The 259,581-nt window shown below is 39.2% G+C and overlaps 24 protein-coding genes and 3 pseudogenes across 48 annotated transcripts in view; 12 read left to right on the forward strand and 15 right to left on the reverse strand.

Moving 5' to 3' along the window:
- The window catches only part of LOC135629384 (C2 and GRAM domain-containing protein At1g03370-like), a 10,342-nt gene extending 10,305 nt beyond the window's left edge, over window positions 1-37 (forward strand). For both annotated transcript variants that reach the window (XM_065136664.1, XM_065136663.1), the window contains exon 9: window positions 1-37. This exon is cut by the window's left edge and continues 836 nt beyond it. The gene's annotated coding sequence lies outside the window, so the exon portion shown is untranslated.
- A 2,793-nt stretch (window positions 38-2,830) lies between these two features.
- LOC135629344 (protein YELLOW LEAF 1, choloroplastic-like) lies at window positions 2,831-6,675 on the forward strand. 3 transcript variants are annotated; one of them, XM_065136562.1, is made up of 5 exons: window positions 2,831-2,909; window positions 4,206-4,281; window positions 5,102-5,241; window positions 6,056-6,146; window positions 6,289-6,675. In XM_065136562.1, exons 2-5 carry the CDS (start codon window positions 4,224-4,226, stop codon window positions 6,486-6,488), a joined length of 489 nt encoding a protein of 162 aa, XP_064992634.1. In that variant the 5' UTR covers window positions 2,831-2,909; window positions 4,206-4,223; the 3' UTR covers window positions 6,489-6,675. The 3 variants fall into 3 exon arrangements, with proteins under 3 accessions (XP_064992634.1, XP_064992636.1, XP_064992635.1); XM_065136564.1 differs by having other exon boundaries at window positions 6,071-6,146; XM_065136563.1 differs by lacking the exon at window positions 2,831-2,909 and adding an exon at window positions 2,934-3,599.
- Window positions 6,676-6,865: 190 nt separating this feature from the next.
- On the reverse strand, window positions 6,866-17,528 carry LOC135629343 (uncharacterized). 4 transcript variants are annotated; one of them, XM_065136559.1, is made up of 15 exons: window positions 17,005-17,528; window positions 15,794-16,452; window positions 13,508-14,683; window positions 13,309-13,380; window positions 12,697-12,768; window positions 12,492-12,529; window positions 12,269-12,356; window positions 12,043-12,192; window positions 9,391-9,582; window positions 9,226-9,305; window positions 9,070-9,142; window positions 8,843-8,944; window positions 7,784-7,889; window positions 7,284-7,368; window positions 6,866-7,209 (listed from the first exon to the last, which is right to left on the reverse strand). In XM_065136559.1, exons 1-15 carry the CDS (start codon window positions 17,372-17,374, stop codon window positions 7,026-7,028), a joined length of 3,447 nt encoding a protein of 1,148 aa, XP_064992631.1. In that variant the 5' UTR covers window positions 17,375-17,528; the 3' UTR covers window positions 6,866-7,025. The 4 variants fall into 4 exon arrangements, with proteins under 4 accessions (XP_064992631.1, XP_064992630.1, XP_064992632.1 ...); XM_065136558.1 differs by having other exon boundaries at window positions 7,284-7,371; XM_065136560.1 differs by having other exon boundaries at window positions 7,284-7,371; window positions 16,961-17,099.
- A 588-nt stretch (window positions 17,529-18,116) lies between these two features.
- LOC135586313 (uncharacterized) lies at window positions 18,117-27,482 on the reverse strand (annotated as a pseudogene).
- A 17,936-nt stretch (window positions 27,483-45,418) lies between these two features.
- LOC135628663 (C2 and GRAM domain-containing protein At1g03370-like) lies at window positions 45,419-55,618 on the forward strand. Of its 3 annotated transcripts, none has more exons than XM_065135469.1 (9): window positions 45,419-46,301; window positions 47,166-48,437; window positions 51,132-51,314; window positions 51,475-51,758; window positions 51,843-51,959; window positions 53,078-53,340; window positions 53,704-53,872; window positions 53,988-54,260; window positions 54,754-55,618. In XM_065135469.1, the coding sequence occupies exons 1-9, from the start codon at window positions 45,953-45,955 to the stop codon at window positions 54,955-54,957; spliced, it is 3,114 nt and encodes a 1,037-aa protein (XP_064991541.1). In that variant the 5' UTR covers window positions 45,419-45,952; the 3' UTR covers window positions 54,958-55,618. The 3 variants fall into 3 exon arrangements, with proteins under 3 accessions (XP_064991541.1, XP_064991542.1, XP_064991543.1); XM_065135470.1 differs by having other exon boundaries at window positions 53,713-53,872; XM_065135471.1 differs by having other exon boundaries at window positions 53,988-54,339; window positions 54,754-54,892.
- Window positions 55,619-71,240: 15,622 nt separating this feature from the next.
- Window positions 71,241-75,248, forward strand: LOC135629593 (protein YELLOW LEAF 1, choloroplastic-like). Its single transcript, XM_065137172.1, has 5 exons — window positions 71,241-71,324; window positions 72,643-72,718; window positions 73,586-73,725; window positions 74,674-74,749; window positions 74,893-75,248. The coding sequence occupies exons 2-5, from the start codon at window positions 72,661-72,663 to the stop codon at window positions 75,090-75,092; spliced, it is 474 nt and encodes a 157-aa protein (XP_064993244.1). The 5' UTR covers window positions 71,241-71,324; window positions 72,643-72,660; the 3' UTR covers window positions 75,093-75,248.
- A 180-nt stretch (window positions 75,249-75,428) lies between these two features.
- LOC103995461 (uncharacterized) lies at window positions 75,429-85,456 on the reverse strand. Of its 3 annotated transcripts, none has more exons than XM_065137171.1 (15): window positions 84,961-85,455; window positions 83,752-84,410; window positions 81,437-82,615; window positions 81,238-81,309; window positions 80,625-80,696; window positions 80,423-80,460; window positions 80,244-80,331; window positions 80,018-80,167; window positions 77,539-77,730; window positions 77,374-77,453; window positions 77,218-77,290; window positions 76,991-77,092; window positions 76,328-76,433; window positions 75,876-75,960; window positions 75,429-75,803 (listed from the first exon to the last, which is right to left on the reverse strand). In XM_065137171.1, the coding sequence occupies exons 1-14, from the start codon at window positions 85,334-85,336 to the stop codon at window positions 75,884-75,886; spliced, it is 3,264 nt and encodes a 1,087-aa protein (XP_064993243.1). In that variant the 5' UTR covers window positions 85,337-85,455; the 3' UTR covers window positions 75,429-75,803; window positions 75,876-75,883. The 3 variants fall into 3 exon arrangements, 2 of the variants coding, with proteins under 2 accessions (XP_064993243.1, XP_064993242.1); XM_065137170.1 differs by having other exon boundaries at window positions 75,876-75,963; window positions 84,961-85,454; XR_010493289.1 differs by lacking the exons at window positions 75,429-75,803; window positions 75,876-75,960; window positions 76,328-76,433 and having other exon boundaries at window positions 77,070-77,092; window positions 77,218-77,303; window positions 84,961-85,456.
- A 638-nt stretch (window positions 85,457-86,094) lies between these two features.
- LOC135629718 (uncharacterized) lies at window positions 86,095-94,465 on the reverse strand. Its single transcript, XM_065137552.1, has 15 exons — window positions 93,994-94,465; window positions 93,637-93,813; window positions 93,341-93,465; window positions 92,356-92,491; window positions 91,495-91,644; window positions 91,360-91,413; window positions 90,747-90,842; window positions 90,615-90,674; window positions 90,430-90,504; window positions 90,288-90,341; window positions 88,662-88,763; window positions 87,871-88,578; window positions 87,424-87,558; window positions 86,828-86,935; window positions 86,095-86,496 (listed from the first exon to the last, which is right to left on the reverse strand). Exons 1-15 carry the CDS (start codon window positions 94,393-94,395, stop codon window positions 86,347-86,349), a joined length of 2,532 nt encoding a protein of 843 aa, XP_064993624.1. The 5' UTR covers window positions 94,396-94,465; the 3' UTR covers window positions 86,095-86,346.
- A 313-nt stretch (window positions 94,466-94,778) lies between these two features.
- On the reverse strand, window positions 94,779-103,524 carry LOC135628391 (subtilisin-like protease SBT5.4; annotated as a pseudogene).
- Window positions 103,525-108,763: 5,239 nt separating this feature from the next.
- LOC135628504 (nuclear transcription factor Y subunit C-6-like) lies at window positions 108,764-109,949 on the forward strand. Its single transcript, XM_065135201.1, has 2 exons — window positions 108,764-108,923; window positions 109,237-109,949. The coding sequence occupies exon 2, from the start codon at window positions 109,242-109,244 to the stop codon at window positions 109,767-109,769; it is 528 nt and encodes a 175-aa protein (XP_064991273.1). The 5' UTR covers window positions 108,764-108,923; window positions 109,237-109,241; the 3' UTR covers window positions 109,770-109,949.
- A 1,650-nt stretch (window positions 109,950-111,599) lies between these two features.
- On the forward strand, window positions 111,600-118,818 carry LOC135628950 (protein PHR1-LIKE 2-like). 2 transcript variants are annotated; one of them, XM_065135978.1, is made up of 6 exons: window positions 111,600-112,186; window positions 113,559-113,635; window positions 113,735-113,789; window positions 117,005-117,074; window positions 117,225-117,294; window positions 118,476-118,818. In XM_065135978.1, exons 1-6 carry the CDS (start codon window positions 112,033-112,035, stop codon window positions 118,617-118,619), a joined length of 570 nt encoding a protein of 189 aa, XP_064992050.1. In that variant the 5' UTR covers window positions 111,600-112,032; the 3' UTR covers window positions 118,620-118,818. The 2 variants fall into 2 exon arrangements, with proteins under 2 accessions (XP_064992050.1, XP_064992049.1); XM_065135977.1 differs by having other exon boundaries at window positions 111,606-112,195.
- Window positions 118,819-119,423: 605 nt separating this feature from the next.
- On the reverse strand, window positions 119,424-129,178 carry LOC135628949 (uncharacterized). 2 transcript variants are annotated; one of them, XM_065135975.1, is made up of 15 exons: window positions 128,163-129,178; window positions 125,707-125,781; window positions 125,484-125,594; window positions 124,910-125,036; window positions 124,647-124,741; window positions 123,939-124,062; window positions 123,059-123,139; window positions 122,577-122,675; window positions 122,251-122,436; window positions 121,932-122,022; window positions 121,781-121,851; window positions 121,614-121,685; window positions 121,006-121,077; window positions 120,043-120,186; window positions 119,424-119,819 (listed from the first exon to the last, which is right to left on the reverse strand). In XM_065135975.1, the coding sequence occupies exons 1-15, from the start codon at window positions 128,201-128,203 to the stop codon at window positions 119,622-119,624; spliced, it is 1,587 nt and encodes a 528-aa protein (XP_064992047.1). In that variant the 5' UTR covers window positions 128,204-129,178; the 3' UTR covers window positions 119,424-119,621. The 2 variants fall into 2 exon arrangements, with proteins under 2 accessions (XP_064992047.1, XP_064992048.1); XM_065135976.1 differs by lacking the exons at window positions 125,484-125,594; window positions 125,707-125,781; window positions 128,163-129,178 and adding an exon at window positions 125,132-125,473.
- A 1,384-nt stretch (window positions 129,179-130,562) lies between these two features.
- On the reverse strand, window positions 130,563-141,573 carry LOC103993561 (actin-related protein 8). Its single transcript, XM_009413670.3, has 12 exons — window positions 141,068-141,573; window positions 140,882-140,967; window positions 140,254-140,324; window positions 140,018-140,085; window positions 139,630-139,691; window positions 139,269-139,366; window positions 138,199-138,280; window positions 135,864-136,006; window positions 134,135-134,283; window positions 132,243-132,376; window positions 131,957-132,075; window positions 130,563-131,029 (listed from the first exon to the last, which is right to left on the reverse strand). The coding sequence occupies exons 1-12, from the start codon at window positions 141,373-141,375 to the stop codon at window positions 130,952-130,954; spliced, it is 1,398 nt and encodes a 465-aa protein (XP_009411945.1). The 5' UTR covers window positions 141,376-141,573; the 3' UTR covers window positions 130,563-130,951.
- Window positions 141,574-142,093: 520 nt separating this feature from the next.
- LOC135628885 (ultraviolet-B receptor UVR8-like) lies at window positions 142,094-147,773 on the forward strand. 5 transcript variants are annotated; one of them, XR_010493066.1, is made up of 6 exons: window positions 142,094-142,406; window positions 144,028-144,244; window positions 144,739-145,051; window positions 145,446-146,546; window positions 146,624-146,701; window positions 147,501-147,773. XR_010493066.1 is itself a non-coding variant. In XM_065135837.1 (4 exons), exons 1-4 carry the CDS (start codon window positions 142,126-142,128, stop codon window positions 145,922-145,924), a joined length of 1,290 nt encoding a protein of 429 aa, XP_064991909.1. In that variant the 5' UTR covers window positions 142,094-142,125; the 3' UTR covers window positions 145,925-146,822. The 5 variants fall into 5 exon arrangements, 1 of the variants encoding a protein (XP_064991909.1); XR_010493067.1 differs by having other exon boundaries at window positions 145,446-145,932; window positions 146,403-146,701; XR_010493065.1 differs by having other exon boundaries at window positions 145,446-145,932; window positions 146,407-146,701.
- A 4,065-nt stretch (window positions 147,774-151,838) lies between these two features.
- LOC103993532 (protein MONOCULM 1-like) lies at window positions 151,839-156,837 on the reverse strand. Of its 2 annotated transcripts, XM_065136293.1 has the most exons (5): window positions 156,641-156,837; window positions 156,445-156,512; window positions 156,192-156,316; window positions 153,704-155,087; window positions 151,839-152,306 (listed from the first exon to the last, which is right to left on the reverse strand). In XM_065136293.1, exons 3-5 carry the CDS (start codon window positions 156,209-156,211, stop codon window positions 152,163-152,165), a joined length of 1,548 nt encoding a protein of 515 aa, XP_064992365.1. In that variant the 5' UTR covers window positions 156,212-156,316; window positions 156,445-156,512; window positions 156,641-156,837; the 3' UTR covers window positions 151,839-152,162. The 2 variants fall into 2 exon arrangements, with proteins under 2 accessions (XP_064992365.1, XP_009411905.2); XM_009413630.3 differs by lacking the exon at window positions 151,839-152,306 and having other exon boundaries at window positions 153,165-155,087; window positions 156,641-156,832.
- Window positions 156,838-168,319: 11,482 nt separating this feature from the next.
- On the forward strand, window positions 168,320-170,494 carry LOC135584455 (aspartyl protease family protein At5g10770-like). Of its 2 annotated transcripts, none has more exons than XM_065134992.1 (2): window positions 168,320-168,481; window positions 169,141-170,494. In XM_065134992.1, the coding sequence occupies exons 1-2, from the start codon at window positions 168,343-168,345 to the stop codon at window positions 170,385-170,387; spliced, it is 1,386 nt and encodes a 461-aa protein (XP_064991064.1). In that variant the 5' UTR covers window positions 168,320-168,342; the 3' UTR covers window positions 170,388-170,494. The 2 variants fall into 2 exon arrangements, with proteins under 2 accessions (XP_064991064.1, XP_064991063.1); XM_065134991.1 differs by having other exon boundaries at window positions 168,321-168,481; window positions 169,132-170,494.
- Window positions 170,264-173,803, reverse strand: LOC135628367 (protein ENDOSPERM DEFECTIVE 1-like). Of its 2 annotated transcripts, XR_010492837.1 has the most exons (7): window positions 172,520-173,803; window positions 172,307-172,426; window positions 171,554-171,670; window positions 171,368-171,457; window positions 170,748-170,855; window positions 170,491-170,607; window positions 170,264-170,403 (listed from the first exon to the last, which is right to left on the reverse strand). XR_010492837.1 is itself a non-coding variant. In XM_065134990.1 (6 exons), the coding sequence occupies exons 1-6, from the start codon at window positions 173,639-173,641 to the stop codon at window positions 170,551-170,553; spliced, it is 1,614 nt and encodes a 537-aa protein (XP_064991062.1). In that variant the 5' UTR covers window positions 173,642-173,803; the 3' UTR covers window positions 170,477-170,550. The 2 variants fall into 2 exon arrangements, 1 of the variants encoding a protein (XP_064991062.1); XM_065134990.1 differs by lacking the exon at window positions 170,264-170,403 and having other exon boundaries at window positions 170,477-170,607.
- A 7,366-nt stretch (window positions 173,804-181,169) lies between these two features.
- Window positions 181,170-182,753, reverse strand: LOC135628724 (indole-3-acetate O-methyltransferase 1-like). Its single transcript, XM_065135579.1, has 4 exons — window positions 182,604-182,753; window positions 182,076-182,498; window positions 181,714-181,989; window positions 181,170-181,627 (listed from the first exon to the last, which is right to left on the reverse strand). The coding sequence occupies exons 1-4, from the start codon at window positions 182,718-182,720 to the stop codon at window positions 181,253-181,255; spliced, it is 1,191 nt and encodes a 396-aa protein (XP_064991651.1). The 5' UTR covers window positions 182,721-182,753; the 3' UTR covers window positions 181,170-181,252.
- A 6,200-nt stretch (window positions 182,754-188,953) lies between these two features.
- On the reverse strand, window positions 188,954-190,588 carry LOC135628957 (indole-3-acetate O-methyltransferase 1-like). Its single transcript, XM_065135992.1, has 4 exons — window positions 190,455-190,588; window positions 189,929-190,351; window positions 189,567-189,842; window positions 188,954-189,480 (listed from the first exon to the last, which is right to left on the reverse strand). The coding sequence occupies exons 1-4, from the start codon at window positions 190,569-190,571 to the stop codon at window positions 189,106-189,108; spliced, it is 1,191 nt and encodes a 396-aa protein (XP_064992064.1). The 5' UTR covers window positions 190,572-190,588; the 3' UTR covers window positions 188,954-189,105.
- A 1,648-nt stretch (window positions 190,589-192,236) lies between these two features.
- Window positions 192,237-201,093, reverse strand: LOC103993508 (DNA topoisomerase 1 beta). Of its 3 annotated transcripts, XM_065135990.1 has the most exons (19): window positions 200,836-201,093; window positions 199,928-200,116; window positions 198,768-199,858; window positions 198,413-198,607; window positions 197,788-197,868; window positions 197,113-197,172; window positions 196,891-196,985; window positions 196,600-196,756; window positions 196,328-196,453; window positions 195,090-195,170; window positions 194,928-195,018; window positions 194,688-194,842; window positions 194,158-194,226; window positions 193,984-194,073; window positions 193,596-193,699; window positions 193,348-193,516; window positions 193,123-193,167; window positions 192,534-192,576; window positions 192,237-192,374 (listed from the first exon to the last, which is right to left on the reverse strand). In XM_065135990.1, the coding sequence occupies exons 2-18, from the start codon at window positions 200,073-200,075 to the stop codon at window positions 192,553-192,555; spliced, it is 2,781 nt and encodes a 926-aa protein (XP_064992062.1). In that variant the 5' UTR covers window positions 200,076-200,116; window positions 200,836-201,093; the 3' UTR covers window positions 192,237-192,374; window positions 192,534-192,552. The 3 variants fall into 3 exon arrangements, with proteins under 3 accessions (XP_064992062.1, XP_009411876.2, XP_064992063.1); XM_009413601.3 differs by lacking the exons at window positions 192,237-192,374; window positions 192,534-192,576 and having other exon boundaries at window positions 192,789-193,167; XM_065135991.1 differs by lacking the exons at window positions 192,237-192,374; window positions 192,534-192,576; window positions 195,090-195,170; ... (7 more) ...; window positions 199,928-200,116; window positions 200,836-201,093 and having other exon boundaries at window positions 192,789-193,167; window positions 194,921-195,018.
- A 4,269-nt stretch (window positions 201,094-205,362) lies between these two features.
- Window positions 205,363-213,908, forward strand: LOC103993495 (formin-like protein 18). Of its 2 annotated transcripts, none has more exons than XR_672356.3 (6): window positions 205,363-206,004; window positions 207,828-207,939; window positions 208,026-208,197; window positions 208,278-208,474; window positions 211,004-211,226; window positions 213,680-213,908. XR_672356.3 is itself a non-coding variant. In XM_009413586.3 (6 exons), the coding sequence occupies exons 1-5, from the start codon at window positions 205,496-205,498 to the stop codon at window positions 211,121-211,123; spliced, it is 1,110 nt and encodes a 369-aa protein (XP_009411861.2). In that variant the 5' UTR covers window positions 205,363-205,495; the 3' UTR covers window positions 211,124-211,139; window positions 213,680-213,908. The 2 variants fall into 2 exon arrangements, 1 of the variants encoding a protein (XP_009411861.2); XM_009413586.3 differs by having other exon boundaries at window positions 211,004-211,139.
- Window positions 213,909-215,673: 1,765 nt separating this feature from the next.
- On the reverse strand, window positions 215,674-224,299 carry LOC108951218 (ADP,ATP carrier protein 1, mitochondrial-like; annotated as a pseudogene).
- A 538-nt stretch (window positions 224,300-224,837) lies between these two features.
- Window positions 224,838-226,743, forward strand: LOC135628154 (zinc finger A20 and AN1 domain-containing stress-associated protein 8-like). Of its 2 annotated transcripts, none has more exons than XM_065134644.1 (3): window positions 224,838-224,961; window positions 225,081-225,149; window positions 225,890-226,743. In XM_065134644.1, the coding sequence occupies exon 3, from the start codon at window positions 225,901-225,903 to the stop codon at window positions 226,414-226,416; it is 516 nt and encodes a 171-aa protein (XP_064990716.1). In that variant the 5' UTR covers window positions 224,838-224,961; window positions 225,081-225,149; window positions 225,890-225,900; the 3' UTR covers window positions 226,417-226,743. The 2 variants fall into 2 exon arrangements, with proteins under 2 accessions (XP_064990716.1, XP_064990717.1); XM_065134645.1 differs by having other exon boundaries at window positions 224,870-224,961; window positions 225,084-225,149.
- Window positions 226,744-228,232: 1,489 nt separating this feature from the next.
- On the reverse strand, window positions 228,233-233,119 carry LOC135629621 (transcription factor bHLH48-like). The gene is made up of 7 exons (XM_065137251.1): window positions 232,402-233,119; window positions 232,166-232,321; window positions 232,019-232,084; window positions 230,802-230,870; window positions 230,579-230,653; window positions 230,081-230,324; window positions 228,233-228,462 (listed from the first exon to the last, which is right to left on the reverse strand). Exons 1-7 carry the CDS (start codon window positions 232,855-232,857, stop codon window positions 228,425-228,427), a joined length of 1,104 nt encoding a protein of 367 aa, XP_064993323.1. The 5' UTR covers window positions 232,858-233,119; the 3' UTR covers window positions 228,233-228,424.
- A 3,595-nt stretch (window positions 233,120-236,714) lies between these two features.
- LOC103993456 (ras-related protein RGP1) lies at window positions 236,715-240,904 on the forward strand. The gene is made up of 2 exons (XM_009413535.3): window positions 236,715-237,221; window positions 240,252-240,904. The coding sequence occupies exons 1-2, from the start codon at window positions 236,974-236,976 to the stop codon at window positions 240,697-240,699; spliced, it is 696 nt and encodes a 231-aa protein (XP_009411810.2). The 5' UTR covers window positions 236,715-236,973; the 3' UTR covers window positions 240,700-240,904.
- Window positions 240,905-241,503: 599 nt separating this feature from the next.
- On the forward strand, window positions 241,504-250,883 carry LOC135628978 (uncharacterized). Of its 2 annotated transcripts, XM_065136028.1 has the most exons (9): window positions 241,505-242,029; window positions 243,566-243,706; window positions 244,460-244,870; window positions 246,106-246,210; window positions 247,727-247,867; window positions 248,677-248,880; window positions 249,156-249,248; window positions 249,347-249,458; window positions 250,589-250,883. In XM_065136028.1, the coding sequence occupies exons 1-9, from the start codon at window positions 241,535-241,537 to the stop codon at window positions 250,630-250,632; spliced, it is 1,746 nt and encodes a 581-aa protein (XP_064992100.1). In that variant the 5' UTR covers window positions 241,505-241,534; the 3' UTR covers window positions 250,633-250,883. The 2 variants fall into 2 exon arrangements, with proteins under 2 accessions (XP_064992099.1, XP_064992100.1); XM_065136027.1 differs by lacking the exon at window positions 249,347-249,458 and having other exon boundaries at window positions 241,504-242,029.
- A 1,215-nt stretch (window positions 250,884-252,098) lies between these two features.
- Window positions 252,099-256,851, reverse strand: LOC135628979 (enoyl-[acyl-carrier-protein] reductase [NADH] 1, chloroplastic-like). The gene is made up of 13 exons (XM_065136030.1): window positions 256,642-256,851; window positions 255,763-256,031; window positions 254,758-254,867; window positions 254,613-254,668; window positions 254,404-254,488; window positions 254,260-254,307; window positions 253,998-254,072; window positions 253,820-253,931; window positions 253,273-253,324; window positions 253,139-253,190; window positions 252,994-253,051; window positions 252,617-252,715; window positions 252,099-252,493 (listed from the first exon to the last, which is right to left on the reverse strand). The coding sequence occupies exons 2-13, from the start codon at window positions 256,025-256,027 to the stop codon at window positions 252,357-252,359; spliced, it is 1,149 nt and encodes a 382-aa protein (XP_064992102.1). The 5' UTR covers window positions 256,028-256,031; window positions 256,642-256,851; the 3' UTR covers window positions 252,099-252,356.
- Between the last annotated feature and the right edge of the window lie 2,730 nt (window positions 256,852-259,581).

Raw genomic sequence — 259,581 nt, forward strand, 5'->3', positions numbered from 1 at the left:
CGCAATTAAGTGAGAAATTTGCTTTAAGCAAGGTTTAGTTTATGCTGAAGATGAAAGTGAGAAATATGTGATGGAAACAAGAAAACATTAACATTTAGTACACAGCTGTTATTGTGCATAAATTAGATATACATCTAAGTCCTTCTCGGTTGTCTATTATCATTTGATCAACTATTCTTTTATTCCTTGAAAATATTTTTTATAGTTTGGAAAAGGGTTGAATAATGTTTATTGAATTCTGTTTAGTCCAGTTGTTTATTGACTTTGTTTGATTCAGTTAAAGTCAGATAGAGTTTTATTTAATATTTATTTATTATTAAGAGTCCATGGTGAATCTTAGGTGGAATTTTATAAATAATGATGTAACGCTTTCTTTTAATGAATCAATCAATCATTAAAATATTATTCCAGTTTGTTATGATAAACCCTAGGGTCTTATTACTGAAAGACGTTGATACCCTCGAAATGATCATTCTCTAAACAAAGCAAAGTTTTCCCTTCCTGTCCAATTTATTACATAATATAAGCATTTGATTCTGAACTTGCTTTTGTTGTTGAAGGACATGAAACATCTTAAAAATATAATTGCTCACCAGTGCTGATTTCCAGTTGTTAAAACATATGTTCCATTTTGCACTAATTTTTTACATTGTTCCAACCCGTGGCAAACTAACCTCTTTCTTCTGCTATCACATTCTAAGTTCTGACAGATGCTAAATTGCATCTCACAGCCATATTTTGTCTTGCTGGCTGGATTATCTAAAATATAATTCCCAAGAGAAATGAGGTTGATGATCTCTTGATCAAGTTCACAAATTCTCTCATCACAATTTCCCTACCAAAACACTCTGGAATTGTGTTCCAGTTCTCCAAATACAGCTAGCAACTCACAAACCCAATCATTTTATCTTTTTAAGAAAAAAATTATATATATATATATATATATATATATATATATATATATATATATATATATATATATATATATATATATATATATATATATATATATGCAAAAGCTCTAGTTTTAAGGTGTCAAATTGATATTTTGGTAATCATAGAACATATCAATTTGGAGTAATCTTTCATTCATAAGGTCTCAAAAACAAGTTGTTGATTGTATAAATTCAAGTTTTGTGTATTATTTGTTTATGAAAAGCTAAGTTGTTAATTGATTTTTTACTTAATATTTTAAAACGTCGATATACCTACATACATCAGATTCGTACCAATCGAAGTTTGTCACCTACGTGGGTCTGATACTCGAATCGACAATCCATACTCAAAAGCATCGAGAGAATCATCATCTTCACTTTTCATCGTATCCTGCTTGTCCTTTCGTCGAATGGAATTGGTGGCGGTGGACATCTCACATACCATGAGTGGAAGAAGTTGGTGATCTCGTGGCCATGAGAAGATGTCGGAGTCGTAGACACCACATTGCCTATTTTTGTGTTACTTGAGTTCCTAACCAACGGTTCAAATCAAATTCTGCTTCCCGAAAGAAGAGGTCAAGCAAAGATCTGTGTTTCCAGGCTGAAAATTTTAGCTTAGAGGCAGCTGCTTCTGTTTCAGAAGGATATAACAAGCTTGTGGTCGTAGAGGCCCATGTTTGATCTTAGCTTCTCATTTAATTGGCCCTTTGATTTGGTTTCTAATCCTCACTCGAAAGATTGCCATCTCCTCTTCACCCCCTCGAGAGAATTCCTGGTAACCTAACCTCTTCTGTCCCTTCCATATCTTGTTTCTAATCATTCCAATAGGTTAGTCGAAGTGTAATCTTCCTTGGACATGAAAAGTTTTTGCTGCATGTATTTTAGCTCCGTTCGTATGTTATTGAATGCTTCATTATGCTAAGTAGATGATCTTATTGGAACTCAGTTCATGCGTTCGGAACATGTCTTCCTAAAGCATGTCAGTTTGCCATGGATGGCACAATAACAAGCTCTTGCAACTGCAATCTACATTCCAATTGATGAAGGAAGCTTCATAGGCTCTTTCTTCCTTCTCATGCACCATCACTCCTACTAGTACTAACGACTCTTTGACTGCTTCCTTATGCTGAGTAGATCCTAAATGACGACCGAAGAATTGAAGCCCAGCAACAACGAGATAATCGAGAGATCACTAGTCGAGGATGCCAAGACTGACTCAATGGCCATCAGCTCGCCCCGCCACGGAGATCGCCGGCCGGTCCTCACCAAACAATCGAGCCAAAGGCTCAGTTGCCTGTGCTCGCCGACCACCCACGCCGGATCCTTCCGCTGCAGACTCCACCGGAGCTCTCTCCGCCCCTCCACCGGCTCCGTCGGCTCCGGGTTGTCCGAATTGGCTAGCAGGCTGAAGTCCCGATCGTAGGATCTCGGTCGCCGTATGCATCGTGCTCATGCCAAGAACGACGTTTCAGCGACGATCTGTTATTGTATGTCCGTGTACAGTGGACTGTATCTTGTGGTTTATGTGAACTGATCATGTCTCTCTCCTCCTCTCTGCACAGTCGTGTTCTTTTGCGGTCATCAACAACGTGCCATCAGATTCTGTGTTGCTTACTATTAATGACGAAGAAGAAGATATAATTATGTTCTTATTTTTTAATATGCTTTCAATTACGAAAAATAACTTTTTTGAGTATTATTTATGTAAGTCAATACTTCCAACGTGGGATTCAATTAAAGGAATGGTCTAATCAACGAACCGAACCGATCAATTTCCGGTTCGCTTCGGCATCAGTAACGACCGCTCCGAACCGATCAATCGTCAATGGGCCGCTGGTCCACTCCACGGAGCTTGGCCCATTTAGATGCGCTATTTGATCCCATTCCCATCCCTCGAAAGGAATCCTCTCTGCGTCTCTGCGCCACGCGCTCGGGTTATCTCTCTCTCGCTGGGCTCCTCGGGGGCGATCGAAGGTGTCCCCGAGTTCTCTTCCCCTGATTCTTGATTCTGCCTCTCTTGTCTCGCCCCGTGATCGATTCCCTCGTTCTGATGATGCTTCTTGATTTCGATTGGAACCGTATCGATCGAGGTTAGGGGATGTTCTTGTCGTTGCGTGTCGGAGTTTGTTCTTTTGGTAGCTCCGTAGGGGAGTCACGCTTCGTTGGTGGTTTTCTTCTTGCTCGATGGTGAAGATTTGTGTACTTCGTGTCATTCTTTAGTTGGCATCCCCGAGTTCTTCTCCTTGTTCCGTCCCGTGCTCTTATGATGCTTCTTGATTTCGATTGGAACCATATCGATCGAGGTTAGGGGATGTTCTCATCGTTGCGTGTCGTTGGAGTAAAAGGTTTTCTCGGGTCGCCGGAGTTTGTTCTTTTGTTAGCTTCGTGGGGGGTTGTTACATCGGAGTCACGCTTGGTTGTTGGTTTTCTTCCTGCTCGATGGTGAAGATTTGTGTGCTTCTTGTGATTCTTTTAGTTGGCATCCCCGAGTTCTTCTCCTTGTTCGCCTCTTCCAGTTCTTGCTTCTGTTCCTCTGTCTCGTCTCATGATCGGACCCCTCTTTCTGATGATGCTACTTGATATCGATTAGAACCATCTGGTTTGTTATCGGTCGAGGGTCGAGGGTCGAGGGTTGGTCTACTCTCATCTTTGCGTGTCGTTCAGGTAAAGGATTTCTTGGTTGGTGCTACGTTGGGGTTGTTTCATCCGAGTTCCATTTTTATCTTGCTCGATGGAGATGATGCAAATCTTTGTTTTCATTTATTTGTATGTTTCTAGTGATTCTTTTAGTTGGGATCCTTAGTTTTTGTATAAAGATAATGGTTTTTATAGTGTAGTACTTTATGCCCTATTTTTTGTGCTGCTGCCTTTCCTTTGTTTGTTTTTTTCCATATTTTTCTTGCAAGAAGTTTAGAGAAATTCTACACACAATTGGGCATTACTACCCAGAATACAGCAGTAGGGGTTTTTTTTTGCACATTTAATTTAGTGGAAGATCAATTCTTGGTGCTCATTAATTTGAAGTTCTAGTTGACCTGTGATTATATCTTCTTCTCACAAAGAGAGAGAGAGAGAATAGTATGTCTGTTGATTTGTTTAGAGGATCTTCAGCATCAGGTTGTTTGGTGATTTGTTTAGAGAAACTTTCAGCACTAGAACTCTGCCTGAAGATCTAAGGATTTCCGTTTTTTCTCTCAGATTCTGTGTTTCCATGGGGTATTTGCTTTTATTGTTTGCTGATTGTTATCCATGTGTACTACTAACTTGCAGATTTGAATCATAAGAAGGATGTCTCTAACAAGTGCGACTGTGCCTGCTCTCGCCACCTCAACGAAGAGCCTTCAAGGTACATCTTCACTTAATATAAATATATCATGATTTTATATTGAAAATTTTTAGTAGGTTTGCAACCTAAATCAGTGGTGCTGAAGGCACAAATTAATGGTACTAGATACTTTGGTGACCCATGATGATCACCAAGATCTAAAACGTTACGTGAATTTCTGAAGATGAGATGGTGCATAGAGAATCTGTTGGTGCAAGTAAAGGAAGTATGAAGTAGATAGTGTAAGAACAAGATACTCTAAATCTGTGGCGAGGACTTTGAAATATATAGAATGCTAATCTGGCAAGCCAATTAGAAACAGGCTTGTTGTACTGGACTGATGCTACCACTGCACTTGTCATTGCCATTACTGCTCTACCTAACCTTTCATCTGATCCAGCTCCTCCCAAGAGAGGAAAGACGAAGAGGGAATATAAGGGATTGCATCCATACAACCAGGTTAAAAATTGTACAAGTTGGGAGAAAATAGGTTTACATGGAGTAAATAACTTATACTATTGGGCTTTTTATAAGTTAGGAAGTTATTGCACCAAATTGCTTTCTAATGTTTGTCCACTGTATGCAGTTTACACATTCCTATAAAATGTGTGCATAATGTGGTGCGTAGGACATTACAGCATTCTAATTGACTCTGTGATTCCAAAGGGACACTTCTAGACAAGATCACTTTATAATTTATTGAGGACTCATCCTTACGTAAAAGGAATGGAGATCTTTTATGTGTATCATTATCTTTGCTCTTGTTATCTGTTTTTTCATTTGTCTTGTGCATAAGATTTTCTCAGCTGCTATGAGCAAACTATCTTATCATATGATGCAGGGACATCAGGTCGAAGGGTCCAGCTTCCATACTCTGATCTCTCATTGCCCTGCACTAAATATCAGCCATTTCAACATGCGCAAACTAAATTGGGAGCTCGGCGACTACGTTCTGGCACACTGATATGTGCTGCAGCCTTGGTGTGTACTTATAACCGTCATGAAATTATACTTGTGCCTGATATGGTTTCATAAATTAATGGCGTTTGTATGTGATAATTGGCTCTAAGGCTGTGATGTTGACTTATTCAGCTGTCCACCTTGGTCATTATTTGTGCATCTTGAAGTGTTGATATGACTATTTTTATTGCATATCTCAAACTTTGAGGAGCTAATATTCTGGTCGATAACAAGATCAAGACAGGGATGCATGTTGCTAGTTGGGTCATGATTGAAATTATGCAGCAAAATAGATGGATTTTCATTGAGTTCTTTTAAGCAACACAACTAAAGAATAGCTGGTTGGTCCTTACTTGGAGTGTTTGAATGCTACTGGCATAGTTACTTGGAGTGCTTGAATTTTTATGACGGCATGAAATTAACAGTGGTGTGCAGAGAGAAATATGCATGATTACGTTTCCTGTTTTTGGTACCATTGTAATAGAGGTATCGGTAGAGTATGTGGCGTATTATTTATTACTCTGGAGGATTCCAAAGATTCATTTCCAAGGGTTTTCATCTGAAAATTATAAAAAGAAAAAATAATAATTAAGTTGACTAAAATGAATCTGTTCTCAGACTATTTTGTGATCTTGGATGAATTTTTCTTGTGTTGAAAGTGGGTAGGCTTGCTGATATTATCAGTGAGCGACATGAAAGCTAGCCTTGATGATATTGCTGTATTGGCATCATATTTGTTCTTCTCATTATTATAATTCATTTCTGTTTGTAATTCTTGGTTGTTTCCTGATTGGTTTCCCCGCCTATTGCATTGTATCTTACTTGGCTTATCTAGTGCATTCTCCTGCAGAGCGCAAGATGTGCAGCGGAGCAAACCCAGACAGTCACACGCCAATCATCTACGATAACGATTGCTCCCATCCAAGGTGAGGAGCATATATGTGGATGATACTGATTGCTCTTCCCGAGGCTAAAGTTGTTGAATGATGACCAGATGAAATAACTCCCCCTCTTTTATACTTCCAAATTCCAATATTTAACAAGAAGTAATTGTCATCTTATTTTCAGGGAAGGAGAAATCACCAGAGCTTGACGATGGAGGGACAGGATTTCCACCTCGGGATGATGATGGTGGTGGCGGTGGAGGTGGTGGAGGAGGGGGGCACTGGTCGGGTGGTTTCTTCTTCTTTGGCTTGCTTGCCTTTTTAGGTCTTATGAAGGATCAAGAAAGCGAGGGGCCCTATCAGAATAACAAACGAAGATATTGATTCTCTCCCAGTTTGGTCTATTGATGTAATCCAACACGTCGAGGATGAGGATGAAGATTGTCACGGTGAAAGATTCATCATCACTCGAGCTGTTAATGTTGAGCGCAACCATTAAACCAGCTATATATGAATGACAAGAATAGGTTGAATTTCTAATCCAATTTGAGCTTAATCTGTTATGATCTAACTGATGCTGAATTGATGTGGTTTTTTATTCTGCTGGCTCACGATGGAGTGTTGGGATTGTATCGTCATTAATCAGGTGCATCATTCTTCCCAAATTTTATTTAATGTTCTACTTTAAATTTGTGCAGTTCTTCTGTGGCCTCGAGTGAGTTTGGTGCTGAGGTTAACAAATAAAACATGTTCACGACATCTGCCTCAAATATGTAAATCTTACTGAGTGCCCAAAAGATTAGTTACTTTGACATGTACTCTTTACGAAAGAACCACTTGGAAGCCATCAAACTGAGATCCTAACAGCAGCAAATATATACAACCAGCAGCAAATCAATCTCCTCAAATATGTAATGCCTCTCAGCTTTCTAGTAAGTCCTGAAACAACAGGGAAATTGCACGGCACAGACTTAAGATCACCAAACGTTTGCCTTGATGGCTACGTAGCGTAGCCATTAGTCTAGCTGAGAGTGATGGAGATAGTGTTGTCTGTGCCTCGCATATCTTGTACTTGAGTTCAGAAGGCTCCGATGGATAGGTTGCACTGTCTCCGAAGAAGAGAGAAAGTTGTTAGCAAGCAAATAAAGTGGGGTTCATGTCGAAGCACTCTGAGCTTACCACTTAAGTTCAGACATATCCATGCTCAATGTCACTTTCTGGCCGTTTTTGAAATTCATAAAACAGAGCTGCAACTCAAGTTGGCCTGCTGAAAGATACGCAAAGGGATTGATTTCAAAATCATGCTAGAACTATAGCTAAATGCTGATCATGCATGTGTGTTGTTAAAACCAGGAAACTAAAACTAAATCTGATTTAAAATATTCTGCAGCTCAGATCAATTATATGCGCCTGAAGTTCTAACTAAAATGGTATCTGAAAATAGCATTTCAAAGAAAAGCAATGGCCTGCATGATGATTTGTTATCAAGTAGTTCAAAATGATTGAAAACTCCACAATGAGAACCTAATTATATGCCTGATGTTCGTACTTAATCAAATAAACAAATAAAGAGAGTGCAAACCCCTAACGAATCAAAGTGTAGGAAACAATATATTACAGAAATTCACAAGTAATGGATGAATGAATCAAAAGGGATAAAACAAGCAGGGATGTCTTACGGGGGGTATGGCTGAAGGTTGAGAATGTTAGATTCAGATTTTCCATCCTTGCAACTTGTACTTCCTCAAGCACATCAAGTAGGATCCCCATAAGCAAACTGGTTTCCTGCATGATCAGCAAGCAAAATATGAGAATGTGTTTGCTAAAGAACCTTAACCAAGCAAAGTAATGTGTCAGCAGCACATTATTGCAACACTCTCCATCCAAAAGAACAGTTTGAACATGAAAGGAAACATTATAAAAACTAAAAACAAAGAAAGGGCAAAAGATCAAGATAGAATTGATTCTTGCTGCCTACTCTGCCTAGATGGAATGCACCTCACAAAAAAATTGTGAGACTTCAGCACTTTCAATTTTACACACAAAACCATGCAGGGTAATCACTAATAATTCCCCAAAATACGTCCCAAACTACCCTGTAAATAAAATATACTATTTAGCATACACCTAGTTTTTGATCTACAACAGTATACCGATGCACATCGATCCAAAAGTGTTAAGATTCTGACCAAAATTAGGGGCAAAATGTAAAGAAACCAAACTCTCAAAGTTGAAAATAAAAATGTCAATTTTTTTTTACAACAAAACTATCCAAACAGGAACCTGGATCATAGTTTCCCCAAGAATTAACAGCATGAAAAGGGGTTTTGTGTAGAACTCGTTTGATAACAAGTACTTATGTAAGCTGACTTTCTTCTATTTCTGCTAAATCAGGTATAGCAAAGAAAATGCTTAGGAGACACCACAAAGATGAAAATATGCAAGCATGCAAGACATGAATCCAATAGATAAAGACAAAAAATCCATTGTGTAACTATACTTCATCATGTATAGCAGTTAAAGTTTCACCTTTTCTTAATATTATAATATTCTTACTGAAGCTATTTAGTGCACAACTTACTGAATTTCAAAAGCAAAAGCAGAAGAAAATTCCACAAGGGACAAAAGCACACCCTTTAAAGCATGCTGATCTAAGATGAGACTTTAATGACCATTTAGTTAAAAATTTCTATGAGAAGTAATACGTTATAATAACTCAATTAGTAAAACCAACTTACCAGTGTCTTTTGTTGAAAGCATTTAGAACTGATGACTCTGCTATCACCCTTGTCACCAAAAACAAACTCAAAAACCACATGTGCATTCATGTTGTGAAAAGTCTGCAGAATATCAACATGACGCTAGGAGGTTAGTTTCATAATATCATTGCAACTATACAATAAAATATAAATCAAAGATCAACAACAAAAGAAAAGGTTTGCACCACAAAGAAGATATTCATTACCTTCCCAATGTTTTCTGCATGCAATGAGTTATTGACAAGTATACTTGAGACTTGACAGGAATCAATAGTAAACCTGTTACATCAAACTTAGGTTACAAGAAAATATGGTAGTAAGTTCTTTACATAAGAAAGAATTAATAAGTGGAACTTATATACCTTTGAAAGAGGAAATTGCAATAATTAAGCACAATATCATGTTTATTATCCCTTTTCACTGTGTTGCTTAATTCCCAAAGCTACAACCATAAAAAGGACGCCTTTGTCATTACATAATCGGTTATAGCTTATATAATTCAGATCAGACGACTAATCAAGTCATACCCGTGACTGTTGATGAATGATCTTAATACGGTTCCGCATTTCTAAACGTTCATTGGCAACTTTAGTAATTCCATCGGTGCTCATATTTCCTTTTATCTTGCAACAAACTCCAAGCGACTTCAACAGGTGATCCTCCTTCTGTTCCAGCATTTTTAGCTCTTGTCTCATTGATGCCGTCCTTTCATCTGCTTCCTGAAAAAGCAGAATCCAACAGCAACTTAACAATCTTGTATGTGAAATAAATATAAATCTATAAGCAAAGAAAACCTTCTGCCTAATTATCCTTCAATAAGGTTTCTTCGATAAGGTTTGATGGCATCAATTAAACAATACAGGTAACTCATTATATACAGACCATAAATGAAGAAATAAGCTGCCAATGTTAAAACAGATCATTCAACAATCCTAGTCAATCTACAAGAATATAAGATTTTTCAAGAAAAGAGCATTATTAAAAGTTTGAGAACATCTTTTGAGCATGTCGATGTACTTATATATAAGTAATCTTTCAATATATAAGGTTATGCAGCAAAGATGACAATAAGGATTTTGTTTTAAAGTATAAGGGTAATTGAATAATAGTTAAACAATATAAAGGAATTGAGTTTTCTTTTAAAGAAAAACTTCCCAAAGCTCACCGAGAGATCCGAAACATACACTCTGCATCCAAACTAAGACACGGAATGACAACCAACTTGACAGCCCTTTACAAGGGAGCTCCAAACTCGCAGAATGTCGAAGGAGACAGATAAGATATTTGAGTAAAATTTAAATATTACAACCACAAACTGGTATCAATATAGCACATATGTAGTCTCGAAGAAAACAGTATCTGGTGCATGAGCATTACTAGATTGGGTTGGATTAATTAGGAACAGATTCAGATCAGGGACAGATTAGTTCTCAACAAACCCATATATGGGTTAGTTTGGATTTTCCAAACCCTTACCCAATTCAACACATTGATCAGGATGGGCTAAGCAGATGTTGGTTGCATCCAACCCAAGTTACAGCTTATACCCAGCTCAAATGGGAATGGAGTGAACTTTTGAAAATGAGGAGCTCAGATACGGCCAGTCCCAGCAGCAAATTCAAAACAAGCGATGATAGCATACATATAAGTACCGCCCGGTCCGGGCGGTATATACCGGTCCGACAGGTTGTCGGTACGCGAACCGCCTGTTACCGATCCGAGTGCACTGTAGCACTGTAGCAGTGCACTATACTCGACACACCTGGGTGTACCGTTCGGTATACCGTAACGTACCGGTACCGAGCCCAGATCGAAATACCGGTATGGTACGGTATTGCAAACCTTGCATATAACCATGCTAACCAAAGGAAAAGCATGTGATGGAGTTTGTGGAATAACAAAAATTCAACTCTCCAATTGTAAATATTGAGGCATAATAAACATAAGCAATAAATTGATGGAAACACCATATTCGTGAAGTATTTTGATTTCAAAGGAGAGTAGTAATGGAGAATTGGACATGTCCATAAGCTTATGGCCGATTCACAAAAATTAAAAATGAAAAACTTAATGCAATAGTGTGGTCACTTTGAAGGTACAAGGGCAAACATTCTCCTAGATGACTACATGGCCACCACAATTGCAGCAGCTTCCAACAAACTTGTCTAATAGACCAGATGAGTCAAGATTAGTGATTCGAGAAGAAAACATAGAGAAAAATTCTAAAAGGACTATATTAAAAACAATAAAAAAATATTTGAATGCTATTGAATTAATTAGAAAAATTGCTTTATCAAATGCTCAATGACAACAAAAAATCTATGTGATCAACCCCAAATACTCAGGATATCGTGACAACAACCTAGACATGTGAATAGACAAGATGAGTCAAGATTAGTGATTCGAGGAGAAAACATTGAGAAAAATTCTAAAACGACTATATTAAAAACAATAAAAAAATATTTGAATGCTATTGATTTAATTAGAAAATTTGCTTTATATAATGCTCAATGACAACAAAAGATCTATGTGATCAACCCCAAATAGTCGGGATATCATGGCTTGCAAGTGTTGTTATTGCTGTTATAGTTCTTTTTCTTGGTTCTGTTTTGCAGCTGTCAACACTTAATACAATCATACAAGTGCTCAGGTCACTGAAACGTGGAAGGAGATGCCATCAAAGCAAGTTAGATTTATGCTTTGCATAAGTCAAAACATAATTGAGATCTCATTACCTTCTTCAGTATCATGCCATCACCATATCAGAGGCTCCATCAAAGAGAATGAAAAGCATGTAACAGAGAACAGAGATTTGATATGCACATAATTTTCGTAGTATGTAATTAGAAATTTAATAATAGCACATTTCAATATATCGTTACTTCTTACAAGGTTTTTAAGAACATCTTGCACTTGTAAATTTAATGGAAAGTTATATGCAAGACTTTAAGTTGATCGCTCCCTTTAAGGCCTGAATCCGTGCCCCAAAAAAGATCAACAGAAAATAATGGATAACCTCAGATGAATACATATAAAAAGCAATGAAAAGTTCTCTACCAGAAATAAGCAAAATGTAAAGCCTCCATACAGTGCATAGCCTAATTAATCTTAAGTGAAAAGCAAATGTCTAGTGTTTAACATATTAGGAATATACTGCAGCTTAGAGAGCACAAAAACACCTTATTTCGGCAACTAGTAATAGATGAAACAGAGTGAACTTGATTCTCCTTATTCTGTACACCTCTTGTATTCTGAAGACAGAGCTGTGAAAGCATTGATTTAAGACTATTACATTCATTAAGTCCCGACTGAATTGAGTGAGCTTTACCCTGCAACAAAACGCCAATTTAGGAGCTACATCAACTTAACTGCAGTAATAGGCCGAATTAATAAACAAGGTCTCACACGTAGTTGATCCAACTTGGCACGCTTTATCTGCATTTTGGCTTGTTCATATAAAAACTTATCTTGCAAAAACCATGCTTCAGTAACTCTGCAAAGTCAAATTAATTAATCAGCAAAGTCAAATTAATTAATCAGCAAAGTCAAATTAATTAATCAGCCTATAAATTGACTTATAACATGGGGATACAAGACAAATAGCCTCTTCAAATAACTAAAAGATTACCTCTGTCGGTGCAAGTCATCCAAGTGATCATTGTTCCTCTGCAATAACAACAGATTAGTTCTTTCATTGGTACAAAAGAACTAGCTTTATAAATGTTATTTGTGGATGTATTGGAACAAAAATGTCAAAAATTGCAAAAGTATGTTTTTTGCAGATAAATTTAAAAATAATCAATATATGAGCTTATTATTATTCACAAGCATACCAAAGAAGAAGAAATCTTCAGATATTTTCTAGCCACTTGCAGCTCACCCAACATATCCTCCAAGATGTCCAGCTTCATAGCAAGATAAAAGAAATGCATAAATTGTAATCAACTTCGTGGGTGTTCTTGGTAACAAAAAGACACAAAAATCAATTAGAATGCTATACACTTTCCAAGAAATAATGACCAGAAAGAAACAGCCAACAAACACAGTATACAACACAAGTTTATGTACAGATCTTGCTCTCTCATACTTTACGTTCACCAGAAAGCTCCATCACAACGAACTTCAAATCCTTCCAAACTATCCACATATGTTTACTACTACACACCCTCAAATCCCTCAGACCCAAAACTAAAATATATGACTTCAGGGTAAAAAGTTTGAGACAAACCCTAAACTAGCATTAAGTAAATCCAAATCTCTGGCCTAAATTTCATAAACAAGTCCTTCAGAAACCATGTGCTCTTATATAAGTTGTATGCATTATTTCATGAAAAATTTTGAGGGGAAAAACATAAATTTCCATAAGCAAAATAATGATTGGCAATTTGCTTAATCTACTGATATTGCATACTTGATGCAACTGCAAAAGAATGGAAAGAGTTTACCTCTTGCAAAGCAAGTTTATGAATAATTGGAGAAAATACTAATTTTTTGGCATCAGACACTTTAGAGAATATCTGCAAGATGAATATAAGAAATAATAAAAATTGATAGTTCTGGTTTTCATTATAAAAACTCCTAAAAGAATGTTGTAAAAAGCAAGAGAACATGAAGGAAGTTTCAAGAAAAGAAATATATACATACATCGGACCAGTGCACTGCTGTTCGCTGGCCACCAGTTTCAAGGGATTGATCGATAATTTCTGAAGGATGAGCTAAATGTATCATAGGTTTAGTTGCCACTGGTTCACTTGAAAAGATAGGACTCTTTTCTGTCCTGCTAATTTTACTGATGTGGCTTTCATCCATGACAAGAGACTGTTCAATTCTCCTTTTCTTTCCAACTAAATCACCTTCAGCTGGCAATGAATCTTGAACAAAAGAGTGATCCAGATGATCCACCTCAGAGGAAGTATTTATAGGCTGACAGCTTTCCTTGAACTTGATTTTCTCTCTTTGTGAAACATCATGGGCATCAGGGTCAGAGGCCTTTTTGGCAAGGTCATTAGAAATTAATGAACTTTGCAGCATGTTAGTTTCTGACCAAGACAAATGGAAGGAAAGGTCACTTAGAGTCACAGCATCATCTGCCTTTCTTGGTGTTGACTCTCTAGCATCATCTAGGCCTGCAAACCCTAAATGTTTTGCATCAACATTGTGTGCCTTAGCTCTGGTCTTTTGAACAGAATTTAGAAGACTGTCTTCCATGTTAATAACAGGGTCACTGCTGCATTTTACTACTGAAATATCAGCCTCCTTTTTAAACATGCCTTCATGGTCCAGGGGCACATGACCCTTCCGTGACACTCCTAATTGGAAATTATCAAGATCTGGTGCTTCAAGAGTTCTGAATTTTGAAATGTGATTCTTAATAGCTGAAATTCTCTCACCATGTCTTGTGAGTTCTGACTCCAAGGACGAAGGAGGTTGTTCTTTTACTGGACTAAGAAAAAGTTGTTGCCGCTTAGCACGTAAAGAGGAGACAGATCCTTGCAATAAAGCCTGAAAGGGCTGAAGAGAACTTTTGGGAGTATGCATTCCACCTTCAGCTTCTAGACTATGTTCTCGACTACTTGCAATAGCTGATGCTGGAATTCTTGCAGTAGACTGAGAGGAAACAGATGAAGGGTAGTTATTTCCGCTTTGTTGATTTTTGTGCAGTGCCCGGTGCACATGATCAGATTGCATGGTAGATTTGCTTCTAGATCCTTTATGCAGAGGTACGAGCAAGTTAATATTCCGAGAAGTAACATCGATGCCAGACTGTGTTACTTCATTAGCATCTTTATGACTGTCCTTTCCAAAAGTGGTAACCCTTCCCTACAAGTGAGGTAATCTAGTCTTTAATCAGGAATGCAGCTATAAAAAGTCAACAAAAATAGCCCATGTGCTGAATTTTGGATGAATAGAATGATCTTGGAATGGTTATTTATTGATGAAGAGTCTAGTGAAATTGTTACAATTTACAAATACAGATTATGAGAGAAAATATAATCTAAAAAGGTGCATGATATCAAGATGAGATGTAGATCAGTATAATTTCCAAACTATAGCAATCATAAAGCAATTAAGCAATAATGCTAGTTGTAAACAAAGAATGGAACCAAGAAAACCAAAAAGGTCTGCTGATATATTTAGACATCAAGGTAGTCATCGGTTCAAGGTTAAGGATGACTAAATTTATGCTCCCAATATATTTAGACATCAAGGTACTACATGGCTCAGAGGTAAAAATGATTAAATAAATGCCTAGAGGTTTAGCCCACCAAATGACAATCAAGTTATTCGGAGTTCAAGTAATCCTGTCAAAGGAATTCAACCTGAAACCTAGTATATAAGAAACCGCCTAAAGGAGGACTAAAGTTCCCATGTCACGGTCCTGCCCAATGGGATAACTAATCCATTAACTTAATGAGTTTGAGGCACTAACCTAAAATACTTAAAAGTTAATGACAGTAGATTCACTATAACCTTATAATATAAGGTAATAATTTTCTCACTTCCAACATGGGAATAAGCTGGAGTGTTTCATACCCTCTATCATCTTCATTGCCAACCCAAGTCATTCAGTTAGTTAATTCGGTCAAGGACCCAAAAAATGAGAATTAAAATTAGTAAATTGGGTTAAATGTTTTAACTTGGTAATATTAACCTTGAACTAAATGCAACCCATTTCCTACCTAGCAATAAAATAAAATAGAGGAAAATCTGTTATTTTCTTTTTGTTTCTTTTTGTGCTTTAATAATAAAACTACATATCAAAACAAAACCTAGATAAATAATAATGTTATAAGATAAAAATATATATACAACTACTTCAAAATCACTTATCACTTGACACTCTTTAGCAAGATACAGACTCAGGGATTGATTAGGTTCTAACTGTAATATGATGCATTGAAGGAAGATGTACACACAGCCACAGGTCACCTCGGCCGTTTTGCTGATGGAATGATCCAAATGAATATTTTCTTCAGGAGCATTGCTATTAACAATCTGTTCGGTGGTGGTGTCCTTAGCAGATCCTTCCAAGAGATGTGAGTCGAGAGGACAATCGCCAGTTGCATTGAGTCCCGCTGCTTTACGTATACGTGTTTCATTCTCCCCAGATTCTTTTGCTCCTGATACCTCACTTAAATGAGAATCAGATGCAATGACCTTATTGGCACTTTTTGGAGATCTGGTCTGTATGCTTCTGTTCACTTGATCTAGCAGATTTACCAAAGTGGATGATAATTTCCCATAGTCATATTTGCTTGATTTTTCTTCAATCAGACTCATATTACTTGATCCACCCACACTTCCACTTAGATTTCCAGCAAAAAGCTTGCTGCCAAGAAATGGATTCTTAGATCCTGTTGGGACAATGATGCTTGCAGCATCAGCAGTTGTTGCATCTCCGGTTGGTGTCCTCATGCTTCTCATTGAGTCAGCAGTGCAGTCATCCGCCAGGGCAATATTACGAAAGTGCAACGAAAATGCTGTTGAATCCAGTGTAACATCATGATTGGTATCATCTGACATTCCTGCCTCAGATAGCCTCCCTGATCCAATAAAACTTGTCGACACGGGCCCAAAGAAATTATCATCTGACGATGGTGAATAGATAAAATATTAGCAATTGAGGAAACAAATTGCCAATCATGATGAATAAAACAAAGCAGGAAAAAGTAAGTACAACTATGTGAATTTGTTCACGTGATAACAATGGATATCAAAAGTACCAGAAGGAGATGGTATTTCCAACCAGACATTAACAGAGCATACCAAGAAATTGAAAAGGGGTTGTTACTCCAGAATTTGCTATTCTGAAAATATTAGAAATAAACAATCTTCTAATTTTAGTTAAGGAGAATGAACCACCGAGATCTACCAATAAGTATCCAAATAGGCCTTCTGACGTTATCATCACCAACCAACTTCTTCATTAAAAAGAATCTCTAAATGCCAAGAAAAGCAAAAGAAATTGAACATGTATCAGAACTGAGACTAAAGAACAATTGATTATGCATCATAAACGAAACTAATGCTAAATATTAATCATGGCAGGGAAAGGAAAGATAGAATTCAAGAACTCATCAGATCAAGAAGGCTAACCCAACATATCTAACACTTCTTTGGTTCACCAACGAGAACACTACCATCATAAGAGGTCACGGAACCGACGGCGCTTCCAGGCGAAGAAGAATCCATATCCCTCACGAACCGCTCCTGTTCGCCGTCGTCCTCATCGTCCTCTTCGTTCTCGTCATCGTCTTCATCCTCCCGCCCACGGAGCGACCCCTTGGAACCGTCGCTGTCAGGGACACCCTCGTGGAACCCTACCGCCTCCACGTCCGCGCCTCCATCGGCGGAGACCTGCCTCGAGTCCGGCGGAGTCTCGTAGTCATCGTCGCGGTCGAAGACATGGATAGCGGTGATGTCGGCAAAGCTCACCCGGCGGGACTTCTTCCTCGCGATCGTTTCCTCGTCGCCGGCGCTCGGGAGCTCCCTCCCCTCGCCGGGATCCATGGAGACCCAGGCGCAAGGATCCAAAGATTAGGGATGGATACAGGGTTCGGAGTCCGGTCGAAAGCCGTGGGGCCGTGATTTCTTTGGGAGGGAAAACTAGGGTTCTTAATGTTCCACCAAACTCATTCAAACGATGTGGGTGGCTATGATACAAGAGGGCGCGCAGGACTTGCGTTTTATATGGAAAGTTTCACTTTACCCCCTAACCTTATCTCAAATGACACTCACTGCTCCATATATGAGAGAAGTCCGAATAGATTTATAAAGAAGTCAATTATTTTGAATTTGTATTTAACATATAAGCCCGTGCAGAACTTGAAACCATACATATGACCTTGTGGTTACTCTCAATGGACATTTAACTTCAAGTTGATAGATAGACAAATAGATATGATAAGAATTTTAAAAAAGGGTTAAATCTAAATCAGTACTTTTAACCTCAAATTGAGTTTTTTAAATAAATGTTAACTGGAAGAGGATCTTAATATCAGAAGGGCATATATCCTGCAATAGAATTCATAATAATAAATACAACATGCAAAAAATATATTTAATAATTATTGTTTTTAATCTTGTATTTTAATAATAATGTGACTTGTACATGCAACCATGAAACATTGACGAACTCTTCTGGGAATGGATGTCCTAATCCGTCGCACATGAATGGATGCATTCAAACACAGAAAACGGGTACTCATCAAAAATGGATGTCCTAATCCGTCTCCAACCAAAGACAACAATCAATAAAATCTGTAGCTCCATTTCCTTGCAACAGCATGCAACTAAGACAAAAGGCAGCTTTCATTTACATATAGCTCATCTGAAATCAGCTAAAGATTTACACAACAAGAAAATAAATCAAAATTCTAAGCAGAAATCATAACTTTTGAAATGAAATTTTCTGATGGAAGAAACTGCTTGGAGTCAAAATTTTACGAAATCTTGTCACTTTACGAAGCCATGAAATTTTAGGAAGCTATGAAATTTTGTCACTTCCATGCTTTCCTCCCCTGGAACTGCTTGCCTGACTAGAGTGAGCTACTTTTGCTCTTTTGGCAGCAAGAGGCATCTTCTTTATATGTTCCTTTTGGCGATTGCTTAGACCACCCGTCTGTCAACAAATCGCAGATAAGCAATCAGTCTATTAATTCCAAAACAAGGTGCCTGGTTAATGTAGACACTGAGAAGAGAATGACTAACGAAGGAAAAGCAAAAGGAGGCAGAGAGGAAGCTTTGATTTGCAGCAGCGAGATGGGGGGTGGCAGACAATCCTTTACATTGTGTTCAAATTTTGCAGACTGCCAACCAACATGGGAAAAGCAAAAGGAGGCAGAGAAGAACAGGATCTACATTCCACTTGGGGGATAATTAAAGAAGATTATCACCTTAGTTGAAATGCAGATCAAAAGTGTACCAGATGCTCTGAAGACTAAAGCGCAGGATGTGAAAATAACAGCTTTTGAAAAAGCAAACCAAAAGTACTGAAGAAACCAATTGTGAGCTTTAAAGGAACATAGGCAAGATGTGTATCATAAAATATAGGAATGTCACTATATTTTAATCTGCACTAAAAACAAAAAATTGTCATTTAACAAGTCGTAAATCCAATACAGGCTAACCTTTTTTTGTTTCACAACAGTTCTGGCCTGATACTTTCCTCTATCCTCCCTCCCGGCTCTTACTAGGGCCAGTCGTTCCTCCTTGCTAAGCTTTCTTTTAATGTGGACCTAAAGAACAATAGTTCGTTGACGATAAAGAGAATTAGTTCAACTTGATTCTGAAGTATTCAGTTGTCCACCATAATCCGCAAACTTCCTCTTCTTTGATTTGGCCTTCTCCTCTTCGTTTATTTCATCGTTGTCATCACTAGCGCATTCATCATTACTGAGGTCATCATCATTGCAGATGTCATTAGATGACTTTTTCCTTGATGCATCTAGCTCGCTGGAGATATCCATATTATCATCACTAAGATCCACATCTTCTTTAGTATCACTATCATATTCATCATAGGCAGCATTCTCATCAATATCATCATCAAGATCATCATCATCATCTTCCTCCCCATCAATGTTATCACTGTTACCTAAATCTTCTTCATTTTTTTCATCTGAAACCTCATCATCCTCTTCTTCATCTTCCAAAGAAGCATCCTCTTTCTCTGGCTCAGCATCACTGTCATAATCATCATCCAAATCTGATGCAGAAGCCTCAGCATCAGAACTATCAGTCATCGAGTTATCAACGTGGTCCAGCAACTCTATGTCAGGCACATCAGTAGCTATACTAACTTCTCCATATGCTTTTGGCCTTGCTTTGGGATTGACCGGACGGCCACGGTCGTTCTTCACCAATAAAGAAGGGCATATCTGAAAACAAATAAAGCTCAGAATAACAATCACAAGCTATACATCTGATACAAAAATTGTTAGACTGAAGTACATATTCCAACCTCCCTGAATAAAGTTATCAAGGAGCGAGCTGCTGAAGAAACTGCCTTCTCATGTGATTTTTTGTATAAGACCAAGTCTTGAAGCAGATCTTCATTCATTAACTGTAAATAACCAAAATGTGACAGTTAGACAACTAGTTTCTTGTAGACATTTAAAAGCTTTTACGGGTACATATCTATTTCAAGTCGTGCACTATCCTTCTCAAATAATTTTATTATTTATCAAATTTAAGCCAAAAAAAAAAACAAGATTACAGTTAATTAATATGAAGACAGGTGAAATTTTGAAAAACAAAAAACATTATTATTAAGATAATTGCATCTAGAATTTGAGTAAGCAAACATTCAATGGACCCAAATCCACATTGAGTACTTTTTTGTGACAATGTAAAGATGAAAGCAATTAGAATTCCATAACAAGTATAGTTCTTTCACAGATTCAACTTCCTAGAAAATATGAAGGCAGGTTATAAAAGTTCATCATACTGTCAACATCTTGTATCTCAGATGGAGTCTGGCTAAACTGTAAATGTGACGAGATCGTGCTAAAGTGACAAGATGATATATTAAGTAGGCATGAACCATGGAATTGTGATGCATCTCATACAAGATGATGCAAAGAATAAACCTGTCGCAAACAAACTTGAACAAATAATTGACTAAATGTAAAGCAATACCAAAGGCATCCTGATACAGATCTCCCTCACAACATTCAGCCCAACAGCAATGGCCTGACATGAAAAATAAGAAAGTACATGATCTACAGTTCAACTAATAACAGATGAACATGACTGAAAGTAATATCATTTTCAGCAGTACCTCTGTGCGAGAACGATCATGCACAAACTGATTCACAATTTGTTTAAATAAGGGTTCAACCGCATCAGGAGGTACCTATTCAAATAAAAACAGCTTCAATGAGTTCTTCTATCTGAACAACAGAACTGGGAACAGCATGGCTTGACTATGAATACTTAGAAAATCTACAGTAAAAAAAGCACAACCATATCATGGCAGGCCTGGACAGCTGCAGCAAGCAAATCGGTGACATCACGTTGATGAGGCTGAAAAAAAATAAATACAAATAAGTATGGTTTCAAGTTAAAATACATATAAGCAAAAAAATCCTTGTTTACCTGAACATATTTTTGAAGAAATGGATAAAAATTTAACAAGATCAGACGGTGCAATCCAACATTTCTGGCTATTACCTTCAACATCATCATCCTATCCTGCAACACAAAGTAACAACAATAGTCGACAAAAGAAAATTTCATATATCAACCAATAAATAACACATGTAGTCTAACATAGAAGAGAAATTTCATTATAAATTACTGTTATCAGCTTAGTGTAGAGTGTGAACCAAACTACCAAAACATTGCAATGACCTTGACTATAGCCTTTCAATATAATAAATAAAATTCACCCATTCAAAACATTCTGAATAGAGCAAAGAGCCACATATAACTCTTTATAATACATCCCTATCTTAGTCACATGTAGATTCAAGTATTCAGGCCAATTTTCCAAAACATTAATGATCTCAATGGAACTGCAGATCTTAAGAACTTAATCACTAGCAAGAAATTGAAGATAATGAACAATATATAAAATCCTTCTTTTTAATTAACAAGAACTTGCAGGCTAACAAAGCCACCACCAGACTTGCAATATAGATCAGCAAACATGATATTAAAGTAAAAATTTCGAAAATAATAATAGCGTGCATGAGGAAAAGGATAACTACCTCAAAGCGTTCATTGCATCTTTGAAGGCGAGAGAACAGTTTCTCAGCGAAACCCTAAAGCAGCACCAAAAGAAAAAATTGTCAAGGAAGAATAAGGATTTAATTTACTGAACTATCATACAAGGACCAACCAACTTGTGCATCTTTTAAATGAGTAAGAGGTGAATAGTAACTGGAGCTGTTACTTTGTGATGTTATTCGCTGCTGCCTTTTCATGTTGCGTATCGCACGCTGCAACTTTGCCTTCTTTTTTTTCTTGCTGGCAGCCGTACCTTTATGATTTGCCTAGAAGTAAAATAAGAAATAGTCAATTGAACAAGTTCCTCATTTTTTAAAAAAAAATTGCTACAGTCTCACCACTCAAAAGAAACACAATGTTTACATGATCAAAATTAAATTTCAGCTGATGAGTTGCATGTGATGGAAACCAATTTCCAGACACGCATACGAAGAAAATCACAATGTATTAAAATGCAAGTGATATCCACAGTTGCATGCTAATGACCATTTAATCGATGAAAAGAGTTGGGCAATGCTTAACTTTTCTAATGCATAACCAAATTTGCATAACAGAAACTTGTGTTATTTATTAACAAGAAGGGAGACAAAGTTAATCTTTTAAAGTAAAGGTGGGGTTTTGCACATGCCTGCATTCCCTGAAATCAACTAATAACCCTCCCAAATAACCACTTGCCCTTTGTGAAAGCAAAAAAAAAAACTAATAACCCTCTCCCAAATAGGGTTTTCAGATTATCAACAAGCACCACAATCATTGGGTACAACTTGACAAGCAAAAGTTAGATTCATTTTGAATAACAACTCCATGAATAGTGATTAATAATTCCAGAAGATTTATTTCTGTTATTTGTCTCAGTTCTTTAACATGGTTTACTTCAGGTTCCCCTTGGTCAGCTTCAGTACTACAATTTACAATCTAACCACTAGAACATTTTATTTTAATTCTGTAGGAAACAGATACAGCGCTTCCATATGATCAAAAGAATAAAACCTGAACTACTTAAGCATGCAAGACCTTTTAAATAGCCCGGTTTGGCTTGACTTTGATCCAGGCATGCACTTAGCTGTTTTGTTTCTGATGCTGGCTTAATTGAGCTTAATTCAGCTTGACATCAGAATGAGTTTGAGCTGTTTATCAACAGCTACGTTAAATTAGCAGCCCTATATGGCACCACAGGTGCAGACTTGATCAAACTACATACCTTGAAGACGAATGGAAACAGGCAGTGCAAATGGCATTAGCTGTACGATCATCAAACCACACCCTCCGTCTATGCAGATCACAAAGAATAACAAGAGACCTTTTGGCCCTCTGTTCCTCCTCCCCCTACAAAGGAAAAATTAATGATGTTGGTACAAGGTTATGATTATAGATCTCAACAGGAATAGAATAGAGAGAAGATTAAAGAATCAGAAGTCTAAAGTAGGCAGTTAAAGGCATCCAATAAACGAAGAACATTACAAGCTAGAATATTTAAAAAAATAAAATACATACCTGCAGCATCAAAAAAAGAATATTCTGCAGTTTGCGATTCTTGGCTTCGTTCTTGTGTTTCTGGTTCATGCGTTGAATGTTATCTACGACATGTGAAAAGGCCAGTTTTCTTAAGGTCCGGTCACCAAGAATCTGAAGGTCCATAAACAATTCGAGAGTTTCTTCAATATCAATGATCTGGGAAAAAAAAAAGTAACCAATGTGATGTTAAAGTCCGTCAAAGATTAAAACGAATTTTCAGATAAAACAGAATCATATTGAAGATCAGCAATAATGATCGAAAGTTAACTGGTATCATGATGTCAAATAATAAAGCAAACCTTTATGGCTTTCCTTAGGAAAGTGACTTAGACAATTATCAGAATATTTTAGAGAAACCAAAAAGGCAAGATTTGACAAGGCAAAACTTGGGTAACAATGAAAGGACAGTGTACCAAACTTTTGCACAGATTAAGGCCTTCCAAGATGCCAATTTTTCACTTCATATGTTCTAAACTCTGATAATGCATCATTAAGGGAACATTTATTATCATCTAATGAAAGACTGAAATGTGTTAGCTTCAACACAAACCTGCTTAACCCAATGGAATCATTTGGCTTGGTTGGGTTGGCTGTTTGGAAATAACGATAGAGAGACATTCCAGAAATCAGAATCTGATCATACATCGGCTTTGATCTGGTTAGGAATGATCTAAAAATAGTTTAATTTAGAAGGTCATCAAAATAGTAGGTGATGGTCATCAGAACAAGAAAAGAGGGTATAATATTACACCAATACAGGAAAAGAGAAAGCAGGCTAATGGTCTAGATATGCCAAAATATGGAACGCCCGATGTTACATATATGGCAGCACTAGAAAAAAAGGAGCTGGCAAATGTAGTAGGCCATGACGGAAAAGAAGAAGAATGGCAGGGGACCAACAGGCAGAGCAACTCATCTCAGACAACAAACAAGAGAAGCATGAACAGTGAATTCCTGTGTCACTGCCATATGATCTAGCACCACACTAATAGCTAGACAATAAAATTAATCCTCAGATCAGTAACACTGCAAATGGCATATGACATGTATTTCAGCACAAGGTGACATATAAGACCTTTATTTGAATTTTTTTTTTAAAAAGGTCTCACAGGAACGGTGATACACTAGGTAGGAGTTTTAAGAAAGTGAAGCAGGTAAGCATTACATAGTATGGATAAACTGGTAACCGCACCCAGCATGCCAACAACATCATATTGGATAATGGCATGTCAATTTACTGAAAAATTATGAGACACGTAATGATACAGGAAGGTAAGATTTCCATCAGGTGAAGCAGGTTAGAATTTAGAGTATGGTTAAGCCTGTAAATAAAACCAGGTATATGAATGATATATGATGAATTATGCTAATAGCCTTTTATCGAGAAAACATGAAATCCATTGGTGATATAGGGAGGGATGAGTGAGGAGTTCTCAGAAAGTAAAGCAGGTCAGCATTAAATAGTTTGAATGATATATGATGAATTATGCCAATAGCCTTTTATCGAGAAAACATGAAATCCATTGGTGATATAGGGAGGGACGAGTGAGGAGTTCTCAGAAAGTAAAGTAGGTCAGCATTAAATAGTTTGAATGATATATGATGAATTATGCCAATAGCCTTTTATCAAGAAAATATGAAATCCATTGGTGATATAGGGAGGGACGAGTGAGGAGTTCTCAGAAAGTGAAGCAGGTCAGCATTAAATAGTTTGAATGATATATGATGAATTATGCCAATAGCCTTTTACCGAGAAAACATGAAATCCATTGGTGATATAGGGAGGGATGACTGAGGAGTTCTCAGAAAGTGAAGCGGGTCAGCATTAAATAGTATGTTTAAACATGGCAACCAGGCCAGGTATACCCAATAACATGCTGAATATTACTACTACCTACATTAACTAATTAGGAGACTACGATGGAAATAAGTCTTTTTTCTATAGCTTTACCTCAAGCGAGAATTTGTAAATTAGAACATGATTCTGTTATTTCGATCTGTAAATGAACAATAATTAGACTGCTAAAATAAATAGAGCACACATATACAATCTTAATAAGTAAGGTCCATAAAAAACTGGTGAAAGATGTAAAATTATAAGAATAAAAAATCAAAACAACTTGTTGAATTCTGAGGTAATAAAAGACAAAAAGGTTTCAAAAAATATCCGCCACAAATTTCATCACAGACAAATCCACAGTGCATGATTTCAATTAATCATGCCCCAACCGATGGAACCAAACGATTTCACAACAAAACAATAAAGATTCGAGCGACAAAAGACAAAACGTTTGGAGTAATTTACAGCCTCGGTTTGCATCATAGGAAGCAGCCCATCCACAACACTACCCGTCCACATCTATAGTAGATAATTTCAATAATTCAACCCCAACCGACAGAACAGAATTATTTCCAATCAAAACAAGAAAAATTCAAGATGTCGTCAATTCTTCAAACAATCATTCACACAATCTGTAAGTCCCATATTCCAAAAAGAAAAAGAATTTAGCACTCGAACCTTTCTATTGACGAGGAGGATCAGGGCTTGCGCAAGATGGCACCTCAACGACGATGGAAGGGCCCGGGAATCGACACGGAGGAGGTCGGCCATCTGTCGGGGGAAGTTTGCAAGCTTATCCGGGTAGAAAGGGGTGACATGGGAGAGGAACATGGTTAAGTCCCCGAGATCCTTGCCCAAGGAGAGGTCGGAGGAGGGCCTGAGGGCGGACTGGTGGCGGAAGAGGTGGAGGGAGGACTCGAACTGGCGGTAGAGGAGTAGGAGCTCCGCCTCGTACCCCTCGGGGTCGCACTTCATCTTGGACTGCAGCGCCGGGAGGCTCAGCTTTTCCGTTGTCCGGCCGGCAGCTGAGAGGGACTCCGGCGAAAGGACGATAGCGGAAGCGGCCGCCGGCGTCGGCATTTGGAAACCCTAGAAGGAGAGACGCTCTTGAACTCGAGGGTCGACGGCGTCACCGACAGCGTGATCCCGACGGGCTGCGTGACCTGCACCTTGTACGTGCCAGGCGGGCCGACGTTCTTCACGGTGCGAGTCGCTGTCGCCGTCGTCGTGGGGTAGCGGATGGCTATCATGGGGTAGTTCAGGTTGTGCTCTTCGATCTTCTGCTTCGGCACGCGTATGGCGGGTCGCTGAAGTGGGCTATGGTAATTGGGTCCAGGAGAAAAGAAGTAGGCCACCGCAGGCGCCGGTCTTTAGCTCCGTCGAGATCGAAAGGTCATTTGATCTACAGTCATCCATCGACATGTTACGAGGACGTATACGGAAGAGATGATAAGAAGTCGAGTGTTCCTCTGTACTTGGAGTCACGGATGTTCGATTAAAGAGCTTGACCATCTTTTTCGGAGATCAGCAGATGCGCCTGGTCCATGAAGGCGGTCATCAGGAAGTTGTCGCCGCGTTTATTGCTGTCGTTGACAATCGTTCCGGCGGCGCCAGACACCTGAGGGAAGTTGTCTAGTACAGGCGGCGGAGGACCACGCTGGCACAAGACGATCTTGCCCTCCACCTTTGCAGCATCGATCGAATGCGGAGCGCACAACGTGCTACAGATGATGACGACCAGTTCTCGCTTCAACTCTCGGAAACGGTCAATGGAATGCATGAATTTAAGTGCTTACGCGTCATCCTTGGAAGCATTAGCAGCTATGGCGTCGACAGCTCTGATCAATGTGTATTTCTTCCCTGTATCAAGAGATTTCAGCGTGAAGCTCCTGCCCTGAGAAGAAGATCTGTTGATTAGAATTGTTTCCTACGTTTTCTGAGCTTAGATCAGCATGAGAAAGTAGAGGAAGGAAGAAGATGGAATCCGACCTGTATCTGCTTGTTGTTGGTGGAAGTAATGGTCTGTTTGAAGTCCCTGTCGATGGTGCTGGCGGCCACGGTGATCACCCAAGGGGCGGCGTTGTTCACGACCCCTAAAAGGAAAGGGCCGCTGTTGCCGGCTGAGCACACCACGGCGATGCCTTGGGCAACAGCGTGGAACGCACCGATCGCGGAGCTGTCGCTGAAGTAATCCACGCTTCATGCGCCGCCTCCGAGAGAGACGGAGATGACGTCGACGCTGTCTTGGATGGTGGCGTCGAAGGCCGCGAGCAAGTCGGCGCCGTTGCACTGACCACTGCAGCTGGCGGTGGGAGAAGCGTTGGGCTCGTCGCACAGGTTGCAGCACACTTTGTAAGCTGCACCGAATTGATTCATAATAGTTATCTAGGTAGTTATCATATTCTAGATAGTTATAGTCATATGTTAATAAGTAGCCTATGATATAGAAGCTATAGGGTAGTTCCTACACCTAACTCAATCATGGGTGATATGATGGAGTAAGGTAGTTACCACTAGGTCCTATAAATAGGACTATAGTTCATGAAACAAGACAAGGAGAATACACTTGAGAATATCTTGTAAGTGTTCTATGTCAATTCTCTTATTTTAAATTCTACATCAATTTTCTTGATCGAAAAGATTCTTTTAATTACATCGTAGTATTTTGTTTTTATCGTTTCCTGGCCCCTTCATCCCAATATTTATGGTATCAAAGTCAAGTTTCAATCTGAACTAGGCATTATGGCTTTCAATGACAATTCTATGTCTCAACCCATTATTCTCATCTTCTCGAGCAAATACTATGAATTTTGGAGTATCAAGATGAAAGAAGTTCTATTCAAGTCTCAAGATCTTTGGGACTTAATAGAGAATAGATATACAGATCCAGATAAAGAAATCAGGTTGAGGGAGAATAGAAAGAATGACTCAAAAGCATTGTTCTTCATATAACTTGTTGCATATATATATATATATATATATATATATATATATATATATATATATATATATATATATATATATATATATATATATATATATATATATATATATTGTGATGTCCATTGATATATGCAATAGGAATCGAATCGTGATGAGACCATGATAATGAGATCGATTCGCCTTTAAACACAGACCATAAATAATCTTAATCATAAGTTATTCGAGAGGGACATCGAGATAGCTAGATAGATAGGTGTACTATATACTCATCTATATAATAGAGACGGTTAGTCTCATAGCTTCTCGTGTGGGGATACTAGGGATATAGTGCAGGTGCTCATTGGAGAATGAGTTCAATGATTGATTCGCTCACAGAATGCTGGATGGTTGATGGTAACTTATTATCAGACAACGATTATGTCATCTCAATGGTGTATCTGATTCATAGACTTGAGATACTAAAGATAACTTGTATGAGTACTTCATTTTTTTCATACCATATTTATACGTATGGAAGTTTCAGATCTAATACAGTTGGCGATCGAGAGTGACAACTAACCTTACAAGGGCTATTGAGTATTGATAGAGGATCATCCACCCTTGGTGTTATAAGAGGAATATCTCATGTATTTTTACGTAGATAAATCCCTAGCCAGGATCATTCAGATTGAAAGAGAAAGAGTTCTCCGAAAGAATCCGATTAGAGCGAGAATCGAGTAGAAACTGTATGGGCTTGACAGCACCATGCGTGGTATATGATCTCTGGGATATTAGATGGATGAGGGATTACAAATACACAATAATTGAGGATAAATAGGTTCAAAAGATTAAATTCTCTTGTATCATCTAGGGATTACGACATAGTGACATAGTACATCCACAATTGATAAGTCGAGTGAATTATTATTGAGATAAGAATTAACTGAACTAGAAGGATGTTCTAATAGGTATGACTCATGGCTAGCTTGATATTGGGCCTAGAGGGTCACACACATATGGTAGATATTACGATGAGTAGAGGTTCGGATATAAGATATTTATTAGAATCCCTATCTTATTGGATATCCAAGAAGCCTCTAAATTATTGGATCCTATGGATGAGATCCAATAGGAGTCAATGAGAGATTATTGGATAGAGACCTATTAATCTAATAGGCATGGGTAGTTGGATGAAGATCCAGTACTCAATATGGTAGGATCCATTAGGGTTAAGTTGATAGGGGACCTCTATATATAGAAGAGATCCAAAGGGCCATAAGCTATGCCTTTTTTTGCTGCCACCTCCTATTCTCCTCTCCCCTCCTCCTCAACTAACAATGGTGTGTCTAGATTGTTGGGAAATCATGGGGGGCGACATCATATGCGCAGCGGAAGAACAAGAAAACAAAAATCCCCGATTCCCAAAAAGATGTTCGTCGTCATGCGAAGATTGGTGCGCAAAATCCGCAAAACACAAAACTGCGTATAGAGATTGTGTTACCTAGGGAGATCGTATATCCCTGTTTCCTTGCAGATCCTCAGGAGAGGGTGAAGGAGGTCAAGCGTCCTCCTCTCTAGCGGTGATCCACACAGCAGGGTTGCGACGACGCTCCTCAAAACTCCAGGCCTACTCTGAGGTGGAGAGGGAGAGGAGAATAGGAAGGGCAAGCAAAGACTCTAGCCTATGAGGCTGTGAATCCCTCCTATTTATAGAGATCCCGTGTCAAAACCCTAATGGGTCCTTTCCCTAGTGGGTATTGGATCTGCATCCAATAAGACAAGGGCTCCGTCGGATATCTCATATCCGAACCTCTACTCATCGCAATGCCTACCATATGTGTGTGACCCTCTAGGCCCAATATCGAGCTGGCCGTGAGTCATACCTGTCAGAACTCCTTCTAACTAAGTGAATTATTATCTCTGTAATAATTCACTCGACTCATCGACTACGGAAGTACTAGGCCACTACGCCGTAGTCCCCAGACGATACAGGGGAATCCAATCCATTGGACCTGTCTGTCCTCAGTTACCATGTACCTATAGTCCCTCATCCATCTAATATCCCAGATACCGTATATCGAGCATGGTGCTGTCAGACCCATACGGTTTCTACTTGAGTCTCGCTCTAATCGGATTCTCCCGGAGAACTCTTTCTCTCTCAACCCGAATGACCCTGGCCAGGGATTTGTCTGAGCAAGAACACATGGGATATTCCTCTCATGATACCGAGAGTGGATGATCCTCTATCGACACTCAATAGCCCTCGTAAGGTCGACTACCACTCCCAATGACCAGCTGTACTAGATCTGGGAACAGCCAAACCTATAAGTCTGGTATCAAAAAGTGGAGCACTCATACAGGACATCCTTGGTGTCTCAAGTCTAAGAACCAGATACACCACTAGGACTACGGAATCGTTGTCTGACAATAAGGCATCATCAACCATCCAGCATTCCGTAAGCGGATCAATCAGTGAACTCATTCTCCAATGAGCACCTGTACTGTATCCCTAGTGTCCCTACACGAGCAGCTATGAGACCAGCTGCATCCATCATATGGACGGGTATACAGCACACCAGTCTATCCGGTTATCACGATGTCCCTCTCGAGTAACCTATGACCGGGATTATTTAGGATATGTGTTTAAAGGTGAATCGATCTCATTATCGTGATCTCATCACGATCCGATTCCCATTGCACAAATCCAAGGACATCACTATACATATGCATTTATGCAATAGTTATAAAGTGATATACGCCAAAAATATAATAAGCAAAAAGATTCTGTATCAAGTCACACGTGCCATCACTCACGTGATTGGCTTGCTGGGCACTTATGACTAGCAATCTCCCACTTGACCTAAAGCCAATCACCTATGTGTCTGATCCCCATCAGACCCCTGTGACGCTCAAAGACAATCTGAGACAATGGCTTTGTTAGTGGATCTGCAATGTTATCTTCGGATGGAACTCTTTCCACTGCTACATCTCCTCGGGTCACGATCTCTCTGATAAGGTGGAACCTCCTCAGAACATGCTTAGATTTCTGATGAGACCTAGGTTCCTTCGCTTGAGCAATTGCCCCGTTGTTGTCGCAATATAGGGAAATCGGCTCCTCACTATCCGGCACGACTCCCAAATCTGTGATGAACTTCTTCAACCAGACTCCCTCCTTTGCTGCATCTGATGCAGCAATGTACTCCGCCTCTGTGGTCGAGTCAGCAGTGGTATCTTGCTTGGAACTCTTCCAGCACACTGCTCCTCCATTCAAGGTGTACACATACCCTGAATTCGACTTGCTATCATCGACATCAGACTGAAAACTTGAGTCAGTGTAGCCTTCAACCTTAAGGCTATTACCTCCATATATTAGTAAAAGATCCTTAGTCCTTCTCAAGTACTTAAGGATACACTTTACTGCTTTCCAGTGCTCCAAGCCTGGATCCGCCTGATACCTGCTCGTGACACTCAGAGCATGCGCTATATCAGGCCTAGTACATAGCATGGCATACATGATAGACCCTATTGCTGAGGCATAAGGTATCATATCCATGTTCGCCCTTTCTTCTGGAGTCTTTGGGGACATACTCGTAGAAAGCGATATCCCATGTCTCATCGGTATGAGACCTCTTTTGGAATTTTCCATGCCAAACCTTTTGACAATAGTTTCTATGTACCTGGACTGGGACAAGCCAAGCATCCTTTTGGATCTATCTCTATAGATTCTAATCCCCAAGATATAAGATGCTTCTCCTAAGTCCTTCATGGAGAAGTGTCTAGATAACCAAGCCTTTATTGTGGATAGCATTCCTATGTCATTCCCAATGATGAGGATGTCATCCACATATAACACCAAAAAGCTAATAGCGCTCCCACTTACCTTTCTGTATACACAAGGCTCATCTTCGTTCTTAACGAAGTCATAAGATCTGATTGCCTCATCAAATCTTATGTTCCAACTTCGGGAAGCTTGCTTTAGTCCATAAATGGATCTAAGCAACCTACACACCTTATCTGGGCAGTTCTTGGACACGAATCCCTCAGGTTGCATCATATACACCTCCTCCTCCAGGTTCCCGTTGAGGAATGCGATTTTCACATCCATCTGCCAGATCTCATAATCATAGTGTGCTGCAATAGCCAATAGAATTCTGATGGATTTTAGCATTGCTACGGGTGAGAAGGTTTCGTCGTAGTCAACACTTTGCCTTTGACGATACCCTTTAGCCACTAGCCTTGCTTTATTGGTCTCTACCTTTCCATCTACTCCGATCTTTTTCTTAAAGATCCACTTGCAACCGATGGGTACAATACCTTCGGGTGCATCAACTAGGTTCCAAACCTTATTGGAGTACATAGAATCCATCTCAGAATTCATGGCTTCTTTCCACTTCCCGGAGTCTATACTCATAATAGCCTCCTCGTAGGTCTGAGGATCAATATCCTCTACATCCTCTGCTCTAATATGTCCCACATATCTCTCAGGAGGATGGGATATTCTAGCAGACCTGCGTAAAGTTGAAACTTGTGTATTAGATACCTGAACAGACTCGGGCTGTAGAGTGGTGCTTGAGCTTGGTTCTCCAACCTCGCTCAATTCTATCATTCTCCCACTGTCTTCGTCAAGAATGTGTTCCTTCTCAAGGAACACTGCTCTCTTAACTACAAAGACCTTTTGGTCCTCGAGATGATAGAAGTAATACCCACAAGTTTCCTTGGGGTATCCCACAAATTTACATCGCCCTGTCCTTGATTCTAACTTATCGGGGTTGTGTCTTTTAACATGGGCAGAGCAGCCCCAAATCTTAACTACTTTAAGATCAGGCTTCTTCCCTTTCCATATCTCATATGGTGTAGACACCACCGACTTAGTTGGAACTCTGTTTAGAAGGTAAGCTGCGGTTTCTAGGGCATATCCCCAGAATGAGATGGGTAGGTCAGCGAAACTCATCATGGACCGTACCATATCTAATAATGTACGATTTCTCCTTTCAGAGACACCATTGAGCTGAGGTGTATAAGGAGGTGTCCATTGGGATAATATCCCATGGTCCTTGAGGAAGTGAGTAAACTCTGTACTTAAGTACTCACCTCCTCGATCTGATCGAAGAGTTTTGATACTCTTTCCAGTCTGGTTCTCCACCTCATTCTTATACTCTCTGAATTTCTCAAAGGCATCGGACTTGTACTTCATTAAGTACACATATCCATACCTTGAGAAATCATCAGTAAATGTAATGAAGTAGGAGTAACCTCCAATGGCATGAGTTGACATGGGTCCACATACATCACTATGTATGAGTTCCAACAACTCAGTGGCTCTCTCTCCAGTTCCACTAAATGGAGAGTTGGTCAGTTTTCCACGAATGCAAGGCTCACAAGTTGCATATGACACATAGTCGAATGGATCTAGATATCCATCATTTAGCAACTTTTGAATCCTTCTTTCATGGATGTGACCTAGCCTACAATGCCACAGGTATGCACTGTTCAACTCATCTCGTTTCCTTTTGGACATATTTATATTCATGATATGTGGAGTGGTGTCTAACATAAATAAACCATTATGCAATGTTCCTTTCGTGATGATCTTATCATCTAATAATATCGAACAACCATTGTTCTCAAAAACAAATTTATATCCACTAACTGTTAAACATGAAATGGAGATAATGTTTTTGATAATAGAAGGAACAAAATAACATGCATCTAATGCAATAAAAGCTCCACTAGGCAGATGTAAGGCGACCTCGCCAACAGCTACTACAGCAACTTTTGCTCCATTACCCATCTTGAGGTCCATCTCGCCTCTCTCAAGTCTCCTAGGCTTTGCCAGAACCTACAACGAATTGCATATATGATAAGCACTACCGGTATCCAATACCCATGTGTTATCATAAGATTCTAACAAATGGAGACTGATCATGAATGTACCTAAAGCTTCATCAAGCTTTTGTTTCGCCCTTTCTGCAAGGTACTCTTTGCAGTTTCTCTTCCAATGCCCATCTTTACCACAGTGGAAGCACTGGCCTTTGTCCTTTGTTGGGTCTTTCTTAGCAACCTTTGCTTTACCTTGTTTGCCTTTGCCCTTTCCCTTCTTAAGGGACCTTTCTGCTTTCCTTTTCTTTCTGGTCTCACCAGTGTAGAGAACTGGCTTCTCTTTCTTAATAGTACTCTCTGCCTCCCTCAACATATTGAGGAGCTCGGAGAGTCACCTCAAGCTTGTTCATATTAAAGTTCATTATGAACTGTGAAAAGGAATCTGGTAGGGACTGAAGCACAATGTCCACACACAAGTTATCCTCTAGGACCATTCCTAGACCTGTGAGTTTCTCTATCCACTCAATCATCTTTAGGACATGGTTCTGAACCGGTGTCCCCTCAGTCATCCTAGCGCGGAAAAGGCTCTTGGATATCTCATATCGTTGAGTCCTTCCCTGTTCCTCAAACAATTTATGGATATGTAGGAGAATGGATCTGGCATCCATCTTTTCATGTTGTCTCTGTAACTCTGGAGTCATAGAGCCCAACATATAGCACTGAGCAAGAGTGGAGTCATCAATGTACTTCACGTAGCGAGCGATCTCATCCTCGCTTGCCCCTTCTTCGGGCGTAGGCATCACTGTATCAAGGACGTACACGATTTTCTCCGCTGTGAGAACAATTCTCAAGTTACGGAGCCAATCCGTATAATTTGGACCAGTGAGGCGGTTGACATCAAGTATGCCACGTAAGGGATTTGAAAGCGACATTTTCTGAAAATAAAGATGTAGCAAAAATGAATAACATGCAGATTTTGCAAGAAATAAACTATCAAGATATGGACTTCTATCTTAATATGCTCCCACTATTTTACTAACGAGTCACGCGACACCCTCAGCACGTGAAACGGAAGTCTCCGGCAGACTTCTAGTGGGGATCAGGATCCAATCAGCGTCTTAGTGTAACCTCGAGGGACTCGACCAATCACACTAAGCCTAAAAGGTAGACAACTCTTGCCGATCACAACTCCTTGTGATTCCCGTCCTGTTCGGCCTCCGAATCACCATGGCCTCGAGGGACTCGACCAACCATGATGCTTGGTTAAGTCAACACCTTCGTTACAAGATGAGTCTGATTTGATGATATACCCTCGAGGGACTCGACCAAGCATATCATGCCCTCAGGTCACCGGTGACATCTCTATGTCGTAAGCAAGATAGCGAATCGCGATATAGGTGAGTCTCGAGGGACTCGACCAACTCAACCTACACCGGGATTCGGTTCCTACTCATAACGATGGAAGGCCACGTGGGTCAATCTAATTGCCTCACGTTTACCGACTTAATATTATCGAGAGATGTTTCTATGATTTGGTCTCCTATTATGACATGTCACACATGTACATATTTAATATATATCTACATCGCATACAAATATATATACATATCTAGTATGTGTATAAGCAATCACACCAGATGATCATGGACCACAACCTAATATGATTAGGCCCGAGCCAGTAGGCCTAATCACTCACATCAAGATCTATGTGTGCATCGGTGCATCTCCATGCCTTGTGATCGTCCATCTCGTCCTCGTTGGTTCCGTCGACATCTTGATGCATCTTCATGCATCACGATCGTCCGTCTCGTGGGTCCCGCTATGGCTTCCACGCTCCCGCTGCGCCTCCTCATGTGATTACAACTTAATCATAGGCACGCAGGCCCGACAATAAACGAGAAATATAATGGAGGTTCGCAGACCTCAATAATAATAATCACAAGTACACACATCACACGGTCCATGATCATCCGTCCACTCATCATACATCACATGTATAAATAATCGTCATTATGTAGGACTACTAGATAATAAAAATAATAATCAACTAAATCTTTTAATTAATTAATATTTTCTGAAATCAGGGATATATAGGGAATTTCTCAATTCCTAAGGGTATTTTCGTAATTTGGACAAAAGACAGAAACTGGAATTTCTCAAATTCCGAGGGGCAAAACTGTCTTTTGCGCAGAAAACCCTAATACCCTTTCCCCTTTTCGCTGCTGCGCCGCCGCCGCCGCCACCCTGCTGGCGGCGGCCTGTGCGGCGAGGGCGAGGGCACTGCCCTCGCCTGCAGGTGGCACGCCCGCTGGGGTCGCTGCCGCTGCAGGTGGGCGCCCCCGCAGGCGCCGCCGCCTTCGCGGGCGGTTCTGCCCGCGAGTCAGCGCCCGCAGGTGGTGCTGTCTCGCTGGCGGCCGCCCCTGCGGGGTTTTTGCCCGTGGGAGCAGCGGCCACAGGCGCCGCTGCCCTGCGGTGCCTCAGCCCGCGCTGCTGCCCCGCGGCGCCTCTGCCCGTGGGCTCAGTGGCCGCAGGCGCTTCTACCGAGCGGGCTCCCAGCCCCGCCGGCCGCAAGCCTGCTGCAAGCAGATCGCCGGCCGGCTACTGCAGGCACAGCGCTTGCGCATGCGCCGGCGCTGTGCTGCCTGGCTGTGGCTGCGGCTGGCTGTAGGCATGCAGATCGAGGGCAGCAACTGTTGCTGCCCTTCCTTGCTTTTGCGTCAACGATTTTGACGTCAATATTCTTCCTAAACACAACACACGCAGTTCAAAAACCAATCATTCGCACGAACAACCTGGCTCTGATACCACTGTTGGGAAATCATGGGGGGCGACATCATATGCGCAGCGGAAGAACAAGAAAACAAAAATCCCCGATTCCCAAAAAGATGTTCGTCGTCGTGCGAAGATTGGTGCGCAAAATCCGCAAAACACAAAACTGCGTATAGAGATTGTGTTACCTAGGGAGATCGTATATCCCTGTTTCCTTGCAGATCCTCAGGAGAGGGTGAAGGAGGTCAAGCGTCCTCCTCTCTAGCGGTGATCCACACAGCAGGGTTGTGACGACGCTCCTCAAAACTCCAGGCCTACTCTGAGGTGGAGAGGGAGAGGAGAATAGGAAGGGCAAGCAAAGACTCTAGCCTATGAGGCTGTGAATCCCTCCTATTTATAGAGATCCCGTGTCAAAACCCTAATGGGTCCTTTCCCTAGTGGGTATTGGATCTGCATCCAATAAGACAAGGGCTCCGTCGGATATCTCATATCCGAACCTCTACTCATCGCAATGCCTACCATATGTGTGTGACCCTCTAGGCCCAATATCGAGCTGGCCGTGAGTCATACCTGTCAGAACTCCTTCTAACTAAGTGAATTATTATCTCTGTAATAATTCACTCGACTCATCGACTACGGAAGTACTAGGCCACTACGCCGTAGTCCCCAGACGATACAGGGGAATCCAATCCATTGGACCTGTCTGTCCTCAGTTACCATGTACCTATAGTCCCTCATCCATCTAATATCCCAGATACCGTATATCGAGCATGGTGCTGTCAGACCCATACGGTTTCTACTTGAGTCTCGCTCTAATCGGATTCTCCCGGAGAACTCTTTCTCTCTCAACCCGAATGACCCTGGCCAGGGATTTGTCTGAGCAAGAACACATGGGATATTCCTCTCATGATACCGAGAGTGGATGATCCTCTATCGACACTCAATAGCCCTCGTAAGGTCGACTACCACTCCCAATGACCAGCTGTACTAGATCTGGGAACAGCCAAACCTATAAGTCTGGTATCAAAGAGTGGAGCACTCATACAGGACATCCTTGGTGTCTCAAGTCTAAGAACCAGATACACCACTAGGACTACGGAATCGTTGTCTGACAATAAGGCATCATCAACCATCCAGCATTCCGTAAGCGGATTAATCAGTGAACTCATTCTCCAATGAGCACCTGTACTGTATCCCTAGTGTCCCTACACGAGCAGCTATGAGACCAGCTGCATCCATCATATGGACGGGTATACAGCACACCAGTCTATCCGGTTATCACGATGTCCCTCTCGAGTAACTATGACCGGGATTATTTAGGATATGTGTTTAAAGGTGAATCGATCTCATTATCGTGATCTCATCACGATCCGATTCCCATTGCACAAATCCAAGGACATCACTATACATATGCATTTATGCAATAGTTATAAAGTGATATACGCCAAAAATATAATAAGCAAAAAGATTCTGTATCAAGTCACACGTGCCATCACTCACGTGATTGGCTTGCTGGGCACTTATGACTAGCATAGATTTGAGTAGTGACTTGAGGAGTGTCTTCACAGCCCCTATCGTATGGATCATGGCTAGAGAGGAAGATGGTTGACTTCCTTCATCCTCTACCATAGATCTATAAGAATTTAAGGATATACGATCTCTCTAGGTAACACAACTATCTCTCATGCAGTTTTTGGTTCCATGGGTTTTTATGCACTAATCTTTACATGACAATGAAACATTATTTTCTGCGAAAAAATTTGGGATTTTTCTTTTTGTTCTTTCACTACGCATGAGATGTCGCCCCTATATTTTCCAACACCTCGAGCGAGCAAACCTGCCCTTGAGCTACGCACCATGACTAGAAGACCCGAGCTTGCACTTGACCATACAAACCCACTCCTGAGTCATGCACCTCGGCTAGAAGATTCGATGCTTGTACCTCGGGCAACCAAACCTACTCCCTAGCCATGCATCTCAGTAAGAAGACCCAAGGTCTGCATCTTGACCGAGCAAACCCACTCCCGAGCCATGCATCTCTGCAATAAGACCCAAGACCTACACTTCGACCGAACCTGCTCTTGAGCCATACACCTCGGCCAAAAGACCCGAGGCTTGCACCTCAACCGAGCAAACCCGCTCTCGAGTTGTGCACCTTGGCAAGAAGACTCAAGGCCTACACCTCGACCAAGCAAACTCACTCCCAAGCCATGCACTTCGGCAAGAAGAGTTGAGGCATGCGCCTTATCCGAGCAAACTTGCTCCTGAGCTATGCATCTCGGCCATAAGACCTAAGTCCTACATCTCGATCGAGAAAACATGCTCCTGAGCCATGCACCTTAGCAAGAAGGCTTAAGGCATACACCTCGCCCGAGCAAACTCACTCTTGAGTCATTCACCTCGATAAGAAGACCCCAGGCCTACATCTCGATTGAGCAAACCTACTTTCGAGCCAAGCACCTCGATAAGAAGACCCCAGGCCTACACCTAGACTGAGCAAACCCACTCCCGAGCCATACACATTGACAAGAAGACCCGAGGCCTATACATCGGCTAAGCAAACCCACTCTCGAGCCATGCATCTCAGCAAGAAGACTTGAGGCCCGCGCCTCGACTGAGCAAACTCGCTCTTGAGTTATGCACCTCATCAAGAAGACTTGAGGTCATGCGTCCTGTCTAGAAGACCTGCTACAGTGAACCTGTGCTTGAGCCACGCAAACACTCACCTATGAGCATCCTTCGAAAACTCCGTTCAAAGTTCTGAAGGATTCCCTTCCGGGGGGGGGATGAATGAAAGGGATAATCCTATCCCTTCCTAGCTCCTCAGCCACGTGAGCGAACACCTAAGCAAAACTCTAGGTCACTAGCTCCTCGCAAGACACTACATTATCCAACCTATGTTCAAGAAGTGGGCATGCCAAGACCCACTCTGCATTGATGGCCAGTGGCATGGCCCAACCTCACCTGTCCTTCTAGCCAGACAAAGGAAGAGAAGGTCATACCTGGCCTAAACAAAAGAAGGAAGAGAGCCTAACCATAGGCATGGCCTTGACAGTTCTCCCAACGTAGCCCACATGTCGATAAGTCGCCCACATTTACACCTTTTCCCATAAGGTAAAAGGGACTATGACATAGACTCGTCGACCCCCACTAAGTGCTAAGATAAAAGTCACACCCTAGCTCAGGCTAGGGGGCTCTCTCGACTCACTCAATTACAATTCTCATATTATTGTTCTTCTTTCCCTCGGTCTTGCATTGACTTAAGCATCATAGGAGTCGAGCTGAGAAGCCCTTAGTGTAGACTTATTGTGCAGAACTATTGATGGCCTGGATATGACCCTACTGTCAGGAGATGACCCTGCAATAAAGGAGACTCCGTTTCTCTACCCGACCTCTCCATTCTAAGGCTAGATCATCTTGGAGAATCGTCTTCCTAGCGAACCTCTCTTGTTAGTTTATCACGTCAGCACCTCACATCAAGGAGGAGACTTACACCTTCTTCGATAGTCAATAAATCGGATCAACTCACTAGTTGATTATATTCATGATATTATTAAATATCATTATCATTTGATTTTGTTAACGACGATGCTCGTTCCCATGCTTCAAGAGGATTGAGCTATAATGAGGCAATTATTGTATAGGAAATCATTTTGTTGATGATCTTCCTTGCTAACCATTCATCTTCCATAAGGCAATTAATTCATATCCGACATGCATCTACTTTTTTTTTAACTAAAATTAATGTTTTTTAATTGATATAAGGTGTTCTCACGTGGATTTGAATATGAGATCTGTTAACATGATGTTTCAATATAAAATAATACAAGATGAATCTTTTTAGTACAAAGTTATAAAAAAATCGATAATAGGTTAATTTAATGGTTGTTTTGTGTAGGAGTGTTCAAATTATTTTTTAATTTGAATCATAATTATTTTAAATGGATTTAAAATAAATTAATCGAATTAATATCTTATAAATTAAAACTAGTTTAGTTCGATTAAAATTGATTAATAAAGTAAAAAATAACAAAATTAGAACCTCTATATCTTTCAAAATCAAATTATTGGTAAATAAATTTAGATTGGATCCACTATGAAATTGTTCAAATTCTATTTTGATTCAATTTGTTTTTCTAATTTCATTTGAACATCTATAGTTTCGATTAAAGCATAATTAATTATATTTTAATTTTAATAAAATTAAAATTAAAATTAATATCATGATAAAAAATAATTAGGTTACATCAATCTTAATTTTAGATAAGATTGTTCAAATTAAGTTAAATTATTTTTTTTAGCTCAAATTAAAGCTGATTTGAATCGATTCAAAATCAATTAATCTGGTTAACTTAATCAAATTAATATTTTCTGAATTAAAACTGTTTATAGCTTTCTAAATTAAACTACCCGTGAATCAATTTAGATCGAATCAACTTTGAATTGGTTCAAATTTAGTTTCGATTCAATTTTATTTTCTAATTTGATTTGAATACTCCTAGTTTCAACTAATGAGAGACTAGCATAAATAATTTTAATAAATTTTAATTATAAATTAAATTTAAAACTGAAATTAAAATCTTAAAAATATAAAATGATTAGGGTTCATAGCTTAATGGTAAAGCAATTGATTGCAGATCTAATGGTTACCGGTTCAAACCTGATTGGTATGTTAATTAATTAAATTTTAATTTTAATAAAATTAAAATTATGAGAAGAAAGTTGATAATTAGGTTACTTTAATATTAATTTTAAGTAGATGTGTTCAAATCAGTTCTAATCGTTTTTTTAGTTTGAATCAAAATTTATTTGAATCAATTTAAAATCAATTAATTTAGTTTAGTTAATTAGTTCATCAATTTAACTCAATCAAATTAATATCTTTTATATTAAAATTAATTTAATTTGATTCAAATTGATTAATCAAATAAAAATTTTAAATTTATTATTAGGTTAAAATTTAAATCATAAAAATGGTAATTAAGTTACTTCAATCTTAATTTTAAGCATGAGTGTTTGAAATCCGTTCAAATCATTTTTTTAATTTGAATCAAAACTATTTTAAATGAATTTAAAATTAATTAATCTTATTTAATTTGTTGAATCTCGGATTTTGATGATGAAGTCAATTGTCATTTGTTGTCTAATCTATGTGTTGAGATAAGTGTGCAGGATTAACTACGATGAAAGTTAGACAAGCAACAGGAGTTGCGCCGGAGTCAAGTTCATGATCACGTTGGGAGTTCGAGAGTTCGACAGAAGTTCGGACGGTCGTCGGAGGTTCTGCGAGAACAAATCCGAGAAGTCCAGAAGCTTGCCAAGCGAAGCTCGTCGGAACTCGCCAAGTGGATCGTCGCAAAGTCCAGGAGTTTGCCGGAAGTCCACAGGAGCATCACCGAGGGTTCATCGGATGATCGACGAAAGTTCGTCGGAAACTCACCGGAAGAAGCGATTGACGCACCGAAGCAAAGCTGCAGAAATTGTCTTAGATCTAATCGTAGTTAGCACGTTGATTAAGTTGGAAAATGGGAGGTGATCCCATTAGCTTAATCTTGGGGCAATTGGGCCCCTGAAAGACTGAAATTGGGCCGAATGGAGCTAACCATTCGGACCCTGATTGCACCAGGAGGTGCAACCGCCTAGGCCAGGAGGTGGCACCGCCTGGGCTAAGCCTCCCAGTGAGACTGGGCGGTGCAACCTCCCCAGCCAGGAGGTGGCACCGCCTGAGCTCAGTCTTCGAGCTAGACTGGGCGGTGCAACCTCCCTGACAGAGAGGTGGCACCGCCTGAGCTCAGTCTTCGAGCTAGACTGGGCGGTGCAACCTCCTTGACAGAGAGGTGGCACCGCCTGAGCTCAGTCTTCGAGCTAGACTGGGCGGTGCAACCTCCCTGACAGAGAGGTGGCACCGCCTGAGCTCAGTCTTCGAGCAAGACTGGGCGGTGCAACCTCTCCAGTCAGGAGGTGCAACCGCCTGATCCCGGAATTCCAGGATTTGATCGTTTTGAGCTCCAAATTTGAATTGGGTTGGGGCCTATAAATACCCCACCCATTCAGCACTGAAAAGATATAGACCTATACCGAATTCTTGATCTTTTCTGTGATTCTAAGAGCTCAAATTTGTGTAAAGTCCTAAAGTTCTCCTCTTTCTGTTCTTCAAGTCTTGAGTTGTAAAGAGAGGAGAGAAAGGTCCTGTAAGGGTTGTCTCCTGAGCCCATCAAAAGGAGTGAATCTGTAAAAGGGCAGTTGGCCTTCGCCTATTGAAGGAAGGCCTCTAGTTGACGTCGGTGACCTCGTCGGTGGAGGAAGCCAAAAGTGGAGTAGGTCAAGACTGACCGAACCACTCTAAATCTCTGGTTTGCGTTTACTTTGAGCACTTTATCATTACTGCAAACCTCCTACATAGCTACTGCTCTCTGCGCCTTTATGAACAAGTTTCTAAGTGCTGATCTTTTCGAATCTGTATTCAGACGTAAATTGGTGTTTTCATACATTATAGTTTACGATTACGTTTTGTAACTGCAAACTGTCTTCTGCGCTTTTACGAACGAGTCTCTTTGCAGTTTACATTTACGTTTTGATTCTATTTATAACTGCAAACTGTCTTCTGCAATTTTACGAACGAGTTTCAAAGTTTAGACGAAAATCTGCATTCAGACGTAAAACTGCATTTAGATGTAAATCGGCTTTCCTCGTACAATCATCAGATTTCAGTTTACGTTTACGTCTTGATTTCAACTGCATATTGCCTTCTGCGAGTCTACAAACGAGTTTCAAAGTTCAGACGTAAATCTGCGTTTAGACGTAAATCTGCGTTTAGACGTAAATCTGCTTTTTGCAGATTACTTTTTGAGCTGTACAATAGCAGCACACTGTCTTTATACTTATGCTTAAACTGCTTTTGATCTAAACAAGTGATTTACGCAATCTGAGCTTAGACGTAAACTGCGCTTAGACGCAAACTGTATTTAGACGCAAACTGCGCTTAGACGCAATCTGTATTTAGACGCAAACTGCGTTTAGACGCAAACTGTGTTTAGACGTAAACTGCACTTAATCATAAGTAATCTTAGAATCGGCTTTTGCATCAAAATAGTTTTTATCGAACGAACGCAGCTTTCATTTTTAATCGCTGAAAGATTTCCGCTGCACTAATTCACCCCCCCCCCCCTCTTAGTACTCTCGATCCTAACATAATTAACTAGTTATTCAGTTGAACTCAATCAAATTAATATATTTTAAACTAAAACTGATTAAATTTGATTTAAATTGATTAATCAATCAAAAATTAAAATTAAAATAATCAGAAAAGTTATTAATTACGTTAGTTCAGTCTTAGTTTTAGGCAGGGTGTTTAAATCAGTTAAAATAAATTTTTTAATTCGAATTAAAACCAATTTAAATTGATTCAAAATTAATTAATCTAGTTGAGTAACAAGTTAATCAGTTGAAATTAATTAAATTAATATATTTTAAATTAGAACTGATTTAATTTGATTCAAATTGATTAATCAAATAAAAAAGATATCTAAATCAAAATTGTTTATAGCTTTTAAAATCAAAGTATTGGTGAATCAATTTAGATCAGATCGATCTTGAATTGATTCAAATTAAGTTTTGATTAAATTTGATTTTAACATCCATACTTTTAGTTCAGTGATATACCATCATAAATAATTTTAACAAATTTTAAATTAAAATTAGATTTGAATTTAAATTTAAAATCACAAAATTGAGTGGGGTCTATAGCTTAGTGGTAGTGCATTTGATTACAGATCAAATGGTCATTAGTTTAAATTTGATTGGGCCCTTAATTAATTATGTTTTAATTTAAATAAAATATAAATTGAAACAAAAACCATGAGAAAAAAATTGATAATGAGATATTCCAATCGATTAAAATTATTATTAGTTCCTATCAAAACTTGAATAGATTTAAAATTGATTATTTTGGTTTAGTCACTAGTTAATCAATTAAACTCAATCGAATTAAAAAATTTTAAATTAAAATTAATTTATTTTGATTCAAATTTATTAATCAAACAAAAATTTAAATTGAGAATTAGATTAAAATTTAAATTAAAATAATGCGAAAAGGTTGATAATTAGGCTACTATTGATTAATCAAAATTAAAACTAGTTTAGTTCGATTCAAATTAATTAATTAATTTTTTTTAAAAAAATATTAAAATCGAAACTTTTGATTAATCAAATTATTTCTATAGCTATCAAAACCAAGATACAAATTTAAAATTGATTAATCAAATTATTTCTATAGCTTTTAAAATCAAACTATTGGTGAATAAATTCAGATCGAATCGACTTTCAAATGGTTCAAATTCAGTTTTGAATACCCATTGTTTTGATTAAATCATAAATAATTATATTTTAAATTTTAGTAAAATTAAAATTAAAATAAAAAATAATGATAAAAATAAAAAATAGATTACTTCAATCTTAGTTTTAGGTAGAGGTGTTAAAATTAGTTAAAATTATTTTTTTAAATTTAAATCAATATTATTTTAAATAGATTCAAAATAAATTAATCTGCTTCAATTAATCTACCAAACTCAATTGAATTAATATCTTTTAAATTAAAACTAATTAAGTTCGATTCAAATTGATTAATCAACTTTGAATTGGTTCAAATTTAGTTTTAATTCAATTTTCTTTTTTAATTCGCTTTGAACACTTATCAAGTTAGTGAAAGACTAATATAAACAATTTTAACAAATCTTAAAATTATATTAAATTTAAAAATTGAAATTAAAATAAAAAAATATATTAAATGTTTAGGTTCTGGTAAAGCATTCGATTGCAGATCAAATAGTTATCGATTCAAACCTGATTGGTCTCTTAATTAATTATATTTTAATTTTAATAAAATTTAAATTATGAGAAAAAAGTTGATAATTTAAACTGGTTGAAATTATAAGCATCCGAAGAGCGCGTCGGGAATGCCCATTTCCTAATTCTCTCTCTCTCTCCTATCGCGTCGATCTTCGAGGCGAGACGGTCCTTTTTTGTGTACATTAATTCAGTCGTAGCGAGATTTCGATGCGTAAAACGGTGACGGTAGATGATCCACCTCTTTCCCATCTTTCTCATGATTCCCAAGAACATTTCTCCTTCCAATTCCAACTCGACGCTGCCTTGTGTGGTTTCGCTTTATTCTCGCCCCCTTGCCTTTTTTCCCCGGCCGATATCGGGTGCGAAGGCAGGCAAATTAGGGTTCTAGAGTCCCCCAATTACTGTTTCATTTTGATTTTATTCTTTCATTTTGATCGTCTCATTAAGATTCCAATTACTTTTTTTATTATTATTTTTCTACTGCTAAAAAGTTGGATTTCCCTCCCCTCTATTCATGTGAGATCTTTCTGTCGTTATATCTTGTTTATTCTATCCATTCGTCTTTATGCTTGGAATCCAATTTGTTGTACGGAATCGATTAGTGGTTGGGTTGAATTGTTATTCCTTCCTACATATTCTTTAAAATGAAGCTTTTTGTTCACGTCATTGAGGCTCGTGGTCTTCCTGTAATAAATATGAATGGGTCATGTGATCCCTACGTGAGATTGCAGCTTGGCGGTCGTAGGTCGAAAACTAAGGTCATCAAAAAGAACTTGAACCCTTTTTGGGATGAAAAGTTCAGCTTCCTTGTCGGGGAACTCAGTGAAGAGCTTATTGTCTCAGTTCTCAACGAAGATAAGTACTTTAATAATGATTTCTTGGGGAAGGTGAAGGTGTCATTGTTGAAGGTCTTGGACGCTGAAAACCTATCCCTGGGGACGGCCTGGTACCAGCTGCAACCCAAGAATAAGAAGTCGAAGAACAAGAAAAGGGGTAATATGCCGATTATCCTTCTCTGTTCTATGGATGTTATTCTCTAGCTGGAATTATTTCAGTTTAGTTAGCTCCAGCTTTCCCTCTCCTGATCATGTCTCTCCTCCATTTCTCGGCTTAGATATGGAGTCTCTGGTTCCTGGTACAGGTTCCAACATGTGGGGCCCTGGATATTAATTCTTTTTCACTTGTTTAGTTGTATGATTTTAGTTTCTTTAAAAGCTCAGATGTTCTTGATAGCTTGTAACCGTGTCAAGTCTCTATATCGTAGATGAATGAAAAGAGGCAAATATTAGGCAACCAAAGTTGCAAATGATATATAGTGAAAATGGATCATGAAATGGTTTTTGTGAATTCCAGATACAAATGTTCTTTCTTTACTGAACACCCGTAACTGTACTAGTTGTTATTGCACTTGTTTAGTCAAACATATGCACTGAGTAATCAAGTAACTATTATCTGTTTATCTTGCATTTAAAATGAAACGCTCGTAGATCAACAATTAAAAATTGATCTCCATTTACAGTTTCAATTGGCAAATTAGATTTAGTTTTAGCAAGTTCAGCAGCACATGCTCCAGCTTTGGTTCTTTTGTTAGAAGAAAAATAATAGAACATGGGAAGGATAACCCGACACATGCAGATGTTAGTGTCTGGTAGTTCTCTAATCTTCATTGTATTGATAAGATTAAGTGTATAAACGGTGTCATTTAAACTTTCCTGGCTCATCTCAAAACATAATGATTTTCACTCGATGTCATTATGATCAGATAGAAATTTGTACCATGACGTAGTTCTTTTAGCGCAGGAGGCATATGCATGCAATATTTAATGGTACTAATTATTTAATTTGTCCCACTTGTAGGGGAAATTTGTCTCACCATACAATTGTCCCCAAGAAATACTATCTTAGATGATTCTTCTATTGTCTCACAAGCACCTTCTACTGATCTTGCATCAAGTTCGGAGACCTCCCAACCGATAAGGGAAGCGCCTTTGTGTACTTCTTCTGGTGGCAAAATTGATTCATCTTCTTTGATGGATCTTGAAGAAACTAGAGCTACCAAGGAAAATAAGTCAAACACAACATCTTTTGTTGAACTATTGTCTCAGATGTTCCGTGGGAAGAATGCAGAATCTGTTCCTTTAGCTGAAAATAGGGACCTCGATTCGTTAGAACAGTCAGAAGGGGTATCTATGAAAGCGGATGTATGTGCTGACTCAGCTGACAATGTACCATGTGAGAACAAATTCGAGGAACTACTGGAAACTATGGCCTCAAAATGTCTTGGGTCTGATATACCTGGGCATCTACCCGGTGGAATATTACTTGATCAATCTTATGCTATTGCACCAGGTGATCTGAACTCCCTTCTTTTTTCACCAGATTCAATTGTTAGGAGATCTTTTGCAGAGCTTCAAGGAACTACAGATCTGCAAAGGGAACCGTGGAGGCTTCTTAATGGTGAAAGTAGTTTAAAGAGAGTGATGACTTACACAAAAGCTGCAACTAAACTGATCAAGTCTGTGAGAGCTACAGAGGAGCAGACATATCTGAATGCAGATGGAAAACAGTTTGCAGTTTTAGCAAGCGTAAGCATTCCTGATGTTCCTTGTGGTAGCTATTTTAAGACAGAGATCCTCTATTTGATAAAGCCAGGGCCTCAGCTGCCATCAGCTAACCAATCATCACATTTGATTATATCATGGCGTTTAAACTTTCTTCAAAGTACAATGATGAAAGGCATGATTGAAAGTGGAGCAAAGCAAGGTCTTACAGAGAGTTTTGCCCAGTTTGCTGACGTTCTTTCCAAGCATGTTAAACCAGTTGCTTTGGATGACTCTTCTTGCAGCATAGAGAAAAACTTGGTTCTACCAGAGATAAAACGGGAGTCTAGTTTGGGCTTGGCAGTCCAGTTCCTCTGTAATTTTACAGTTCTACTCTCTCTCTTTGTAGGATTATATGTATGTGCTCACATCCTAATAGCCAAACCTGGCACAGTTCAGGGGCTTGAGTTTGTTGGACTTGATTTGCCTGACTCCTTCACAGAACTTCTATTGTCTGCAGTTTTGACGCTTCAAGGGCAATATGTTCTAGAAGTAATAGGACGTTTTTTGCGTGCCAGAAAACACAATGGTATGACCTGCGATCCATCACATTTTTTTCAGAAATGATTTTTATTTTTATTTTTTGTCTCTTAAATGCTTGATTGAGGAGCTTCTGTGAAGAATGATCAAAACAAACATTATATATGTTGAGTTTCTGATCTATGCCTGTGCTAGAATATTGCTAACAGATCAAGAATTAGATTGAAATTAAGGCCTTAAGTATAACTTCCTGTTGCTGCTGAGCCTAAAGATTATTAGCAAATTCCCTGGTATATGAATGAAACGTAGGTTCTGTCCTGAAGATGGACTTTCAAGTAGATGCTGTAGCAAAATATAGAAGTTATTAGATTAATCATGCCTCCTATTTTCAGGGATCCAGTAATAGAAGAAAATTGCTAACAGATCAAGAATTAGATTGAAATTAAGGCCTTAAGTATAACTTCCTGTTGCTGAGCCTAAAGATTATTAGCAAATTCCCTGGCATATGAATGACACATAGGTTCTGAAGATGGACATTCAAGTAGATGCTGTAGCAAAATATAGAAGTTATTAGATTAATCATACCTCCTATTTTCAGGGATCCAGTAATAGAAGAATATGAATTTTCTGAAATTATCAGATTCTCCCTTTGCCACAGTGTAACTGCGAAATTTACATAATTGTTATCTTAGGTTAGATACAGTGATTCCATTTTCCATAACCATGATTTCTTTTGTCTTTTTTGCTAAAATACAAGTTTTGGTAGTTCAGTTAGACTGTATCTATAAAGAGCATTATTACAATATTGATCAGAATTAATTCCATGTGCCTGGCCATAAAAATACTTGGACATATTATTCTGTATGTATAACAAAAATGAAAAGCATTATTATTATTTTTTTACCTGGATGGCGGAGATATGTCAAGCTATCACCAACATTCAGTCATTAGCGGATGTTATGTCCCGACTAATCTCACGACTTAGATCCCTACAGGAGGAACAGGTGACATATTTCCACACCTTCTGTTCATTATCTAAGTTGATTGTGAAGTTCGATGACAAGCCGCATGCTCTTTTAGTCATATCGATGGGCAAGAGCATTTATGAGAATGTCCTCGTCTTTACCTTTCCCTTTGATATTCTCGTGTCTCCGGTGGTGCTGATCGGGGGATCTTCTCATCTCTCTATATCTTCTGCCATTGAGCAAGCTGTTAGAGGCTGAGTAATAAGTGATCATGAATGTGCGATGGTGGAGATGGTGTGATCAATGGTGGTGGGGCTACTAGAGAGGCAGGTTGGAGTAGCAAGCAGGTGACGGGTCATGCAGCACCTAGGGTGTGAATTTAAGCATAGATGGATCAAGAGCAATGGTGGAAACTAGATGATTGGGAAGATGCAATGGAGATACTAATGAGGTTTTGGGAATTATCAAAATTTTCTGAGGAATGGTAATATTCGGTTAACCACCCTTTTTGCTTTCATAATGCAAGGTTTAATATTTTGATCTGGAAACCGTACTGGTCCCTGGATGGGGCATACCATGTTTCTGTATTCCCTGTGCCAACTGAGGTAGGCCTGGCCAAAAGAAGAGGAGGAGGAGGAGGAGGACGTGGTGGTAGTGGTGGTGGTGTGGAGGAACCAGAGGAGGAGGAGAAGGAGAAGAGTGTAACAAACAAGATGTAACAACGAGGAGAAGGTGACAACATCAGCAGTGGAGGCTGCAAACCAGAGAAAAGAGATGGGAAAATGGGAGGCTATCAACAGTTGTTGACAACTGTTTTCATCCAGAGATTAAAAAGATTAAAAAAATGAATTACTTGTTTCAACTGGATCGGACAAAATGGTTTGGTCCATGCACTATAGCTACGTGGACCATAGTGGACAATACGGTTGGCATATAAATCTTTTCGCAATGTATTATTTAGTTTTAACCAGATCTTAATACATGATCAGATTTAGATGTTATTTGTATAATCTAACTGTTTCCATGCATTGAGATATGGTAGGGTTAACATTCTCGATTTGTGTGTAATGCCTCGATTTTTTTTTGCTGTTTCTCTGATATGAAGTCGAACTTGCGAGTATATTGAGAGGAAAGAAATGAAAAGCAAACTAGTGGTCGACTAATTGTCATCTCAAATATCTAATAATTTATCAGTTGGAGAATGGGTAGTATTTTATTATAATTGCCCAGGAAGGTTATAAATTAAAATTTTTTCCAACAATATAACTTTGCTAAAAATTAAGGATTTTTGTCTTGTAGTATGAGAGCTTGCTGATAGTATGTTAAGACTTGGCTTAGGTATATGTTTGTATGGATCAGAAGAGCACATGCAGAAACCTTTTAGGCATGGGACATACCAACCCATGCTGACCAGCATGGAGTCCTTGCTTGTAATATACCTGCACCATTAGATATAAAATAGGATTTCTTGCAGATTCACTTTAAAGTAAGTTCTCTTGTACAACTTTGCCACAATCTGCATAAAGCAATAGATAAACTAAGTTTTTTAAGAATATTAAGGCTGTAACTCAAGGTAGTGTCCACCATCCAAACATGGCTAGTAGTTGAGTTTGCCACCTACTGCAAATTCAAAGTGTAGTTCTCTCATCTGTGAACTTTTTAACTTCCACTGATGAGACTTTCAGAATCTTGGTTTCTGTATCTATTTTTTCTCCTGCTAAAGGAACCATGTTTTTCTTCTTCAGTTGCTTGATTAAATAGCTGCATTTTATGCACAGGTAGTGATCATGGGGTTAAAGCACAAGGAGATGGTTGGTTGCTAACTGTTGCATTGATTGAGGGAAGCAATATAGGAGGTGCATATTCATGTGGGTTCTCTGATCCCTATGTTGTCTTTACATGCAATGGAAAAACAAAGACAAGCTCAATTAAGTTCCAAGCAGCAAATCCAGTATGGAATGGTAATTTGGTGAAATACCACTTCTTTCACTTTGTTTATTTGGATAATTGCAGTGATTTGGAAAGAAGCATATACATTTCTGTCACTGACTTTTCATGTTGGTATATATATCTTGATACAGTGGACTTCCTATAATTGTTCGTACTTTGTTGGATCTGCAGAGATATATGAATTCGATGCCATGGATGATCCTCCATCTAGAATGGAGGTGGCGGTTTATGATTTTGATGGACCATTGGATGAGGCTATATCTCTTGGTCATGCAGAAGTCAACTTTGTGAAATCTAATTTATCAAAACTAGCTGATATCTGGATTCCTCTTCAAGGAAAATTTGCTCAAGCATGTCAGTCTAAGTTGCGTTTGAGGATTTTTTTGAGCAATTCAAGGGGCAATGGTGTTGTCACAGATTATCTAACAAAAATGGAGAAAGAGGTCGGCAAGAAGGTAAAAAACACATACAATATGATGACACTGTTCTTGTGATTCTTCATGTCTTCTGGCTTAGGTATCGGATGGTTAAATATGTAGATAAATCTGCGGTCACCTCAAACAAATTCTGCATTCCAGAAGCTCTTTGGTCTCCCACAAGAAGAATTTCTCATTAATGACTTTTCCTGTCACCTGAAACGCAAGATGCCTTTACAGGTACTTTATGTTTTCCTTATGTTACTTGATCTAGCTAATAAGTTAGCACTGGTACACTCTTTCAATTTACTATTTTGGAACTTTATTGATATCAAAGTTTTTGATGATTATGTATTTCGGAATGTATCCATAATATAATTTATTGAAAACTTGTTGGTTGAAACCACCGTGGATACATTTATATAATTGCTAACGCAAATCACTAAGGTGTGTTGCTTCTCAGTCTCTAATTTTTAACTCTTCTGTATATATAATACTAGCCTATTCACTTGTGTGACATATGCAAGGTTCAGAAGATCAGGAACCAAAACTGAAGCGACATCAGAATTTGGGATCCTTTTCTGTCCAAATGGAGTCATTGAATTGGATGTTCTGGAATTGTAGGCCCAGACTGCGCTAGCAGCAGTCCTGGATCCATGGAAACCAGCTCAATTTGAGCAGCTAGTATATGTACAGTAGAAATGGAATCTTCCATTAATCCTGAAGTATTATGTGAAGCCAATATGTATTTTACAAGTGGAATCTTCTATGTGCTATGAAGAACTATGAGTAGTTTAAGCTGCCAGTGATGGATCGTGTTTAGGACACTAAGCAATATAGGAGGACGAAGATGAATGGAATGGAATGGAAATATAAATGTAAATGCACGTTTACTTGCTCTTTAAGCCCCATCCATATATTAAAATGAAAAACAAGAGGAATGGATAGACATAAGGAACATATTGATCAACTATATAAGTTGGAAATTACATCAAAAATAACATGAACATTCTTTCTTTTTTAATGGGTAAATAAAATGAGAACCATTCACTTTACTATTGTGTCCAAGTGTCGTATCCATTTTGAGTAAAAGGTTCATTTTAATTGTTGACATGTCCAATAAAAGTGAGCCTATCTCAATATTTTTGTCAGCATGTTGGGTATTGGGATAAATCGGTCTTCACATTGCAATGATATATGTAATCCAGCTATCAAGTTTGCAGTCCATTGCACTAAAGGTTGTACTTCTTTTCTAACTGCTACTTAGCTTCTTCAGATTCAATGGTTGTGTATTTTAGAGTTGTGTTAAATGTTTTAATCATGATGCTTGAGTAGCTAAATGCATAGGATTTTTGCAGGGTCGGCTTTTTCTTTCTTCAAGAATTATTGGGTTTTATACGAATATATTTGGTCACAAGACCAAGTTTTTCTTTCTCTGGGATGACATTGATGATATCCAAGTTATTCCGCCATCTCTGGCAAATGTTGGTAGTCCTTCTATGATTATAGTCCTATGCCAAGGTAGAGGCATGGATGCAAAGCATGGAGCAAAAGAAATAGACCAGGATGGAAGATTAAAATTTCATTTTCAGTCATTCGTCTCATTCAATGTAGCCAGCAGGTACTAGTTAGTAGTTTCTTTGTTTTATACTAGTGGTACAACTTGTAGACTAACTGCTCAAATGAATCTAAAGGGCATCAACTTGGATTTAGCATCACCACTGTCATTTTTCAGTTTCCACATTGTTTACTAATGTTCTATGCTTTAGGTTGTCTTTTGAGTGCTGATTTCTTTAACATCTCATTTTAATGGACATTTTTCTTTAATGTAATCCCAAACAGCTATGACTTCTTTTGTTTATTTATTTGATAGTCACTTGTTTTGGAGGTACACTCACAACTCCTAGATCTATATAGTCCTCCGCAGTTGCAACTTTATATTGGCATATCAAAGCTTGCATCTGGAATAACTCATTTCTGACAGGACAACCAGGGCATTGTGGAAAGCAAGATCTTTGAGTCCTGAGCAGAAGGTGCAACTTGTTGAAGAAGAATCTGAAGCAAAACACTTTCAAAGTGAAGAAAGTGGATCATGCTTGGGATTTGAAGATGTCAAAACGTTTGAGATCTATGCTGATGGCCTTCCAATGGCTGTGAGTTTTTTGTTTTTTGTTTTTTTTAACTCGGACATTGCCAATTGGAGCAAATTCATGTTTTCTATAAAAAAAAAATTTTTAGTGAATACCATGCTGTTTGATGCTTTATCAGGCGGGTTTTGTAATGAATATATTTGAAGGAGGCCCATTGGAACAGAAGATTATGCAGAAAGTTGGTTGCCTTGACTATTCAGCCACACAATGGCAAACAGTTAAACTTGATGTATGGCAGAGGCGAATTGGTTACAAATTCGATGGTAATTTATCACGTTTTGAAGGGGAAGTGACCAGCACTCAGCAAAAGTATCCCTTGCCTAATAGAAATGGATGGATTGTAGAAGAGGTTGTCTCTCTCCAAGACCTCCTACTTGGTGATTGTTTCTGTGTATGTGCCTCAGCGATCCTGTCATTTTCATCCTTAGCATTTTTGAAGTTTAGCAGTTGATACGGAAGTTTACTGATCTGTGAGTAGTTTGGGATGCGTATTGCAAACACCTCTTTTCCAACTTTGCTATTTGTATCCTGTATGCTTTTCTTTTGTTGTGTGAGCTTTGCGATTTCTTTTAAACAGCCTTTCACCATTTGAAAAATTAGCCAGTCTTGTGCACCTCAATAATTTCAGGAGTGTTCAAAGAGGAAGAGGTTGAAGAAGAAAACCATGTGCACTGTGGCATATTTGGAGAATATACTATAGAAATTGGAAATAGAAGATGACACATTGAAAATTTTTAGTGGAATATGATATGTTGCAGGATATAACTATTGATTGTCTTTTGTTTTGCAATATAACCACTTATATGAGTGTCTTGTGAAAAAACTTTACTAATTATAGTTTCAGTTTAGTGAAAATATGACCTTTCTTTTTCTTGTTTTTGCAGCTTCTACTGAAATACCGGATAGAGGATCTTCCCTCTGTATCCAAGGGATGCAGTGTTCAAGCATCCCTGGGAATTGCTTGGCTGAAAAGTACTAAACACCGAAAGAAGATCACAAAGAACATAATTACTGATACTTCTCTTCGCCTCAAAGAGATATTTTCTCAAGTCGAAAAAGAGCTACAAGATGGGAACCAGATTCTGTGATATTAGCTGAGCCCATTAATTTTGATACTATTAGACTTCAAAAAGGCTGCATGTTTATCTGATATTCAATATGGTTCACTGCTAATTTATCTGCTGAATTTGGAGGTATTTGAAGTTAGATCAGCAAACAACCAAGACAGCTATATTTCTTTTCTAGCAATGGTGAGAGGATCATGGGTGTTTTGACTAATGGGCTTGAATTAGACTGAAAGCAGGAAGGACTCTAGAATATATTGGGTGTCATGGATCATCTTCGGTTGTCTCCTCGTTCTCATAGATGACATCAATCTTGCTGTCTTGAAACTCGGATATGCTTACGAGATTAAACCTGTCACTAAGATATGTTTACAGGATAAATGGAGGATGAGTATTCCAGTGAAGTTCTGGTTTGATCCTTTGATGCACTGTAGCTGGAACTGTGATCGATTGAGACAATTGTGGCACATGCTGATTGTTGATGCTAAGAGAACAGTTGTTTAAACGATATATATCCGAAGGAAACAAAAGAAACCTGATTTTGCCTGCGAAAACCAACTTGCGGCTACACATTAGAGTATATGAATTTAGGTGTCATTAATGTTTCAAAAATCACTTGGTAGATTAATGGACCTAATTTTGTAACAAATTGTTCAGAGTAAATGAATTCCATGTATATCTCCGATACTATTGTGTTATATGATGTACCATGATTTTTTTTTTCTGAAACGCAATTAAGTGAGAAATTTGCTTTAAGCAAGGTTTAGTTTATGCTGAAGATAGAAAGTGAGAAATTATGTGATGGAAACAAGAAAACGTCAATATTTAGTACTCAGCTTTTATTGTGCATAAATTAGATATACAACAAAGCCCTTCTCGGTTGTCTATTACCGTTTGATCAATTATTCTTTTATTCCTTAAAAATAATTTTTACGGTTTGGAAAAAAATTAAATAATATTTATTAAATCTGTTTAGTCTAGTTATTTATTGAGTCTATTTGATTCAGTTAAAATCAGATAGAATTTTGTTTAATATTTATTTATTATTAAGAGTCAAAATCTTGATGGATCCTAGGTGGAACTCTATAAATAGTGATATAACCCTTTTTTTTAATTAATCAATCAATCACTAAAATATTATTCCAGTTTGTTATGACAAATTCTAGGAGGTCGATCCCCTCAAAGCGATTAAGGTCGATCCCCTCGAAGTGATAATTCACTTTTCTAGTCTTTTTTTCACGGTAAGACCGTTGGGTCTTGTTATTTGCTATTAGAGCGATGAGACGAATCTGGGTGTTCTCGCTACAGTGTTGTATAGTTATAAGAAAAAAAAAAAAAAAAAAAGGAAGAGAAGAGAGAGAGAGGGAAAGAAATTTGTGTGAGGAAAGGTGAAGCCGACAGCCACGAACGCCGATCCTTCTCAATCGAGAAGGAACCTCTGCGTCCCGGCAACGACCACCACTGCCCTTTCTTTATCGCCGTCGCTGCTGCCCAGCCACCAAGTAGCTATCATCATCAAAAGAGAGAGAGAGAGAAGAAGAAGAAGACGAAGAAGAAGAAGAAGAAGCCGCAGCCACCCCTGCTTCCGGCTAGCCCACCCGTCGCCGCTGCTCTCTGGTCAACGATCACTGTCGCCGCTACTTCCCGACCGACAGATCACCACCACCACCGTTGCCTCCTCCACCACCGCCCGTCTCCCCTTGCGTCGCAGCCGCAGCCGTTCGACCTCCCCTCCTCGGCGATTGTTGGTGATGTTGCTCCCAGCCGCACCACCACCATTGCCTCCTTCTCCACCGCCGCCCGCCTCCCCTGGGTCGCAGTCGCAGCCGCAGCTACTGGTTGCCTCTCTCCTTGTGGTGACTAAAACAGGGTAACTCACCGATTGCCCTTGGTCCCAGCCGTGCCACCACCGTTGCCTCCTTCTCCACCGCCGCCCACCTCCCCTTGGGTCGCAGCCTTGGCCGCTAGTTGCCTCTCTCCTCGCGGCGACCAAAATAGGGCAACTCACCGATTGTCCTTGTTCCCAGCCGTGCCACCACCGTTGCCTCCTTCTCCACTGCCGCCCGCCTCCCCTTGGGTCACAACCGCAGCCGTTGGTTGCCTCTCTCCTCGCAGCGACCAAAACAGGGCAACTCACTGATTGCCCTTGTTCCCAATCACGCACCACCACCATTGCCTCCTTCTCCACCACCGCCCGCCTCCCCTTAGGTTGCAGTCATAGTCGCTGGTTTCCTCTCTCCTCGTGGCGATCGAAACAGGGCAACTCACCGATTGCCCTTGTTCCTAACCGCGTCACCACCACTTTGCCCAACCGCCTCGTCGTTGCTTGATCACCGCCGCCCGCCTCCCAACCGCAACCCTAGCTGCCTCCCCTTGAGTCGCAGCTGTAGACGTTGATTCCTCTCCTCCACTGGCATCAACAATAGAGCATCTTCCGCTGCCATATTCGCGACCCTCGGCCTCCTTCTCCTTCTCCACCATCGCCGCTACTTCTCGACCGCTCGACCATCGTCGTCGTTGCTCCCCGGCCACCAACCTTCCCCTCTCCAGCACCGCCGCCCATGCTTCCCGGCAGCCGGCACCCCTGCTTCAGCCCACCGCACCGCTGCTTCCCTTCTTCCCCACCGTCGCTGCAAGGCAACTCCTTCTCCATCGCCGCCGCTGCTTCCCGGTCGCTCGACCACCGCTGCCGCTGTTCCTTGGCCAGTGACCTTCGCCTCCTCACTGCCCCATCTCGCTCGAGCGAGAAGGGCTATGGTCGCTACTTCGCAGCCAGCAGACCACCCCCTCGTCACTTCTATCGTCGGCGATGCTGCCACAACCGCGCCACTATCGCTGCCTTCCCTTGGGTCACAGCTGTTGCAGCAGCAACCACTCGACCTCCCCTCCTCGTAGCGCGACCACAATAAAGCAACTTTGTATTTTCTGCTGCAACCACCGATCACCACAGTTCCCAGCCAGCAACCACCGCCGCTGTTGCTTCCGGCCAACGACCAATCCCTGGTTCTACAGCAGCCGCCATCCAACAGCGCACGCAGCAACCGCAGCAAGTATGCTGCCCTGCCTCAACCCCAGCAACGCACGCACCACCGATTTCTTTTCTCAACCCCGATCACTTCAACTCCGCCTCCCCCTTGCTTAGCATGTTCTGCCACAACCGCAAGTTGCCATCACCACAATCTCAACCCAGCTACTCGGCGATCGCCGTCGTAGCAGTTGCAGCACACCGACGCAGTTGCCTTCAAGCTCCTGGCGCTCTCACCCCACACAGCGATAGAAACAGGACAGCAACTCTTCTTCTAACGCAACGATCGTAGAGTGCCCTCCCTCGGCGTCTACCTCCTCGGCAACTTCGCATCGATAGTGCTAATGCCCTTGACCGAAACCAGAAATAGGAGTTGAGATTACCAATTTACAGTCATATGCAATTACTATTGATAACTCAGTGAAAGCACAAATGGAAGCGTTGGGAACCAGCGTTGGGAACCAGAATTGAGAATCGGCTAATGGAAGCATTGGAAACCAGAATTTAGACAAAAAGATAGAAACTGAAATTTCTCAAATTCTGAGGGGCAAAATTATCTTTTGCCTAGAAAACCCTAATGCCCTCATCCTCCCCTACTGCTGCTACTGCTGCCGCCTCCGCCACCCTGTCTGCGATGGGCTGTGCGACGGAGGGCGGGGTCGTTGCCCTCGCCTACAGGCGGCACACCCGCTAGCGACGATGCCCCTACAGCTGGGCATCCCCGCGGGCGCTGTCGCCTCAGCGGGCGGTTTTGCCCGTGAGGCAATGCCCGCAGGCGGTGCTGCCTCGTCGGGCGACCGCCCCTGCTGGGTTTTTGCCCGCGGGAGCAGCGGCCACAGGCGCCGCTGCCCTACGGCGCGTCACCACGCGAGAGCAGCGGCCCTTGCGGCTACTGCTGCAGGCTGCCTGCATGCACGCAGATGGCAGTGCTACCATCTGCGAGGGCAGCAACAGTTGCTGCCCTTTTCCGCTTTTGCGTCAACGATTTTGACGTCAAAAGCTTCTCCAAAACACAATACATGTAGTTTAAAACCAATCTATCGCACGAACAACCTGACTCTGATACCACTGTTGGGAAAATCTTTGGGAGCGACATCACATCCGCAGTGGAAGAACAAGAAAACAAAATCCCTGATTCCCAAAGAGATGTTCGTCGTCATGCGAAGATTGGTGTGCAAAATCTGCGAAACTAAAAAACTGCATATATAATATATTGTGTTACCTAGGGAGATCGTATATCCCTGTTTTCTTGCATATCCTTAGGAGAGGGTGAAGGAGGTCAAGCGTCCTCCTCTCTAGCGGTGATCCACACAGCAGGGCTACGACGATGCTCCTCAAAACTCCAGGTATGCTCTGAGGTGGAGAGGGGAAGGAGAATAAGAGAGGCAAGCAAAGGCTCTAGCCTATGAGGCTCTAAATCCCTTCTATTTATAGAGGTCCCCTGTAAACCCTAATGGATCCTCCCCTAGTGGGTATTGGATCTACATCCAATAACCTAAGCTTTTTAAATTAGTGGATCTCTATCTAATAATCTCTCATGGGCTTTTATTTGATCTCGTCCATGGGATCTAATAATTCAGGGGCTTACTGGATATCCAATAAAACAAGGGCTTCGTCGGATATCTCATATCCAAACCTCTACTCATCGTAACGCCTACCATATGTGTGTGACCCTCTAGGCCCAATATCGAGTTGGTTGTGAGTCATACCTGTCAGAACTCCTTATAACCCAGTGAATTATTATCTTTGTAATAATTCACTCGACTCATCGACTACGGACATACTGGGCCACTACGCCGTAGTCCCCAGACGATACAGGGGAATCCAATCCATTGGACCTGTCTGTCCTCAGTTACCGTGTACATATAGTCCTTCATCCATCTAATATCCCAGAGACCGTATATCGAGCATGGTGCTGTCAGACCCATACGGTTTCTACTCGAGTCTCGCTCTAATCAGATTCTCCCAGAGAACTCTTTCTCTCTCAACCCGAATGACCATGGCTAGGGATTTGTCTAAGCAAGAACACATAGGATATTCCTCTCATGATGCCGAGAGTGGATGATCCTCTATCGACACTCAATAGTGTTGAATCTCGTATTTTGATGATGAAACTACTTGATATATGTTTATGATTTAATCTGCGTTTTGAGTGACGTAGGATGCCTCGATCAGGATGCGACAATTAAAGCAGGAAAATCATGTTGTGCCGGAGGAATATGTTAGAAGATTGGACATCAGGCCGGCGGATCGGTCGACGTACCGACAGAAGGCTTTGGGCCGTGGACTCGGGCATCGGGCCAAGAAGAGCGGGTATTGTGCCAAGGATATCGGAGTTGCGGAGCCAACTGACTGATTGGGCAATAGGCCGCAGGAAAGGACGATGCGCCGAAGAATCGGACGAAGCGTCGAGGGACCAATGACATGCTGGACAACTTGGTTAATTGCTTAGGATTAATTGTCTCGATCGAAGTTTTGTTTACATGTGCAGGATTAACTACGATGAAAGTAAGACATGCAGCAGGAGTTGCGCCGGAGTCATGACAATGATCACGTTGGGAGTTCAAGAGCTCGACGGAAGTTCGGACAGTCGTCGGAGGTTCTGCGGGAACAAATCCGAGAAGTCCAGAAGCTTGCCAAAGGAGCTCGTCGGAACTTGCCAAGTGGATCGTCACAAGTCCAGGAGTTTTCCGGAAGTCCGCAGGAGGATCACCGAGGGTTCGTCGGATGATCGACGGAAGTTTGCCGGAAACTCGTCGGAAGAAGCGATTGACGCACCGGAGCAAGCTGCAGAATATGTCTTAGGAAATAATCGTAGTTAGCACATTGATTAAGTTAGAAATGGGAGGTGATCCCATTAGCTTAATCTTGGGGCAATTGGGCCCCTGAAAGAATCAAATTGGGCCGAATGGATTAACCCATTCGGACCCTGATTGCTGTGGGAGGTGCAACCGCCCAAGCCAGGAGGTAGCACCGCCCAGGCTATGTCTCCAAGCGAGACTGGGCGGTGCAACCGCCCCAGCCAAGAGGTGGCACCGCCCCGGGCTCAGTCTCCGAGCGAGACTGGGCGGTGCAACCTCTTCTGTCAAGAGGTAGCACCGCCAGAGCTCAAGTTTCGAGCTCTGCCAGGCGGTGCAGCCTCCCCAATCAGGCGGTGCAACCGCCTGAGCTCGGTCTTCGAACTCTGGCAGAGAGGTGCAACCGCCCCTGACAGAGGTGGCACCGCCTAGAGGCTCAGTCTTCGAGCTCTGCTAGGCGGTGCAACCGCCCCAGTCAGGAGGTGCAACCGCCTGATCCCGGAATTTCGGGAATTGACAGATTTGAGCTCCAAATTTGAACTGGGTTGGGGCCTATAAATACCCCACCCATTCAGCACTGAAAGCACAGAACACACACTCGAAATCTTGCTATCTTTCTGTGGTTCTTAGAGCTCAAAACTGCTAGTTCTCCTCTTTCTGTTCTTCAAAGTTTGAGTTGTAAAGAGAGGAGAGAAAACTTCTGTAAGGGTTGTCTCCTAAGCCCGTCAAAAGGAGTGAATCTGTACGAGGGTGGTTGGCCTTCGCCTTTTGAAGGAAGGCCTCTAGTTGACATCGGTGACCTCATCGGTGGAGGAAGCCAAAAGTGGAGTAGGTCAAGATTGACCGAACCACTCTAAATCTCGGTTTGCATTTCCTTTGAGCATTTTACCTTCACTGCAAACTTCTCAATAGCTATTGCCCTCTGCGATTTTACGAACGAGTTTCAAGGTTCAGACGTAAATCTGCGTTTAGACGTAAATTTGCATTTAGACGTAAATCTGCTTTTTCGTATGATCATCATATTGCAGATTGCGTTTACATTTTGAGCTTTACCATAACTGCACACTGCCTTTATACTCCTGCTTAAACTACATCTTATCTAATCAAGTGATTTACGAATCAGCATTTAGACGTAAATCAGTTTCTTCATACGAACGCCGGATTTCAGTTTGCGCCGATATTCTGGTTTTCATCATAGCTGCAAACTGCCTGCATAGTTTGACTTTAACCTTGCTTAGTATCAACTTTCATACAGAAGTTGTTTTTATCGTTCGAACGTAGCTTTCGATTTTAATCGCAGAAAGTTTTCCGCTGCACTAATTCACCCCCCCCTCTTAGTGCTCTCGATCCTAACAATTGGTATCAGAGCTCGGTTTTTCTCATTTCGGACTTACACCCGAGAGAAATGGCTCTTCATGGCTTTCAAGAGGGCTTTTCAGTTTTTCGTCCACTGTTGTTTAACGGATTGGACTACACCTATTGGAAGACCCGAATGAGGATCTTTCTTATTTCTATGGATGTTGAACTTTGGAATCTTGTCGAAAACGGTTTCTCGAAGTCTTCTCTTCCAATGATCGAATGGTCGGATTTAGAGAAGAAGCATTTTTCTTTAAACTCAAAGGCTATGAATGCCTTATTTTGCGCTTTAGACAAAAATGAGTTCAATCGGATTTCTACGTGCGAAACGGCTTTTGACATTTGGCGAACACTTGAAATCACGCACGAGGAAACTAGTAGAGTCAAAGACTCGAAAGTTAACATTTTATTGCATGATTTTGAGCTTTTTCGAATGCAACCAAGCGAGACTATAGGCGACATGTACACCCGTTTCACGGATGTCGTCAATAGTTTAAGAGCTCTTGGAAAATGTTTTTCGGATTTTGAACTCGTAAACAAGTTTTTGCGTTCTCTTTCTAAGAAGTGGGATTCAAAAGTAATTGCAATACAAGAAGCTAAAAACCTAAGCAACTTACCACTTGAAGAACTAATTGGTTCATTAATCACATATGAAATGACGTGCAATGCACGTGAAAAACTTGAGAACCACCTTCCAAAAAACAGGAAGGATTTGAGACATAGAACATTTGAAGACCACTCGAGCATAAGCTCAAGTGATGGTGAACTTAAACTACAAATGAAACAAAAATTAAAAAGTAAAAAGAACGGAACTACTTGCTTTGAATGCAAGAAGAAGAATAAAAATTGGGATGAATTGAGCTCCTCTGAAGACGAGAAGAAAATCAACAAAGGCGAGGTGGCAAACTACGCCTTTATGCCTTTACGCTTTTCGACGCCGAGGTAATCAAAATGCCTTTAATTTACTTCGAAATTACATGATGCTTTTCATTATGCATTTTTCTTTTTCTTTAAATTTTCTTGAAAATTACATTTTTAATAATTTAATAATGAAAATGCAAAAATATGATCATGCTTGTAATTTTGAAAATGATAATGAAAATTGCATGTCTTATGTTAATGCAAGATAGAAATCTAATGATTATACACCTAGTGAGATTAATCTTATTTATGTGCTTTAGAAGCAAGAATGTACATTTTGATGATTTTCATATTGCTTTTCAATGACGAAACATGGCTTTTATCTGGAAGGCTTGATATTTTTCATTGTCTTTGTTTGTTAAATATGATGTATGGTTTTGACATAAGAATAAAGATTTGAGCATGCTATTATAAAGTCAATCATATAAATTAAAACTAAAGAAGTTTTAGGCATTTATAAGAATCATTCAAAATTATGTTCAATAAAACCTTGCTTAATGTTGCAATGAAAATATTAAAGTTTTGATACTATGATTTGATGATTTTATGCATGAGATTTTAAAGTTATACATGATGATTTTTGTGATTGAAGGTTTTATGATGAAATTCATTTTACAATCCTAAACGTTGATGCATGTTTTCATTTGACATAAATGAAAAGGCATGCTAACATGAAATCGATCACTTAAGATGAAACACTTAAAAAAGGGGAGAAATATATGAATTGATGCTATAAACACTATGCTATGATTATCCCATACTTGCATCATCAAGAGATATATGAATTGATATGATTGCCATATTTGCAATGCTTATATGAATTGATGCTATGATTGCCAAATTTGCATTATGCCATGTTTGCATCATGCGTTAAGATATCAAGAACTTGTATCGTAATTTTACACATTGATATCTTACCATGTGATGAAATGCTACAATTGATGAACACTTGAAATGTAATCCTCTATCTTATTGATTTTTCAATAAATCTATGCTTGTCATATATTAATTTATTGAATGTAATTTTGAGGATGATTTCAGATTTGACAAATGCTTGATTCATATTTACGACATAAGATACACTTTAAATATGAATCATGCTTCAATCATGTTAAATGCTTCAATCATTTTCTATCTCTAGAGTTCTCGATTTTGATGAAATACAAGTGATAAATTCATTTATGATATCTTGTAAATCACTTGAATTATGAATGAGTTTTTTTATGATGTGTTAAAAGAATCACTTAAAAAGAAAATGCTTTTCCCATTTTATCAAGATTAATGATTTCATGATATTGTGTGAATCTCGAAATTGATTTTGATGAAATAGTAATAACGTTATTCATATTATGAATCTTAAAAATGATGTGATAATGTGAATACATGAAACACTTATGATATGATACAATTCCGTATATTCATAAAATATTTATCTCATCATCCAATAACTCTTCTTGATATTCCTTATGAGATGAAATGAAATAATGCATGAAATACAAATGAGGAGTTAATGATTATGCATAATAGGATGTAATGAATTCTGACATTTAGATACCATCGTTTGAATATCTATGTTGCCAAAATGATATATCATGAATGCTTGAATATCATGTTTGATATGCTCATGATGATGATTGATTATTCGGTATCGTGCATAAAAAAAATGAAATGTAATGTTAATGAATTTGTGCATTGAAACTATAATGATGCACAAATAAGAATGGTTACTTACCTTTGTCATGATTTAGAAATTGATGTAAAGGGTTTTTCCCTTCTTTTTGACAATGACAAAGGGGAGATAGATTGCTAGCACAATTCAAGAAAAAGGTAAAAATTACAAAAGAGAAGAAATTGCTATCTTGAACATCACCGATAATTGCTAGCTTGAAATGTCAAGAAAATGTAAAAACTTTTATTTTCTTGCACATCTAAAGAGAAGATGCAAATGTAACACTTGCCAAATTGTTTGCTTACCTCATGTAAAACATTATCTCTTGCTAGTTTGGCATTTTGCTAGCTTGCACTTTGCAAAAAAAAACAAAAATGACACTTCTCAAAAGAGAAGAAAGAGCTTGTTATATTGAACATCACAAGCTTGTCAAACAAAAATTGCAAAAGTGCTATTTTGCCTATCTCAAGAAGCAAAACTTGCATATCGTAAAAATTTGCTAGCTTGCAACTTGCATATTTCAAGAAGCAAGAGTTGCCTTCTTGAACATCTCTAAATTACTAGCTTGCAAGTTCTAAAATGTTGCAACATTGCTAGCTTGCATGTTATAAAAGAGCTATCTTGTATGCTGTAAAACTTGCATATCTAAAACTTGATAGCTTGAATGTTCTAAGCATGATGTAACATTTGCTAAATTTTCTGGCTTCAAAACTGCATGATGAGAAAACTTGATATTATGTTTTTCATGCAATGAGTTGAACCAAAATCACAAACACTTGATTGTGGTACTTCTCCTTTTTGTTGATGACAAAGGGGGAGAAGTATGTTGATGACATGACATGTTATGCATAAGTTTATGCATAAGTTCATGATGACGTGTTGCAAGTATTCATGATGAATATTGCAATGACTTGAATTCAGTTTGAATTCAAGATTCTATCAATATGGCATATTGATAGGGGGAGTTTGTTTAAACTCCGGGAGTTAAGTTTAACTCCGTCATCAAGTGGTTGTCATCATCAAAAAGGGGGAGATTGTTGAATCTCGTATTTTGATGATGAAACTACTTGATATATATTTATGATTTAATCTGCGTTTTGAGTGACGCAGGATGCCTCGATCAGGATGAGACAATTAAAGTAGGAAAATCATGTTGTGCCGGAGGAACATGTCAGAAGATTGGACGTCGGGCTGGCGGATCGGTCGACGTATCGACAGAAGGCTTTGGGCCGTGGACTCGGGCATCGGGCCAAGAAGAGCGGGTATTGTGCCAAGGATATCGGAGTTGCGGAGCCAACTGGCCGATTGGGCAATAGGCCGCAGGAAAGGACGATGCGCCGAAGAATCGGACGAAGCGTCGAGGGACCAATGACATGCCGGACAACTTGGTTAATTGCTTAGGATTAATTGTCTCGATCGAAGTTTTGTTTACATGTGTAGGATTAACTACGATGAAAGTAAGACATGCAGTAGGAGTTACGTCGGAGTCATGACAATGATCACGTTGGGAGTTCAAGAGCTCAACGGAAGTTCGGACAATCGTCGGAGGTTCTGCGAGAACAAATCCGAGAAGTCCAGAAGCTTGCCAAAGGAGCTCGTCGGAACTTGCCAAGTGGATTGTCGCAAGTCCAGGAGTTTTCCGGAAGTCCGCAGGAGGATCACCAAGGGTTCGTCGGATGATCGACGGATGTTCGCCGGAAGAAGCGATTGACGCACCGGAGCAAGCTGCAGAATATGTCTTAGGAAATAATCGTAGTTAGCACATTGATTAAGTTAAAAATGGGAGGTGATCCTATTAGCTTAATCTTGGGGCAATTGGGCCCCTGAAAGAATCAAATTGGGCCGAATGGATTAACCCATTCGGACCCTGATTGCTGTGGGAGGTGCAACCGCCCAAGCCAGGAGGTAGCACCGCCCAGGCTATGTCTCCCAGCGAGACTGGGCGGTGCAACCGCCCCAGCCAAGAGGTGGCACCGCCCCGGGCTCAGTCTCTGAGCGAGACTGGGCGGTGCAACCTCTTCTATCAAGAGGTAGCACCGCCAGAGCTCAAGTTTCGAGCTCTGCCAGGCGGTGCAACCTCCCCAGTCAGGCGGTGCAACCGCCTGAGCTCGGTCTTCGAACTCTGGCAGAGAGGTGCAACCACCCCTGACAGAGGTGGCACCGCCTAGAGGCTCAGTCTTCGAGCTCTGCTAGGCGGTGCAACCGCCCCAGTCAGGAGGTGCAACCGCCTGATCCCGGAATTCCGGGAATTGACAGATTTGAGCTCCAAATTTGAACTGGGTTGGGGCCTATAAATACCCCACCCATTCAGCACTGAAAGCATAGAACACACACTCGAAATCTTGCTGTCTTTCTGTGGTTCTTAGAGCTTAAAACTGCTAGTTCTCCTCTTTCTGTTCTTCAAAGTTTGAGTTGTAAAGAGAGGAGAGAAAACTTCTATAAGGGTTGTCTCCTAAGCCCGTCAAAAGGAGTGAATTTATAAGAGGGTAGTTGGCCTTCGCCTATTGAAGGAAGGCCTCTAGTTGACGTCGATGACCTCATCGGTGGAGGAAGCCAAAAGTGGAGTAGGTCAAGATTGACCAAACCACTCTAAATCTCGGTTTGCATTTCCTTTGAGCATTTTACCTTCACTGCAAACTTCTCAATAGCTACTGCCCTCTGCGATTTTACGAACGAGTTTCAAGGTTCAAACGTAAATCTGCGTTTAGACGTAAATCTGTTTTTTCGTATGATCATCATATTACAGATTGCGTTTACGTTTTGAGCTTTACCATAACTGCACACTGCCTTTATACTCCTGCTTAAACTGCGTCTTATCTAATCAAGTGATTTACGAATCAGCATTTAGACGTAAATCAGTTTTTTCGTACGAACGCCGGATTTTAGTTTGCGCCGATATTCTGGTTTTCATCATAGCTGCAAACTGCCTGCATAGTTTGACTTTAACCTTGCTTAGTATCAACTTTCATACAGAAGTTGTTTTTATCGTTCGAACGCAGCTTTCGATTTTAATCGCAGAAAGTTTTCCGCTGCACTAATTCACCTCCCCCCCCCCCCCCCCCCCCTCTTAGTGCTCTCGATCCTAACAAATAGCCCTCGTAAGGTCAACTACCACTCTCAATGACCAGCTGTACTAGATCTGGGACAGCCAAACCTATAAGTCTGGTATCAAAGAGTGGAGCATTCAAATAGGACATCCTTGGTGTCTCAAGTCTAAGGACCAGATATACCACTAGGACTACGGAATCGTTGTCTGACAATAAGGCATCATCAACCATCCAGCATTCCGTAAGCGGATCAATCAGTGAACTCATTCTCCAATGAGCACCTGTACTGTATCTCTAGTGTCCCTACACGAGCAGCTATGAGACCAGCCGCATCCATCATATGGACGGGTATATAGCACACCAGTCTATCTGGTTATCACGATGTCCCTCTCGAGTACCCTATGACCGGGATTATTTAGGATATGTGTTTAAAGATGAATCGATCTCATTTTCATGATCTCATCACGATCCGATTCCCATTGCACAAATCCAAGGACATCACAATATATATATATATATATATATATATATATATATATATATATATATATATGCCAAAATATAATAAGCAAAAAGATTCTGTATCAAGTCACACGTGTCATCACTCACGTGATTAGCTTGCTGGGCACCTATAACTAGTAGCTCCCCGAGTTGATGCTGCTCAGCCTCGAGGACAAGACTGATTTGACGAGGGAAGAATTGTTACGACCCTTTTTCTAAGCTTTTGAATAATGTTTATCTGTTTAGTCCAGTTATTTATTTAGTCTATTTGATTCAGTTACAATCAAGTAGAGATTTATTTAATATTTATTTATTATTAAGAGTCTAAGTCCAAGTCCTGGTGGACTCTAGGTGGAACTCTATAAATAGTGATGTAACACTTTCTTTTAAGGAATAAATCAATCACTGAAATATTATTCTAGTTTGTTATGACAAATCCTAGGAGGTTGATCCTCTCGAAATGATCAGAGACCGATCCCCTCGAAACGATCATTTCCTTTTCTATTCATGTTCTATACAAGCAAAGTTTTCCCTTACTGTCCAATTTTTTACATAATATAAACATTTGATTCTGAACTTGCTTTTGTTGTTGAAGGACATGAAACATCTTAAAAATATAATTGCTCACCAGTGCTGATTTCCGGTTGTTAAAACATATGTTCCATTTTGCACTAATTTTTACATTGTTCCAACCCGTGGCAAACTAACCTCTTTCTTTGCTATCACATTCTAAGATCTGACAGATGCTAAATTGCAGCTCACAGCTATATTTTGTCTTGCTGGCTGGATTATCTAAAATATAATTCCCAAGAGAAATAAGGTTGATGATCTCTTGATGAAGTTCACAAATTCTCTCATCACAATTTCCCTACCAAAACACTCTGGAATTGTGTTCCTGTTCTCCAAATACAGCTAGCAACTCACAAACCCAATCATTTTATTTTTTTTAGAATATATATATATATATATATATATATATATATATATATATATATATATATATATATATATATATATATATATATATATATATATAATGAATACACACACAACACCTCCAAAACAAAAAAATGAATATAAATCTTCATAGCTATTCTTCGTTGGTTGATAAAGTAAAGTATTAGTTAAAACTCTAATTTACATTAATATATTTTAAAAATTCATTATGATGCTAAAAATATAAGAATATTTTGTATTAATATACACTTTTACAAATCAAACAAATTAACGTTAACCGTAGTTATAAATGATTAACCTGAACTACTAGATGTTAAGGACAGTGACATATGTCAGGGAACTTGATATTTGGAGGAATACATATTCATATTAACCTGAACTACTAGATGTTAATTGATTTTTTACTTAATATTTTAAAAAGTCGATATACCTACATACATCAGATTCGAAGTTTGTCAAGTACGTGGGTCTGATACTCGAACCGACAATCCATACTCAAAAGCATCGAGAGAATCATCATCTTCACTTTTTATCGTATCCTGCCTGTCCTTTCGTCGAATGGAATTGGTGGCGGTGGACATCTCACATACCATGAGTGGAAGAAGTTGGTGATCTTGTGGCCATGAGAAGATGTCGGAGTCGTAGACACTACATTGCCTATTTTTGTGTTACTTGAGTTCCTAACCAACGGTTCAAATCAAATTCTGCTTCCCGAAAGAAGAGGTCAAGCAAAGATCTGTGTTTCCAGGCTGAAAGTTTTAGCTTAGAGGCAGCAGCTTCTGTTTCAGAAGGATATAACAAGCTTGTGGTCGTAGAGGCCCATGTTTGATCTTAGCTTCTCATTTAATTGGCCCTTTCATTTGGTTTCTAATCCTCACTCGAAAGATTGCCATCTCCTCTTCACCCCCTCGAGAGAATTCCTGGTAACCTAACCTCTTCTGTCCCTTCCATATCTTGTTTCTAATCATTCCAATATGTTAGTCGAAGTGTAATCTTCCTTGGACATGAAAAGTTGCTGCTGCATGTATTTTAGCTCCGTTCGTATGTTATTGAATGCTTCATTATGCTAAGTAGATGATCTTATTCGAACTCAGTTCATGCGTTTGGAACATGTCTTCCTAAAGCATGTCAGTTTGCCATGGATGGCACAATAACAAGCTCTTGCAACTGCAATCTACATTCCAATTGATGAAGGAAGCTTCATAGGCTCTTTCTTCCTTCTCATGCACCATCACTCCTACTAGCACTAACTACTTTTTGACTGCTTCCTTATGCTGAGTAGATCCTAAATGACGACCGAAGAATTGAAGCCCAGCAACGACGAGAGAATCGAGAGATCACTGGTCGAGGATGCCAAGACTGACACACTGGCCATCAGCTCGCCCCGCCACGGAGATCGCCGGCCGGTCCTCACCAAACAATCGAGCCAAAGGTTCAGTTGCCTGTGCTCGCCGACCACCCACGCCGGATCCTTCCGCTGCAGACTCCACCGGAGCTCTCTCCGCCCCTCCACCGGCTCCGTCGGCTCCGGGTTGTCCGAATTGGCTAGCAGGCTGAAGTCCCGATCGTAGGATCTCGGTCGCCGTATACATCGTGCTCATGCCAAGAACGACGTTTCATCGACGATCTGTTATTGTATGTCCGTGTACAGTGGACTGTATCTTGTGGTTTATGTGAACTGATCATGTCTCTCTCCTCCTCTCTGCACAGTCGTGTTCTTTTGCGGTCATCAACAACGTGCCATCAGATTCTGTGTTGCTTACTATTAATGACGAAGAAGAAGATATAATTATGTTCTTATTTTTTAATACGCTTTCAATTACAAAAAATAACTTTTTTGAGTATTATTTATGTAAGTCAATACTTCCAACGTGGGATTCAATTAAAGGAATGGTCTAATCAACGAACCGAACCGATCAATTTCGGTTCGCTTCGGTATCAGTAACGACCGCTCCGAACCGATCAATCGTCAATGGGCCGCTGGTCCACTCCACGGAGCTTGGCCCATTTAGATGCGCTATTTGATCCCATTCCCATCCCTCGAAATCCTCTCTGCCTCTCTGCGCCACGCGCTCGGGTTATCTCTCTCTCGCTGGGCTCCTCGGGGGCGATCGAAGGTATCCCCGAGTTCTCTTCCCCTGATTCTTGCTTCTGCCCCTCTTGTCTCGCCCCGTGATCGATTCCCTCGTTCTGATGATGCTTCTTGATTTCGATTGGAACCGTATCGATCGAGGTTAGGGGATGTTCTTGTCGTTGCGTGTCGGAGTTTGTTCTTTTGGTAGCTCCGTAGGGGAGTCACGCTTCGTTGGTGGTTTTCTTCTTGCTCGATGGTGAAGATTTGTGTGCTTCGTGTCATTCTTTAGTTGGCATCCCCGAGTTCTTCTCCTTGTTCCGTCCCGTGCTCGGTCCCCTCGGTCTTATGATGCTTCTTGATTTCGATTGGAACCATATCGATCGAGGTTAGGGGATGTTCTCATCGTTGCGTGTCGTTGGAGTAAAAGGTTTTCTCGGGTCGCCGGAGTTTGTTCTTTTGTTAGCTTCGTGGGGGGTTGTTACATCGGAGTCACGCTTGGTTGTTGGTTTTCTTCTTGCTCGATGGTGAAGATTTGTGTGCTTCTTGTGATTCTTTTAGTTGGCATCCCCGAGTTCTTCTCCTTGTTCGCCTCTTCCAGTTCTTGCTTCTGTTCCTCTGTCTCGTCTCATGATCGGTCCCCTCTTTCTGATGATGCTTCTTGATATCGATTAGAACCATCTGGTTTGTCATCGGTCAAGGGTCGAGGGTCGAGGGTCGAGGGTTGGGTCTACTCTCATCTTTGCGTGTCGTTCAGGTAAAGGGTTTCTTGGTGGGTGCTACGTTGGGGTTGTTTCGTCCGAGTTCCATTTTTATCTTGCTCGATGGAGATGATTCAAATCTTTGTTTTCATTTATTTGTATGTTTCTAGTGATTCTTTTAGTTGGGATCCTTAGTTTTTGTATAAAGATAAAGGTTTTTATGGTGTAATACTTTATGCCCTATTTTTTGTGCTGCTGCCTCTCCTTTGTTTGTTTTTTCCATATTTTTCTTGCAAGAAGTTTAGAGAAATTCTACACACAATTGGGCATTACTACCCAGAATACAGCAGTAAGGGTGTTTTTTTGCACATTTAATTTAGTGGAAGATCAATTCTTGGTTCTCATTAATTTGAAGTTCTAGTTGACCTGTGATTATATCTTCTTCTCACAAAGAAAGAGAGAGAGAGAATAGTATGTCTGGTGATTTGTTTAGAGGATCTTCAGCATCAGGTTGTTTGGTGATTTGTTTAGAGAAACTTTCAGCACTAGAACTCTGCCTGAAGATCTAAGGATTTCAGTTTTTTCTCTCAGATTCAGTGTTTCCATGGTGTGTTTGCTTTTATTGTTTGCTGATTGTGATCCATGTGTACTACTAACTTGCAGATTTGAATCATAAGAAGGATGTCTCTAACAAGTGCGACTGTGCCTGCTCTCACCACCTCAACGAAGAGCCTTCAAGGTACATCTTCACTTAATTTAAATATATCATGATTCTAGTGCTGAAAGTTTTTAGTTGATTTGCAACCTAAATCAGTGGTGCTGAAGACACAAATTAATGGTGCTAGATACTTATGTGACCCATGATGATCACTGAGATCTAAAACGTTACGTGAATTTCTGAAGATGAGATGGTGCATAGAGAATCTGTTGGTGCAAGTAAAAGAAGTATGAAGCAGATAGTGCAAGAACAAGATACTCTAAATCTGTGGTGAGGACTTTGAAATATATAGAATGCTAATCTGGCAAGCCAATTAGAAACAGGCTTGTTGTACTGGACAGATGCTACCACTGCACTTGTCATTGCCATTACTGCTCTACCTAACCTTGCATCTGATCCAGCTCCTGCCAAGAGAGGAAAGAGGAAGAGGGAATATAAGGGATTGCATCCATTCAACCAGGTTAAAAATTGTACAAGTTGGGAGAAAATAGGTTTACATGGAGTAAATAACTTATACTATTGGGCTTTTTATACGTTAGGAAGTTATTGCACCAAATTGCTTTCTAATGTTTCTCCACTGTATGCAGTTTACACATTCCTATAAAATGTGTGCATAATGTGGTGCGTAGGACATTACAGCATTCTAATTGACTCTGTGATTCCAAAGGGACACATCTGGACAAGATCACTTCAGCAGAGTTAGTGCAATGAACTAGGATAATGATGTCATCAGGCTTTATAATTTATTGAGGACTCATCCTTACGTAAAAGGAATGGAGATCTTTTATGTGTATCATTATCTTTGCTCTTGTTATCTGTTTTTTCATTTGCCTTGTGCATAAGATTTTCTCAGCTGCTATGAGCAAACTATCTTATCATATGATGCAGGGACACCAGGTCGAAGGGTCCAGCTTCCATACTCTGATCTCTCATTGCCCTGCACTAAATATCAGCCATTTCAACATGCGCAAACTAAATTGGGAGCTCGGCGACTACGTTCTGGCGCACTGATATGTGCTGCAGCCTTGGTGTGTTACTTATAACCGTCATGAAATTATACTTGTGCATGATAAGGTTTCATAAATTAATGCCGTTAGTATGTGATAATTGGCTCTAAGGCTGTGATGTTGACTTATTCAGCTGTCCACCTTGGTCATTCATTATTTGTGCATCTTGAAGTGTTGATTTGATTATTTTTATTGCATATCTCAAACTTTGAGGAGCTAATATTCTGGTCGATAACAAGATCAAGACCGGGATACATGTTGCTAGTTGGGTCATGATTGAAATTAAGCAGCAAAATAGATGGATTTTCATTGAGTTCTTTTAGGCAACACTACTAAAGAATAGCTGGTTGGTCCTTACTTGGAGTGCTTGAATGCTACTGGCATAGTTACTTGGAGTGCTTGAATTTTTCTGATGGCATGAAATTAACAGTGGTGTGACGAGAGAAATATGCATGATTACGTTTCCTGTTTTTGGTACCATTGTAATAGAGGTATCAGTAGAGTATGTGGTGTATTATTTATTAATCTGTTCTCGGACTATTTTGTGATCTTGGATGAATTTTTCTTGTGTTGAAAGTGGGTTGGCTTGCTGATATTATCAGTGAGCCACATGAAAGCTAGCCTTGATGATATTGCTGTATTGGCGTTTTCATCTGAAAATTATAAAAAGAAAAAATAATAATAAAGCTGACTAAAATGAATCTGTTCTCGGACTATTTTGTGGTCTTGGATGAATTTTTCTTGTGTTGAAAGTGGGTAGGCTTGCTGATATTATCAGTGAGCGACATGAAAGCTAGCCTTGATGATATTGCTGTATTGGCATCATATTTGTTCTTCTCATTATTATAATTCATTTCTGTTTGTAATTCTTGGTTGTTTCCTGATTGGTTTCCCCGCCTATTGCATTGTATCTTACATGGCTATCTATTAGTTCAACGCGAAAACTTACTGCCTTGTTTTCTCCCGCAGAGCGCAAGATGTGCAGCGGAGCAAACCCAGACAGTCACACGCCAATCATCTACGATAACAATTGCTCCCATCCAAGGTGAGGAACATATATGTGGATGATACTGATTGCTCTTCCCAAGGCTAAAATTGTTGAACGATGACCAGATGAAATAACTCCTCCCTCTTTTATACTTCCAAATTCCAATATTTAACAAGAAGTAATTGTCATCTTATTTTCAGGGAAGGAGAAATCACCAGAGCTTGATGATGGAGGGACAGGATTTCCCCCACGGGATGATGATGATGGTGGTGGCGGAGGTGGTGGAGGAGGGGGGCACTGGTCAGGTGGTTTCTTCTTCTTTGGCTTGCTTGCCTTTTTAGGTCTTATGAAGGATCAAGAAAGCGAGGGGCCCTATCAGAATAACAAACGAAGATATTGATTCTCTCCCAGTTTGGTCTATTGATGTAATCCAACACGTTGAGGATGAAGATTGTCACGGTGAAAGATTCATCATCACTCGAGCTGTTAATGTTGAGCGCAACCATTAAACCAACTATATATGAATGAACAAGAATAGGTTGAATTTCTAATCCAATTTGAGCTTAATCTGCTATGAACTAACTGATGCTGAATTGATGTGTTTTTTTATTCTGCTGGCACACGATGGAGTGTTGGGATTGTATCGTCATTAATCAGGTGCATCATTCCTCCCAAATTTTATTTAATGTTCTACTTTAAATTTGTGCAGTGGCCTCGAGTGAGTTTGGTGCTGAGGTTAACAAATAAAACATGTTCACGACATCTGCCTCAAATATGTACATCTTACTGAGTGCCCAAAAGATTAGTTACTTTGACATGTACTCTTTATGAAAGAACCACTTGGAAGCCATCAAACTGAGATCCTAACAGCAGCAAATATATACAAGCAGCAGCAGCAAATCACTCTCCTCAAATATGTAATGCCTCTCAGCTTGCTAGTAAGTCCTGAAACAACAGGGAAATTGCACGGCACAGACTTAAGATCACCAAACGTTTGCCTTGATGGCTACGTAGCGTAGCCATTAGTCTAGCTGAGAGTGATGGAGATAGTGTTGTCTGTGCCTCGCATATCTTGTACTTGAGTTCAGAAGGCTCCGATGGATAGGTTGCACTGTCTCCGAAGAAGACAAAGTTGTTAGCATGCAAATAAAGTGGGGTTCATGTCGAAGCACTCTGAGCTTACCACTTAAGTTAAGACATATCCATGCTCAATGTCACTTTCTGGCCGTTTTTGAAATTCATAAAACAGAGCTGCAACTCAAGTTGGCCTGCTGAAAGATACGCAAAGGGGTTGATTTCAAAATCATGCTAGAACTATAGCTAAATGCAGATCATGCATGTGTGTTGTTAAAACCTAATTATATTCTGCAGCTCAGATCAATTATATGCGCCTGAAGTTCTAACTAAAATGGTATCTGAAAATAGCATTTCAAAGAAAAACAATGGCCTGCTTGATGATTTGTTATCAAGTAGTTCAAAATGATTGAAAACTCCACAATGAGAACCTAATCAAATAAACAAATAAAGAGAGTGCAAACCCCTAACGAATCAAAGTGTAGGAAACAATATATTACAGAAATTCACAAGTAATGGATGAATGAATCAAAAGGGATAAAACAAGCAGGGATGTCTTACGGGGTGTATGACTGAAGGTTGAGAATGTTAGATTCAGATTTTCCATCCTTGCAACTTGTACTTCCTCAAGCACATCAAGTAGGATCCCCATAAGCAAACTGGTTTCCTGCATGATCAGCAAGCAAATTATGAGAATGTGTTTGCTAAAGAACCTTAACCAAGCAAAGTAATGTGTCAGCAGCGCACTAATGCAACACTCTCCATCCAAAAGAACAGTTTGAACATGAAAGGAAACATTATAAAAACTAAAAACAAAGAAAGGGCAAAAGATCAAGATAGAGTTGATTCTTGCCGCCTACTCTGCCTAGACGGAATGCACCTCATAAAAAATTTGTGACTTCAGCACTTTCAATTTTACACACAAAACCATGCAGGGTAATCACTAATAATTCCCCAAAATACGTCCCAAACTACCCTGTAAAAAAATTATACTATTTAGCATACACCTAGTTTTTGGTCTACAACAGTATACCGATGCACATCGATCCAAAAGTGTTAAGATTCCGACCAAAAGTAGGGGCAAAATGTAAAGAAACCAAACTCTCAAAGTTGGAAATAAAAATGTCAATTTTTTTTTACAACAAAACTATCCAAACAGGAACCTGGATCACTAATAATGAGAAGTAATACGTTATAATAACTCAATTAGTAAAACCAACTTACCAGTGTCTTTTGTTGAAAGCATTTAGAACTGATGACTCTGCTATCACCCTTGTCACCAAAAACAAATTCAAAAACCACATGTGCATTCATGTTGTGAAAAGTCTGCAGAATATCAACATGACGCTAGGAGGTTAGTTTCATAATATCATTGCAACTATACAATAAAATATAAATCAAAGATCAACAACAAAAGAAAAAGTTTGCACCACAAAGAAGATATTCATTACCTTCCCAATGTTTTCTGCATGCAATGAGTTATTGACAAGTATACTTGAGACTTGACAGGAATCAATAGTAAACCTGTTACATCAAACTTAGGTTACAAGAAAATATGGTAGTAAGTTCTTTACATAAGAAAGAATTAATAAGTGGAACTTATATACCTTTGAAAGAGGAAATTGCAATAATTAAGCACAATATCATGTTTATTATCCCTTTTCACTGTGTTGCTTAATTCCCAAAGCTACAACCATAAAAAGGACACCTTTGTCATTACATAATCGGTTATAGCTTATATAATTCAAATCAGACGACTAATCAAGTCATACCCGTGACTGTTGATGAATGATATTAATACGGTTCCACATTTCTAAACGTTCATTGGCAACTTTAGTAATTCCATCGGTGTTCATATTTCCTTTTATCTTGCAACAAACTCCAAGCGACTTCAACAAGTGATCCTCCTTCTGTTCCAACATTTTTAGCTCTTGTCTCATTGATGCCATCCTTTCATCTGCTTCCTGAAAGGGCAGAATCCAACAGCAACTTAACAATCTTGTATGTGAAATAAATATAAATCTATAAGCAAAGAAAACCTTCTGCCTAGTTATCCTTCAATAAGGTATCTTCGATAAGGTTTGATGGCATCAATTAAACAATACAGGTAACTCATTATATACAGACCATAAATGAAGAAATAAGCTGCCAATGTTAAAACATATCATTCAACAATCCTTGTCAATCCACAAGAATATAATATTTTTCAAGAAAAGAGCATTATTAAAAGTTTGAGAACATCTTTTGAGCATGTCGATGTACTTATATATAAGTAATCTTTCAATATATAAGGTTATGCAGCAAAGATGACAACAAGGATTTTGTTTTAAAGTATAAAGGTAATTGGATAATAGTTAAACAATATAAAGGAATTGAGTTTTCTTTAAAAGAAAAACTTCCCAAAGCTCACCGAGAGATCCGAAACATACACTCTGCATCCAAACTAAGACACAGAATGACAACCAACTTGACAGCCCTTTACAAGGGAGCTCCAAACTCGCAGAATGTCGAAGGAGACAGATAAGATATTTGAGTAAAATTAAAATATTACAACCACAAACTGGTATCAATATAGCACATATGTAGTCTCGAAGAAAACAGTATCTGGTGCATGTGCATTACTAGATCGGGTTGGATTAATTAGGAACAGATTCAGATCAGGGACAGATTAGTTCTCAACAAACCCATATATGGGTTAGTTTGGATTTTCCAAACCCTTACCCAATTCAACACATTGATCAGGATGGGCTAAGCAGATGTTGGTTGCATCCAACCCAAGTTACACCCTATACCCAGCTTAAATGGGAATGGAGTGAACTTTTGAAAATGGGGAGCTCAGATACGGCCAGTCCCAGTAGCAAATTCAAAACAAGTGATGATAACATACATATAACCATGCTAACCAAAGGAAAAGCATGTGATGGAGTTTGTGGAATAACAAAAATTCAACTCTCCAATTGTAAATATTGAGGCATAATAAACATAAGCAAAAAATTGATGGAAACACCATATTCGTGCAGTATTTTGATTTCAAAGGAGAGTAGTTATGGAGAATTGGACATGTCCATAAGCTTATGGGTGATTCACAAAAATTAAAAATTAAAAACTTAATGCAATAGTGTGGTCACTTTTAAGGTACAAGGGCAAACAGTCTCCTAGATGACTACAAGGCCACCACAATTGCAGCAGCTTCCAACAAACTTGTCTAAATACTTAGACAACAACCTATACATGTGAATAGACAAGATGAGTCAAGATTAGTGATTCGAGGAGAAAACATAGAGAAAAATTCTAAAAGGACAATATTAAAAACAATAAAAAAATATTTGCATGCTATTGATTTAATTAGATAATTGCTTTATATAATGCTCAATGACAACAAAAGATCTATGTGATCAACCCCAAAGACTCAGGATATCATGACAACAACCTATACATGTGACTAGACAAGATGAGTCAAGATTAGTGATTCGAGGAGAAAACATTGAGAAAAATTCTAAAAGGACTATATTAAAAACAAAAAAAAATTATTTGAATGCTATTGATTTAATTAGAAAAATTGCTTTATATAATGCTCAATGACAACAAAAGATCTCTGTGATCAACCCTAAATAGTCGGGATATCATGGCTTGTAAGTGTTGTTATTGCTGTTATAGTTGTTCTTGTTCTTGGTTCTCTTTAGCAGCTGTCAACACTTAATACAATCATACAAGTGCTCAGGTCACTGAAACTGGAAGGAGATGCCATCAAAGCAAGTTAGATTTATGCTTTGCATAAGTCAAAACATAATTGAGATCTCATTACCTTCTTCAGTATCATGCCATCACCATATCAGAGGCTCCATCAAAGAGAATGAAAAGCATGTAACAGAGAATAGAGATTTGATATGCACATAATTTTCGTAGTATGTAATTAGAAATTTAATAATAGCACATTTCAATATATCGTTACTTCTTACAAGGTTTTTAAGAACATCTTGCACTTGTAAATTTAATGGAAAGTTATATGCAAGACTTTAAGTTGATCGCTCCCTTTAAGGCCTGAATCCATGCCCCAAAAAAGATCCACAGAAAATAATGGATAACCTCAGATGAATACACATAAAAAGGAATGAGAAGTTCTCTACCCGAAATAAGAAAAATGTGAAGCCTCCTTACAGTGCATAGCCTAATTAATCTGAACAGTGACGAGCAAATGTCTAGTGTTTAACATATTAGGAATATACTGCAGCTTAGAGAGCACAAAAACACCTTATTTCGGCAACTAGTAATAGATGAAACAGAGTGAACTTGATTCTCCTTATTCTGTACACCTCTTGTATTCTGAAGACAGAGCTGTGAAAACATTGATTTAAGACTAGTACATTCCTTAAGTCCCGACTGAATTGAGTGAGCTTTACCCTGCAACAAAATGCTAATTTAGGAGCTACATCAACTTAACTGCAGTAATAGGCCAAATTAATAAACAAGGTCTCACACGTAGTTGATCCAACTTGGCACGCTTTATCTGCATTTTGGCTTGTTCATATAAAAACTTATCTTGCAAAAACCATGCTTCAGTAACTCTGCAAAGTCAAATTAATTAATTAGCCTATAAATTGACATATAACATGGGAATGCAAGACAAATACGCTCTTCAAATAACTAAAAGATTACCTCTGTCGGTGCAAGTCATCCAAGTGATCATTGTTCCTCTGCAATAACAACAGATTAGTTCTTTCATTGGTACAAAAGAACTAGCTTTATAAATGTTATTTGTGGATGTATTGGAACAAAAATGTCAAAAATTGCAAAAGCCTGTTTTTTGCAGATAAATTTAAAAATAATCAATATATGAGCTTATTATTCACAAGCATACCAAAGAAGAAGAAATCTTCAGATATTTTCTAGCCACTTGCAGCTCACCCAACATATCCTCCAAGATGTCCAGCTTCATAGCAAGATAAAAGAAATGCATAAATTGTAATCATCTTCGTGGGTGTTCTTGGTAACAAAAAGACACAAAAATCAATTAGAATGCTATACAGTATCCAAGAAATAATGACCAGAAAGAAACAGCCAACAAACACAGTATACAACACAAGTTTTATGTACAGATCTTGCTCTCTCATACTTTCCGTTCACCAGAAAGCTCCATCACAATGAACTTCAAATCCTTCCAAACAATCCACATATGTTTACTACTATACACCCTCAAATCCCTCAGACCCAAAACTAAAATATATGACTTCAGGATAAAAAGTTTGAGACAAACCCTAAACTAGCATTAAGTAAATCCAAATCTCTGGCCTAAATTTCATAAACAAGTCCTTCAGAAACCATGTGCTCTTGTATAAGTTGTATGCATTATTTCATGAAAAATTTTGAGGGGAAAAACATAAATTTCCATAAGCAAAATAATGATTGGCAATTTGCTTAATCTACTGATATTGCATACTTGATGCAACTGCAAAAGAATGGAAAGAGTTTACCTCTTGCAAAGCAAGTTTATGAATAATTGGAGAAAATATTAATTTTTTGGCATCAGACACTTTAGAGAATATCTGCAAGATGAATATAAGAAATAATAAAAATTGATAGTTCTGGTTTTCATTATAAAAAGTCCTAAAAGAATGTTGTAAAAAGCAAGAGAACATGAAGGAAGTTTCAAGAAAAGAAATATATACATACATCGGACCAGTGCACTGCTGTTCGCTGGCCACCAGTTTCAAGGGATTGATTGATAATTTCTGAAGGATGAGCTAAATGTATCATAGGTTTAGTTGCCACTGGTTCACTTGAGAAGATAGGACTCTTTTCTGTCCTGCTAATTTTACTGATGTGGCTTTCATCCATGACAAGAGACTGTTCAATTCTCCTTTTCTTTCCAACTAAATCACCTTCAGCTGGCAATGAATCTTGAACAAAAGAGTGATCCAGATGATCCACCTCAGAGGAAGTATTTAGAGGCTGACGGCTTTCCTTGAACTTGATGATTTTCTCTCTTTGTGAAACATCATGGGCATCAGGGTCACAGGCCTTTTTGGCAAGGTCATTAGAAATTAATGAACTTTGCAGCATGTTAGTTTCTGACCCAGACAAATGGAAGGAAAGGTCACTTAGAGTCACAGCATCATCTGCCTTTCTTGGTGTTGACTCTCTAGCATCATCTAGGCCTGCAAACCCTAAATGTTTTGCATCAACATTGTGTGGCTTAGCTGTGGTCTTTTGAACAGAATTTAGAAGACTGTCTTCCATGTTAATAACAGGGTCACTGCTGCATTTTACTACTGAAATATCAGCCTCCTTTTTTAACATGCCTTCAAGGTCCAGGGGCACATGACCCTTCCATGACACTCCTAATTGGAAATTATCAAGATCTGGTGCTTCAAGAGTTCTGAATTTTGAAATGTGATTCTTAATAGCTGAAATTCTCTCACCATGTCTTGTGAGTTCTGACTCCAAGGACGAAGGAGGTTGTTCTTTTACTGGACTAAGAAAAAGTTGTTGCCGCTTAGCACGTAAAGAGGAGACAGATCCTTGCAATAAAGCTTGAAAGGGCTGAAGAGAACTTTTGGGAGTACGCATTCCACCTTCAGCTTCTAGACTATGTTCTCGACTACTTGCAATAGCTGATGCTGGAATTCTTGCAGTAGACTGAGAGGAAACAGTTGAAGGGTAGTTATTTCCGCTTTGTTGATTTTTGTGCAGTGCCCGGTGCACATGATCAGATTGCATGGTAGATTTGCTTCTAGATCCTTTATGCAGAGGTACGAGCAAGTTAATATTCTGAGAGGTAACATCGATGCCAGACTGTGTTACTTCATTATCATCTTTATGACTGTCCTTTCCAAAAGTGGTAACCCTTCCCTACAAGTGAGGTAATCTAGTCTTTAATCAGGAATGCAGCTATAAAAAGTCAACAAAAATAGCCCATGTGCTGAATTTTGGATGAATAGAATGATCTTGGAATGGTTATTTATTGATGAAGAGTCTAGTGAAATTGTTACAATTTACAAATACAGATTATGAGAGAAAATATAATCTAAAAAGGAGCATGATATCAAGATGAGATGTAGATCAGTATAATTTCCAAACTATAGCAATCATAAAGCAATTAAGCAATAATGCTAGTTGTAAACAAAGAATGGAACCAAGAATTTCCAAACTATAGTAATCATAAAGCAATTAAGCAATAATGCTGATATATTTAGACATCAAGGTAGTCATCGGTTCAAGGTTAAGGATGACTAAATTTATGCTCCCAATATATTTAGACATCAAGGTACTACTTGGCTCAGGGGTAAAAATGATTAAATAAATGCCTAGAGGTTTAGCCCACCAAATGACAATCAAATTATTCGGAGTTCAAGTAATCCTGTCAAAGGAATTCAACCTGAAACCTAGTATATAAGAAACCGCCTAAAGGAGGATTAAAGTTCCCATGTCACGGTCCTGCCCAATGGGATAACTAATCCATTAACTTAATGAGTTTGAGGCACTAACCTAAAATACTTAAAAGTTAATGATAGTAGATTCACTTTAACCTTATAATATAAGGTAATAATTTTCTCACTTCCAACATGGGAATAAGCTGGAGTGTTTCATACCCTCTATCATCTTCATTGCCAACCCAAGTCATTCAGTTAGTTAATTCGGTCAAGGACCCAAAAAATGAGAATTAAAATTAGTAAATTAGGTTACATGTTTTAACTTGGTAATATTAACCTTGAACTAAATGCAACCCATTTCCTACCTAGCAATCAAATAAAATAGAGGAAAATCTGTTATTTTCTTTTAGTTTCTTTTTATGCTTGAATAATAAACCTACATATCAAAACAAAACCTAGATAAATAATAATGTTATAAGATAAAAATATATATACAACTACTTCAAAATCACTTATCACTTGACACTCTTTAGCAAGATAGAGACTCAGGGATTGATTAGGTTCTAACTGTGATATGATGCATTGAAGGCAGATGTACACACAGCCACAGGTCACCTCGGCCGTTTTGTTGATGGAATGATCCAAATGAATATTTTCTTCAGGAGCATTGCTATTAACAATCTGTTCGGTGGTAGTGTCCTTAGCAGATCCTTCCAAGAGATGTGAGTCGAGAGGACAATCGCCAGTTGCATTGAGTCCAGCTGCTTTACGTATACGTGTTTCATTCTCCCCAGATTCTTTTGCTCCTGATACCTCACTTAAATGAGAATCAGATGCTATGACCTTATTGGCACTTTTTGGAGATCTGGTTTGTATGCTTCTGTTCACTTGATCTAGCAGATTTACCAAAGTGGATGATAATTTCCCATAGTCATATTTGCTTGATTTTTCTTCAATCAGACTCATATTACTTGATCCACCCACACTTCCACTTAGATTTCCAGCAAAAAGCTTGCTGCCAAGAAATGGATTCTTAGATCCTGCTGGGACAATGATGCTTGCAGCATCAGCAGTTGTTGCATCTCCGGTTGGTGTCCTCATGCTTCTCATTGAGTCAGCAGTGCAGTCATCCGCCACGGCAATATTACGGAAGTGCAACGAAAATGCTGTTGAATCCAGTGTAACATCATGATTGGTATCATCTGACATTCCTGCCTCAGATAGCCTCCCTGATCCAATAAAACTTGTCGACACGGGCCCAAAGAAATTATCATCTGATGATGGTGAATAGATAAAATATTAGCAATTGAGGAAACAAATTGCCAATCATGATGAATAATACAAAGCAGGAAAAAGTAAGTACAACTATGTGAATTTGCTCACATGATAACAATGGATATCAAACGTACCAGAAGGAGATGGTATTTCCAACCAGACATTAACAGAGCATACCAAGAAATTAAAAAGGGGTTGTTACTCCAGAATTTGCTATTCTGAAAATATTAGAAATAAACATTCTTCTAATTTTTGTTAAGGAGAATGAACCACGAGTCTACCAATAAGTATCCAAATAGGCCTTCTGACGTTATCATCACCAACCAACTTCTTCATTAAAAAGAATCTCTAAATGCCAAGAAAAGCAAAAGAAATTGAACATGTATCAGAACTGAGACAAAAGAACAATTGATTATGCATCATAAACGAAACTAATGCTAAATATTAATCATGGCAGGGAAAGGAAAGACAGAATTCAAGAACTCATCAGATCAAGAAGGCTAACCCAACATAACTAACACTTGATTGGTTTACCAACGAGAACACTACCATCATAAGAGGTCACGGAACCGACGGCGCTTCCAGGCGAAGAAGAATCCATATCCCTCACGAACCGCTCCTGTTCGCCGTCGTCCTCATCGTCCGCCTCGTTCTCGTCATCGTCTTCATCCTCCCGCCCACGGAGCGACCCCTTGGAACCGTCGCTATCAGGGACACCCTCGTGGAACCCTACCGCCTCCACGTCCGCGCCTCCATCAGCGGAGACCTGCCTCGAGTCCGGCGGAGTCTCGTAGTCGTCGTCGCGGTCGAAGACATGGATAGTGGTGATGTCGGCAAAGCTCACCCGGCGGGACTTCTTCCTCGCGATCGTTTCCTCGTCGAGCTCGCCGGCGCTCGGGTGCTCCCTCCCCTCGCCGGGATCCATGGAGACCCAGGCGAAAGGATCCAAAGATTAGGGATGGATACAGGGTTCGGAGTCCGGTAAAAAGCGGTGGGGCCGTGATTTCTATGGGAGGGAAAACTAGGTTTCTTAATGTTCCACCAAATTAATTCAAACGATGTAGGTGGCTTTGATACAAGAGGTCTTGCAGGACTTACATTTTATATGGAAAGTTACACTTTACCCCCTAACCTTTATCTCAAATGACACCCACTGCTCCATAAAGAAAATTGCATGTACATACATAATACCCCTCAGAAGTCAATTATTTTGAATTTGTATTTAACATATAAGCCCGTTCAGAACTTGAAACCATACATATGTGCCCTTGTGATTACTCTCACTGGACATTTAACTTCAAATTGATAGATAGATAGATAGATAGATAGATATGATAAAAATTTTAAAAAAGGTTAAATCTAAATCAGTACTTTTAACCTCAAATTGAGTTTTTTAAATAAATGTTAACTGGAAGAGGATCTTAATATCGGAAGAGGCATATATCCTGCAATAGAATTCATAATAATAAATACAACATGCAAAAAATCTATTTCATAATTATTGTTTTTAATGTTGTATTTTAATAATAATGTGACTTGTACATGCAACCATGAAAGATTGACGAACTCTTCTGGGAAATCTATAAGACTCGTCGCACATGAATGGATGCATTGAAACACAAAGAAAACGGGGGTACTCATAAAAAATGGTTGTCCTAATCCGTCTCCAACCAAAGACAACAATCAATAAATACTGTAGCTCTATTTCCTTGCAACAGCATTCAACTAAGACAAAAGGCAGCTTTGATTTTACATATAGCTCATCTGAAATCAGCTAAAGATTTACACAACAGAAGAAAATAAATCAAACTTCTAAGCAGAAATCATAACTTTTGAAATGAAATTTTCTGATGGAAGAAACTGCATGGAGTCGAAATTTTACGAAATATTGTCACATTAAGAAGCCATGAAATTTTAGGAAGCTATGAAACTTTGTCACTTCCATGCTTTCCTCCCCTGGAACTGCTTGCCTGACCGCCTTTGCCGCTGTTTTTTCTCCTGCCTAGAACGAGCTACTTTTGCTCTTTTGGCAGCAAGAGGCATCTTCTTTTTATGTTCCTTTTGGCGATTGCTTAGACCACCCGTCTGTCAACAAATCGCAGATAAGCAATCAGTCTATTAACTCCAAAACAAGGTGCCTGATTAATCTAGACACTGAGAAGAGAATGACTAATGAAGGAGAAGGAAAAGCAAAAGGAGGCAGAGAGGAAGCTTTGATTTGCAGTAGGGAGATGGGGCGTGGCAGACAATCCTTTCCATTGTGTTAAAATTTTGCAGACTGCCAACCAACATAGGAAAAGCAAAAGGAACATAGGCAAGATGTGTATCATAAAATATAGGAATGTCACTATATTTTAATCTGCACTAAAAACAAAAAATTGTCATGTAACAAGTCGTAAATCCAATACAGGCTAACCTTTTTTTGTTTCACAGCAGTTCTGGCCTGATACTTTCCTCTATCCTCCCTCCCAGCTCTTACTAGGGCCAGTCGTTCCTCCTTGCTAAGCTTTCTTTTAATGTGGACCTAAAGAACAATAGTTCGTTGATGATAAAGAGAATTAGTTCAACTTAGAACAACTCACAAGCTTATGACATAAAATCATAATTTAAAGTAAAGAAAATATAATCCAAAGTAAGAATAGCTACCAGTACATCAAAAAAAAAGCTAGCAGTACATCAACATCTTGCTATTCATCATGTACTATTAATAATAATCATACAAGCTCTAATGGAGATATGCTTCCATCCAGAGATAAAAAGCATGGACCAGTGATCTCAAAAGAATCAATGCCTTGAACAACATATACAACACCAGAAATTTGCATTACAGAATGATAACACATGTGAGAGCTAAAATAGGATCAATTGGTACATTATTAAATGAGTTCATCAATTTTACATATAGTTGAAACATTACAAAAGGAGTTTATCAACCTTACATAGTCACAGAATTACCAAATAGGGAAAATAAAAAGAAAAACATTCATACCAAGAGAAAGGATGAGAGCTCACCTCTAGCATAGCAGGATCCACTGGCTTTATACTTAATTGCTCAGAAGAGGGAATTTTGAAAGATGAGACTTTCGAGTCTATACCCTTTCTCAAAAGACCTTGCTGAGCCATAACCAGCTTTGCTTCTTTCTTTGCCTATAAGATTCAAAAAAGAAGTAAGGCAAAGCTTATAAGATGCCTACATAGTGAGTGAATTTTGGTGATTAAAAATGTAATCAAGAATATAAGATCCATTATTTCATCGAACATTAAAAAATAATCAGAACACTAAAGAAGTTGAAGATCCAAAATTCTCAGAAACACTAGCTTATGCAGATGTTACTATAACTTCATATCAGATAACATGAGCGTATGAGTAACAAAGTTCAATGAACAGTGTCAGAATTTGACTGAATCTATTTCACATAATTAAGATGAAAAGGAGCACTATGTTTCCGGTGAACACACCTTCAACTCTTTTATACGTTGAAAATCTTCATTAGAAAGAATTCCATCTGTTTCATCCGATGCTTTCTGTGACATCTTGGCCATTGTTAGTCTTTTAAGGGCGCGAAGACTTGATTCTGAAGTATTCAGTTGTCCAACATAATCCGTAAACTTCCTCTTCTTTGATTTGGCCTTCTCCTCTTCCTTTATTTCATCGTTGTCATCACTAGCGCATTCATGATTACTGAGGTCATCATCATTGCAGATGTCATTGGATGACTTTTTCCTTGATGCATCTAGTTCACTGGAGATATCCATATTATCATCACTAAGATCCACATCTTCTTTAGTATCACTATCATATTCATCATAGGCAGCATTCTCATCAATATCATCATCAAGATCATCACCATCATCTTCCTCCCCATTAATGTTATCACTGTTACCTAAATCTTCTTCATTTTTTTCATCTGAAACCTCATCATCCTCTTCTTCATCTTCCAAAGAATCAACCTCTTTCTCTGTCTCAGCATCACTGTCATACTCATCATCCAAATCTGATGCAGAAGCCTCAGCATCAGAACTATCAGTCACCGAGTTATCAACGTGTTCCAGCAACTCTATGTCAGGCACATCAGTAGCTATACTAACTTCTCCATATGCTTTTGGCCTTGCTTTGGGATTGACCGGACGGCCACGGTCCTTTTTGACCAATAAAGAAGGGCATATCTGAAAACAAATAAAGCTCAGAATAACAATCACAAGCTATACGTCTGAAACAAAAATTGTTAGACTGAAATACATATTCCAACCTCTCTGAATAAAGTTATCAAGGAGCGAGCTGCTGAAGAAACTGCCTTCTCATGTGATTTTTTGTATAAGACAAGGTCTTGAAGCAGATCTTCATTCATTAACTGTAAATAACCAAAATGTGACAGTTAGACAACTAGTTTCTTGTAGACATTTACAAGCTTTTACAGGTACATATCTATTTCATGTGGTGCACTATCCAGTGATTTAAAAAGCGCTATGCGTCAAAAGACACTAAGGTCCAAAAACACCCGAGACGTTAGGCGCTCGCCTGAGCGAAGCGAGACGCTAAAATATAAAAATATATAATATAATTAATAAATATAATTATTTAAAATTTGAAATAAAAATATGCTATTAAATTAAGAAAATTAACAGTATTAAAATCAAAATAATATATTATTAATCTAATAAATACAAATATTATTATTAGTATACTGTTAACAGTATACAGAAGGAGAAGAAGGAAGAGGAGTGTAAGGGGGTGCTGACTGAGAAAAGAGGAAGCGGCAACGGGAGTGTAAGGAGGCAGCGGCAGCAGAAGCGGGAGTGTAAGGAGGCAACGGCAGCGGGAGAGGGATTGTAAGGAGACAGCGACAACGGGAGTGTAAGGAGGCAGCGGCAGCGGCAGCGGGAGTGTAAGGAGGCAACGATAGCGAGAGTATAAGGAGGCAACGACAGCGGGAGCGGCGAGCGACGACAGCGGCAGCGGCAGTGGCAGCTGCGAGTAGTGACAGCGGCAACAGCAGTGGCGAGTAGCGACAGCGGGAGTAGGAGTGGGAGCATGAGCGGCGAGCAGCGGGAGCGGCGACAGCGGCAGCGGTTGCGAGCAGCAACAGCGGTGAGTAACGAGCGCAGGAGCGGCAACAAGCAGGGTTAGCCGGTTAGGGTTGGGCAGCGACAGCTGATATCGATTTTAGTTGGTTCGATTGAACCAAGTAACCACCAGAGACCGAACCAGACCTAAAATCCTGGTTCGGTCGCCCGGTTTAACCCAGGCGCTCGCCCAAAGCGCCCAGCGCCTGGGCGGCGCCTCTTTGAAGCGCGCCACCTGGAAGTTTAGCGAGGCGCTCGGGCCTCGCCTCGCCTCGCCCGAGCGCCTAGGTGAGCGCCCGAGCGCCTTTTTAAATCACTGGCACTATCCTTCTCAAATAATTTTATTATTTCTCAAATTGAAGCAAAAAAATAAAAAAAAACAAGATTACAGTTAATTAATATGAAGATGGGTAAAATTTTGAAAAACAAAAAACATAATTATTACGATAATTGCATCTAGAATTTGACTAAGTAAACATTCAATGGACCCAAATCCACATTGAGTTCTTTTTTGTGACAATGTATCGACGAAAAAAATTAGAATTCCATAACAAGTATAGTTCTTTCACAGATTCAACTTCCTAGAAAATCTGAAGGCACGTTATAAAAGTTCATCATACTGTCAACATCTTGTATCTCAGATGGAGTCTGGCTAAACTGCTAATGTGACGAGATCATGCTAAAGTGACAAGATGATATATTAAGTAGGTATGAACCATGGAATTGTGATGCATCTCATACAAGATGATGCAAAGAATAAACCTGTCGCAAACAAACTTGAACAAATAATTTGACTAAATGTAAAGCAATACCAAAGGCATCCTGATACAGATCTCCCTCACAACATTCAGCCCAACAGCAATGGCCTGACATGACAAATAAGAAAGTACATGATCAACAGTTCAACTATTAACAGATGAACATGACTGAAAGTAATATCATTTTCAGCAGTACCTCTGTGCGAGAACGATCATGCACAAACTGATTCACAATTTGTTTAAATAAGGGTTCAACCGCATCAGGAGGTACCTATTCAAATAAAAACAGCTTCAATGAGTTCTTCTATCTGAAGAACAGAACTGGGAACAGCATGGCTTGACTATGAATGCTTAGAAAATCTACAGTAAAAAAAGCACAACCATATCATGGCAGGCCTGGACAGCTGCAGCAAGCAAATCGGTGACATCACGTTGATGAGGCTGAAAAAAAATAAATACAAATAAGTATGGTTTCAAGTTAAAATACATATAAGCAAAAAAATCCTTGTTTACCTGAACATATTTTTGAAGAAACGGATAAAAATTTAACAAGATCAGACGGTGCAATCCAACAGTTCTGGCTATTACTTTCAACATCATCATCCTATCCTGCAACACAAAGTAACAACAATAGTGGACAAAAGAAAATTTCGTATATCAACCAATAAATAACACATGTAGTCTAACATAGAAGAGAAATTTCATTATAAATTACTGTTATCAGCTTAGTGTAGAGTGTGAACCAATCTACAAAAACATTGAAATGACCTTGACTATAGCCTTTCAATATAATAAATAAAATTCACCCATTCAAAACATTCTGAATAGAGTAAAGAGCCACATATAACTCTTTATAATACATCCCTATCTTAATCACATGTAGATTCAAGTATTCAGGCCAATTTTCCAAAACATTAATGATCTCAATGGAACTGCAGATCTTAAGAACTTAATCACTAGCAGGAAATTGAAGATAATGAACAATATAGAAAATCCTTCTTTTAATTAACAAGAACTTGCAGGCTAACAAAGCCACCACCAGACTTGCTATATAGATCAGCAAACATGATATTAAAGTACAAATTTCGAAAATAATAATAAGATGCATGAGGAAAAGGATAACTACCTCAAAGCGTTCATTGCATCTTTGAAGGCGAGAGAACAGTTTCTCAGCGAAACCCTAAAGCAGCACCAAAAGAAAAACTTGTCAAGGAAGCATAAGGATTTAATTTACTGAACTATCATACAAGGACCAACCAACCTGTGCATCTTTTAAATGAGTAAGAGGTGAATAGTAACTGGAGCTGTTACTTTGTGATGTTATTCGCTGCTGCCTTTTCATGTTGCGTATCACACGCTGCAACTTTGCCTTCTTTTTTTTCTTGCTGGCAACCGTACCTTTATGATTTGCCTAGAAGTAAAATAAGAAATAGTCAATCGAACAAGTTCCTAATTTTTTTTTAAAAAAATTGCTACAGTCTCACCACTCAAAAGAAACACAATGTTTACATGATCTAGATTAAATTTCAGCTGATGAGTTGCATGTGATGGAAACCAATTTCCAGACATGCATACAAAGAAAATCACAATGTATTAAAATTCAAGTGGTATCCACAGTTGCATACTTAACTTTTCTAATGCATAACCATATTTACATAACTGAAACTTGTGTTATTTATTAACAAGAAGGGAGACAAAGTTTATCTTTTAAAGTAAAGGTGGGGTTCTGCACATGACTGCATTCCCTGAAATCAACTAATAACCCACCCAAATAACCACTTACCCTTTGCAAAACCAAAAAAAACTAATAACCCCCTCCCAAATAGGGTTTTCAGATTATCAACAAGCACCACAATATTTTGGGTATAACTTGACAAGCAAAAGTTAGATTCATTTTGAATAACAACTCCATGAATAGTGATTAATAATTCCAGAAGATTTATTTATGTCATTTGTCTCAGTTATTTAACATGGTTTACTTCAGGTTCCCCTTGGTCAGCTTCAGTACTACAATTTACAATCTAACCACTAGAACAATTTATTTTAATTGACTGTAGGAAACAGATACAGTGCTTCCATATGATCAAAAGAATAAAACCTAAACTGCTTAAGCATGCAAGACCTTGTAAATAGCTTCTCGGCTAAGAGTAATAGGCTGTTGACTAGTTGTATCGTCTTCACTGCTTGAGGCTTCACTGTCATCCTCCTCTTCAATTTGTTCATAACCAAGAAGAAATGAGAGAGCAGATATCATAATCCTGAACACATAAAAGCTCCCTATAAGTTAAGGATATATAACTATAAAAAGAAGAAAAGAATGAGCTAAAATTGGCAGCAAAGTGCACGAGGATTTTCCCAATGTAGAATCTGAGATTAACTAAATGCACAAAGAAATATTTTTGTTGTGAAACAATAATGCTGAGGTTAAACAAAGCCAAGATTCGTCGAGGCTGTAAAGGCTCAAAGTGGATATGACTTAATTACAAGCCTAAAGATTATGTAGAATCTGATCAGACTCTTGTTGAAACTGATCAAGATTATGTCAAAGTTCAGACAACCAGTGCTAGGACTTACAAGAAGTTTTACAACCTAAAATCATGCCTATCTCAAGACTAACATGAGCCTTATTTGAAGCTTGATTAAATATACTTCAATTGATCTCAACTTTTAAACTTTAAATATATCAATTTTTATTTAATTTATGCCATATATTTAAATCTTTTACCAGTTCATAGGTTATACATGAGTAATGACTCATGGATGCCAACAGATTGTGGAATTGAAAATTATTTTAATGAACACAAAACATCTCTTTGACACCCCATATCAAACTACATCAATCATTCATGAAAATTTATTTATTTAAAAAACATATGAAATATATATTTGAACAATTAGAGTCCAGTTTGACAGAACCCAACTAATTGCAAGCCCAGTTTGGCTTGAATTTGATTCAGGGTTGCACTTAGCTGTTTTGTTTCCGATGCTGGCTTAATTGAGCTCAATTCAGCTTGAAATCAGAATGAGTTTGAGCTGTTTATCAACAGCTACATTAAATTAACAGTCCTATATAGCACCACAGGTGCAGACTTGATCAAACTACATACCTTGAAGACGAATGGAAACAGGCAGTGCAAATGGCATTAGCTGTACGATCATCAAACCACACCCTCCGTCTATGCAGATCACAAAGAATAACAAGCGACCTTTTGGCCCTCTGTTCCTCGTCCCCCTACAAAAGGAAAACTTAATGATGTTGGTACAAGGTCATGATTATAGATCTCAACGGGAATAGAATAGAGAGAAGATTGAAGAATCAGAAGTCTAAAAGTAAGGCAGTTAACGGCATCCAATAAACCAAGATCATCACAAGCTAAAATATTTATAAAAAAAAAAAACATACCTGCAGCATCAAAAAAAGAGTATTCTGCAGTTTGCGATTCTTGGCTTCGTTCTTGTGTTTCTGGTTCATGCGTCGAATGTTATGTACTACATGTGAAAAGGCCAGTTTTCTTAAGGTCCGGTCACCAAGAATCTGAAGGTCCATAAACAATTCGAGAGTTTCTTCAATATCAATGATCTGGAAACAAAAAAAAAAGGTAACCAATGTGATGTTAAAGTCAGTCGAAGATTAAAACAAGAACAGAATTATTTCCAATCAAAACAAGAAAAATTCAAGATGTCATCAATTCTTCAAACAATCATTCACACGATTTGTAAATCCCATATTCCAAAAAGAAAAGGAATTCAGCGTTCCAACCTTTCTATTGACGAGGAGGATCAGGGCTTGCGCAAGATGGCACCTCAACGACGACGGAAGGCCTCGGGAGTCGACACGAAGGAGGTCGGCGATCTGTCGGGGGAAGTTTGCAAGCTTCTCTGGGTAGAAAGGGGTGACATGGGCGAGGAACATGGCAAAGTCCCCGAGATCCTTGGCCAGGGAGAGGTCGGAGGAGGGCCTGAGGGCGGACTGGTGGCGGAAGAGGTGGAGGGAGGACTCGAAGTGGCGGTAGAGGAGTTGGAGCTCCGCCTCGTACCCATCGGGATCGCACTTCATCTTGGACTGCAGCGCCGGGAGGCTCAGCTTTTCCGCTGTCCGGCCGGCAGCCGAGAGGGACTCCGGCGAGAGGAGAATAGCGGAAGCGGCGGCCGGCGTCGGCATCTTGGACACCAAGGAGAGATTGAAGCAGCCCGCGCTCCGCCTCAAAAACCCTAATCAGTTGGTCACCTTCCCTTTCTCTCACAAAAATAAATATACTAATAATGTTTTTATCGATTAAAGCTATTTTTATGTATAATTAACTTATAAAAAGAAAATGATAAAAAATATCCTATAAAAATTTATCAGATACTAATAAATTTAATTTAAAAATAAATATAAAATTGTTTCAATTTTTTGAAAGATATTGACTAAATTAAGTGGTTAACACTTTTTTAAATTATTGAAATATTTTTTTCCGACTATTTTTAAGCCATAAAGACTTACAGATTATTGAAATATTTTATCATGCATTAAGTATTATTGATATGTATAGACGAAGACATCATATTAATTTTATCAATCCAGTCAGTGAATAACAATACAATCTTAAACAAAGCTTCAATTTTTTCTCTAATTAAAATATCAAACATGTTCAAAATGTATAATTTAAGTATAATATTTCACTGATGATTAGTAAAATATGAGTTGACCTAATATTTTGCAAAGTACAGTGACCTTTATCGTTGTTTATAAATAATCACATTGAATCTTCCTTATTTCTTTTGATTTCCTCTTCTCATTCTTATGCAGGTGGAGAAGTTTGATAGGGTGCTTAATTACTCATGCGATCACTTCTGACATAAAATTGACGAATTGATATGACAGTGGAATGGAAATACTGCCATTGCTGAATGCTTACTTACATACTGGGAGAGAGAAGATGCTTATACCAAGAACTACAAAGCAGCAGACAACGTCTGTGCATGCGTGGCTACCAACGATCCAGAACTATGATGTTGCTTCTCACGTTGCGGGTGCCATCCGACCACGTGATGTACCCAAGAACGTTGATGGGTTTCTGATTGGGTTTGTTCGGCTTCGCCTCCACGGTGTACGTCTTCTCCTCCCCGACGCTCTTGAACTCGAGGGTCGACGGAGTCACCGACAGTGTGATCCCGACGGGCTGCGTGACCTGCACCTTGTATGTGCCAGGCGGGCCGACGTTCTTCACGGTGCGCGTCGCGGTCGCCGTCGTCGTGGGGTAGCGGATGGCTATCATGGGGTAGTTCAGGTTGTGCTCCTCGATCTTCTGCTTCGGGCAGAAGCATAGGGCGGGTCGGTGAAGTGGGCGAGCTGAGTCGAGTTGTACCCCATCGAGCACAGCAGGTCCAAGTAGTCGGTGGGCTTCAGGTCGTACACCAAACCCGGATCCATCGCATTGTTCGGCTGAATGTTCCCAGCTCCGAATCTCCATGGATCGGTTTGTGATCCCATAAAGTTCTTAATCGGATACCCTGCGTCGTCCAGAATTGTTGCTGTTGCGGGAAACAACTGTATGCCGTGGCCTCAGGGCCGTCGCGGCTTGGTTCGGGTCCGAATGCGGGGGGATCTCACACGGCGTTCCTCGGGACAGCCGGGGTGGCCGATTGCAATGGTCCGGGCGGGACGTTGCATGTGGAGCGAAGCCTCACCGCGGCGACGGGAAGGTGCGACCTCGCCTTTGTTCCTGCACACAGGTCGGGTCGGTAGGTCGGCCCAACCCCTCCGACGATCAAGTCAAGTGATGTGGAAGGGAGTTTTTCTAGCGAAGAAGTGTCCTCCCCCTCGTCTAGAACTCAGGGGTATTTATAGGGCAGTTTAGTATTACCTGATGTGCATGCCTGCGGGAGGCAGGATCGTACCTCTGATGGCGTCTGACGTTGCTATTGACGTTGCGTGGAGAACCGACTTGCCGCAGGGTATGGGCGAGGGTCGGTTGTCGTCCTCCTCTGACTCGGTCAAGCGCGCAGGGTCAGACAACGATAAAGTCGTTGTCTGAGAGCGGATGACGTCAGGGCGTGTCGAGTCAGCATTATTACCCTCCTCCTCGAGCAGAGTGGCGCCCAGGTGAGGCCGACGTCGTGACACGTCATGTCGCCATTATTACCCCTATCATATTCCCCCCCCGGAAGAAGCTATGCGTCGGTTATTGCAATTGGGGGGAATTCGAGGCATGGCTTTGTCCCTTGGTGCCGTAGTAGTCTCAGGCGACATGAGGTCAAGCTCGTCTCAGGCGGTCAAGCGAGAGCATAGGGCCGAGGAGCACGACGCAGGCGGGCTGGCCGCGCAGGTGTCTCGAGAACATGGGACCAAGGAGCACGACGCAGGCGGGCCGGCCGCGCAGGTGTGTCTCGGGAACATGGGGCCAAGGAGCACGACACAGGCGGGCTGGCCGCGCAGGCGTGGTCTCAGGCATTATGCAGCTGAGGAGCACGACACATGCAGACAGACCGCGTAGGCGTGGTCGCGAGGGTCATGCGGCCGAGTAGCACGACGCAGGCAAACAGACCATGCAGGCGTGGTCACGAGGGTCATGCAGCCGAGTAGCACGACGCAGGCAGACAGACCGCGCAGGCGTGGTCTCGAGCATTATGCGGCCGAGGAGGTGGCTTTGGGCAGCCTGCAATCGAGGAGGTGGCCTCGGGCATTATGCGGCCGAGGAGGTGGCTTTGGGCAGCCTGCAGCCGAGGAGGTGGCCTCGGGCATTATGCGGCCGAGGAGCACGACGCAGGCGGGCTGGCCGCGCAGGTGTGTCTCGGGAACATGGGACCAAGGAGCACGACGCAGGCGGGCCGGCCGCGCAGGTATGTCTCGAGAACATGGGGCCAAGGAGCACGACGCAGGCGGGCTGGCTGCGCAGGTGTGGTCTCAGGCATTATGCGGCCGAGGATCACGACGCAGCGATCACCTGAAGAAGGGGAGGCAGCGATCACCTGATCGGGCAAGGAAACGGGACATGGCGACAAGCCTCCCGTTAAGGCGTTGTAGGTCTTTGACCATCCGAGGTGACTGCATATTGATTATCGCCTGGACTTTCTCCGGGTTGGCGTCAATTCCTCTTTCGTGTATGATGAACCCGAGGAACTTTCCCGAGGTAACGCCGAAGGCGCACTTCGCGGGGTTGAGCCTTATGTCGTACTTGCATAGTGTGGCGAACGCCTCGGCCAGATCGACCAGGTGGGCTCCCGCCTCTTGGCTTTTGACAATCATGTCATCGACGTAAACTTCCATGTTTCGCCCGATTTGGTGGGTGAACATTTTGTTTACTGTTCTCTGGTATGTAGCCCCGACGTTCTTCAATCCGAAGGGCATGACCTTGTAGAAGTAGACCCCTTGATCGATGAGGAAGGTCGTATGCTCTTGGTCTTCGGGTGCCATTCTGATCTGGTTGTACCCCGAGAAGGCGTCCATAAACGAGAGGCGGGCGTGTCCGGCCGTAGCGTTGACCAACTGGTTGACTTTTGGAAGGCGATAGCAATCCTTCGGGCATGCATCGTTGAGACTGGTGTAATCAACGCACATCCTCCAGCTTCCATTAGCTTTCTTGACGATGACTACATTGGATAGCCATTGTGGGTATTTGGCTTCTTCTATAAAGTCCGCCTCTAAGAGTCGACCCACTTCTTCTCGTATGGCCAACTGCCGATCAGGGGCCCGCCGCCTGGGCTTTTGTTTTACAGGGCGGGCGTCGGGTGAAATACTGAGGTGATGCTGTGCGACCGTCGGGTCGATGCCCGTCATGTCAGATGGCGACCAGGCGAAGACGTCGGCATTCTTCTGTAGGAGGCCGACGAGCTATCTTCGTTCTTGCTCGGGTAGCTCCGACCCGATCTTAACCGTCTGCTCTGGTCGATCCTCTAACAGCGGCACGTCGATGGTGGACCCCCTCGGGTCAGGATGGGGGGCTGCCTTCTTCATCTCCCGGGGGTCCGCCAACGGTGGTTCGACACTGGCCCTCTTGTGTAACGAAACGGCGGTCAGGTAGCAACACCTGGATTCTCGGGGACTTCTTGCGACCTCTCCGGTCCCAGCGTGGGTCGGGAACTTCACAGTTTGGTAGTAGGTCGAGACGACAGCTCTGATTTTGTTGAGGGTCGGCCGACCGAGAATGGCGTTATATGCAGCGGGGAGGTCGATTACCAGGAAGGTGGTCATCACCGTCTTCGACCTCGATGGGGCTCCCAGGGTCAAGGGTAAAGTGATCGCCCCTAGCGGCGAGATTGAATCACTGGTGAATCTGGTGAGTGTCGAGAATATCGGCTTCATGCTATCTCCGGATAAGTCGAGCTTTTGGAAGGCGTCGAAGTAGAGTATGTCGGCTGAGCTCCCGGTATCGACCATGATCCTTCTTACTTGCGCATTGGCTATTCTGGCCGATATCACGAGCGCATCGTCGTGCTCGGTTTGTTCGGATGCCTCGGTCGGGAAGGTGATGTTAGGCTCGGGCCCGTGCCTGGGAGCTTCAGCTGGAGCGGCTCTGGCGTACGCCTTTCTTCTGGTCATAGAATCCCCGCCATATGTGGGGCCGCCAGCTATTACGTCGATGTGTCATTCGATGGGACCCTCCGGGCGCGGTGAAAGTTCCTTGTCCGGTAGGAGGTACTAACCGAGGTGTCCCCTACGAATGAGCTCCTCGATCTGCCTCTTTAGCTCTCGACACTGTTCAGTGTCATGCCCATGTTGCCGGTGGAAGCGGCAGTACTTCGATTGGTCCGCCAGCGCCCGCGGATTCCTCATCGGGTAAGGTTCTTTGAGCAGTCCCTTTTCCCTTATGTGGAGGAATATTTCCGTTCGGGACGAGTTCAAGGCTGGGAGAGGGGGCCTCGATGTCGGCAGGTCGGATCTGTCCAACCTACGCCGAGACGCAGCGGGTTGCTATTGCCGGGGCGGCTCCGGCTTGACCCTCTTGTGCTCTTCGCGCTTCCCGGCCATCCATGTCTCTGCGGCGACGAACTGGCTCGCCCGCTGGAGCATCTCGGGTACCGCCGTGGGGGGATGCTCCACCAAAGACCAGAAGAACCTGGAGGGCCGCAGGCCTATCATGAACGCCTGCATCAATAGAGAAGGGTGAGCGTTTGAGAGTCCTCGGATCTGCATCGTAAAACGGTTTACGAAGTGGGAGAGGGGCTCGTCCTCCCTTTGGTGGAGTCCGAGGAGCAACGCCACGGACGACTTCGGACGGGCGTAGGCGAGGAAGTTGAGCTCGAAGTCTCGGGCGAGCTGATCGAAGGAAGAGATGGTCCCGGTCTTCAGGCCGCTGTACCATGCGCGGGCCGATCCCCTCAAGGTCGTTGGGAACGCCCTGCATATCAAGGCGTCAGAAGTCCCATATAGAGCCATTTGGGCGCGAAACGCGGCCACGTGATCCGCGGGGTCAGTGGCACCATCATAGGCGTCCAGGGATGGGAGCCGGAAGTGTGGTGGAATCACTTGATCTTGTATTTCGGGTGCGAATGGTGACCCTTATCCGTCCGCCCCGAGCTCCCCCTTTGACCTACGAACCTCCTGCTGTACTTCGTCGAGGCGTTGATTGAAGAGGCGCAACTGGGCTCGCAGGGCGTTCGTCGAGTCCGCGGGTGGCACCTCAGGCTCTGGGCGACTCGACATGCCTTTCGCCTCTCGGTCTCCGAGCTGGGCCGTTCGGTTTCGAGGCGAAATTGGGCGCTCGGGGAGTGGCGTGTGCGTCCGGGCGGGGGGCTCATGCTGTTGCAAAGGCTGGGTTGCATGTGGGGGCGTCGGCTGGGAGACGGGCGGGATGATAGTCTGCATCACGCCCGCTAGCGCTCGGACTTGGTGAGCGAGATCATGGAAGGCTTCGGGCGAAACAGGTGGCGGGCCAACGGGGACGTCGGGTGGCGACAAACCCGGGTCGTTGAACAGCCGCCAGTAGCGCTCCGATGTCGTGGCAGGGCGCTCGTCACGGGGTTCATCCCGCAGAGGATGTTCTTCTGGGGTGTTGACCGGACGCGACCCCATGGCTGCGGGTTCGCCAGGGTGGATCTGCTGATCGCTCGACATTCGGGCCCTCCTTCTAGCGCCAAAATGTTACGGAAAACAACTGTATGTCGTGGCCTCGGGGCCATCGCGGCTTGGTTCGGGTCCGAATGCGGGGGGATCTCGCACGGCGTTTCTCGGGACAGCCGGGGTGGCCGATTGCAATGGTCCGAGCGGGACATTGCGTGTGGAGCGAAGCCTAGCCACGGCGACGTGAAGGTGAGACCTCGCCTTTGTTCCTGCACACAGGTCGGGTCGGTAGCTCGGCCTGACCCCTCCGACGATCAAGTCAGATGATGTGGAAGGGAGTTTTTCTAGCGAAGAAGTGTCCTCCCCCTCGTCTAGAACTCGGGGGTATTTAAAGGGCAGTTTAGTATTACCTGATGTGCCTACCTACGGGAGGCAGGATCGTACCTCTGATGGCGTCTGACGTTGCTATTGACGTTGCGTGGAGAACCGACTTGCCGCAGGGTATGGGCGAGGGTCAGTTGTCGTCCTCCTCTGACTCGGTCAAGTGCGCGGGGTCAGACAACGATGAAGTCATTGTCTGAGAGTGGATGACGTCAGGACGTGTCGAGTCAGCATTATTACCCTCCTCCTTGGGCAGAGTGGCGCCCAGGTGAGGCCGACGTCGTGACACATCATATCCCCTATCAGTTGCTGCCAAAGGAAGACTAACCATTCAGCATCAAAACTACAAACAGAGAGAGCGAGCGAGAGAGAGAGAGAGAGAGAGTCATACCGGTAGTTAAAATTGCGGATTTAATGGCAGCAGGGGTCCAACCTGGGTGGAGAGTTTTGAGGAGACCGACGACGCCGGCAACGTGAGGGCACGCCATCGAAGTACCAGATAACAGATGATAACGAACGGAAGGATTGAGAAAATCCTTATCTTTCTTTGGAGCTTGACTGTAGGCAGCAAGAATATTCACTCCCGGTGCAGCGACGTCGGGCTACGCAAGAAACTACGATGAGCAACGAGGGTTACGGACGAGATCAAACGAACAAGCAAAAAGCGACACCTTTGTGATCAGTGGGTTATGGTAATTGGGTCCAGGAGAAGAGAAGTAGGCCACCGCAGGCGCCTGCCGGCCCGTCTTTAGCTCCGTTGTCGGCCCGGAGATCGAAAGGTCATTTGATCTACAGTCATCCATCGACATGTTACGAGGACGTATACGGAAGAGATGATAAGAAGTCGAGTGTTCCTCTGTACTTGGAGTCACGGATGTTCGATTGAAGAGCTTGACCATCTTTTTCGGAGATCAGCAGATGCGCCTGGTCCATGAAGGCGGTCATCAGGAAGTTGTCGCCGCGTTTATTGTTGTCGATGACAATCGTTCCGGCGGCGCCAGGCACCTGAGGGAAGTCGTCTAGTAGAGGCGGCGGAGGACCACGCTGGCACAAGACGATCTTGCCCTCCACCTTTGCAGCATCGATGGAATGCGGATCGCACAACGTGCTACTGATGATGACCACCAGTTCTCGCTTCAACTCTCGGAAACGGTCAATGGAATGCATGAATTTAAGTGCTTACGCGTCATCCTTGGAAGCATTAGCAGCTATGGCGTCGACAGCTCTGATCAATGTGTATTTCTTCCCTGTATCAAGAGATTTCAGCGTGAAGCTCCTGCCCTGAGAAGAAGATCTGTTGATTAGAATTGTTTCCTACGTTTTCTGAGCTTAGATCAGCATGAGAAAGTAGGGGAAGGAAGAAGATGGAATCCGACCTGTATCTGCTTGTTGTTGGTGGAAGTAATGGTCTGTTTGAAGTCCCTGTCGATGGTGCTGGCGGCCACGGTGATCACCCAAGGGGCGGCGTTGTTCACGACCCCTAAAAGGAAAGGGCCGCTGTTGCCGGCTGAGCACACCACGGTGATGCCTTGGGCAACAGCGTGGAACGCACCGATCGCGGAGCTGTCGCTGAAGTAATCTACGCTTCACGCGCCGCCTCCGAGAGAGACGGAGATGACGTCGACGCTGTCTTGGATGGCGGCGTCGAAGGCCGCGAGCAAGTCGGCGCCGTTGCACTGACCACTGCAGCTGGCGGTGGGAGGCGCGTTGGGCTCGTCGCACAGGTTCCAGCACACTTTGTACGCCGCGACGCGGGCGTGCGAGGAGCCGCCCTTGGCCGTTCCCTTGGCGTTGCCGAGGACCTCAGCGTCGGGGACGAAGTTGCCGGCGGCGGTGGAGAGGGTGTGGGTGCCGTGCCCGTGGTGGTCGCGCGGGGACGTCACATTGAGCGTCACGTTGTTTGCGGCCTCGAAGCCGTGATAGAATGACTTCGCTCCGATGAGTTTCCTGCATCAACCGGAAGAACACAACGTTGGATTCCCACCATACCATGAATCCCAAACTGATCTGGAAACTAAGATATCCTCTGATAGATTGCATTCACTTGTTGCAAGTAACTCCATCAGTTGGATCTTTTGGGCACTCTCCTTTGCACCTCGTTGGGACGTCGCCGAAGCCATCGTCTTTGAAGCTCGCCGACTCAGGCCACACACCTGAAGCATGAGGGATTAAGGAGATGAAGAAGGAGCAAACAAGATCACACTGCTCGAAAGGGTTAGGAAGCGCACCGGAGTCGATATTAGCGATGATGGAGTCGCTGCCATACTTCGCTGCGGTCCAAATGGACGAATTCGACACACTACCGTCGTCTCCTTCCACGTGAAGGAAGGCCCATGACCGTGTAGTCTGCAGCTCGTAGTTGATGCTCTCAAACACGGATAAAACACCAGGATGCTCTGCAAACAAGAAGTTGATTCATGAAAGCACTTGTTTCAGCATGAAAGAGACGGACAGGGTACTGACCTCTGATCAGAGTCGCTTCTTCTTCTTCCAGTGTTGCGGCAAACCCATTGATATGCTTGTTGTAGGAGTAGAAGATGGTTTCCCCAGCCTTCTCCTTGCTACAGAAAACTCGAGCATGAATATGAGACTTCTACAAGATCAATATAAGACAAATCTGCCTGCCTGTAACTCTTAGGTACCTTCCCAGCATAGATCCCAGCAGCTCGTAGTGAGAGTCTGTGGCTCGAGCGTAATCTTCTACAGTAGCTTGGGGGCCATGAGAGTGTGCACCAAGGTACACAATATAAGGCTGCAATGGAGCAGAACACAAAATGAGGAGTTGCTTTACTGGAAATCACATTATGTAGCGAATTGCTGCACAGCACTGCTAACCTTCTTGCCGGCGACCACTGCATTCTGAAACAACGAGAGAACAGGAGTTGCAGAAAGAAGAAAGAGTGATCTGCTTGTTTGAATCCCCATGATTCTGTTCCTCGATCGACACTTGGTTCGCTGAAGGCCTCCGAAGGCTCTTATAGTAGGAAGAATTTGTTACGCAACCTTCGAATGAGTTTTTAACAAAGAATCTTATCCTATTGATTAAGGATGCAATCTTTAACAAAGAATCTATTTGATAAGGAATATTCTAACAATTAATCTCATCCTTCGTTGACCCTTATAGCACCATACCGTTTGGACAAAACGTCAAAGTTTTACGATCATTACAGACCTGTTTTCCCTCAGGATGGAACGCTAGATAGAAGGTATTATAATCATTGCAAATAATTCTCTCGATCGAACATGTATAAAAGCTGACCCACGGTGCTAGCCCAGAAGTTCAATCTCTTGAGAATAGTCCCTTTACACTATAAATTATCCCAAAACTAACTTAAGCATCGAAGGAGTTGAGTAAAGAAACACCTTCCATGAACACATCAATGAGCCATAATCCACTTTGGCTCAGTCTCGAGCCCACCTCGGATGCTCGAACTTCACCTGACATTTGCCTCAGTGCCACCTCACACACCATAAGCCTCCATTAATCACCTCCTAATTATTAGGGAACCTTATCATATAGATATTTTGTTGTAATCGTGTTTTTGATGATAACCTTATCCTATAGATTAAGGATGCAATCTTCTCCAAAAATTTATGATAACTTTAGATTAAGGATGCAATCTTCTTTAGAAATTTCTAAACATAAAATCTATCTGATAGAAAATATTCTGATAACTAATCTCATTTTATGAGTTGGTTGTCATAGGGGTGCCAATGTAAAAAATGAGGGCCTAGTCACCCCCCATGAGGCCATGACATGGAGGCAGCTATAGCATGTTGACCCTCGTGGATGATAGTTTATAGGGGGTCATTTGGGTCGGCCCTATCGGCCTTTGTGGATAGCAATCTATGAGCGACTGTTCGGATCTACCCCCCTCGATCGACCCCCATGGATAAAATGCTAAAGGAAAGCATCACGTTACGGTCATTATAGGTATGCCACCCTCGTGGACAGAACATTAGAGGGATGACATTATAATCGTTACAAACCTGTCACTAACGTGGATGGAATGCTAGAGGGAAGATGTTATGATCGTTACAAATGATTCACTCAATCAGACAAGTATAAAAGTTGACTCTTAATGCTAGCCGAAGGGTCGGATCTATTAGGAAACCTAAGGCAGCATCATATGTACAATAAAAGAACAAAAAATAAAAATATCATATTTCTCGTAGAAAAAAGTTTCTCATTATCTTGCGAAGATTTGTGTGTAAAAAATTTTGCAAAACTAAAAGCTACGCATATATAAAAGATTCATTACCTAAGGAGATCATATATCCCTGAAAACTTATAGATTTATATGAGAGGAAAGGAGGTTAGATGTCCCCATCTCTAGCGGTGATGAACACGGTAGATGTATGAGATCTCTCTTAGAATTTTTTATGTCAAATCTTTTGACAATGGTATATATGTACCTGGACTGAGACAAGCCAATCAACCACTTGAATATATCTCTATAAATCTGAATAGTACCAAGAAGGTGATAGCGCTCATTCTTACCTTTCTGTATACACAAGGCTCATCTTCATTCTTAACGAAGTCATAAGATCTGATCATCTCATCAAATCTTATGTTCCAACTTCGGGAAACTTACTTTAATCCATAGATGAACTTAACAACATGCATACCTTATCTAAACTTTCTTTAGACATAAATCCTTTAGGTTGTATCATATACACCTCTTTCTTGAGATTGTCATTGAGGAACATAGTTTTCACGTACATCTGTCAGATCTCATAATCATGGTATGCTACAATAGCCAATATAATTTTGATGGATTTTAGCATAACTACGGATGAGAAGATTTCATCATAATCAACACCTTGCATTTGATAATATCCCTTAGCCACTAGCCTTGCTTTATAGGTCACACATTTCCATCTACTTCGATCTTCTTCTTGAAGAGTCACTTGAAACCAATGGGTACGATACTCTCAGGTGCATCAACTAGGTTATAAACCTTATTAGAGTCCTTGGAATCCAACTCAGAATCCATGACTTCTTGCCACTTCCTAGAGTCTATACTTGTAATAGTCTTCTCATAAGTATGAGAATCAATATCCTAAACATCATCTCTTCTTATATGTCTCACATATCTCTCAGGAGGATGGAGTACTCTATCGAACATATGTAAAGTCAAAACTTAGTGTGCTAGATACTTGAACAAAGTCGGGTTGTGGAATGATGTTTGAACTAGGTTCTCCAACTTCGTTCAACTCTATCATACTCCTATTGTCTCCACCAAGAATGTATTCCTTCTTAAGGAACACCACTTTTTTGGCTACAAAGATCTTTTGATTATCGTGGTGATAGAAATAACATCCAGAAGTTTTCTTGGGATATCCCACGAACTTATACCATTCTATCCTGGATTCCAACTTATAAGTATTGTGTCTCTTGTCGTGGGCGAGATAGCCTCAAATTTTAACAATCTTGATATCAACATTTTTTCCTTTCCATATATTATATTATGTATACATTACCGACTTAGTTGAACTCTGTTCGGAAGATAAACTGCATACTTTATGGTATATCCCTAGAATATGCTAGGTAGGTTGGCGAAACTCATCATGGATCGCACCATGTCTATTAGCATGCGATTGCTCTTTTTCGATATAATATTTTAATTTTAATAAAATTTAATTTAAAAATTAAAATCATGAGAAAAAGTTGATAATTAGGTTACCTCAATCTTAGTTTTAGGTGGGGATGTTCAAATCTTAGTTTTAGGTAGGGGTGTTCAAATTGGTTCAAATCATTTTTTTAGCTCAAATTAAAACTGATTTGAATTAATTCAAAATTAATTAATCTGGTTTGATGAACCAATTAATCAGTTTAACTTAATCAAATTAATAATTTATAAATTAAAAATGATTTAGTTTAGTTTAAATTGGTTAATCACATAAAAAAGATATTTATAGCTTTCAAAATCAAACTATTGGTGAATAAGTTTAGATCGAATCATCTTTGAATTAGTTTAAATTTAGTTTCGATTTAGTTTTATTTTCTAATTCAATTTGAACACTCCTAGTTTCAGTTTAGTTATAGACTAGTATAAATAATTTTAACAAATTTTAAATTTAAATTAAATGGTTACAATTTGAATCCTGGATGATTTCTTAATTAATTATATTTTAATTTTAATAAAATTTAGATTGAAATTAAAATTAGTAGAATAAATTGATAATTAGATTACTTTAATCTTAGTTTTTTTAAGACGTGTTCAAATCAGTTCTAATTAATTCAAATCGATTAAAAAATCAATTAATTTGTTTCAGTTAATTGGTTAATCAATTGAACTCAATCGGATTAATATCTTCTAAATTCAAATTGATTAATCAAATGAAAAAAATTAAATTGATAATTAGGTTGAAATTTAAATTTAAATTAAAATCAATTAACTAGGTTACTTCAATATTAGTTTTAGTTTGAATCAAATCATTTTTTTAGTTTGAATATTTAAATCGATTCAAAATTAATTAATCTAGTTTAATTAATTAGTTAATCAGTTGATTTCAATCGAATTAATATATTCTAAATTAATCTAAAACTAATTAGTTTAACTTTAAAATCAAACTATTGGTGATTCAATTCAGTTTGGATTCAATTTAATTTTCTAATTCGATTTGAACACCCATAGTTTTAGATTAGTGATAGACCACATAAATAATTTTAATAAATTCATATTTTAAATTAATTTTAAATTTAACAATTAAAATAATAAGAAAACAAAATGAGTAGGGTTCGTAGCATAGTGGTAGAGCATTCAGCTGTAGAAACCAACACCAACAATCCCTAAAATTAAAATTGAAGTAACCTAATTATAACATTTTAATTACTTTTTTCTTATGATTTTAAATTTAAATTTAAATTTAATATAAATTTAAAATTTATTAAAATTATTTATGCTGGTCTATCAGACCCAATTTGAATCAATTCGGATCCAATTTGAATTCTCTTGTCTTTGTTTTATGTTAGCATCTTTGCTTTAAGAGAATAATATTTTATAAAATACTTTTTATATGGTAATTTCATACATTTGAACGTGTATTTTTATGGTAATCTCTTTTATTATGTTGATGATGCTAACATGCATATCATTGTCTTGCATTTACAAAAGCTTGGGCCCATTTATTAACTGCGTTCATCATACCGATATATGTCACCTCATAAAATTATTGTTCCATTTGTTAGATAAATCCAACGAAATTATTAAAATATTCATAAATAATTGCCTGTTTGATTTTTCTTATTCTAGTTTACTAATATATATATATATATATATATATATATATATATATATATATATATATATATATATATATATATGGTAATTTTTATGAAACTTATGAGAAGTCTTATCATATACATTTTATTTATAAAATATTAATATAATGATAATATATCGTATGTTTAGTTATCAAATATTTTTTTCTCATTATTAATAATATAACTTTATATTGTGCTTTGGCAATATCATCTGATGAGGATAGTAATTATGATAACCGACGCCTCACGTCTCGATCGGCGCATTCGGTCAACCGAACCGGAACACCGGCCGAGGCGCATTAACGCCTACTCAGGCTCGGTCCTTCACGCTACGCCAACGCACATGTCAGACACTATCAGCCTGCCTCCTGTAGGCGGACACATCAAATAACAGTAAGCTTCTCTATAAATACCCCATCGTTCATCAGAGAGAGGGGGGACAGAGCGAGACACACACAAACACTCCTTCATCCTGAAACCCCCTCCACATCTTCATCTAACTTGATCGTCGGAGGGGTCGGGGCGAGCACCCCGGCCTGACCTGCCGAAGGTCCCTGTCGGTCCCGCAGGCAGAGACGACAACACCGTCTCGATCGAACACCGCCCCCGACCTCCTCAGCGGGCTCGAGGAGAGCCCCCAAGGAGATCCCCGTCTTTCGGACTCGAACCGAGACGCGTCGGCCCCGAGACCACGGCTCAAAGTTGTTTCCCGAAACACCATCTTCGTCGTAATTAATTTGTACTTCACTGTCTCATATGTTGAACACTCGTTTCCACCTCCCAAATTGGGCACCAAACTTGTCACGATTAGAGATTGAATACGCGTCACCACCAATCAAACCCCCTTCATCTCCAAATTGCTTGGCCACAGGAGGAGGACATAATAAACAATTTGACCTGCACAGTAGTCTATGAACCCTAAATTCCTGCGACCATTGGACCATCGAAAAGTGCATCATAAATGCATTGCGAAGACCTACAACTCAGGAGCAGCACTTCCCCTCTTTCGATCACCACTTCATCCTTCCCTGGCTTGCCCTGCTCCCCCAAACAGGTCTCTCGGTCTCTGTTTCTCTCCATTGGTCTCAGCACCATGTCCATCGTTCCCATTCTCACCTCTTTCCAGAATTCTAGAGATCCATGATATGTTGATGTCTTGCTTTCTCCACTCTGTGTCTTAAAAATCCCATTTTTATCATGCAGAACTGATTCAGATCCCTCACTTTTCTCTCCCCACTAAATCTAACCATCAAAACTAGAAATTTCTCCCCTTCTCCTCAATAAGTTTGGATTTTGATTTGGTTTTTATGTAAAAGATCAGATTTTGACCTGTGTTTTGCCTTGTTTCTTTTTTGGGTTCTGATCAGAGTGGATGGATCAACCGGGCCAGACCGCGCCGCCGATGATCGGCGTCGCCACCGGGGTTCCCTACGCCGCCGCTGCCGCAGCGTCCGCCGGCGGCCCCTACCAGGCCTACCAGCATCTCTACCAGCAGCAGCAACAACAGCAGCAGCAGCAGCTCCAGATGTTCTGGGCCGACCAGTACCGCGAGATCGAGCAGACCACCGACTTCAAGAACCACAGTCTGCCGCTCGCGCGGATCAAGAAGATCATGAAGGCCGACGAGGACGTGCGCATGATCGCCGCCGAGGCCCCCGTGGTTTTCGCCAGGGCCTGCGAGATGTTCATCCTCGAGCTCACGCACCGGTCCTGGGCCCACGCCGAGGAGAACAAGCGCCGCACCCTGCAGAAGAATGACATAGCCGCCGCCGTCTCCCGCACCGACGTCTTCGACTTCCTCATCGATATCGTGCCGAGGGAGGAGGGTAAGGAAGACGTGGCACGCCCGCTCGGGGCCCCGTCGACCGACCCCATGTCCTACTACTATGTCCAGCAGTAGCAGCATCCACACCGTGAGCTCCCTGCCAGGCTCTTCTTCTCGTGTTCTTTGCCTCTATAATCTATCAGCTCTGGTTACTCTTCTGGAGAGAGTGGCTGGTTCTGAGAAGGACTTGCTTGCCATGTTCTTTGTATGGTTTGCAACACTATATTCCATATCAGGCACTGTTATTAAGCTTAATTGTGGTGTTAAAATGCTTAATTCCGATTGATTTCATGTTTGATTTAGCGAGAAGGGGATCACGAGAGTTTCCATGCTTATGTTTGCGGAATTTACAGCGGGATTTCGAAGCCTCAGTGATTACTTAGCGAGCAATTCGCTTATCCGAGTTGTTGGAATTCGGCTTTTGCTTGATGTATATTTTTGTTTGTGTAGTGATTGTAATTAGTATTAGAACCAATAATCGATCAAATTGAATCTGAATATTCTGTAGTTTGTTTTGGTTGGAAAGTTTAGCTGTGGTTGTGAATTTGGTAGGACATATTGATGTCATAGTTAAATGATCCTTTAGTGACAAAAGAATGTAGCTTATGGAGACTAAGATGAAGAAAAGTTTCCAGTGCCAGTTGGTGAGGAAACAGGGACAAAACCTATAGCTAGTCAATCAAATCTGTATGTTTCTTCTCCTAGTTTTAGAACTTGTTTCTTTCCATCTGTTTCAGTTGGATGCTGATTTGTGCTGCCAAGAAATATTTTTCTGCAATTATGACTTGCCTTCTATGTTTGTCTCTACAATCCATTTGACTATCTTGGAATAGGAAGGAATACAAAGCAACCATTCCTGTGGAGCAGAATGATGATGGTTGAATGTTTCATATGAAGTTTCAGACTGATAAGCTTTTCTATCCTTGTTAAGACATGGTAGTGATATTATCCTCCATAGATCCCAGTGGCAAGGAAAAGTTGCATGTTACTTGGGATCTCATGGCTTGTTGTGAAGGTAGGATTTTGGTTAGGGAGATGGTTCTATTGACAATAACTTGATGTGGGGAAACCAGTAATCTAAGAGATGTAATTAGATGGTTAACATGATCTTTTTTTCATGTTACTTTGATCATGATTCAGGCTTCATTGGTTTTTCTGATAACATATCTTCAGCATCAAAGAAGTGTTCTGCATCTAGCAAACTAATGATGGAAAGTAGAGGTTGTCTGTTGTTTAGATAAGCAACAAATGATAGAAAACCTGCATTAATACAGGATTAAGGCAAGAAATTGGTTGATCAATTCAATCAAGAAGATAAACAACCTAACAGTCTGAATAGAAACCACAAAAGTCATCATCATGCATTGATGGAATTGATGAGTAGATCACACCAATAATTAGTGGTTAACAATGGAACTGCCCAACTCATAATGATGGATAGTTTTCATTGTGAAAATGACAGCCATTCTCAGTCAATCATTAGTTTCATGCTAATTTCTTTATGAGCACTTACCAAGTGAACCTGGAAGCAGGCTTAAAGATATGTTTCTAGCTTAATTTAATATGAACAATTAGGTTTAGTCAAAGGATAGATTTTTACAATTATTCATCCAATGAAATTCATGAATATTTCACAAAAAAATATTTTGTGATCAATAAATCAAGTCACCAAAACACTTTTTATTGTCGTTAAAAACGATATACATTGATCCTCCTCAGATCCTGAATTTTAAGAAAAAAAAATCTCAAGTATTTATAACAAGTTCCAATGGAATCAACAAACAAAAATAATTCATCATATATATATATATATATATTTATATTTAATAAGATCAATGATGATCACAGAGGCCAAAACCTTCATATGCTTCACTTCAAGAAAGACGACAATAGATACACCTCCAGTGTACTGTTCCTCTTCAATTAACACATAGGAAACATGTAGAAGATAAGCCAAAAAAGTGTCTGATGAAGAATGCAAATGAAGTTGATGAGACTTCAATTTCTCTTCCTTTTCCTTTTATCCTTCTTCGGCTGAGCATAGTAGTCAACAGAGGAATAGGGAGAGCACTTCCTTCACATCTCTCGCCTCCCAAGTTTTGGTCTTTACCAGCTCTTCTGAGGACACATCTCAATCAGTAGAAAGCTCCAAGCTTTCCTCTATTGGTCCAAAGCGTTAATGGGGACAAATCCCAATTCACATTGAGACACCGGAGACGATGGTGTAATAACCAGCACCAAAGAGCCAATAAGCACCCGCCGCCTCCTCCTCCTCCTCCCTCTCTGCTTCCTACTGGGTTTGATCTTTCCGGGTTTCGACTTTCCGCTGGAAAGGAGGATGTTTTCTGGCTTGATCCACGGATCGGAAGCTTCGATTCCACCGGAAGAGGCCCGCGGCCCGAGCCTAGTCCTGACGGCGGACCCTAAGCCGCGCCTCCGATGGACGGCCGACCTCCACGAGCGCTTCGTCGACGCCGTCGCCCAGCTCGGAGGTCCCGAAAGTTCGTACCTTTTTGCCCTTCGTTGCAAGCATTGAAGCGATTTCTGCGTCCTTAGTGATCGTTTCACGAACCCTTCTGCTTCCGCTGCTTGTTGCTTTTCCCCCCTCTTAAATCGCGTACCAAGTGTTTGTCTTTTTGTCTTTGTTGTTACTAGAAATCTGTTGGTACTCTCTCGTGAACAATAATTAACTTCTGGTTTATTTGGTGATCCAATCAGGAGATATTTGGTGGTGTTGCCTCTTTGTCCCTCTAAAGACTGATCCTTCCAAATTACTCTCATATTTTGCCTCTACAATTGTCGTGTCCTTTGGAAATTTCTCCCTTAAATGCTTAGTATCTTCCAAATGCTAACTTGTCGATCGTTGGGAACTCTTCAAGCTTTAAGTCGGTTTTGATTTTTTCGTGGGCATTCAATACCGGCTATAACTCATCTTTCAACAGTTTCTCTTTGCCACTTTCTTGTTGGCTTTACTACGGTTTACTTAACTTGCTGAAAACTCTAATTGGATCTTTCATGATGTTTCTGGTTAGCTTGTTCCGATCATATGCATGCAGCCATTTTCTATCTGGAGTCCACTGTTTTTTCCCTCTACTCATTGGTGATCACTGCAGTATATGAATCATCAATAGATGACTCTGTTCCATGCTTAAGGTTACAGAATAGAACTGGTGGATAAAGTGCATCTTAGTAGTTAATATAAACAGATCAAGAAAGATGAGGATTAAAGGAAAAGTTCATAAAGTGATTCCGGAACTACCAACTTTTATGGATCAAAATATTAGACAACTTAAATATAACATGCCAAAATAGTTTGAACTACTTGAGGAGAACTTCAATTTTGCTGTCTGATTGATTACCTTATTCACTTTTTGACATGTAGGTGTGCTTGTTATTATTGCAATGCTGTTTCTCTTATAGTAAGCTATGCATGTGCTTTTTTGCTTCAGCATTATCAGGTTTGATGAATGCTGATACATATCTTTAGATAAATTGGTATCTTTGGGCTGGTTTTAGACCACTTTCGGTTGTTGAAGATGTGCCTTAGATCTATGGCTTTTTTCCTTATATTAACTCTTCTATATGCTTCCGTGTAAATGGTCTTAATCACTTTGTATTATAGGTGTCGAGTATATATTATTTCTTTTTCTATTTTAGTATAAAATTGGCATTTTATGAAAATGGATAATTATTTTTTTCTTTTGTAGCATTTAATACTGATGCTATGACTAGGGAACAAAGGTAGAAGTAGAGCCCTAAATATCTCCCCAAGTTAGTCTCATATTTTAGGATTTTATTTTTTACGTAAATTGTTGGTTCTAAATACCATATGTATGTCACATGGTGCGTTGGTGCCTAATGCAGAGGCAACTCCAAAGGCTATCATGCGAACAATGGGTGTTAAAGGACTTACTCTTTTTCACTTGAAAAGTCACCTCCAGGTTAAACTTCATGTTATAGTACTCCCTTAAACTCTTTGTTGCTAAAATCTGAATGACATTTACACTGGGATAATTGCTTTTCCCTGTTAATGTTTCCAGAAATACCGACAAGGAAAGCAATCAGGCAAAGAATTAACTGAGCAGTCAAAGGATGGTGAGTTTATAGATTCAACTTCCTTTTTCTATTATCCATGCTTAATCCATTGTATCAACTTGTTATTTGAGCCTCCAAAAGTTTGTGAAAACTTGATAAATCTAATGTTATATTTAGACATTCCACATTCTATCTTCATAAGACAGAGGCTGTCTTCTAAAGAAAATTTTAGCTGGAGTCTGTCTCAGTTCATGCTTCATTATCTGGTCTTATTTTATCGGGCATCTTGGGTCATGGAGCTCTTCCTAGTTCTCTCTTAAACTCTCAATGTTGTCGATGAACCTTGTCATGAAAACTTCTTTTCTATAAGGTACTACATGAGACAATTGATAGTGAATACAAAGTGAAACTTATACTAAACTCTGGAGTGAGTTTTTTTCTTATTACAAAGAGGAACACCTAAATTCTTGAGCAAGATCGTATTTTGTCTTTCCTTTTGGCATTGCCCATCCTACAAGTAGATTTTGGCATGATTAATTTTTTACAAGATGTTGTCATGATTTGACTTGATGAAATAACTAATCTGTAAATTTCATTGAGTGTGAACTACTAACCTAAATATTTGAGCCTAAATTAATGGTAGCAGACTCTAGTATGATGCATGTGAGGCTTGAGTGATGGCTTCATGCGGTGGTGCGTCTTCTAGCCCCATCTACACTTAGTCTTTTCCTACTCAAGCCCATCACTATGCCCAATATTAGGCCGTGCTTTTTGATGCCATCTCTTCTCTGTCATGACCTAACTTGATGAATAATTGATCCATTAACTTTGTCGAGCCTGAACTGCTTAAAATATTTGGGTCCAAACTTAATACCCCAAATTTAATTTGAGAACCTAGTTGTAAATATAGAATTTGCAGGGACTAAATTGCAAAAGTACATAAAAAATAATAAGTGTTTTCTTCTCACCGCCTCTCTTAACTGCCACTCCCTCATGAGGAAACAGAGGCTGCATGGGAGCGGGTGGGAGAGAAAGAGGGAAACAGAGAGGGAATTGGAGGAGAAGAAGAAGAGAGGAAGAACAGAGGAGGGAGAAGAGGAAGGAAAGAGAAGGAGAAGGGAAAGAAAAGAGAAGAAGAGAAGGGAGAAAGGAGAGAAAGAGGAAATAGGTCTCGGCTGTGAGAAGAAGCAAAAGGAGAAGAGGAGAGGGAAGAAGAAGAAGAGGGGAAAGAGAAGAAGAAGTGAAGAAGATTTTTTAAGAGGAGATACGCTTCTGCGGTGGGAGAAGAAAAGTGAGAGAGGATCTAAGGGAAGGAGAGAAAGAAAGAAAAAGGAATAAAAAATAGAAAAGAAAAAAATAAATGAGAGGAGATAGGCTTCTGTTGAAGGAGAGAAAAAAAAAGAAAGAAAGAGAATAAGAAAAATAAAAATAAAAGAAAAATCAAGGAAAATATATTGAGGACTCGTTTTGATGTCAAATGGATTCAGATCAAGCTTGGGAAAATAATATTAGCTATGGTTTTGAACTCTCTTGTATTCTCATTAATTAGATTTATGTTTTGGATTATAGATTGATGAACCATGATGTTCTTAGTTAATTGGATATTCATATTATAAAGTAAATAAAAAGGAAGAAAATGTGATATTGGAAGAATAAGGAAATGAAAGATCATAATATGTTGTATCAAGGATATATGACCAGGGTAAGTGTCTGATAACTCGTCTGTTTTCGAAAGTATTAACTCATGTCTTTAGAAATTATAAATACATATGATTTACATGATTTAAAGGTTCTTTTATTATGCAAATGCCTTACAAAAGAACCTAGATGTTTACCATTTGGAAAAGCACATGATTTGAATAGTTATTTGTTATGTTATAAGCATTTGTTGATTTATGTTATTTGATTCCTATGAAATTGTCTGTTCAGCCATTATATTTGAAAAGCATTGAAAAATATATTAATATTATTAGTTTTGAAATGATGCATCAGTTTTAGAAAAATATGCAAAAGGATTTGCTAAAACGCCTAGTTTTGTATGAAAGTAATTAATATATTATTTTTAGTAACATGATAGTTGTCTGGTTAGTATGGCTATAATCTGGACCCTACCAATAAGGGTTATACATTGGTATTTGTTCAGAAACTAGTTTCTTCTAGGCCCTAACACAGGGAGATATGTGTCACTTATATGAGTTAAACATGGTTCTAGGCATAAAACCTTGTGGGTTAAACATGATTTTGGGCCTTGTCAAGAGGATATAACGTGACCGTAGCCGTTGATACTACTATGACTTCTGAACTGATTGTACACCTTAGCTATATTAATATTTGTGAACTCTTAGCTATATTTATATGAATGATATTCTTTGCACTACAATGTTTTTGCTTTGATATGTAACATTAGCTATACCTATGCTTACTTTATGAACATGCATTTAAATGTATTTTGTTTTCAAAAGTATTATTAAGAAGACATGATTGAAACATATATTAAACCGATGTTTTGTAAACTTTATGAGCATGAAGAAAGTATTTGATGTTTATGTATATTTCGAAAGCATGTGTTAAATGTATAAAGAATTCATTTGTTTAAAAAAAAACTCATTTATGATAAGTTTTGACTAGCACGAGTCATAGTGTTTACTAAGCAGTGGTTTGCTCATAAGATTATCTCTAATTTTTTCAGAGTGCACAGTGAAAGCATGGTGGAATCGGTTATTGGTTGAATTATACTATCATTCTATGGAGATCACTGTACATTGAGATTACTCTGTATATATGTTATTTGGATTGAAATGTTATAAATTCTTAAGTCTTATGGGTGGATTGATTATTGATTGAATTATGTTATTAATGTCTTGTGAGTTTAATCATGAACTGGATTATGTAATAATTATTCTGAGAAAGCTATTTGTTCTGGTTCTGGCCTTGCATTCTTATAGGGAAACCTATAGGATTGTCGCATTATACCATTCTCAGTTTTCCATTGGGTTGGGGGCATTACAAAACTAATGGTTATAGGCCCATTTAGTTTTTCAACCCACTTCCGATGTGGGACTATATATGGTATTATAAAAGTAGTCGTAGCCAATTGTTGGAGCACTATTTTTCTAGTAGACCTTAAGAATGGTCTTGCATTAGCTAAAAATGTTTAAGATCTATACAAAATTTCCATTATCACTTGGTAATAACTTAATTTTAATAATTTAATTTTGTTACAACTTATCTGATCATTCTTTCTTCTTTTTAATTTTTTGAATCTCAAATTTCAGCTTCCTACGTTTTAGAGAATCCAAGCAGCAGTGCTTTATCTCCAAGAGTGCCTGCTCCTGACGTCAACGAGTATGATATCACTATCAAATCTTCCTTCTGGTCAAGTTTTAAGTTATTATACATGGATTAGTAGTTTTAATATAGTATATATTATATGGTGCATGATATATACATATATGTTTCAGAAAACATTAACATGGTCGGTTTTTCTGCTTTTAGGGGTCAGGAAGTCAAAGAGGCATTGAGGGTACAGATGGAAGTGCAAAGAAGACTTCATGAACAACTTGAGGTGACTAAATCTTCGTCTCTTCAATTTTGTTTTGGTTCTTTAACCTCCTTCAACATGTTCTTTTTGGCATAACCTAACAATTTGTCATCTCCAATCTCCTGTTTGTATGATAACGCTGGGCCCTTTGAACTACATACTTTTTACTAAGCATACTGTTATCTGTAACAAATTTCTCCTGCTTTCTACCTATTATATGTATAGATACCTATATGCATGGTTTAGAAAACAGTCCAGACCAGTAGTACCAAATGGTAAATCTGGTCCTACAAAGAATTGGTGGGATGCAGATCAGTCCATTTTGAGCGATTCAGGACTGATTCGCTCGGTACTTACCTAAAATTAGAGAGTAAGCCTTTTTTTAATCTATCATATGTAGGGTTTAGAATGATATAATCTATCGCTCTCCCTTTCTCGGAAAAAGTCCACACTCCCTATCCCCGTTCGCCACTGCAGGTTGCTTGCAGCTGCCGTCTGCTGTTCGTCATTTGGTACTTCTCTCCTCTTCCTCCATGTTATTCTCCTTCTCATCCTTATCTTTCACCCTTCTCCTTGGCGACTGTAAGCAACGTACTGTGTTTCTGCATACTGGTACGTATTGGACTCGTATAGGTCCAGCCAATGATCGGTATGGGTCCAAAATACCAATTTTTAAACCATGCCTATATCTTTGTTGCTTTAGTTACATGCATTATATGTATGAGAAGATGCATAGTGTCTGGGCATGTCTATGGTCATCTATCTTTCATAGATTAACTAGCATGTAGGTACTTCTCTCCTCTTCCTCCCATGTTATTCTCCTTCTCAACCTTATCTTTCACCCTTCTCCTTGGCAACTGTAAGCAACGTACTGTGTTTCTGCATACTGGTACATATTGGACTCATATACGTCCAGTCAATGATCAGTATGGGTCCAAAATACCAATTTTTAAAACATGCCTATATCTTCGTTGCTTTAGTTATATGCATTATATGTGTGAGAAGATGCAATAGTGTCTGGGCATGTCTATGGTCATCTATCTTTCATAGATAAACTAGCATTTAGTTCGGTCTTCAATCTAAATCCATTGCAAGAATTTTTCCATCTGCTGCTCGAACTCAATCTAATCCACCTTGAGCCTACATCGTGCATCAACAAACAGTCATAAGCTCCCACTAAAAGTTGTTCTTTGCTGCTCGATCAGGTTCAGAAGCATGTGCAAATCCGAATGGACGCTTATCAGAGGTACGTCGATTCCCTAATCGCAATGGCATACAAGATTGCATCAGATCAAATTGCTTCAAGCAGTTTCGACATGACCGAGCATGAGCTCACGGAAGGCACCTGAACTAAAAACCAGACCATGTTGAAAGATCAAGGGATTCATCCTCTCGTGTAAACCAACCTTGTTTACAAGAGATGTACTGGTTGATGATGTACCATGTTCCATGACTCAAAATTGCATGATTATGTGGTGTTTTGACTGAGGTTTATACCGAACTATACTGGTGATGGCTTAGACCAGTAATATACTGCCCTTATCAGAATACCAAGTGTTGCTTTGTGCTAGTTCTTATTTGATCACGTATAATGTTCCATGACTCAAAATTGCATTATTATGTTGTGTTGATTAGGTATGGAGTTTTAGAGAAAAATCTTAAAATATTGAAAAATAATATTATCAGAAGGACCAAACAGTGTAGATTCTGAGTATTGTCCGATCTCAAGAAATAATCCTATCAGATGTGCCAAAGATCCTAAGCATTGTCCTATCTATCCTGATTCACGTACTGAAATGAAATACTGGGCAGGATCGCAAACCTTAAGAAATTTCATCAATCACAAGGAATAATATAAACTGCACACAATAATCCAATATTGACTAATTTAGCTAATAAAGTTTCTAACATATTATGTTCCAATCCTACTTTCGTCCCTTACTCCTTATAAGAAAATAAAAGTAAAAAAAATCATCCAGAAAAAAATAAAGAAAGAAAAAAGGGAAAAGATATCCAATAAGCTGCGATCAATGGTAAATATATATTTCCAGAAGAAAAAAGCCACCTGCAGCCAATAACAAGAACACTTCAACCCAAATAGTTCCAAGTTAAAAGTAGGCCCAACAACAGAAACTGTTGAATAAGCCACGGGATTGCATCAACAAGGAAACGAAGATTTCAGATTGAGGTTTTCAGTAGAGCAAACAAACTTAGAAACTTCATGGATCCAATGGATCATGACAAGGAACAAACTTTTGGTTACACTGAGATAATAATCAAAGGACTTCTAAATCAGAAGGCTACTGCCACAAACACAAACATGTTCCCTATGGTACAAGTGGTGAAATAGGTCAGGTTGATTGATGTCGTCTGTGGTTGGCTCGCCCCAGGATGCAAAGACGCAACCGCTGACTTAGTGTTTCACCCTTCTCCAGCTTCTCACGCTTTGGTTTCTTGGATACCGCCGTGCCCTTTTTCTTATTCTTCGGCTTAGCAGAAGATTTCCGTTGTATCCGTCTCAGCGGTGTGGCTAGGGCTCTCAGTGTCATCTGAAACAAAAGAATAGATGCTCATACAGGTAGAATGGATCTAGTTGGACAAGCAAGTGTTTTATAACTTAGGCCACACTAGAACACGAAATTGCAATTAGACATCAGATTCAAAGCAGAGAATATGAAAAGTTTTAAGGTAAAACTTCTTATCACAGTTGACAGATGACAGATTGCTGTGGGACAAATCAAAGAACACTGGCCATGGGAAAGAGAAAAGGACCTGGTGTTTGCTGGTGGTACTTGCTGTGCACTCTGCAGAGGATGACCCATCACTATTACCTCCCAAAGACGAGCACCTGCCCCAGCTCTCTCTATTGGAACTCGAATAGGAGCAGCATTCCTCATCTCGTCCAGTTCTTTTCTCCTGTAAAATGTCATCAACAATTATAACAGGAAAATTTACTATGCAATCCATTACTTTACAGAGCAACAAAAATCTCACATGGGCATAACTATTCAAAAATTGTAGGTAAAAAAAAAAAAAATCCAGGATGCTCCTCGGAGCTAGAAATTGTACATATACATGTAGAAAGAATATCCAAAAGATGTTCAAAAAATATCCAGGAGATATTCTTTTTATCCAAACCACCAAAAGGAGCAAATACAGAGAAAGAATGGAGCTGGAACCAGAGTAAAAGCGCTTAAGAATATACTTTGCAACAAAAATAGGATGTGGTACATATGTGAAAAACGAAATGTCCGCCTTGTGTCAAGCAAAGGTTAAAAGGGTCGGAAAAGCAATCCTGTATAGAAGCATATCCCACAGTCAACTGTATACTAGATGTCCTTGAATTAGTGGACCAACTGACAGTTCAATAAGGTGCAAATAATAGAATGCATGACACGAGTGAACAACAGTATCTTAGAAACAGAAGCACAACTCTCTAACGGTTAGCCCTAATGAGTAATACAGGAATACAACTGATGATTTAGCAATAGATGAGCATCAGGAAACAGATGCAGCAATTCAGACTCAGAAGGTCCTGTCATTCTTCCAAGAACTTTTGATCTTTAAAATACAAAGCTCAAGCCTTCAGATGAAACCATTCAATCCTAACAAAAGTCAATAATCAACTAGTGGTCCAGAAACAGAACTAAAGGAACTAAACAGGTGTAACATTCAAAACAAAATTCCAGAAGTCAGATAAAACAATCACCAGATGTAAAAAGAAAAATATATTACCTGCATATTGGGTTCTTCGGCACTGTTACCTCCCATGTTGGTAGCCATATTATCTTTATCAACAACGAAATCCTGAGTATATCAAAATAAGTGGTTTAGTTTGTGTCACACAAAGGTTAAAAGGGTAAGGGTAGCATATCCTGTATAGAAGGATCCCAAAATCGACTGTATACTAGATATTCTCTTATTACTGGACCAACTAATAGTTCAATAGGAATTAATAAACGAGAATGAACAACAGTACTGCCATAATAGAAGCACAACTCTCTAACAGCTACTAGCCACAGGTAAGTTCTGTTGCTAATTGTAGAGAGTCGCAGAGCAATACAGCAGATAATTTAACAACAGATGAGCATCAAAGAACAGATACAATAATAATTCAGACTCTGTGTCCTGTCGTTCTTCCAAGAACTTTTGATCTTCAAAAAACAAAGTTCAAGCTTTCAAATAAGCTGCAAAATAGACAAAACCTTTCAATCCCAACAAAAGTCGATATCAACCAGTGGTACAGGAACAAAACCAAAGAAACTAAATAGGTATCACATGTGAAACAAAATTCCATTAATTAGATAAAACAATCAACAGCTGTAACTAACAAAATGAATTACCTGTAAATTAGATTCATTGACACTGTTACCTCCTATGTTGGTAATCATATTGTCTTCATCAACAAGGAAATCCTACATAAAGTAAAACTAAGAACTTAAGCCCCTACAGGCCTCAACCTCTCTTTTCTTTTCGCAGAAGGAAAAATAATTTGGTGCAACAGGCATACCAAGTCATTATCGATGGATATATGAGCTACGCTTTCTGATAACAGTTCACTGACTGATTTTGCAGTTGAACCTATGATTCAGCCAAACAACTAATATAAAGACATAAGTTAACTACAAAGCAATGCTTGTGAGTACTACTGTTAATCCAACCTGCACCATTTGAATTCCCAGGAGCTGATGAGGAACATGCTGCATCGGTATTAACCGCACGGAGGCTAGTGATGATTTCGTACAGCAGACTCTGAACCCAGACACTTCAACATCAAAATATTGATAAATGATTTGTATTACAGGATCAAAGTAATGAAGTTATATAAAAGTTGAATGTTATTTTTCTGAGCAGTCCTCTTGCAGAATGACTGCATGCCATTGTTTTCTTTTCCCATTTTACCAATATTATCTCCTTCACTAAAATTTTCCTCTTTTTCCTTCAGTAGTTAGTTTAAAATAAAAAGATGCAGGAAATCACCTCATCTGTGCCTGCACCAGCCTTTAGTTCTCCTAGATCATAGTACCTCTGAAAGTTACTTGTGCAACTTGAAGGAATTTGCGGGGGTTGTAAGACATTATAGAAGAAAATAGAAACAGAATCATAATAGAACTGCGGTCTGGGTGAGTTGTGATCACCCTCAAATTTGATAATATTCTTGTCACCCTGCAAAGTAACCCAAAATTTGGATGTAATAATAGTCAGAATGGAATGCTTGCATCCAAAAACTGCAGTTCTATCAGATCGAGAAATTGAGTGAGATGCTCTCAACCCAATTTCAAGGTACATAGAAGATGATCACTTACCGCATATGCCTCGTATATCAGATCCGAGTGATGGGGCTGAATAAATATGTCATCAGAAGCATGTCCAAACAATGCTGGAATAAAGGTCTTCGGTGCAAACTGCAGACAAATGTATGAAGTCTAAATTTGAAGTTTCAAGGTGCCAACAAAGCTTTTACTTGCATGAACAAAGCATAAATTTAGACAATAGCAGTGTATCATGGAAGTCCAAGGAGCACTTAGTGAAGTTTTCTAAGGCATTCAACTGCATAAACATTTAACATGATATTGCTTAACATTAAACTCTAAGAAGATCTTTAGTAAGTCCCATTTCTTAGAACTCTAATAAAAGAACCTGAAAAGAATTTGACTCTAAAAAATGTTCAAATCCTATGTACGCTTTACTAAATCGGATCAGTTCTATTCAATTGACAATAATTCGAGAAATCACAAGAACTGATGGACGGTTAAAGGAAGAAATGTAACACAAGTAAGTTCAACACCTGTACAGCATTTAGATCCATGATATCAAATTTAGCCCTCTTCTGAATAATTCGTCGCATGTACTGAACAGCCATTCTGATCTGTGTCAAATCATTCGATATAGTAAGTTAAAGCAGGCACCAAAAGACTTCATAAACAGCAGCAGCAGCAACAATAACAACAACAACAATTCCAAGTTACTAACAACAGTAGCTATTTGGAACAGCTACATGGACACTCCTACCACAGAGCAGCTCTAGTGACAGCAATGTTACTATATATTTCAAAAGCCATGTATTCTTTTGTGATTAGCCTTTCTCTACTTTACCTAGAAGCTTTAATCTGAATTGCCTCACAGCGCCCACTTCACTGTACCAGTGAACTTACAGGTCATCTTTAGTTATTTATACATCTCCCTAAAGAATCATAGATAAGCACCATTTTCCAAATGTGCAAAATGAATATAATTTCATTTTCAACTAACTTATATGGATGACATATTTGTTAATATTTGTTAATTAAGCTGTTACCATTATAATCAAATTGTCTGTGTTACAGACAGATGGTCCAGCAGCAAGGATGGAATTTTGGTGTCATTACCCAGAAGTCCTCACATTTTAGCAGTAATCCAGATTGATTGTTTGCAGATGCTTCAATTCCAGTTCCTTTCCATAAGTAGTTCAAATTTATCAATTAATGTAACTAGTCTTTTACAGAGCTTGATTTTCCTTTTCCCAATTGGTTCTGGATAACTTTGTTTAATTTCTGATGCCTTTTTTGTTCATCATGATCAGCATTTGCTAGTTCTTATTGTGATGGTGTTTAAGGTTCTATACCTTCGCAGCAATTTTTATTAGAATAATTTCAAATAAACAATTCATTGTTCGAGAAGGGTCATACCGTAAACTTAGGAAGCCGGATTTTATAAACATCTACAAGCTCCATCATAAGATCATATAAGTTGGAAAAGGCACTATCTAACACCATGCCAGCGATAGAGGGGTCTTCTGCTCCATAAAGAAGGCTGTTGTTAACAAAACCAATGAATCAAGATTAAGTGAAGGCCTTTTAAAATTCACTTTGGAAAAACTGATCTTATCTAGATAATCAACTAGATGTCCAAAATAAATAGGATGATGTTTATGATAATCAGACAAGACAAACTAGTGGCATCTGTAATAGCTTTATGAGAAGTTGTAGTTTCCGCAACAAGTAAAGCACATGCTTGAAATTTACATCACCACAAATATTCCTACACATAAGTTCAAATGCCATAATAGAAAAAGCAATCAGACAGAAAGGTGTTCCTTATTTGGAAACTTAAAAGGTAAAATTTGAAGGGCAACAAAAACTATTGGATGTGTATAACCTCTTTTCAGAGTTTCCAGTATAAATGGAGATAATTTATCACAACCTATTGCAGCCATATATCCTACAATAGCTGAAAGGCAATATGGCTATCACAAACACAACTGCCATAACCAGATTATACACAGAGATCCATATAGGGAGACAGATGCACCCATGCATGCCTGTACAAGCACGCATCAGAATGTGCACCTACAACATGCATTGATTGCAGATGATAAATCTACAGTAAAGACATACCTTGTAACAGCACCCATAGATCGCCCCCAAAGTCCAATACAAGAAACTTGTTTGTTGCTCCGAAGAAAAGAAACCGCAGTTTTAAGATCATCTTTCTGGCAGGTGCATCGATGAAATTCAATTGTTACAAAATTGGAAAATTAATTGATGGTAGCCAGTGAAAGAAATAGAAGACTTTCAGACATCTAAGCCCATTACAAAGTCGAGTTATTATATTATACAGTTAGCAAACACTGCAGTCAGCAGAAACTATACTAAGTTACCTCATGCCAACCAAGGCTGACATAGTCACCCCCGGATAGACCTGAGCCTGAAAAGTCAAGAGTGAAGACAGTAATATTTGAAGGAAGAAGGATTACAGCGGCTTCATTTGCATCAGCTCTACATCCACTGCAATTTTCATGAAAAAGATGAACATAATTAAGGTTCCAGTGGGCCAAAACAATTACAAAAAGAATTGAATCAAATGGCTATAACTAACTGACAAGCATGACCATTATTGTTTTGAATAACTTGCTTGAGGCTAGCTCTGCTTCATCCCCTGAAGTGAGACCTCCCCAGAAAATGGCTTCACACTTATGCTCACAGAAAATTTTACTAGTCATAAAAAAGATCTTGAAAATTTTCATGACCTCATTAACATTGTGTTAGCGCATATTATGATCAAGATCAGATTGGAACCCCAATGTTGGTGGTTGCTTTCTAGCTAAAACCAAACTTCTAAGAAAAAAGCATAACAAATGTCTTCAATATTACAACAAAAGGCATGAACATATTGTAACAACTCAGATAATCTAAGAACTTACAGGAGACAAGCATAGAAGGATAAAGTCATACCTATTCCCATGGCAGTATATGACACAAGGAAGAGCAGTACTTTCTGGTACAAAAGAGGGAACATAGTGACTGCACTGCAAGGTGTGACCGCGTCCATTTGTAAGCTGCCAGGTTACAAAGACGTTAGCAAATAGTAAAAATTAGATCTCCACAGAAGTCTCGTCATAAGATGCAGAAAAGACAGAAAAAACCTCGATAATTGATCTCCGTACTTGCCTCCAAGTCTAGGCGTTTGTATTTTCTGCCTGCAAGAGTGAATTCTGATTCCCATAGGTATTGATCTGGATTATACTCCGCCCTATTTAGCATTGTACCAGAAAATGCAAAAAAAAAAAAGTTGAAAGACCATAATAAATAAATGCTGCTCAAAATCCTACAAAGTAAATGCTAAAGATATAATATAGGGCATTGAACGAGAACATTATCAAACTATATCTGCAGTAAGACATGGAAAAAAATGACACTAATATGAAAATTAGTCATATTAAAGAGTGGTAAAGGGAGGCCCCAGAAGAGTCTAAAGGTAGTTCTGTCACATCCAAGGAGAATTGGGGATCATGTAATAGAGTTTCAAACCATGTATTCTAAAAGAGAACATGTTAAGGACAAGGTTATAAATCTCACTCCGATACCAGTTTCTGTTATCTCGAGGACCAAAATATGGTACCAGTGTACTCAATGGCACATCAACCTGTACTGTTTAGTCCCAATAAAGAAAACAATAAGAAAAACATTGACTGGTACCAGATTATATGATCCAAAACTGGTTCGTTTTCACACCGATAAATACTGGTTGGTGCAGGCTACCAACCAGCATTTGAAACTTTGTTAGAGGAGATGACAATAATATGTATGTGGCAGATATAAAAAGCAAGAAAACTAGCTAAAAACAGTATGCTGAGCAAAGCTTATATATAATAGCTTTTGGAGTAAGTTAAGGACTGCTTGATAAGGGAAATTAGGGCATTTATAATATTATGTGCCCAAGAGGTAAAACCAAGAGGTGATTGTAAAAGTTAGGGGAATTAATCTCACAACTATTTATAATGGGTAACACAATTTTAGAACTAGAAAATTGTTTTACAGTAAGACTTTCAGGTATGTCCAACAAGTTAGTACAAGTGACTTAAAAAGCATTAAACGGACGGAAGATGCAATAGTGTAAAGCACATTGTTTAAGGTATGAAATGATCTAAGAGATTATGAGGTAGCTAAGCAAATTTGTTTTTTAAACTTTCAAAATAAGCAAATGTATGCTGAATGGAGAATAAGCACGTTAAAACTGATGTACGCAGGAGATATTCAAAACTGTACAAACTACAAACTGTCAACCCAAAACCATGCTTATAAAATCTTGCATATAAAAACCAACAAATTTGATGTCCCTGGAAGCCCCTTGAATAACTAGTGATAATGTCCTGAATGAAATTTAATAACAGGAAAGGATTGATGTAGCTGACTCAAATATAGATGATAAGTAAGACATGCTGTTATTGTGGTCTACCAAAGTAACAAAGATTTGAGATTTCATGTAAGTATGACAAGATATAGTAGTCTGATCATATAAGTAAGAAAAGATAATCCTGTTAATAAAGTCGAGAGAATTTGCTTAGATGCAAAATAGCTGGTATATAAGACATAATATATCTCCTTATTATCCTACTAAGCTTGTATGGACTACTTTTGCATAAGCAAAAGTGTAAATGATCTGTCACTGACATAGTAGTGCAAGGTAATTTTGGTAGAACCACAGTCCATGAACAAAGTTTTGAACAGGTTATATATCAATTAGCAGAAACATGATGGCATTCACTCAAAGTGTGACTGCTTCTTAAGATAAATACTTGGAATCACAACCAGAAAAACAAGTGGTACAAGAGCATCTTCAGTTCTCCAAGAAAGTAGAGAAATTATTTTAAGTTCCAATTAAAATTTTGAGATCAAAAGTATTTAACAAATAAGAACCAATAAGGAATGAATCTAAAGCTAAAAAAGGTGCATGTGCTTTCCCAAAGAGCAAAATATCAATAATTTATCATTTTGATGACATGATTTTAGAATAATTCAAGCTATAAAAATAAGCAAAAAAAAAGCCTAAAAAAGGATTCTGCTTCAAGAGGTTTTAATAATCAACTATTGGAATGACAGTATAAATTATGGTGGTATAATGGTAGAGCACCAATCCACAATCGAACTTTTCAACATATCACATATCAATTATCAGGAACAAGATGATATGTGCTCTCATTGAAAATATGACTGCTAGTTAAGATCAAATTTTGGAGCCACAACAAAATATGGTAAAAAATTTCCAGATTTTACAAGAAAATAGTGCAACTACTAATGTGGTACTTCAATTTTTTGAGACCAAAGGTATAATTAAAAAAGAAATGTTTTTCAAAATTGCATACGTAAATTTCCAAATAGCAAAAGAGGAGTAAAATTTCATTTTCCAGGAGAGGTAGTCGTCTACTGACAGAAAGATTATGTAATGCCCCCTCAAAATTCATATGTAAATTTTTAAAAGAATAACTAATGTATGTAGAAATCAAAATATCTGATCTGAGCGATGCTAGCTGCATTAGCACAATGGGCATGGACAACGAGTCTTGGAATCATAAAAGCTTTATAAGTAACAAAAATAAAAAGACCAAAAACTGGATAGAAATATTAACATACCTAGGAGGCCGTATCACAAAGTTGATGAATTGTTCAATCATCCCCTTCCCCACACACCTCTGAGCTACAAGTCAGGGTGTTACAGAAGAAGGAAGCCTCCGAGAACATTAACAATCCTATTAATTTCTCAACGTTCCTCTCCGGAAGGTCACTTGGATCTCAAGAATAATAACAGGATAACCAATTTCTCAGAGCAAAAAACAGAAGCAACCACACCAGCTGCTTCAAAACCAAAGGTTCCTGCTCTGCTGGTTCTGTCCTGCTCCAGCGTATAACACTAACTTGGTTCTTAAACCATTCAATACAACCACAAGCCAACCCTAGAATTTAAGCTAGAGATAATGCTTGAGAATTAGTTAAACGCAACGCAAACCTGCGTTCACCAAAATTTTAAATACAAGGGCACGAGATTCCAGTAACCCCGAGCCCTCCATCCAGGAGGAAACCCTAAGTTCGATCACGGGGTTTCCTCAAGCCTCATTTTCACCAAAAAGATCGTGTGGAACCTATCATCTGCTCGTTAAAACCACGCCTTTCCTAGATCCTCGACCTCGTGGGCTCCAAAAACAGTCGAACCCCCCCGCAAAAGCACCTCGTTACTCGATCCCCAGGACAAGGCCACACGGAATAAAGGGGAATTTGAGATCCGGACACCGTAGAACTCCTCCAGGCAGGCAATCGCAGCAGCAGAACCCTAAAGCTCAAAGCCGGTACCTCGAATCGGGAAGAAAGATCGGACGGCGTGGCTTGACGGCTCGATCCTTCACCGTTCCGCAGATCCGTCGTTCGCACCGCTCCGGGGTGGGAACGGGGCCCAAGATTCGATGGAACCGCAGGAAAACCCTAGCGATCTGGGAGCAAAGTAAGGATTCGCGGGGCCGGAAGCATCCAAGGCCGAAACCAAGATAAAAGGGAATCCGGAGGCGGAGGGCGAGCGAGATGCCGACAAGTCTTGGTTGCGGAGCGTGGGACTTGACTACGTTGTTTTCACCCGTTGAGAGAGTGAGAGAGAGAGAGAGAGAGAGAGTGGGGTACCGAATAATAATAATAATAATAGTGGCAAAGAATGCGTTATTTATTCAGTTAAAAATAAAAAAATTATCGAGGTGGAGACCGAGGAGGACCGAAGTGCACATCACATGAATAAAACTTTGCCGCTTCCGTGCGTAACCCGACTCCTGTACCGGTCCTTCTATTGGAGCCACAGCTGGTAAAAACGAAACATGAGGGACCCAGAATTGGGGCCCACCTATAGGTAAGCGGAGAAACGGGTTCCAAAAGGGTTATCGATTCTTTATTTTTCCTGAAAAGAGGACGCGACCGGGAAGTCATACGCATGCGTACGCGAGAAGTGGGCTCCAGGCTGGCCTGTCCACACGCCATCGCCGTCCTGCAAAGCGGGAGGGAGTTCTGGGTGTCGGACTCTCGCTGCGATGGTTTCGCTTGACCGCTCAGGGGAGTACAAAAAGCAGTAGAGGGCATTTTGGTCATTCCAGGAAAAGCGGTTTCCGTGGGGCCTCGAGGCATCGAGTCGGTGTAGGATGCCAGCTCAGACTGATTTGGAAGACCATATCTTAATTAGCAACTGTTTCGGATCAACTAAACAATGGGTTGGCGTTTGCCTCTATCTCCTCCTAATCATGCACATCCCAGCTTCAACACCACGTCATCTGCCACGTCATAATATCACCAGACCTTGCCTACTCGTTAAGTTTTAACTGGGGAAAATTCCCATAAAAAAATATCATATTTTTGAAAAATTCTCACCCCTTTTTTAAAAATTATCATATAATATATTTTTTTAAATATTGATATTGCTTAACTTCTACTCGTCGATCGTCTCCCCTCTTCTCTTTTTTTATTGTCATTCGATGAAATATAACAAGCAAGGATTAGAGTCACAGGGCGAGACAACGGGATTGAGACGACAATAGAGAAAATCATCTTTTTACAAAAGAATAAATGCTTTAGAAAAATTTATCAAAATTAGATTTTTTTTAAAAAAATTATACTTTTTTTTAACTTTATAATAATATCTCAATAGGTTTGACTTTAGCCTAATTAAAAAAATTCGCTCATACACATCTATTGCATCGTATGATATGTAGGACTTATTCCAACAGTTGTCGATGTCCAACCTCGTGCTCACATTGATGTAATAATATGCCAAATTGAAAACCCTTGTGCTGAATCCAAGCTGGAATTTGGTTAATTTGATAATCTAATCGAACACATGCATGATAATCAAAGATTATTTATGTAAAAAAAAGGAATGGTTATGAATCTGATTGTTAAATGCATTAGTACTCAAATATTCTCAATTTGATCCATGAGATTGCACTAAATAAAGCTTAATTGTTGGGAAATACTCTACAATTTCATCTTATAGCGATCAACAAATACATATATGATACACTGTATTACTCCAATAATAAATCTTAAAACATATGTATTTATTCACTACAATTTCTTTGAATTCTTACCTTCAAGTAAACAAGAGCACCTAAACCAACCAATCAAGGGGCAAAAATATTGGGTGGCTAATGTATGTCATCTATCATTATTATTACAACAATGTCAGATTGATCTCTTTGGCAAATGTAGAGCTGTCATAAGATGATATCCACAAACATTTTACTTACAAGGGTATTTCCTTGTTAGAGATTGAGATTAAATCTAACAGAGCAGGAAGCAGTCAAGGCACCATTGCTGAGACTTGCTGCATCAACGAGGCAAACAACCCCTTTCCAACAGATGTACAAAGTCCACGATCAACAGGTTCAAAAGAATCACCACGCCATATTGCGTCGGAACCTCTGACGGAACTGTTTCTTTGAAATACACCATGCATTAGCGAAGGTGCTCACCTGTATCCAGGCCATGTGAAAAGTCAATACTATGGTATAAATCAGCCCATGACTTACTAATTTGTCATGACGGTGGGAAAGTTGAATACTAGAGAATGTTAATCTAACATAATTGCACTCATGTAGTTTTACTGAGCAGAGCAGATGATATAAAAGAGTAGAGAAAAACTAGGAAGTATCATGTGATTAATAAAATCACACTGTCAGCACTTATTCATTTGATTGGCTGCAGTCAGAACACCAAATTGATTCTTGTCATTTACAATCCAATCTCAGTTCCGGCCACATTGCAGTGGTTGTGGCAAACATTCAACATAATTTTAGCATTTTATTTGACACAGACAACACAAAAAAATTATTCCAGTGGCTGTGGCGAACACTAAATGTAAGTAATTTTAGGATTTCACTTGACACCATGGTAACATAAATTACTTCAATCAGCATGCTGAAGCAGAATGACTGTTGGTGTTACTCAATATGTCCAAAAACATGCCAATACATAAGCAAGGAAAAGGAGGATCAAGAGAGAATATATACACACATTGAGATAAAAGTAAGTGGTATTAAAAGGACAAAAGATCTAATCCTGAATTTGTTGATGTGATGCTTGGTCCAATATTGGAAGCAGCCCGATGTGACAGTGAAGTTAGACAAACAATCCATTCTACAGAATATGGAAGTGAAATGGCTGCCTCAGCTGCCCAACCATCAAAATTTCTAGGAGTTGCTGCACTAGCTGCATGATCTCAACCCCAAATAGTGTCAGTTGCTACAACCACTCAGTACTTCTGTATATAGCCTAATCAGAATTTCTCTTTATCATCATTTTCAATGTCGTATGTCATGAATAATAATTGTTTTATTTTTAGGATGAAAATAATTGCTAAAATAAAATAGCTATTGAGGATGTGGTTGCTTGTAACTTACATTGCTGATGATCTTTGCTCCATACCAAGCAGAATCAGCACCAAATGGTGGAGGCATGACCTTAACTCCTTCAGACATTGATGGTGAAAGAATTTTATGAAGCTCTTTCTCTAGCCTCTCTGAGAAGTACCATTTATAAAGTATAAAACATATTCAAATTATTACATTCATAAAAGAACACTTCTAATTCATGCAGAACATGTAAATAACAAATAAATGACTCCATCACACCACTTACGGAGTGTGTGACCCAGAATATCCATTCAACGATATGAGTGCAACATACCTGGCAATCCAGGTAGACAAGCACTTCCACCAGCCAAAACCACAGTTTTAAACCATGTGTCATCACTGGCCACTTCTGCAGCCAAGCAATGATCCATACAGAGAGCTACAGCTCGATGCAAACCCATTGTGCGCCTGTAAGGACAGAGATAGCACATGGCGATGTGTTAGACTTGTGGCTCCTTGTCCATCTTCCACAATAAAAGGAAACAAATATATCTAACAACATTTTTCAAGCAAACTGGTGATCATTACATAAATATAAGAAATCTCATTACTGCCAGAGCTTTCTTACTAACCATTAAAAAAAATAACCACAACCATAATAAGTTATTTGCAATTCACAAGAATAGGAGAGCTCAGATAGTAACAATGTGCTTTTACAAAGTATGTCGAGAAAAATTGATGAATTCCGTAATAAATCATTGTGTAGACAATTATGAACACCCACTGTTCATATTAGTTCCATCCATGGTATGCAATTTCGAATGGTACCGCCCGGTATGGGCGGTACGTATCAGTCCGACAGCATACCGATACGCGGACCGTCTGCTACTGGACGGACCGTGCTACAGTGCTATAGTAATACACTGTAGCAGTGCTACAGTGAGAGAAAATCGCTCGGTAAGCCCTAGTATACCGTTCGGTACGCCGGTACCATACCGTATCGAGCCAACCTCGAAACACCGGTATGGTACGGTATTACATACCTTGGTTCCATCAACCATATTATTTGTTAATAAAGCATGAGATGGGCATGGAATGAAAAGCACTTTGTGCATACAATCATTCCTGAGAATTAAGAGGTTAATATATGAAAAGTAATTCTAATACAACCTAGTGTAGAGAAAACTGAAGCAAAACCTATAAGATTTCCAACATATAAAGAATTATCATCAAGTATCAAGCAGAATGATGAATGTCTCCTCATGTTATTTCATAAGAATATACTGATAACATTGTGATAGTGTGACTTGATAAACTGTAAAAAAATATATACGCCAGTTTTGTTCAAATAATGTGTTATTACAGTAAAATGTCCAGTATGAGCAGTATATACCAGTCCAAGCGATGACCAGGGTAGAAATGAACTTGTCCTATACTGCGGTAAATCAACCAGAATAGGTTGGTAATGTTCCAGTTTGGAGTGGTCTTGTGTGAAACATCATATATATCAGCTTAAACATCTTTGAATCTGACCAATTTTGTCAAGCTGCTACACTTCGAACCAGTTTTAAGTTAGACCTAGCCTCTATTAAATTTGGCTAAATGGGGCTTTTTGTACAGAGAGGAAAATAGCCTCTTCTGCAAGGGCTATGAATGTTGATTATTCTTAGCATGTTACAGAGAGAACCTCCTTTGTAATCTGTACGGTGACAGTTAGATTAATATAGTCTCCTTTTTTTTCAGGAAAAAAATTTAGACCTGGCCGTTTGGTATAACTTTGCAAGATATTTTTCTTTTCCTTTTATTTTTTTTTTGGGGGAGGTTCTCGTTTCAGACCTCTCCGCCACTGCCATGATTGGAGAAGAACAGAAGGAAAAGGAGAATCCAAAGAACAAAGGAAGAAGAAAACGTGACGTCAGAAGTAATCAGCAATGTTTCCAAAATTCTGATTTAAATACAAATTTCATTAAATATGTTAGTTATAGGATCTGCATAGAATCTATATTGAAATCTTTGAATCTTCTAGGATAAATGATCTTACCACGATTTTAAAAATTCATGTAATTTTTTCTAATGTTAAATGTTAGACTAGAAAGGAATAGATACCCATAGATAATCATGCAGACTAACCATCTTTTAGTACAAGAAAATAGGATACAAAATCAGAATTTCAAGAGAAACAAAGATATTATGCCAAGTTAACAGCTAGTGAAGGAAAGAACTTACACCCCACCAATATGTGGTTGAAAAAGAATCTCTCCAGTTTGGAAGCGTTCTTTTGAAAGAGTGAACCAACCCTCACCAGCAACCTCACATGAACCTTGAGTATTTTTACGTAACTCTGCATCATAATCAGCAGCTATGTAGCATAATTTCTGCATACTCAATAAAGAACTTTTCAGGCCATCAACACCATCAAGTGTTCAAAGCTGAAGAACATCTAAAAATAATCTGATCAATCAGGTCAATAAATATGCACATGAATGTCTAACGCATGTCAATGCATACTTATTCATCAAAGGAAGACTGCAAGTAATACATGTATAGTACAACCTTGAAGTTTACTCTGATCGAAACATCCTTCTTTTACAGTCCACATATTTGTATCCAAAGTTTTACAAAATTAAGGCACTATTACCTGTCTTGATTAAAATATCTGTAACATGTCAAAGTAGAATGTTTATGATGATTGCATAATCAATATTATACCAACCCACTCGTAATTTATGGAAGCTAAGGATTTAAATTTCAGTCTGGTACCAGTTTCAGCAACCTACAGGATTGGTCTAGTGCCAGTACGCAAACTGATATGCCAACTTGTACCAGCATCATCGAATAAAATAATAAAATATTTGAATAGTATTGTACTATTATAAAGCTGTACAGTACTTCGACCCGTAAATGTTGGTACATACTTCATACCAACAGATACGGTTGAGATTTTTAACCCTGGTGGAAGCAACAAGCAGTTGTCACTATAGGCCAAAGACTCCAACTACATAGATATAAGACATCCCCACACAATAGCAAACACTGAATATAGTGCACAAAGCACATGTAACACATACACAAAGATGCCTATGTGCAATTGATGCCTGTATCTGTCAACCTATGCATGAGCATAATTAGAGAAGTTTTGGATATCATATAGCATATACTAAGTAAAACTTTCTAGTCTTCCTATATATGACAAAGGAATTTGTTTGACAATTGGAGGTAACAGTATATCAAAGAGCTGAACAGAATGGGGCTGGTGTTCCACATTCAATGGCCACACACATGGGAAAAAGGGGTTCTGTGGTAAATGAAGCAATTATTTTTTATAGCCTAGGAGAACAAAATTGCATCAAGACAAGCTGATACACATGCCCAAGAGACTGAGGAATAGATAAAAAACCGAACTAAAAGGAATTATTAATTACCTTGGAAGAAAGCATGAAAAGAGTGACCACCATGAAATAGTATCAACTTATAGATATCATCTTGTATTTCGCTAGAACAATATTGGATCAATTTTTGCATGAAAAAGGCTGTTCTTGTGATCCAAAAAGATGTACAAAGACTTCCCAAGAGAATATTAAAATTTTAGATTTACAGTTGAAGTTCATGACAAAGAGTTCCAAATCAGGAAACACACAAAGAATATCAACAGAAATGGAATTAGTTTAACTTTCAGATATTTTAACACTTCAGCTTGTTCCTGTCCCCTTCCAAGTAGAATTTTGTCTCTACATGTCCGCATCAAGACATATGCTGCATGAATATGCATACAAGGATGCACCAAATACTGATGCAGTTTTCAGAACTATACATGAGGGATGCCTTTACAGGAATCCCTAGATGATGGAACAATTGATTTGCTTGGCAGATTGTGCAAATGCCCTACTCATCATAAGTCTCCATCAGTTGCTGAATGTGAACAGTAACTTATTACCTCTGGAGTGTCTATTCATACCTCCTTGATTGTTCTAACAGTGTATAGTGACTCAAAATTTATACTTCGTTGCTGCATTAATTCCCTGAGAAATCCAGTAAGCCTTAAAGCACCTTGTCCCAGAATTTCGATACCAACATCATGCATCACCTTACCTCTTAGAACTGTAAAATAAAATCCTCTATTAGAGAATTGAATGAAAAATTCGGGAAGCTTATGCAATTTACAGGTAGCATAGGCAAGTAAGCAACAAGGCCAGAATTTAACACAACTAGTCCATTCAAAGCCAGTTTTAAAACCAGATTTTAATAGAATATGCTACTAATAAATAGATACAAGGAGAATCTGTAAATTGACTTGATAACTAAAAAACAAATGCAAAAGACATACATCAAAGAAATAACATATCAACAGTTGATGTGATCAATCACATATTGAACAGTAAAAGCAATGGCAGGGAGCATGTTACCTGAGTATCTTGGCACCTGGCTGATACATCATCACCATGGTCACAAAGCCCCAGGCTTAAATGTGCTCTATGAAGTGGAATGTTAATATTTCATATAATTTAATTTTATATACTGTTATCGGAAGTGTTCATGATACTTAATCGACATTGAATTATTCATTAAATAAAGTGAAGAATAACAAGGATCTATAAAATACTCATAATCCTTATCAAGCCCTACTCCTCAAAGGAAAACAAAACCAGGTCAGTTTTCCCAATACTCAATTGCTGTATTCTTACAAAGTTTTGCATTTTCCACTGTTGCAAGCCGTTAAAGGAGCCTGTGCTAAAAGATCACACGACAAAACTTGTGTATCATGGAGTTCCCTGACGAAGACATCCTTGATCTTTTAGTGTCCAACAGATACTAATGAAGTAACAAGATAAGACACAGGTGGTAATGAAAGGACCCTTAACATACAACTTGCACCTGAAAGCCGGGGGAAAAAACAATCATAAAACTACCATTGCACTCTAGTACTCACAAGGCACCATAATGCAGGGATAGAGCTAAGACTTTTAGACAGGTGAGACACCACAGGTATGGTCAATCAGAAATTTTAAACTTAAGGCTTCTGAAAGCTTATCATTTATGTTGCATGTCATTTTTCTGTGCATATACATAAAGAATATATAAGTCAATATTTGAAAAATAAAATACTAGAAGAAGAAAATAAATATAAATGACATAATTTACCTAGACTAAGACTTGTATCATCGGTCAGATTTTTGAATTATAGTCTATTTTGCATATCAAAAGGTTCTCCTTACATTAAGGAAAGATGTCTACAAGGAAATACAGAAGAATTTCGTCAAAGTTTTTGGGGAAAAATAAATACAAGAATCAGACTGTGGGTGCAGGTGTGCGTGCATGCATGCATGTGTGTACACATGTGTGCCTGTGTTTGCGGGTGCGTGTATGCGCACGTGCGTGCGTGCGTGTGCGTGCGTGCGCAGGCACACACACCTTCCCTTCTAGAAGGGAGAACTTATACAAACAAAAGGATATAGATAAAAAGTTGCACAACAGGCTGTCAGATGGATCAATCCGGCAGATAAGCTACTCTTTTGACCTTGTAGGTTAACAAGGTTGTTACAGCCTTACAGGTCACAATAGTAAAAACTAATAATCAAAGTAGGAGATAGCAAAATATAACAGTATAATAAGTGACTCTAATTATTTTCTTCATAATAAAGACATTGTGGGTTTAACTCTCCATGCAGGCAGTTTCCATGTATTTGGCCCAGGTAATTTTCGAGGTGTAGCTAACTTACTCTGTCATTCACGGACTATGATTCTTGAGAACGCAAGGTTTAGCTTCCCCTAATTTGGAATGGAGGCTAGTTAATATCATAAAATATTCAGGGAAGTGAATGGTGAACCTGAAATTATCAAAGAATCATACAACATCGAGGTTTAGCCTTGTTCAGCAGCATTATAGCAAACACAAGTTCTGATGTCCAAGACATAAACTTCCTGATTTTACCTAATGGCATTAACATGACCAACTTTCCAAATGCTAAATCCTAGATAATTAGCTAGTCTAATATATCCAAAAAATAAATGCATAATTAACGATAATCCAAGAGAACTTTACAGAAAGTCGGCTAGCAAACAGACAAAACATTACACCTAAAGCTTTGTGAAGCAAATTCAGAAAAAGCAAAAAAAAAAAAAAAAGACAAATCAACAATCATGAAGTATCTTATTAAGGTCAATTAGCAAATCTTACGCCATAAATGACATACTAATGAGTTGAAATTCAGTTCATCGGGGGCTTTTATCAGTAACTGAGGGCCCATATAAGTGCAAACTCTCATTCAAATTTTGATGACCCATAAACTTACTTGGAACTATTGAAGTTACATGGAAGCCAATGTTGACAACAATTCCAGAAGTTCGTCTTGCAGCATATAAAGCTAACACTGCCTGAAATTTTGTTACATAACATCAGGATACAGTGTAAATATGTTCAACCAAACTATCAAAGATCATATACCAAGGCATGCTAAGTTCAAATTTAAACCTGATATTAGAGATTATCGCATGACATAGAGGAGAATAATAATAAAAGATCTAAAATTCTTTGGTCCTCATTGAGTTTAGCAAAACAAAACTTTAGATCAGTCTTCCTTATTAAATGATAGTGTCCTTTTACAGGAGCCTATAAGCTGAAACTGGAGTGGAATATGATTTGCTTTGAATCACATGAAAATTTAATAATAACATTCAGCAAGGCTTAAAGCGGTGGCAAAAGTTTCCAATGTAGATCAAACGCAAGAGTGAACCTTTTTTTTCCTTTGTAAAAAAGCATGACAAGTGTTAGAACCAACATTTTCTAGGCAGATATATTTTAAAAACAATGCTCACGTAGGGAAAAGTACTGATAAACTTGAAGTTTGAGCATTATAAATCAAGATCAAACACAGCACAAATTTGTAAGATTCAAGACTATGTACAAGGTGAAGTCAAAGGTGAGTTCCACGACCAAAGACAATTGCTCCAAGATAGGGATTCTTTGGTTCAGGGGGCTCTCATGTTGATATTGTGTCTCAAAAAATATACAGCAACAAGGTCAAATTTACTTGAGCACTGAGAGGGAGATGAAAATGAAGAGCAAAAGTAGAGTTGGGCATGGCCAGCACAGCTTGTAAAGATGAATCTTGATATTGGGAGCTCTTAGCAATTCTTTCAAAAAGCCAGGGCAGCCCAACTTGAATTTCAGGACCAATTACAGTGGAACTGCAGTTCACACTTCTTCGAACTAAACATGTCAGTGATCCAATATAATGATGGCAGCAAAGAGGGAATCAATTAATCTGCTCAAACTGATCAGGCAACATAGAAGCAAGCAGAAATTTGTTCATCTTCACAATGTAATAGATGCTGCTGATTTTAGTCAATTCTATATTATTACCTGATCAACGGCACAAACAGCAGGAGCATTCATATCAAAGAGGACCGAGTATATTGCCTCTCTTAATTGCTTTCTAGAAGCCCTAGCAGCTTCGGTATCTGAAAAGAAAGATTATGCAACATTTTTTATTTGATTTTTTAAAATATATGAATGAAGCAGATTTTCCTCTATTTCTAGCATTACAAGAACATCAGAAAGCAAAAGAATTTTTTCAATCAGACAAAATGCTATCAGGAATATCTAACGTTAGAAACGAAAATTCTACAAAAAATCAGAAAATCTTCTTGAATAAAAATTCCTGCACAGTCATGACAATAGAACATGTGACTTTACTTTGAATTAAGTTTACAAATGTACTGACCATCAGTATGGCAGATTGGAAGGGAGACAATAATTGGCTGGGATGATGCCTTTACTTGCATTCTGTAATGTAATAGAACCTTTTAGACCGAAATAATTGTAGGACATAAAAATAATATATGAATTGCAATCCATAATCATGTTGTGTGCATCAACATTGTTTCTTATCCCCATGATGACCATATTAAGAAAATGAGAACCCAGAAAACTGTGAGGTAATGGATTAACTAGGAAACAGCAAAGTGTAAACACTTTCAACAAATACATTCCCCCAGATGCACCTAGTCGTTACTGCATTTTATCCTAGACTAACAATTTGAAGAAAACTGCAATGCCATATTTCTTGACTTAGCAATGGAGGTATAGTCGTCAGTGAAGTATAAGTACACCTGCTATAGATTGTCGAGAAAAAATAGCGAAGTCTGGCATGCATTGGAGACTCAAGGTTGCCAAATTCCTACAAATGAAAATAAACAAATTAAGTAACCAGTCACCATATATGTACTTCACTAACAGGAAATGAAGACAAGAGTTAAACAATGATTAATGTCGAGAAACATGTTATATAGCATTTATAATACAAATTTACTTAGTACTAACTGTTGTCATGATAAGAAGTGCTTACTAAGAAGGTAGCACAACGTCCAGATGGAGAAGCGTACTTGCTCCAACCATATTTGCAATAGCCAGATCCACCTTAACATAGTGCAAATGAGTAAGACAAATTGACCTTTCAATTATCTGAAACCAAAAAAAATCCTGTATATTGAAGAATATCTAGCCATCCAAGTTATCAGAGTTCTGGCAGAGACAAGACTAGACCAGGCTGAAGGTAAAGAAGCTTGGAGATTCAACATATTCAAGTTCATATTGTCCTTACAAAATTCTCACATGGGCTACCAACCATCTGACTCCCCTCTCTCTCCCTGCTTAAGAGCTGGAACCAGCTACTAAAGGAAGTACAAAACATTGTTCTACAGATTAATGAGGCTACATCAGCTAAAACTAGCCAATATCCATCCATGACTTTTGACTTTCTTGAGTTTAACTCCTTATAGGTTTTTCAATGTAGATTAAAAGATTAGTCATCTGGTAAACAACACAAGTAGGCTATCTAAGGAGCACAACAAATATTCCTCCCCCAAGAAAACAAATAGATGGATCATCAAAAAGGAAAGCTAGACAACCATGCTTTTAAGAAAAAAGGAAACAAATTTAGTTAACTATACAACTCGAAGGTTGGCAACACGTACCATCAATAATAACAGAACCTGGAACTGTTGCAAGCTGCGCATAAACGTTCATAAACGATAACTGCGATGGGTGGTTAAAGTGCAACCTGCATTACAAGGGAAAATGAACTAGGAGTAAAGAACTCGAGCCCTAAGATCTCAGGACCAAAAATCGAATGCCAACTAATAAGGAATACACGAACTTACGATGGTCCATATCTTAATTGGGTCTCGGCGAACAGCAGAAAATCCCACGGCTCCTTCCCACTCTTAAGGAGGTGAAGCCAGAGCGCGTTATCCGACACCAAAGCCTTCCAGGACTTGCAGACCAAGCTTGACCGCGCGGCGCACCTGGGCTCGAGAAGCTGGAGGATCTGCATGAAGACGTCAGTGGGGAGGGTGTCGAGATCACCCAAGGGCGGGTGGTCGTCGGGGAACTCGGGCCAGGAGCGGTTGGAACCCGAGCCGGATCGGCTGAGGACGGAACCCCACACCTTCCGCAGCACGACCGCCATGGAGATCTCGATCAAAGCCGGGGGCCCGGGCTAGGGTTTCGCGAGGACGGCGGTCGGAGGAGACCGATCGAGATCGCAAGAATTCGTCGCCGTGTTGATTGCCCCGAAGAAGATATCGGGATTTGGGGGATACGGTTGGGAACGGGGTCGACTTGGTATGGGAATTGTGGGAGCACGACACTTGAGGTGGAAAAACCGAGAGAGAGAGAGAGAGAGAGAGTGGACGAAGAAGAACACGGTAAGGCGTCATCATGCGCCGACAAAGCACGCGCGGGTCCCGTGCGGGGGCCACGTGGTGTTGCACGAGAAGGGCGAAACGAGGTGCCGCCTTTTCCTTCCGGTTTGACGTTTGTTACCCGTCGTCTCCCCAGCCGTCCAGGACCTTTGCTATTTGTCGTCGGATACAGATTTTCATGTGGGACCCATCTAATTTATGCTGTAACTTTGGCCAATCAAAATCGGTTAAGAAGCGGGTTTCCGAAAACGAGTAGTAAAAACGTTTCTATTTTCCACCCTTACCACGTTGGTCCCACTCTACCTTACACGGGTAGGCAAGTGAGTGTGACTGAACGGTGGAAAAATAGCAATACTAAGAAAATCCAATAATTGCGGTGTTGATAGTTATTGATGTATATACATGCGGATTTGCTGTACTTTCGGTAACGGGTTTGCCAACATCCGACCCGTTTGGGTCGCGACTGAAGAGTCGGTTCGGAGAACGCGTGCGAGTGGCGTTCGCCGTTGCGGAGCATGTGGAAAGTAAGCCGTCTTCGCTCTCTCTTCCCCCTTCGCGGCGGGGCGTGGAGGGCCGCCTCGGTCTGGAGCTTCGGGGACAACAGCAATGGCGCCTTGGGCCTCTCTGCGCCGCTCGCCGACGCCTACGAGCCCACCAGGGTGCCGTCTCTCCCGTCCGACGTCGCTGCCGTCGCCGCGGGTCATTACCACTCCCTCGCCGTCACCGCTTCCGGGGAAGTCTGGGCGTGGGGTCGCAACGAGGAGGGTCAGATTGGAAGACACGCCACTGCCCCAAGGTTCAAACCTGCTCCCCTTTACCTCGATTAAAAGCCCTTCTTTTAATGCCTTGGCTGCGATCTATTGGCCGTGGTTATTGTATGGGTCCTCATCTAATTCAAAGGTTTCTCCTTTGTCTTATTTGTAACCTTTTTTCTCCTATATTTGACGATAATATGATCTGGAAGATTCCTGACTTTCTAATGATTCATGAATGTTCGTAGATTTTATGTTACTGGTTATGTTCTTGCGGAGATTGATCACAAGCGTACTGCTTTTACATTATATGCATTTCGAATCTTGGAGACACTACATGAAGAATTAGACTTTTCGCCCCATTAACTTTATACCTTCCGTTTGATTCCTATAGTATGGCCGATCAGATGTGGCAATTCTTGAACCAAACTTGTCAAGAATAAGTCGGGTTTTGAATGATCCAGTTTGATACTCAGGTAGGTCCTGGGTCACCAGAACTTGAAATAAATACTAATTGGTGAGGGCTTACCATCTGAACCAAACATGTCAATGTGATCGATATTGATTACAATTTGACCTCTGTTGTTTTAAAATGAAATTATTGATAAACTGAAGGCATGTGTGAAAATGACTGGATGAGAAAAAACGGAAGTGGGATTTCAGGTTTTAGAGGTTCCACTGTTTCTATTTCATGGATGTCTTGATGTCAGTGAAGCTCAACCCTTTCTGACTTACAGGAAATTCCTCTCTGATCATATTGTGTGGACCCTTCAACCATGTGACACAACAAGAATCCTACAGTAAATTTATTACAAGATTGTTGTGGTGCCACCTGTTGATGCCAAGCACCCTTTTTGTTGGCTCAATTCAGGTTGTTCATATGTTTTTTCTTTTTCACCTAATGATTGAAACTGTTTAATTTTAGTAATTGTGATTTATGTTGTAGTGACATGATTTCTGAGATTTTTTTAGAGGTTTACACTGTAGGTTATGCTATTACAATTTATGGTGCTTCATTATGTTTTACAAGCGGTTCTGGTTGATATTCAAAACATGTATCTCAGTTTTAACTACTATTTAAATGGGTTGAGTTAAACAAAGTGACTTTTCAGATAGCTTTTGGGGTTGTATATTCGACTCCATAACAAGTTTGACATTAATCCTGGTTTGTCCTTTTACCTCCGTAACAAGTTTGACGTTAATTCTGGATCTAATCCTAGATTTTACCAAAGAGACTTCACTAGGAACAATGAGAAAGAGATCTGAATGCTCTTATTTAACTAGAGATGTGGCCTGACATAGAGCTCAATGGCAGGAAAATATTATGCAACCGACCCATAGTTGGGACATAACGGCTTCTTGTTGTTGTTCTTAGGAGAAAAATGTTCCATGTACTTCTATCAAATAAGCAACCCGGAGATTCTTACAGCTAAGAGTATTTTTTTAGCTCAATAACAGGAGATTGTAAGATAAAAAGTAAATAACCCAACTCTATTTAGTACATAAAATTCCAATTCGATTGCTGTTTCTTTTTGAAAGTAGAAATAGTGTCACTTGTTCATGTTTATTTTTTTCTTCGAAATAGCTTTATTGGAATTTCAAGGAAGTGATAACTAACAAGGCGTCGTTTCATCTTCGGTGTTCTTGTGACCTTGTGGATGGCAGAGCCACATGGAATAAACCAGAAAAGGTGATAGGCCTGGATCATGTGAGGGTTGAAGCTGCTTTTGCATCTGGTGTTACTTCCGCAGCCATTGATGATGATGGTTCTTTATGGGTGTGGGGAAGATCCAAGCGTGGCCAACTTGGTCTTGGCAACCGAGTGACAGAAGCTACCAAACCTACTAAGGTTCAAGCACTTGCAGATCATCAAATAGTGAAGGTGCTTAACTTTACAATTCAGAAATAAAAGAGAAGCAAATGGACCAAACTAAATTAGAAATGCTATTGGCTAGAACCTGTTAAAAAATATTTTGTAAATAAGTTAATCAGATTATGAGATTATGTGGAACTTCAGAATCTGTCTTTTAATTTGAAATCACTTTAATAGAACTAAAAAAATTGTGGAATATATACAAGGGTAACATCAGAAAATTGCAAACTTCCCCAAATTTCCTTTTCTCTTTAACATACTTTCTTGTTACTGGGTCTTGATAGATCACTAATTTGTCGTGTTTGCACAATTTATCACAGTACTTCAAACTGACTGCTAGTATATCATAACATGCCGTCTTCCTATAATACATAGTCTACATAATGTGAATTTCTGGCATGAACAAAAGCTCAACACTCTCTCCTTATTATGTAAGCATGTATCTTTACTTTTTTAGTTTTGCCACTTCTTTATTACATTATTTTTTCATTGCCACTAAACAGGTATCATTTGGATGGGGACATGCATTGGCGTTAACTAAAGATGGAAAACTATTTGGTTGGGGTTATGCAGCGGATGGAAGATTAGGTCAAATGGAACAAAAGCTAGATTCACCACAGACACAGCCCTTGGAATTTGATAAATCATTGGAAAGTTTGACGCCTATGCTAGATGTAGTGGAAAAGCTAGTGGCAGAAAAAATTGAGAAAGAGAAGAATATGCCCATTATCTGGGAGCCATGTGAAGTTCTGGAAGTCAGTTGTCTCAATGTCTCTGATATGGCTTGTGGACTTGACCATTCGTTAGTGCTCTGCAGTGAGTCCTTACTTTTTTGTTAGATGGTCCATCCAATTCTCATCAATTACCTTAAAAAGTAGTTCTCCTATATTTTATTCTTACTAGATGGTCTATTCAAGCCTCACCAACAACCTTAAAAACTAGTTCTCCTTCAATATTAAACTTGTTTGTGGTTATCCTTTTTCTTCTTGATATTGTCTCTTTTGTTACCTCGAACATATAACATATTCATGCAATTGCAGATAAAATAGGTCGTGTTCAAAAATCTGGAATTTTTGGGTTGATACATTAGGAGAGCAGTTGACATATTTATGTAACTTAATCAAAAGGAAAAAATAATTGATAATCTAGATGTAAATATAGTGCCATCACTTGCTGGACTTGTTCCTTATTATATCATTTTTTGTCTCAGGCAGTGGCACTGTATTAAGCAGTGGAGACAATCTATATGGTCAGTTAGGGAGAAACACGTATGGATCTATGCTCCCGGTAGGCTTAAATGCCCATGCACTCTCTGTATCAGCAGGACTTGGTCACTCTCTTGTCCTGTGTCAGATTCCATCTGAGGACAGAGAAGAGGTGAACGCTGTGCTCTCATGGGGATGGAATCAGAGCCACCAGCTTGGGCGCGAAGGGCGAGAAGATATGCCTGGGATAGTTGAAGCTCTTAGTGGAGAAAAGCCAACATCACTTTCAGCTGGACGTGTGCATTCAATTGCTCTTACTTCAAAGAAGGAGCTATGGGCATGGGGCTCGGGCAGAAATGGCCGACTTGGATTGGGAAGCTCATTGGATGAGATGGAACCAGCACTTGTAGAGTCTTTGGTAGGTTTGGAAGTCTTACAAGCAGTGGCAGGCTTTGATCATAATCTTCTACTGGTTGTTGATTAGTCCTTACAGTAAGTATTCATTGCTTTATTCGTCCTGAACTGATATCCAGTGTGCTTTTATCATGCTCTCTTAGCTGGTAAAAAAGAAAACTAATTATAATGCTGGAATGACTGCTAAATAAATGTGTGCTTTAGATGTTCTATCAGACATTGAAACAAACTGTTTTATACATGTCTGGTAAAGATTTGTTAGAAGTTTTAAGTAATTTTGCAACAGAAATGGGATAGCTCAAAACAATCTGAAAAAGAAGGGAAAGGAAAAGATAGTTATTCTTACATGTGTCATAATAATCAAGGGAGGAAAAGATGGAACAATTTTCCAAACTCATAATCTTGAGGCAATTTTTTTAGAACAGTTTGATTGGCTTTGCAATCTCTTCTGCTATTACATGTGGAGAAGCTGGCCACCGGGTTGGTTGTTCTCATCTTTTGATTCTCGTGTACATTATGTAATTTACTTGGGGCTTCTTTCTTATGAGGCAGCTTAAAACATGATGAAGCAACAACTTAGTAGCTTCATGCAAGATTCCATCATGTGTGAATGTGCATCTATGGTTGAGGTGATCACCCGGTGCCTGCTCCCCGTATATAATGGGTGCAGGCATGGAGCTACAGACTAAAGGGTAAGTAATGCGTATCCAGAATCTTGTCAGCTGCATATTCAGTGATATGGAGGAGGAATTATTTGTCTGTTTTCCAGCATATATCCAGTCAGATTCAGAAGCCAAGTCAATACAATCCTCAATCTCCAGAAGGAGCAAGATGGATTGATCAACCAGTTAAGCAAACAAATATTTTATGTTTTATCACCTGCTTGTTTGTTGATTTCATGAATGTTATAAACTATCAGCCTTCTTAGCAGATGAGAAATGTTTATTAGTCCAAAGTGGTTGAAGGGATCATGTATTATTATAAGGACAAATCTGTAAGAACAATTTGATGGCATTAACTTGTTCCGATGCTATAACGGAAGCTAAACGATTATTTATTTCTCTATGTGCATGAAAGTGCTGCATTTGGTATGCTGGAGTAGGCCAAATTCTATATGGACAATATATGCCCCAAATTATGTAATCATACACCAGTCCCTGTTGCTTCGAATGCCCTGCATATTATCCTCCTAGTGACAAAGACAGAATCATGCATTTTGTTGCCTTATAATTATTGAAATTCTGTTATGGATATGAAGCAAAAGCTAAATCTAGTCTTTAACTGACAATTACTTTTGTGTGGCCAATGCTTCAAGAGTAGGTAGACTAAGAAATACAGGAGTAATTAGGTGTAGTTTATACTGAGGGGATAATGAGGAAAAACCATTTATAGTTGGTTGAGATGGGAGAAAATGTCAGAAGAGATAAACTCTTCCCAAACAATAAAATAAGAAAATCTGGTAGCTCTTGGCTTGACTAATGATATTAACATCAATAGAAATCATTTTCCAGTGTAAGATCCATGTAGTTAACTCCAAGTTATTAAGCTGTTGTTGTAGTTAAAGTGTTTTCAATGTATGAATTGATTTGTAAAACCTATTGTCATTCTCGGTGGTAATCATTTGCATTTTGTTTATAAAACTGCAGATTCCAGATACAAAATCAATAAATATGTTTGAGAATGAAAGATGCTTGATGGGGTGACTAATGCCAGTCCATGTGAGTTGAATTGCTTGTTGGTCTTATTGTATGATCCTCCTGTATTTTGTGCTTGAACATTTGCACACTGGTTTCGTTTTGATTTGTTACTTTTAAGGATTTTTACTGGTTGATAAACTCTGGCTTATGTAATTCTAGATGTTTGAAAATGACCATTTGGTAGACAGATTTTGGAGTTCATTGCTTGTTGACTTTGGTGTACTTTCATGTTTGGAGTTTGCACCATGCCTTGCCCTACATGTGTGGTTATGATTTTATGGTTGTGTAGGTGCTTTTGCTTTCTGCATGCAGTTCCCAGCAGAGGATATAGTTACTTATTAGCCCTGATAAGCTCAATTAGATTACAAGATGGCATCATGTGAATATAACACTTTAATAATGGTGAGAATGTTTGGATAATGCCAAGGGAACTTAGTGAGATATTTGTTGCACTGGGGAGGATCTCTGTATAAGGTGTGAAGAAACAGTTCTAGGAATAGAGAAATAATATATATACCATGAGTTTAGTATCAGAAACAAACCAGACAAGGAGATGACAGGTCCCAAGTGGGATTCTTGAGTGACAACTCTTATTCTTTGTGACTGAACTTTTATTCTTGACAACACTCTGGCAATGGGAATCCACTTGCAGATACTGCCACTTGTTAGTATAAACATTGATGTGAAACTTGCATCTCCATGATTCCAAGAACAGCTGTTACTTCTGTGTTGTTGGTTTTCTGCTTTGGCCTCTCACCTTAAAACATTGCATTCCTTTCCTTTCTGAAGTTCTGTGTGTTTAGGTAACTTCTGTAGTTGATTCTGAATGCTGTAATCACTTAAATGATTCTGTATGAGTGTCACATGCTGCATTGCTTTTCCACAAGCAGCCAAGCTGCTACTTTTCTGTATATATTCAGTTCTTATAGTGCAAATTAGTTTGTACATGAATTAAATGACTGCCATCAATATTGTTTTAGTTTATAGCAATACCAACTGAAGTAGAAATCAAAATCTACAGCTAAAGCAGGTCAAAGAGCATGTCCATAGCTTTCTGTGTTTGAAGCTCTTCTAAGTCAATTAGTGCAGCTAATGATTACCACAACCTAGAACTTTTTATAAAATTTTTGCTTTATTTATTTCATAAAAAATAAAAAAAATTTCTGACATACATTACGAAAATAATTTCTGCTTAATTACTTGCTATATAATCTTTATTAGATTTCTTCTTCTTGTTTAGTTGCGATTGCTTGGTTTAGTTTAGACTGTAATTGTTTGATTATTTTTGTGTGGTGATCAAAACATAGTAATTTTATTCAAAAATATTATAATTGATTTGTTTTGACATTTGATACGATTGACTTGATGAAAAAATATATTTTAATATTTTAGGAAAAAATATGAGATTTTTTCCTAAAAAACCGGCCAATATTTGTTTCCCGCAATGAATCCATTGAGAGAGAGAGAGAGAGAGAGAGAGAAGGCGTGGCGTGGTAATGGAGTGCAGCGGTGTGTACGGGGCCCAGTAAATGAGGTGCTCACGTCTCCCATGTCTCCACGCAAGTGCACGTGCCGTGCCTCCTGCCAGCCTGCACACGTGTGCGACTTGTCCCGTCACATCCTCTATTCTCCCACGAGTCTCGTGCGGTGTGGGAATGTCCACGTACACCACCGCACAATTCATTCCATGTGAGACCACTACATAATACCCTCCACCATCACCCATATAACCTTGTTGTTACATCACACACAACCAATAGCAATTACCATTTGTTTATTTATCTTATGAAAATTTTATTTTGTAAATCATCTTAATCAAATATATCACTTAAACCTGAGTCAAAAACACACACACTTTCATCATCAAAGAAAATGATTGCTTTCCTTGTACCACATTATCTTATCTATATTATCATCAAGTAAAGGCAAATGATCAACCAAAACAAAAAATTCAAATATAATTGAGCATCAAGGCTTCACAAGAAATCATGGCAGTGTTGAATGATGTGTCTTACAATCCATTGCATGCATATAGTGTGACCACTTTGTGTCGGAAGGCTCATCAAGTAGTTCTTTGGTGAAATGATTTTATTGTTAAACTTGTTTACATTGAATTGGTATATAAAGTTGTCTCATTTTTCAGATGTGACAAACCATGAAATGATAAATCATGTCAGAAAATATGAGTCATATTTAATATATTTGTTGATAGAAGAAAGGGGATCATACCCTAATTGTATGAATGAATTGAAGTAAAAAAAAAGAAAGAAGAATAAAAATAATTTTTTTTAGCTATAATATCTTCTTTTTATAGTTCTCAATTTCATCTCTGTCTAAATTTATTAAGGTTTTCCTAGTTATAATGTATGTATGTAAATGTGTATATGGATTTGAGTCCTTTTGTCATATGATTTCTTAATTTGTGTCCAACATCTGCAAAATATTTTTTACATTTTCTATATTCTTAGATTTTATGTGTTCATACTATCATCCTACATACTCAAGTTTACCATACATCATAACCATACTGATTGAAGATGATGTTTATACCTGTTAATTGACCTTCTACATTAAATACTAATTTATGCTTAGTATGCTTCTACAATCCTGGTTTTAAATTTATGTCTGGCAAAAGATCAGTGATTCAGCTTCTCCTCTTTATGTTAATGTTATTTCAATAGGTGATGATTTGTAATGACAGTGGATCCAATGGGTACTATGTGTATTTAGGTGCTTGACATCTTAGCATGATGACTTTACTAAAGAAATCAACATGATTATTTCTAACATTAGCCTCTATTAGTTTGCTTAATAAGATGTCAAGTGTCAGTATACATATTCCACCTTTTACCATTGATCAGATCATAGAATAAACACTACAGAAGCTGGAGGATTAACTTAATACAATAGATAACATCAGTGAAACCTTATTGCAATGACCTGATTCACTTAATTACCAGGGGAAAAAATTATTTTTCTGAAGTGCATATATCAGCATGTTTTGCCACATCAATGGGTTATAGACCTTGTATTACACAGAGGTAGATGAACATGGAATGAAGCCATTCATAATTTTCTCTCTTTAGATCATTTGATCAGGATCGTTTTGTGATGGTGCATGAACACTTCGGACCAAAGTGCCCAAAAAGTGAGGGCCTGTGCCTGCATTCTGTGGCACATCCCCTCTGATGCTTCACCTGCCAAACCCATACCCCCCCATCTTCTCTCTCTCTCTCTCTCTCCCTTAACCCTATAACCCACCCCCCTACCACGCCTGTCGTCAACAAACCCCCATCCACGCTACCACAGCATCTCTCTCTCTCTCTCTCTCTCTCTCTCTCTCTCTCATATTGCACTTACTCATGTCAGAGACATTAAGCATTTCCCCTTCCATTACAAGTAGTTCCCTTCACAGACTTGTGCTTGCTCAGATTCCCTCCTAACAAAAGTTTGCAATACTCTCTCTCTCTCTCTCTCACTGTCTCTCGCTCTCTCTGTGAAAAGATATCTTTTTTCTGCATTATAGCCTTCTACAATAGCCATGCAAATCTGCTATAAGATTTGGTCCTCTTTAGCTGGGAAGCATGAAGTGTATATATTAATGCCTCACTAAGACAGCCTGCTACGTACAAAAACCATGTAAATCCGACATTATATATGGTCCTCTTCAGGCGGGAAACATCAAGTGTATGAGGGTAACATATCAAGACACAGAAAGACTTGAACTTGCATATGCATTGTGTTCACTCATGGAAGCACACTGATTGGTTTGTTCCATCCGCTGCCAGCAGCTGTGGGATGGTGACATGGTTCCCAGGGAGCTACTGCTTACCTAAGAGCCTAAGGCCTGTTGACAGAGCTACTATATGGCTATCAAGCTACTTCACTTCGAACAACAATGATATATATGAGATCACATGGCTTCGAAAGAGTCCATGGTACCCCTGACATGAGATGCATTGGTCTCCATGTTATTGTTTGTCCTTGCTGAGCTCAATGCATGCTCCATGGTTTTCACTTGGATCCTCTCAATGATCACCCGTTCGTGTACTGTCCCAAGTTAGAGAGAGAGAGAGAGAGAGAGAGAGAGAGAGAGAGAGAGAGAGAGAGGAAGATTAGGGTTTTCTTCTTGAACAAGGAAAGGTTGGGTGTGTGATTGATCTCTTGCTGGTATATGCCCAAAGACATTAATGAAAGAATTACCTGAGGCACAAAAGGAATGCTACTCTATTTTCTACTTGGAGAAAGGAACTCAGATGTGCAGTTCAGATCAGCAGATGATCTCACACATCTATCCTTCCTCAGCTTTCAATCATTAAGCAAACAAATGCAGAATCTCTTTGACAGATTCTGCTCGATGACGTATCACATTCCACCCTCTATCATTGCAGTAAATGCAATTTGTACCATTCTACCTGCTTGCTTCACCAACACTCATACAAATGGACAGCACATGCAAATGATACATAGCAAGCATTGTGTGCAGTGGAGACAGTGTTAAGTACTCTGCATTAACAACAATCCACACACAAACCTCTCCATATAGAAGTTGATATCATTGACTGCAGTTGCTCTGAATGGCAAGACAGAAGTGGGTCTCCTTCCGCTGTGTCATATCTTTTCTGCAGGTGTCATGTCATGGATGCAAGGCAAAGCAGAAGAACACAAGGGATACCAACCAACCTGCTTCGATTCACTCTCTCCTTTGTTCCAGTGGCTCTTGGGATTGGATCGAAATGATAGGAGTGTCATACGCTAATGCAGAAGCAGGGAAAAAGGAATTAGATCAAGAGATGCAAAAGCACATTTGTCACAACCACACTTAGTGTTGTTTCACAAAAAAGAAAAGCATAAAGCCAACTTATCATCATGTCTAAGACAGAGGGTTCAAAAGATTGACCTGGTGGCGCTGATGCTAGAAATGAGAGTATGAGTGCTGTTTCATCAATCGGATGATTCTAATCTTAGCCTGCTCCTGTGTATGTTACACAGATTTACTGGAAGGTAGGGGAAACATCGATGGCTGAGCTAGGAAACCAGGTTGCAGGATCCCAAGGGAGGGAGGAGGCAAGAGTTGCCATAGAAAGCTTGGGTTTGAGCAAACCCATAAGCTTGTTTGAGGGGACATGAGGCAGGATCTAAGGTTGTAGGAATGCAGGAATGAGTTCCAAGAGACAATAGTCTGGGACAGCAGCACAGGAAACAAGAACTAAACACCCCTTGCAGGAGGCAGAAGACAGCAGCAACAACTATTCTGAACACAAAAGTGGGTGGCCTTTTGCAGCATAGAAGGGTCTTCTACTTCATGATCACTCTCATATCCCCATAGAATTAGATTGTAGTTAGTGGTGGTAAATCAAACATGCTCGATAATGAAATAATGCAACCATGTCATGCAAGCATGCAGGCAACAATGAAATAATGTGAGTGTGGGTGAGTCATCTGTGAGCATAAAATATGCAAAAGAAACACACCACACCAGCACAATGCCTGTGACTTCCCCTCTCATGGCAGGAAACAATTCTATAACCCAAAGGGGGCAATCCATTGCAGAACTACAAGAAGCACTATGATCATCATACATTATAATAAAATAAAAAAATGTGAGAGAGATTATAATGGTGCAACAACCTTGGATATAGTTTATAAGCATAAGCAACACAGGGAAAAGGAAGAGCCTCAAGGAAAAGGGATGTGGGGCTTTGCCTTGGGAAGGAAGAAGGGTACAAGGAGAGAGAGGGAGAGGGAGAGGGAGAGGGAGAGAGAGAGAGGAATGGTGAGGGTTATAACCATTTCTTTTGGCTCACAGCTTCCGAAATCCCATGCAACGTGCACCACCTCCACATTCTCCTCCTTCCAATAGACAGGAGCAGAAACTAGGGTTAGGGTTCCTAGCCAAGATGATATAGGAGTATATGCTAACCTATATTACCTGCACTGCACTTCCCCTCCCTCTTCTCCAACTCAGGTCTTACAATTAAGAACAAAAACCCTACTTAGATCCACAGACAACAGGAACGAGGGAGAGGGAAAGAGAGAGCTAATTGAGTAGGTTATGAGCACTTTGGTATGGTAGGGTTGTTGCACTAGTGCCAAGAAGAGACGGAGAAGAGGGACTTCTTCTGCCACCCCAAGAAGAAGGAATCCCTCACCATCTGCAGCTGATACCCTTCGGATGGGTAGTGCAGGCGGAGCAGGAGGCGGGCCTGCGACAGCGCGAAGGGGCTGAGGGGCAGATTGGTGAATCCGGCGCGCCGCATCAGAGCCTCCCACCACTCGAACCGCTCGTGCCGCTCCCTCCTCCCATCGCCCTCGCGGCTGACGACGTCCTCGATCTCTTTGCTGAGCCACACCTGCTCCACCGCCACCCGCTCCCGGCTGGTCGGTGGCAGCGTCGCCTCCAGCGACTCGAACACCGCCGTGTAGTAGTCCAGTGCCTCCGTGAACCTCTGCAGGAAGATGGGCGAGTTGTGGCTTGCCTCCCTCTCGGCCACCGTCACCACCGCCGGGTTCATCGCTCGAACAGCTTGAAGAAATGCCCGTAGGTCATGGGAGCCGTCACTGCCGCCGCCATCTTTCAGTAGCTTGTGCAAGAACAGCACGCAGTTCACCGCGAGGATCTCGCCCGGGTGGAGTTGGAAGGAAGAAGAGGTCAGGTCGGCACTGGTGCTAGAGAGAGGGTTGCTGGAGGTGGAGGGGAGGAGGAGGGGATGGAACTGAAAGTGTAGGTTCAAGGAATCGGCGAAGGTCTGAAGCCGATCGCCTGTGCGGCGGAGGACTTCGAGGTTGCTCCCGGTGCCGGTGACGCGAATGGAAGGGGGATCTTTGGGGTCGGAGCGCTCCGCTATAGCTTGGAGCAGGGGCGGCCATTGCAGCCCGTGGGAAGTGTCGAAATCGAGGATGTGGACCTGGCGGCGGCCATCGACCGCCTCAAGGATGGCCTGGTTGGCGGTAAGGTGCGCGAACCGGAGGAAGGGGGTGATCTGGTTGAAGGAGAGGTAGGACGACTGGAGGGCCTCCGGGGACGCAGCGTCGACGACTGGGGGGAGGAGACGCTCGACGCGGAGGGAGAGGGCGCGGGCGAATTGGTGGACGAGGCGGTCGGTGGAGTCGCCATAGGGAGAGGCAGTGGCCAAGAGGAGAGAGGCAGTGCGCTGCGCCGCGGGGAGGTCGCCGCGGTGGGCGAGCTCGGCGCAGCTGAGCAGGAGCTGGCGCGCGTGGGCGGAGGGAGAGATCTGGCCATGCTGGGGGTTGGGGTGGAGGGGATTGGAGTGGCGGTGGTGTTCTTGATCGCCCTCTTCATGGGACTTGAGTGAACTGAGCATATCTAAGGCCTCCTCAGCAGGCGGTGGGAGGAGGGGGAGGAGGAGCGGGAGGCGTGAGAGGTAGAGGAGAAGTACCTGATGGAGTGTGGAGGAGAGGAGAGCAGCGGCAGTGGCAGTAGCAGTTGCGGAGAGAGAGAGATTGGTGGGCTTGGCATCGCTCTGCTTTAAAAGGACATCTGCGAAGGCAGCAGCTTCCTTGACAGGACATGATCTGCAAAGAAAACACAGATGTGGGGAGTGATAGTTGTAGTAGTTTAGTGGTAGTAGTAATAGTAGTCGTAGGAGATAGATTGAAGTAGGGAGTGGCAGCTGCTCTGTGCTGTCTCACTGTTTCACCAAGCCCCGTCTCTCTCTATCTCTCTCTCTAAGTGTGGGGTAATGTGGCAGGGGTGGGGGAAAGGTCATGCTCTTCTTGTCTTCTTTTACATGGACTTGGGCGGATTGAGATGGGGGCAGATTTGTTGTCAGCTTAGGAATGATGAAGGGATTAAATGAGGAGAGTAGGAATCTAAAACATTCTAAAGGTTGGGTGGGGGACTGCCACGATAAGGACTAAAATAAACAAGATGAAGGCACCAAAGAAGAGAGAGAGAGAGTGAGAGAGGGGTTGATGATGATGGGTGTGTGTGTGTGTGCATGGAAAGTAGGAGGTCTAACTTGAAGAGTCGAAGCACTAAAAGATGCTCTTAGATCATGAATGAGAACAAGGGGAGGGGGAGCATGCAGCATTCGCTAACAGTATCAAGAGTTCTTTCTCCCTCTATTATCTCTCTCTCTGTGTTTGTGATTTCTTGCGGCTCTCTCACTTATTGTGGATCTTGGACACGCAAAGCTTTTAATGGAGGAATAGAGATCACACACAACCAACTCCAACCATCTCTTGTTTTGTCTCCTTGTGGGATCTCCATCGATGGCTGCCGCATAGCTTCTTTGCAGCCCCTCTCTTGCAGTCAGTACAATGTAAGACTGTTGCAACAAGCAATATCCTCCACATCTATCCATCTCCCTCCCTTGTAATCTAATCCTCTCTCTCTCTCTCTCTCTCTCTCTCTCTCTCTCTCTCTCTGCATGTGATGTGTGTGTGTGTGTGTGTTCGCATACACTAGCAGAAAGGGCACACCTAAAGGTCCAGCCTTCATGACTGCTACTCCCAGTGAGTTCTCACATCACAAGCAAACCAAGGCGGCATCTTGGTACCAACTCATTAGCAAACAAATGGTATATTGCAGGCCCAAGAGAGAGAGAGAGAGAGAGAGAGAGAGAGAGAGAGAGAGAGATCATATGACAAAATGGATGGAATGTTTCAGAATCAGACCCCCAGATAAGGCAATTCATCAACCTCTGCTCATCATCATGAAGCCATCCTCTTAATCTTCAAACTCATTAAGATGCCTCACTTGCCGCATGCAGACTCTCTTCCTTCTTCATCTTTTATCTTACCTGAATAATACGGCAAAGAAGATGAAGAAGGAGGAGGAAAAGATCTCTGTGAATCTAAATACTCTTAGAACAAAGAGGAGATAATTAAGGGCCCAGAAATAAAGAGGCAGAAGAAATCTTAATCTTACTGGTGGAAGCTGAAGAGCTCTCATCCCAACACAGAAAGAGAACCTGCAGCTCATCCCTTTGCCTTGAACTGCATCAGGAGAAGGAAGGGGAAAATGAGAAGCTAATGGGAACAAACAAATCCAAAGCAGAAAAAGAATACCCCATAAAACAAGCAAGCAAACAAACAAACACAACTTGTTCTTTGCTAAATTTTACCTCTGCTTGGGTGCACTGATCTGACATGCTTAAAAAGTCCACCTTTTCCTCTACTTTCGACTCTCTCTTTCTACAATATATAACCAGTACTCCTTCCTCACCCTACTTCCTCCAGCATCCATTCCTTCTCTCAGCTCCCCACACCTTTGCCCCCACCCATGCCAAAACCTCAGATCAGCAAAGGATATTGTGCCAAAGAATTATATAATAGTTCCACAGAGAGAGAGAGAGAGAGAGAGAGAGAGAGAGAGGGGTTGTAGTTTTGAGTGGAGTTCAAGGCAGGAAAAGGCAACACACTCAAGAACACATGGGGACCAAAGGATGGCACTCTATTACGAGAAGCCATGGGTGGAATTAGTTCCATGAAAAGAGAAGCACCAAAATATACGCAATAAAAAGAGCCCACTTGCTGTACTGTTCCCTCACTCTCTCATCTCGATCTCTAACATGGTAATGGTAACACCAGTGCAGAAGCACTTCAGTAGGACTGGTGAAGTGATATCAGCCTCCTCTTAGGGTTCTCTAATGCCATCTTCCTGAGTGCTACATTACCCATGCATGCAATCTTGCACCAAAAGAGAACAAAAGAGAAGTTGCAGGGTACTTTGCATTAACCATTAACCCTCCTGGTTGCAGAATACCAAGGAATTGAGTACTGATAATTCTGGTAAGTAAGTTTAGAGTGAGAGAAACAAGGAACAGATCACATCACAATCACTTGCGCTCAGATACATGATCAACGTTATTACTTGGAAGGCCTCATCCGTGCTCTCCTAAGGTTCTTAGGAGTTGAAAGGTGATCAGACTGACAGTCCTCTTAGGGTTCTTAGGATTCATCTATGAGATGCTTCTTCCTGTGAGAGCTCTTCTTACATATATTCATCGGCGTATGTCACATTTCTCTCTCTGTGTGTGTCTCTCTCTCTCACTCTCATATATATATATATATATATATATATATATATATATATATATATATATATATATATATATATATATATATATATATATATATATATATATATATATAGTCCACACGATCGGTACAATGTAGGCAGAAGGAGGTGACAACCGATTGATTGTTGTCGCCATGTAGTGTAATTATTAGGGTTAGTGTTCTGACATCCTCCTTTTCTTCATCTTGTTCCTCACACTCCTTGTCTGCTTATGGTCTTCGAGGGTTTGCGCCATGCATGTTCCCCACTGCCTTCCTCACCTAACTCTGCTTGCCAAACCAGCAAAGTCAAACCATTTTGGGGAATCGAAGATGACAAGAAGCGAAAACAAGGCAGCAGCTAATTCCCATTACAATATCATCAATTACATGCAAACATTCTTACTCTGTTATATATGGAGTGCAGTATGACTTTCTATCCTCCTCTCCTTTAGCATGCAAAATTAATGCTTCCTATATACATTGAATAATTCGATATGAATTTTTTTCTATTTTTTTCTTTTTATTCAGATTGTTCTTTTGTCTTCACCATGTAATGTTTTTGGACTTGCAACAAAAAAAACTTGGATAGCACATGATGAAGAAAAACGAATTAAAATGGAGATTTTTTACAAAACACATGAGGTCAGATTTGGCAGTCTTGTTAATTTAGATCATAAGAGCAAATTGGAACCTTTTGCTTTGCTATAAATCACAGTATGGAACATGCAGATGTTCAGAAGAATTGAAACAATTATTAATAGGTAAACAAATTTTATCATATATTATAAATAAAAATTTAAATATTCTTAATCGACTAACCTAACTAAGAATGATTTTTTACATAGTGTCCACATAATTGGCATTTGTTGTGTGATGATCTACCATCCTCGATGCCCCTGCCACTATTCCTTCTTCGTCTCATCTCTTCTTTTTTCCTTCTTCTTCTTCCTCTTTTGTAGCATCCTCTACTACCTCTTCTTCTTTTCTCTCCTTTTCCTTCATTTATAAAATATTAGTATATATCAATATACCATATATCAGTATATCTGATCGATACGTATCGATCTAAAAGATCATTGAGACAGATCTAGTATCTAAAATGATAAACCTTGGTATTAACTCTTAAAAATAAATAAATATTAAAAAATTTTGACTATTCATAATGAGGTCTTGAGTTCAATCTAATCTTGACAACTTACTTTGTGAGGGAAAAAAAAAAGAAAACGATATCCGCGTGTCATCTTAGATCTTGTCCATACTCTCGCATCAAATATTAATCCAAATAAATAAAGAAATACTTCATAGGGAAAGAATAAAAAAAAAAGAAAATTCTTGAAAGGAAAGGAACAAACAAAAGAAATAAGAAAGAGGAAACATTAGAGTGGCTTTCAGGATTCTTTCTTCATCGCCATGGGAGCTAAATGCTCTCTCGAACCACAATAAGATCCTCATCCTATTTAAGAGACAGTAATATATTCCCCTTCCACTAAATGACAAGCCCTTGGGAGTTCTTGTGTCTCTCTCCTAAGGGATGCTAGACTTCTTCTCCATGGCTAGGCTTCATCTTAAAGTTCTCTTCCCATCTTGTCTGCTTTACTCGGATACTGGTCATGTATCCCATTAATGAATGAAAAAGAGTTGATTAAAGATATGCAACTCCACGAGAATCCATTCTCCCCTACTCATACATCTACGATGTCAACTCTAGAAATTCTCTTTATCATCATCTATATGATGAGGTTCTATTCGATCCTTCGTCCAAGGTGGAAGATCTTATTCTTTTTACAATAGAAGAAGTTTATCACAATCCAAGGTTAGATATTTTATCATTTAAAATAAATAAAAGAGACACGAATAATTCACCGAAGGCATCTTTCTTCAATGTTAAAGCGTGTCGATAATAGCCGCATCAGTTCATTCTTTTTTCTCTTAAAAAGAAATATTTTTATTAGATCCTTAAAGATCTACAAAAGGATTTTTGAAGGTCAAACTGTAAAATAAAGACTAATTCGAAAACAAATTTTATTTATATGGATTTTATATACTAGGCAATGGGATGCTTGATTGCATTGATGAAAGCGATATAGAATTGTGTGGGCTGTCAACTGATATAAAAGAGCTTTGATGTCATTTATTAGTATTTGAATTCACCATGGGGGGGTGTCAAGTCTTTGGTTAACATGTCACCAGGAGTCAGATTCAATTTGCATTACCAAGAACCTGTGTGTTATTGTAGCTTGAAGGTCAAGCTTGATCGCCAATGCTTGATAGTGGATTGGTGATCTATTTTATAAATAATTTTTATCCCACCATTTTACAAAAGTCATTCTGGTCACAGTTCTGCAATGAAAGAAAACATCAGTGTTTAACTTAAACCCAACTAAGGATAATTTATTTTATTTAATCCATATGAAATTATTCATTCTACTACCCTCGGGATAGATGGATATAGCATAATGGCTAGCAAAGGCAACTCAAGAGAGGATCTAGCCATTATGATAGATCCTTGATATAGTGGATAGTTTTCCTGTAAATAGAGATAAATTTTGTACATTTCAGACAACTCAAAGTTGGTTTGTAAGGATAGACTGAATTAACTTCTCAAAATCACCCATATTCTTATATTCTTTGAGGAGAAATTAGGTTGGAAAATTTTGAAACCATTTATTCCTAACTTATTGAATTGAGTAGAGACATTCGAAAAACAAGTGTGAAATAATTTCAAGGGTATTGTAATATAATGGGAAAATAGTGTGGTTGCATTTGTAGCCGGTGGAGTCTATCATAAATATATATAGACAATCACTTTTGGAGCAATTTCCAACAAAATAAGTAGATTTTAGGAGCAATAAAAAATTTTCATAAAGTGTGTCAGTCATACCAATTGAAATCTATAGCATAATTTCTTTGTTTTAGGAAATAATAAGTATATTTAGCTATAACCTTACATTACATATGAGCAATCCAAAACTATAAATCATACAAATGAGTAATTTTAATAGAGTTAATATGAGCAATCAATTCCCAGCTACCGGATCAAATAAAAGAGATCATACTAATAACCTATGATAAAATCGAGATATAAAAAAAATAGTTTTTAAGACAATGATAAATAAAAAAAAATCTAAGAATCATAGAAAACGATACCTTTGAGATAAATAATGAGATGCAAGCCTAGTTTTAATTTTGTGAAAAATATCATCATATGTATGAGGTGGGGGATGCTTGGGGGCAATAGATGCACTAAGATATTCAAAGGAGAAGCATCGTTCCTTGAAATCTAAAATAAATATATTTTAAATCTCGTATGCCCCAAGATAAATCTAGGGAAGTAAATTTCTGATTTGGATAAATTGATGCATTGGTTGGTCAGCAACTTATAAGCAAGAAATTTTCTTAACTTTAAAATATAAAAAGATGTTGTCAGCTATATGATATGGCTAATGCTATGAGTAGGACCAAACTTAAGATGTGAAGATGCTTAGAATAAATAACTTGAGCAAAGTGCTAAGTTCAATTTTGCACAACCATGATATAGGATAAAGAGATAGCGAGTTCCTTATCTAGTGCCACATTGACTAGTGAAAGGCAAGAAAATATGTCTTATAATGAGACAAGCAAAAATTGGAGATTAGGAAACACAAGCTTTTATCCGGTTTTGAAATTTATATGAAAAATTCAGAATAAAAGGGAACACAAAGAATAATAGACAAGTAAGGTGATCAAAAACTTTTCAAAGTCAATTTTAATCATGACCGAAGGAGTTTTGCTCTTGGAGGAGTAAATGATATCAGTAACCTCCTGCGCAATTATGATGTTATTATTGAATCTCGGATTTTGATGATAAAGTCAATTGTCATTTGTCATTTGTTGTCTAATCTATGTGTTGAGATAAGTGTGCAGGATTAACTACGATGAAAGCTAGACAAGCGGTAGGAGTTACGCCGGAGTCAAGACAATGATCACATTGGGAGTTCGAGAGCTTGACGGAAGTCCGAACGGTCGTCGGAGGTTCTGCGGGAACAGATCCGAGAAGTCCAGGAGCTTGCCAAAAGAAGCTCGTCATAACTCGCCAAGTGGATCGTCGCAAGTCCAGGAGTTTGCCGGAAGTCCGCAGGAGCATCACCGAGGGTTCATCGGATGATCGACGGAAGTTCGCCGGAAGAAGCGATTGACGCACCGGTGCAAGCTGCAAAAATTATCTTAGGATTAATCGTAGTTAGCACATTGATTAAGTTAAAAATGGGAGGTGATCCCATTAGCTTAATCTTGGGGCAATTGGGCCTCTGAAAAACCAAAATTTGGCCGAATGGAGCTAACCATTCGGGCCCTGATTGCACCAGGAGGTGCAACCACCCAAGCCAGGAGGTGGCACCGCCTGAGCTAAGTCTCCCAGGGAGACTGGGCGGTGTAACCACCCCAGCCAGGAGGTGGCACCGCCTGAGCTCAGTCTTCGAGCAAGACTGGGCGGTGCAACCTCCCCTGACAGAGAGGTAGCACCGCCTGAGCTCGGTCTTCGAGCTCTGGCAGGCGATGCAACCGCCTCAGTCAGGAGGTGGCATCGCCTGGGGCTCAGTCTCCGAGCCAGACTGGGCGGTGCAACCGCCCTTGACAGAGAGGTGCAACCGCCTGGGCTCAGTCTTCGAGCTCTGCCAAGTGGTGCAACCGCTCCAGTCAGGAGGTGCAACCGCCTGATCCCGGAATTCCGGGATTTGATTGTTTTGAGCTCCAAATTTGAACTGGGTTGGGGCCTATAAATACCCCACCCATTCAGCACTGAAAAGATACAGACCTACACCGAAATCTTGATCTTTTCTGTGATTCTAAGAGCTCAAATTTGTGTAAAGTCCAAAAGTTCTCCTCTTTCTGTTCTTCAAGTTTTGAGTTGTAAAGAGAGGAGAGAAAGGTTCTGTAAGGGTTGTCTCCTGAGTCCGTCAAAAAGAGTGAAACTGTAAAAGGGCAGTTGGCCTTCGCCTATTGAAGGAAGGCCTCTAGTTGACGTCGGTGACCTCGTCGGTGGAGGAAGCCAAAAGTGGAGTAGATCAAGGCTGACCGAACCACTCTAAATCTCGATTTGCATTTATTTTTTAGCACTTTATCATTTCTGCAAACCTCCTAAATATCTACTGCCTTCTGTGCTTTTACGAACGAGCTTCTAAGTTCAGATCTTTCCGAATCAGCATTTAGACGTAAATCGGCGTTTTCGTACGATCATTACATTGCAGTTTACGTTTACATTTTAACTCCTATTATAACTGCAAACTGGCTTCTACGCATTTGTAAAATGCACTTCTAAGTTCAGATCTTTCCGAATCAGCATTTAGACGTAAATCGGCATTTTCGTACGATCATTACATTGCAGTTTACGTTTACGTTTTAACTCCTATTATAACTGCAAACTGGCTTCTGCGCATTTGTAAAACGCATCTCAAAGTTCAGTATCTTCAAAATCAATATTTAGACGTAAACTACGTTTAGACGTAAACTACGTTTAGACGTAAAACTGTGTTTAGACGCAAACTGCGTTTAGACGTAAACTACGTTTAGACGTAAAACTGAGTTTAGACGCAAACTGTGTTTAGACGTAAACTGTGTTTAGACGTAAACTACGCTTAGACGTAAAACTGTGTTTAGACGCAATCTGCGTTTAGACGTAAATAGCGTTTAGACGCAAACTGCGCTTAATCTTAAAATCGGCTTTTACATCGAAATCGTTTTTATCGAACGAACGCAGCTTTCGGTTTTAATCTTAGAAAGATTTCCGCTGCACTAATTCACCCCCCCCCCCTCTTAGTGCTCTCGATCCTAACAGTTATCACAGATAATTCGATCAGGAAGAAAGGTTGGCTAATAGAGACTAATCAACTGAAGATAAGGTTTCATATGATTAGAAAGAACCTTAGCTAAAATATGATAGCTAATATTGGATAAAGCAATAGGCTGATAATAAGCAACCATAGTTGGGTTTTTAATATTGGGGGTAAAATTAAAGAAGGTTTTGGTCCAACTATAAGGGATAAAAATGTTGGTGGAATCATTTAAAAATATTAACGAGGGAGGGGGCAATGACGTCTCAATATGCTAAGTAGAGCTCACAAATAAAGCTATTAGGGCTAAGGCTTTTTTCCAACCCTAAGGACCAGACTATAAAGTAAATCTCATCTATAGTGAATAGTTCGATTACATATGAGTCATCATAGTGAGAGCTAGGAGAGAAGGCATGAAGAGTGGAACAAAGTTAGTTGAGGTGTAGAAAGGAGATTGCCATAAATCAATATAATGCTAATGAAAAAGAGAGTTGATCTCATTAGTGTCTAGAATCAACTCCTGATTAGGTTCAAAATACCTATAATAAAATTATGAAAATATTTAATTTTACGATTGTGATCATTAAAGTTATATAGGTATAGAGAATTAACCACTAAAGATTAGAATTAGAGGAGGTACTCTTCAATTTAAGATTCAAAAGTCATGATAGTGTTATGAAGAGTCTCTAAGTTACTCCAAGAGCATTTGTTATAATACAAAAAATCACCTCTCAACTTACAAAGGTTCATATGGAAATGTGCAAGATGGTTAGTGTCATCTAAGGGTGGGTCCAATTGGACTTAACCAAATTAATTATTTCATATTATTTAAATTAAAAGTTTTGAAATTAAAAAGAATAAGGGATAATAATATCTATATATTTTATATGAAACTTGAGCGGAACATGATATGTTATAAAAAGGTGGTAAACAGAATAGCCATTAAACAACTGAAGCTAGAGATGATTAGCCAAACCCCTCTCAAGACGAACAAAGATGCATGCATGGATCTTTTGGTTATTACACTAGGTGTACTTAGGGCCAAATAAATCCAAGTTTATTAAACTATAATTTTTATAAAATCTTGGAAAGTTCCAATAGATAAGTTAGCTCAGAAAGGATGACCATCAAATTTGTCAAACCCATGTAAAATGTAATTGAAGTTGTCTAAAATACACTAAGGAATATCAAAAAAGTTAAGCTCTGAAAGATTATTCAAGAGATTATTTTAAAAAAACTTCGAGTTACTAGGATAGATACCAACTTGGCAATCCATGCTACTACTGATCACCATATACATCCCACCAATAGGGGCACAACAGCTATGAACACCCCTCCAACAGTGGATTAAAGCAGGTGTGCAACTCAAGAAGATTCCCTTATCCCCTGATCATGCATTAACAAAGTCAAGCTGCCTCATCTTCTCCTCCTCCAATTCCATTCCATATGGATTATTATTATTATTATTATTATTATTATATTGAGAGGCTGAGGTGCAATTGGTGGTTGCAAGGCTAGTCCAGTGAGGGAGTAGCATGCTTGAGACTGAAATGGATCTAAGTTGACTATGACAGCTGAAAGGGAAGGGTTGAAAGGAGGAGCTCGAAGTGACATGAGTGCCCATAACCTCCACTTTGGATTACATTAATGATCAGATTTAGTGTCGAGTGAGTGCATGCAGTATGTGGCATCCAAGTGGAGAAGATGGGTTTGGCTGTGGATGAAAGAATGGATGGGGGGTTACCTCACACTTCTCCAACTTTTTCTCTCTCTTCAAATGTGACAATTCTTTCTCTCATCGAGGATTTAGAGCGTGAACTTTCGTTAAGAAAATGATATTTAAGTTCAACAAGAATTTTATTTTTCAAAAATGATGTAAAATTTTCTTCTATATGTGATCGTAAAAACAAATAAAAATAAAAATAAATCGTATCGTGCTAGTATCAAGTAATATGTTTCCATAATCATATTTATCTATATCGAACGGTACAGTCAAGATTTGAATTTGTGATATTTTCAATTTAAATTCAATAGCCATGGATTAGAGAAAATTTACCACACAACATCAAGAAATTTGATAAAGAGAATATAAATTTGCATAGAATTAATTATACATTGTGTATTGAAATATTAAGATCCTCCATGTATATCTCTTTCGTTAATTATAATATTAAGATCCTCCATGTAGATCTTAGATTTCACGTGTACGAGAAAATATTTAAGAAAAATAAATCCTTGTGATTAGGGGAAAAAAAACTGTCTCAATTGGTTAGCAGAAAGTATTTGAGATAGCAATAAAATTAAGGTTACAATATTATCTAAAGTGACGAATAATGGTGAGCAATGTCAGACTATGGAACCTGAAATACACCATTGCGGCAGAAAGTTCTTCCCAAGTCTTGCACAGTACTGTGTTGAGCTAGAGACAGAAAGAAAGCCATTGCACTTTGTAGAGCATCTTGCACACAACTCCAGTTGACAAGGATCATCAAAGATATGTCTTGGATTCATGTTAAATTGGAAAAGATTTGCTCAGCAATGAGATGACATGGATTCATCTTGGCACATACTATCTGAACAAGGCATAGTGGTTGGCAATGTTCAGTTTGGAACATGGAGCATACCATTGCAACAGAAAGGTTATTCCCAAAGTCTTGCACACAGTATTGTATTGGACTGGAGAGAGACAGCCTTGGAACTTTGCAGAGCATCTTGGCACACAACTCTAGTTGACAAAGATCAACGATGAGATGCCATGGGTTCATGTGAAATAGGAGAATTTAATTGCTCGGCAGTAGTAGATTGCTCTTCTTGATCTCATTAATTGGCAAAAAAATTTAAGCCTTTTGCACACAAGCAAATCATATCAAGCCTGCTGATGAGAATAAGCTAATGTTCATCCAGAATTCTGATTTGCTCTAACCATTTTACAGCATCGATTTATTCGCGGAATCCTGCTTAGCAGAAATGATAAGATATATGATTAGATAAATGAATTGCAAAGAACAAGTCAGCAGATTCACAAATTGAGTAGTCACTTTTGGCACATAGAATTGAACTGACCAAGAAAGAGCATAAATGAATAGTTGTTGCTGGTCATTCATGTCATGCATATTGTGGAATGAGCAGAAGGAACAGATAGAAACGGAGGGAAAGGGGGAAAATGGAACACATGCAAAAGTAAAAAATAACACTTTAATCAACATGGAGGTTTAAAAGCTGTGCTTGCTTCTATCTGATTGAACATTGCAAAGATCGATAAAAGATTACACCAAACACTAGCTCAGCCAGTGACAAAACACCTCTGATAAGAAGAAAGTTGTACACCACAAAATAGCAAAGCTTCACTCTTTGGAACAAAGAACAATTAGCTTATCACTCACACATGAACACATGCATATCGTATGAATGAACAACTAGTGCAGGCCATAGTAAGATATGAAATTACGGAGGAGTTAGTGAAATCAATTAGTCTTTGCCTAGAAATGGATACAGATACATATCATATAAGATTTATAATGTTTTGGTTGCATAGTTTATGTATGCAATGAAAGATATGCCAGAAAAGAAAAAGAAATATAATTGAATATGGAAATAGTAGATAATCAGCACAGATTCATTCGATTATTGCATGTTTGAGTTTTCCATTGTGCATCTCTGCCTGACTAAACTCCACTGTTGTGCATCTGTCTTACTCAACTCCACTGGTAATGTCGCAGAGCTTGATATAGTTCAGCCATCATCAAGCAGCTGTGGTTGACACAAGTTCTGAGTTTAGATAAAGAGATTTAGCTCAAGCCTAATCAATATATTTCAGACCAAGTCACTGATGTGCTTAGTTCTGATCGATTTACTATTTTCAATTGCATCAATGATCAAGAGTGTAATCTAGTTTTGTGTAGTTTTGAGCTTGGGACAAGCTTAATTTTTAACCTATTTAAGCAACTGCATCAAGGTATGAATTGTGTTATTCCTAGAACAGTAAATCATCTCTTGTTTGGAAATCAGACTACCAGGTCCAACTGCAGTTACAGCTTTTGATGGAATGTTGATACATGGTGATTAACATGCATATGATATATTCATATGATGCATTTAGGCATAATAAGAATGCTGGTGTCAGAGTTGGCTCCTGCAATTCCAAATCCTGCCAAATCAGTTCTGATATCAAGCAAATGATATGTTGATGAGCAGAACCATCTAGTTGCCTGCCTAAGTCTGTCTATCTTAAGCAGAATTCACAACCTGATAGTGCCCAAGTTCATATTATTATAATGATAGGATTAATGATGCTGACAGACATCAACTTAAGAAAAAGCCCACAGATGATTTCCATCACTGTACCTTGTATTTGCTAACACTAATGTGGAGAAAGAATCCAAGTGCATCTTTGCAGAATCACCAAACAAGAAGCTTTAGGTGGCACACAACCAAGCAAAATACTAATTTTGTCTATTAGTTGATCACCACCAAATCATCTAACAAGTTGTGGTCTCTCTGTGACTACTTGAACCTGTAGCTAACATGCCATAAATCTTTTTTATTTTATTATAAATGCATCCTAACTTTAAGGATGAATATATATAACCAAGGAAGAAAGTACCTATACATGAAACATCTGACACGAAATCATCCTTCTTTTTTGTGCCATCAGCATGACATGAGGAGGACAACTTAGGAGTATGATCTGGGTTGTCATCAAAGTGAAACCCACTCAAGTGTGCCTTCCATTTTGCATGCTCGGTGGATTCCACTATGTAAGTTGAATTGGACCACGTGTGGACCTGATAAGGTTTTAGTTCTTCTCTGACTAGGACTCAATGCAACATGACATTGAGAGACCGAGAGACCAAGAAATTTCTTCAGGTCTTCCATTACTTCAATAAACAACTGCACTACCATAAAGATTTCTTGTATATATAATCCCCCCTTGGCCTCCACCTCTGTACTCAGTAGCCATGGCTTCTCTTTCCTCTTCTATTCTTCCTACACTAATGGTTGTTCTTATGTGTTCCCATGTCAGGGGAGAACAAGGAAGCTATCACAAGATCAGCATTCATTCTTTATTGCCTAGCAAAGTGTGTTCATCATTCAAAGGTGTGACTGTTTCTCTTCTATGCTAATTTGGTGTGATATTAGATAGTACACAGTCATCAGAGCTCTCACAATTAATATAGGAGAGAAAGATGCAACCAAAGAAATATACACTAAATTCTCTTGATGAACTTTGCTTTGCCTATTATTCTAAAGTTCTAAATTTCTAATATCATGAAGATTGGTTTAGTTCATTCTGATGCAGAAAAATTGCAAGATTATGTACAGAAAGTATGTTCTGTGTTACTTGTTCTACAGTTCTAATCTCCACTGCACTTTTACCTCTAAAAAGAACAAGGCTATTTAGGTCCTGAGATATCAATGATAGATTCACCCAAAACCAGAGAAATATACAATGGGAATGAAAGTGACTTGCATGCAGTTTAGAAATATTAGAAGGTGTGAATTCAGTGGATAATGCATCATTCATTTATGGTAGGATCCATGCCACTAACTGCAAACAAGATAAGATAGAATTCCACATGAATGAAAGGCCAAAAGTTAAGTGGCTCTCTATGACGCTTGGTTGGATTCTTTTCATTTAAAATGAATTAGTATATATTTAGATCATAAACAAGCTTCATGATATATATATGTGTGTGTGTGTATCAATTAGGGAGATAAATAAGCTAACTTTGTATTCTGAACTCAAGAGTCTGCAGACTTAAATTTGACGAGGTTGAAGGTAACTCACCGGCACGGACCATGCTCGCCGCTCCGCAGCCACCCGACGCCCCTCCACGAGCAGATTCTAGATGAGGATCGATCCCGAGTCGATTCACTCCGCCGCCGGATCGCCGCCGCTGCTACCTCGGCCAAGTTGGACAGGCAGCGGGGGTCGCAGGTGGGATCGAAGATCACAGTGCGGCCCGGCAGCTCTGTAAGTACCGGAAACTACGTCGTCACCGTCGGATTCGGCACCCCGAAGAGGGACCAAACCGTCATCTTCGACACCGGGAGCGACATCACATGGATCCAGTGCCAGCCATGCGTCACCTACTGCTACGAGCAGCAAGACCCGATCTTTAACCCATCTGCCTCCTCTACTTACGCCAACATCTCGTGCAGCTCCACCTACTGCTCCGATCTCGATATCTCCGGCTGCAGCTCGTCCGCCTGTCTCTACGGGGTGCAGTACGGCGATAACTCCTTCAGCATCGGCTTCTTTGCCCAGGACACGCTCACGTTGTCCCCCACCGACGTAATACCCAAGTTCCCGTTCGGGTGCGGCGAGAGGAACCGCGGGCTCTTCGGCAAGGCCGCAGGGCTGATGGGCCTCGGCCACGGTAAGCTGTCGCTGGTCACGCAGACGTACCAAAAATACGGTGGCGTCTTCGCCTACTGCCTGCCGCCGACGTCGAGCTCCACGGGCTACTTGACCTTCGGCACCGGCTACCCATCGTCAAAAGTCAAGTTCACGCCGATGGTGACGGACGCGAGCACGCCGACTTTCTACTACCTCAATCTGATGGCTATAAGCGTCGCCGGCCAGCGCCTCCCGATATCGGCGAAAGTGTTCAACGACGCCGGGACGATCATCGACTCCGGCACCGTCATCACACGGCTCCCGCCGACGGCGTACTCCGCGCTGCGGTCGGCGTTCCGGCAGGCCATGTCAAGCTACAAGACGGCATCTGCGCTGTCCATACTGGACACGTGCTACGACTTCACAGGACACAGCACGGTGTCCATTCCGACGGTGGCGTTGCAGTTCGGCGGTGGCGTGACGATGGAGCTCGACTTGTCGGGGACACTCTACGTCGGGAGCCTGTCGCAGGTCTGCCTAGCCTTCGCCGCCAATGACGATGACAGCGATGTGGGCATACTGGGGAACGTGCAGCAGAAGACCTTCAACGTAGTCTATGATGTCTCCAAGAAAAAGATTGGGTTCGGCCCAGGAGCCTGTTAGGTTGAAGCTACTTCACCTGTGGTTGGGAGATTGATCGATTACATGATTGATGATGAACAAACCAAATTAGCTATGAATAAGAATGTAAAGGCAGCAACTTTACTTCATCTGTGGTTTGGCTGTTGAATGGCAGTCTCACCGAGTCAGAAATTGCAAAGGTTGGCTATGTGTTGCTCTGCTTCGCTTGAATGAGTTGGGTTCTCAAGCAGCATTCCTTCACCTAAGAATAAGAAAAAGGAAAGAAATTGTTGCAGATATATTAGCATCAGACACAAAAGTGAAAGAAGAAGCTGATGCTGCAGCAAAGAGTAATCTCCTAAAGAGGAGGTGAAACAACAACTTCAAGTGAAGTTGCCAAACCTGCAAGTCATGTGCTTGCGACAAAAGATTTCGACATTCCTCGATCAGAGCTCTCTGAGTACTGATTACACTGGCCAGATCTGAGGCTGCATCATCAATATCTTCAGCCTGTTGTGGGACTACTCCATTGTTAGTAGAGGCTAGTAATGTAAAAGATTAGCATGGTAGAACATTGCAACTAAATAATTCATGGGCCATAAACTGCAAGAGATTTGAAATCTTTAGCTAAAACTGAAAGAGGACTGGTGCATATCTACTTGGTGATCCAATTTATCAATACTTATTTAAACTCACTATAGTAATCTAGTAAGCATAGTTCCTTTACAGAAATTTATAAAAGTACAAATTTGGCATTCAGGAAAAATCACATAGATTTCAATACTCATACAGAATGATATGAAGAAAAGAAAGATGGACGAAATGTGCATGGTAGTGATTGATTATATATTGTTTTGCCGAAGAACAAGCATGTTGCGATAACGAGAACAGTATACAGCAACTAGACTTGCGACAAAATTCCTTGTGTGGAAAGGACATTAATTTTTTGTAGATCAATTCACAACTCGAACAATTATATCTTTAAGTAATGTATTGTTATTTTGTGTGCAAAAATACTTCACCTTTGGTAGAAATCTCGCAACACATGGAGTCAATGAGTCCACCATAAGTAATGCAGAGTCCAGAACTTCCTTGAGTTCTCTCATATCTACCTGCAAATAAGATCAAATAATAGGTCACGATCAACCAGAAAGGCAATGAAAAATATATCACATTTCTTGGAGTGATTAACCCAAAAGGTGTCGTACCCTCGCATTCCCAGTGACTGGAAGTCGAAGTGAAGCATCTTGAAGAGCCTTTGTTGCCCCTAAAACAGATCTTGAATGTTCGTCTTCAAGAATGGTCCACTCATCCAAATGCAGCATCTAAAATAAAGAAGAGTCATGATACTATAACACTTTTTATCATATAACTATTTTTGTCACAAGTACTAGCATATGATCATGAACATTATGTTGCATGCTTTGCTCTTAGCATAAAATGGATCCATAAATCATAAACTAAAGCTCTAGCTGAATTTATAGCTTACTAAGAGGGAATTATTTCATAAGATTCACTTAAAACTCTGCCTAAAAAGAATAGAAGACAAATTTATCATCCTACCAGTGCTCCAATACAAGTATTTAAGACCACCATTATCACCATGGTGGAGACCTTAAATTTCAAGGTTTTCCTTGTGCTAGTAGCTTGATTTCCTTGAATGAGAGACAGTTAAAAGGAAATGTAAGAAGGAATGATGCAATTTTCAACAAAATTAGAGTGATGAGCCTGGAAAATCTGATGCCTAAGCAAGCAAGTCTCAGTGGAATTGGCGAGCAGCTATTGTATTTTCTATAAACTGAACTGAAATCTCAGGCCTACTGCAAAATTCTTGCCCATTCCAAGCAGAAAAGCAAATCTTAAGAGCAAAGAGATCATGGTAGATGAGAGAATTGAAATCCATGCATATATAGATACAGATGACGATATGAAGGTAGCATCGGTAGAAGAACAAATCTTACTTGATGATGGATGATGGCCAATAAACTCTCTCTTCTTTTAATCTGTTCAAGCCGAATTCTCTTCTCTGCAACAGAGCTTTGAAGCTTTGAAATCCTCACCGAGAGCCCGTACAGTGATTTCTGAGAATAACTCAATACTGTTCAGTATCTGTTTTGTGATCAACGAAAAAGAAAAATCTAAGCATCACTGCAGCCTCCACCACACTCACTAACCTCAGCAGCAACCCACCGAGGTTCCACTGCCCTCAGTGCTCTCGCATTGACAAATCTCCACTGCATGTAATGGTTGTCGAGTAGCCTAAGTACATGGGCATCCTCCTGCCAGCCCACCGCCTTCCTCCCTTTCTTCACCTCTGCGCCTGGCTTAGCACAAGGTGGTTGCGGCGGCCTCGACGAGAAGAGGGGCCTACTGACGGACCTGCTCAGATTGAGCACATGCTGCTGTTGACGACAGGAGATAGCCGAGCTCAGAGAGCTGAAGCAAAGCGAGGTGGTTGATGCGCTAAACGTAGGGTCCTTGGCGGCGCCTTGCCAGCCGGAACACGCATCTACTGCAGCAGGTCTGGCCGACAAGGTTGGCAAGGGATCGGCCTCCCGCATGGAGGACAGGATCTCGGCGCACGACCTCGGTCTGCAAGACGCAGGGGGGAGGAGGGGCGGACTGTAGTAGAGGCCGCCCTGACTGCTGACGGTGCAAGTCTCCGGATCAGAAAAAGAATTCTCCGAGGAGGTTTCTTCCCACCTGTAGTCGCCGCTTCCATAAGCACGGCCGTGGCCCTCGGGAGGAAAGAGGCTCACCCGGGTGGGGGTGGGCGGCCGAGGGTTCGTCCTCGGAACGCCGGTGTTATTCACAACAACAGGGCGCGCCATCGGGGTTCCCGGCCTCGGCCTCCGACTCGATTCAGCAAGCCGCGGCGGCTGCTCTGCTACGTCATTGCGGCTGTTGTCAGCGAATAATCGGACGACGGCTCTCTTCTTGAGAGTGCCGGGAGGTTTGCTTTGGGCGGAGAAGGGGAGGGGGGTCTCCAAGCTGCGCCTGATGGATGCCAGGGGCTGGTTCTCGTCGGTCTCCTCGGGTGCATGGGGCTTCTGCTGCCGGTGCTTCTGGGGAAGGAGTGACAGGGACGAGGGAGGGGGGAATCCGTTCGAGGCGGCGAGGAGTTGTCGTTCGGAAGAAGAGGAATGGGAGGGGGACAAGTAGCGAGAGCCGACCTGCTTTACACGAGAGCGTCGGGGCCTCCTGTCGGTGGCCAGAGGGGTGGGGGCCGGTGCATTTGCCGCCGCCCACGATGGCGTAGGAGGTGGGATAGTCGAGGAACGGCGATCGGATTCCATGATCCGATTCCCGAGGTGGAACAAGGAACAGAAACCGAAGGGGGAAGAGAAGGAGGAGGAGAGGCGGAACAAGATCAAGAAGGGGGGAAGAACTAGCCGTCGGATGGAGGGGAGGCGGGGGCGACGGGCACAGCAACGGCTAGTTTCCCGAGGGCGTTGATCCTGAGCAAATACCTTCCATACCCGTTTCTGCGTTACCCTTTCGGGCCCCTGCCATCTTCTTAAAGGGGCCTGTGAGGGTCCCACAAGACTAATCTGGGGGGACGGCAGATTCGGCCCGGCAGTACGAAGCGACGCGATTATACAGGCGATTTGATTTGGTCATTTTACCGACCTTCCCCCAAACCAGTAATTTTCGTATGAATCCCTAAAAGCTGCTTCTCTCATTCCTACCATTGGAAAGGACTGATATAAATATAACATGTATATTAAATACCTGTAAAATTTAAAATGTTAAGCATAAGTTATTATTTTTTATTGAGTGAAAATTTATATTCCTCACCTGCAAGTGAATCTTTTCGACTACCATTAAATTAACTTTTAAAATTATTAAAAATTTATCAAATGAGACTTTGAATCCTTACTTTCCTATAAGTGGGTCTCCTATACTGCTAAATTAGTTAAGCGGATTGGCATCCATGCATAAATATATTGGTGCTTTGAACCTTCTAGTACAAAAAATTTATTAGATGGTATTTTAAAACTTTTATTTATCAAGTGAGATTTTGGTAAATGAATCTTATACATTACCACTATATTAATGTTTTAGTAATGTCTTGTGATCAATTCTCATCTTCACTTTTATCTTTTTGAAAAAAAAACTTATCTGTCATAAAATTCTAATAAACTATCATATCCATAATAATTTCATATTTAATATTTTGAAAATTTGAATTTAACTACTGATTTTTCAATACATGTGAGGAATCTTCAATATTAGAAGGACAAATATATCATATAACCAATGGAAAGGTCAAACTGGATTATATCAATTATAATTATAATTATATATATATATATATATATATTCTCACTATATTATGGATTGGTTCATTAGCCATTTGGTAAAACCCATGTTTTAATCCGATACAGTCCTTTGGAATATACTGTTGAGAATTGATTTATAGTAATTATAATAGCTATATAGGTAGTTATTATGTTTTATAGATATGTTCTAAATAATAATCCATGATCTAGGAGTTATAGGGGTAATATTTATATTTAGCTCAATCATAGGTCATATGATGAGATAAGATAATTATCATTAGGTCCTATAAATAAGGTCATAGCTCACGAAACAAGATAGAGTGTGTGTTTAACGAATATCTTATAAGTATTCTAAGTTTTTTCTCTAATTTAATAGTACCTTGATTTTTTGATTGAAAGTATTCTTTCTTAATTGCATCATGATATTATGTTTTTATCATTTCTTTACTCCTCCATCCCCAATATTCATGGTATCAAAGTTAATGATATTTCAAATGGTATTTGGTTTTTAGATAGTGGATGTTCTAATCATATATCATGCATAAGATCAATATTTAAAAATATTAATAAAACTTACAAGTTGAAAGTTGGACTTGGAAATAACAAGCAAATCCAAATAGAAGGAAGAAACAATTGAGATGAAAACAAGGAAAAGTAAAACACCTTGATAATATTTATCACATTAAGTGTTGGACAATTGATAGATGACGAATATTCAATTATATTTGATGATAATTCATGCACTATTAAAGATAGAAAATTTTGATTTGATTATAGTAAATATTTGCATAAGATAAAATAAGATTTTTCACTTAATATTTCAAATATTAAAAAGTATGTCCTCGTTGGAACTTAAAAAAAGAGTCTAATTTATAGCATTTAAGATATGGACACCTTAACATTAAACGTTATTAAATAAAAAAATAAATTTTGGATTATCCAAAATTAATACACTTAGATGTATGTGAAAGATATATTTTTGGTAAACAAAGTAAGAAATCATTTCTTGTTGGAAAAACATGGAGAACATCTAATTATCTTGAATTAATTCATGTTGATTTATATGAACCTTGCTAGTCATAGTTGCCCAACGAGCCAATCACATGAGTGATTGCATGTGTGACATGTTGTGTAGTCTTATTATTATTATTATTATTAGTATTTTCTCATTTTATATTACCTATTACGTATATTATGATATCCATGGATGGAATCAAATCATGATAAGATTATTATAATGAGATCGATTTGCATTTAAACATAATCCCTAAATAATTCTAGTCATAGGTTACTCGATAGGGACATCGAAATAACCGAACAAATTGGTATATTATATACACATCCATATAATGAAGGTGACTGGTCTCATAGTTGCTCATGTAGGGACACTAGGGATATAATGTAGGTGCTCATTGGAGAATAATTTTACTAATTGATCTGCTCATAGAATGTTGATGGTTGATGATATCTCATTGTCAAATAGTGATTTTGTCATCTCACTTATATGTCTAGTCCTTAAACTTAAGACACCAAGGATATCCTATATGAATACTACACTCTTTAATACTAGACTTATAGGTATGAAAGTTTCAAATCTAGCACAACCGATAATTGAGAGTAGCAACCAATCTTACGAGAGCAATTGCGTGTCGATAGAGAATCATCTATTCTCGGTGTCATGAGAGAAATATCTTATTTATTCTTACTCAAACAAATTCCTAACTAGGGTCATTCGGATTGAGAGATGAGTTCTCCGAGAGAATTTGATTTGAGCGAGACTTAAGTAGATTCCATATGAGCCTAACAATACTATACCTGATATACGATCTTTGGGATATTATATGGATGAGAAACTATATATACATGGTAACTAAGGATAGATAGGTCCAATGGATTGGATCCCCTGTATCGTTTAGGGACTAAGGTGTAGTGGCCTAATATGTTAATAATCGATGAGTCGAGTGATAATTCATTTAAGCCTAAAAAGTCACACATATATGATAAGTGTTGCAATGAGTAGAGGTTCAGATATGAGATATCTATTAGAGCTCATATCTTATTAGATATCCAGTAAGTCTTTAAAATTTTAGATCTTTTGAGTGAGACCCAATAAGACTAAATATAGATCCACTAATTCAATGGGCTTAGGGTAATTAGATAGAAATCTAATACCCAATATGACAAGATCCATTAAAGTTAAGTGATATGAACCTCTATAAATAAGAGGGGGCAAAAGGTGATATAAGTTAGTCACCTCTTTGCTGCCCCTCCTATATACCTCCCTCTCCTCTCCCCCTTAACAGACAACCCTAATTTGGGGTGTATGGACAGCAAAAATGGTCGACCCCTTCTTGATCATGTGGTGCGTATGGAGAGGAAGATCGTTCAGCGATTTGAGGAGTATCTTTGTTATATCTATCGTATGGATCACCACTAGAGAGGACAGTTGACCTCCTTCATCCACTCTTAAAAATATGAGATTTTTTAACGATATATGATCTCCCTATATAACAAATCCCACTTGATACGTTCATTTTTTGGTTTTGTAATTTTTGTGTATCAATTATTGTATGATGATAAGATACTTTTTTTTAGAAATTCATGTTTTTATTTTTCTATTATTCCACTATACATGTGATACTCTAATAAGATTTCCCAACAAGCTTATAAATATAAAATTATTTAATTAAAATTAATATTTTATATTATTTACTAATGATTATAACCGCATAAGTTGGATATTTTTTTGAAACTGAAATATAAAATATTTGATAATTTTTATGAATTCAAGACACTTGTAGAAATGCAAATGGTAAATGTATAAAGACACTTTGGATGGATAAAGGTGATAAATTTTTATATAATAATTTAATTTTTTTATAAAAAAATAGTATTCATAGGGAATTGATAGTATCATGTACACTGGAGCAAAATGGTATAGCTAAACATAAAAATCGAGTCATTGAAATGATAAGAAGTTTGCTTAAAGGAAAGTATTTTCTAAATCAGCTTTGGATACAAGCAATTATAATAGTAGTTTATTTATTGAATACTTTACCAACAAAAATTATTATAAATCAAACTCTTTTTAGGCTTGGTATGGTATGAAACCAAGTGTAAACCACTTAAGAATTTTTGGTTGTATTGTTTATACTTTAGTAAATTCATAAAACTATCATAAGCTTCATAAAAAATCTGAAAAATATATCTTAATCGATTATTTCTTATAATCGAAAGTATACCCCTTGTATAATCCTGTTAGTGGCAAAATTACTATTAACATAAATATTATGTTTGATAAAAGGGTAAGTTAGAATTGAGAGATCAATGAATGTGAAACATAAATTTTGATTCCAATAGAACTAAACACTCCATAAAATTAAGTTGCAGATCCTGCTCCAAGTTTATCGTTAATCTCACCTAAAAGCAGTTCAAATTCATTAAATGATTCCTCAGATGAAACATTTCTAGGAAAATTCATATCACTAATAAAAATTTATGGTTCAACATTTACTTTATTTATTTCAGATCCTATAAGTTTTGTAGAAGCAGTTAAAAAAAAAGAAATGATGAAAGGCAATGAAAAAGGAAATCAAGTCAATTTAGAAAAATGAAACCTATGAGCTAATGTATATACCGAAAGAAAAGAAAGCTATTAGATTGAAATGGGTATTTAAAGCAACATATAATACGGATGAAGGTATCCAAAAACATAAGGCTCGGCTTGTAGCAAAAGGGTTGTTAATCATAAGTTCCTTGCAAGACAATCACGTGACTAATGGGTGTGATATGACACATATTTTTTTGTTTATTATATTATTTGATATTTTATCAATTTATCTTACATGTTGCATATATTGTGATGTCTATGGATCTGTAAAATGGGAATCGAATCATAATGATATCATAATAATGAGATCGATTTATCTTTAAACACAGATCCTAAATAATTTCGATCATAGGTTACTCGAGAGAGATATCGAGATGACTGAATAGGATGATGTTATTTATATATATATGATAGAAATGGTTGGTCTCATAGCAGCTCGTGTGGAGACACTAGGGATACAATGCAAATGCTCATTGGAGAATAAGTTCATTGATTAATCCGCTTACGGAATGTTGGATGGTTAATGATACCTCTTTGTCATATAGTGATTCTGTCATCTCAATAGTGTATCTGGTCCTTCGACTTGAGATACCAAGGATATTTTGTATGAGTACCTCACTCTTTAATATCATACTTATAGGTTTGGAAGTTTCAGATCTAATATAGCTAGTTATTATAAGTGACAACCAACATTGCGAGAGCTATTGAATATTGATGGAGGATCATCAGTTCTCGGTGTCATTAGAGTAATATCTCATGTGTCCTTGTTTAGATAAATCTCTAGCTATGGTCATTTGAATTGAGAGAGAAAGAGTTCTCCAAGAGAATCAGATTAGAGTGAGACTCAAGTAGAAACCATATGAGCCTGAGAGCACCATACTTGGTATATGGTCTCTGGGATATTAGTTGGATGAGGGGCTATAGATACATAATAACTAAGGATAGATAGGTCCAAATGATCGGATTCTCCTGTATCATTTGGGGACTACAACATAATGACCTCGTACGTTTGTAGTTGATGAGTCGAATAAATTATTATGAAGATAATAATTCATTGAACTAGAAGGAGTTTTGATGGTATGACTCACACCCAGCTTGATATTGGGCCTAGAGTCATATGCATATGGTAGGTGTTGAGACAAATAGGGGTTCGAATATGAGAGATATGCTGGAGCCCCTATCTTATTAGATATCCAATAAACCCTTGAATTATTGGATCATATAGATGAGATCAAATAAGAGTCAATGAGAGATTATTTATAGAAATCTATTAATGCAATAGACTTGGTAGTTGGATAGAAATCTAGTACCTAATATGGTTAAGTTGACAAGGGACCTTTATAAATAGGAGAGAACCAATGGGTCATAGGCTAGACCTCTTATTCTCCTCTCCACTTCTTATCCTCAGCTAGCAACTCCTATTTGGGGTGTGTTGAGATTTGGACAACGATTAAAGAGCTTGCCCCTGCTATGTGAATCACCGCTAGAGAGGAGAACAGTTAACCTCCTTCATCTTCTCCCACAGATTTGTAAGATTTCAGGGATATATGATCTCCCTAGGTAAAACACATCTCTGATTTTTGCACATCAATCTTCGCACGACGAAAAAACCTTTTTGTGACAATCTGGGACTTTTATTTTTGTTCTTCCGCTGCGCAAGTGATATCGTCATTAGATTTTCCTATAAGAATATTTTTTATGGCAATCTGGAACTTTTTCTCTAGTTGCTAGATTCGAAACAATGAGAACTTTAGTTGCTCAATTGAGATGGCCTGTTTATCAATTTGATATAAAATTTGCATAAACATTTTTGTTAATTATTTTTTAGTTAAAAGATACGAAAAAAAATAAGTATAAGCTAAGAAAGCTCTTTATGTGCTTAAGCCAACTCAAAGAGAATGGTACATTAAAATTGATTATTATTTTCATCAAAATGAATTTAAGATGAGCAACAATGAACCTACTCTTTATCTAAAAAAGAAATGTGAACATAATATTCTTATGATTTGTCTTTATATTGATGATATTATATGATGATGATTAAATTTAAAATGTCATATCTAAGTCTACTGCATTATTTTCTTAGGTTGAAAATGAAACAAGGATCAGATAGAATTTTTATTTCATAAAGAAAATATAAAATGGATCTACTCAAAAAAATCTAGCTTGATTAATTATAAAACTACAACAACACCCATGCAAAAATTGAAACTTGAATATGGTACATGCTAAACAAATACAAGATACTATAGAAGTTTGATTGGAGGTTTGATATATTTAACTCATACTCAACCAGATATTGATTTATCTATTAGTGTGGTATTCAGGTTTATATATAGCCCAAGAAAATATTATCTTGGAGCTATTAAAATAATTCTACATTATATTATTGGAATCACAAATTATGATATTTGATATTCTCATAATTTTAAATATAAATTATTTAATTTCATTAATAATGATTAGAGATAAAATTTAGATGATAGAAAAAGTTCTTCTAACAATATTGAGCTGCAACATTAGTAGCTTATCAAACAATGATTTAGAAGACTTCTTCAAGATCTTTATCAAGAATAAAAAGAAGTAACGAAAATATTTTAGGACAACATAATTATAATGATAAAAAAATATAATATTTTATAGAAGAACGAAGTATAGAGATATGTTATCATTTTATCCAAAATCTTACAACAGGTTAAGTCATAATAATAAAATATTATCATATATATCAACAAATTATAGATATTCTCATCAAGTCATTTATAATTCAGAAGCATGTTTATTTTATATCTCAAATAGATTAGGTAAGAACAGTATTAAGAATTAATTTATAATAATTATTTAGATAATAGTTGTAAACATTACCCTAAATAGTATCCTAAGATTTATGGGGTAATGCATATACTTTTCAATCCTTGCTCCTTCGTCCCCACCAGAGTCTCATGTCCGATTACTGCATGAATGCTTCTACGGTCATCTCGTACGTCATGAATCGAAGGAATCGCAAGAACGGGCTAGCTCGCGGGATGAGGTGGGACCGAGGGAGAGAGCGAGGCGACGATGTGGAAGAACTGCATCTGCGCCATTAGCTCCCTCGCATGGCGTGCCGCCCGGAGCTCCAGCCTCCCGAACAGCTCCTCGCTCAGACGTTCGCCGATGTGCGCTTCCACGAGCACGCCGGCCACCGACCGGCAGCTGTTAGCGAGAGCTCGCCCGACCTCGCTGGCGTCCTCTGGGTGGTCGACCACCAGTGGGCTGCCTCCGTTGACGACCAGAAGCTTGTTGATGGAGAGTGAGCCCTCGGCCTTCACCACCTCCTCGAACTCCCTGAGGCAGGCAGCGTACACGGGGATGTTGAAGCTGTCACGCTTCTCGCTGTCCAGCAGACCCTGCGATCGACGGACATGGCAAGTTCGGATTAGTGGCGTGTGATGCGGTAGAAGCAAACGTGAACTCGGTGTGAGTGAGTGCTCGCCTCTTCGACGAGGTCGTTCCAAGCGTCTTGGAAGTGGGCGCCGAAGAGGAAACCTGCGCCGCCTTGGTCGACCGGGTCGATGGATGTCCGGCCGAGGCAAACGAGGAACATTACGCCACCAACCTTCATCTCGACGGCGCGGGCGCGCAGGAAGCTGGCGAGATCCGCCTGGAACTGCTGCTTGTAGGCAGCGGCAGTGTCCGCGGACGCGCCATGGACGAAGACCCGCCCCCTGTTGTACGCCGGCGATCGCTTGTCAGTCACCGTATCGGGCACCTGTTCCAGTGCGACACCAAACAGCGGTGACTCCTCGTAATCTAAGTGTTCGACAACAGATCGAAAGCATGGTGCGCTGACGATACCTGAGAGAGCCAATGCAAGGAGAAGGTGGAGTTGAAGACGTTTATGGATCTAGAAGGAAAAAGTCGACCGTAGAACGAGCCGGGCACGCCGGCGGCGTAGTAGGACCGCTGCTCTTCGGCGGCCGCCAGGCACTTTTCCAGGCTCCTGCTGCTCAACTGTGGCGGGAGAAGCTGGAAGAGGACATTGAAGTCGTTGCAGGGGAGGTCGGAGAAGAAGACCTGGAACTCGGGGGAGTCGTGGCCGAGCGCCGCGTACATCTTCGATACGTGCTCGACGATGATGCCCACGAGGAAGAGCGTGTTGGTGCCGCATGAGCAGCCCAGGTCTGCGACGGCAAACGTGCCGCCGTCCTCCAGCAAGGGAAGCTTCATCGCGCTCAGCGTTGCTTCCAGGAAGTGCAGCATGGCTCGTGCATGGCGAGCCTACAAAAGCACAGATATTTAGCTAGCTCCATTGTTGATGTCTCATCTTACAAAGGCAGAGAAGGTTCCAAGGAACAACACGGGGCAAGAAGAAGTCATCAGTACTTGAGCTTGAGAGTTCTTCAGATAGCTGGTCTCCCCCTTGCCACCTTTCATGCTGAGCATCCTCTCGAGCTTTAGCTTCGTGACCACAAGGTTTTCTCCCTTGACAGCCATGGCCATCTTCTGATAAACTGCACTGAAGGCCTAGGCTTGGAGTTGTGTGTGTCGGAACCGCAGGACGGAAACGAAAATGAAAAATTATTACTTGAAAATGAGGAGAAATCTTTGCAATACTTAAGAATATTTTTTTTTAATTTTATAGATTGTATTTATGTTAGTTCTCCGTCTTCAAAAATAACTAACTAACAATGTGGGACTATTAAAAGAAATATAAAATATAAAAATTAATAAAAATAGTAAATGAACAGTTTTCCTTTTTGAAAATAGTCTTACTTGTTCTATTTTAATCCCCTTCTCTTCCGTTGAGAAAAAATTCGCCCAGATTCAATTCTTCGTAAGTGTTTGGAAAGTCTTTTTTTCATAAGCATATCAAAACTATAACTACTTCCTTAAATATATTCTCTTTCTTATGTTTATCCGTTGTTTCGTTACATGTATGGGCACATGAAATAAGAAAGGAAGAGGAGAGGCAGAACAAAATAGGGGAGAAGAACTAACCGTTGGAGGCGAGGGGATGCGCCCCCGACAGCAAGTCTAAATATACACCATGAGAAAGGACTGATCTAAATATTCCTGAGGACCCAACAGTATCTGCTTCTCTCATTCCTATACCATTGGAGAGGACTGATATAGATATAGCATGTATATTATATACCTGTAAAATTTTAAATCTTAAGCATAAGCTATCATGTTCTATTGATTGAAAATTTAGATTCCTCACTGATGGGGATAATAAAATGAGATTTTGAATCCTTATAACTTTCGTATAAGTGGGCCTCCTATACTGCTAAATTAGTATTTTATGTATAAAAATTTTACATTTAGTTAAGCGGGTCGGCATCCATACGTAAATATATTGGTGCTTTGAACCTTCTAGTACAAAAAAAATTTATTAGATGATATTTTGAAACTTTTATTTTTACAAACAGGACTTATACACTATCACTAGATCAATATTTTAAATCAAAAAATATTATTAAATAAGATTTTGATAAGTGAATCTTGTACACTACCACTATATTAATGTTTTAGCAATGTCTTATGATCAAATCTCGTCTTCACTTCTTTCTTTTTGAAAAAAAATATTTTTTTTCATTTGTAATGAAATTCTAATAAACTTTCATATCCATAAAATTTTCATATTTAGTATTTTAAAATTTTAAAATTAACTATTAATTTTTCAATAAATCTTCATTATTAAAAACTTTTGATTAATGTTTATTGAGTCTGTTTAGTTCAGTTAGCGTCGGATATAGATTTATTTAATATTGATTTATTATTAAGAGTCCAAGTCCTGGTGGACTCTAGGTGAAACTCTATAAATAGTGATGTAATCATTTCTTTTCGATAGAGAATGAAATATTATTCAGTCTTTAGACTAACCCCAAGAGGTCGATCCTCTCGAAGTGATCATCTATTTTCCTTTCTTTCTTCTACAATAAAACCCTATGGTCTTATCAATTGGTATCAGAGCAGTGACCCTCAACGTCCTCACTGCAGTTATCATCATCTCAATCAGTTATCATCAACTCACTGATTGCCCTTGTTCCCAGCCACGCCACCACCAATTCTCTTCTCCATTGGCATTCACAGCACTGCTGCCTCCCACCCACCACTGCCAACCTTCTCCTTAACTGCTCACAATCCTTCGGCATCGCCAGCGGCTCCTTTTGTGGTGCGATAGAAACAGAGCACCCTCTGTTGCTGCTGTTGCCGATTGCCACCACCGCCATCGCAACTTCCCGGCAAGCGATGATTGTCGCCCGCCTCCCAGCCGCGACCCTTGTTGCCTCCCCTTGGGTCGCAGCCGCAGTTGCGTGACCCTCCCTCCTCGCGGTGATCGAAACAAGTCAACTACGATCGTCGTTGTTTCCTCCCTCTTCGTTGTCGGCATCGACAGTGACTACTACAACCGTTGTTGTTTCCTCAATTGCCCACGATCTCTCAGCGTCACCAATGCCTCCTTTTGCAGTGTGACAGAGACAGGGTAACACTGCCTCCCATCCCGCAACAGCCTTGTCCTCAATCGTCGCAGCCACCACAGCGACTAGCCCTCAGCGATGCTGCCCCCAACTGCACCACCATCGTTGCCTCCCAGCCCTCAACAACAGCGATCCCTCCACACAGCGACCGCAGCAAGCATCGCTATCTCCCATGCAGCGATTGTAGCTACATCCTGCATCCTTGCAGTAACCCTTCATTCCCACAGTGCTGCCACCAACTGCATCACCGCAGCAACGTCGAATAGGGCAATGATTGATGCCCTAGTCCCAACACCAGAAACAAGAGTTGAGATTTCAAATTTCCAGTCTTACGCAATGATTACCGGCAACTCAGTAAAAGCCTAAATCGAAGCATTGGAAATCAGAATTGAGAATCGACTGCAAGAAACACTTAATGATTTCAAAAGGAGCCTACTGGATAGCTTCAGCAAACTTCAACAAGATGAAAGTTTAAATCTTATATTGAACCGATCTTGAGACACAATAAAAAACCAAGAACATGACACAAGCTACCCACGCATGAAGGTGAAATTTCCAAGATGGGAAGATGGAGATCCGATCAATTGGATCTCTAGGGCAAAAAAAATATTTTCGTTTTCACATAACCCTAAAAGAATCCAAGATGGAAATAGCCTCAATCCAACTATATGGAGATGCAATCTAATAGTATGATTGGTACGAAACTTATCATGGAGTCCCCTCATGGGAGCAATTCAAGAGAGGGCTTCTTGTTTGCTTTGAACCATCTGAATATGAGAATGTTGATGGACAGCTTGCCAAAATTCGTCAGATTTCTATAGTATTGGAATATCATAGCAGGTTTGAATGATTGTCAAATCAAGCTAGAGATTGATCTGAATGATAACTGGTGGGTACATTCATCGAAAGACTTACTCCAGATATTCGATGTGAAGCTAAGGCTCGTCAACCCTGCACTATAATTACTGCGAAATCATTTGCAAGTTTAAACGAGGAAAAAATTAGTAAGGAAAATCATCGAAATAGAATTGACAACAAACAGATGATCAACAAGCCACCCGCACCATCTATTCCTAACCGAAACCCTAACACCCTAAGGCTAATCCGAGAAGAACTTAAGGAAAGATCAACAAAGGGTTTGTGCTAGCGCTGTGATGAAAAGTGGAGTAGGGAGGACCGATGTAAACAAGGGCAACTTCTGATGATTGAACCAATTTGGGAGGAACCGGAAGCTAATAATGTGGACTCTGATCATGAAGGTATGAATTCTGATGACGACATTGGACCTATCATACACATAGTGCATGTATTAACCGGCTACTCTAACCCGCAAACTATGAAAGTTGGAGGAACTTTGGAACATCAACATGTTACAGTTTTGATTGATAATGGTAGCACTAACAATTTTATGAACAGTAAGGTTTCCAACCGATTGGCCTACCACATTAGAGACTGTAACAAATTTGAAGTAAAGGTCATCGATGGACAGATTTTAACCTATGATAGCAAGTACGTAAAGATTAAGCTGACTTTGTAGGGCCAAGAGTTGCTTGTTGACTTCTTTTTGCTATCTTTCGAAGTGGTGCTTGGAATTGAATAGCTATCAACCCTGGGTGATGTTTCATGAAATTTTTCTAAACTAATCATGAAATTTATTATTAATGGAAAGCAGATGATCCTAAAAAGAAGACATGAAAGTAAGATCACAACTGCCACTCGCCATTGGATGGAGAGGGTTTTTAGAAGACTGCAACACCGAAAAGCCGACATATTGCTTACGCTATCAAGAAGTTGAGACCGTACTTACTTGATCAATGGGTTGTGACACGCCACAGATATCCTATGACTGAAGTACTAAAAGAGAAACTCCCCTAGTTTGATGCTGCACAGCCTTGAGGACAAGACTGATTTGAAGGGGGAGGAATTATTATAATTCTTTTATTTTTTGAGCTTTTGAATAATGTTTATTGAATCTGTTTAATTCAGTTAGAGTTAGATAAATATTTATTTATTATTTATTTATTATTAAGAGTCCATGATGGACTCTAGGTGGAACTCTATAAATAGTGATATAACTGTTTCTTTTCGATAGAGAATGAAATATTATTCAGTCTTTAGACTAACCCCAGGAGGTTGATCCCCTCGAAGCGATCAAGGAAGTCGATCCCCTCGAAGTGATCATCTTTTTTCCCTTCTTTCTTCTACGATAGAACCCTAGGGTCTTATCAAAACATATGTTATGTTGTATACAACGTGGAAGGACAAATACATCATATCAACTTGGATTACATCGTTCTACCGGTGAACAAATATTAAAAAAAATATTTCTTTGCAATATTGAAAACTTTGCATATGTGAAAATTCCTACAACACTTTTCCATTGTGCACATAGGTCCCTCTGGCCACTTTTTAATATAATCCATGTTAACATGCATAAATTAAGTAATATGGAGGATTTCCATACAAATAATAAGAACTGGAAAATTATTTCTGCAAAATCAACAGATCTGAAGAAGTGACTTACAAAAAAAGAAAAAAGACAAAAAAGAACTCACAAGCCTTCATTTCCAAAATTAAATAACCAGTGGAAAGGTCAGCCTGGATTGTGATTTCATTCTACTAGTTGGTACAAGATACTTGCATGATAATGACAGTAACATCAGAAGTTGATGAGAGAAGGTGTCCAAACATCAATTCCTTACATGCAAAATGAAGAATAGGATACTCCATGCTAACTCCACCTGATACCTCTTAATTTTATCAAGTGAATAAAATAAATATTACAAAAGATTAAAAAAATAGATTCAAACCTCATCCGATATATTTTTAATATCTTAAATATTAAAAATCACATATCAAAGATTCAGAGTTCCAAATCTTATCCGGTATGTTCTGAAAGTTGCCAATTACCTTGATTAGTAAAAATTTTAGATTGGAATCTCACCTTCACAAAATATAAGCATTGGCAAGCATTGTGTAATAATTGGAGGAAAGTCTGGACTCAGTGTTTTGTCAAAGATGACTTACCTTGATGTACTCTCAATGGTGGAGGTCCAGAAACCACCTTTGCACAAGGCATCAGTCTCTCATCAAAGGTTCGGACACCACTTCCCCCAACCAGGTGTTATCCTCCTCACAAATGTTATCATTTCGTTAGGCCCTACAATACTACCATGAATATAGAGAGTAACCCTGAACGCTATGTAGGGTCATAGAACAGGGCACCATTCTCTTGCCAAGCGACTTAGCCCACTCCACCAACCAGGTCTTGGCAAATGCCACCACTATGTTAGGCTCGATCGATATGCAAGGTCATAAAGCCTCTCATGCTAAGCAATCTCTTCCTTTCCACAATGTAAGGCGAACATCACGCGGTGAGAAGGATACAAAAACCTTAACACTTCTTAGTACTCGAACACTATTGGGACTCTCATGGAGCTCTCTGGGTGTCTATCTCTTGACAAATCCTTGATTGACATGAGAGTCGAGGGAAGATTCTTAGTGTCTCTAGACCATTCACTCGCTTTCATAGGAGGACTCGTATTCTTTCAGCACCCAGCAACATCGACGATCAGGGAAACACCGAACTCAGAAATTACATTCTACCGATATATGTTCTACTTTCAGTTCTCAAAGGTCATGTACCTCGAAAATGGCTTCTCAGGTTCCAATCTCTGTTAAGCCTTGCGTGCATAGGTGCCAACAGTTTGCTGCTGCTGCTGCTGCAATGGCTGCAAATCAAAGTGCAAAAGATCTAAGCAGATCAATTTTGTGAATTCCAAACCCAAATCGACCAAAAGAGCAGCTAATGCCAAACCCTAGAAGATGCCAGAACCACATCATCAGGACGCGAATCCCATTAATTCCAAGGATTAAACCCCAAGAAAGAACCAAATTTCATGGTCGGAATCGAAAAGGGTAGCCACATCACCGAGGCGCTGCTGCTCCCGGCGGCGGAAAGGGGGGAAGAGAGGTGGGAGCGGGGCGACAACCGATGCTCTCTCTCTCTCTCTCTCTCTCTCTCTCTCAACTCCCCCGCTCGCTCGAAGTCGGCGTAAATAAAAGAAAACCGTTTTTACATATATATATATATATATATATATATATATATATATATATATATATATATATATATATATATATATATATATATATATATATATATATATATATATATATATATATATATCTGTACGGTTTCAAAATACCAGAAATATTCTCTCGCTGCATTGTGGATTAGTTCATCAGGCATTTGCTCAAACCCATGTTTTAAGCTTATTCAGTCTTTTGGAATGTACAGGCTCAGTTGGATGAGCATGTCCGATTACAGCATGAATGCTTCTACGGTCATCTCGTACTCCATGAATCGAAGGAATCGCATGAACGGGCTCATCAGGAATGCGTCAGCTCGCGGGATGAGATGGGAGCGAGGGAGAGAGCGAGGCGACGATGTGGAAGAACTGCATCTGCTCCATCAGCTCCCTCGCATGGCGTGCCGCCCGGAGCTCCAGCCTCCCGAACAGCTCCTCGCTCAGACGTTCGCCGATGTGCGCCTCCACGAGCACGCCGGCCACCGAGCGGCAGCTGTTAGCGAGCGCTCGCCCGACCTCGCTGGCGTCCTCTGGGTGGTTGACCACCAGCGGGCTGCCTCCCTTGACGACCTGAAGCTTGTTGATGGAGAACGAGCCCTCGGCCTTCACCACCTCCTCGAACTCCCTGAGGCAGGCGGCGTACACGGGGATGTTGAAGCTGTCACGCTTCTCGCTCTCCAGTAGGCCCTGCGATCGACAGACATGACAAGTTCGGATCAGTGGCGTGCGATACGGTTGAAGCAGACGTGAACTCGGTGTGAGTGAGTGCTCGCCTCTTCGACGAGGTCGTTCCAAGCCTCTTGGAAGTGGGCGCCGAAGAGGAAACCTGCGCCGCCTTGGTCGGCCGGGTCGATGGATGTCCGGCCGAGGCAAACGAGGAACATTACGCCGCCAACCTTCATCTCGACGGCGCGGGCGCGCAGGAAGCTGGCGAGATCCGCCTGGAACTGCTGCTTGTAGGCAGCGGCAGTGTCCGCGGACGCGCCATGGACGAAGACCCGCCCCCTGTTGTATGCCGGCGATCGCTTATCGGTCACCCTCTCGGGCACCTGTTGCAGTGCGACACCAAATAGCGGTGACTCCTCGGACTCCAATTGTTCGACAGTAGATCGAAAGCATGGTGAGCTGATGATACCTGAGAGAGCCAATGCAAGGAGAAGGTGGAGTTGAAGACGTTTATGGATCTAGAAGGAAAAAGACGGCCGTAGAACGAGCCGGGCACGCCAGCGGCGTAGTAGGACCGCTGCTCTTCGGCGGCCGCCAGGCACTGTTCCAGGCTACTGCTGCTCAACTGTGGCGGGAGAAGCTGGAAGAGGACATTGAAGTCGTTGCAGGGGAGGTCGGAGAAGAAGACCTGGAATTCGGGGGAATCGTGGCCGAGCGCTGCGTACATCTTCGATACGTGCTCGACGATGATGCCCATGAGGAAGAGCGTGTTGGTGCCGCATGAGCAGCCCAGGTCTGCGACGGCAAACGTGCCGCCGTCCTCCAGCAAGGGAAGCTTCATCGCGCTCAGCGTTGCTTCCAGGAAGTGTAGCATGGCTCGTGCATGGCGAGCCTACAAAAGCACAGATTTAGCTAGCTCCATTGTTGATGACTCATCTTACAAAGGCAGAGAAGATTCCAAGGAACAACACGGGGCAAGAAGAAGTCATCAGTACTTGAGCTTGTGAGTTCTTCAGATAGCTGGTCTCCCCCTTGCCACCTTTCATGCTGAGCATCCTCTCGAGCTTTAGCTTCGTGACCACAAGGTTTTCTCCCTTGACAGCCATGGCCATCTTCTGATAAACTGCACTGAAGGCCTAGGCTTGGAGTTGGGTGTGTGACATGCAGCCATGGAGGGGTTCAATATATATAGTGAAGTGGCTGTAGCAACAAGTTACTGCAAAAAAGCATATTAATGTTCCTCACATGATCTCTAATCCCACAAATTTCGCCGGACTTCCATTCTGTGGACTGCAAGGAATGGCATAAAGGACCAAAACTATACCTTTGTCTCTTGGAGCATTCATGAGTCTGGATTCTCGAGTAATAGAACCATAGCAGTTAGATTTATCTTAGGTAAAGGGGCATAAGAACAAGTGAACCCACATGGATTCATGAACATACAAAAAGCCTTCATAGTGATCTACAGCACATCTACCTATTGCTTAACATATTGAAATTGAAAATTTTGCAGCTTATTTTTATAATTATTATAAGGATAGAAAAGTGGCATCGTGGTGTGGAAAACTTTTGAGGTGCTAGTGATGTCTTATAATGAAGTCCAAAGTTGGTGGAATCAAATAAAAATTCAAAGAAAAGTGATTTCTATTTGTATTGATGATTTTTCATGCATTGTACTAATGATTATTATGCATAAAAGAAAAGGAGTAAGCATTAAGAGCAAGATGTCTTGCTAAATCAAATCATTAATTTTCTGAATGAAGATAATGGAAGCCCTATAAGAATATATATACATATATATAGATGGGAAATAACAAATCTAAAATATATATGATTTGATTTGTGTACTAGGCATTATTCCATTAAACAAGGTGGCATGGACACAAATTGTTCCTAGTAAAAAACAAAGGAGAAAAATGAGGCATCATTACATGCAGGGACTAATTAGCATTTTTCACTAACACATGTCATCATCATTAACTGAAATGATAAAAAAAATGAGACCCATAATCGAGCCTAGTTTAGCTTAAACCCTTCTAAACTGAATTCACTCACTATCAAACACTATGTTATGATACTGCACATGTCATTGACTGTACAGAATTGGCAGTAAACAAAAGTTCCACATGATTAGCCAAATCCATGCCCGAATAAATAAAACATATATAAGAAAAGTAATTAAGACTATTAAAGTACGAAATTATGCTCGACCCAGTTGCATGTATGATGGAGTTTTCCTGCGTAAACCATGCTTATTGATGAGGAACGGGATTTGTGGAATACAGCCGGCCTACCTATCAATCCTAAGAGAATAAGAAAACCCAGAGCTACTTGTGTTTAGGTCCATTCTAAGCATCAAAAAGACAAATAACTGGTCTATTGCATGTTGTGATGTTCAAGGAGAATACATATCTAAGATCCTGGTATCAGTATGTAGTGTGCGTAGATCAAATTGTAGGAAACTAGGAATTGTAGGCTGAAGTGACCTAAGAGAAGAGGCATGCCTTGGATCCAGCAATGTGAAGAGTTGACCATGTTTTGTCTGTTATGGACTGCAGTGTTGAGTATCTTATCAGCATGATTTAGTTGATGGAGTTCAACAGTGATCAGCATGGTTTTGGTTTACCCATGGAACAATAAAAGTCGGACTATGTGAGTTCAAGATTAATTGCTAAAGTTTGTAGTAGAATCCTAGCTCTTTGTCTGAGATTTGACTAAGTAATTCTGAGATTAAACTGATAACAGTGAAGAAGTATCAGAAAAGTTCTACTGCTGCACAAGTATCAGCCGTCTGGTAAAGCTCTTTGGACATTAGTTTTTTCTTACCCGATAAAGGAAAATACACCTCTCAGATGAACAGAAGCTAATGTTGCCACTATCCCGGTGGAATAGACCAAAGTACTGCAAATTAAGTCCTGCAAAATAGAGGAAGCATCCAGAACGTACATAAATGACAAAAAAAATGCATAAGAAACCTGTATAAAGCAAGCTCACGGATGTACTCTGAAGAGGAAATGATGCAGATACAAAAGGAGATGTGAGCTTGGGAGTTCAGGAATTAGGGATCTTAGTACCTGTGGCAGAGGGTCTCTTCTATAGTAGGGCTTCCATAATCACCTGCATCCCATGAAAGCAAACATAAAAGATATGGGTGAATAAATTTTGATTGAAAGATCCGATAGCTCTGTGTAGGAATACAACTCCAATCAAGATGATACACCTACTGTTGTGCAAGTTAAAGTGGCATCAGTAAACTTGGTGAAACAAAAGAATCAAATCTTGGCATCCCAAGGGATGAACATTGTAACAAAAAACTGTGGACCAATAAATCAAGCATAAAACTCAAGTTGCCAAAGATAGATTATCAAAGTTCATATAAGTCAATACAACAACCCTAGCTCCAAATTTAGGGACTAAAGGACTGAGAGCTCAATAATGTGGACATTTTAATGTACATAATGAAACAAGAATTCAAGTTCTCTACTGTCTTGTGTCATGGTACATATAAGTTTCTATTGAAGGTTTTTCAACGAGGCTTTGGAGAAATTAGAAACAGGATTGGAATTTCCTTCAATTTAAACAACTGAATGGTTCGGAATTGTTCTCTTAATGAAATTAATCATGCCAATGAATGATGCATTAGAATCTGAAGTCGGGATCTACATCCATTGCCCAGGCGAATTTTGCAAGCAGCGACTTGTTGAATATCTGGAAACAAAAACATGCCACGAATTAGATATCTAATGAATGAGCTTTCAGGGGATAAAATATTGACACAAGTTGATAATAATACTGCAGAAGCTGATAACGAAGAATATACTTCATAAATGCTTCAGTTCAAAAGCTTAGACCAAGACTTTTCAGAAAGAGAAACAGGAGATGTGATACCTTCTCGATGGGTACTTCATGGCGCTTGCACCATGCAACTGATATTCTAGGATCAAGGTAGTTAATCTTTGATGTCCCTAGTGCAACTGTCTTGAGATCCTCTTTTATTCTTTTATCCAACTCCATTTTCTCTATCTTTGCATCAACCTGCACAAGCTTCTTTTCTATCCTGTAATTTGAAATGCATCAGATCATAGACATCTCAAAAGAAATTTTGAACTGAAGATTATTCAGGATAAGTTTATTACACATCAGGGGACAAGTTCTTCTTCGTCTTCCCTTCTTTATCTTTAAGTGGAGGTTTCCCTTTCCTAGCCCTATTCAAATCCATATTCAACTCGTCTCTCTGGGCCTGTTTGTAGCACATAAATAAAACAATTGTGTTCCATGAGAAAACCAACGTTTGCCGTACCATAGTATACCGTTCGGTACGAACGGTATGTACCAGCCCGATAGCGGACCAGTACGAGTGGTACGTTGGTACGCTCCTATGTCCTATGTGTCGGTATAGCTTGGTGCGTACCATACCAACAGCCGATTGATATACCGATATGGACCAGTAAAGCAAACCATGGATAAAACTACATAAAGAAATCAACAAGGGAACAATATACAGAAATTAGAGAAACAAAAAACCTTTAGGTCATTTATCTTCTCATTCAACCTTGACATCTGACTTTCATGGGACTTTGAGACACTGCGCTGGTGATTACATATAATTGCAACCTGTATTGTAAAAGAATACAGCAACAATGATCATGACTCAGCTGCAACAACAGTTGAATGGATACAACAAGTTGCTGATTTTACCTCTTTGTTGGCATGCTGATATACAGCAATTTTTTCAGGAAGTGTGCCATCCTTGGTTTCTTTATTCAACTGTCATATCATGGAAAAATCAGTTCAGACAAAGTAAAAGCTCCATAGCTATTTTTCACTAGGCAGTAGGATTATAAATACAGTGATGACATTGTCAAATGAAGTATCAAAATAAACATGTCCATATTTTGTATCTGCAGTGATGTAGCATCACCTGGAAGTAGTTTGATCTGGCTTTAAACTTAAATTCACAATGAGTGGTTATAAAGATTAAATCTTCACAGAAGATACAGTATCAAGTTGGTAAATCAAGTTAAAATTTATGTTTGTGAAGGCACACCACCGCATGAGCATCATTCTTCAGAACTTGAAAATGGAAGTACAACTTACAGTCAACATGGACCAAGAAAACAAAGCAGGTCTTGCTAAGGAAAAGTACAAACATCAGCTTCATGGTTACCATATCATCTAAGGTAATAGAAACTTAGCAAAAGAAGAACAAACATCAGCTTCATGCTTACTATATCATCCAACGTAATAGAAGCATTGTATGTTCGGAAGACTTTGGCAGTGAGACCAGGCATGAGTTCCTTCAAATGTGCATTGAGTTTGCTCGTGTCCAGCAAGTCAAAGAGATCATCACCCTTACCCTTTCTACCTCCACCACTCTTTTTAGCTAATAAATTAGACGCACAGTTAGTGCTAAACATATTGGTTACAGAGAGATTAAATGAACTGAAAAATAAGTAGTCACCTCTCACCAGTTTGGAATTCTCCAATCGCTTTATAGACAGGCAATTCAACCTCAACGGTGTTCAAATATCGAATAGAATCTTTACCTAGGAAGTCGAACTGGAGAAATTAAAAAGTTAAAACCATTCAAGGAATGAATCAATAGAAGTGTCTAATTCTAGGCATTCTACCTTTAACATATTGGGAGGGACCAACTCAACATTCTCCACCTTTAAAGTGCAGCAACCAACAGTATCAGCCTCATCATCATCCTGTAGATAGATTCATAAGGCAAAACAATAGGCATTTTAAACCATGGCATCATGTACACATGAACTAAGCATGTATATATGTATATACATAAACATGTGTCTACATTTTATGTGTTATATGTATGTACAAGATTATGTTTGTATGCAACCCTGATGTGAGCATTTCATTAGCTGCAACAAGATCTAAAAGAAGAGCTCAATACTAGGTAAAGTGTCACACAGACTGAAATGATAAGACTACAAGAAGTACAACCAACTTAAACAACATAAAAATGGGAAGGGAAAAAATTTCCCCAACTTTTTATCATGGACTTCCAAAAATCAGGACCTTAGTATAATTTAGTAAACTGAAAAAAAACAATTTGCAAAAGCAATTAAAAAATATACAGCAGCAATATTTTGATCTTTGCTTTAAGGATCTTCAAGTCCAATCCTCCTGAATTTTGGAGGATGGGCGTTTCTGGCATAGTTCTACTAGAAATTTAATGCTCCGGCTTTAGGTGAACAAAGAACAATGACACAGTTCATTCAACATAAATATATCATGGTTAGAGGAAGTCTACAAGGCACAGCAGAAGAAAACCAGAGAATAGAATTGTACGAGGGTACAAGCATGTATATTTAAAACAGGCTAACAAACTTAGCCTGACAATATCAAATATAAGAAGGAGAAAAGATTAATCAGAATCATTAACATGAAATCAGACATTCACCCAAACTGCAATGTGCAATAAAGCTACTTGATCAAAAGAAGTGACTACTCAATAGACTGAGGTAACAACAAACAGGAACACTTCAACATAAACTTGGAGATCATGTTCACATGTCCCAACCATTATGTCTATAGTGCAAAATCAGAGTTACTAGCTTCCTCGGTCATTCAATTGTCAGGTAGTATTCCAGTAATCACGAAGCTAATCTACCTAATTATCAACACAACTTGTTAACAAAATTTGCATTGCAATTAACATTCATATGTTAAGGGGTAAAAGATTTATATTAAGTAGTCTAGTTTCGAGCACCACAACTTGCAAGTTAACCTGATAATTGATATAATTGGGAAATAGGGAAGACTTAGAAACTAGCAGAATATATATAAACCACAGTGCAGAATAAATGTAGGATGAAACCATGGAAATTTATCACTGAATAAGCACCTTTTCATTTCCAGCCCTAAGTGCTAGTTTATCAATAAGGTATGTGGCTACTGCTATTTGCCTCTTCGTTGGATCTTTACTGGAAAAATCCCTTGTATAGTTTGCACGAATATTTTGTATACAATCCTGCAAAACAAATGGCATATTACAAACCAATGAACGATGATTATCAACAAAACCTAACCTTTCTCCATGTGTGGCCTAAGAAGCAACATATACTGGTCACAATTCAAACATGCTATCACTTCCGAATCAAAAACAAGCAATATTACCGTCAACCGTCTGGCTTTCTCATATTTCTCTTTGTCACTTTGCCCTTTCAATGAACTGCTTGCCGCCAAAAAGACATACTTGAACTCTTTTGGATTTATGGGATCATTCCAAAATGCCAGCCATGTAACAGTGTTATCATGCTTCACTTCTTTCCACCTGAAAAAGGTAACTCAAATGCTGACATTTGTATGCCAATTACTAATTTGAGTCTATTTTCACAATTTTTACTAACAAGCCTGAACTAGTATAGACTACCACACTCCAACCTTTGTCCTGTCAGGTTGCATTACCTCTCACCAGGTATTGGACATTCTGGTATCGGTGCATTTTTTCCAATATTAATTGTAATATCTCTTGGCCGAATTCTCTTTTTCAGCTTTCCCATCTAAAGTTACATCAAACAACAGTATTTCAGCACAAGACAAATGACAGGATAATTTTGATATATAAATTAATGCTGCCAAGCAGCTAACAACAATCAAATTCCAACATAATAATGATGAGAAATGAACCTTTGGGTGCTCTCCTCGGCCTCGAAACAGTCCTGGTGGTTCAACTCTGAAATTCCCAACCTAAAACAGACCTACTTGTTAGTTCTCAGCATAATAAATTAAAGACAAGGATTTGGCACCAAAATTTTACAATACGCATCACCATAACAAAGGTACAATACCAAAAGTCAGACTAACCTAAGGTGAAAGCATATCATATGGTGGTAGCATTGATGAAGAAAGATATCTTGCACTATGTATGAGTTAATTGATTACCGAAACAACAAAGAGATGTTCAAAATAACAACTCAAAGAAAGACTTTTTTGTTGAGAAACTTTTTGGTAACAAAGACTTCTGGCATTCAGTGTCTAGCAACGAAGCACCCACTTGGCAGTAAATAGCATGTTTAAAGCCTGATGAAAAATGTCTATAACACAAAGAACTCATAAGCTCTAGATTTGAGACAAAATTACATGCATATGTTCATTACTGCCAAAACAATAAGAAATAGTAACATTTAAGCCAAAGGTAAAAATTCTGAAAGCAAATTAAGTTTTGAAAATTTTAACAGCATTCCCTATCGATTCAATTACAGGCTATACATCACAGGCCATGTTAGCTATTAGCGTCACATTGCAAATAAAATCAAGACACTAATAAGAAAAATAAATTTGAAGTCAGAACTTAGAATTAACCTTCTCTTTCACACCATCAACAATAGCCCACATGTATTTCTCTTCTTGCTTCATTTTTTCTTCTTTCAAGGCCTTCTTCTCCTGCATCAGAAGCATAGGTATAAAATCAGCAACTCCTGCTGAGTATGATGATATGATAAATTTGAAACAGGAGATGAAAAGAAAATGCCACAGATCATTACATTCAAGAAGCAAAATCAATTAATGACAAGTGAGTCTATCCCAAAATATCAATTTTTTCTAAACTATAGCAATGACCACAAAATGATCCATGTGCCACACAATGTTCCTATCATAAATAAATCTAAGATTATAAATAATAATAGTTCCTAAGAACACGTGAGTCCACTTACAACTATCATATGCATTTGCTATGTAGTAATTGTGAATCAAAATTTGAAACAGTATTGCTTCAGAATGTGAAGTCCATCAGCAGAAAGATAAAGTTCAGTTCATAAGTAATAATCCTTTCCAGTTTCTGACAACAATTTTATGCAACTGAATAATTTAACTGGCACATCATTATGGGCATAGGTGATTCACCCCAAGATATCCGAACACGTATATCAGCATTTATTTCAACAAATCACAACAGAGTACATGAATGATTGCAGTGTTATTTTACCTCTCCACTCATCTGCTTCTTCTTTTCCTTCTCCCTTAGATGCCACTCATAGATTGGAGTGAAGTCACAGAGCTCAAATTTCTTAATGATGTGGTTCTTACCAAGTATTTGCCGCCAATCATACATGAAGTTCTCAATAAATTGTTTTTTGGTGGCATACTCTGTGTCCTTCATAACAGCAAACATTGTTGCAACCTGCAACCAGAGAGATTCAGAAGTCAAAGAAAAAAGTTTTAAATTTGTAAGTCATCAAATTTAAAGGCTACTGGTCTATTCTGAAAGTAGCAGAAAAAAATGAAAGACGAGAACAAATGCTAGAATTATACAAGTAATGCAAACATCTGTTAAACCTAACCTCCTCTTGTTCAGGAGTCAAATCAACTGGCTGTCCATTATAGAGCATTTTAACCCCATGAGGCTTGTATGGAGGGGGAAAAATAACACCATTGTGCTCCAAGGTAGTCCATTTCTGGCCCCCACCAGATCCAGGAGGCACCTTCAAGGTCTTTGAAAATTTAGAATCCTTCATTTTCTTCTTCATTTGCTTGCTATCTTTCTTGAATGATGAAGTCTTTTTTAACAAATTCTTGGTCGTTGATGTGCTGTTAGAAGAGACTGACTTTTTCATTCTTTGTGCAATTGGTATGTGATCATTATCATCTTCTTTTACCTCTTTCTTTACAGCAACTTCATTTTTAACGTTCACAAGAAAAGAGGTTTCAGAAACCTTTACTTTCTTAATTGATGAAGAATCTGAAGTCTTAGTATCACCTAGAGCACGCTTTTGACCACCTTTGGGGGGCCTAATTTCTTTGCTGGCTTCCTTCTTGCTAGAAGCATTAAACTTCAACTTTGGAGACAGAGACTTCTGATATGAGTCTGGATTTTTCACAGATGAACCACCAAAGACCTTCGACTGAAACCTAGAGATAAGTGGTTTTTCATCTTCTGAATCATCTGAATCTTCCTTGATGTTTGAATTCACTTTCATAGATGGATGTGAAGTGGGTTTCGCAGATTGAGGTAACTTCACAACATGTGAGGGGCCACCTGTACTGCACGCTGCTATAGAAGAAATCTTGGAGCTCAATGGTTTATTGTCATCAGAATCATTAGATTCCTCATTTCTAATGATTGGCTTGTCCACAATCATCTTATTTGTGTTATTTTTTGCAAAATAATGATCTGAAGAATGTTTGAGTATCTTTTCAGAGTCCATAAAAAATTTCTTCTGAACTGCCACAGAAGCTGAATTGAGTCTATGGCTCAATGGTTTATCATCATCCGAATCATCTGAATTCTGAACTTCAGCAATTGATTCATCTTGATGTTGTGGTTTTACATGACTGGTTGTTGATTTACAATTGGAAGAATGTTTTGTCAGGGCAGGTATTGAAGAATGTGAACTTGAGCTTGAAACAAAAGGCTTCTCAATTGTCGCCTTTGCTGTAGGAAACATTTGATTATTTTGCAATCGAGAGTCATAAGCAATTTGACTAGATTCAAGACACAAACCATCATGCTTCTGAGGAGCTGTCTTCCTTGAAGCGGAGCTCGACCGAACTTGTTTCGATGAAGAGTTTGACCTCTTAAAAGTAATAGGTCCCTCCTCATCTTCTCCGCTGTCATTCATAACCCGGTTGATGCAACCATGTATAGACATTAGCTAGGGTTTAGCTTCTGTCAGCGTATACCAAGTTCTACCTGAAATACACTTAAAAATTAAAATTTAAGAAACTTAAGCAACAGATGCACAAGATTTTAGTCTACTCACAATAAATAAGAAAATCTTAGCTTAGTTTCCATCACAAAATTTCAAATCTCGGTTCTGTGAGCCTCTAATCAGTCAGACTTCTTGATTCACATGCTTCATGTTTTAAGTGTTTCTGTCTGTTTAAAGATGGTGGAGTGTACTGATATCACATCTTGGACTCAAGTAACAAGATGTATCATACTGAAGACACTTGCAAGCTACAAAAAAGGAAATACTCAGAAAATGTGAAGAGAAATCCTAGCCTCACATCAATCGGTTCCAGAACACTTGGATCTACTTCTCATGCACGGAAACTTACTGCCCACGATTACACAGACAATTATTCCACATCAGATGCGAAACCCTAAAACAAATCTTGATCGAGCAGATGACTATTACAGAAGCCATACATTTTCTAGAACTAAGGATGCACATCCATGGACTGTCCATGACATGTACGATCAGTAATTCCTACTGTTGATTTAATACACAATTCATCACCAACAAAGAAACGGCACACGCCGAGGCTGAATACACCAAGAACCGAAGAAATTTTCTTCCATCGACCGACAAATCCACAGCAAACACAACAAAACCATCAGATTACGGAACACCGATCGAGCAGAAACCGATAAACGCCACGCGAATCGCGGCTTATAGGAGAACCAACCTGAATTGTTTCCCTCTGAAGGGGGGCGGGTGAGGAAAGGGGAAGGCGCGGCTGATCGAGAAGCGATTTATGCAGCGAGTTTGAGCTTCGGATCAGGAAGGAGGTAAGGTTTCTTGGAGGGCGTAATGCTCCCGTACGCCTCCGCTCCTTCAGCTCGCCTTATCACTCTCTCCTCCCCAACCCTCTCTCTCTCTCTCTCTCTCTCTCCCTCTCTCTCTCACCCTTTTGGCCCTTCTCTTTTGTTGGCTGCCCCAAATCCAGACAGGACTCCGTCGCTTCTTGATCAACAATATTTCAGAAAACACCCTCTGGTTCATGAAATTATATACATATTTGTTTTTCTTGTCTTGGACAAAATTATCCACCAAATTACGATTCGGATCGGGTTGGGTCAGATTGAATCTTATATATTGATATTAAGCCTTATTAATTATTTTTATTTATATATATGTATATATATAATATTTATAAACTTTGTAACGATAAATATACATATATGTATTCTTTTGATAGTGTTAGGGTAGATTTTGATTATCCATAAGTTGATTTGGAGCTAATCTAGTTCCTTTCACGATATGAATCTTGTAAAACTATGTTAGGGTACTTCTGACAATGTCCTTTTGAAGCTGGGTCGACACCGGATAGATCAGATGTTCAATCTCTTATGACATGTTTGTGCACCCCCTTTTATAATGGGTGTTTCGAATTATTTACACTCATTTATTATGTAGTTTATATATTAATGGGAGTTTGAAGTTCGATCATAACTACCATCAGCCTGAATATGGGATTATATAATTATCTTTTATATGGTATTAATTGAGCATCATCCAATTAATTTTTCTTTAAAGATGGTCAATAAGATGTTGAAGTGATAATAAATGATTAACGAAGTACTCCATCATGTCAATCACATGAAGCCCATTGGTTGGCTACATGGAGCTAACATGTCCTCTTTGTAGAAATGATGTCTTAGTTATATGAGGCCAATGCATATTTCTCGTGGAACTCATGTGTCGATTATGTAGAGTCGATTTGTTAAACCAATAGCTCGATCGTGTTGGTTATAATAGAGTCAACTAGTTGACAAGTAACATCGACATATCAATCACTTCATCTTTGCCCTAACAAATAGTTAAAATTATAGGTATTCCAAAGTTAACCATTAGTTAATTTATGTTATTATCTAAAGTTAATCATTAGATATATATATATATATATATATATATATATATATATATATATATATATATATATATATATATATATATATATATATATATATATATGCTATTTCTACACTTTATAAGGATACGTATATAAAAAAGAAATTCTTTTTTGTCTAATCCACAATTAAAGTCTAGCAATTAGAATCTTAAATTGGAATGGATAGAAATGGAGTAGGTCAACCTCATGAAGTCCATGAAGAAATCTTATCCACATTGTTCACATGCATGAGCTTTGGAAGAGAAAGGTGTCATACAATCCACATCCACCATTCACAATTAGTTTAGCTCATGTGAGTAAATTTTGACTTGATATAGACTGTTTGCAAGTAGACACTAATTTAATATCCTTAAACACATACTAACCCTTTTTGCCTTTTGATTACCTAATTTTGATATGGAAATAAGACCAGCTTAGAAATCACCTATATTGAGAATTGTGTTCATCGACTTGGACTTCTTCACAAATGTTATGGTGTTGTTGAGAAAATATTTTAAATTTATGTTGAGAAAATATGTCTTAATTTACAAATATAGGTTAACTATGTTATTATCTTTAGTATTTTCATCTTTATATTTTAAAAAGTTACAGTGATATAATTATGGAAGTGGAATAATTATGTCCATTTATCATAACAATATTAGATTTTATCGATAAAACATGAAAATAAAAAGGTAAAAAGATAATTTTAACGTTGAACGATAATGTTGTTGGCGTATGTGGTGGTAGACCCCTCCCCCTACCCCTTGGTCCCTAATGTTAAGCGATCGTCGCCCTCCGCCTCCTCAACCACTTCATCGCCACTATCGCTTTCGTCTCCCTCCTCGTTCTTCCCTTCTCCTTCTCCACCCTTGACCCGACGTTGAGCACGTCCACCACCTTTCCCATGACAACTCTGTTACTGCTCTCATCCATGCCCTCTCCTTCCTCCGCCCTGGCATCATCTCCTGGTCTCATTTCCTCTCCAACTTCTTCATCAATTGGACCTACTATCTCGCCACTGATCTCGGCATTCCATATGTCATCTTTTATTCATTCGTCATTTCCATCCTTAACTATGTTTGGTGACAAATGCTCCTCGACGGAGGAGGCGTGTGTCTGCTATGGCTGGTGTACATTTGCTTCAAGAGTTAGTACACGTTGACAAAGGCCCAAATCAATAGGATTACGACATGGCTGGAGAAGAGTGGGGTCCGCTTCCTATGAGCACTTGGCGAGTCAACGATGACACTGGAGGGAGTGAGAGGGATGGTGGTGCGAGGATGGATGCCACACGGGTGGCGATCTTGGGCCACACTTAATGGCTTCGTTCTGTTGGGAAATCTAGGGCAGCATCATATGTGCAATGGAAGAATAGAAAACACAATCCCATAATTTTTCGTAAGAAAAGAAGGTTCCATCGTCGTGCGAAGATTGATGTGCAAAGACTAGTCAAATAAAAAACTACGCATATAAAAAAGATGTGTTAGATAGGGAGATTATATATTCCTAAAAACCTACATATCTATGAGAGATGATGAATGATGTCAACTATCCTCCTCTCTAGCGGTCACTCACATGACAGGGGCTGCGAAGATGCTCCTCAAATTGCTACACAGACCTTCTTTTCATGTACATCACAGGATCAAGAAGTGATCTACCGTTCTTGTTATGCACACACCCCAAGCTGCTGGCTAAGGATGAGAGATGGAGAAAAGAATAAAAGTGACAGACAAAAAGGGGTTTAGCTTATAACTCTTTGATTCTATCATATTTATAGATGTCTCTATAAACTTATAATATTTCTATACGATACATAAGAAATGATATGAAATACATTATTATTGCATGACTACACATGGTTGACTAGTCAATCATCAAAAGACATGTGACCAACACGTAGCATCTGAAGATATATAATTGTCATGAGTGACACGTGGTTGAACGATCGATCGTCCAAACCTTATGATCGACACAGTCAACCAATATGAGTTTTAAGTGCAATAAACATTATGCTATGCCTCCACCCCTTTTGCAGTTGATGTTTCTAAGTATAATCGTCCCCTAAGTCGCTTATAAAAGTGATCAAAGTATACCCTCAACTTACTTTTTGCAAGTTTGGTGTATCGCAAACCTGAGATGAATTTAGAACGAATATCAATTGAATCTTAATCATTTTCTTAGTTCAAACAATCAAAACAATCAAAATATGCAAGATCCAAATATTACTTTCCAACGACTATTTGACACCTCATTTGATCTTAAAATAATATAATATTTTCACCCTTCTTTGCATTAATGATTGATGTGATTTGTCTCTAAACCAAATGTAAAATGTGTAGAAAACATTTTAATCCTTATTATGTCTAGAATTTCATTTGTACACTACCATAATTAATATTTGATTATATTTAAAAATATTAGTGGATTGAATTTTTTTTAGGTATGCACGTCTATTCAACTTATTTAAAATAAATATAAATATTATCAATCGATCTGAAACGAAAAGTTTAGTTAACTATATAATTATCCGAGTTAAAGTAAATTAAAATCTCATGAATATCTTATTCATTGTCATTAAGGAATTATTAATACCTAATCAGGTTTAAAGTTCGATCAATTAGTAATTTACTTGTTGGGGTGAGTGGGATCCACTGTTTACACGGTTGGAAATTGCATTCTCGAAGCGCATCCCGTCTTCCGCGTCCCTCCATCCCGTGATCGAGCGAGCTAGCGCCGAAACGGGAATTTCACGGTGCTGTGTAAAGGCATGGTTGGAGGGGATCCCAGAATGGGCCGGCTGTCGGGCCTGGACCCCATCAGAGGGGCTCATCTGCCAGCCAATCATCCGGCGAGGTTTCCGAGGGCGCTGTGCGCGGGGATGGGTACGGTTGCGTGCGTATCACGTGACTTAGTATAAAAGTTCGATCCATTCGTAATATACCTCGCTGGGGTGACGTGGATCCGCTGCTTCCATTGATGGAAATTGCAATGTCGAAGCTCCTCCCACGTCTTCCGCGTCCCAACCCAAGTTTGAGTGCGCTAGTACCGACTGACATGGGAATTCACGGTATAGTTTAAAGGCATGGTTGGAGGGGAATCCCATGCGTTCTGGCGGTGGGCTGGGCCCTACCGGTGGGCCTAAGCTGCCCAGCCAATCATCAGGCGAGGCTTCCGAGGGCAGTGAGCTGGGGGGACGGGCTAAGGTCGCGTGCGGATCACGTGGCTCTTATTTTAATTCCCAAAAAGCCCTTCTGGAGGGCGTTTTGGTCATTATGAGTTCTCCGCACTATTCTAAAGAGAGACCTAAGAGAGAGATAGAGAGACAGAAGAGGGAGGTAAGAAAGAGAGAGAGAGAGAGAGAGAGAGAGAGAGAAGGGGCGGGCGATTTGAGTTTTTGTTTGTGTCTCCGTCTGTGGAGTCGGCGTTAGATGGTGTTGGGCCCGCCATCGCCATGGTATCGGACCAGGAGATCGCCAGCTGCGTTGAGTCCGTCCTCCGGCAGTCTGACCCCGCCGCCGGCGCCGCATCCCTCACCGGCGTCGTCCGCCAGGTCGAGGCCAAGCTAGGACTCGATCTCTCCCACAAGGCCGCCTTCATCCGCGACCAGATCGAACTCCTCCTCGGCCCCTCCCGCCCCCCGGCCCCTTCTCATGCTCATCCTCCTCATTCCCAGCTGCCGGCTTCCCATAACCCCTACGTTCTCCTCCACCAACTCCCCCTCCAGCAACAGATCCCCCCTCACCAGCCCGCCTCCTCAGCCGGCGTCGCAGCCCCCGTCCCCTTTCCCCACCAGCACCACCCCGGCGTCGCCTTCCAGTACCCCCCGCCCCCACCACTTCCCGCTGCTGCCGTCGTGGCGGCGTATCACCTTCAGCAGCAGCTCCACCAGGCGCCACAGGGGGTCACCACTGCTGTTCGTCCTGCGCCTGTGACTGGGGCTGTGGGCGCACCGAAGGAAAGGTGCCGTCTTTATGCTTAGAACGCATCCCATCCCTCTTAGACGAGGGTTTCGTATCAAGCATTTGGTTCTTAGTTTGTGCTGTGGTTGCGTCTTCCAAAAAACATTCCTCATTTTTCTTTCCCAGCACGAGCTTGTATTTAAGCTTTCAGGTGGCTTTAGTAGAAAAAAGGAACTCAAAAGGATTAATTCGATATTTGGGTTTTAGGTTTAACGCCACAAATTAGAGTTTTTCTCGAAACTCATGAAACTAATTAGGCTTAAGTGAATTAGTTTAGGTAATTTAATTTCTCATTTTCAAGTTAATGTTTAAATTGATCCAAGATTATACAAGAGTACCCGAAAATGAAAAAATAGTGCATGATCAACAAGTGAATGTATGGACTAGAAGCTTCTTCTTTCTTCGTGGTGAATGAACTAAATGGAGTTGAGAGTGTTGCTTTAACATCTACTAGAAGGTGATTGCTGCCTAGTTTGCATTTTTGTTAAGTGTTACTTCAACATCTCCTGGAACAGGACATCCCTTTGTGAACTATCTACTAGGCTCACATGTCATTAATCTTGCAATAAGAATCCTGGAAACAAAACCATAAAACCAGACATAAGCCAGTGGCTCTTTTTACCTCCTCTTTTTTTCCTTTTGGAGTGCATTGATGTCGGTTTGGCCATATTGAAATTATGTAATAATATTTTATTTGTCTCTGATGAGGCTATGTTTAACTTTCTAACATCCATATTTTACCATTTCCTTGGTAAGGCATGTAGATTTGTGGTTATCATCAATCTTCTGATTTTTTTGACTCGTTATTCTTTTTAGCTTCATCTCTTTTCTTGGCTTGCACAAGCGCAGAAGAGGTAGAGTTGAAACGCCATATTCGTCACTGAATGCAGGTTTAAATATCATAGTAAATTTGTTTGTGATAGAGAAATATTGTTGTTCTTCCAAAATTTTTAATGTTGGAAAATCAGCGAATCTTGCTTATTGTATGCATGTACAATCACAACTCAAGAACAAGGTCTACATAGTCCTTTAGCTTCTGGATGTACACTTGCAGCCAATCCCATAACAAAAGAGGATTGGCTATTTGAATATACGCTTGCAACTTGCAACCAATCCCATAATGTTTGGCCTGTTGGTTTGATGGGAAAGAGCTTGGCCATAACATGGTGGACTTAGAAGGAACAAAAATGTAGATGCCAGAACCTAGATAATGCAGAACATTGAGGTCAAGGTCTACTAGTCCATTAGCCTCTGGATGTGCATTTGCAGCCAATTCCACAATAGAAGCAGATTGGCTATGTACACTGCAGCCAGTTCCATAACAGAAGCAGATTGGCCTCTTGGATGGCATGGAGATAGGACGGGAAGGAGATTGACTACAACATGGTGCACCTAAAGGAACAGAAAGTGAAATAGTTGCTAAAACCTAGATAATGAATAACATATATAACCTTGTTCCCTCCCTAGGATAAGTTATACTTAAATTTCACGAAACTTCAATGAAAATACTGAATGAAGTTTCATCACTTGGAATAAATAGGCTTACAATTACTTAGGTTGATATATTTGATCAATTTGAAAAGAAAGAAATCTTATGCATAAATCCTGTCGTGTACGATTAAAGTTGGGATTTTATCTTTTCTGAATATGTTGGTAAATCAACTAAGCACGAACTTCATTCTCTGGATGTTGTTTGATTTCCCATAATGAAGGATATTTTTTTTTCATTTGTTGATAATTAATGCATCTGCTAACTTTCTATGCCAAGAAATATGCATCTTTGTGATGTTTGTGTTTCTTACTAATATTTAATCTTTGGTGCAGTGCTCCACCTAGAGCTAAAAGAAGAGGTGGTCCTGGAGGTCTAAATAAAGTTTGTGGTGTTTCACCTGAACTCCAGCCCATTGTTGGCGAGGCAGCAATGTCAAGAACTCAGGTTCTATTTTCAATCAACACTTTGATGTGTGTAACAAATTGCTTTGATCTATGTGTGGAATACTAATTGCACATATCTCTGTTCAGATTGTAAAGCAGCTATGGGCTTACATCCGGCAAAATAATCTCCAAGATCCTAACAACAAGAGGAAGATTATCTGCAATGATGAACTACGACGGGTGTTTGAGACTGACAGTACTGACATGTTTAAAATGAACAAGCTGTTAGCTAAGCATATTATTCCACTTGATGATCCAAGTATGTCAATCATCTCATGTGCTTAAGCATGCTTGTATGTCATGATGACCTGAATGAATTTAAATCTACTTATTTTGCAGAGGATACAGGTCCTGAACCCAAAAAGCTAAAGGCTGCCGATGTTGCTGCAACTGAAGTTACCGAACCTGCTTCTGATGAATACCCTCTGTTTATTTCTGATGCATTGGTCAAGTTTTTTGGAAGTGATGAACGAGAAATGCTCCAATCTGAGGCTTTGAGTCGTATATGGGATTACATAAAAGCCAACCAGCTGGAAGTAAGTTCCAGCAATGAGTACAATATTGGCATTTAACTTTTTACAACAAAGATCAATAAAATATCTTATAATCATGCATTTGGATCCTTGTTTTCAGGTCTTTAATTTAATTTTTTTATCTTCCATTATTACGCTGATTTTCCTCCCTTTTTCACTATGTCTCTATGATGTCCTACTTTGACTATGTTAATTATGGCATTTTTGTTTAGTTCAACAGCTTTCACTGTTTTACAATGTATTTCTCTGCTACCAGTATATGTTATTTTTGAACAGCAAGTAATATCATATTATTATTTAATAATTAATGAAAACAAACTATTAACATGTGTCAGAGGATCCCATTTTGACCTTATATCTTTTGTGCAAAAGACAGAGTGTTTGTTGCCATGCGCATTGCCATTGCCATTAAACATATACAGTTCAGACTTCAGACATAAGTTGTGGTTGGTCAATACATACTGGATATGATAGTTAGGGTATATTTAAATCCCAAAAATTCTGGGTATACTTGGATGATACTTCTTGGGTATTATTTGTGAAGTTTTTCTTGTTATTACATGAAATGCTAATGTGTGGCAATCAATTCATGTTGTCTCATTATATTATTAGTCTCTACTATTTTGGTCTCTGAAGATCAGTCTCTTGTGAAATTACTTTATTTTGTAAGAGATGCTTATAATTTCTTGTAATGATGGATATTATACTGACAAGGTTTCTAGTGTGATAAATGCTTCAGTTGGTTTGGGTGAAACTGCTCAGTTGTCAGGGTCATAAATGCTTCATTTCAAAAAATATTAATGAATAAGAAGTTGGTTTGGGTGGAACCATTCTCCTGTTTGATAACAGGATGGATCCGGTTCACTGGATCATTTTTATTGTAGATCATCATGCTCCAATTGTCTAATTCTTGCCAATAGTATGGACAAGTATTTTAACTCCAAGGATAGGTTGGGAGTCTTTTTTTTAATACCTATCCCTAAATCTGATGAAGATCAGGAACCTGTGGCCAGAGTCATTTTCTGTGCCCTCATCTGTGGATTCAGTTTCCAAGATTGGGAACAATGACTACCATAACAATAGATGTTAACATCAGTAGCATATCTTCACATACTAATGGATCAAAACAAGCTTGAGAACTCATTAACAATCCAATTAAATTTTAAATGGATGAAAATGCTTTTAGTTATATGTTTACCTAATTTTATTTTATTACTTCAGTGATGACCAACAACATTACTTTTTGAAGAAACATCGAGGTTAGTGGGACTGGGATTGACCCTAGTGCTTGGGATTGAGACCAGTAAGAACAGATCAGGACTGTCAAGAAAATAGATCTTGGAATAGGGAGTTGGGACAGTAAAAGAAAGTAAGTAAAAGAAGGCAAAGATGTAAGTGTGAAATATATAACTTTTGAGATCTGTTAATAAGAATTCTAGGTCTAGTTTGCAAAATTTATGTTCTACTATAAGTGCATGCCAGTTCATTACAACTTTGATGTAGTTCTTTAGCCTTCTTGCTTTGTAATTTATCAAAGCCGTAGAAATTTAAGGTGCATTTTTCATTTCCTTTGCCATTAAGTTAATACATATGCTTTCTATTGACTTCCATTACCTGGCGTACTCTCTCCTTTCTCCTTTCACTTTTCCTATTTCTGTGGCTTTTCTTTTGCATGAACATATTCTCACCTAAAGCAGACTGCAGACAGTTGTCCTTTCTGATTGGTGAGAGCACCAAATAAGGGTTGAAACAGAAGTCTGGCACACACTGTGTCGTTGCGCTCTCTCCGCTTTCTCTTCTTTCTCCTTCCTTATCTCCATATTATTCTTTGCGTTCTTTCTCTTCTTTTTCTTGCTATATCTGATGTATGCCAAATGGATCACCATTGGACAAGATCCAGACGGAGTTGTTTTAGTCAGCCAGGTGTTTGATGGATTGATCAATTTCCAATAAGATTTCCAGTGATGTTAATGATAAGGAAAAAAAGTGTTTGTGGGGATTTGGGGATGGTATTTTGGTCTATACACCTAGATTAGAGTTATGACCAGCCAATCATGATCAACCGATCTAAAACTATGTAATATAAGATATTTGTGGGATTTGAGAATATTTATGTGTTTGTACTCGGAATTCAAAGATGGGTCATCAAGAGTTTGTCATGAGAATTTGTTGTTTGGTTGATCACTGTCTAAGCCAATTCAGTGGTGGTTATTTATATGTGTAAACTGCAGTTTGTCTTCCGAGTTAAAGGCTGTTGGTTTCTTTCTATTTAAATGTACATACCTCTGACAGTCAACCCTCTCAGTTACCTGTAAAAGACATGACAGCATCAAATTACAACTCTAATTTCTAAATGAACAATGATCTGACAAGATTCTCACTATTCTTTAATATTTACAGATGTTGATATCTTATGTAATTCCATTTCTATTTTCTTGTTTACTTTTACTGCATCTGCTTTTATCATCTATATATCTTGATTAGAAACATATCATTATCCTTTTAAACTAAGTTTTCTGCTTTTACTTGTAGGATTCTTCAAACATGTCTATTCTATGTGATTCCAAGCTTCAAGAACTGTTTGGTTGTGAGAGCCTTCCTATTTCAGGGATATCTGACATGCTGGCAAACCATTTATTTAAGAAGTCATGATACGATCGAGTAACTGGTTAGATGATATGTGCCTTCGTCATTCCTTTTGCGTCCTTTTTAATATGTTGCCTATCTATAGAACAACATATTTGATGTTGTATGGGTGAGTCATATTTATTTTATTTACCCGCCATTTCAATAAAGCCTTCACACTTTGAGCTTTTCCATTTTAGAATTTTTTAGGAATTGAAGGCTTGCCTGATGCTGGTGATGATTAGCATCTAATATACGAGAAACAACTTGAGTATGTTGTGACAAATAGCATAGTCGATATTGTTCAACATTTTCTAGAGTACTGCTTTCTAATGTTATAGAGGGTAAGGTTTGGTACAATGCTAAGGTTGCTCCTCTATATCCTGAGATCAGAGTTGGAATGACAAAAATGATCTTACATTCTATGTAAGGGTAAAATTGTGTATATTTATCCTATCCCAACAACTTATTGGTGGGAGCTGCAAATATTGAGCCTTATACATTGAGTTCGTCCTTAACTATTTTTGAGGTTGCAAATATATTGTGCTCATCATGCTAACATGAAATCAGTTAAACCCTCAAATTTCAGCCTTCCCACACTAGTTGTAGTCTTTGTCATAATGCTTACAAGATTAGTGTTAGAGATGTTTGAAATTAATTTGTATCTTTACCCTGAAGATGCACTAATCCTATGTGATTAAGTTCTTTTTATGTTGCAAAATGATATATTATCAGAGGTTTTCCTTCCATACTACATCAAACTTTAATGGGTGTATAATTTTCAGTTAATTGCAAACTTCTGATGAACTTAGATGCTTGGATCCATGTTTGTTGCTTGTCTCTTTTATACTTTATTTCATTCAGTATTCCTCATTTTAAAAATTTCTTTTGTGAAAGTGATCTAAATTAAATGTAACTAAGATCAAGGTTCTAAATATCAGTCTGGTGCCACTTACAACAGCCTGATAGTTAGAACAACCTGACCGGTTAGTGTGATATCAAGTTACTGAGCAGTATGCCAACGGATGACTTCCTGTATCATCGAAAAGAATAATAAGGAAGTGATAAACTGAGTGATCTGGAACTGTCTGATCCATCACTAGTACTTGATCCAACAAATAAATACTGATTGGTATATACCAAACCATTATTTTTAACCATGACTAAGGTTACCACGGGACTTTAATCTTAAAGTTTAAATAATCCTTGCCTATTGTAAATAATTCCTTTCTGATAAGAATATCATATGTTGTTTAGTAATATCTTCTGATTCTTTTTATTGGTGTCGAGAATTATATCAAGATGTCCAGAAGTTTAAAGCTTTTGTTATATTGAAGCTTGTAACATGTTGACCTGATTATGTACCTCTAACACATGCTTGTTCCTCAAAATCATTTCTCAGCATATGTTTTCCATGTGTCGCACCATAGTTACCGGGGTTAAGGATATGGTATGTGGTATTGGCATGGAGATATGGTACAGATATCTTCGATAAGCACTGGAAGGAGATCGTTGTTATTGTACATATTCGACATGCAGTACAACTTTCCCATATAGTTGGGAGCTGCTGCTTGTCCTTGTTAGCAAGATGATTATGTCAGTTGGATTATCGCCTCTGGTCATGGTCCGCTTGGGTCATCTACATACATGTATATATTATGTATTTTCTTTGCATAAAATATTTTATCTAATTATTTCTTTTATCTCTTTTATTTTTTGTCATATCTTTTCGATTAGACTCAAATCAAACTTCTTTCTCTCTCCCCTCCCAAAATGCTGTTGAGACTTGAATCCGTAAATATTTCAAGTTCAATGGCAGCAGATGGCACATGGTGAGTACCTCTTTCTCTCCTTTACCATCTCTTCTGTTCCTCTCTGGTGGAAGGGCATCATCTGTTTGCTCTTCTTCCTTTTTCTTCTTCTATATCATGCTTGACCATGTCACTACAATGATCTTTGACGTGTGATGCAGATTGTTGTTCGAGGGTGTGAAACAAACCTGTTGTATGCTGTACTTTTTTTCATTGTGTCCAAAGCTGTTTTGCAGTTTATTATTTCTTATAGAAATCTTTGTGTTTGTTTACACACAGGCTTGAGGCTATTTGTTGTATTCAATCATGATAAATTTGCTTCAACTTTTATCTCCAGCTTTTAGCTGAACTGATGGTTTTATATGAGTTATCATCCTTTCTATTGCCTGCCTGAACTATATATCATGGTGCTTTATGCATTAAACACTCTGCTTTCTTTATCCTGTCACTTTCTCCCAGGATGAGATGTTCACGGTGTGGTTTGCTTATACATTATATAGTTTTATTTAATTCGATAGACGGGATTAACAGGACTTAAATGTAGTAACTTGTTTCTCAATCTCGAGTGATCACTCAAGTTACTGTGGGAAGCAACGTGTAGTCATAGCATTATCACTTTTCTTTTAACTTTGTCTGTCATTGTTTTCTAGACTAAGAACATGCATAAGCTTTGTTCATAATTGAGCCTATAGTTGCTTCAAAGGTGTTCTTCAGTTTTCATTAAATCAACAATTGTGAAAAGAAATAATGTTTGGTGTTCTTGTGCTTGCAGATGTGGTTCAGTTGCATCAGGTTGATCTAACACTTACAGAGAGTTGATATAGAAACCTATTTGTAATATGTGCTGTTACTGATTGTATGTGATGATATTAGACAGATTAGTTTCATGTTAGGGTGTTGTGTAATTTATTTGTTAGTGTTGATCTAAATGATGATAGTTGACCTTGAATGTTTGGTTTTTTCAGTCTAAGATTATCAACATCGGACTTCAATTGACCTAACTTTTATTTTCTGTAAATGAAACATCTCGAGTAAACATGAATTCCAGATTACAAACTGGCAGTGCTACTCCCGGGGGAAGTGACATTTATGGCCAACTTTTCCAGGTATGTTGAGAACTTTTCCTCTTTCCTATGCAGTCATGTTCTAGTTACTCTGGATCATAATCTACTTCCAACCATGATAATAGCTAACGTTGACATTATACGGTTAGATGTTTTACTCGAATATATTATACATTTTATCATAGTTACCATGATGAGTAGTGACATCCAATTAGTTTGTGCTGTTTTCCATGGTCTAAACCATGTTATCTTAAATGTATTTTCACGCTATCTTCTAATTTTTGGCTATAAATGGTTGCAATGTAGATTAGTTAAAATGGTCAGATTGCTGCATAGTAGAGCGTTTTAAGTTTATATGTCAATCTCTCTGGTTGTTTTCGGAACATCATGAATATTTTGGAATGATATGAAGTGCATAGATAGGAATAAAATGTGATTGCATAGGGAATTGTCATTTTAATTGCATCGACGCTTGAAAGATTTCTCAGTAGATTTTATTTATGTGTCGTTCGTCTCTCAGATACAATTAACTTCTCTCAGCACCCAATGCTGGGTTAAAAGTAGTGATCACAACTTTGGTAGTCCTTTAATTTGCTTCACATGGCAGCTAGTTTTGGTTGGTCAATTGAAGTGCCTCTTAATTTGTATCGACCTATTGATTGATAAGTCAAAATGAATAAAAGATCTATCAGGAATTTTTGAAAGACGTTGAAGGTGAGGTTACCGTGTCTCATTGGATAGATAGCTCTGGGCAAGGATGACATGGATAAATTGAGAAATAGTTCAAATTCTTGTCATAGATGTTTGCATTGGTTAGTACGTTGTTGTATAAGTATGTAAGTCTTAGGTTTGAGTTCAAGTGTGAGCATGATATATGAGGTTGCTTGTTCCGAGTGGATTGAGATGGCATTAAATCGTATTAACCTCAGTCTAATTATAACGAGAGATGGTGACTTGTAGGTGAGCTCGCCGTGGAGCAACAGTCATATCATCTCCTCCTCCGTTGAGGAGACCTCAGCTTTTGGAGAAAGCTGTGAGCGTAGCGGAGTCCTACAGACGTAATTAAGCGGTTCAAAAAGATAAAGCCGGAATAAAAGGAAACGGCAAGCAGGCAAAAAGGTGGCAGTCTTTATTCTTGTTCTTGGAAGTAAGAGACCCATCGGTAGGTAGCCCAGCAAATGAATCGATAACAGAAGCCAAAAGCCGAATGTGATCATGTCCTTCCTGCCCGCCGTGGATATGCTCCGTGAGTGCATCTGATGGATCACCATGGGGGCGGTCGGACCCATTCATCAGTTTGGGAAGCAGGTGGTGTAGAGGAAGCCGACGGAGGAGGAGATAAAGATCGTTCCCTGACTCGCTCAGCATTCCGCAGCCCGGTGCCATACTCAGAATAGATTAGTGAGGGAGACGTTGATGCAAACACTTAGAATGTTAGCACAGCAACAGGACTGTTGCATCACTTTGGTGGGTCGAGAACTGCAACGGAGGTGGCGGGCGAGGGGAAACGAGGATTTGCACTCTTTTTATTCTAGTGGGTCCCGGTAGACGTGGCACTCCGGAACCCACGAGAGACCGGTTGTCGAAGCTTCCACGACGCCAAAAAAGCGGGTCGGATCCGATAAGTTTGGGATGGATGCAATGCTTCCTACCCGTGTACTCTTCAACACTCTCTATTGTTGCAGAAATACAACATCACGAGAACATCAAAGATCAACTAAATAACACAAACAACTACCCTAATCATTAAAGAGAATGTCAGATTTGTAGGAGAATCTCCCAGCATAAAATAAATTATTTGAACGCCAAAAAAACAAAAAAGTGAGGTGATGTGATGTTCTGTTACTCATGCACCACCAAAGCCATACTTCTTCCCCAAGACTATCAGCTGCAGCTTATCGTAGCTGGCCAGAACACTGGTACCGGCAATGGCTGGCCAGAACACTGGTACCGGCAATGGCGTGGAGAATATGTTGGTGCCTGCACTTCCTAGTTCTTCAAGATCTGGGGGAAGGCATCCAGGGAGCTCCTGTACTTCAGCCTGTCACGAGGTCATCGTCATCCTTCCGCAGACCGTATCGATGGGGTACGATGCAAGTCTGGCACCGTTGGTGATCACCCAACCTAGGGCAAAGCTAGCAAAGAAACTATCCTGAAATCATCCAAGTTTACATTTCGATTGGATGCCGTTGCCAATGTAAATGCTAACCACATGACACATCTGAATTCTTTTTCGCACAACTACTTGCTGATTGTTAATGATATATTTTTTAAAACAATCTTGAATAACTAACACAAGCCACGTACCTGTAATTTTCCTGCAAGAACCACTGGCTTCAAGGAGTCAACATTCCAAAATAAAGACCACGATATACCATGATTCCGACGCATGAAATATTAAGTCCACGGTAAAGGCCAGCAATGACATCAAATTGCAGTGTCTTCCTGTAAACATCAATGAGGCCATTGAATTGTCTTTCCCCACCCTTTTTACCAGCTTTTGCATCATTTGCCAAACGAGTTCGTGCATAATCCAGTGAGTAGACAAAAGAGCAGAGGAAGCACCAGCTGCACCTCCAGAAGCAAGGTTTCCAGCAAACCATTTCCAGTATCGATCTCTATCTTTCTTGAAATCGAACATTCTCCTGAAGTAATGCTTGAAAGCAAAGTTTAGAGCCTGGGAAAGATAACAAGAGAAGATGTAATAATATCATAGAAAAGAGGAAGACAAAGACTTGACGTACAGATCACAATGCGACCATTAAGCTAAAAGTAAAGAACAGACAACTCCTGAATAAGATCTCGAGAAAAAATAGTAAAAATATGACTTGCGAAGCCACATACTGAAAGAGAACATCAAATACGAGGCAATTTAATATATGAAGAAAAACTACAACAATACAATTTCAATAAACCTTAAAACATAATTGATGTGGACATTGCCACAAGAACATCTATTTAGGAACCTCTAAGGGAGAACAAGAATACAAGTCAGGCACTGGTTATTCAGCTTGCACAAGTCAAGATTAATCATGCAGACCTAGATCACTCGATCACCCACTTGATAAAAGAAAAAATGAAAACTGTTCCTGCAGACAAGTACCCATCAATTGGACAAATCATAAAACAAACCAATCAAGAAACGACACACGAAAAAAATTTATCACCAGGTAAATGATGTCAACAGTAGGTCACATGATCAAGTTGAATCAGATTCATCTATTTCCCTGTGTACGAAAAACAAGGTTGACTACTCCCACTATGCATAGATTCCCCTCCAATGTTGTGATGGAATAACCTGCTATAAATGAATACAAATAGTAATAAATATTTAAAACTCACCTGGGTTGGGAAATTACATATAACATTTGCAGTGTTTCCTCATCACAGTGAGAGAGCACCTTAATCCTTAAATTGTTCGTTTGAAGCAGCTGTGATCCCCTTATAAGGTTCAGAAAGATGATCAGTCTTTACCATCTAGTCCTGGTTTTGGATAAGTTTCACACGCTCAATGGGAGCAGCAGCTGGTTTGGAAACAGCAGCAGAGACTCCACCCATCAGGAAGTCTATTGCAAAACCATTTTCTGAAGGCACATTCCCAAAATTAGGCGATGCAGATCATACCATAGAAAGATCATAGCTGGCTCTGCATCCAGGCATCACTTGAGTTTGAGGTGCACTGTTGATGTAGTTTGCAGCTGTGAAATTTCTCTGGTGTACCAAAGGCATATTGAAGCTGTAACCAGAAGCTTGCATGTCTCGTGAAAAGGTAGAACTAAGACGGAACTGGTCAACAAATTTTGGACCACGGTTGGGATGGTTAATTTCATCAGCCATGGCTCACTTCCAGAAAAGTCTACATGCAGAACAAATAACTATCAGATCAGTAGAAATTGAAAAGATATTGACATTTCATGTGTAACAAAATAAATGATGGCATCCAATGTATACTTAATTTCTGATTTTAGTTTAACTATTTTGTGCCGTGGAAAGCTTGTCATTTCCCATTATTCTAAACTCCATGCTTAGGTGTAAGTCTGTGGATTACATCCTTAGTTGCATAAACTCAAACTGCAACAAAAAATGGTGCAGTTTTCTACTTGTCAACAAGCCTTTCACCTTTAAAACACAACCCTCGTTTGCCCAAAATCACCTTTGCAGTGAACTCAGCACCAGCTGAAGTGGGTTGACATCGTGTTGTGTAAACCCTAGATACGAAATTTAAATGACCAGGCAACAAAGACCATCTTTGGACGGGGTTACAAGACACAGGAATAACAAAAAACAACTTTTGAAAAGTTCATAATGGTCCCATCCAAACAATGAACTATTAATAGATGAGCAAAAAAAAAAAGTCACAACTAAAACTAATATACCAAATATTTATCACGACCAAAGAGCACTGACGACCATTGTTATGAGAAATCATAGGATAAGGACATCATACACATCCGTTAGAGATAAATGAAACTAAGAACTAGAATGTCAATTCTAAAAAGTCGTAAATATTATGGAACCTAAGAAAGAAGAAACATTGTTTCATGTACATTTTTTTTTATTCCTTTCAGCTGCATATGAGACACTTAAAACAAAACAGAAAGTGAAGGGGACAGAGATAGCCGATCCCATCTTCACCTATCAACTCAGAAAACATTACAATGTTTCTCACAAGAATCCAGAGAAGATGGTCCAAGCAAAATACATCAATGCATTAGCTTAATCACGACATACAACTAACAGCATCTAATCATAATCTGAAACGAGGGGCAGCAGAATGAAATATTTGCTTCGCTTGCATTAACATATAGAGGAATAAAGAAAGATTAAGCAACTAAACCGATCAAACAAAATAGATTGCATAAAAATAAGATTTTTGCTCCAATTCTAACGAGAGAGAGACGCAGCAAAATTGGTGCATCGGTGTTCATACTATAATCATACAGAAAACAAAAGGATCACACCGAATGCAAGAAAAGGAAAAAAACTGACGACGACCTCTCCTTATACTACCTCTACAGTGTGGGGATATACAATACCCACCAGAAATCCACGAGATCTTACCACTAGTGCACCCCCGATCGTCAAGCAAAAGAAGAGATCATGACAAATGCACGAAAAGGGCAAAAAATTCCACAACCTCGTTTATACATCTACCCGTCAGAGCGATACGATCTTATAAAACGATGTCGATCGGCTCCAAATCTCGACCAGAAAATAGCAAGAGAGAGAGAGAGAGCAATGGAGTCTTACCCCTCTCGAAATCGGCGACAGGAAACAATCCCTCCTGTCTCCTTCACTCCCTTCTCTCGCTCTCGAGAAACAGCGGATGAGAATGGAAGGACGAGAGAGAGCGAGAGAGAGAGAGGCGAAGCCGGCGGAGGGCTCCGGCGTGCGTATATATATCACCAGAGCGTAGGGTTTCTAAACCGCGTCGGTCCGGCGAATGACCGACCGCATAGAAAACTCGTAAGCGAGGTGCGTGGCTAGATTTGATCTTGACGCTCGATCTGATTTCCAACGGTGGATGTCGTCCCACACAAAACTTACTGACGTGTCGCATTCGATCGTCATCTTGGAAGTTAATTAATTAACATGAGATTATTCGACCCAAACTCCGAACCGATTTAATTGAGTTTAATTAGAGCATAGAAAGAGATTAGGGCATAATTTTGGCATAATAACATCTCACCCAACTCTTCCTTTCAAAAGGACTACCAACAATTTTGTACACGTCACAACCGACTTTTTTTGGCCATCACATAGATAGCTTTTAGTTTTATTTTCTTTCTTTGTTGGGTGATTTTGATTTAATATTCAACATTGGACACTAATTTTGTGTGTTATCATTACAAAAAGAAACCCGACCACTTAAGGGTTAAATCGCCTATAAAAAAACATTTTTTGATAGAGAAGACCATTAAAAGATAGTACGATTGCAAAAAGTCAAACACACACCTCTTATTATTTGCAGCTGTGAACACGTACATAAGGTTGCAGGTTGGAGTATATAATTGGAGGCACGATAATGTCAACCCACATGCTAATCCACAAAGAATTAGTCAACCCCGTTTCCCACGTCGATGTAATCGACATGCAACCCACCATGTCATGACCAATGACCATTTCTTTGCCCAAAAATAAAATTGGAATTCTTTTTGAGTTAAAAGTAGCAAAGATGAAATTTATAACAATCTGAAAAACAAAAATCAACTAAGCTAACTAGCATCATAAAAATAATTCTTAACTCAATTTAAGGATGATGAACTATATGATCTTATTATCCTAATTGATGATAAGATTTTGTATCTTTGAAAAGATCAATTAAAATGGATGTAAATTCATAGAGATTGATTTTGAAAGATGCCAATCAATTTTAATGATAGATCTCCACCAAACCTCATAAATGTAACAATTGCTGACCCTAACAGCCTCGATTTAAGCTTTATTGTACTACAATTGAACTTCTAATTGATGTACTTTTGCAAAAGAGAAAAGTCAACGAGGAGGCTTTGCTAATTATTACTTGATTTAATTTATGATAAGCTGCATAGTAATAATATAATAATCTGTCCTACCTAAAATTTTCTTACTTGATCTAACATATGGTAAGCTGACCACAACAATATACAGTATTTTTACAAAAGCACAAAAGTCAACACAGAGTATTTCTATTTATTACTTGATTTAATTAATGATAAGCTGCATTAAATAATAATAATAACATAATATTATGTCCTACCTAATTTTTTTTTTACTTGATTTAATACATGGGAAGCTGATCACAACAATATAATATTCTCTGTCCTACCTAATCTTTTCTTACAGAAGGTTGGGGAACCCGAACAAACACTATAAATCTCCCCCCTCTCCATCTGCAGAGGCAGATAAAAGGGGGGCACGGTAGACTTCATCAATGGAGACGAAGAAGCTGGTAGCCTGCTTCGCCGCCCTCATCGTTGCTGCTGCCTCCGCCACCACAGTGTTGGCTCATGAAGGCCACGACCACGGTGCACCTGAGGCATCTCCCCCATCACCAAGTGCAGCATTTGTGCCAGTCCCAGCCCTGATGACGCTGGTTGCAGCATCCCTCCTTTCCTTTGTGGCCTCCTACTTCAACTAAATACTTGTTGTGGCATATGTACATGGAAAGAGTGCAATTCTTTCATGTTTGTTTCTTCTTTCTACATCTCTTGGTCGGTTTCCACCAGTCTTGGATTGCCTACTGTCTTCTTGGTTTTACTTCATCTTCCATTGTAATGTGATGCAACTATGTTAAATGAATGACCATCCTGTTCCAATGTATATGTTCAGACGATGCAACCACAGAAGTAGTGTTCTTCCTATTCCATGTTTCCTATTTTCTTCCGGATCACCTGGCTAAATTACCATATACATATCTAAGTTTCTTCAGTGAAATGGCTACTTGATGGTTAAAATACTGTGTGCATCTACAGGTGAGGACAAAGCTACTCGGAATTATCGTAGTACTTAAATCATGTAAGAATCGACGTATAAAGGCATGGTTACGAGTTATAGCAACAATCAAACCATGTAAGAATTGATGTATAAAGGCATGGTTATGAGATATAGCATGTAAGACTTGATGTATACAGGCATGGCTACGAGATATAGCGACAACAAAACTATGTAATAGCTGATGTATAAACTATGAAATATATCAACAAGGAAACTATGAACATAAGATTCTTCCTCATTTATAAAACCTAATACTACAGAGAACCAAAGGCTTCATGTGATCACCATGCAGATAATTCTATTAATTCAATGTAAGTCTCTAACAAAAACTTTCTCAACATACCAATGCTTTCGCTTCCTGACCTGCCAAAGAGAGAGCAGAGCCAAACTGCACCCTTATCTGTTTCTTGTTCTCTAGACCTAAAAAATTTGTCAAAATGATGCTTCAGTCAGGAGAAAACATGTTGCATTAATTGATGGACATGTTTTGAGAAAACTACTCCTGCCTACTAACTACTGGATTGGATGGAGTTTCTCTTTCAGATGCTTTATTGGACCATTCTTGATAAGCCTTATCTGTCTTCAACTCTCCTACAAAATAAAAAAGAAATATCTTTGCGTCAACATAAGCAGCCTCTTGATGGAAATATTGCATTCATCACAAGGATTTTCAAACAAGGTTTCTGATTATATCATTCATCATCAAAGTAACAAACTGTCAACATGAGCATGAATGCAATTCCATCAGAGGGATATAATTAATAATACTGTAACTAATATGTAAACAGATAAATAAGTATAATTTTTTTGGGGGGATAGTAAGGACTGGCTAAGAAATCCTTAATTACATGTTTAATTCTTCACAAACTACAACTGACATAATGGGTTTCTGAATGAGAACAACAAACATACCTCTCCTTCAATTATTGCCTCATCAATTATATCCTTATAGCAGCGTGAATCCAGCTTTGGATCAGAATTAAACATCAAAAGAAAAAAGCCTGAATCCAAGAGGTAAATAGTTGGAGATTCATATTCAGGAATTTACTAGTTGTATTATCACTATTGTATCAGGTTGTGAATAAATTATACGCTAAAGTCTATACCTTCACATTACTATGGTAAAACAAAACCCAGAAACATACATCAGGCACTGAAATCCAAGTATTTGAAGTCAAATAAAAGATGCACTTTTGATGTACCTATTCATAGTTGCACATGAATGCCACACATAGGTACTTCAAATCATCTTCTTCCAAATCTGATTCTCTGTAGTTAGCCCTGAAAGATAAGACAAACGATTGGATTTCTTTTGCAACAGTTGGAATATTTGTTTTGCATCCTCAAAAAATATGACAACAGTCCAGATCTGAAATTATGTGTTTCGACCACAAGATCCACATCTCAATATAGTAGCACATATTAATCCGAGATTTTCCTTCTATCAATTTTGTACTAAAAGATACATAAAAATTAAACACAAATAGATACCATAATAGAACTATGTCACATCAACTGGGTCTTTAGAGTGATCGCCATGCAAATCTACACAAGTGACCATTGGATATGCAAAATTATGTGAAATCATACGCTTAAGGGTATAAAGATGCTTTCAAAAGGAAGAAACAAAAGAGAAAATAGACCATCTTTAAGCAAACATGTGAAGCAAAGAAACAAATAGGAAAACCAAAGTACTTTAGAAGCTCCTTCTTGAACTAAATAGTCCCCATTAAAGGAGAAGTGGCAATCTCAATGACAAATTTGTACACTAATCGTTTTAAAGGCTCAAGACAGCAAGCTGGTAAATTTAAAATACTCAGAACTGCTTCATAATAGTTATTATCACTAAACAATGAAGTGCATTGCTCTAGAAATTACAGGATAATCACAGATGATCTTGATTATCCTTCAAGAATCTGAAAGATGTTTGATGGAAAAGAAAGTTCCACCACAAACATCAAGAACATGCACTTCATTGAAATCATGAAGGATGAAGCTGAAGCTGTCGAAAGTTGTCTTGAACAATGACACGTACCGATAGAATGAAAACTGCTTTGCTTTACGGTAATTGGCAAGACCTATGTTGGCTACAAAATGTTGTCAATAAAGGATCAGGAGGAGCTTGCATAGAATGAGGTGGAGCAGTTTACAACAAGAAGAAGAAACATATATCCTTTGTGTTCATCTGATCACTCGCACATGAACCTTGCGTTTCAAAATTAAGGCCCTATTATTTAGTATCCCGACTAACTCATTAAAAATGGAAGCTTGCTGACAGTGGAGCTCAAATTTCATTCTTCCAATATATATGATTCATACATTCGTTTGTCCAATCCAAAGTCTGCAAACACTACCATTATCATCTGACGCAGCTAACCACCAGTCCAAGAAACTCTGAACACACTGAATTTTCCAGAAACCAAAAAAGGCAAGCCAACAAAATTTCCAAGAAGAACGCATTCGAGCGCCTAAATTCTACAAGCCCGACCTTTTATAGACTCAGATGCGCAACTCCAGCCACCCCAACAATTTCAGAAGCCAAGGATAGCCGGGATCACTAAGTGAGCTACGAAACAGAGGAAGCCGAGCACAACATCCAAACCCATTTCAAAATTACAAGATCTAACAAACGAGACATAAAAATTTACGGCTTTTGGATGGATCGTAGAAGAAGTGAGAAGGTCAGGGGAATATGGGTGAAAGGATACCTTGTACAAACTCGTCGTCGGACGAGGAGGAGGAGCATTCATAGGCACCTAGAGTTTCTTTCCCCATCTTCTTCTGCGTTACCCTTGGCGCTCTCTTCCACAACCCTATATTTCTCCTCCTCCCCGTCTCGCTCGGGCGGAAAGTCCAACCGACCGAAGAGCGAGGGGCAATTGCGGGTTCTCTCTGGGCCCAATACGGCCCATGAAGAGCCTTTACCTTTTGAGACGCAAAGACACTGAGAGATGCTACTGATGGGTCTCTGTCGGCCCAATGCGGCCCATAAAGGGCCTATACCTATCGAGATGCGAACACACTGAACAGGCCGATGGAGCGGAAGGACACCTTCCTACTGGTGGCTAGCGCAGTCTCCAGCGGGTCCCGCGGAGTTCTGCCAGTGGGAATCGCAACTTCCCTGGCCGGTCGCTCTCCCGAGACAGGTAGGCTTGACCGGGTCTAAGCTGGCGCGCCTGGAGCCGTCGGGAAACGCCACGTATCACAATCCTTCATTTTAGAGAGGTGTACGCATAGAGAAGTGTATGCGGGAACGCCTTCTCGCCGCCCATGTGTCAAATCATGCGATGACATCGACTTCGTGATGGGAATCGGACGGTTGAAAATCTGCCACGCATACAATCTCGAGAGCGAAGAGGGAGAAGGCGTCGTATGGACGACACGTAAGCCGACTAAGTAATTAATGCCTTCCTCTCCGGGCTCTTCTTTGGCCCTTTCCATCTCTTCCCTCTCACAACTCTCCTTTGGCAGTCCTCGATTCGAGGAGGATTGGGAGGCGATTTCCGGCCTTAAGGTTAGGGCTTCGGTTCCCTTCTACTATACCTGATCTATTTCTGTTCTCGTTCTTAAACCAGTGGGCGGAGTATTTGCAATCCGTTCGCTTATTCGACTTCTACTCTTCTTTCTTTCCAGCAGGGATCGCCAAGCGGTTTGAACGGCGGAGATCTCCGCAGAAGAATCTTGACGAGGGCCGTCAAAAAGGTGCTTTTTTTTTTCTTCCTCATGTTTGAGGGGAGTCAGGGTTGGGCTTGGATTTGTTAATGATGTTGATTCCTACCTGATCGAGGGTTTTATTTTTAGGTTGAAATGTTCTTTTTATGTTTATTGCTTGGCGTATTGTGAAGGGAAAATTCTCGAATCGATAATAGAGAAGATGATTCTTTGCTCATGAGTCGTTATCGTTGTTTTTTTCCAAAGATCATGGTAAACTTTGATTTATTTGGATATCAAGAAATAAAGGCAAGAGATTTGTAGCAAAGCTATGATTTTTTTTCGCTGTTATGATTGAAAATAGAAAGATTTTTATGAACGTTCATTTCTCCCTTTTGGTTTGTTGTTTATGATGAGTTTGGGGATTAATTTGAGGTCATAGGCTTTGAATAGTCGCCACTTCTGTGTACCCGTCCGTCTTTTTTCCCTATGTTCTTTTTTTCAACGCTAGATCGACATAGATAGATGTCTTCTATAATTGAGAAGGAGAGAGACAGAGAGATTAAAGTAGCTTTTTTTTTTTTACACTGTTCCCATTTGTAGGAAAATTATTATTCTTTTTTATTTTTGTTGGTTTTCTGGGTCAGATTGAGCATATAGGTTATGAAGTACTATGGAGTTTATGGTCGTAAATTGGTGTGAGTAATAGAGTTATTAGATTTTCTATGCACTAGATTTAAATTGTCATGTAAATGACTTTCTTGTTCTCGGCTGATGTTAATGTGATACAGGAGAGTTAGCAATGGAGCATGATGAGACAGGATGCCAAGCCCGTGAAGGACCAATCCTTTGCATCAACAACTGTGGTTTCTTTGGAAGTGCGGCAACCATGAACATGTGCTCCAAGTGCCACAAGGAGATGATTCAGAAGCAGGAACGGGCCAAGATGGCAGCATCCTCGATCGACAGTCTTGTGAACGGCAGCAGCAGTGGTAGCGGAAAAGAGCATGTTGTGTCTGGGAATGCTGATGTAGCTGTTGTCTCTGTGGAGCCTAAGATGATTTCAGCACAGACGTCTAATGCTTCAGGCTTGACCGAAGCTGGAGAAGCAAAGGCAAAGGAGGGCCCAAACAGGTGTGGCACTTGTAGGAAACGGGTTGGTCTGACTGGCTTCAGTTGTCGGTGTGGGAACCTTTTCTGCACTGTGCACCGCTATTCGGATAAGCATGACTGCCCATTCGATTACCGAAAGGCAGCGCAGGATGCTATTGCCAAAGCAAACCCTGTCGTTAAGGCTGAAAAGCTTGACAAGATTTAGAGCTATGGGGTGAAGCTTAACGAACTCTGGTCCAATGATCTCGACATTATCATGCCTTTTCTTTCACTCAGCTGGTTCTTGGTGTCCTTTGATGCTATAAATGGCTGGATCACCGATGCATAGGGCATCCTTACAGCTTCATGAACTCTATTTTGTTGGTTGGAAAAGGTCTCCATGTTGGTTCTGCTGCATAAACTTTAATATGTGCTGCTTTGGTGGTTCTGTCGTCTAATGCTTCAATTAGGTTTGTTTCTGACTTGGTTGTCATGATACATTCTATGGACGGTAGTAATAATCAAATAGTGCATGGATTCATGTCAAAAGTCATATATTTGTTTCATCTTATCAAGATAGACTGCATGCTTCAATTCTGCAAAAGCCAAATCTGCATGTCATCCTTTCCTCTGCTGATGGGAATTGATCTTTGTAGAAATAGCCTTTGGAACAAGTGTTGCTATGGTATATTAGCAAAGTATTTGTAGTATTTCTTTATTTACCTTTTCCCTGATTACTCTTTTTGTGTTGCGATGTTTGTGTTAATGCCTCTATCTGGAAATTCATCCACCTTGAACTTTTTCTTTTGCTTTATATTCTTTTATATAAATTCATTTACCTATGAACATTGAGACAATGTATAACCCCACTTGTGTGTATTGCATGATAAGTGTCATATATGGAGTCTTTTCGACAATACTTGATTTGATTAATTCCATGTTCAAGGTACAGACTCTGAACTTTGGGTGTTGTGATATCAGCAGGTGTAAGAATTACCAAAGGATGATACATAAGTTCAATAGTTCCTCCCTGCACCCCTCCACCTCTTTCTCTTACCATATTCCTATGTTTATTGACGTTAGTACTATAGAAGAATGAAGCAGTTTTTCCTCTCATGTTGTGCTACTGTGTTAAGGCTCTCAAAAAGTTGAAGTTTGCGTTGTTAATCTGACATGTTTATAGGCAGTGTTGTTGTTAGTCCATGATTAGCAGATGTGGTTTTATGTCAATAATTGTTACCATCAGCATGGTACATGAACTGCATTTTATATCATTTCTGTGGTAAACGAGTTGTTTGTATCAGCAGTTTCTTTGTTGTTATCTTTGGTCCTACAGCATGTGTTTGTATTGCTTCCCTTTTATGATGTGGTGGTGTGAATTTTCTTTGGTAATCTCACATATCATATCCTCTGAAGTTGAGGTGTGGCTTTTGGAAAGGGAGTGATGTTGATACAGAAGTTGCTACTAGCATACTATCAGCAAATGACTGTATAAGCAACTCTAAATGAAGTGGTATATGATAGCTGATGCTATTGGTGGGTACACGAACTACACAGTGTATTTGGTGTCGCAATGAGATTGTTCCTTTGTGATAAAGATGATTTGAGTTTTGAGTTATAGAAATAACCTTTCTCTAATCTATATCAGTTTTGTTAACAAGGTATCTTTTTATTTTTCCCTCTTTTATCTACTTCAAGTTATTAAGGCAGTGTTCCTTGGATCCTACGGCGATCTTCTTCGGTCCTAAGTAATAAGATATATTGAAAGATGTTTTGAATCTTTTTTAATCTTTAATAAGTGGGTTTGATCCATCACTATCAAACCAATCTTTTTAAGGTATATTGAAATCTAAAGTTATTGATATAATGCAGCGTGCATCAAGTTTCTATAGCAGTTTGAAACATGAGTGTCTGGGAAACAAAGTTCAATATATATTGAATTGATTCTGTATTAAAACGTATTAAACAAAAGTGATTTGGAACCGTGATCTCGTTTATAAAATGGTGACCTGAACCACTTAAATCAAACGGCTGCTGCTTGCTTAGATAGGAACATTAAGATTTATTATATACGCATACTATATGAGGAATTAGGGTATCATGCTCTACAGATTAATGATCAGAGAGACGGTAATGCAAGGAATACGTCCACTCGACTCATCCTAACAATATATTAGATCTGCGCTGTGCATACAGGTGTTATGATAGTACGAAAGCACCACCAATGCTGCAGTTTAGAGTTCCGTCTTCAGTCGGTTTGAATTTAGTGGCACTACAGAAACAAAAAAGCAACCAATGTGGAGAGGTCAGAAAATATTTATGCTTACATAAGGATGATAATTAAGACGTGCATAAAGGTTAAAAAAGTAATAGAATCGTGTTCATGACTACATAGGTCTCTACAAACACAGCTTTCATGAAGATATGGGTTTTTACAACAAAATGGCAGCAATCATGAAGATAGTGGAGTTGGGTCCATCACAAAGACATACAAATATAAGTATTTTACCAAGAGGCTTTTCCATCATTAAGCATCAGGATACAAGCAATACACCAACCACTCAGTCCTTCATTCTTTAACCTTAAAAGATGTTTTTTAGAAGCAACTAGGTTAAATATAGCTACATGCCTTCTTAAAACAGCATAATACTATTACTTAGCCAACACCATCAACAATCAAGTGCAGTAATACAGTAAAAAGCGCTTTTCTATCCGGTTAGTGAAATAGCTTCAGCCAGCAGTCATTATAACTAGCATGTATCAACATTAAGGGTTTTCTTTTCCAGTTGATATTAAACACATACAAAAGGACAAGGACACAGTTGTCTCTGAATCCATATGACCACATGTCATATTCTTGGGATTCGTCAAATAATTTTCGGTGAGCAAAATTATTTAAACTCTAAGTCGAAAGTTATTACTGGCAGAAGTAGCTGAATTACACCATCTTATATGTTACAACTTGTAAACCAGAATATTTAAGCCATTCTTGATCTTTGCAAAGTTCTTAAGAGTGCCTACTGTTGAACAAGCATGTTCGATAAGCGGTAAAAACATTATCACCCTCAATGTTCGATTCAAACAGTCTCAAAAGTATAACAGTAGATAGTTTGAATTTGCCAATAGGCCTTAAAGTTTTGCCAAGAATGTCAAAAGAACTTGAGTTCTAACATTCTCAATAGAACATGAGCTGTTCCTCAGCTAGACAGCTGCATCACTACTGGCAGAGACCAACGAACAGTGTACATCTTCAAGATCACATGGAAATTAAGTGAAAGTCCAATGTGTATGTGTCCTTGACGACAAAGTAAATAAAGGAAAATAACTAGCAAAGTTTGACACGGAAATGAACCAACAAACTGGCAATGCTGCTGTCATCCACTTGACCCGAAAAGATCGAACCCAATGAGCCTTTTACGGTACCGATAGTCAACTTATGAGGTAGGAACAGGAAAAAGAAAACCGACTTCGCGGACGACAATTTTTTGCCCAACGGCCAGGATCGACAAAGACAAAAGATAGTTGTACAAAGTGAGTGATGGAGGAAATCTACGCCAAAGGAACCATTGGGACCAGGTCAGAACTAGGTGAGGGCGGGGGTAGAGAAATTAAAAAAGAGGAGGCCCTCATTGCCTGAAGTAATTATTTATAGTTTTGGGCCCGGCAATGCCACCCGATTCCAACAGGAGCATTGAGGATTCACCCAAAAAAAAAAATCTTTACTTTGTCCTCCCCAAATTTTTTCCTTAGAACTCAGAATCCACTCTGACACGTTTTAAACTTCTAGCTCTATAAGAATTTAAAGCCCATGGATACTCTAATTTGTGAATGTTACACATGTGCCAAGCATACGAACACCGGTAACAGTAAGAGGAAGGTAGGAGGATTACCGGAACTGGCAGGGTCATAACCAACAAGTGAGATCGCAGGGCTAAGGAGGAAGTGGGGATGTGCGGCGCCATTGTTCTCCCACACCGTCGACGATTGCTGAGGGTGCACCACATCGAGGTGCCAAATCTGCGGCGGCGCCGGCATCCGCCGTATTGCGCCAGTGGATGCGGCCGTGTCTGACGCCCACATGGCGGGGTCCGAGGCCCCTCCGCCACACCCGCTGGCCACCGCCAGCGGTCCACACTGCCATTAACGACAACGTTTCACGTCAAATCAACTCGATTCCCGTCTCAGGACGTACCACGATGGTACACCCATCAGCATATAGTGAGGCATTACAGCGATCGAGCATTTAATACACCACATACGGAACTCACAACATCATGTCGCGATCAAAAGGTTTGAGCGCACACAACGTGGCAGAATTATATTCTATATGTGGCCTTTATCGCATGATATTCAGAGAAAGAAGACGGGAACGAAGAACGAGGCGTTACCTCTGCCGATAGTATGTGGTCGAGGCCGCTAAAGTCGATCCTTGGGTTGACCGCCGCTAGTTTCATCGAGAGGAACTGCGAAGCACGGTGGAGAAATCGGTGACGTTATTGCTTACAATTGTTCTACAAGCGTGGGGCTTTTTGGTAAATCTGCGACTGACATTATTGAGAGAGAGAGAGAGAGAGAGAGAGAGGGGCGGTAGTGGTGGGGCAAGTGGCGCACCTCGACTTGTCTTTGCAGAGACTGGACATGGTTGATAATTTCATCGAGCACCAATGCCGTACCTGTTATCTGCGTCACAAGACAGCGCAATAAGATTAGATAATGCACTTTCAAGTCCTCTTTCTGCCACCGGGCGTCATATCAGTAGGCAAGAGCAGAGTGTGATTCTCCTGGAAAGAATAGCTAATCAATCATAAGCAACAATTTGGATGAGTTATTACTGTAGCTGATGCTCCTCCGCTGTCATGCGCATATTTTAATGTAGCTGTCTGTATCTGTTGCGTCTGTCACCGAAAAGATGAACCTTTCCGAGGCCTCAAAAGACCACTCGAATTGCCCCAATCACATCCTGTCCTCCATCTCCTTCCAACGTATCCTTCAGAGCCACTAGAGACGAGTGCCGGATCTTTCTACCCGATTACCCGCATCCGAGGATTTTTCTCTAATCGATCATTTACTTCTATTTTTAAACCATTGCATATAAGATTTTAATTCATACACAAAGGAATTTTACCTCTTAATGATTTTCATGAAATATATTCTAATTAAGATAAACTTTGATCTATGAAAATATGCTTTAGCAGACCTTCTAAGAGAATCAAAATTTTTGAAAAATAATCCATATAAAAATCTTGATTTCTCTTTTATCCTTATTCTTTCACATAACTTACTTATATAAATAACATTGATTCTAAAGAGAGATCAAGTATGTCTTTCATCAAGACATCCAGACTCTTACACACCGTGAAAGAATATATATTTAAAAATATTAATAGATATAACAATTCAAATAAAATATCTCAATTTCATCAATCGATAGGATTTTAATAATTTATTATTTTTAAAATATCATATGAAATCTAAATACTTTAACTTTATTTTCTATAGTAATTAAAAAAATGAGTCCACGATGATCGGCCCTACCGGGTCGGATGAGATAGGGATCTTTATACCGAGATCCGACAAGGGCTAATCCCACTAGGCGGGGGACCCAACTTAGAGGACAAGACGAGGACACGCTGTTGGGTAAGCCAACCCAGATCCAAATCATTTGGCACTTAAATGGTCAATCGTGGACCCAACACCCCATAAGCTTCATTAATACAAAAAGGTTTAGAACTAGGATGTATTTATTTAATAACTTAATTAAGGCATGGGGAGCAGCATTGCTACTGCTAATCATATCTAACAAGCCAATGATTGAGGTAATTACCAACCTTGCTGCAGCCCGGGACCAGCTCCTGCAGAAGCTTCATCCGCGCATTTATTTTTTCCCTCCGCGCCTACAATAAATTAAAATATAATATAAAATATTACATACAATAAATTAATGGATTATTTAGCAGCTAATCGAGCAGGATTACCCTCTCCGCCAAGCTGTGGCTATCGGTGGCTTGTCCTCGACGAGCACGGACGTGAACGTAAGGGAGCATGTCGCCGCTGGTGTTCTCCTCAGCAGCGGGCTTCGCCGCAGAGGTATTCTCCTCCGCGCTCTTGCTCTTCTTCGCGACGGCCTTCGCCTGCGTAACGAAAGAGAGATTAGGTAAGGAGGAAGGTTATCTTACCGGGATAGGAAACCCCAACAGGGTCGCCGGCTTACCTTGCTCTTCTCGCACTCCTTCCTCTTCGACGGCCGCCGAGGCTTCCCGGCGGGGGCCGGGAGGGTCGGCGGCGAATCGGAGTCCGGGGGCTCTGCCTTGAGTCCAGGCGAGAGACCCCCGCCGGAGCTCGACGCCGGGGAGTCGTCGGTGGCGAAGACCGAGAACCTGGCGGCGCGCTCCACGAAGGTGGAGGAGCAACCGAACGGGAGACGGAGAGTATCCGTCGCGGCGGAGGCGGGGGGCTCACCGGGCCCTGGATGGTGGAGGAGCTCCACGGCCTGGTTGGCGGGGAGGCCGAGGAGCGCAGTGAAGGAGCCGCCAGCCGCCGATGAGGCGTCGAAGCTCGGGTCGATGAGGCTCTGGATCTCCTCCTCGAAGCGAAGCGACTCGGCGATTTCCGGCGTGTAAGTGCCGGAATTCCCGGATCCAACGCCGGAGCTCCCCCTTGGCTCCATCAATCGCCTCCGAACAAAGCAGCTCACCACGAATCACAACCCAATTCGTCGATTCCCCCACAAAATACCTCCTGAAATCCCCAAACCGTGCCAATCGCTCAAGATCGTCGCCTCTGCTCTCCCGATCGAAGCCCTAAAGACGCTCTCGAAGCCATCGATGGCTCGAAATTCAAACGGGGGTTCGTTGGATGGGGGAATCACGGCGGAGCCGATCGAAGCGGGAAGAGGAAACGAAAGGGGAAGCGTTTAGTGAAGGCAATGGATCGTTATATAGAGCTCGCCCACATCTCTCTATCCTCCTTTACATTTTTTTCTTATATAGCGTATATATTTAATTTGCAGCGGTTTAAACCGTATTGCAGAAGAGGATGTGCTCACCGTCGAGTGAGAGGGATATCACACTCAGGAAGTTAGAAGCCGCGTGGTTTTTTCAAGGTAACCTCACCGGAGGTTCGGTGGGTAGCGGAAGGGGGAAACAGACGACGCCACACGAAGTCGCGTACCCAATGCCTTTGCCGTAGGGCCCCAGCGAGTACTCTACTGTGGTCGTCACGTATACGTACATTCTTACGCGGAGTAGTACGGGAGGGGGAATCGGGTACGGTATACAGAGATGTTGCAGGGACTCATCTCCATTAAAGAATGGAAAGGGGAAGATACGAAGAGAAGAATAGCCGACAGCTTTTCTTCCATCGAGGCCTCGACACGTTGTCCCCCGTGCACAGATATTAGCAATGTGACGCAAGAAGCTTCTGCGGACAAGTCGTCAGCCATTTCAAGTGCCTTTTCGAGTGCATTTCTCCTTTGTTATTTACGAGTAGAAAAATATTCTATGAATAATTGATGAATAAATATATTTTTTTAAAGATAAATGATGACTTAACGAACGTTATTACCTTGCTTTATTATTTTTCTAATTGATTAGTATCATAGCCTTGATGCCATTGATCAAAAGTCAACACGGTTTAATCGAAGGTATAAAGTCGTCCAGATGACCCTAACGATGATCTGATAAGGCAATTGACATAACATCGAGTATCCAAGATGATTTAGAGGTAGTTTTAAAGGAGTCCTTGACTTCCCGAAGTGGTCTCGAGGTTGATCCGATGTGGGTTCTAGTCTCCTCGAGGGTCATACACGAAGGTCAACGTTGGGAGGGATTTTCTAACCCAACTTCTTCGATGTCAATATCATGGAGTTATGAGAGTGAAATGGCTTGCAATGAGAGAAGTCTGACCCCATAAACGCTATAGAGAGTTATGTGAGGGGGGGGGGGGGGGGTCCACTCATAATCATCACAATGCCCTCATTTTGTTATTTGTCCATGTGGACAATTGGTTCATATGATCATCTACGATTTGTCGTCCATAGAGAACAACAAAAAAGGGGGAGTTGATCTGATCGGTCACCCGAGGACCGTTGCCCACGACGACCAACAATGTTAGCTCGTATGACTCCTTGTAACCTGTCATTTGCAAAGGTCGACATAATGGGGGTGTCGATCTGATCGATCGATCGCTCGAAGACCACAACCTCTGGCGACCACTAGGGTTAGCTCATACGACTTCTCGTGGACTATTATCCATGACGACTATCAATTTGTTGCCAGGGATGATCTAGCCTTCATCCACCACATCCACTCCTTTATGATAGTCAATTGACGAGTTATGAATGGCATCATAATATACCATATCAATTATATTAATTAAAAATATTTATTGCATCATTAAATTTAGCTTTTGATTAATTTATATATATATATATATATATATATATATATATATATAATTAGGATTCGAATTCGAGCTATTAGATAATTAGTTGAATTGTAAATTAAGGTAAAGAATTTACTTGAAAAAATACCTATAAAAAAAGTAGAAATTAGGAAACTTTGAGCATGACAATGTAGTGCATCAAACAGTGGTAACTAAAATGCACATCCCCTCCTTTCGTTGAGTGAATTCAGCAGTCTGTGATGATACCAACTTAGGCCAGAAATCAATACAATTTAACCCTCAAAACCGAGTTTAGGAGGATTGGCGTTGTCCCTCCATTTAATTCTTCGACTGAGACTTCATTGAGGGTGATGGGCTGATGGAAACCTTTTCCTACAGCAGTGGGTCGCTCAATGTATGATATCTTCAAAGGAGGAGCTCTTGGAAGTGTGTGAAAGGTTAGGAAGACCTTTCCATGTACACTTCACGTCCAATGGAGTCCCAGTCATGAGCCGGGAGGAAGGAATCTGTGTTGAAGAATGCACTTTGTGATGGACAAACTTCCCTGCACTTCACTCATGGATTCTTTCATGCAATGGAAAAAATATTTAGATTGATTTATATTTAAGCGTCTTATTATTGTTTCCCTTAACTTAAATATTTTGGATTGACCATCTATACAAAATAAGTTAATATGATAATTATTTCATCAAATTAGATTATAATAAATAATATTGAAACGTAACAAAAGGTTCGAATAGAAAAAAACTATCCGTAAACGAAATTAGAAATATAAATCACCTCTTATCATCAAGACCTCATGTGCACTATGCTATAAGTTTAATTTTTTATGATGTTAGGTTATTAATGAAGATGTTAAGTTTTTAAGTGAGAGAATTATAAGTTTTTAAGACTATTATTTCTTATATAAAAACCTTGTTAAATCAATTTTCCATTGTGAATGGTTTCCAAGCTCATAGGTTGTCTCTTTTTATATATATAAATCATAATATATATTTTTTTTAATGTAGTTGATCTTATTGCTGCTCAATTTTTGAATGATCAATAAAGTATATTTTCCCTTGCAAAAAAAATCTTGTTCCACAAAATAGACCTAATTCTACAGCAACTGCAGACCCCAAATCATCTGTCAAATTATTTGAATATTTTTTATCATCTCCCTTCTTCTCATTTTGTATGGTTTATCCTTCCATATTGTCTCTATCTTCATTCTCCCTCTTTTTCTCTTTTTTTTTCGCTCATCATCTTTTTCTTATCTCGTGATGGAAACAATAACGAAAGGATGGAATATATTTTATCGTATACTTTCATCATCATTTGAGAAAAAATATCATCTAAAAAAAAATAAAAAAGTGAGGTTTTCTAAGAAAATCATCCTATTACAAATTAAAATAATTTTAATATAATTTTATATTATATTTAAAACTTATTTTGAAAAATATTTTAAAATATATTTTTATAGATGGAATATATTTTATCGTATACTTTCTTCCTCTCAATATAAATATCATCCATGAGAAAAGATTCACAAAGTAGTTTTAGACATTAAAATAATTAGAGGGGTTATCAAAAGTCTCAGTATACTAAATGATGAATTCCAATTTCAATATCAAATCAAACAAATGAAAATAAAGTATAATGATCTATTCCTAGTCAACAACCATGAACACATGGGATGACTTCCATTATAATGATCTATTCCTCGTTATAATTGTCTTGATATGCAATTGACAAGTAGTTTATCAAAGTCAATAAATCATTGTCTTCGATATAGTTATTTTTTATTTTTATTATAATAATATAATTATATTATTATTATTACCAACAGTTTTAGATGAATGGATATAACCATAAACTTTTAAGATATATATATATATATATATATATATATATATATAGGTATTAATTTTAATTTTTTCCCCCTGAAAAAGTAAGAAAAAAAGGAAGAACATCGAACCTTTTTTCTAGGAATTTGATGTGCAACCACAACGTACCGTACCCACGACTTCACCAGGTTTCAGACTGGTTAGACGTTGGGCTCCAGTCAATTTCACTTCGTTTCTACAATTATAAGGAAGGTAGCTTCGGGGTACGTCAAATGAGTAGCTATAGCTTGGTCGTCCAGGAACGACTTCCATTCTCCTCCCCTTTGCACCCCAACTCAACCCGTTCCGTTTTCTGGTCCTTTTGGCGCCCGGAGAAACCATTACAATTCGCATACGTAGATCGAGAGAGTGATTCTTCTTCCGTCGTCGCCTTTGGTGGCGATCGTCGTCGTCGCTGTTGTGGTTCCTTTGCCCTCGATCGATCGATCGATCGATTTCTTGGGATCGAGGTTGAGAGATAGAGAGAGAGAAGGGGAGGGAGCGAGGGAGGGAGGATGTCGTTGGGGAGTAGCAGCAGCCGGAACCACTACGGGGAGTTCAACCAGAAGATCGACTACGTGTTCAAGGTGGTGCTGATCGGGGACTCGGCGGTGGGCAAGTCGCAGCTGCTCGCCCGCTTCTCCCGCAACGAGTTCAGCATCGACTCCAAGGCTACCATCGGCGTCGAGTTCCAGACCCGCACCATCACCATCGACCACAAGACCATCAAGGCCCAGATCTGGGACACCGCCGGCCAAGAGAGGTTCGCTCTTAATCTCCCTCTTCAAATCCCCTTTCTCTCGTTCCTCTTTCTTTCTTGTTTCTGGCTTATTCTTTTACCTGATTTGGTCGATCAAGATGACGTTTCCGGATCCTCTCTCATCCTGCATGTGATCGTGTGAGACCAGGTTAAATGATTTCCAATCTGTTCGTATTTATTGGGTTTCTTTTAGCCCCATGAATTTGGTGCTGGTTGATCTTTAATTGGGTACTCTGGCCTAACCGATGTCGATGAATTGATCTTCTTGTTGATACAAGTGCTTTGACTCTAAACATCTTGTTCGGCCAGACAGAGGTTACAATCAATAAGATTGAATACAACGAAGATGTCCTACCAATATCATTCTTAGCTTGCCATTGGTGGAAGCCAAAACGCTTAGTATCTCAATTTCTTTTCATTGTTTTGGAATAATTTGTCATATCTAATGCAATTTTTCTTTTTTGCTGTTGGTCTGATTTGGCTACCTGGTACATTTTTGGTTATGCAACTAATGTTTTGGTTCATAGTTATACGAATTCAATGTCTCGTGAATCGACTGCTTGTTTTTTTAATTCACCAGGAGTTAGCATAATTTGGGTGAAGAAATAGAAAATGTCAAATTCAACAATTTAATTCAAAAAAGAAAAGAAAAGAAAATGATAAATGCAACAGAAGACCTTTAGGAACATAAAAAATCCTCAAACTAAATGTAGGTCAACCCCTAAGTGAGACACCGTAGGGCTTCGGATGATCCAAATTGGGATCAAATTTAATGATTGTTGTCTAAATGTTTTTACACATAAATAGAAGAAGAGCATTCTAGTAGCCCCATGCATAAATCTCTCTTCAGTTGGGGAATCATCACCCACGTTAGAGACCGATGATAATTTGATAGCTACTTTGCACCATCAAGTAATGTTTGTCAGCTTCATCCAGGCTTGTAATCACACATTAATCTAACTCTTCCTTTTACCTTGACAAAATTTCGTAAAAGATCAAACTGTGGAATACAGCACCATGGGTTATTTCGGACAATGATATGTTACATCCTTGTAATAAACAATAGCTTCTTACAGTGAGGATGTCTAAAGACTTTAGGTCTAAATTCAGACATCTGAGACTTCTTCTTAAACACTAATGTTTGTCTAGAGATGTCTAAAACCCAACTCAGTAAGTGACAACAAAGGACTAAAACATTGAAGAATGGAGGTAGGTTGGATATTAACTTGTTTAACAATTTAGTAGTAAAAAGTGAACTACCTAGTGCCTCAGAAATATAGTCTGAATTGGCACAACACATGTTATTTGATGTATTGCTACACCAGGACATAGCTAGAGTACTTGGAACTGGAATGTATATACACCATGGAATTCTGTAGGATATTTAATGTGTTGATAAGTTTCTCTAGATTTTATTATGTTTTTAAATTTTTAGGAAACTGGGTACATGAGAGGTAACTAACATGGTTCATGAGCCTTGACAATCCTTGATTATCATTGAGGAATGAAATGAGTGGGAATCTAAAAAAATAGGACCGTGCTACTTATTAATAGATCATGCTTGCTGCATTATGGACAACATCTAGTATGGTTGAGATGAAAGGTAGCACATAATGAGCATATAACGATCTAAATGTAAACCACTTTATGTTTGGGCTTTCTCTCATTTGCCTCTTGATTAGTGAAATGGTCTCCAAAGTATGTTAACATCACTTGAGTGAATTTTGAATGTTTTGATGATTGTTTATTCGAGTTTTGGTATGGAGGTCCCGAAATGTACAACTGGAGTTTGTATCTGGCATAGATGACTTTTACCTCTTGATGGAAGTGATTTAGACAAAAGTTCAAGAATCGAACAGATGTCACAGAATTGAATGAAAAGTTCTTTGGGTATGGATTAGATATCTAAAATTAAACTGATCAAGTAGGTAAATTAGTATGGAATTAAAAGAGTGATTATAAAAAATAAGATACTAAATTACTGTTTCTAAAGTCATTTTGTTTTTAATGTATGAATGTCGATTTAAAAAAATCTGTTTACTTGTGAAGCGAATCAATGAAAAAACAAAAACAAAAACAAAACACCAGGAACAATTAAAAATTATACAGTGAGTTGTTATCGAGATTCTTTTTAAAATTACACATACATGATTAATAGTGTAGGATGAATAGCTAATTTGCATCAGAGAACATTGAGTTCCCTTTTAGTATAACCTTGTCTTTGTGCAGTAACAATAGATGAACTTACTATGTACATTCAAGTTCAGCTTACTTGGCTTGTGTTGTTTCACATTATTTTGTGTTAATTAATGAGAGAACAACTGGGGCAAATTCTTAATGATAGTTAGGAAGTATAATATGCTAGATCATGGTGCAAGTATAGGAACAGGATATGCTGCTTATCTTGGTTTGTGGTATATGAGGGATTGGTTTAATTGGTTGTTTTTTGGGTTGTGGTACCACCTTGGACTACCTGAGTCACTTGCCATGATACATGAGACATTTAAGGAATATGCCACTTGTTGCTGCCATTAACTTTTACTTCCTGGATTCTTTCATGTTTCCATCTGTCTGCTATGGCACAGGTCGGCCTAGTGTCCAAGGCTCCCCACTGGGAGCATTGATAGCCTCATTCTTAGATGTAGAGGCTGTTTTTGTGGTTCAACTCTTCGTACTGAGGTCATAATAGTGCAGCTTCATGATTGGCCAACATAGAGTTGGATGCTATGGCTATCTAATCTAGTGAACAAAAATGACAGACCATAGAACTTGCTATTTTGCCCTAAGTTAATCTAGGCCCATTTTTCTGGATCTAGTCTGGTGAGTATTTCAGTGAATACATATTAGCAATATCTCAGTTCTGGAATAGAGAACTATGGCCGAACGAATATGCTTTAGTATTGGACAGTAGTAATGTCCACATCTTAATGATCAATACTTGAAAATCTTAAATAGCTGTATTTCTTCTTCTGATTTTGTTCTCCATGGCTCTGAATTCTGATACATTGAAGTTCCTATGGTGATTACTGATAGGTACCGAGCAGTAACAAGTGCTTACTACAGGGGTGCAGTGGGGGCAATGTTGGTCTATGATATCACGAAACGACAGTCGTTTGACCATATGACGAGATGGCTGGAGGAACTACGGGGGCATACTGATAGAAACATTGTGATAATGCTCATTGGAAATAAGTCTGATCTCGGAACTCTTCGTGCTGTACCAATCGACGATGCCAAGGAGTTCGCCCAGCGCGAGAATCTCTTTTTCATGGAGACTTCCGCTCTTGAGGCCACTAATGTTGAGAATGCTTTTCTAACCGTGCTCACTGATATCTATCGGATCACGAGCAAGAAATCCCTTGTTGCTAATGATGGGTCTGACTCTACTGGAAACTCAAGCCTGCTCAAAGGAACCGAGATAGTAGTCCCTGGTCAGGAGCCTTCGAGTGGGACTAAATCTACGTGTTGTGGGTCTACATAGATGGTGTAGTTTCCATTGTCCACTAGTTTTTTGCTTGTCAAATGTATCCGGATAGATTTTCTTCGTTCTTCTCTCTTATTTTCTTTAACCATATTAGACTATGATACACACATCTTACTGTTCTTAAAAGATGATTATTGTAATATGCTGATAACTAGATATATATTTTGAAAGATTTTTTAAGTAACATGAAACTTTGATTCAAGCCTACTAGTTGATTCTCAAATATATGTCATTTAAATTGTTATATCTATAGTTGTGTGTGGTTTGATGCTTTGCTTCTATTATAGTAACAAATAGACCATAAACACTTTAGATTTTGTGCACTAGTAGAAATAATTCAATTTAATTGGAACAAAAATTAGGTTATTCAACAAATACTTTTTTAACATGTTTAACCTATCTCAAAACTTTTAAGATATCTTTTGATCCACAGGAAGTCAAAAAGCATAAGGAATTATATGAAATAAAAAAATATATTAGAAGCTCCTCATATGCTCTTAGAAGTTGTTTAAGAATTACTTCATGTATATCATTATTATTATTATGATGATGGGTGTTAATGATAGTTAAAGCGGATCATGATTCTCGTGCGGCTTATTTTATGTGGGACCCATGATGTTAGCCAGTGGGAAGCGCTTTTTTCCTGATTGTGTGTCGGCCTGAGACAGCGTGTTCGAATCCGGACCCGAATTCTACCTCCGCTACGTGTCCCTCCCTATCCTACTCGAGCGGACACGTTGTCGGCTTCCCTCGCACCATCCCGTGACCTATGTAGTAGAATTATATGGTTCTCTCTCTCTCTCTAAATTTCTCTAAAAGAAAAGAAGAAACGATGGTCGAAGACCAGGTGGAGCCCTCGATCGCCGCCGCCTCGTCTCCTCCCTCCTCCGGCGCGCCCACCCCCGCTGCCGCCGGAGGCTCCCTTCAGTTGCTCCTCCGCCCTCGACGCGAGCCCTTCGAGCACGGCCTCCTTCCTATCCCCAAGCTCATTTTCTCAGACGGCACCCTAACCCTAGCGGCTCTTGCCGACAAGCTTCTCCGCAGATCCATCCCCTCTCCACACCGCGTCGACGCCACCAGCCTCGCTGATGCGCTACAGATCTCGCTCGACTACGCTCGCCTTGCCCTCGACACCCTTGCCTCCGTCCTACCTTCCGAACCTGATCCTGACGGGACTGCCGACGTGCACGTTCTTGTTCTCTTCCTCTGCATCCAGTCTTACAAGCGGTTGGTCCCCCGTCCGCACAAGGACTCGGCTGCTATTGCTGATGTCTGGCCCTCGACATCAGCCTTCGATGGCTACCTCTCTGCCCTGTCACCAATTCAGGTTGGGGAACTGTTCTAATTTGTACGAGTTCGTTCAGTCATTCAGCATTTGGTTACGAATTTTGCTTTCTAATGAAAATTTTCGCCATTAGATGCCACGAATAAAGCTTGATAAGATCTAACTTCAATAATTTAGATTGATATCGAGGTGCATGACAGTGTTGTGGTTGTAAATAAATTGTTGCCAACGAGACAGTTCGATTTAATGATTGAAACCTCCTGGCAAACATTTAGGACTTGCTTGTGTAATGCAGAATAGAAGAATCTGAGAAATCTCGATAATAACTATCTAGCAATTGTTTGTGAAATATAGATTTATATTAATAAATATATAATTAGTTATAGATGATTTAAGTAACATTTGAGTTACCTTCCAATTGCTCTACAAACATGTGCCATCAGATCGTTCTAGCTAAATGATAATATCTGAACTAGTTGAAGAGCTGTTGTGGGTCTAAATGTTGCACCCTTGGACAGGTGTGTTCAATCATGTATCATGAGACTTTGAAGATGATATAGACAAAGATAATACAGTACAGTTCAGTATGTGAAGCAGGAGTGGTGGATCAAAAATGGACCCAGAAACTTGTCATAGGAGGGCACTAGTCAATGAACCATTTCTTTATAATACAAATATTAACTATAATTGAATTCATTCGATGAGAATAAGATATGATATATGTGTCAAACAAATTGTGTCTGGATTGGATTAGCTGATAAGTTGAATAGGGCCGAATTGTGCTTCAATTATACGAATGAATTTCTGACCTAAAAATTTGGACCAAGGATTAGAAAACAAAAGGTAATCTTAGTTCAAACTGAAATGATTGCATTTTTTAGACAAAAGAAAAAAAAGAAACTTCTAAAACTTTCATAGAATTTATCAAGCTAGAATCTTCTCCTCCTTCAAGAGAAGGAAGAAATAGAAAAAGGGAAAGTGGTACTAATTCATATTATAAATAGGTATTCATTGTTACCATCCAATTGATGAAGGTATCTAGATATTTTTCAAGTTAATTCTTCCACAATAATGTTCTTTCTTCATTCGGTCACCTCTGGAGATTATCATATGCTGATTTGTGGAAATTTGTAATATACAAACATCTTATATTCTGAGACCTCAAAAATCATAGAGATTGAAACCATTGATGGTGGAAGTTCTGTTTGTGGTTGTAGCTCATTATTTCTTATTTTGATCACTTTTTTTCAACTCTACATTGATGGTACAAGTTTCTTGAGTCTTGATTTCATTTGTTGTTAAAGTAGAAAGCTGGATATGCTCACTGAAATCAGCATTGAAACAATTTTCTTTGAATTGATTAAGTGAAGAATTCGTTTTCTATTTATGAAATTTGGATCACATAAATGTGATTCAAGAAACTTGTGTCCGATTGTTTTAATTTGTAGTCATGCTGTGCTTTGGTATATTTTGTCAGGTCATGATAAGTCTTCTCACCATAGTACCAATCACATGTACTATTTTGATGAATGGGAAAAAAAAGTCTTCTGTATCCTAACTTGGTAAATTGTGTGGCAGCTTGTACGCAGTAACAGTCGTCGTTTTATGCCTTCACAAGCAGATGAAGAAGCTCATCAGTTATCATACTTACAGAAGCATATGGCCAATATTGTTACCCTTTTGGCAGAGTCTGTTGAAGGGGAGGGCGATGAGTCTCTGGTTTGTCATATTAGGACACACTAATGCTTTCTACTCATTTTTTTTTCCTTTTTTTACCTCTTCTGTAGCCTATATTTACATGTAATTATGAATTTTACAGTCTTCAGATCATGCCAATTTACTTTCCATATCTTCTTGTACCATTGGAGTATCCTAAAATTGCATTTTCATAATTTGTTTACGGTAGTTGAGAATCTTGGTAAAATATCTTCATCTATTTAAAATCTGCATCAATCGGGGGATATTTCTTTGCCAAAGCTATATAATGAGCAATGTTAGATACAAAGGAGCTTGAAATTCTATCAGATTGTTGAAGATAACATGCCTAGTTACCTGTCTTGCAGAAACCTAATTCAGTGACAAGTTTATCTTGAGCTATGTGCTTATCTAAATCATGATTTGGCACACTTCAAATGTGGAAGAGATTAAGAACCTTGTGCATATGTATGTATACTAGGTCGTTTGACATGTAGGCTCAAAGGATTGCTTCACCAGCTGTTGGTGAAACCCTTTGCAGTCATCTTTTGGGGTTTTCTGTGAATGAATTTTTGCCCATGCATGTACATGTCTCTTACCGTCTGTTTCTTTTTTAGATGACTAAATATTTGTTATTCTGTAAATAGTTGACTTTTGCACAAGTCTTCCCTCACAGATCATTGAGTTCTTTCAAGATGTCACATACTAGTACAATTATTTTCGTGTCAATGTGACATCTTTTTGGTAATTGTTTTTGGTTTAATGTCTGGTTTATAGGTTTTGACAATGGAAAGATTTGAACACCTTGGTTTCCTCCTCCATTTCTCCGAAGGAATTCCATTGACCCAAGCAGCTCCTTTTTTTGCTAATTCAGATCCAGACATGCCTGCTGTTCCTGTTTCTGCTGGCCAAGTCCATGATTGGATTGTTCAAAACATAGTTGCTTCGTTGGAACATAATGCTGAAAAGGTATTAGCAAAGGAAAACGGAATGCAGAATTCTTCAGACTTGGATGTGCCTATGGCTGATGCCTGCTTAAGTCATACAAGAGTCCAAAGCAGCAGCTTGCCTCCTGGCACCTCTGTGTCTTCTAATTCAGCGTACTCTACGAGTACAACTTTTGTCGAGGGTGTGTCAAAATCTTCAGTGGTGAAGCAGCCATGTGATATTAAAGGGCATTCCATAAAGGTAAGGCGACATTGCTGTACCTTTCATTTATACACGTCCCTCTTATTGCTATAGTATTTGTATATTGATCTGATGGTCTGAAGTAAACCTTCGATTAAAGGTTGACAATCTCAATCCATATTGAGTTTTGGCCAGATGGTGGACTATAGTATGGTAATCTGGTGTAAATCAAAATTTCAGCATATATTTATAAGCTGCTAGCAGGGTATAAAACATAAAAATAGTTATATGCATCTATACAATTCACATGGTGTCTTCTTAGGATGAAAATGACCGTTTCCAATTTTTAATTAGCAGGTACAGATTCACATATGTATATTAACCAAATACAAATTTTGTAACCATATTTGTTCTAAATAAATATGGGTGTAAACGTGATATGCTGTTTATGCAATTTCATGTTAGATTCTAGGAAATTATGGATGTTTATGAATGTGAGATATCATGAGACGAATAATTAAGAAAATAGTTCATATATATCAATCATTTTTATTACATGGGAAAATTTTAGAGCAAATGCGAAAAACAAAAGAAGCATGTGAAAAAAAACTAAATGAAAATAATCAAATAGAACTTTTCTTAGATTAATATCAGTTTGTTTGACATTTTTAGATATGTTGGAATTTGGATGTCCAGATTTGATTGAAACTTGACATATCGATATGCACATCCAGAAGTTGTGGATTAACCAAATTCTGACGCATACTGATATGTCATGTATACATATTTATTTAACCATATCAGACTCAATTTGGGCATGACTAACTCACTACCCTGTCTTCTTCTTAATCTCACTGAGTTTGGTGCAGCAATGTTTCCAACCCCTACTCTCTATGAAGCCCTTTTTTTTCTGATCCCTTCTCCATAACCAGCCTGATTTGTGCTAGATGTAAACAAACCAAAGTTAGCCACTTCTAGGCATCTACATGTATCTTTCATGCAAAGTGTGCAGTCCATGTTCTGCTAGTAGGAACATACAGGATGGCACACCTGGTATATCATTGTAAATCTGATGTGTAATGAGCATTGACATTGGCATTAGGAGTCTACAATCGAGTTTACAACATCCACCATTTCATACTAGGCTAGATGTATTGACATGCTTTACATTGGTTTATCTCTGCTCGTGTTTGATACATTGCTATAGTTGAAGTTCCATCATGGTGTAGTCAGCTTTTGTGGTTTGATGTCAGCTTTATTTGGTTCTGCTTGAGAATAAAGTTATTATGCTGCAGGTGTTAAATTGCCATGATTCAGTGATATACATATTGGCACCCTTGAGATATGCGACGATTTATGGGTGTTCTGATGCAACTATTGTTCTTGGTGCCATTGGTAAGGTATGTCATATGTTTATTCACACCTCATTGTTCTTATCAATGACCAGTTTAGAGCAGCATTCCATGTGGTACTAGAACAATACATATTTTGCCCACTTTCTTTTTGCAGTCTGAATGACTAGTTTTGAGTCACGGAAACTATAGACCCTACAATGACAGGAACCTCCATGCACTCAGCTGCCCTTTTTAGTCAAGCTTAGTGTAGCAAGTTACACACATATGAAGCACAAACCATCTGAAGAACTTACTGTACCAAATATACAAATAAGATGGATATGTTTTATAACAATAAGATATTGGTAGAAACTATATATATATGTACTCCACAAGCTTGTCAATGGCATACTCAACGGGTCAAATAAGAGGTTTAGAGAAAGCACAGTCTGGCAAGAATGCCTCGTACTTCTTTCCAAATAGGTCTCTTTATCAAAAGTTCCTGTGTCTTACTACCCACTTGATACAATTTCTGAACAAGGTATTAAGTAGGAAAAGATTAAGCCAACTGCACTTAGATCATCAATGATTATAAGGTTCTATGCTGCCACAGACTTGTGTTATGTGGTCCTATCATTTGGATAAAAGAGAGATCCAAATATCCAACAGCATGTAGATCATCAAGGAGTGAGGTTATATGTAGCCAGATATTTGCCATGCCTTGCTGCTGGATGTTGTATATGTGGCATGGTTTCCTGGTCACTTATATATGCAGCTGCATAATTAAATATCCAATTGCAAAATTCTTTTCAGTAAGAGGAATAAGAAGCCATAGATTGGTTGCTGAACTTTTAAGTGACAACTAAAACTATTGAAGTGTCATATATTTGAATCCTAGAATTTTTCTGAATACTGTAATTGAGCATCTTAAAATACGGATTGGTGGCACAAATTTATAAAAGATCAGAGCTACTAAATTCATGTCACATATATTTGAATATTGAACCTTCACTCCACATGATTTCTTCAACAAATTCTATGTGCCAAAAAATGTTATACATTATCTTTAAATAGATGCTTTAAACTTTTTGTAACATATAGAAAGGTAAGTTTCAAGTTGACTTAATGTAAGTTTGAACAAGCATCATTTTCTTGAACCATAGTTATTGTAGAGATTGTCTCAATTGAAAAGAATTGGAGAAACCTAGATATCTTGCTATGCTTGCTATATTCTTTCAAATTTTATTGTTTTGTATAATCTACTGCCCAATGATTTCATATATATTAGTTTAGGACCAGTTATTGTCAAATATTTCATTTGCCTTCTTAGTTTGCATATATTTTCCCTTATGGTAACATATTGCTAAATGTTAAATCATTGTTAAAATATGGTATAGACCGAGTTGGCAACGTTAATTATATAGAACAACAAATTATTATATTTTACTATTGTTTTATGTAAAAATTCCTCACGTTGCTAGCCATGTTTATGTTATTTACTCTTGGCACATGAAGTTTTGCTCATGCTGTTTTATTGTTTTGTTTTTTGATCTAACATGTGTTTTTTCTATAAATTCATTAGGCTGTTAGAGTGGAGCATTGTGAAAGGGTACAGGTTATTGTAGCTGCAAAGCGCATTTGCATTGCAAACTGTAGAGAATGTGTGTTTTATTTGGGGGTTAATCAACAACCTCTTATTGTTGGAGATAATCATAAATTACAAGTAAGAAATATTGATTCCTTTTTGTTTCACCTTTTGTTTTTAATGTCCTTTATCTATCGGTGATCTCTTATTTTTAAATTGAAAGAGTGGACCCCATCTATATAAAATTATTGATGTCAAATATGCATGATTTTCAAAGCGTGGAAATATAGATGAGTGGGGACGACATCTTTTATGTTGGTTTGGAAATCATACATAGATGGAGTCCTTGTTGGTTTTCATATATGTTCCCAATTGATCTGTTTATGCAAAATAAACATCAGTATTTAAAACAAAGAAATTGAAGGTGAAATAGATATCTGCAAGATAAAAAAGAAGTAAAGAATCATGTTTATATTATTTGTTTGAGGGGGTTGAGAAAGATATTGCTCATAAAAGAGGAGTGTTATGGATGAAATAGCGATCCTATTATTTTCTCATTTGGAAGTTATGTAAGATCACTATATAATAAGGCATGCTTTTGTGAATTATAATTATTGGGAATTGGAAAATGGTACATCCAAAAATGATAGTGTCCCATACATGAGTTGGGTGGCTGGTGATACACAATTGGATAGGAGTGATTGCTTCCATAACTGAAGTATGAGATTGCGGTTTTACAAATCAACTGACAGTGACATCCTACTGCAACTTCTCAAATTAAATGAAGTACAATGTTTACTAAGTGGCTGGAAGCACCCTTAGATCGACACCAGAGTTAGATGTTGTGGATAATGTTCATGGACTATGACATTTTTTTTAAGAATAAAACATCTTGATTTGTCTATTATCATGCAGTATTGAGTTCTTTTTAATTTCTTTCTTCTCAGGTTGCACCATTTAATACCTTTTACTCACAATTGGAAGAGCACTTAGCTCAAGTCGGTGTTGATTCAAGTGTCAATCGATGGGATGAACCCTTGGTGCTGGGAATGGTTGATCCTCATGATTCTTTGTCTCACCCTGCAGGGATCTCAGATGTTCAAGCTGAGTCAGCCACATGTGTTGATCCTGATCAATTTACTAGTTTCTTGGTATGCTCAATTTTTTTTACAACTGCTTAGTAACTGGAGCACTTCATATCTTTAACAGCCTTTTCAATGCCATGTATTGCCTTCTTTTTTTTCTTGTGAATGCCTAAATAGTACCCTTATAGTTTGATGGTATTTATTTTTCCTTGACTACTGATTGATGCTTAGCTGGGTATTGAATGTGAAGTACTTTGTCTGAAATTCTAGTACATGCTTCTATGGCTTTCTTTCTAGTCCACAGATGCAGTATCTAAGAGTTGAAAAATATATTATTGCAGATTCCAAACTGGTTTGGAGCCGACTTACCACAATCTACAAAAGATAACCCATTTCCACTGCCTGAAATATATGGAGCATCCCAGCAGAAGAAGGTAATGTCCACTAAATATTATGATCGTTGCAATTGTGGCATCTAGTTTTATTTCTTCATGTTCTTGATAAAACATAAGCTTTCTATAATTTTGTCCAGAAGTCAAATTTGATTGATATTCAACAAGCTATCAGGAATGTGCATCTTGATGAGAACCGGGAGCGAGAATTAACATCTGCCCTACATGTACATTTTAAAGACTGGTTATATGGTATAGCTCGGTTTCCTACTATTCAATCCAGCATAATAGAACTTTGCTTAACGATAAGAGTCTTTGCTTCAATACCCTATGCTATACGTGTCATCACATGTTGCGTGGTACACTACAATTAGGATATCTAGTATGCACTATAGATACATGGTAAGTAGCTGAAAAAAATGATGCCAACCAGTATTGGTTGACTTTTAAAAAAAAAAATTGTTTCTGATCATACGGGAAGGTACAGATTGGAAAATTGCTCAGTATAATGGTATGGTACCGGTCATATCAGTTGTCAAAATAAATATTGGATCGAGGCTTAAATCCTAAAGTAGCGGCAATATCGTTTAGCATATGAACTCTGTCTTGTTATATATTGTATCTATACTCTGTAAAATACCTTGTAATAATATGTAGATATCTTCAGGGTTTTAAATGGATCAGACTTGGATTTAAACTGGCTCCTTATGAGATTAGTAAGGTGAGAGATTGGCAGAGGGATTTGGAAGGTTCAGAGTGACAAGAGGGAAGGAGGGGTAAGGTACGCTAGGGGGGTATGAGAGAGAGAATAGAGAATAATAAGGTGAGAGATCAGGAAAGAGCGAAAAAAGGATCAGGGAGAAACATCATAGTGGTGAGAGGAAGGGATGGGTAAGGTGTGCTAGGGTTAAACTTTGACATAATGTCTCATTGTTTGTTCATTATTCGCTGTAGTTAGCAGTGGGTATACAACAGGCTATTTATCAAGGTGATTAAAATCATATACTATATAGGACAAGTTAGTCATGTTGTTTATTGCTGGATCAGGTCTGTATCCAATCGTAGTGTGAATTATAGTGCTGGATGAGGTCATTACTTGGATTGTCAGATCGTAAACTCAATCCAAATCTAATTTAGACCATATCGGATTTCAGATGGATGCATCAAGGTCTGATTTGATCTCGGATATAAGGGTCAGCATCAAATAGATTCTTTCTTTCTATAGCCCTAGATTTCTTCACAACACATTTCATATCTCTACATTAATGTTTATAGCTCTTCTGGAAGATAGTTATTGGGTTCTTATCTCTTTTTTTCTTTTCTAATAATGTCAGAAGACTCGAATGATTTAAAGAAGTGATCGTCTAAAATTTTTCATGCAGCTTCGGGGAATATTCGCCAGCTATATTGTCTACAAGCTGATTGAAATGTTAAAATGTTTGATTGCTGGAGGTAGTCTATGCCCACTGCATTCCTTACAAAATAACAAAAGGTTCTTCCCCTCTCAAATTAGACCTCACATGCTTTACAAATTTTTCGATATGTATTGTAACTGGCATCCGCTGTGACTGGAGGTCGGCAAACTAGTTCTGCATCATGTTGTTGGATGTACATTTGGAACTAGGTCCTGTTGTGTGTTGAGGGCTTCAGTTTATCATTATTTTTTCCTTTTTCTTCTTTTCTTTTCCTTCCTAAAACCGTTAGTTACCCTTTTTCTTCAAAGATCGTGCTGGGCATGTTGTGGTTGCGGTGCATGGAGCTGCAGTTATTGGTTAGCTACTGGTCAATAATACTGCTAGTGAAATTAGAGATTTCCCTCAGAATTTTATCCAAAGGACATGAATGTGGGATCCGATTGTGATATTTTTCGCGTGATCGATGTGTTTATCTTTGGTTCAATCGCCTTGTTCTCTAATGCCCATATGGACTATGACATGTTGAACGTAATGCATTCTATCTTGCATTTTTGTGGCACATAAGTCAGTTAATCCTACAACACATGTATATACTGCATAGGATTATGTGTCAGATGTCAATTACAAGATTCAAAGATTTGACATTTTAACTGTATGCAGTTTCTTGGTCTCTTCTATTTGCTTACCAAAGTCTTCCATCATAAAGCTCATCACCGCCGAACTTGACCCAGGTATTTGATTAAGCTCAATGCATGAGGTTTGGTGTGCTCATTTATTTTTTCTGTTCATAACATATTTTGTAGCTTTTATTGATTCTCTATTCGTTGAATTAATATTGAAATTTTCTTAAAAACGCCTTCGTCCTTCCCTTTCTCCGATGGCCGATTCAGAAACCAGCCAGCCCCAGAAGACGAGAGAGCAACAGCAGTTGCTGCTGTGCTTCCAAGACCAAAATAGTCGTGCGGTGGTTAAAGCACGAGTACTGCACACAGAGAGAGCAGCAGCAGTGGTAGGCGGCACTGCTGCTGTGCTCCGAAAACCAATATTGTCGTGCAGTGGTCAAAGTGCGAGTGCTGCCGGCATAGGTGAAACTGAATGTAGATCCTATGCGGGACTATCTCCACGGGAATTTTACGAAAGGGCCTGAGAGCCGTCCATCTCGACTACATTTAATCTCAACCGTGCGGTTTGCTTCTGATTAAAGTGAATCTGTTATGATCAATTGGACGGTCGGTCGGTTGAGATTAGAAGAGACGTGACATGGATGGGTTTTAAAGGACCCCTTGAACTATCCTATGCAAGGAATCCTGTGTAGAATCTATATCGGACACGAGAAATAAAGTCTTTGTATGATCAATTGGACACAGAATTTGTGTCCTATATCGAGCTTGACATAGTCAATGACAAATAAAACTCAAATGCAACTTATACCATGCAAAGTAGGCGCAGAAGTTAAAACTCTGCTACCTAATTAAAATTGCAAAAGTAAAATTTATTAGGATTGGCCATAGTCATAGAGCAGACCTACTCATCAAGGGGGAAAAAAAAAACTGAAATCTAGCACAACCAACTTAGATGTTCATGAAAAGCTCAAAAAAAAAAAAAAAAAAAGAGCATGCAGACGACCAACAAAATCTAAAACCTAAAACAATTTTAACATTTTAGTTGCTCCAGTACCAAGTTTCAATGACACCACCTCAGATGAGAAAAATGGAGGTTTCCACTCATCTTGTTCCTAATTTTGTGTTACCAGTGCCCGGCTGTCAATTGCAAGTCCCATGGTGTTCAAACCATTATCCACATAGACAACAGAACCAGTCACTGCTGAGGCCAATGGGGACACCAAGAAGGCTGCTGTGTTGCCAACTTCATCTGTCAAAATACGTTATTTGATTCATGAAAAGAACATATGGAAAGAAACTGGGAAGAAAATGGCATGCTCTTCAGCTGGATGGAAAAAGAAAACCAATGAACAATAAAGAGTTCGACTTTGACCTGCCAGCAATTCTTTCTGCAATGGTGCATTAGTGTACGAGTAATCTATCATCTTCTCGATGAATCCAATTGCTTTTGCTGCTCGGCTTCCCAATGGCCCTGGGCACATGTTTGGCCAAGACAGTCATTGAGATAACAGTTGCAAATATATGCATGCTCTAGTGGTAGGTGGCTTGCAACTGAACTGATAGGTAAAATGTAATTGGCAAACAACGATAACCATAAACCACTACATGTGTAGCTCACAAGGGAGAAAAAGATTAAATGGTCAGCTAAAGTGCTTAAAAATTCCTTGAGGAAAAGAATCAAAAGGATTAGCCTCATTTCTAACAACAATAAGACTTCCAATTCTTGATACGACTCATGAAGAAACGTACCAGCCGATATTGTATTTACTCTGATTTGGCCTTTTCTTCCGGCTTCAAAAGCTAGCACCTTCAACCAAAAACATATGTAATCAGAAATTAATTTAGAATACAGTAATAAATGCCTATGATAAAACGTTGAAGATTTGGCACTTACTCTGGTATCACTCTCCAGAGCTGCTTTTGCTGAACTCATTCCACCTCCATATCTGCAAGTCGAATCAAAAACTAATTACATGGTCTAATCATCCTATTAATTGATATTGACAAAGAAGGCAGAACAGACTTTACCCTGGGATGGTCCTTTCAGAAGCAATGTATGTTAGAGACACCGTAGCACCCCCTGCCACATTGAGATGCACAATTATAACATAAGCTCACAAATTCCCGAAACAGAAGTTGCAAAGGATGAAACTATCAAAATTTCATTGCAAAAGGAAAAGAATCAAAGAAAATCAAGATCCATGAAGCCCAGCTAGTACTAGAGGGGTATCTAAGGTTTGCATTGGGTAACTTGAAGGTGAGGAACGGTAAAACTCCTGTTAAGTACATAGTTTCATTCCCATTTGGAATTGTATTTTCTGTGTTTCTAGGTTATAGCTGAAACTGATCTTTCTTCCTCTACGGCTCACCCCTTCTCATTCTCACTTCTACCCATAAAATGCACTTCCTCTACAGCTGTCTATAAAAATGAAATATATAATGAAGGGCTCCACTGCATCATTATACAATGTAACTTAATACCAAAAAATGAAAAACATACTCTCAGACTCCTCCCCTGCCAAAAAAAAAGGACACAATAAATGCTAATTTGTCTAGTTATGGAAACAAAACAAACCTGGATTCATTATTGGAAGGAAGTGCTGGAGTAAGGAAACAAAAGAATAACTTGATGCTGAGATAGCAGCAAGATATCCTCTTCTAGATGTCTCCAGAAGTGGCTTGGTTACCTGTTTACAGAAATTATGATTTTGAAGTAACAGAGAAGAATCAAATATAAGGTCAATAAATGGTACCTCTGGTCCATTGGCAAGAGAATGCACAAGGATATCAATGCTTCCAAAATCATTCTTCACGGATTCAGCTGCTTCCTGGACAAGTTAAAATTATAGCTGCACTATAATAAGTCAGCCAACATAATTCAAAAGCATCACCGTCCCGTAGATGATAGATAAGATTGGTGTGCATTATGAATTGTTAAAGAAAAATGCATGCAATTAATTATCTGATTACAAAAGAAATATATATTTTGGGGAAGACAAGGATTTAGTAATCTACCTTAACAGTCCAATTAGAGGACCCCGCATACCGTTTGTTTGTTTTGACCTAACGCGATAATATACCAACAAAAAATTATTGACTAAAAATATAAAAAAGCAAAATATAAAATAAATTATATTATGATAAGCATTTATTTTATACATCTTCTGGAACATCCTCGGGAGTATCATAAACAGCATCAAGAGGATATACTTTGGCAATATGCATAAGAGAACCATTTGGCAATCTGCAGGATAACACCATTGGCATGATCACTCGATAGTGTTACAAATCAAGGAGGAATCCATATGCTAATAAGAAGAATCAAATAAACCAAAACATGAATGCATACGATTTTCGTAAAGTCATACCGGCGTGATTCATCAAACTTGCCACGCCTTAAGCTTGTCTCAAAAATGTTCAGTGCCTGCACATGATAGTATGCTCCATAAGGAAACTTGATAAGTAGCTATTCGGTACCAACAGCAAAATCTATTGGAATGCAAATTCACATACAGGAACCCAGGTCCCGACAAGAATTTCTGCCCCAGCAGCAGCAAGAGCCTTTGCAATTGCCCAACCATAGCCATTGTCATCAGCCACTCCAGCAATAAATGCTCGCTTACCTAAATAAACAATCAAGCATAGTGGAGCAGCATACCAAAGATGGAATTGGCAAATGATGCACAGGAAATGGGGAGACCAACTTGGAACTATCAAATTATGTGATACAAAATTCATAAAATTCCATGTCATCAATTAAGGGATAAATCACCTAGAATGTTTTGTAAAGTGGTATTTTGAACGTAAAAACAAACCTCCTGCATGTTGTTTTCATAAAGATGGGATCTCCACTCGAATGTGGTCTATGAAAATTACAGTTAGTAAGAATGATGAGCAAGATAGTAAGTGCTGGTATAGAACTACCCAAAGGATGCGACTCACATGGACGCAATGGTCCATGCGGAGATCCATCCATTACTGGCAACAAAAGTGTACCATATAAAAAAGGAAAATGTCATGATACTTGGTTTAGCCATTCAGCTTTGCTTCCTAGGAAAAGCATGGCATATAGCAGTTTCATTGATCTATATAAATATGGACTTAAATATCAATTATCATCCCCTGAATCTGAAGTTCTGTAAAAGAAATTATAATAAATTTAGCAAACTCCCCATTGAGGCATGGAGGTGCTCGTTCATTTCCCATTTCCCATTTTGGAAGGAAGCTCATAACACCAGACAACTTATTTTGGTGCACATTGTGGTGTATCTTATTTTCTTTTACCTCATATACACACTAGGCTAAAAAAAAAACCAGTATTTTTCTTTTTTACGTCTAAGGCAATTGAACAGTATATTAACAAAACTTCAAATTAGTAAAGATTTTAACATTTTAAGTAATATAGCATTTTGAGATACTTCAAATTATTTGCTGTCATGTACAAAAATAAGTATGAAGAAAAGAAGACGGGCAAGTTTTCAGTCAAACTAAGAGGGAACTGCACAAAGAATGCTATACCTCTTAGATCAATGGGCAATCCATATGCTGTTCTTTCCTCACTTTCCCCAGACATTGCCCTGGTTACAACTCTACAATACTTCGATGAGTATCTCTCACAAGGAGATCGGATCGAAAATATGCTTGATGAGTTTGCCAATCCTTGACTGGCTCCTTTCAGGTTGATCCTCGAAAATGCAGTCCTCGACATGAACATTCTCCCAGGAGAAGAGGCGCAAGGCCTTGCTACCACCACATGCAAACCAGCAGCTGCTGATGCTCCCATTATCCTTGCAATAGCAGATAAGGTAGAACATAATGGCCTTAGGTCACATACACGAACTGGATCCCAATGTGCAGTATGTACCATGCAGCATAAAAACCCTAATTTAAGACCCTAATCGTGAAACAGCATCAAAATGCCAAAAAATCTTCGATCAATAATCAAATCCAACCGATAGAATCACACATTAGCGGCGGGGAGCGCAAATTTACCGAAATGAAAGCAATCATCAGAGTGTCAGGCAAATTAAATGAAAAGGAAAAAACACAGTATTTGAACGTGTCATTATCCCAACATTCCATGCCGAGACCGATATATGTATGTAACCCACAGAAACTCCATCTCACTGCATCCGATCTCGCGTAGCGCAGAAAGGCTTCTCCTACAACAACGGCAAGGGTAGATTTCCTCCCCATCCTTTCCGTTCCATTGGGGTCAGAATGCATCCAACCAAACATCTCGCGCAGAGGAATCTGATCCGTCGAAGCTAATCTTATACCGCATCTTCAAGCACAGGTCCAAGAACGTTCATCCAGATGATAGGGACCAGCGGCATTCCAATTCCCAGACAAATATAACAAGAAATTCCGACGAAGAAAGAGAAGAAAATAAGCTACCGGTCTCTCGCCTGCCGGAAAAGGACGCGCAGCGCACTCGTCAACGCCGGGTTTGACTGGGAAGCGGGTTTCGACGAGATCGAAGTGGCGCTGCGACAGGTCGCAGCGGCGGAGAGGTCGAGAGAGCCGCCAGCAACAGGTGAGCTTAGGGTTTGTGGTTGGATTAGGCGGAAGCTCGAGCTCAATCTTGTGTGACGTGACTTCTTTGAGCTAATAATATCTCGGAGAAGATGTTTTTGTTATGTATTCATAATGTGTGATGTGTAATTGTAAAATATTTTTAAATATTTGATAATTAATTAATGAAAATTATACTTTAAATATGTATTGATATAAGTATTGTTGGGTAGAATTATATTTCAAAGATCGGTCGAATACTATGTAATAAAATTATCTTCTAATATATTTTAATATTTATTTAAAGTATATATATTAAATTATATTTTAATTTTTTTATTGAATATTATGTAATAAAATTATCTGAAAATATTTTTTAAAATAATAATAATAATAATAATAATAATAATAATAATAAATCTCCAAAACTAATTTTGTTGAACCTCAGCTACTTAACTCTTTACTAATAATAATATAGCTATTATGATCTTAATTTATTCACTTACTTTAAAGATGAATAGGTATTGTCTCGCAAACTTTCAATATATATAGAAAATACTATCTTAATAATGTATCTATATTTTTTAGTAATATTTAGAGATTTTTAAGTTCAATCTAACACTTACTTGAGTTGACTACAAATACGAGTATAATCGTAGTCATTTAATAGTGTAATTTTGGAATATATGTTCATTGAATATTTATAATAATATCTCATAATTTTTTGTTATATTATATGATCATGTTTAATTGGATAAGGTGTATTACAATTCAGATTGAATTATGATTAGAGCCATCAACAAATAAAAATAAATTTTAATTATGATAGAATTTTTTTATTGAAATGACACTAATGACATTGATTCTCTTAATTACTTAATATGTATACTATACAATATAATTAATATATATCTTTTGAATAAATATTAAAAATATTAGAAGATAAATTTGTTAGGTAATATTAAACCGATCTATGGAATATAATTCTACCCGACAATGCTTACATCAATAGATATTTAAAATATAACTTTTATTCATTACTTATCAAATATTCAAAAATATTTTACGAGTACACATCACACATTAATAATACATAATAAAAACATCTTCTCCAACATATTGTTAGAGCAATCCAATCGCAAACCCTAAGATTGAGCTTGAAATGAGTCCAGCTCAAGCTCTGCCTAATCCAATCGCAAACCCTAAGCTCACCGATTACTATCATTGGCAGCTTTGCTTCCATTAGCGGTATCATGGCATCGCAATCGTACATGAATTAGGGATCGAAGGAGGTGAATAAACAAAGGAAAGATTCGAGGGGAATAAGGGGAGGAGTGAGGGATCGAGAGAGATCGATCGAAACCCTAGTTAGGGTTTGGGCGAGAGAACGAAAGTCGAGCCTCGATCGAACGAGAGAGAGAGAGAGAGAGAGAGTGAGTGAAGCAATGAATACCACATAACATCACGTGCGTAAGAGAGGTCAATGAGTGGTTGGGGTTTCGTGAATTGTGATGGGCTAAAGAGCCATTAACCACACGTATCTCTATGAGATTATATTATACTTTGATAAATATATTTGCCTAAAACTTAATTATGAGATAATAAGAATTACACTCATATTATGCAAATGCTTATTTAATAATTTAATAATATTTATACATAAGCTTTATCTTTTATAAATATTTTTAGTTAATTTTTCTAAAAAAGTTCATATTTTAATTTATCTAGGAAATTATCCTTATTTTTAATATTCTTAAATAAGTACTTTTTTACATAATACTTAAAATACCCTAATAACATTCCTTTTTTTCTCTTGTTTTTTTTGTATGGATCGGTCCATAAGGCGAATTAGTTTACTTATACTATTTTTTATACTATATTATGATTTTTTCACTAATATCCAAAAAAAACACCGTAACATAGAAAAAATAAATACTATAACATAGTATTTTTGTACTATGTTAAATTTAATAGAGAGTTAAAAAAAATATAAGCATAACATTTTTTAAATTTATAAAAAAAATACTATGCTATAGCATTTTTATATTACATTGTAATTTTTTTAAATATTGATAATAATAATTGGACTATTTCATCCTAGTATGATATAGTTCATGTGGTCATGTATGACTCAGCCCATGTGGTAAGATATGATCCAACCATATGATTAGGCATGGGTCAACTCATGTGGCTAGGTACGATACAATCCATGTGATCATGTATAACCCAACTCATATGGTAAGATACGATTCAGCCGCATACGATCCAACCATATGGCTAGGCATTAGCCAACTCATGCGGTAGTTACGACCCAATCAATGTAGTTAGATACGACTTCAACTCATATGTTTATGACCAACTCGCGAGCCAAGCAAGGTCTAGTTTAATGGCAAAACTCAGCCCAACTTATAAGTGAGGCTTAGTCTAATTCATAAAGTTCCTGCCCAACTACATGATTGGTATTAGACATATAGTCACTCCTTTTATATGACCCGTCGTACTTCAATTCAACTTAGTACTTGTAATAGGTATATACAGTGTATATTAGTCGATCTAGTAAAAAAAAAAGTATGGATATTCTAAATATTAGATTAAAAATAAATTATTCAATAATTATAATTATCAAAATATTATATTAATAACATCCCACTAATAGCCATAGGCCCCCTAACGTGGGATTCTATTATATTATATTTGAATTTATTTGACTTAATTTAACTAACAATGTGGTCATACTATATTAATATTTTTTAAATAACTCACTTTTTACATATTTTTATAAATAACTACTTTATTGATATTACTTTAGTAACATTCCATTAA

Source organism: Musa acuminata, chromosome BXJ3-1, assembly GCF_036884655.1.
Source record: "Musa acuminata AAA Group cultivar baxijiao chromosome BXJ3-1, Cavendish_Baxijiao_AAA, whole genome shotgun sequence".
NCBI classification, from domain to species: domain Eukaryota; kingdom Viridiplantae; phylum Streptophyta; class Magnoliopsida; order Zingiberales; family Musaceae; genus Musa; species Musa acuminata.

Bases quoted from the DNA above. Each gene is read 5' to 3' on its own strand.
- LOC135628724 (XM_065135579.1), bottom strand. From the start codon at position 182,720: ATGGCCATGGCTGTCAAGGGAGAAAACCTTGTGGTCACGAAGCTAAAG. The intron at 181,990-182,075 runs GTATCGTCAGCG...GCACTGGAACAG, and splicing joins CCTTGCATTGGCTCTCTCAG to GTGCCCGATACGGTGACTGA. The intron at 181,628-181,713 runs GCGAGCACTCAC...CGTCGATCGCAG, and splicing joins GGAACGACCTCGTCGAAGAG to GGTCTGCTGGACAGCGAGAA.
- LOC135628885 (XM_065135837.1), top strand. From the start codon at position 142,126: ATGTGGAAAGTAAGCCGTCTTCGCTCTCTCTTCCCCCTTCGCGGCGGG. The intron at 142,407-144,027 runs GTTCAAACCTGC...TGTGGATGGCAG, and splicing joins AGACACGCCACTGCCCCAAG to AGCCACATGGAATAAACCAG. The intron at 144,245-144,738 runs GTGCTTAACTTT...GCCACTAAACAG, and splicing joins CAGATCATCAAATAGTGAAG to GTATCATTTGGATGGGGACA.
- LOC135628504 (XM_065135201.1), top strand. From the start codon at position 109,242: ATGGATCAACCGGGCCAGACCGCGCCGCCGATGATCGGCGTCGCCACC.
- LOC135584455 (XM_065134991.1), top strand. From the start codon at position 168,343: ATGGCTTCTCTTTCCTCTTCTATTCTTCCTACACTAATGGTTGTTCTT. The intron at 168,482-169,131 runs GTGTGACTGTTT...TCTGAACTCAAG, and splicing joins AGTGTGTTCATCATTCAAAG to AGTCTGCAGACTTAAATTTG.
- LOC135629621 (XM_065137251.1), bottom strand. From the start codon at position 232,857: ATGGAGCCAAGGGGGAGCTCCGGCGTTGGATCCGGGAATTCCGGCACT. The intron at 230,325-230,578 runs GTAACGCCTCGT...CGTTAATGGCAG, and splicing joins ACCACATACTATCGGCAGAG to TGTGGACCGCTGGCGGTGGC. The intron at 228,463-230,080 runs GTAATCCTCCTA...TTGTTTCTGTAG, and splicing joins TTATGACCCTGCCAGTTCCG to TGCCACTAAATTCAAACCGA.
- LOC103993456 (XM_009413535.3), top strand. From the start codon at position 236,974: ATGTCGTTGGGGAGTAGCAGCAGCCGGAACCACTACGGGGAGTTCAAC. The intron at 237,222-240,251 runs GTTCGCTCTTAA...GATTACTGATAG, and splicing joins GACACCGCCGGCCAAGAGAG to GTACCGAGCAGTAACAAGTG.
- LOC135628154 (XM_065134644.1), top strand. From the start codon at position 225,901: ATGGAGCATGATGAGACAGGATGCCAAGCCCGTGAAGGACCAATCCTT.
- LOC135629344 (XM_065136562.1), top strand. From the start codon at position 4,224: ATGTCTCTAACAAGTGCGACTGTGCCTGCTCTCGCCACCTCAACGAAG. The intron at 4,282-5,101 runs GTACATCTTCAC...CATATGATGCAG, and splicing joins CTCAACGAAGAGCCTTCAAG to GGACATCAGGTCGAAGGGTC. The intron at 6,147-6,288 runs GTGAGGAGCATA...TCTTATTTTCAG, and splicing joins AACGATTGCTCCCATCCAAG to GGAAGGAGAAATCACCAGAG.
- LOC103995461 (XM_065137170.1), bottom strand. From the start codon at position 85,336: ATGGATCCCGGCGAGGGGAGGGAGCACCCGAGCGCCGGCGAGCTCGAC. The intron at 84,411-84,960 runs GTAGTGTTCTCG...CACCATCATCAG, and splicing joins TTCCGTGACCTCTTATGATG to ATGATAATTTCTTTGGGCCC. The intron at 76,434-76,990 runs GTAAGTTGGTTT...CTGATCATGCAG, and splicing joins GCTTTCAACAAAAGACACTG to GAAACCAGTTTGCTTATGGG.
- LOC103993561 (XM_009413670.3), bottom strand. From the start codon at position 141,375: ATGGCGGTCGTGCTGCGGAAGGTGTGGGGTTCCGTCCTCAGCCGATCC. The intron at 140,968-141,067 runs GTAAGTTCGTGT...CTTGTAATGCAG, and splicing joins CAATTAAGATATGGACCATC to GTTGCACTTTAACCACCCAT. The intron at 134,284-135,863 runs GTATGAATAGAC...TTGAGTATGCAG, and splicing joins CTGTTAGAACAATCAAGGAG to AAATTATGCTACATAGCTGC.
- LOC135628979 (XM_065136030.1), bottom strand. From the start codon at position 256,027: ATGGGAGCATCAGCAGCTGCTGGTTTGCATGTGGTGGTAGCAAGGCCT. The intron at 254,868-255,762 runs GTATAGCATTCT...TTGTTTATTTAG, and splicing joins ATTGCCCATTGATCTAAGAG to GTAAGCGAGCATTTATTGCT. The intron at 254,489-254,612 runs GTATGACTTTAC...GTTATCCTGCAG, and splicing joins AAGTTTGATGAATCACGCCG to ATTGCCAAATGGTTCTCTTA.
- LOC103993495 (XM_009413586.3), top strand. From the start codon at position 205,496: ATGGTATCGGACCAGGAGATCGCCAGCTGCGTTGAGTCCGTCCTCCGG. The intron at 206,005-207,827 runs GTGCCGTCTTTA...TCTTTGGTGCAG, and splicing joins GTGGGCGCACCGAAGGAAAG to TGCTCCACCTAGAGCTAAAA. The intron at 208,475-211,003 runs GTAAGTTCCAGC...TTTTACTTGTAG, and splicing joins TAAAAGCCAACCAGCTGGAA to GATTCTTCAAACATGTCTAT.
- LOC135628949 (XM_065135975.1), bottom strand. From the start codon at position 128,203: ATGATTGAACAATTCATCAACTTTGTGATACGGCCTCCTAG. The intron at 125,037-125,483 runs GTATGACTTTAT...TGAAAATTGCAG, and splicing joins ATATACTGCCATGGGAATAG to TGGATGTAGAGCTGATGCAA. The intron at 124,742-124,909 runs GTAACTTAGTAT...TGCACCTGCCAG, and splicing joins TCAGCCTTGGTTGGCATGAG to AAAGATGATCTTAAAACTGC.
- LOC135628367 (XM_065134990.1), bottom strand. From the start codon at position 173,641: ATGGAATCCGATCGCCGTTCCTCGACTATCCCACCTCCTACGCCATCG. The intron at 171,671-172,306 runs GTAAGATTTGTT...TCTTTATTTTAG, and splicing joins TGGCCATCATCCATCATCAA to ATGCTGCATTTGGATGAGTG. The intron at 171,458-171,553 runs GTACGACACCTT...TCTTATTTGCAG, and splicing joins CAGTCACTGGGAATGCGAGG to GTAGATATGAGAGAACTCAA.
- LOC103993532 (XM_065136293.1), bottom strand. From the start codon at position 156,211: ATGAATTGCCTTATCTGGGG. The intron at 155,088-156,191 runs GTCTGATTCTGA...TTTTCTTTGCAG, and splicing joins ATGAATTGCCTTATCTGGGG to ATCATGTCCTGTCAAGGAAG. The intron at 152,307-153,703 runs GTGAGGGATTCC...CTTCTGCATTAG, and splicing joins AAGGGTATCAGCTGCAGATG to CGTATGACACTCCTATCATT.
- LOC135629343 (XM_065136558.1), bottom strand. From the start codon at position 17,374: ATGGATCCCGGCGAGGGGAGGGAGCTCCCGAGCGCCGGCGACGAGGAA. The intron at 13,381-13,507 runs GTATGTATATAT...TTCATCTTGCAG, and splicing joins CAGCAGTGCACTGGTCCGAT to ATATTCTCTAAAGTGTCTGA. The intron at 8,945-9,069 runs GTAATGAATATC...GATATTCTGCAG, and splicing joins ATGCAGAAAACATTGGGAAG to ACTTTTCACAACATGAATGC.
- LOC135628950 (XM_065135977.1), top strand. From the start codon at position 112,033: ATGTTTTCTGGCTTGATCCACGGATCGGAAGCTTCGATTCCACCGGAA. The intron at 113,636-113,734 runs GTTAAACTTCAT...TAATGTTTCCAG, and splicing joins ACTTGAAAAGTCACCTCCAG to AAATACCGACAAGGAAAGCA. The intron at 117,295-118,475 runs GTGACTAAATCT...CTGCTCGATCAG, and splicing joins GACTTCATGAACAACTTGAG to GTTCAGAAGCATGTGCAAAT.
- LOC135628978 (XM_065136027.1), top strand. From the start codon at position 241,535: ATGGTCGAAGACCAGGTGGAGCCCTCGATCGCCGCCGCCTCGTCTCCT. The intron at 243,707-244,459 runs GTTTGTCATATT...TCTGGTTTATAG, and splicing joins GGGAGGGCGATGAGTCTCTG to GTTTTGACAATGGAAAGATT. The intron at 249,249-250,588 runs GTAATGTCCACT...TTTTTCATGCAG, and splicing joins GAGCATCCCAGCAGAAGAAG to CTTCGGGGAATATTCGCCAG.
- LOC135628663 (XM_065135469.1), top strand. From the start codon at position 45,953: ATGAAGCTTTTTGTTCACGTCATTGAGGCTCGTGGTCTTCCTGTAATA. The intron at 46,302-47,165 runs GTAATATGCCGA...TCCCACTTGTAG, and splicing joins GTCGAAGAACAAGAAAAGGG to GGGAAATTTGTCTCACCATA. The intron at 53,341-53,703 runs GTACTAGTTAGT...CATTTCTGACAG, and splicing joins TCATTCAATGTAGCCAGCAG to GACAACCAGGGCATTGTGGA.
- LOC135629593 (XM_065137172.1), top strand. From the start codon at position 72,661: ATGTCTCTAACAAGTGCGACTGTGCCTGCTCTCACCACCTCAACGAAG. The intron at 72,719-73,585 runs GTACATCTTCAC...CATATGATGCAG, and splicing joins CTCAACGAAGAGCCTTCAAG to GGACACCAGGTCGAAGGGTC. The intron at 74,750-74,892 runs GTGAGGAACATA...TCTTATTTTCAG, and splicing joins AACAATTGCTCCCATCCAAG to GGAAGGAGAAATCACCAGAG.
- LOC135628957 (XM_065135992.1), bottom strand. From the start codon at position 190,571: ATGGCCATGGCTGTCAAGGGAGAAAACCTTGTGGTCACGAAGCTAAAG. The intron at 189,843-189,928 runs GTATCATCAGCT...GCACTGCAACAG, and splicing joins CCTTGCATTGGCTCTCTCAG to GTGCCCGAGAGGGTGACCGA. The intron at 189,481-189,566 runs GCGAGCACTCAC...TGTCGATCGCAG, and splicing joins GGAACGACCTCGTCGAAGAG to GGCCTACTGGAGAGCGAGAA.
- LOC103993508 (XM_065135990.1), bottom strand. From the start codon at position 200,075: ATGTCTATACATGGTTGCATCAACCGGGTTATGAATGACAGCGGAGAA. The intron at 196,454-196,599 runs GTAATATTGCTT...TTTGTTTTGCAG, and splicing joins AGAAAGCCAGACGGTTGACG to GATTGTATACAAAATATTCG. The intron at 195,019-195,089 runs GTAGAATGCCTA...TAATTTCTCCAG, and splicing joins TCCCTCCCAATATGTTAAAG to TTCGACTTCCTAGGTAAAGA.
- LOC135629718 (XM_065137552.1), bottom strand. From the start codon at position 94,395: ATGCCGACGCCGGCCGCCGCTTCCGCTATTCTCCTCTCGCCGGAGTCC. The intron at 92,492-93,340 runs GTATGTAGTTTG...TTATGTGTTCAG, and splicing joins TGTTTCCATTCGTCTTCAAG to GATTATGATATCTGCTCTCT. The intron at 87,559-87,870 runs GTGTGTTCACCG...TGAATCTTATAG, and splicing joins AACGTATAAAAGAGTTGAAG to GCAAAGAAAGAAGCAAAGCT.